Raw genomic sequence first — 271873 nt, forward strand, 5'->3', positions numbered from 1 at the left:
TCAGGACAGTGGTGGAGCCCGTGAAACCAAAGCACCTAAAGGTTTTTTTTGTACCGTTACTTCTTACTGCCACATAGGCCTTTTGATGTGAAAAGTGACACCAATTGTATACAAAATTGGTCACTGTTACTATACTCACCCTCTGAAATCAGTTACAGTATGTATTGTCTTTCACCCTGTAAATGTCAGAGTGATGTCATCTGGTTTATCTCAGTTTGGGCTGTATGTCAGAAAGCCTGTGGTACAAACAAGGGGGTGAAGAGACAACATTGTAGAAAACTCAAAACTATGACATTTTTTTTTGTGTTGCTTTTCAAGTTGTTTTTACAATTGCAGGATCTGAATCAAAATGATAGGCTTTGTGATAAATATCATATTCTCGTGGTGATCGTGTGATTTGCATCCCTAAATGGAGCCACATGCAGACAGACTTACACTTTTTAAACTCAACAGCTGTCTCTTGCATCACAAAACAAAGCTCACATTTTTTAATGTTAAATCATCAACTTGTTTTCTGTCAAAATAAAATAGTGGCATTTTGGGAAATGTATGATTCAGTCATTTTTAGACTTTAAGCAACACTAAAAGGATATTTAACCCTTGGCTGACTTGATACTTTTTTCTCCTTTTTTTATTAGCTTTTTGACACTTCCAAAACGTTATGGATGTGCAGTATTATAATACAATAGCACTCAACTCAAAATCCTTCTTGTCTTATTAAAGATGAGCCCCACAAATCAAGCAGCAGTCCGTTCTCCTTTAACTGAAATGTTTATTCTAGTAAACAGCACAGACCATGTAGAGGGGATCACTGTTCAAAAATAAACCAGCATCTGTTTGCTCTTCCAAATGGTTCCTCATCAAGTTTACTTTTTCTTCTTCATCTTCACTTTTTACAGGACAAATATAACAGACATGGTACTATACAGACTGTATACACATCGTATGCATCTTAATAAAGACAGCCTTAAAGTAGTTTGCCTACATGGGAGGAAGGGCAGTTGAAGGCAAAGAAAACAAAATCCAACAAGCCTCAGAAAGAAGAAAACTGAAGTGAATGGAGAATCAAACAGGTTCCCCCCAAACGCATCAGTATGTCAGTAAGAGAGATTGAAAGGTTTCATTCCAAAAAGAAAAATCCACCATTTATAAAGAAATAAAATGAATCTTAAAAATTATTATTTTTGTGTATTGACCTTGCTCTACAGAGCTGGGAGTGAGTGTTGCTGGTGCATAAATAATCATATTAAAAACATACGCTACACATCAAAAACATCAGACAAGTTTCACAGGATATACAAAAACAACAATAAAAATAAACATTATCTATTGCACAATGGAGGTAACGGATGACAGTAAAAGATGGTACCGGTGTGGAGTTCAGCTCTCTAAGCAGTACACTGCAGACGAGCCGGGGTCAGGACCCGGGGGGGGGCACGGGGTCAGGTATCTATACGTCTTGGTACCCACTCATCTGTCTTTAGCAGCAAACGGGGGAACTGTCATACCATTATCTGGCTTCACATTTCTGGTGATAAGATTGTAACTTACTTTACTTATTTTACATTTGTAAATACTTTTCAGACCGTCCAGCACTTGGTCTGAGCGGGATTAACATCATGTATGACCTTGGAAACAGTCGTTTTTGGAGCCTTCAAATGTCTCGATGTGACTATAAGGACTAGACACACTAAGACCAACTTTAAGGGGACATTTAGAATAAAAGTCTTGTTCTTTTCGATGTGCAAGGTGCATGTCACGTTGTTGTGAACATGTTAACTGAAAATGGAGAACTGACAATAAGCTATCTTGGTAGCTAGCTACATTTGATCTGAATTCACATTAAAAGTATTTGTTCTCAGAGAAAGTCAATTCCACACATGTAGCTACCAAGCTAGCAGCACGTTACATAACCAACGGACATTTACTCAGAAGAGCTAGACAACAAGCTAGATTTGTTAGCTGCCCGCTACTAGCACCTTTGCTTCAATGAGGACTGAACAGGTGGAAAGATGTTTGACATCGTATCGTAACATCTTCAACACAGTGTGACAAGAGCAAGGCAAATATTTAAGATGTCAATCTGGAGGTGTACAGCTTAGAGAAGCTCCATGTACCAGGAACACTGATGTAACAGCTACAGTAAACTAAATATGTATGATGTGTAAACAGGACAAAAACATGACATGGGAGAAGCAGTTCACATTTCCATCATGGCATCTTTTCTGTGAATTCACATTAGAAGCATTTTGAACCCCAGAAAGGCAGCTCTACACATGTAAAATATCTGGGGGACAGCAACAGTTTGATACTTCAGTCTCATGCCATTGTTCAGTGTGGTGACTGGAGAAATGTAACAGTAAATAATGAGGTCATATTGTCAATGCAAAGCCCCGCACCAACACAAAGTAAACTTCCATTTGAGTCGTTTTCATCACAATATGCTTGTCCAATTATTATTTTTTGTTCTGGAGTTTCCTCCCAAAATGAGCTTGTTAGCATTTTGACCTAGCCCAAAGTAATATCATATTGTGTCACAGTGCTGGATGGTGATCAGACAGAACCAATTAGCAACATTTAAAGTAAAATAAAAGAATTTAGATAGGTCAAACAATAAAATAAACTGCAAGGGAAAGAAGTAAGTTGTCAATAAAAACAGAGTAAAATCAATCTTCATCCTTTGTGATGAATTCTTAAGTGGATAATTACTGAGAAGCACTATGCTCACTGCTGCCTCTGGTGGCAGGGGGCTTAAATGGTCGTATTTTGCCATTAATGAGCAGACTTCCTGAGATTTTACAAAATATTTGTTTCATTTCCACCTTAAAAGTTGTTGAGGGGAGTTTCAAAAATGCCTCCATTCCTCGTAACACATTGATTTGACATCAGACAGAAGTGTTTCAATTCCATCAAAAGACATCCAGCACTGTATTTAAATATGATGAAAAGGGCCATAGGTTTAACCTGGGCTCAATAAGGAACATTATGAATGTCACCAGGCTATGCTATATCTAAGCAAAGAGAAACTCCAAAAGTCATCTCTAAAAGTAATGTTCAGAAAGTATCGTCAGAATTTGACTGCAGGCAAAACATGACTGAAGCATATGATTGAGAATGACACACCAATACAGAATTGCATTTCTAAACATGATATTAGAAACACAGGGGCTCAAAGTGAAACAGAAAATAACCTCTGCTTTAAAGTCCACATGAAATCAAACAGAAACAAACATCACTCACTACTTCAAGTAAAAGGGACAACTCATAGAAAAACAGGTCGAGTGGTTCAGTCCATGAGAAAAACATCAAACGATGACACATAAGAAATAGCACTTTTCCAATATTTCAAATTCCCAGCATTACGACACCTGATACTCCAACCCTTTCCAAACACTCTCCAGCTTCTGTTCACTGTCTGTAGAGCACTACAATAGACATTTAAGATGTTCCTTTAAAACAAAAACATGTCAAATAAAAGCCAGCTCCTAAAAACGGTTAAAATCCTCCTCCTATAAAAAGAAAAGAAACGTCGAAAAACGATTTCCCTCATCTCGCCTGTCATTAGTTGAATGTGTGACATCACAGCTGTGGAGGAGAGGCAGAGTTAGCTCAGTTTGTCTAAACACACGGTACAACCTCACACTCATGGATAAGGAAATATATCTGTACAATTTGTTGCTGTCACTCAAAGGATGCTGACGTCTAAAGTTGTTTTCACAAGTCAGGTGTTTGTCACATTAGAGGGAGCCAGTGATTGATCTTTATCAGTTGTTTTTCCTTTCGTAATGTGAAATATATTGAACCTGAACTGGACCCGGGGCCACATTAACCCGCCCACTTTTTTGTTCTTTATGTATAGTCTATATTAGTTTATAGTTATTATATTAGGTGGTGGTTATTTGGTTAAGCACAAATATGTTCTGGAATATGCACTATGTTAAACCAATGTGGAATAATAAGACTTAACACAAAGGCTGAGCAATATGAGTAAAATTATATATCACGTGATGTTAGAACAATTATCTTAATATTGACATATGACAATATTTTTCTTTGAGTTGACCAAAAATGTTAACACTCAATAAATAAAAAGCCTAAGCTGGAAAATGCAAATGAAGAGGAGCTACTTAGTCTGCTAAATTCAGAAATTAAATTATTTAATGTAATGCAGCCTTTAAAAAAACTACAACATTTTTTTAAACATTAACCCTAATTAAATGTATTATGTCAACAGTTTACATATCATTGTCTTAGGTTAGTTGGAAGGAATAATATTAAGTTTAAATAAAAAAGACTTTCAACTTAATGATATTGCTATACTTAAATAATACATTATAGGTCATCTTTGAAATAATATATTTAATTGAAGTCAACTTTTCAATATCCAATATCTAACATATGACCCAACCCTACCTAATTACACATTTTTACACATCATGGCAAGTGTATCCTTTAAGGGCAAGTTTCATAATAGCTTCTCAAATTTGATAAATAATGAACCCTTAAAATATCATAGTGACATCATCGGGTTTTAGGGGGCTAAACATAAAGAAGTACCCATTGTAACTTGGGTGCCTTTACAGCACATTACCTCATAATGAGGTACAAATCAAAGTAGTGCTGTGAAATCACATGAGTGTATTTTGTTCCTCAGTGGGTGTGGCATATTCTTGAACATATATGTGATTAAATAAATAAAGCACAAACTAAGTGCCACACAGTGAACCTGGAGTCTTTGGGCCCTGAGGGACCTGCCTGCTTAGCCTGATGTTAATCCAACCTTGTCTGGAGGTCAAAATGGAGGAGTGAAAAAACTCAACCAGTATCGACTTTTTCATCTCTTCACTGAGTATGGGTTTGTGACAACATTTCCTGAGAAAGAAAATTGGAGAATAGAGATTTGAGAATCTCTGAGGAGCGATAAATCCAGTCTTCTCTATAAACAAATACTTAAGCAACGCCTCATCATGTAGCATTTTCCTACCAGCAAAACACTTACGGACACAGGTAATACCATCAGTAGTGTGTGATATATCCATGTCGGCCCTTATATATATATCAGTACAAAAAATCCCTTTGAAGAAATACCTGGGCCGTTTGAATTCAACTATTATTTTCGTCACAGCTGCTCGTTGCTAGCAGCGTTGTTAGCATGTGAGTGGAGCTGGAAAACAACACGTGGAATTCAAACAGTCGAGGTGCTCAGCCTGGATCCAGCCACTATAGTGCATAAACACAGTGCATCCGTGTGTCTCCTTCAGGCCACACCTTCCTCTTCCTCCTCTCTTTCTTCTTCCTTTGTCTCTTCACGGCATATATATGGAGTTGTCGGCCCTCAGTTTTGTTGTCTTGGTTTTTAAATGTCAACGGCCTTTAAATTCTCTGTTTAATTTGTTGAGTAATTGCGCATGGGGGAATGTAACTAGTGGAGATGCAGGACCTGTGTGTGTGTGTGTGTGTGTGTGTGTGTGTGTGTGTGTGTGTGTGTGTGTGTGTGTGTGTGTGTGTGTGTGTGTGTGTGTGTGTGTGTGTGTGTGTGTGTGTGGATCAGAGTTTGTATGAACTTGAGTTATACCGGTGATGTGCTTTGTGTCTGAGTATTTCAATGTCGGTCATGTTTGTCTGCATGTCTCTTCGCTATGTGTGTGGGGGGGGGGGGGTTTGGGGGGATTCCCAGGTCATGCATTGGACATCTCGGCCTTGCTGAGGGCGATGGCCAGCTCCAAGTCCTCCTGCTCCTGCAGCCTGAGCCTCTTCAGCCGCTCTCGCTCTGCCCGCTCACTCTCTCGCTTCGCCCACTCCAACTGCTGAGCCTCGTTCCCAAACTACACACAGGAAGACAAACCGTTTGAAAACGAGACAAACCTTAAAATAAGAAATATAAATTTGTGAAAACAGCTAACCAGGCAGGGCGTTGGCTAACAACAACTCAGAGAAAGCTACCTAGCATACAACAAAGGAACAAAGATAGAAAGACTGTCCTCCTATTTCTGAAAGTGAAATATATGGATGATGGAGACATAAAAATGTAATTTCCTTTTTCAGCAACACATGATAACATCCATAATATCACGTACTGCTCTTTAGATTATGTGTAGATTATATTAATTATCATCATGTTTAAGTACATTGTATTGTGTGTCCAGTCTCTTACCTTGGCTTTGTCAGGTCCTGTCAGAGAAGTGGATTACAGACATTATGTATTAGAATTCAGAGCACAACACACCAAGATTGTGAAGGGATTCCTGCACAGTTTCTCTGTCTCTGTGTGTACTTACATGTTTTTCTTGGGGGCAAAGGGATTATGATTTTTTATTTAACATAAATAATGATTTAGTTCAGCTTAGTCAGTTTGTATCAGATGGTGAAGCAGATGCCTGCGCTGATATCAGGCAAATATATAGAAGTATGCTTAAGAGGTGATAAAAAGCCAAACTTCTCTAACATAATAAGACGTGCATATCGAGAAGTGACATCAGAGTTCATGAAGTAAACACCTAGCAACACAGATGGTGAATTTAGTAACATAACGCAAGGCAGACAGACTCCAGAGCTGACAGTTGAGAGGGGATACTGCCGTCTCAGATTCATCTGAGTAGCACCATTCAGCCAGAATGCACTACCTTTATAGAGCTCTGTTTAAACCATCCTCACAAGTCTTTTGGAGCATGTTAAAGTCCCTACAGTGTCAGACTATAAAATGGTCTTGTGTCTGTGCATAGCTGTGTGGCCATGTCTACTCAGTGACAGTTAAACTGCATCAACCATCTCAACTTACACAACTGGAGTCTGCAAAACCTGATGTTGAGCCTTTTGGGACATTACTTGTTGCCGAGGGTGCGGCGAAAGGGTCTTTGCCGCTGAACGGGTCTCCCACGCCCTTTTTCGTCTGAAACGGGTCGATGGCGTCACTGCCAAATGGCTGGAAAGGGTCACATGGTTTGGAAGGGTCAACTGCTCCAGGCGTGCTCACTGGAGTACTTTTACCTGAAGACAAGAAGGACAATCATCAATACAATCAAAAAGAGAGCAGAGAGATTTCAGATAGGCACGGTTCTATATGTGTCCATCATCCCCACACATGCTTTCAGAGTTAAAAACGGGCATATACAACAGCGTTGATGAAAACTCTTAAATGCTAAGGCTTTAACTATAATAACCAGAATTTGTATGCTTCCGCCAACAACTCAAGTTGCAGTTTACGTTAAACCCCCAGGAAGTGTGCCGGGCATTGAAGCACATTTGCATAGTGGCCAAACGCTGGTACTACAGTTCCCATGTCAGTCTGTGACGTTTTCAGCTCAATCGAATACCCAGTACGAACACTGTAATAGTCCCCATTGGAATGATTACGTCTTGAAAGTAGCAAAATTCACTAAAAGCCAAATTCCGGGTTTTTTCTCCTCTCCTTTCATTTGACTTGTCGAGAGGCGGGGCTTAAGGAAACCGCAAGTGCTCGTGCTCTATGAGTCCAACTGCCCTGTAATCCACAATTCTTTCCTCGAGTCAGGCCATTTGGCTTTATGCGCCACTGAGCAACTTTCATAGGAATGAGAAGCTTCTCTGATTCCAGTTCCCTTTACACATCAAAGTCATTACTTGGGACGGGTGGTGCAGTGGTCTGTGCATCCGATCATCAGATCAAGGGTGAGTGCTGGGGAACTCCAGTTCGAAACCCGCTCCTGCCGCCACTGCGTCAGGGCCGTTGTGTCCTTGGGCAAGACACTTCACCCGGATTTGCTCCTGTGGGTATTGTCCACAGTACATGTATAATACCAATGTGTACTTGTAAAAGCGCCTCGATGACCTCGAGGCGTGAAGATGGACGGTGTGGCGCAGTGCGCTGTGAGATCAAGGGGTGAAACCCACCGCCGCTGCGTCTGTAAAGCCGGTGTGTCCTTGGGCAAGACACTTCACCTGAACTTGCTCCTGTGGGTATTGTCCACAGTATCTGACCATTGCATGTATGATATATGTGTAATGTGTGTATATGTAAAGCGCTTTGAGTCATTGATAAAGCGCTATAATAAATGTGATTAATTTGACATTTGTTTTTTCACCAAAAACGTGTTTTGTGAGGTCAGAGATAATGATCTTTGTTATCCAAATTCATATATATTAATCCAACACATAAAGCCTCGGTCATGGCAGTCGCCTGCGAAGAGGCATACAAAAAGGGAATAAGTAAAAACCGAAAAAGATAGTTCTCTGATTGCAAATACATATCTGCAGTGTGGTGAGGAAGACAAGAGAGCTGCAAAGAAAAACACTAAAGCAGACCTGTCAAAGGCTTCAGGTCTCACGTATCTCAGGGGGAAGAAGTTCACTGCAGATTGCATGGGAAATTCTCTGAGTGATCTATGTTGATAACACAGGATCTGATTTGATCATTCAGGATTGAAACTCACAAAACTAAATGATGTAGTTCTCATGGGTCTGCCCACGCCCTGCAATAACTCCGCTGTCACCTCAGAGATAGCTACCAGCTCTGAAAGTTGTGCGAGTTTCACCTCCACACCACAGCAGTTCATAGCAAGTGCCAATACAAATCTTTCTGCAAGTTACCCCATACAGTGCTACATCCTCCGCTGGTATGGGAAAAAACTGAGTGAAAGACAACACCCGAGGACAAAAACAAACGTGATAACCCGTTACCCACGCAACCATGCTCAACGGTTTCCTGGTAAGACTCTCGGTTGGGTTTCTGCCCACATTACAAACTGTTGGTTCACCAAAGTACCAACTACACAAATAACATGTTCATGTTCAAAGACCACACACATTCATTGTCCTCAAGGATAACTCAATACCATATTTTACACATACATTGACAAAGTCAGGACTTATGGACATATAATATCGCCCTGCAATTAAAAGGTCATTTCACTATCTTTTGATATTTTGGTGATTAATGAAACCATATCAAATATATATTTTCTATATTAAAAAGAAAAACAAGATACAGCTGTAGTGATAAAAGACCATCAGAATACCCCACAGTGGCAACTTGTTTGGTTTGACTAACACTTAACACAGAGAATTATACAAAACAAGAAAAATCCTGACAGGGCCAAAAATGTTGATATGTTTTATTGAAGAATAGCTTGTGCATAAATTAGTATTACAAATAAATGATGATGAAACTTCTGTGTATAAATTTTCTGTGCTTTTTCTGAGTCAAGTGGTAAATAATAAAATACATATCTGTACATCTTGTAATGGTGCTATGTTAGCCCTTGCGATCAGTGAAATATTAATACTTTCGTAGAATTTAGCCACTAGCAAAAATGTGGCATATAGCTTTTTTTTCTTCTCTTTCTGAGATGAATGTGTTCTATGCATGGTCCTTATTCAATGAAGATATAGAATAAAAAGAATGAAATAAAAGGTCTAATCAGTAGCATTTTTCTTGACCTGAAATTAATTTGTCACACTTTAAGATCTTTTTAATGTCTTAAAAGCTTCTTATAGAGGCCCTTGAATTTACACCAGTATACTTGAAACACTTATATGCTATACAAATTAATTCTTGTTCATCAAACATGCTGAAGAACCACAGGGAGTCTACAAATAAGAAATAATTTAGCAACAATAATTATAGTAATGGCAGTTTCTGCTGTGCATGGCAGAGGGCCGTGGGAACATAAAAAAGTGCACCATGTTGCTTTTATGGGTGTTAAACCACAGAAGCAGTCAAAGTGTTCACACACGTGTTTGGCTCTATTATCAAGATAACTGGGCTGTTCGGGGTCAGCTGTTCAGTTCACACCATGCTGAGCAAAGCTCAATGCCTGCCAATCATTTCTTTCCTCTTTCAGTAAACTGCACACACGAGAAACCACAACCATGGGCTCCACCCGATTTTAAAATAACCCACTACATTAGTGTCATCTGATTTTAAAGTCTAACACACACACACACACACACACACACACACACACACACACCACACACACACACACACACACACACACACACACACACACACCACACACACACACACACACACACACACACACACACACACACCACACACACACACACCACACACACACACACACACACACACACACACACACACACACACACACACCACACACACACACACACACACACACACACACACACACACACACCACACACACACACACACACACACACACACACACACACACACACACACACACACACACACACAAAGAGAGGGGAAGTAGGTTAGGGTGTGTCTGCAAACAACAAGCCAAGCTAACCACAGATCATCTCTCTTATGCCTTCGTGTGCACAAACATCAGAACTGCGCTGTGTTAACAATCCTAATAGAAAATATCAATGAAATATTGAAAAGCAATAACGTGAATGTTTGCATTAGTGGTTGCAGAGTTAACAGTGGAGATGAAGCTGTCTGTTGCCTCTTCTTAAAACAAATACTAAACTGTAACACATGTCTCTTTAGTACCATTCTACAACCCCTGAGTCAGCAAGCATGCAGGGTAGTGTAATAGCACCAAGTGTGGCCACAGTTGAGGCTGAACACAGAGGGGTATTCTGGGTAATCGTGATTCACATTATCAACATTGATTCCCACGGGACAGTGTTGTGCCATCCCCCAAGCTACTTTTCTGTCATTTTCCTCCAACATATCTTTAATTATCTATCACTATTCATTTTCAATATCTGCGACACCATGCGTCTCATGTGTTATGGGCATAAAGTAGGAAGTGAGAGAATCCTTGTACAGTGTTGTCCAAATTCTACTACAACTACTTATATTTTATTTTTAGGCTGAGTTTCAGTGTAGCATGTTTACACTTGTGTTTTAGGGTACACTATTGTCCAACGGTTTACAAACTGCACTGCGTTATAAGTTAAGGGTGCAGTATGGAATTGGAAGATCATGTTAGTGATGGACAGTATCTAAATCATAATAATCTCACATGTTTGGGTTCATGTTCCAGTAACGGATGCATCGATGTCAAGCAGACTTCTATAATCTCAACTACATCCTAAGAGTTCCTGTGATTTCCGGGAACTGAAAATAGTTTATTTCCTGTACATTCAGGTGAAGTTTATTTGACTGACATGTTGACACATCAAGTCAAAAAGGTCAGCAGGAAATATCTGCACATTGTTCAGAGCAGGAGGTCCTATTTTTATAGCAAATTTAAAGTGCTTTACATTAAAATAAATGCAGCAAAAGGTGGCATATAGAAGAATATGAAGGAAAAGCATTACAAACAAGCCTACAGACCCCAACCACAAACACACACAGGAAGGAACAGCAATACATGACTTTGCACATGCAGAAGCATATTTAAGACCCTAAGCTTTTTGGGATGTCTTGCACAAAGTTCTTCTGGAGTCTTCCCTCCATTTGTACCAAACAGTCTAACCTTCTATTTTTAATTGAAACTTACAACAAAGAAGCCATTTCCCCTCCTGCCAGTTCCTGAGAGCTTTGATCTCTGGTGATCTGAACACTGTGAGTCGGGTAGTCCTCAGAAGCCTCGGAGTCTGTTGCACTAAAAAGACTGTCTTTAACAAGTTGGGCTTGTTGGGCCTTGTTGGTAATGTCAGTGTCTTGATCTTGATTGAATGGACAATGGAATTGGCTGAAGCCAAGCTCTCAATCTACCATGAATGTAAGACACACCATGGTGGAGATGTGGTTATCACATTAAACCATCAAGCTTAATCGGTGTTTAGATAAAGTCCCACTTCCTTCTTAAGCTGACCTTTGTTGTACTAGCCTGGGACAGATCATGTATGTATTCAAAGACGCTTCTTCATCGTTCATCTTTCTAACACGGTCAAATTATCATAGTGGAGTTCTCTGAGAGATGTTTAAGGTAATGAGTCCCAATAACTACAACACCCTATAATTTAAAAAAAGTTATCACACTCACCACTGGGGGGTTTGGGCCTTGGGGGGACACTTTTCTTCGGTGGCAGAGCTGGTGTGTCACTCTTCCTGCTGAATGGATCATCCACAAACACGGACTGGAAAGAGTCATAGAGAGGATATGTGGTTCTATTCAAAATAGCTGTCATTTCTATTTATTAAAATGTGCATGAAAGAGTGAAGTGAGCAACAGGGAGTTGAGCCAGGTGAGGTTGAAAGTGCAATAAAACCTTCACCAGTAATAATCCAATACTGTATCCTTTCACATGAAGAAAAGGAATAGTTCAAAGTGTCTCACACACGGCTGCTATATTTACACAAGCACACATGCTAGCTCAGCTAATAGCAAACTGATAGAAACAGCTACAACAGAAGCCGTTTCTAAATAGAGGAAATGATTCTCCTTCTTTATTCTTGAAACTATTGTGATGAGTCCAGCTCCTTCGAACGCCACACTGATTCACCATGCTGCGTTTTAAGAGATGGAGGAAAATGGGAACATCTGGACTTGGACACTTTGTACACACTTAGTGTCACTTTTTGTTAAATAAATATAATCGTTCACAATCTCTTGATTACACAAAATACATTTACCAACAATGGACTCTATACAGAAACATTAACTGATGAAAAAGATAATGTTTTAATCAATTCTAAAACTTTTCTCATATGATTTTTCCTTTTTATGATTCAAACATTTGTATTAAGTAATGCAAAGTAAAAAATGTAAGAGCATTGATGAAGACCACCAAAGAAAGAATAAGCATGTCTCTGGTACCTTCTGGTAGTCCGGCAGCCAGCCGGCCCGGCCCTCAAAAGGCTCTCTGGGCTTCGACATGAGGCTGAAGTCTGCGAAGCCAGCCGAGCTGTTACTGCTGCTGCTGAACGAACCGCTGCCAAACGGGTCCAACGTGCCAAACAGATCTGAAGACAAATATGATATCAGTAAGCATATTTACAGCTAGTCTATTAAATTGATTACAGTCAGTCTGCTATGTCGGACCAGACTGAAACATCCATTGCTGGATTGAACATTTTGTACACACATAAATGCTGCCCAGTCAATACATGTACTAACTTTGACCATCCCTTGACTTTTCTTCCAAGGACATCATGGGGTTTAGATCTATAGTTATGGGGAAACATGTCTCGATAAATTATAGAATAGATTACCGACACACACAAGAATTAGCAATGACAATTAGCGATGTTAGCATCGGAACAGACATAAACAAGAAGGTGAACATTGTAAACATTAAAGCTGGTCAATGCTAAGTTTGCTAGCATTGCCATAGTGAGCATAAATGTGGTGTTAGAATTATTCCATTGCTTCAGGATATACTTTTGTTTCCAATTATTAGTTGTAAGAACATTTTTGCATAGGGCTATGATGACAGGATCTTAGAGTTGAACACTCATCCATTTTTATGACAGTTGTCCAAAGCAGCTTCAGGCCAGCCTACATATTGTACAAAATGATAAATGATACATAAGGATATTGGTTTCATAAATGTGAAAGGGCCCTTCAGGTAAAGAACATTTAGGTTCGTGGTCATAAACGCCAGGCCTAACTTGAGCCAGTGTTTTTGAAATACAATCAACAATCTGAGTATGGAAATGAATAAGCTAATGTGACGGCTATCCTCAGCTGCCATGGTTTGAATAGGCAAGCCACCATGGTGACCTCAGCCTGCGTCAACATGACCTCAGTGTGGTGACAGGCTCAAGTTCCTCCAACCTCCAAGGCATTCAAGCTAATCCACAATGTGTACGTGTTTGTATGGGCTATATTAATATCATGAAGGCAATTAAAATCATTTTCTTCTGCTGGAGTGAACTAACAACTGACTGAAAGAGCTGCAGAGATATATATACATTCATGAGTGGTATGCCATCACAAAAACAACTGAAGCAATGACAGACAGTAAGAGGATAGTACAACTGATTGAGACTATTTATGGCAATATTTGGCACAAAGACAGAGATTCCATTCATTTTAATTCAAAATAAATACATTAAGTTCACAGAAACTGCAGATGTTGGAAATTCAAATAAACCGTACCTGGTACTTTGGGTTTTGGGTTGCCTGAAGAGAATGGGTCATTGCTTGTGAAGTGACTGGTTGGCTGCTGCAAGCAAAACAAAAGTGAAAGCATTTATATTTTCAAAGTATTGAATATTGTAAAGAAAACTCATAAAAAAGTCTTGATTTTATTTAAAAAAGGGGATTTTATTTAATGATCATAAGTTAATTCCATGTTTCTTGCTTTTGGTCTTAAACAAGTACCTTGGAAGGTAATGTGGCACTTTTACTGAAGGGGTCTGGTGTGGAGAAGGGATCCATCTTTGTGGTCTTCTTAAAGAAATCTTCAGACGAAGACTTGAACGGATCAGTCTCTTTGAACGGGTCTCCTCCAAAAGGATCTGCAGCAGAAATGATGGATAACTTTAACTTTTCAATTGTTCAGCCATTTCAAATTCCCCAAAACGTTAGCGTGTTAGCCTTTCAGTTTGATTATGATACCAGATAGGCAATAAACCCAGGCCCCACATCCAGCGTCACATTCAAATGCGGTTAGACAGAATTGTTCTATTATCTCTGTTACATGCTTTGGGTTAGGCGTCACACTAAACGATTAACAACATTATATAAATATGTGTGGGAAAATTGTGAGATCTATTACTGATCTTCATCTACCTCACAGAGAAGTGAAACCTCACAATATCGCAGAAGAGGGAAGTGTGACAGAGGTCACAGAAACACATACGGCTGTTTCACATATGTAGGGGCACAGCTACAAACACAAGGCTGCCACCAAAAGCACAGGCAGGACGTGTATGAGTTTCATTTGAGGGTTAAGACACCATTCACCAGGGAATCATACTGGTTATGTATATATAATAATACATAGGATATATGATGTGTATGAATGACTTTTATTCTATACACAATTACAATCATGTGAGCTATAAATGAAAAACTCAAAGGGCTTTATGAGCCATATTTTAGCAACCACATTGATATTTAGATAATAATACATTGAGGGTATCTGATGGGGGGACTTATGTACATTGAACAAAAATATAAATGCAACACTTTTGTTATTGCTCCCATTCTTCATGAGATGAACTCAAAGATCTAAAACATTTTCTATAAACACAAAATAACCATTTCTCTCAAATATTGTTCACAAATCTGAAAAAATCTGTGATAGTGAGCACTTCTCCTTTGCCGAGATAATCCATCCCACCTCACAGGTGTGGCATATCAAGATGCTGATTAGACAGCATGATTATTGCACAGGTGTGCCTTAGGCTGGCCACAATAAAAGGCCACTCTAAAATGTTCAGTTTTATCACACAGCACAATGCCACAGATGTCGCAAGTTTTGAGGGAGCGTGCAATTGGCATGCTGACAGCAGGAATGTCCACCAGAGCTGTTGCCCGTGAATTGAATGTTCATTTCTCTACCGTAAGCCGTCTCCAAAGGCGTTTCAGAGAATTTGGCAGTACATCTAACCGGCCTCACAACCGCAGACCACGTGTAACCACACCAGCCCAGGACCACCACATCCAGCATGTTCACCTCCAAGATCGTCTGAGACCAGCCACTCGGACAGCTGCTGCAACAATCGGTTTGCATAACCAAAGAATTTCTGCACAAACTGTCAGAAACCGTCTCAGGGAAGCTCATCTGCATGCTCGTCGTCCTCATCGGGGTCTCGACCTGACTCCGGTTCGTCGTCGTAACCGACTTGAGTGGGCAAATGGCTGCTCACATTCGATGGCGTCTGGCACGTTGGAGAGGTGTTCTCTTCACGGATGAATCCCGGTTTTCACTGTTCAGGGCAGATGGCAGACAGCGTGTGTGGCGTCGTGTGGGTGAGCGGTTTTCTGATGTCAATGTTGTGAATCGAGTGGCCCATGGTGGTGGTGGGGTTATGGTATGGGCAGGCGTATGTTATGGACGACGAACACAGGTGCATTTTATTGATGGCATTGTGAATGCACAGAGATACCGTGACGAGATCCTGAGGCCCATTGTTGTGCCATTCATCCACGACCATCACCTCATGTTGCAGCATGATAATGCACGGCCCCATGTTGCAAGGATCTGTACACAATTCCTGGAGGCTGAAAACATCCCAGTTCTTGCATGGCCAGCATACTCACCGGACATGTCACCCATTGAGCATGTTTTGGATGCTCTGGATCGGCGTATACGACAGCGTGTTCCAGTTCCTGCCAATATCCAGCAACTTGGCACAGCCATTGAAGAGGAGTGGACCAACATTCCACAGGCCACAATCAACAACCTGATCAACTCTATGCGAAGGAGATGTGTTGCACTGCGTGAGGCAAATGGTGGTCACACCAGATACTGACTGGTTTTCGGACCCCCCCAGACCCCCCCAATAAAGCAAAACTGCACGTTTCAGAGTGGCCTTTTATTGTGGCCAGCCTAAAGGCACACCTGTGCAATAATCATGCTGTCTAATCAGCATCTTGATATGCCACACCTGTGAGGTGGGATGGATTATCTCGGCAAAGGAGAAGTGCTCACTATCACAGATTTTCTCAGATTTGTGAACAATATTTGAGAGAAATGGTTATTTTGTGTTTATAGAAAATGTTTTAGATCTTTGAGTTCATCTCATGAAAAATGGGAGCAAAAACAAAAGTGTTGCATTTATATTTTTGTTCAGTGTAGATGCACCAGACTAATAATATTTTACACCAAATATTGATTCTTGAAATGCTTAAATTGTACATGCAGTTCAAGGAGGTGTGTATAGGTGTATTGTTATAGTTCAACAATTCCATTAAGAGGGACAGATTTTCTTGTGAATTGAACTATATCAAAATCTGAGTCTTAAGGCAATACCTGTGACAGTCGATGGCTGCTTTGCAAAAGGGTCATTTTGGAAAGGGTCCCCTACAGGAGAAAGCGAAGAGCAGGCGGAAAACAAAGACACAGTCAGAAAGCAACTCAAGGTCAAAAAACTAGAAGGAACCTGGAGGAAAGAGAAAAGATAAACGGCAGTACAAACATAATCAGATAAGAACAAGAGGCAGAAGGAGCGGCAGGGACAATGACTAGAGCACAACAGTGAACTGTGACAAAAAAACATCATTATTCACCAGTGAAGCAACTACCTATCCCATCATTCCTTGTAAATGTCAACTTGTGGCCTCTGAAAACTTCCAAAATAACCATTCTCGGTCTAAATCAAGACAGAATCAGAATTGCTTAGATTATTTTCTGCCTTAAATGTTTTCAGAAATATCTTCGTATAAAGACAGTTTCAAAAAGAGCCGCCATATTGGTCTGGGATGAAACCCATGAACATCGAGACGACACTGTTGATATGTTCCAGGGTTTCCCACACATAGACTATACTTGGGCGGGCCGCCCAGGTATATTAACGGCCGCCCAAGTATATTTCGCGACCCATTTAGGTTTTTTTATTTTTTTATAATTTTTTTTTTGTATTCGTCCGTGACCACGACGCCATCTGCGATCGATTAACTTGTGGACAATGATCCCTCGCTCCCTTGCTGTGATCTCGCCTCCTTCTGGCCTGTTAAGTGGCCTACCTCACACAGGGTGACTGGCTGTCCACATGATGTGGCCTGCCAATCCAATCCAATCCACTTTATTTATATAGCACAGTTTAAAAACAGAGGGTTTGCCAAAGTGCTTCACAATGAACATAACATTATAATAAAATATAATATTACACGAATAGATCAAAAGCACACATAAGAAAAGATAAAAAAGCACACATAAGAATAAATACAAGGCACATAAAGGCTATGGACAGACAGTAAAAGCATACAAATAGGTAAGACATAGCTCAGACTGACTGGTAAGCGAGGGAAAAGAGGTGGGTTTTTAGGCGGGACTTAAAAGCTTCAAGAGTGGGCGACAATTTAACCTGAGGGGGCAGGTCGTTCCAGAGCCTGGGGGCTACCGATGAGAACGCTCGGTCTCCCCTGGTCTTTTGTTTTGTTTTTGGGACTACAAGCAGCAGCTGATCAGCCGACCTCAAAGCCCTTGAGGGGGTGTACACCTGTAAGAGGTCGGAGATGTACTCTGGGGCCAGCCCATTAAGAGATTTAAAAACAAACAATAAAATCTTAAAATGGACTCTAAAATGGACAGGAAGCCAGTGGAGGGAAGCCAGAACTGGTGTGATGTGGTCAAACTTGCGGGTTCCTGTAAGCAGGCGCGCCGCAGCGTTTTGTACCAGCTGCAGGCGGGCCAGCGAAATCTTATTTAGGCCGGCATAAAGTGCATTACAATAATCTAAACGAGTTGAAACAAAGGCATGAATTACACGCTCAAAGTTTAAAAAGGATAAAACCGGTTTAATTTTGGACAGGAGCCTCAAGTGATAAAAACTGGATTTAACCACAGAGTTTATCTGTTTATCTAATTTAAAAGCACTGTCGATTTTGACACCCAGATTTGTGACCATGGGTTTTGCAAACTGTGCAGGGAACCCAGGTCAATGGAAGGGACATCACCATTTGGTCCAAACACAATTACCTCCGTTTTGCTCTCATTTATATTTAAAAAGTTTAGCGCCATCCAGGCCTTTATGTCATTAAGACAGTCAACCAGGGGCATTCTAAGGCAGTGTCCCTGATACCCACACAGTGCTCTAGACGAGAGATAAGGATGGAGTGGTCAATCGTATCAAAAGCAGCTGTGAGGTCTAAGAGCATAAGGATGGCAGAGTCACCAGAGTCTGTAGTGACCAGGAGGTCATTGAATACTCTTAGAAGGGCAGACTCAGTACTGTGAAGCGCTTTAAAACCGAATTGAAAAATATCAAAAATATTGTGTGCATGTATAAAAGACTGCAGCTGTAAGAGTACGGTTTTCTCCAATATCTTTGAAATAAAAGGAAGCTTCGAGATGGGTCTGTAATTTGAGAAGACAGAAGTGTCCAGATTAGTTTTCTTTATCAGGGGTGCCACAACTGCTTGTTTGAAATAAACTGGCACAGAACCGGACTCTAGGCTGCCATTTATAATGTTATGGACATTAGGTCCAATAGTGTCCCATACCTCTTTAAAAAGTCGAGGAGGGTTGTCTGTGGGACAAGATGAGGGTTTTAATTTAGCAACAATGTCACTGAGAGATGACAACGACACAGGTCCAAACTGCTGGAAGACAGCAGTGCATGTGAAGTCAATGGAGGGGTCAAAAGAGGGTGGTGAGATACTGGCTCTAATAGTGGAGATCTTGTCTATAAAATAGCAGAGGAATTTTTCACACATCTCAGTTGAAGCATCAATACGACATGGCCACTGTCATACAGATCATAAATCAAAGCCCTTGATTGGTCTCTGTGTGTCATTCAAGCTCGGGATAACCTCAGCTCAGGTGAGGTAAAGGACTCTCTGAGTGTTTAGATAGTTAACTTAGTCTAAGTTCTCAGTGGGTCTCAAACGGTGTGGTCACCATTTATGTAAACATATATTTCCATTTGAGAGGGTAGTGATTGGTCTAATGGATAGTGAGGTGGGCTGAAGATCGGAAGGCTGTGAGTTCAAATCCCGCCAGGAACACCACCACTAGTGTGCCCTTGAATAAGGCACTTAGCCCTTAGTTACTCCAGGGAGGATGTCCCTGTAATCGGTCATTATAAGTCGCTTTGGATAAAAGCGTCAGCTAAATGAAATGAAATGTGATTAGTAAAATATGCATGAATAAATAAATAAAAAGTTAACTAGGTGAAAAAAGGCAAGATACACTTTTAAAACTTGTTGAGAGAAAACTAGTCTTTGCTGCTGCCTCAAAGAGGAGCAGGGGGAGAGGATGGAGAGGGGGGAGAGGAGGGAGACAGGAGAGGCTGATTCAGGAGCACAGACACACTCACAACTATAAATGAACCAAAAATAAATTAATAAACAAGTTTCAGTGTTTTTTTCATATTGGAAATGGTATGTTATTGGTTATGGCCATGATTTTATGATTATTGAAATGTATACAGTTCTGTTTAATATAGGTGTTTCCATAGATCTAGTCTCTTTATTTTCCCCTCAAAATGCACCAGATTGATGCATTTAACTCCAAAATAAAATCTTACCGGGGGGGCATGCCCCTGAACCCCCTAGAGGATTTGAGGTCGACCCCCACTAAAAATCACATGGATAGGTTCCTAAATACATTTATTTTTTAAAATAGTAACCCATTTCCATATGTTCATGTGTGGGTAGTAGATTTAAACTATAGGGCTATCATTATGGACCCTGCCTGTACCTGTACCTGTTCGCTCTGCCATCGCGTGAAGGGTCTGCTAACAAGCGACCAACAGAAAGGTTAATGTTAATGTTGTTGCACGTCACCTCAACCCCCCCCCCCCCACTACCACCACCAAGTATATTTCAGATCTGTGGGAAACACTGGCAGTTAATGGACCAGCACCAGAGGTGTTCCCATACACACAGGCGTTGGAGCTGTTCTTCATGAAATCCCAGAAGGATGAAGTGCTCTGACAAACAGTGCCATCTTTGCGCAAAATGATTATACAGGAATGAAAAGTCCATAAATAAACATGTTGTTAAAACTTTTTTTTGTTTCTCTCCCCCCCCGCTGCCACCACCCGCCCAAGTATATTTCAGATCTGTGGGAAACACTGTGTTCTACATTATTGCTAACAATCAAATAATGAATAAGATCACTGTCGAGCTCTATGATAGAGGAGGAGTGAGAGAAGATGAGTGGAATTAAAGTAGAGGGCGATGCTAACCTTTGAAGGGGTCTGTTTTGAAGGGGTCTTCAGAGTGGAAGGGGTCAGTGTGGAGCTCCTGAGGCTGGCTGTTGAACACAGATGGCTTCACTTTGAATGGATCCTCCTGTGTAAGGACAGAGACGAGAATAGTCCACAGTCTTAGCGCACACACACACTTACATACACACCACATGTCAGTAATGATAACATTGCGTACACAGGGTCAGATTCCCTAAGGTCTCTGTGTCTTGTGTCTTCTATTCAGGCAGAAGACACAAGGCACACTCGCACAGCAGGAGTCACTGTTTGAATGTCCAACAGTGACTATGTGGTCCTTACTGTATATGCGTGCATATGCGTGCACATTTAAAATATACAGTTGATCAACAACTCATGCATTAGTTTAAGCAAGGTGTACAAGTAATAACCAATAGCAATCAACTTGATGAGGGTTTATAACTACCAACAGATTGAGAAATTGAGCAGTAATTATTTTTGAAAACATCATAATGTAATGTAAAATAAACAGGGGTGTTGTGGTTTGTGAATTAAATTGAATTTACAATAATTAAACTTTCAATGAACTGCCAGCCATTGTGTAATACTTAATTCGACAATATCAACGTTTGGCTTCATATCAACATTTGGCAAATCAATACCATCTCCACCTCCACCTGCTGCATTCTGAACACCTGGACAGGCAGAGCCTATTTCCTCTCAACCAGTTGAAGTGGATTATGTATATTTTCTGCAATTTATTCCATTTCCTGTTCAGGGTTTCTCTAGTTTTCTTCCCTCGTCCTAAAAATGGAAGTATTGTCATTTGTATTTCTCATTTGGAGTTTAACTTTGGTCAGATATTGGGGTGTACCATTTGAAATCTGGTACAGAGCTTTAGTCCACTGAGAGATTGTTAGCAACATGCTACAAGGTATCATTTGCAGTTGGACCTCTCCAACCTTATCCTTTCTGATAATCCAAATAAACTGTTGGATATTTGTAATGTTAGAAGAAAGAAGTTGACTTAGTCACCATGACGTCACCTATAGGTCTGTGGAATTTCTTTTTGACTTGCAAGTTTGGGGTTTGGGCAGTTGCCATCTTTGTTTTGGAACCATAAGTGACTAGAGAGAAAGGGCCAAAAAAAACCTTTACCTTTCATGAACTGTAAAAACATTGTGGAAGGTTTCAAGTTTTAAGACAAACACACGGAAAGGTCTTTTTCATAGGTTCATTTTTTCATACACTTTCATCAAATCAGTCTCTTTGAAACCAGTTGACCCGGCTGGATATTAAACAGATTTTTGAAGGCACTTGTGCATTGGCTTTCATTTTTTTTAATGGAAGTTTGTCGCCGTCTAATCCTCTGACTGCTGTTGTTTTCTGCCCATTTGACATTATTGTAGAAATGTCCTTCTGCTTGCTGGTCTTAGCGATCATTCGTAGACACAATGTAATCAGAAATGGTAGAAAAGATAGACAAAAGCTAACCCTAACCTTAACACCTACCTTAAGTTATAACAAACCACATCTATCCTTCAATCTTTTAAAGAAGAGCAAACTCTTTCCTAATCTCACCGCACACATAACCACACATCATCCATATTCCCCTTTCTCTGTATGCAGTTGAAGAGAGGAAGCCAATGTGTTGAATGTAACATTCTTCTAAGTGTGCATTTGTGTGCAATTACTTAGAGAGGTGTCTTAAAATGCCAGCCTGACTCTGTGCTGAGCTCCATCTTGTTATGATCCACTTCAGGATCTGCACTTTCATAGAAAACCCAGAGTGTTATCCTGCTGTTGATCCCAAGAGCTGTTGGCCAGGTGTGAGAGGGACTGAGCCAAAGTCATTATGGGATTTTGAGTAAAGTGAATAGAAGCCAAGCTAAAGTGAGGAATTAGATGAGTACAGTGCCCAGGGGAACACAATGGAGAATCAGGAAGAAAAACAATAACCTAGATTTTAGCGATGGTCGGTTTAACAGAGCTAAGAGTGTGGCATGCTGTGGAATGCAGACTGGTGCTAATCCCTTGTCTAGATAATTTAAGGGAACATGAGATGATGATAGAAGGTTCACAAAGCCTTCTTTTATCTCTATTCTGTGCATTCTTAGCATTAGAATGTAAGTAAAATAATATGTTGGCTGATAAATGGCTTGAGACTACTTTTTGTATCTAAAATAATATTTAGCTGCCAGAAAATAATTCAAAATACAATTGGGTTTGACAGAAAATACACAATGTCCCACTAATGCTGACCAACTCTGGTCCACTTTCTAGCAATGTCTTTTTATAAAGGAAAATCAGGCTGACGGTGAGAAAATAGAGAAAGGGAAAAGAGCCCATGAGTTAGAAAAATAAATATTTCTTCTTAGTTTGTCGTAAATATAAGAATCCACGAATATATTGTCTAACTCCTCGCCACTGCAACAGAAAGTTGCTCTGTTCTACTTCTGAAGTGGTGACAAACAATCAATCTTTATCATCACTAACAACAAATAGGCCATTTAAATACACTATTCATTTTTAGAAGAGAATGTTAAGAGCGTTAAGAAAAATAAAACGTGTGCATGAGAGGCAGTTTTCTATCTGCTAGCCTAAATGCTTGACTTGATAATGCTCCTAAGTTTTAAAGTATTCCAGCCGATTGAATGTTCTTCAGGTAGAGCCCTTCTATCTAGAAATGAAATATGACTACAGCCACCTTGGGAGGCAAGAGTTCTGATGGCATCCTGACCTGCGGGGCTCTCACCATGGACGGGAATCCTCCGTTCTCTCTGTCGCTGTAGCCTTCACTCATATCAGCCAGGTTGGTCATGCTGCCTCCGTGGGTTCCATTCAAGGTGCTGTTGTACTGCTCGATGCTTTTAGACACTTCCTGTTGGCTGTCCTGGATCTGGGACAACTTGCTGCGAGCCTGCAGGATACACACACACACAGTTCAGTGCTCTTCTTGCTTTCCTAAACTCTTTGTCGATGTCTTTGATTTGTGCAGCCTCCTGCTGGACACCTGCTGGAGTTCCTTGCAAATAAGCACACACACTCACAACTGTTTTCACAGCAGTGTTTACATCATGAGAACAGGGTTGAAGCACCGACACTGAACAAAACATTATAAATCGGAAACAGACATCTACTTAAAATAGATTTGAGAATCAGGTAATGGTATCTAGCCATGTCAATACATCTGGTTTTATTTACCCAGGTTCACCGATTTCTTCCTCCACTCTAATGAAAAGCAGGAATTCTGTTAGTGGTGCTCATTAACAAAACATGTTTACATTAAGCATGTAAAGGTTTATACTGAATATTCAATTCAAGTCTTATGTACACTATATGTTCTATATACATCTAAACTTTTCTACATAGAATGTAAACACTAGGTGAAGTTGTTTTTAGGTAATTGGGGAACATCATAGCTTTAAATGAACAGTGTTCTGCTTTAGTACATTTTTCAAAATAAAAAAACTTAAAGCACATCATTCATAAAGAAAATTCAAAACATTTACAACTGCACGGAACCTTTTGCCTTAATATCTAAGAAGACAAACAATATTGACTTTTTACAGCCACTTTTGAAAAGAAATAATACTTAGTAAATGGATTTTAGGTATCACTTTGAGAATCCTTTTGTTTTGATGGCATATGGTATATGTTTTTTAGTTGCCTGAACTGCTGGAAACCCGCTGCAGGAGGGAGAATTTATGAATAATCAAAAGGTCTATGTCATTAGAATCAACATGACAGTCCCTGGAAGCAATAAGACTGGATATTATTACAGGTGAACATGAGGAAATGATTAGCTGCTGAGACCTAAAGCCTCCGTGTGACCTTCTAACTCGAAGGAAGGAGCAAATAAAAACTGTATTGGTTTTCAAATTCAGGAGAAAATAATCTTATCTGGGCTCAACCATACGGCCAACATGATGTTAAACAGAGAGAATGAAGAAACGCTATGCAACAACCACAGTGCATGTATCTGAAGTCAAGCTGTGGATATAAGTCGGTGTGGTGAAGTTATGCGTGAGAAATGAGTGGCTCTTTGTGTGTTGTATTATTGTGTTGTGTCTGTTTCCAGAGACACACACAGAGTAGATAATGAAGTGCACTGGTGCCCCCTGTTGACAGTTTTCTGTAACACACAAACAGGCCTTGTTCCTACCTGGTTGATCTCATCCTGTGTTGCCTTCAGGGACTTGATGATGGTCTCCAGTTGGATCTTGCCAGCAGCCAGGCTCTGCTCCAGCTGGTTCTCCTCCTGCTGCAGCCGGCCCAGGTCGGCCTTGGCCCGGATCAGCTCTTCCTCCTGGCACTGCAGATCGGTCTCCTGGGAGTGGATCTGATTCTGGAGCGTCGAGATCTGGAGTCAGAGAAGAGAATGAGATGAACACCTGCCAAGCGACAACAGCCCATTTTTACATCGGGTGAATTATTCAAATCATATGCTGCCATCAAATGATTAAGATATTATCTGTAGCTCTGTGTGAGGTATCATACTGTATTGAGCGTTATGAGTATACAGTTACTTTTGCCAAACAGAAAAATAAAGGAGATATAACTACAGATGATGAAACTTCAACAACAAAAAACTGCCAGCAGACTGACTTCACAAATGAGACATTGTTGTGGTGGTTGTTTCTCAGTCTGAACAGGTTGAAGAGGCGCTCCTCCTGGGTGATAACAATGCAGGCCAGCCGGTCGCATCACAGATTACATTACATTACATGACTTACATACATTCAGTACTGTGGACAATCCCCACATTTGGGGTGAAGTGTCTTTCCCAGGGACACAACGACATGCTGACTGCAGTGGGACTCGAACTTGCTACCCCCTGATTCCAAGTCCAGCACACTATCCACTGAGCCACAGCCTCCCAGATTTCAGAGCGCTGGGCTCTGCCTGTTATTCGTCCTCCCAAATCCCATGGAAATTATTTACCTGTTGGGCTTTGCACCCAGAGAGTTCCAGGGAGGACTACCACTTATAGATCCAGGATGTGCCTTTTGTAAATTGTGTAAATGTTTTCATTATCATTTTTTTTATGCATGCTTCTTAGGTAACATTAAGCTCTCTTTGGCTCTTTTCTGCTGTAACAGTGTACATTTCCCCTCTGTGGGACTAATAAAGGTATTCTGATTCTGATCACCCAGTACACAGCCCTCCTGTTCCTTGTAATGCTTGTAGCTGCTAACTAGCTGCTAACTAGCTGTGAGTTAGCATGCCCTTGTGCATTCTTTTGCAACACTGGTAAAGTGGTGTCATTCCCACATAGTCCATTCATTTCCACGTTAACTTCCAACCGTTGCATTTTGATTTTCAACACGGCCATCTTCTGTAAAATCTTCTGTAATAAAGCAGGAGGTGAATGCTCACCATGTGAGACTCCTCCTGGCACTTGACCCGGACCTCGTTCAGCATGTCCTCCAGCTTGTGTTTCTGCTGGTCCATCTCCTCCAGGCGGTCCTGGGCGTCTTGTTTCTGAGCCTCCAGCTCCTGCAGGCTGGCCGTCTCTCTGTCCAGGTCATTCTGCATCTCCTGAGGGAACGTGTAACAAAACGACACATTAGTACAAATCAAGTATCATGTGCCAAATCTAGGTGTTCATACACAAATTGCATGAGTTTGTATAAGAAGGCAAGGAGAGCACAATATTTCTCTGTGAACAGGTTCCCTTACCTGCACCTCTGCACTCTTGTGTCTGATGGCCTCCTCCGCGTCCCTGATGTCCTGCTCCAGTGTGTACTTCTCCCTGACACATACACACAAAAACATATACACACACAAGGGCACTCGTGAACACATACAAGCTGAAATATAACATAAAGAATCCAAGAACCACCAACCCCCTGCTGTGTGCACAAATCAACAAGACAGAGTAACAAGACACTGGACTGGGTTTCTGTCAAATGCACTGACACAGACTTATAAAAACTGACAGGGAAAGTAGAGCTGGGTGTGTCCGTGTGTATTTAATGTATTCTTTTAGATCCTACATCATTTCCTCAGTTTGGAACATTGTGTAGGTTGGTGGGAGAAAACAACTTTGTGAGAACTGCATGAATGTGTTTTTTTTTGGCAATGAACTGCACCAACATTTCCTAGTATTTTGTTATCCTCAAAATAACAAAATACAGGTTTTTGTTATGGGAAGAGATATTATGTGCATTAACATGACCATCGGTAAAAAAACGGCTTTGCGCTGTCGTTGCTGTTGTGTTTCTATGGATAAAGCGAAACTTTTGGAGGTCTCAAAGTACTAGGGCTGAACGATTAATCGATTTTAAATCGAGATTTTAAATGATGCGATTATCAAATCGCAAAGAAAAAAACGTTTTCTTTTTTTTACATTTTATTTCTTGTGTGTCAGTCATCCACACCAATCAGAAGTGATGTGCTCCACATGTACCAGCCATTGTTAACCAATCAGAAGTGGCCCATGATAGAAGGTGATAGACAGATTGATCCAATCACCTGCCAAGTATTTTTGAAAGTGCCTGCCCTTTCCAAATGGCTTCCAATGGAGCTTTAGATGGTTTGGTGAAAGAAACCATCTGAGTCAGGTTAGTAATGCTCCATCACATGTGTTACATCTATTACAGGGTGAATCTTAAACTGAAGCTTGACTTTAAAGCAACCCAACGGAAGTTTCATGTAAGTTTAGTTCTTTCACTCGTAGCTCGGGCTGCGGGGGTGCTAGAGGCGGGAGCACGTTGATACGACCTTCCTAGCCGGAGATATGGCCGCATTTTACAATAAACTTCCGTTGGGTCGCTTAAAAACAAATATCGCAAATCGAATCGCAATTTTTGTCAGAAAAATCGCAATTCGATTTGTTCCCAAAATCGTGCAGCCCTACAAAGTACAAATTATTCCAACTCTGACCCCATCTACAACTGACCTGTTGACGTGCAACCAATCAGATGCCAACTGTATGTAGTTCCGCAAACTAGCAGGGGACGTAACCATAGAAACAAAACGTAACTAGCAGTTTTTACCCATACAGTCCACGGTTTCACTGCACCCAACCTCACGGTGAGCAAAGTGCAAATCACGTTTTACTGTATGTGAATGTAGCTTAAGGACAATCCTGTTTTTATTATATTAAAAACGTTGGAAGATTTACAATTTATTTGACTGACCCCAACCCTAACATTTTGAATGCAGTGAAGGGACTGTCAATTCTGTTCCCCAATCACTTTATCTAAAATGGACTTGGGAACTGCTATCTTCAATAGCATGAACATTTTTATAATATCCATTTGGGCACATCACAATCATTTAAAAACTGTAAACCTATCCTGCATCTTGAAATAGGGCACCAAGGGGATATGAAATAAGCACATTTGAATTGGAAGGCCACTTATAACCACTATGAAAGAACAGCAGATGTCAGAACCACTGCTCATGTTGTGTGTGTCACAGTAGATTAGACAGAACGCCAGTCCATAGATGTACAGTAGCTGGTTTGGTTACCTGATAGTATTCCACTGGGTAAAGGCAAGTGTGCTGACGCAGCATGGAGAATAAGTAGTGAACAAACAAAATTTGATAAAATACACACATCAAAAGAAGATTTGGCTGGGTGGCTGGATGAAGCGATGGAAGGAAGAAGGAAGCGATAGGATGAGAGAAAGCCGAGATGTGAAGTGAAGCTCGTCCAGGTTTGCTTTTCAAGTGTGCATTTTATCAGAGACACAGGACCAAAGATGAACAGTTTATACAGAGATGAGGGTGATGCAGGGCACTGAGACAAACGACATGACTCTCTGATTCTTTCTTTTTAGTATATATTTCAAGATGAGAATCCAGGGACTGGAGATCTCACATAGAATTGAATCTCCAATAACCACTTGCATGATTAAATGAACTGTCATTCTCAGGTGGTGGTGGAAGTTGTGTATGCTATGTTTTGCACCGAAGAAAATAAAAAAGGGAAAATGGATGGAGGCATGTCTGATGAGATGAAAACAGCATGGCGGATACATTTTGCAGTGTGAGCTTTTCCCGTTCTACACAAGTACGCAGCATCAGGTTGGTGACGTTACTACAAGAACATGTGGAAATAGAATCGGATCAGAGCAGCTTGGAATTAAAGAGGCCCTATTATGCTTTTGCCCTTCCTGTAGTGAGTTATATAGGTTGATGTGCATGTAAATGGTCTGCAAAGGCTAACATTCAAAAGTTCTTTCCAGATGGAGATTCCCTCCCACACATCCCCCCATTTACTGTTGTTATTACTGCATTACGTTTTGGCTAAATACAATGTGCTATACTAACAGATAACTGTTACAAATGCGGCGATGCTTAAAATAAAACAGTTTGGATGTATTCATTTTGTTTGCAGCTTTGAAAATTCAGTTGCCGTGTCAGTGGTGCCATGTCATTGAGCCGTGCCACTGATAGAATTTGTTACCTCTGCAACTGTGCTATTTCCTGGCTGATGTCATCCAGATCCTTAACTCCGGTGAACTCGCCTGATCCCACTGAACTGGAGCTGTCCTGTACAGAGCCAGAGCCAGAGGCAGAGAGAGAGAGAGAGAAATAAAGAACACATTGGCAAATTAAATCATATTTGTCGAAGAAGTGGGATCATGAATTGGTACCGACTGAACCATGGCAGACCAGGCCAAAGGAAGGAGAAGGAGGAAAAGAGAGGACAGGAGATAAGTGCTCGGTGAGAGGAGCAGCACAGAAGGTGGGGCTGGGTCAACACATAGGGGGTGTCAACACCACTGACAAACGGCAGAGGGAGAAAAGATTCAGGATTTTGCAATTGTATGAATATAACTAAAGCCTCTTTCATAACAATTGTTCTCAAAAAGGTTCCAATGTTTTGTACACCAGCTTTTTTTGGGTGAGGTAGGATACATTTCTTGCATAAACAAACCAAAAAAATGCTTTAGCCCCTGCTGGGTACACTGCTACAGTACATTATCATAGCATTTATAAAACGTAATTAATTCCTACATTTATTTTTTCGGTTCCCTGGTGGCACATTCTGTGTACTGCAAAACAAGTAGATTTCTTATACCTCGAAAATGCCCCAAACTATTTTTTCACATCCATTTAAAAACAACCACAAGCTAACGCCGCCTCTCAAACAGTCAGTGACTGATACTTCCTATGCAATCAGTTCTTAGGTTTTTTTTTATTTGTCCATTGAGTGTTTAAAAAATAAAGGATTAATACGGGATGCCATCGATTTGATTAATTTAAGTATTTAATACCACTGTTATAATGATTTTAAAAGAATCCAGAATCTTTCCTTGGTCAGCAGCTGGTTGACAGGGTGAGACGTCACATGGTATGTCATGCTTTCTAGTAATCTGCTGGAAAGGCCAGGCAGCCACTGAAAGCATTTATAGGTTCATACACTGTAGGTCCATGTTACCTACCCACAACTTCAACATTATAGCCTGAGAGAGGAGGAAGAGGGGACGTTAGACACTTCAGCAGTGAAAGACTTACAGTACAACAGTGGGGAGTAAATATCTTGATTTACCTCATCTTTTGTTTACCATTACTGTGAGTTACATTTGTAACTTTTTCGAGGGATTTTGCAGATAAGGAAGTTTGTGCAGTTTAAAAACAGTGTTTAGCAGACAAATGTGTACACCTTTAAGCCCAAATATGCTAAGGGAAGAACAAATATGAGAGAAGAGAAAAGGACTCACCCTTCTCATTTCAGACAGAGCAGCCATCTCCGATCCCACTGGGGTCATGTATCCTGACATACTCTGCACACAGAGAGACAATACTTAGTTTATGATTTTGTATCATCAGCAACAGGTTTAACTCATCCAATGTCAAAAGAGACAACACCTTTGGAAATACATTAGCACTAGGTTTCCTGTTCTTTTTTGTTACATAATGTTATCATGATGCCATGCTGTAAAGGTACAAAGTTAACGATACTTGGATTAACCAGCTAATGGTAAAACAATCACAGAAAGGAACAAGTACAATGGACATTACTATAGAGCCCTGGCTGGAAAGAGGGTGAAATTAAGAAATTAAGTATCTTGCGGTCTTCATTTAACTTCTTATTATTTAACACAAGGAACATCAAAAATAAATACGTAACTCCAGGATTGTCTGAAATAAAGACATTTCCCTTGCCACAATCCTAAAAAGGTAATGAGAGCCGGGTACTGCCCCAATACGTCATGACAGCGCCCCTTTTTTGGTGAAAACATATGCGGTCATTTGACTAGCAGTAAATACAGATTCTGAAGTTAGGCCGCAGGCCGACACTGAATCTGGGATTTCCTTGGCATCATACTTCAGCTGTGACAAATTGTTTCCCACCAACGTACAAGTATTGACTGACCATTCATTTTTGTTTTCTCTGTGGAGGCCTGAAGCCACAGACTGTTTCTTTTATCATTTTTCTAAGTAAACAACATTTTAACTTTGGTTCTTTTTGTTGTTTGACGTGCAAAACACAACACAGAAAAATAAAAAGGCATGAGAAAACGTTTTCACCGGAGAGTGGGCAGGGCCATTTCGCCAGGCAGTGACATAGAGTTGCTCTCATCTATAGGGCCACACAATTAATGGAATCTTTGGTTTATCATTTGTTGGGGTTCCCACAATTAAATGAACCAGTAATCGAACCACCAACCCTAAGATTAGTGGACAACCTGCTTTACCTCCTGAGCACTATGAATTACATAGATACAGTATACTGTGTGTGTGTGTGTGTGTGTGTGTGTGTGTGTGTGTGTGTGTGTGTGTGTGTGTGTGTGTGTGTGTGTGTGTGTGGTGTGTGTGTGTGTGTGTGTGTGTGTGTGTGTGTGTGTGTGTGTGTGTGTGTGTGTGTGTGTGTGTGTGTGTGTGTGTGTGTGTGTGTGTGTGTGTGTGTGTGTGTGACCTACTGGTACAGGGGTCCCTCTCTCTGAGGGGGGTAACATGTCGGCAGTCAGGGCCTGTGGAGGGTCGATGCCCTTGCTGACCTTCTGCTGGATGAGATACATGGCGAGGGCAAACTGCTCCCTGGTCAGCTTGCCTAGCTGCCTGGTGTCTGCCAGAGCCCTGCAGGGAGGAGCAGACGTTCAACAGAATTACATTCAGCTAACTCAATTAGACTGAGCACACTGACCCCACTGTGCGAGTCTCTCAGGGTCCCTACCATATGTGGGCCAGGAGGTTCTGAGAGAGTCCAGAGTGCATGAAGATGTCTTTTACTTCATGCCCACTGACAAAACCATCCAGATCGGCGTCAGTCTTCAGAAAGATGTCGTCATAGCGACCACGGTCTGACACTGGGACCACCCAGTTCAATGAATGCTGAAACCGAGATAGAGGAGATGCTCATGTTGAAATTCTTTGTGTCTTTGACTCGAAACAAGTCTTGAATTAAACAAATGTATGTTATATATGTTTTAATTAAACATACATCTTTTCAGAACAAGTCAGTATGGCTCTTCTTCAGAGAGCGTTATCCAGGTGGTTATGGCAGATATGGCAGGGTAGAACTTTATGAAAAGTTCTTCCCAAGAAACTATTTTCCAGGACATTTTCAATCACTGGGTTTTTACCGTGATAGTCATAAAGTCCTGAAGAGTGCTGCATACAGCCATCAGTACAAAAGACCAATCTAATATATGTTTATTAATGTACATTTTTGTAAACGGTGTCCCAAACAGTGCACCACTACAGTGTTTATTTAGAATAAAGTAAGCATTGATGTAAAGAATAATGCAATTTAAATATACTTAGTAGGATACAAATGAACTGTTGCTTAGATTCCTTTAACTTATTTGATTGTGCCTGCTTTTCATTAATGTTTTGGCTTTGTAATTTTATGGAGAGCCACGGAGTATTAAGATGGCTGTTATGTAAAGCCAAAGCAAATAAAAAATTTAAAATGCAAATAAAAGGTTTTAACCATAACTATTCCTCCAGTTTGAGTTATATTATGGATTATAGTGTCTGATTAATGGAGTGTACATAGTGTGTATTACCTGTCCAGACTTGAGTGTGTGTTTGGGCGACAGGCTGCCGGTGCTGTTGAGTGAGTTCATGCTGCCATGAGAGGGTGTGGAGCGTAACGAGTCTTTTGGTGGGGGGGGGCTTGCAGGTAGTCCAGTGGCAGAGCCAGCCACTGAGCCCAGACTCTTCTTCCTCTTGGACGGCGGGATGAGGGAGGAGGGGAGGAGGGAGGGAACCGGCTCCTTCTCCAAGGCCCGGTACACCAGGTGCATGGCCTAGGGTGAGCAGATCCTGCTGTTAATCCATTATAATTGGCTGCATATAAAGCTTTTAGAAAACTCATTTGGATCAAAACCTGGTATTTCCCTCCAGTCCAGACACACATTCTAATAGCGAGTAAAGAAATCGATCTACTATTTATTAGGGTCAGAGCACAACAGGATGAATTATCATAATGTAATTGTAGGAATTATCTAATAATTGCATTGTTGTGGGCCTAAACATGTTCAGAAACACCATTTTATTTGGCACAAAACGTGTACATAGTGTATACGTACATAAAATAGGATTCTTTAAAGTGGACCTATCATGCTATATTGGAAAAATATATTGTAGGGCCATACCTATACAAAACATGTCTATGAAGTTTTTTTTTCAAAATACCAAACAGATCACCCATTGTAGCCATGCCTCATACTGCTCATACCCCTCTTTTGCAGCCCTGTTAGAGAAACGCAGATCTTGGGTCCTTAGCTTGCAAAAAAGAAAAGAAGAGGAGGCGGAGCTAATGCCTGATCAGAATTCTACCAGAGATAAAGTTAAATTCTGTTGTGATAAAACGCCATCCTGTTTAAACCACGTCAAGGATTATTTCTGAAACAGTATGGAGCTCAAATGCTTTTTCTCTTGCGGGTTTATCACGAGGTGAGTTCCTTTTTTTATTTCCTGCTTTTTAAAAACACATGTGCTCTACGGTACAGGTTAGCTCTGAGTGTTAGCGAGGCTTGCTAATGTAAACAAAGACGTCCAAAACACGTCAGGCATTGTTTCTGATAGCAACTTTCTGTGGGTCCGCTGCTGATTTGACGTCAGTTCGGATGGAATCTGAATCTGCTCGTTGTACACCCGTTTTTAAAAGATTTGGGTACGGAGGAAAAGAGAGTGTTTTATTTTGTGACGATGCGTGAGTTCCCCGACGCACCGGGGACACATATTTATGTATAAAAGACATCACAAAGTGCATTTTTGCATGATAGGTCCCCTTTAACATAGGGGTGGGGAAATGACTTAACAGCGCCACCTATGTGTGTTTGTCCTACTTGTGTTAAATTAGGTGGGTACATGTAACATGTGGAGACGACCAAAAAAGGATATTCTTGGTATACCCTAAACCAGGGGGTGTCAAACTGAATTTCATCGCGGCCCACATTCGCATAAAGGTTGCACTCAAAGGGCAGATTGTAACTATATAAATAAATAAATATATATATATATATATATATATATATATATATTAGGGCTGTCAAATGATTACAATTTTTAATCAGATTAATCACAGCTTAAAAATTAATTAATCATGATTAATCACCATTCGAACTATGTCCAAAATATGCCATTTATTTATGTATATTGTTGTGGGAATGGAAAGATAAATGAAAGAAGGCGGATATATCCATTTAACATACAGTATCTATGTTTATTATTAAAAAATTCTGCGTGTCAAAATGAAAGACAGCCCACACACCTATCAATCATCAAACCGTGGGGTCTTAATTCATTACGTGTTGATTTCTATCAACGGGGGAGTACTTCAGGAAAGTCGACAGAGGGGGGGGGGGGGGGGGGGGGGGGGGGGGGGCGCTAGTGGAGTACTTCGTGACCACAGTGTGAACGTTGTGATCAGCTGTTTTAGCGCAGTTCTCCAGTGAAGGGGGGGGGGAGAGTCTCCCTCCGTAGCCGGTTGGCGTAGTTTTGGCACAATTCCGTTGTACAGACCGACGTTAACAGCAGCCCTGTCTGTGCACACGGAGACCGACTCTGTCGTCCGGTGATCTAACCGCCTTCTGGAAAAGCTTCACAAGTACGTCGGTACGCAAATGCGCTTTGTGATACAAGTGACGGTACGCATTTCAGATTACGCACATAACCTGCGTACCAGTTATGTGCACCCCGTACTACAGCAAAAGTATTCTCCGTCGGGACTTCCTGCAACAACACCACGCCGTTATCAAAGATGTTCTATTGAGAAGATGATCACTACGTGACAAAAGTTTTCAAAACCGTGGCTACTGAAATCAATCTTACTAACTGCTGTCTGTGCAATTTACTCCGCGTGAGTTGGCAGACTTTATTTTGCTTACTTTAACATCATTTTTCATGGTGGGGCTAAGCCATTTCTTGGTATGGGTGTAGCCTACCCCAGCCATACCCTGGCGCTGCCACTGGTGGCACGTATGGGGCGGGCCATTCTGCACATGCGTTAAATGCGTTAAATATTTTAACGCAATTAATTCAAAAAATTAATTACCGCCGTTAACGCGATAATTTTGACAGCACTAATATATATATAATAATGTATTATATTACATTATTGCCTCTGAATTGGATTATTATCGGATAGGATAATAACTTAGTAATTAACTACTTCTTAAAGCAGAAGTCCAGGGCAAATAATTGCAAGTCTCTTCAGTGCGCATATCACAAAACGAGATGCATTGTGGGACATGTAGTTTATGGGCAACCTGCTTCTGTAAAGTGGCATGTAACCGTATAATAAACGTATTATATTATTTGCAAGCTCTTGTGGGGCCACATAAAATGAAGTTGCGGGCCGGATTTGGCCCCCGGGCCTTGAGTTTGAGACCCCTGCCCTAAACCCAACAAAAAGTCAGAATGTATGAATATTTTGGCGTCTTTTTTTTACAATTTTGGGTATAGTGTCTTTACTGAAGTGACTGTATTGAGCAGGGGAGACGGAGGGGATGAAACGCGGAAAATGGTCCCAGGCCGAAATAGAACCCGGTCCCCAGTACGTGGACTGCCAGTTTTTTATACATTAGAATGCTGTATTATAAAAAACTCCCCTTACAGATTTCATGTGATTGACTGATTTTGTCAGTACCATTTAAAGATATGTTTCTCTTAATCATTGAATAATCCTGACAGAAAACACTGATCTTAATACTGATCTAAATAATAGTAATTATCCACCGACCACCTTCTTAGGCTGTTTTGGGGGCACAGTTGTGTCAGGCTATAGAGAACCAAATCTAAAACAGTACAAATGCAAAAACTCACCACTGCAAACTCATCTCTGTCCAGGTGGCCATCTTTATCAATGTCACTCAGGTCCCAAACCTGACAGCAGGAAGTAAACATGATGAGATCATTCAGCGCGATGAAAGGGGTAACTGATCTCTAACATATGTTATTTCATTCATATGAATCCATGTTGGAAGAAAAGCAAGTTATTTGACAAAGTTACATACAACAGTTTTGTTAGCCACGATGACATTCATGCTACTTCATATTTGTCGGGAAACAGTATTTTAACCATCTGTCATAGAATCGACAAGCTTAAGTCACTACCTTCCCGAGGACGTCCAGAGGTAGCTTGGAGTTGATTAAGACTGGTTTCACCTTGTCTCCTGACAGCAGGCCATTGACTGGAGCCAAACTCTCAAAGATCCCATCAAATGTATTCTTCTCCTCGGGCTACAAAGAAACACACAGGTTATCTTAAAAGCCTGATCTTTACATGTTATACTGACCAAGCCTCACTCTGTCTTTTGATTTAAGAGCTCCAGATTATTCTTCAACTCTATGGTTTACTACTGAGTGTTAGAGCATGAATAATATAATACTATGTGAGAGTTATTTTTGTTGGAACTAATGAAAAAAAACCAAGTTAAATTTTAGAGTGTGAAAAATGAACAATACCGATATATCTGCAAACTAATTTCTTGTAAATGCCAATGTTTCATTTGTAAAGTCTTCATTGAGAGGCTGAGGGCTAGATAAAATATCTCTTTTCACAAATATGCTTTCTTCAAACTTAAAGAGGATCAAATGTGTCCATATTTTAATAAATAATGGATAATAATGATTGATGCCATTTCATATCCCTTCCCTAACCCTAATATTATTCAAAACTTTAAAATGTCTTTAGTATAATCAAAAATAAATACTTAGGAAATAGAATTGTACACATCTTTAAGGACTTCTTTATGCTAGTGTGTGTGTGTGTGTGTGTGTGTGTGTGTGTGTGTGTGTGTGTGTGTGTGTGTGTGTCAACACACCCTGACAGCCCAGTGTAATTCGCTGGAGGGAGGAGCTGTGCTGCTTAGAGACGGACTGCTAGTGTCCTTCTGAAATAAGACAAACAAAGATGGCCGTCACATAAAAGTCACATCATCATCACTAGCTGGATGGATTAATACCCATCTTCTTCTCTGATATTGAGAATTTCATACAAGTTTTAATAACATGATACATATAATTAATTTAGAGTGTTGTAAAAATGTCAAAAGGTTTGCTGTTATTTACATATTGATGCAAAATACCAGAAAATAACTGTTGTAACTTGATTGCAAAGAATGAATGGGATTCAGTTAAGTGATGAAGTCCTACTCACAAACTTGGGTGGGGGGATTGTGAGGTTGAGGCTGGAGAGACTGACTTCATGACCATTCTGAGCGCAGGCCACCAAACGCAGAGCTACGTAAAACCCCTGAGACAGAAAACACACATTATTATCCATTGGTCTTATTCTCTAACTCAGATAACAAACACTGATGTAGCATGATGTATCAAAACTGTTATTGAGAAATGAAATAAACAAAAACATAATTGAACAATATTTAAACATTAGAACAATTTGTTTGCTGAACAAGCATTAAAGGATTTGGGGTTGTATCTACAAATGTGGTCGTCTGAGATCAGGTATTTAAGCATAATGGCATCTATGGTGCTTTAATAGGTCTCTGTTAAGCACATTCTCAAAGTCAGAGCACTGGATGAGAAGTCATCTGTTCCCTACCTGTTTGTCAAGATATCCTTTGCCATCGGGATCGGCCAAATCCCAAATCTGAAACACAAGACGCAAACACGCAAAAGTGAAGAAAGTCTATCTAATCCAGTGATATATTTATGGATTATAGAAGTATTTTCATTTCAAAATACTTTTTACTCTTCCTGTAAAACAAAATCATTTTTGTTGAGTCATCTTGAACTCAGGGGCAGATTCATTAATGCTCAAACATGAGGGCGATGCCATCACTCCGTGGAAGCTTTTTGAAGTTGTCAAATGATAAGGAACAACCAATCACACAAGGCAGATATCCTTATTCCTATAAATATCAGTTTTCTGTAAATATGGAGGAGAAGGGATCATTGTATTGCAGGGCTACCATTATCCAAAGCTTAGGATCTGTCCATCACTTCCTATATATCTGAGTAGCATTGCTTCTAAAACACACATGCACACAGAGCGACTAAAGCAGAGACAAAAAACATGTTTTGGGAATACACTGTTGTCCCAAAGACTATATTAAAATGAATCATTTAAAAACAATGATTTGAAGAAGACTAGATGTTACAAGGAGCTAGTTCTGAGGGTTTGGCAACGTCCTAAGCAACCTGCTTTAGTGCCCTTGAAAAGTCAGTACGAGAGTAGGCACCAAGCAGGTGACTGATGCACATCTCTTCCTCCAGGCGATAAAAGACGCTGCATGTGTACAACCCCTAGATTTGTTTTTTTGAAGGAATTTTTGATCATTTTTACCAATTCTCGCGTGGTCAAAAATGTTTAAATCTGTGTGGCAAATGTTATCAAGAAAAAAACTGCTGCAACAACTTGAGACTTGAAAAGGTACATAAAACAGCATGGGGATCGCTATTATATTCTTTGATTGTAATGTTGCAAGCCCTTATACCCTTATATATAGGTACCTTAACAAACAAGTTCTAGATTTTGCAAATCCCTTTTATTTGGCTTGTACTGTTGACCTGCAATCTTCCTCTAAAGATCCCCTTTCGCCTCCAAAAAAGAAAACAATGTTTCTTTGTGGATCTTTAAGGGTTAAAATCAAGTATGATCCACAAGCAACTGCTAGCAGCTGATGTATGAGACACACACATACCTCTCCAGCTCTATAACAAGTTACATTGACACCCTCCTCCAGTACACAGAAACACGGTATTCAACAACCTACCTTTCCCAATGTAATGTCAGGGAGTCCAGACTTCTTTAGGAACAAGGCAGCTTCTGTTGGTCCAACTCTACCCGTATTCCCAGGGTCCACCTTGGAGCAAACGTTAACATTTTGAGTGATTGAATTAAATAAATTGTAATGACAAATGTCATGCTTCCATATCCTAATGAACTCTCACTTAAAACATGTGATCTGCCATTCATGTGTGTTTCACATAAACTACGATAAAAGCGTATTTCTATCAAAATATTGATACACCTGAGTGTGGCAATATTATGTTTTTGCGATACTGTATCCGTCTTAAAAAAATAGTACTAATGATTTGTAAAGATGGTTTACATGGTGGCAGACAGTGGCTCAGATTGCACAAAAAGCTGGGCTACGATGCTGAATATCACAAGAACTACGATAAAGGCAATTACACTACTCTTATTGTATAAATATATAGTTTATTAATATTTGGCTCATCATCTTACCTGTCTGTAAAAGTTCTCATATACAGGGTTCCCACTAGATAACTGCGGCAGAGAGAAAAAATGTTAAAGCACTATAAACAACCCAATTCCCTTCTCTATCTCTATATAAGTGAGGTTCCTTCAGCTACACGTTCTGAGAGCCTGTTGGCACTATATTCTTATATTTACTACAACCTCAGAATGACCTTGCCACAATAAGCCTTGTCAACTACACCAACTCAAATGCCTAGCTGCGCCTAGAATAGTGCTCTTCAAAATCCTTGCTGAGTATCAATTCAGCTGAAATATCACCAAGCACTGCAGCGCACAATCAAAATGAAATATTCCAAAATAACTACATTTCCAGTTATGACTGCTGCACAAGCACAGCAGGCTTGATGAATAACAGAACACATGTAAGGGGATCAGATAAGCAGGATACTGTATTCCCTTACAGTTACGGAAGAAGGATTTGATCAAATGATAAAAATGTTAAGACCAATATCAAGACAACAATGTAACAATATAGGAGGCACATGCTTAAACCACAGCTTATCTACCAGTTCATTATCACAGCCTCTAGTTCAAAGGAACCTTTCACAGGGTGGAAATGATCCCATTATGTTGTGTTCAAATGTGAACAGGGAAATAACATCACATCAAATCAGTGCCAGCTGTGCATTTCAGAAGTGGATATACACTGTCATATCAAGGAATCAACCATCATTTGTAAATCATACAATTATTGAAAATAATAAATAATTGATTTTCATTTAATTCACCTTTTTTTATGCAGTTGACAAATACTGTGTTTCCTTGATGAGATTTATTTTCTGAAGTCAATATTTGCCTTGTATTTAATACAAAAGTAACAGGTTACATTATTTTATATGGTGATATTTAGATTAGGTTACTGTTTACATGTAAATAGTATTTTTAACGGAATACATTTTTTAAGAAACACTTTCACCCCCAGTAGACTAGAGAGCAACTCACATCAGCATCATTAGCCAAAGCTAAGCCCAGGTTAGCTGAGGTTAGCCTAGCCTGACTCTTGTATAGCCTGCATACTATTTAGCATTCCTCCTGTTTAGTCTGCCTCCTGTGCCTCCTTTGTAGCATGCCTCCTGTTTAGCCTGCATCCTAGCCTCCCTAGCATGTTTATCACCCTCACTCTACTTGACATCAGCGCTAGGCTAGCTAAGGTTTGCTAGCTGAAGGACTGAACGGTATCATAGTTTAAGATGCTATGTTAAGTTAACGTGCACATGCCAGCATGTACCCAAATGTGTATACAGTGTACGATATGCTTATTGTCTTTAAATGTGTAATTAGTCAGTTATTCGTAATTTGTTGTCGTAGGTAAATGGCAGCACGGCAACAGCTGATGCTAACAAGCCCGCTACATAACGGTACTGAAATAGGCCTGAACCGACCAGCTGACGGGTTTATTTGTAGCTGCATTTCAAAGCGAGTTCATGTTTAGTTTAAGTCAGTTTAAATTACAATGTCATAAACCGAACATACTGTGTCATGCTATAAATGATCTTATCCTTAAGATGAAGTGTAGAGTCGTAAATTGCAGCATCTTTACCTGGGTGAGAGATGTGAGAGCTGCCATCTTCCCTGTTGCTGCGGGAACGCACCCACCCTCCTCTCCAGGGAAGCGCTCCCCTTAGCGGACAGATCCATGCCCGACACCCGGCAACAGCAAGCTGCCAACTCCATTCAATGATGTTCTTTTACCTTGCCCCCTTTGTGACATTTCTTCAAACAAATTTGACTAAAAAGTGCTTGCCATACTTGTTGGAGTTGTTTGCCCCTACAGTCATACAGGGTGTGCAGACTGTAAAAGCATGGCAATAAATATACTGACATTAGTTTGAAAAAAAAACATAGCATTTACGACACAAAGTTATTTTTTAGCTGCTCTAAAGGAAACACTATATTTGTTTAGCTTTCAAGTGTAATTTATTAATTAAATATGGAACAACTCATTACTTAATGAAAACTGCATTATTTAATATCCTGACCAAATGGATTTTCATTCATAAAAAATCGTTATAACAAATGTTTTGCTGCATTCAGCCTGGAATCACTGATTTACAATTCCTTTTAAAAGATAAATGATTTCAGTAGATTTACTATCTTTCACTGGCTAAAACGACATCAAGCATGAGACTATTCCTCAGCCTTCCTAAAAATACAAGTGCGACTAACTTGGTAAACTGAAAGGCAATAAAGCAAATGGCTGTGTCATGGGACGATTATACTGTCCAAATATAATTCAACTTAAAATGTTCATGGTCAAATATGAGTGTAAATAACTGTCCAAAAACCATTGACAAGTTCAGTGGTCGCAGGTGTCCCACTGCTGCACTCTGCTGTCCCACAGCTCTGTGGACTGGACTTGCAGCTGGCTGTTGTTCCATGAGAGTGTACATCAGTAATGTGTTTGTTTACTGATATGCACGCAAGCAAACACAACATCAGTTTTTGAATGAGTTTTTAAGAGTGTTACCTTCTGAGGGTGGAATCCACAAGCTGCACTTGGCCAAACAAGGATTTCTGTCCATGTGCCTGCATTGGACACTCAATCTGAAAATAGTTGCTGTGCCTTTGAAGGAGTAAAAAACAGGTTGAATCATTTGATTGGTGTAGGAAATACAAATTATTAAAATACATTGTGCCATGAACACTTGAACCCTTTGATACAGCTCGAACCATTTCTTCTGCCTGGGTGCCGGCCTGTTTGCATCAGGCTGGACATCTGAGTCAGACATGGCCTTGTGTGGTTTTGCTTTTTAAGACATACATGCGTTAACATTTTGAAATGCATAAAAACAACAAGGGTGCAGAAACATTGAAGCAAGACAAGAGTTCTTATAATATATAATGTTATAATATAGAGGTTATTTTAATATACATACTGTATATCAGGTGTTTTGAGCACTGTTGAGAGGAGTTAGCTGTCAGGTTTTCATGCCAGAAATTGTGTTAGGTTTGGCCAACAAAACTAGCTGGTTTGTTGAGGAAAGCCTCTCCAATGTGTAATTATTGGAGGAAAATAACCTAACTTTAATAATTGTAATAAAATAAAACAAAAGTATTAGGCAGGGCAGCTGTGAATTTTTCTGATGTTTGACACACACACACACACACACACACACACACACACACACACACACACACACACACACACACACACACACACACACACACACACACACACACACACACACACACACACACACACACACACACACACACACACACACACACACACACACACACACACACACACACACACACACACACACACACACACACACACACACACACACACACACACACACACACAATGTGAGATCAGCGTCCCTAAAATGTGTGAGGATTACATTCATTCTTGCACCAAGAACAATAAATAATAAAACAATTCACTTGTCACAGCCGCTTTGTAAAAGCCATTTATTTTTACACAATGCTTTAGGTTTTCCACAACTATTTAGCATTACATTAGATTGTGTATTTAAAGTTGTATTTTTTAAACCTAAAAGAAAAACAACACACAAAATTGGTAAAACAACAGAGAAACTGAGATCAGAGCTTCACCACCCTGGTGCCTTCATCGTTCCAACCCACTGCCATGCTATAAATAACTGCAACAATCTCATGCAACAACCCCTTGCAGTTTAAGAACAGCATATGTCACAGTAAAGTGCATTTCCCCCCCAAAGTGTGTATAACCCATTCACCATATAATACAAAACTTCTAGTAATGTCCAGTTCAAACATAATAAGGAGAACTAAAAGGAGAGACATCAAAATACATGCTGAAAGATTAAAACAACAATGGTGTTGGCATCTAGCAGTTATTTGAATTCCCTTTAGCCCACTTCTGAAACAATGACTTCATAATTAAAACTGTAATTATGATCCCCAATCCTACAACACTTGTCCATCCAATACATTTGATTGTAAACTATATAACTCCATTAGAAAAATAAAACATGTTGAAGTCTTTAAAAACCAAAAGGACCAATGCTTCAAACTCTTACAGCTTTGGGATGCATACATGGACTATTTTATCATTCCAACAAATAAAATATTATGGAAGAAAAACACTTTTTTTCAAATATTCAGCTCACAAAAACATGCTATATTGCACATCATGACCAATCTTCAAATTCCTTCATCTTCAAGAAAAACAAACCCTCCACACAAGAAAACCATACTGACAAATCGAGCTGAGTGTTTTCTTCTCTGACCAAATATTATAGCACACGTAATCTGGACGACAAGCGATCATAATACACTGTGACTTCACTGAACAATTGATTTATTATCTTTTAAATCGAGTGCAAGGAGACAGATTATACCAAGCTTTAAATGTCTTTGTTTTTCTAAGCCGAATTTCTTCCAAAATAAAAAGTCAAGATCAACAAAAGAATAAATAGTATAGTATTTCAAAATCAAATCTGATGAACTAGGTAAACATTATTAAAGAGGCCCTATTGTGCATGTAGTGCCTCTACTGTGACATGTCTCCATGCTTCAATGTTCAAAAAGCTCTTTATTTGTCTCATACTGCCTGTGCTGCAGCACCTCTTTTCACCCTCTGTCTGAAACCAGAGCCCGGTCTGCTCTGATTGGTTAGCTGCTCAGTTGTGTGTGTCTGGGAGAGAAAACCCTAAACAGCACAATAGGGCCACTTTAAGTATTATCTCAAAATGTGTTAAATACCATATAAATAAATCAGATCTTATTTTGACTTACTAATAAGTCAACATTTTGAGTTATTGTCTAAACATTTAGAACATCCAATCACCTTGCAGGTATCCTTTTCTTAATAGAACCGCAGAACAACATCTGACTGGTTACTGAAAGATCAATACTACAATGGAAATGGTGCTGTTTGGAGTCTGAGATATTTGAACTGTATCGGATATTTAACCAAGTATTAAAGAAGCACAGTAATGGTGATAAAACAATCAGACCTGAACTTTAATATAAAGCAATGCTAGCTCTCAAACAGTTAACAGTTTGCATCACATTTCCAGTTAAACCCAACATGGAGAGTTCACAAATTCCCATTGAAGTCATGAATATATTCACAACAGATGCACCCTGTGGTGTGCACTGTATATGTACAGTAGAGTAAGTTTAACATGTTCTACAGGCGACTCTTGTGAAGGTGATGCAGACTGTTCTCTCAGTGTGATCACTGGGCACAAGCAGCAGCGGTAATGATAGCAGCAGTGAGGCACAGTTTCAGCATGTCATCATCATCATCATCATCATCACATTCACCCCCCTTCATCCTCAGTCCTATGGCGTGAACAGCAATGTCCCCCTCCTCCCGCCCCCTCCCTGATGGACCTTGTGTTTGGCTGTCATGGACTCTGCTGCCCTCTGTTGGTGAAGTGTCAGGTGTGTGGGGCTACTCGTCGTCCCATGTCTGCTGTAGCAGGAAGTTAGCAGCTAGATTCTCGTTCTTCTCACAGGCGAAGTAAGCCTGGATGACTAAGCCTTCAGGAAAGCCCAGCGCTTTTAACTGGAACAGAACACACATTTATGTTACACACACATAACAGAAAGGCACTCTGAAACAGTTACTGGTAATCAGGCTTGCGGAGTACTGGATTACATGTAACGGTATAATTAGGATATAAAAGGGTTAACTGTATAAGATTACAGTTAAAAAGAAAAACATATTGGGAAATACATTTGCACAAATGAAAACACTTTCTCAAAGTGAGACCTCACTCATGCCACGAGTGAGGTCTCACCTGATTTGTTTAAAAGTACTGTGGACGCGTTTCAGGCATAATAGGTATTCTTGTAAAACTATAAATAAGTTATAATGTTCTGTACTTTAAGTTGGAATCCATATGCCTACTACCTGAATTTGATTTTCCCTTTATGTGTGTTGTATGTATTGACTAAAACAGAGCATTTTCTGTCAGCTCAGATTCTACTTCTTTAAACTGCAGTATGTGCTCATGGTTGCTCTATACGATACTGCCTGAGAATGCTTCATGAATGGCAGGTTTTCCTATATATAAAATCTCTGAGCAGAAGACATATTTTGATACTAAATAATAATAAGGTTACATTGTTCTGTTGTCTTACAGAATACACTGAAGTATATATATTTATTTTCTCTTGTATTCATTTGCATTGCATATGATATTGACGTCACCCAAAAGTAATGGAAAGTAACAGTGGCAAGTTACATTACTTTCAATTGTGATATATAAGGTTACGGATGACTTTGTTTTAAAGGTAACTAGTAATTATTAGAATACATTTTTATAATAAACCGCCCAACCCTGCTGGTAAGGCTACACTCACTTACAGATAAACACATCACAACAGGATCCATTATAACAGTATCATCATCAATCATTGAAGCACTATGATGTACACCATACACCAGGATTCAAATACATGTAGCAATATTCATCTTCAGTGTATACAATACTACTTGTTGAAAAGAAAAAGAAATATTTTCGCATAGCTTTTATTACTGGAGCAAAGCATTAAGAAGCAGAATGAGTTTTAACCCATTTGATCAAGTTGCTGCATTTAGAGAAGATCAATTCAATGGGACTGAACACAGAGTGGTAACTGACCCTCTCGATGGCTTCCTTCTCCTGGGGGGTGACCTGGATGTAGTTGGGCTGTGGTGGCCCCTGGCCCTCGGCCCCCTCCCCTTCCGTGTCTCCAGGTCTTGGTTCATTCAACATCTGCACAAAACGCTCCTGGTGCTGCGTGATTTGCTGTAAGCGATAAATACAGACAATATAAATACTACAGCTAATAGACAGGTTCCTCCCCAGCAAAAATAACTACAAACCAGATGATTCTAAGAATTTGAAGTAGACATAGTAAAATTACGTTGATGATTTTGTAAGATTATGGTTAGTTTGTAAAACACAGGGTTGCATACAGCAGTGGTTCCCAACCTTTTTTCCCAAGAGCCCCCCCCAAATGACTCCTGTTGGAAGTTGCGCCCCCCCCCCCCACACACACACAAGGGGGGGGTGCGCAACAGCGGTTATTCAAGTTTAAAAGTCTCAAAATGCTACAACTACTGTCACAAACTGGATGAATGTGAAGTATTTTGTTAAAGGAGGATGAAAGCTTAATTAAGGAGCACTATTGGAGTGACTTTGATGGTTATTGGACTCAGGATTCATTCATTTGGATTCCCGCTGTATGAAGAAATGAAAGGACGGCGCGGAAGTGGGAACAATTCACAAAGGGATTAAACTGTTTAAAACACATGCTCAAAGTAAGCCGGATTTTGCCGATGTGTTTATGTGGATTCAAAAGTCGTAAATAATCTACAAAATGGAGGAGACCGATCTGATTGGAGCAACTGTGACAAATAATCCAACTGAAACCGGCATGGACAATGACTGTTTTAAAAATGCGCTTATCCAGAAAAGCCTGGTTTGGACACTTTACGGGCAGAAGAAACATTTATATTAAAGAAAGAATTATACATTTCTGTCTTTTTATGCCTTTAATTCTAACTTGATTTTTTATTAAAATTAATTAGTCAATTATTTTTTATATTTTATTGTAATGAAGAGACGAGGCTTTTAGTGACAATCATGTATTGCCTTACAATTATATGTAAAAAAAAAGTTAAAAAAAAAAAAAAGTCTAAACATGATATTTGGCCTCAAATCATCTGAGGCCTGGCGCCCCCCCTGCGATCTTTGGCGCCCCCCAGGTTGGGAACCACTGGCATACAGTATGCAGCTGTCGTCCTTGTATGCTTAATGAGAAAGCAACACATTGAAACATTATGGTGGAGGGTCAATTAAGAGTTGAGTAGTTCAATGTATTTGGTCAGACTTTTCTTACATAACTCCATTATTCACTTTTGCTAAATAGTATTTGAATATATACTTTGTCCTTATTTATTTGGATTAAAAAGATATATCATGCAGAATTTCACTTCAAATAGCTTCTGATGTAGCAGTTTAAAGAACACTTCTTGTAGTACTAATAATGTAGTACACAATTGTATTTAAAGAAGTGTGTTTGTGTGACACATGGCTAACATGTGTCATATTTTTACTTTCAAATGGAGTACATCAAAAAGAAAATAGCAAGCAGAAATGTCCTCTGAATTGTCAATGTCGAGACAGTGCTTGTAGTTTATTCCCAGATCGGCACTGAAGCTTCTTTGAACCGTCCGCACAGAATGACTTCCTTTACTGCTCTGTTAACATTGGGGTTTTTCAAGTCTTGGTTGAATACTCGGTTCTGATTGGTCAATTTGCACATTGCAGCAGCCTGTTCTTTTTCGATAGCAGAGCGTTGCTAAGGATGCTCTGAATTAAGGTTGATTCACAGTAGAAAATACTATTTTTTGTAACTGAAGCAATACAATACTTTGTAAATCAATGAAATCATCTTTAAATCACTGTTTAGAGTCAAGTAGTTTCATTTAGTAAGTAGCTGTGTAATAAGCAGGATAATGTGTAGTGATCAGAGGTAGGAAGTAACTTAGTACATTAACTCAGGTACTGTACTAAAGTACAATGCTGAGATACTTGTACTTTATTTGAGTATTTCATTTTATGCTACTTTGTACTTCTACTCCACTACAATTCAGAGTTAAATGATGTACTTTTACTCCATTAAATGTATTGAATACCTTTAGTTACTTTACAGAATTGGATGAATGATGTGAAATATAATCAACCCTTAAATCAGACTTTAGTTCCACCTGGAGTAAATCCACAAGCAGTATACAAAGCCATTCAAACTAGCTGCACCTTTACCAGCTTTGAGAACACTTGAATGATTGATAATTATAAATCAAAACATATCATATATATTATTCTGAAATGGACCAGTACTTAAGTATATTTTGATGCTAATACTTTTGTACTTTTAGTTGAGTAACATTTGGAATGCAGGACTTTTACTTGTAACAGAGTATTCCTACACTCTGGTACTTCTACTTTTTCTCAAGTTCAAGATCTGAGTACTTCTCCCGTCTCTGGTAGTGATCAGAAATGAGAAAAGAACACCTGCTCACCCTGTCGGGGTTATTTTAATTAATGACCGGCTTACTGCACATAATCCCTTACTTGACAGATCGTACTATAAGAAGATCAGACACACTTGAATCCCCATCATTGGTGTGTGTGTGTGTGTGTGTGTGTGTGTGTGTGTGTGTGTGTGTGTGTGTGTGTGTGTGTGTGTGTGTGTGTGTGTGTGTGTGTGTGTGTGTGTGTGTGTGTGTGTGTGTGTGTGTGTGTGTGTGTGTGTGTGTGTGTGTGTGTGTGTGTGTGTGTGTGTGTGTGTGTGCGCACTACCTGCAGCAGCTGTGGGTTGTCTCGGCCCAGCTGCTGCAGCAGAGCTGGGAGCAGGGCCGGGTTCTGCTGGATGATCTGTCTCATCTGCTGGAACTGAGGCTGGTTCCTCAGGAACTCCAGGGGGTTCCCTGTGGGGGGGGTTCCCCCCCCAGCAGAGGGGAGCTGGCTGCCAGACACTGGCCCTGCTGGGGAGGGGAAGGGCTGTTTAGAGGGTGAGAGTACATTTTCTGGAAGATGTTTTATAGACAAAACAACCAGATATGAAATGTTTCTGAATAGTTTAGCATAAAAAAGACCTCACACATCATGACACCTCTTCAAATTGAAGCTGATATATAAAGGACTGTTACCATGGAGCAGCCAGGCTTACGAATGTCAGGAAATAGACCAGTAGCATTTTATTGCATGAAATAAATTAACACTTCTATCATGGTGTTTTTCCGTGTACATTAGCATTGCTGTTTTTCTTGTTATGGCTGTATATAATCAAATCTAAATAAAAAACACATAAAACGATTCTGCAAAAATAGAGTTGATAAACGTGTGATCTCACTGGTTGAGGCTGGTGGGGGTGGTTGTGGTTCTTGTGCAGCCGGGGCGGGGTGGTTGGTGGGAGCACTCTGTCTCACTGGCTCCTGAGGGGGCAGATCAGTGGCATCGGCTGGGATACCCTGCAGATCAAAGACATTTACTAAACACAGGGGTGGGCAGTAGGTTTAAGGACATCCAACACACGGTCTGGCTGAACCCTCACCATGAGGAGATACTCCACGGCCCGGTCGGGGTTGTTGTAGCTGGCTCTGAGAGCAGCCACCACCTGCTCCCGCTCATAGCCCATACACATGATCTCTGACACCAGGTTCTCATAGGCTGGACCTGTCACTGTGGAAACATAAGGAAAGGTACGCCAGAGGGGAAAAAGGTCACATTTGTTCTATAAAACACATTTCCCATCAAGCTTTGCAAACATTTGAGTTAGCGGTGAGTCACACCTGTGCCCTGCATTCATTTGCAGACATCTGTGTGTTAGTGTGTGTGTTTTTGTCGAAACAGACTGTGGGAGGAATGAGAGCTTTTCACAGTGCATCAGTGCCTGGATTTCACAAATAGTCATCACTTAGCTGTAGACCTCTTTCGGACACTTTGTATTGGTTTTCATTAGAGTTTGATTTTAATAGAATTGTTTCAAAGAGATTACAATATTGTAAATATAACGACACATGCAGCATATTTCTCTTTATGCAGATGCACTACTACTCTAATACTTGTCCTGTCTATCCTGCACATGCTCACATGGCTGAGTCGTTACCTTTTTGCTCCATGTAATCAATCATTTCACTTTCCTTACTATCTTCAGCTGGACTTCATATTTCAGTCAAAAAGCCCAAAATAATCCAGGCACTGTGAAATCAGTACTGTAGAAATGTTTCCTTTATCACAGAGGGAATGACAATCACAAATGTATTACCAAGTATTGAGGCTGCTTCTTCAAGGAGATCCAGTTCATCAACAAGGCTTTGAGAGAAATAAACAACAACAAAAAACATGAGTACATCGACATTCTAAGGTAAAAAGCCAAGAAGTCTACATAGCTCTCCGAGGCTGCTGATGCTAAGATGCTCACAGAGACAATGCCTACATGTGTGATGTGTACTACCTTCATTTATCATGAGTGCATTCAAATGAAACCCATAGTACAGCTGTGGCTGATGGGACGGTCCTTAGTTGTGCAGGTATTTATTTATTAACCAAAGTGTTTGGGAAATAAATGCTTGGACATGATAATGGTTACGGGATCACTAGTTATTCAATGTTGCCTTGAGGGGAACAGAGGGAAATGATATTGCAATTCCTGATGGGACGTTTCAGTCTGGTCACTACGCCTGATGTGAGGAATGTCTTTAAAAGATCATAAATATGTTGTTTATGTAAACATTGGTTCTTTCCAACCTGGAAGAGACTGGTGGGGTGGCGGACGGTTCATCCCCAGGGTCTTCTCTTGGCTTTTCTTCTGGCTTGGCAGAAGGGGGGGGTTGATCTGCAGGGGCCGAGGCCTCTGGAGCTGGAGGAGGGGCTGGAGTAGAGTCTGGTGTAGGGGCTGGGGCTGTACTGGAGTCTGGAGCTTCAACAGGAGCCAGGGGAGGGGTTTCTGGGACTGGGGGCTTTGATTCAGAGGGGGGCGCAGACTGTGGGACAGGCGTGGCTGCAGACACCGAGTGTGTGGGTGTGGGGGGCACCGATGTTGAGGCGGAGGATGGTGCTGGAGCTGCAGCTGGCTGGGGAGTTGGTTGAGGGGCTGTCTTTGGTGGGGGGGCTGGTTTAGGCTAAAAAGACATAAGAATGTATCAATGTTGTGTGGATATAATGATCAGAGGTAGAAGCAATCCATTCTCCATTTCACTCTACTAGACCAGGCTGTACATTCCATGTCCCTATTCGTGTCATTATTTATATCAGAGGCGAACCCAGTGCAAACACACCACAAAAGGCATCCAAGTAAAATCCATAGGGAGAACATCTGTTTACAGCTCAACATGTTCTTACACACTCCACGTCACATATTTTATGCGTGGTTCACAGTTTTGGTAATCCTGTCCTGAAAAGAGAGTGTTAGTAAAAATGGAAAACAAGGTCTACTGATTTTGAAATGTAATCAACCCCTAAACGTACCAGACCATATAGAGCATGGGAATGGTCGTCATATACTTGCTTCGCGTTAGGCCCCATGTTCTTTGTTCAATAACGACCACCTCACTGCACATTATCCCTCACGTACACTCTAGTGTTTGAAATTTCAATAGTTGCCGAACCAAATCACAATGTTTACAACTCATTGATTACTCACCTTCGTTACCATGACCACTACAAAGTTCTTCTCATCGATTTTGTATTCTTCCAGCAGGGTGTCATCATTAAGGATTTTGCCTGTGACCGAAATAGCAAGTGAGAAAATATTTGTGACACAGTTGAGAATAGGACAGCTTCCCTTAAACAAAACAAACACGGGTGTCACTTTTTGCCCACAATTTGCTTCAAAGTTCAGTTTTATGTCAATCATTTTCCTAGATTCAGTATGTGTTGTCAGGCTCACCGGCATAGATGAGTTTTTGTCCTTCAGCGGGAAACGCATCTTTTCCTCGGTCCTTCTCTATTTTCTCTTTCAGGGCTTTCACCTAAAAACATTGTCAGAATAATCTTGGATATTAGTGGGAGGGTTACCTCCAAATGTCACACTATGTCACCGAGTGTTGGTTGTTGATGGTAATGTCATACCGTTGTGAAGTTTGTTACTTTTCAAAAGGTGGATGTTCTCCAGAGAATAAGTGTTGTGACTAAAACCTGTATTAAACCACACCTGGTTCTTTGTATATTGGGGTTTCTGTCTAGAATGTCTAATCTACGTACAATACAATATCATTTTGTTCCCTTGTACAACCATAATTCACCCATCTGTATATAATAGTGTCCCAGAGATGGAGTACTCAAGTCCTGGACTCGGACTCGACTACAACTCTCCCTAGGTGACTCGGAGAGTGGTGACTCGAGAGTGACTTGGACTCGTGAATAATATCCTACGTTTACATTTGGTTAGCTGTAAGTTGGACCTTAATAATGTATATTTGACAAATAGTCTATATATATTTATCTTTCACTGTCAATATGTATACATTTGACTTTTACATTTTGTTTTATTTTCTAATTTTTAAGATGTTTATATTTTCTGTTTGTTTATTTTGACATGATGTGCAATGCCTTGTTTACATGCTGGTATGATGAAAATATTTCCAAAATTGGGATCAATAAAGTAAATCTTAGGCAGCTTCTATCTTTCATTAGAAGCTGCCAGCTGGCTAGACTTGTTGTATTCTGTAAATGGAGAGCGAAGACTTCGATTTAGTTTGGTAATCAGTTTGTCTGCGTACTGTGTCTGAGTGTGTTTTGTATATCCATGTCACTGGTTGCAAAACACAAAAAGGAATCATTGTCTGTTTGGAAGAAATACACTTAGAAAAACAAATTGGGAGAATTAAATACTGGCGTAGTTAGTACGATATTCTTTCTTTTACTGTCATAAAGGCTACCATATTTGATGATAGATAGACAATATAGATTTTGAAACTATGTGGTCACTGCACTGCGTATCTACAAGAACACCAGTATCAGTATAGCCCCTAACCAACTGCACTAGTGTACAAATGAGCCATAGAAGAAAGAATGGAACTGCACAGAACTCAACTTTTAACCATAGTATTTGTCATATTTTTTGTGTACTTAGTTCTTTGTATATTTATATTTCGTGAAAATATCCTCTATATTGTTTTATAATCTTTTAAAAATTGTACTTTATTTTGTAGCTACTTTTTACAACTTATTCCTCTTTCTCTGTCTATATATGCACCATTTAAAACAAATTAGAGTCCTCGTATGTGTAAAACTAATAAGCAATAAACCTGATTCTGAGTCATAAACTGAGATGTTTGACAATAAATATTATGGTCATCAAGGATCGGCATCAAAACAATATTTACAGTTGTTTTGTAAGCCAAACATGTCATCCTATTAACTTACAGAAGTGTAATGCTACATGCAAATGTCTCATTTGTTGTTGTCATGATCACACTTCACAGGAATTAATTAAATACACCCAATATAAAATTACTATATGATTACAACTATTCGAAAATACATTTTTCTTATATAAACATGTAAAAATAAACCTTCCCTTTACAATATTAACAGAAAGGAATTGTGAAATATTGCTTCGTCATTCATGGTGAGCCACTGTAACAAGTCAAACACTGTCAAGCTCCAGAACACACAGAAAACATATCCGGTCAGAGTTTTCAGAATAAAACCTCAGTATCGTGTCAAGAAGAAGCAACGTCAAGACATACAAACTATATAGACTATTTGACTGTATTGTGGAGTAAATAAAAAACATTAGTTCAGTTACAATGTTATTTTTAGAGAGTACAAAGTGTGCTTTGATATTCTTGTAAATCATGCTACACTTTTACTTTGAAGGGACACTTGCTTAATATCCGCCTTGCCCTGGCAGCTTCTAGCTACATTACCTTACATGAACTCAGGTTCTGCATGTTTGCTAACTTGTTTGACTACATATTTGTCCCAGTGACGTGACGATACTTTTTAAAACCAACAAACGAGTAATCTCCTTTAAAGAGTTGAGCAGCCTTTAACGTGGTTAGCGTTACACTCTCTATGGTTACACTACATTAGCTAACATACCAGTCTAAGTGCTGGCCTGACCGTGTTTACTTCAGCCCCGTTAACTTCTACCGTTACTCACCGTCAGTTCTGAGTCTATTTCTATTTTGAACGTCTGCTGTTGGAGGGTCTTCAGTGTTATTATCAGCATCTTGCGACGCGGTGTCAGAGGCAGCTGGTTCAAAGTCAGTGTACACACAACGGCAATTTCTCCAGAGTAGCCCCTCGTTTCGCACAGTATCAATTTATCTGGCTCTGGCTAATGTATGTGACTCAGCGGTCTCAGAGCCGTGTAAGGAGGGGGGCGGGGCAAGGACGCCATCTGCTGCCGAGGCAGGGCACGACACGCTGCCGCCTTCAAATTCTATTGGAAATATCGCGAGAGCGGAGATAAATTAGACAGTAATAGTAGTAGTGGTGGAAAAAGTACTCCGATCCTTTACTTTAGTAAAAGTACTAATACCACATTCTAAACATACTCCATTTCAAGTAAACGTCCTGTGTTGAACATGTTAATTAAATGTAGAGAAGTAGTATCAGCTAATGTACCACTCAAGTATCAAAAACAGCTTATTCGCTGTGCAGAATGCCTCTTATAAATATGTTGTATTTCAGAATATTACATTATTCTGTTTTTACTATTAGAAAATCATAAGGGTTTTTTAATGTTGTAATTCGTCAATATAGAGCTAAAAGTACTGAGTAAATTAGTAGTTAATATCATACTGTGTTAATTGTATTTATGTTAAAAGTAACTACAAGGGTCAAATAAATGTAGTGCAGTTATGATTTATTATTAATATGAAGACATTTTTTGTTTTTTTGTTGAATATACAAATATTACCATGAATGTGGATAAATACTGTATTATAACAATACGGTATTCTGTTTTTCACATTTGTTATTTTTTAATCTGTTCGAAATAAAGACTGAAAGAAAGATGAAAGAAGAAAGTACATGTCCCTCTAGTGAAGTGGAAGTACAAGTAGCTAAAAATGGAAATAATAAAGTAAAGTTAAAAGTACCCTAAAACTTTAGTTTTGTGCGTTACTTGAGTAAATGTACTGGATAAAATAGTGTCATCGTATTTTAACCTGGGTCATCTTAACCGGGCCATTCTTCTTTTCTCACCAGGGGCATTTTTATATTGAAAAATTGGAATTCATTCATATTCCACATTTAAGAGGCTGGAACTGTGATATATTTGGAACAAAAAACAATAATAAATGTTCTGTTGAACAACTCATGGTTTTAGTTACTAAATATAATTTTGGAAAGTTTAATCTATACCAAATAATCCTATTTCACATGTTTCTCTGTGTCAGAATCTGAATCTAAAATAAAAGTAGGAGTGAAAAGCACAATATTTGCTTCCAAAATGTAGACAAGTAGAAACTAGTATAAAATGAAAGTACCTAAAATGTGTACTAATTACGACATTACTTTAGTAAATGTACTTAGTTGCTTTCTACCACTGGTTATAATACCATTACCTATATACTACATACTGGTATACAAAATGGGACAAGGGTGTCACAAGAAGACATTGTATGTATTGGGCCTTCACATGGCCTCATCCTATTTAGAAAAGCCTCTACATTTTTGGGGAAAAACGTTTTTGCAGATATACATCAGAGGTTTGGAAAGATAGGGGAAGACATTTTCATCCAAAACGTGGGTATCATGTTTGCACAGATACTGAAAATGTTAAAACACAGAGTAAAAACAAGGGTGGATGCTTGCTGTCCGATTGTGTTTGCCACCATCTATGAAACATCATCTTCACACCACACTGAAATGAGACTGACCCCTACCACTGAAAACACGCGTGAGCTGGTAGAGAGGGCTTTCATTTATTCACTGTAACTGAACAGTGTGCATCCACAGGACAGTCATTCAGAACAATGAGAATATTTTGATTGCACACATCACAGCTCATCTAATGCAGTCTCACTCTCAAACACACATCACACACTCATGGAGAAAGCAGGTAAGCCCAAAATCAGAGCTTTGGAGACTTAGGGAAATCAATGTAATGATTAAATAAATAATGATGGGGTCATTTAAGAAATAAACAATGAGGCATCATAAAAGTGCAGAACGTAAAACATCAGACCCTCAATTTACTAGACAACTCGACAAAGGAAATAAACAAAGTGAATTGGCTCCGAGTGCACACACACACACACACACCATGTAAATCACATTCGATTGCTCAACCAAAGAAGACACAAACTGGAAAACAACATGTAAACCCTCACCCCTTCTCTGATTTGAATGCTAAAAAAAAGCAGCAAGGGAATCAATAAAAAATAAATCTGACCTGACCCCACCTGACCCCTCCCCCGCCCCCAGACCTGAATAAAAGGCTGCTTGTATGAAAGGCCAGAGTCTATCCTCTATAACTCGTCCTTGTCTTTGACGTCTTCCTCTTCCACCCCTGCGTCCTCGTCCGTCTCCTCGTTCTGCTCGCCCTCGTCTTCCTCGTCCTCCTCCTCCTCGCCGTCTTCCTCATCCTCTTCGTCTCCAGTGTCTTTCTTCTTGCTCTTCCCTTCCTCCTCCTTCAGTTTCGTCTCCATGTCCTCCTGCTCGTCCTTCATCTTCTTCTCTGGTCCCTGTTGGGAAAACAAGACAAGTTGTTGGGATGCGTTGGGAACACAGGTGTGTCATTACCTAGCACATGGACTTCCCTGATTCTATAACAACACCTGCATTATGTGCTTCACCAGGCAAGCTACAAACAACAGGTACTCAAAAGCACCCAATCAAGGACGTAGTGCTCCTGGAATAGATGCTTCCTGGGTTGCGGTCCAATAGTCATGTTAGCTTCCTAATGGAGTGAAACGACTTAAAAGAACTTGTACATACATCATAAAATACGTTTACATTTTCTAGATAATAGAAAAGGACCTTTAACACTTCCCGTGGGGTCCCCTTTAGATAAGAAATGCATATTGTTTACAAAAGAAAAAGCAGATAATGCCGTCTCACAATTCCTTGTGTTCTCAACATTTAAAGTGACGCTCCATTCAGCCGTTTACAGAAACACTGAATGTTGACCAACGAACATGGATCATGTAAATGACGGTGCTTATTAAGCATTTTTCATCTCATGCCATAACTTGCTAAAGTGCTTATGAGTTTTGAATTATAATCAATACATTAAACTAAAAGGTGAACAATTTAAATTACATTGATTACTTTAAAATCATAAAATAAAATCTAAAGTTCACTGTGTCAACTGAGTTGGGTGGCTTTTCTTAAGCTATTCTTTTTTATTCAACATTTTTAAATGTTAAGCAGTAGTTGTAGTCAATGTGGAGGGCTAACATGTAATGCATATATTGCATAAAGTATTATGTATTCTAATATTTTCATACAATCTTATACAATTTATCTGGATGCGCTTTTAGTAGTCCATTCCTGGAAATTGTACTTTTTCTGCTGCCGCATAATACATATGTCACCTATAGCTTGCGATGCTAGATCTAGTCAGCCGTTATCCTGCTATTCTTTTATATTATAGCTGGTTAGCAAAACCAAACTGATACAATTAGATAATAGCTTTTGCTGCAATTTAATTTGTGTCATGCTTCAGAGAAATGTGAGGGTATAAGTGAATGAAGAGGTAATTAAATATGAATGAGTGCAATCATTACACGAACTATAATTCAGGTCAGAAGTGTTTTAGTGGTCTGGTCCAAGCAAGAAATATGTTTAATTGTTTTATATGCATTTGTCAGTATTTTCTTACTTAAAAAAGAAAGAAAACTAAGCACATAAGTAAATCGATGAAACGTTAACGCATATATTGTTTTGTTTAGAACACTACTAGGTTCTTCCTAAAGCAGTGAAGTCATCCTACCTTAGTAGCTCCCCAGGTGTCCTTCCCAAACTCCTCTGCTTCTTTGATGTCGTCAGTAATCAGGAAGTTGTCAAAGATGGTGCCAGATTTCACCTGAACAAAGACACAAAGCAAATAAGTATTGTTTACTCAAGGAGTCTCTGTTATCTTCGACCGAACAAGTCTTCTTGTATACTTAGGCTTGATAATTAATTGTGACAACACTCTCTGAGGGGGCGACAGTCATTACCTGCCACAGATCCAGGCCCAGAACTGCAATCTTTTCAAACTTGTACATGTTGGCATCAGCAGTGTACTCCGGGTTGTCGATCTCAGGGTGGACCCAGGCTCCCTTGTAGTCGGGGTTTTCGATCTGCTTGGGCTTCCACTCGCCCTGCAAAGACAAAATGAGATAGATATTACCCCTGACACTGCCCTTACTCTTCTCTCGACAGATATGATTTACATTGCTGAACAAATCGTTTAGTCTGTATATTCCTTACCTTATATTCTGGGTTACTGATCATGGCGGGCTCCCACTCTCCGTCCATGTCCACGTCCCAGTCGTCAGGCTTCTTGGCATCGGGGTCAGGGATGGTCTCTGGCTTTTCCCAATCCTGAGAGACAGCAGAATTAGAGCTTCCACTCTTGTCTTATTGTATCAACACAATGTAATAACATGATGCACGGCGCATAGACGTATTCTATGGGAACTATTATCAGCCCTACGATAATGTGATTGATAAATCCCGTTTTGACTTTATTTCTCTAATTCCCTGTTTCATAACAGTTCACAAGACCAGTTCACCAAAGATGCCTTTGTTAGCCGGTCCAACACCTAACATATTGCACATATAGTAGGCCTAATTTAAAAGAAATGTATCGAAGCATGACACTTCCTGTTCTGTCAACGGCATGTTTAACGCTTTTTATGACTGTCTGATTTCACTTTGGACGAGCCATTCTACTGACCATCTCTGACTGTCCTCATAAATGACCATTCTTCCAGATGCCATGGTGAGATTAGCTATGCAGAATTTAATTACACACAGCAGCTCAGTTTAGCAACTGTTCCTCACTAGCTACTAGTTCTACTAGCATCTCCAATGTGGCATTTCTGGCACAAATCTGTTTAACCAAGCGGTCAGCTCAGAATTGCTCATAATAAACTGTGACACCTTGTTCAAATGTAATTATGCAGACTTTAGCACTATGCTACTTTTTTTCTGTCAGTTTAGTTTTCAATAAACTCTTTCTTTCTGCCCTAAAATGTTAGCTGGGTCATTAGAGGAAAAAACCAAGGAATCATAAAACAAATTCATCTTGCACAAATACACAATTTTGTCATATATCAAAAAAGTACACAAATATTAACAGTCATTTTAACAGAGAGTTCAATGACTCATTTTATGGGGGCTCTGTCCCCCCTCACCCTCCTAAGGAACTCCAGTAGATAAGCTGTGATTGAGGGTCTGAAATCTTTGTTAGTCTATAACAAAACGTGTTATTTGATCAGGTTGTCACCCTCATAATGTTCAACAGACAGCAGGTATGATTAAGCTAACTCGTTTTTAAGCTAGTAGCATAGAGGACGAATACTATTCTAGTATGAGGTTAAGCTGCTCAGATGATAGTTGGTGTGTATTTCCCCAAGGATACACACTGCCTGTAGTAATGAAAGATCCCACTCTCCAGTACCCTTCATTGTTACGATACGCCTTTCAGCTTGAAGACGTATTCATTTTCAAAATATGGAGATGACAGTATCATATTCTGAAAGCAAATACTTTGAGATGACATCCAGCACATTTTGATATAATGTGTCACAATGGACATGAATCTGGATTTTTCAGTTTTTTAAAAGTTGGCTTCCGTATTTTTGAATTAGCTTCAAGCCATCCACACCGGGCCCTGACGTCCTACCTCAGACATGGTGTCCTCGGGGTCGTCGATCTTGGCCCTGTCGTCCCAGTCGCTGGGCTTCTTGGCCTCTGGGTCCTTGATGGTCTTGGCGGGCAGCATGTCCCAGTCTTCCTCCATGGAGCCAGACTCCACCTTCTCACCGTCGATCTTCACCTCGTACGTCTGGTCTGGGTTCAGGATCAGTGTGTACATGTGGGTCAGCTCGTCATCCTGGAGGTAAAGGGAGTTTAGAGTGAGTACAAATCTTTAAACCCATGTTATAATCTTACAATTGCAACAGACATCATGCCGTAGTTACCTTGCATTTGATGTCTTTCTTGATGAGGTGGTTCTGGCCCTTGTAGTTGAAGATCACGTGAACCTTCTTTGTGCTGTATCCACAGATGTCGGGCCCTGGAGACAAAGGTCATGTTTTGTTTATGAATTTAGCAATACCAAAGGGCTCTCTTAAAACAGCCATGTTCTGTAGTCAGGCCTCGGTTACTCAGGTCCAGCATGACTCACCAAACATGATGTAATACTCGGAGTCGCCATGCATGTTGCTCTGGTCGAGGTCAGAGGGGAAGACCTTGACGTAGCCGCCTCCGCAGTCGATCTTCTGCTCGTGCTTGATGGTGAACTGGATGACCAGGGGCGTTCCCTCGTTGCTGAAAGGCTCAAAGCGGGCCGACGTGGAGTAAAAGCGGGCATCCTGGCTGGTCTGGAGACCTAGGGTAGGTACGGTGAAGAAAGTCAACATCTGTTAGCAACAGACGTGTGCTTATTACTTCTTGAGCAAGTTTTCCTTTTAAAAATGGCTTTATTCACTTAAAATGTGGATTTTCTTGTGCGCCGGTTACTCTGGGAGTTACTGTAGAGTTTAGGGATATAAATAAGCCTGCATCATCTCAGCACACTGGCCCCAGGATGTCAGGAGCCCTAAAGGTTCCAGCATAACTGAGTCAAAACTGGGTTGTGCTAATTCCATTGTCCCTAATCACTAAAGTTAGGCATCACATTCCACAGAGTAAACCTGTCAAGCATAGAAAAGTGTATCAAATACATGAACATTTGGTGGTGTTAGAGGCCCATTTTTCCTAAGGCAAAACCTTGGCAGGTTCGTTGAGTTCTCAACACCTGCAGACCAATTTCAAGTTCCTGTGGCTGCACCTAGAGCAGCTTATATAGACACACCTCTTTTACCTACATTTGCATGATTAGACGGCTTTGTCTTGGTGACAGAGGAATTACCTTTATCAGCTTCGGCATCTCCATAGAACTTCCCAGCACTCAGTTTCAACTGGCCGTAGTCTGACTTGTGCTTGGACTCGGCCCAGCGGCTCTGCCATGCATCTGAAACACAAATATATAATTTAGTTCGGTAATAATGTATACTAACAAGAAAAGCTAATATATTACTTGTTGTATGTACTGAAAATTGCTGCACTGAATTTGTAGACAACTTCCTAAAACGTCTGAGTGTTTAAGGATGACTGCGCAATGACAAGGGGGATAGATGTGAACGAAGTCTCGTTTGCATTTTTTTCAGCACTAATACTGATTTAGTCCACAATTTTAACAGTTTATAGAGCTCATATCTTATCTGGATAGTTCCCAAAGCTTCTGTCCCCCCTTTTTTGTTTTCCTTTTCATCGAACTTCTGCTTTTATTCGAACAGTTTCTGCACAGTACAGTTACGTTACGTAGTTTAAACAGAAAGTAACGGCAGTATGGAAGCCATCAATATCAAAAGTGAAAGGATATTTGGACTCGTGTACAAGGGTGTCACTGTCAACTCGAAATTGAGTATTACTGTTGGATTTTTAAAATAATATCAGAACTTCGATTTTTAAGGTTACTGTAATGCAATACTTTAGCCATTTCTGAGTGTCTCTCAGTTGACTAATACACATAATAATAAGGTGGCCTAGCCTATTCTAATGGGTTGAATTAATGCAGCAAGGAATTTTCAAATTTGCCTTTTCTTAAAATGACGAAAGATAAAGTTACCAACAGTTAAAAGCAGTCAGTCTCACAGCACAACCATTCAAACATAGGACAAAAACACATGAATTGGCTCAAAGTTACTGTACCTCCATCCAGAAACTGTTCCTTGAAGTACACGGTGGCGTCAATAGTGACAGCTATCGATGCAAAAACTGCGAGGATGGCTACAGCTAGCTTCATGTTGGCAGCTTCTTCTCACCGGGGCCAGGGAGGAGAAAATAGCAGATTTGAGGTGAAACGAGCTAATAAAGCTTGGAGGAAATGTAACCTGAGTATTTTAACAGCAAGCCCTGCACAGATGGCCGCGGCTCATTGGACGAGCGTCCCACCAATCAAATGAGACCACGAGTTACTTTTCGGAAACACTCGGCCTGCCTCGGACTTAGATCGGAGAGGAGCCGAGATAAACAACTGCTGTGTTCAGGGACTGTGGGCAAAGTGTCATGTGAGCGGTTTTAAAGGTGCGGTTGCTCACATGTTCCACCCAGGGATTAAGAATATTTTCAAACATTTCAGGCGTTCATTTAATCCCTTTTCAAATCCACTAATGCATTTATGATTGGTTTTAGTTGACCTATTGAATTTAAATTGTATTTAATTATCTTACTGGCTGGTTGCTTTCATCTTCAACAACGTCTCCAATGCAACAGCAGTTTCGCAATCCGTTGTAGTTTTCAGTATTTCTTCACCACTGTTCGGGGGCACACCGTTTGACAGTGTGTACTTTGTGGCACGAGTAACACTTTTGAAATGGTCGATATTATTTTGTGTTTATAAAATTATAATTGTATGTTTACACATCTAATATTAGCATACATTAACGAGTTACTTTCTGAAACACTCGGCCTGCCTCGGACGTAGATCGGAGAGGACCCGAGATAAACAACTGCTGTGTTCACTGTTCAGGGACTGTGGGCAAAGTGTCATGTGAGTGGTTTTATAAAATAATAATTTGATGTTTACACATCTAATAGCATAGCATACATTAACAGGTTTGGGGAGTAACGGATTACATGTAACAGGTTAACACTATCAGGATTACAATGTTAGAGAACATTTACAAAAATATATTACGAAGCACATGCTTACATACAGGGTTCGAGTTATGTGGGAGCCAATGGGAGCTGAGCTCCCATAAGGAGGGGTTTGAGCTCCCATGCTCCCACGGACGCAGTAGGCTTGTTCGAGACGCGTTGCGGCTCGCCTCGAAAGTAGACGAGAATAGCCGATCGCAGCCGGGGGACGTCTCAAAAAGCTCGCCTGAAGTCGGACAGCTCGGAGTCGGCTTCGTCTTCTTCTTCTCTCGGTTTTTTGGCGGATTGCAAACAACTTTAAGGTGCATACCGCGACCTCAGGAGTCGGCTTGACTCGGTTTGCATTTATAAAGAATGCACATATGTGTTTAATCGTTAATGTCAGATATGTACTAAGTAAATACATTTGTTCCTGCTCAAGATTAGATTCAACTTTATTGTTATTGCACATATTACAGGTACTGAGACAACAAAATGCAGTTTAGCTTCTAACCAGGTGCAACAAGCAGTAAAGTGAAAAGTAATGTACACAATAGACAGAATAAAATATAGAATGAATTGAATGATGAATAAACAGTGAGGGGTATGAATACACTATATATCAGCCTGTGAGCAGTATGAACAGTGTGTATGAATATGCTAAAATGTATAAAGTATGAAAACGGTAAGCAGTGCAATTATAGTATAACATATATAGATATTAATGTCATGATGATAAACACTGTGGAACAATGATGAGAAATGGGAATGGATGTGGCGACGTAAAACTTGTTAGGTGGAGTGCGTTGCGGTGGAGATTTAATAGAACTCAGAAGACAGCTTTCTTTAGCCTTTATTAGGCATATTTATTGATATCGTGGTAGGAGAGATGCGGTTGTGCTGCCGCTCTGTATTCGATCCAAACAACATCTGACCGGATAAGGTAGAGGCCACAGGTAGTGCAAGGCAGCGCCTTAGACATATAAGAGGCTTCTCAATACTCACATTTCCCCTCCTCGACTCCCCCTCGGTTCCCCTCCTCGAGACTTAGACCCGCCCACAGGAGATGCGGGCGGAGGACCGAGGAGAGAGGAGGGGAAGCAGCAGACGTTTAAAGAAATGTGAACTCCTCTCCTCTGAGCGGTCATTTTAAAGAGACGTCCGTTCATTATTACGTGGCAACAGCTGCATCAGCTGTCGAGTGTTTTGTCATAGCGCTGTATCTCTGTTAGATCAGCTGAACATTGTTCCCCCACATATTTACTTTGAATTCATTGAGAGTGCGGTATAATGAGACAATAACAGGCTACAGATGTGGACACACACACACAAATATATGTATATAAATATATACAATTTAAAGTATGAGAGCACTCTCATAATAACGTAATACAATCAGGGATATATCCCCCCCTCTCTCTGGTCGCTGAAATGGGGAATTGAAATTACGGGCCAAAAGTTGTATTTACAAGTAGGCCTATTAAAAGTAAGCAGAGGATACCAAACCAACTGAGACCCGTCTGTCCGCCGCATTTACGCACACACCTACACACTGTACCACACACACCTACAGCTCCTAAAGCATAAGCCGTTGTGTATTTTATTATGTGAAGCAATGGTCTTAGAAAAATATCGACTCTTTGTTTGTAGATATCTACTAAACTAAAGCAAATAAAGAGAGTAGGCCTGTTATACTGAGTGATATTATACACACTGCTCTGCTTTCTGCATGGACCTTACAGCTGTTCTCTCTGGAAACATCGCGACGCGATGAAAGCAGTTTCTAAAATAATATCCAGGGGATGCATGCAGAGCTGTCATTGGCTGAGATAAGTCCGGCCGTGCGTCACGCCTCCACCGTTCCCGGAAATGCATCCGTGGAGGAACCATCAGTGTATCCTCGAGCTCCTCCAGAGAGCCTACTCGACGCTCGATCCTCGGTGTGCATTTAGAGCAGTGCTTCTCAAAGTGTGGTCCGCGGACCACTGGTGGTCCGTGAGCGCCCCCTAGTGGTCCGTGAGTATATTGGTAACATTTCACATTTGAAATAAATAAATAAATTTAAGTTTTCCGCACTCTCGTGGGAATATCTCCGCAATGGAGCGAGGTTAAGTTTCACTTTCAATTGCATGATATAGCCCAGATAAACACCTTCATCACAAACACTCGCGGACCACCTAACTCCACAAATATCCAAAAACACATCGTTTTTTAGAAATCGCCTGAAAATGGTACAAACAAGTGGCAACATGTGTGATGAAGGTGTTTATCTGGGCTATATCATGCAATCGAAAGTGAAACTTAAGCTCGTTCCATTGCGGAGATATTCCCGCGAGAGTGCGAAAAACTTAAATAAATGTATTTCTTTCAAATGTGAAATGTTACCAATATACTCACGGACCACTAGGGGGCACTCACGGACCACCAGTGGTCCGCGGACCACACTTTGAGAAGCACTGATTTAGAGAAATGAGATGTCCTTCAAAATGGCGCGCTGAAATTCATTTCCGGGTCACTACCGGAGGACCGAGGAGGGGACATTTGAGTATTGAGAAGCCTCTAGACTAAATGGCGCTGGTGCAAGGTATAGTCAGTGACGTCACGTCCTGGACGCACTGCAGACAACATTGCCCTCTGCAGGACACAATGAGCAAGGGCGCACATAATGGTACAACATTTAACACCACCACTCGATCCTAGCTTATTGTGGTACATTTTCATAACAGAATACAAACAAAACAAATATTCTCCCCATTTGGCCTTCAATACAAAATAAACAACAAAATACAATGGCACATATATGCATTTCTTGCACTTTAAGTGCCAAACAAATACTGAGCAAACTTTTTCAGTTGTAGCTTAGTGGCTGGTTTTGTCATTAGGTCAGCTACCATGTTGTCAGTAGGACAATATTCCAAAGATATCCTCCCACTGTTCATAGTTTCTCGGATAAAGTGATATTTAATATCGATATGTTTGCACCGCTGCCGATTTACTCGATTTCTGGCAAGTGCAATAGCTCCTTGGTTGTCATCATAAACCTTGGTTTGCCCATATTGATACTCATCAATACCCTTGAGTAGCTGTTGTAAATACATACACTCCTGTATGGCTGACGCTAAGGCCATGTATTCTGCTTCGCAGGTAGACAGTGCAACTGTTGGTTGTTTTCTACTCTTCCATGAAATGAGAGAGCTTCTCTCACTCAGACTGGCACAGTACCCTGTGGTGCTACGTCTGTCTGTACCCTCTGAGGCCCAGTCTGCATCACTATGGACTATTAGGCCCAGTTTACCTGCGTCATCCTTTTTAAAGCATAGTCCACGGTCTGTTGTACCCTTAAGATACCTGAACACATGCTTCACAGTGCTCCAATGCTCTTCACTTGGTTCAGCAAAATGCTGGGAAAGTTTACTGACCACAAAACTTAAATCTGGTCTAGTGCATGTAGCCAAATAGATCAGACTTCCTACTGTCTCTCTATACATCCTTGGCTCTTCCATCTTTTCAGCATTTTCTGTGTATTCAAGTTTAGACTCACATGGGGTTTCTCTGGCCCTACAATCTTGCATTCCAAATCTGGATAGCATTTTGTTCACATACCTTTCCTGTGACATTGTGACTTGACCCTCTGACTGGTTAAAATCTATACCAAGAACATTGTTTAATTTCCCCAGGTCTTTCATTTTAAACCTATCAGTGAGCATCATGTTGACACTTTTCACAACCTCCTCATTGTTAGCAGCAATTATTAGATCATTAACCCATACAATCAGAATCACTTTTTCGTTTTGTTTTTCCCTTGTGTATTGACAGTGATCAGCAGGATTTTGTTCAAAACCATTTTCAGTGAGATATGCATGTAACAGAGCATTCCAGTTTCTGCCTGACTGCTTTAGACCATAGAGGGACTTCTGTAATTTGCATACTAACTTTTCTCCAGTTTTTGACTTTTTCTCATAACCTTCAGGTTGTTCCAAATAGACCTCACAATCAATGGGTGCATGCAGGTATGCAGTTTTCACATCCATTTGGTGTAAAACTAAATCTTCCTGCACTGCCTTTTGCATGACAACTCTAATAGTTGTCATGTCAGCTGTAGGTGAGAAAGTTTCCTCATAGTCAATGCCTTGTTTTTGGCTATAACCTTTTGCAACAAATCTTGCCTTATACTTGTCTGACCCATCAGTATCACACTTGAGAGTATAGACCCACCTACCCCCCACTGCCTTTTTGCCTAGAGGCAACCGGGTGATCTTGAATGTGTCATTCTCTTCTAGTGACTGCATTTCGTCATCCATTGCATTGATCCACTGCCGTCACTTGGTTGACCCTATGGCCTCCTGGTCATTTTGTGGTATGTCACAAACTGCTCTATAACAAGAGTCTACACATGTTACCAGTTGGTCTACTGTATCCTCAGTCTCATAATCCTGTAAGTGCATTGGCTTTCTCCAAGCTCTAGGTGGGTTCTTTCTAGCCTCACTCTCAGTGCCTGGCTGTTCACATTCAGCCACAGAAACATCACCTTGAACACTTTGACCTGATGCATTTCCCATTTTTTCATCAACATTTTCCTCATTGTCAAGGACCCTGGGGTGTACCTCTCTGTCCTGACATTCAATGTGTGACCCAGGTGTCTGTGTTTCTTTCTCTTTGGCTGTCTTGTTTGTGAATTTCACCAACCTGTGTTTTTGGACCTTATCTGTGTACACAAGATAAGCTGGACTGTTCTTATCATATCCAATAAAAATGCCCTGCTCACATCTGGAATCTAACTTCCCCTTCTCTTGTGTGTAGGCAAAACACACAGATCCAAATTTCTGAAGTTTGGACATGTCTGGCTTCTTGCCTGTGAGCATCTCATAAGGTGTTTTCTTTGTGCGATTACTGTAACACCTGTTTCTTACATAGGCTGCTGTCTGTACAGCATAATTCCACAGTGTGTCTGGCAACTTACTGTCTAACAGCATACACCTGCCCATTTCATAGAGGGTTCGCCAACCTCTCTCTGCTGTGCCGTTTTGGTGAGGTGAATAGGGTGCAGATGTCTCATGTCTAATCCTATTTTTGGTTAACAGTGATTTGAATTCTCTATTAGTAAATTCGCCACCGTTGTCTGAACGTAAACATTTTACTTTTCCATAAGGTGCTGAGTCTGTCAAGAACCTCTCTGTGGCATGTATTGCATCACTTTTGGATTTGAGAAAATAAACAGTTATGGCACCCGAATAGTCGTCTGTAAAAGACTGTGCATATTTGTGCCCTTCTAAGCTTGGGGTTCTCATAGGACCGGCTAAATCAGTGTGGACCAGCTGTAAAGGTTCTGTAGCCTTTCTGTCTGGCTCCCTATTCCTTGTCTGGGTGAATTTTCCTTTTGTACAAATTTCACACAGCTGTGCTGGCCTGACTGCACTGCCTCTTATCTCCATGCCTTTTACCACACCCAGTCACTTTTGTACATCCTCATAATTGCAATGTCCCAACATTTCATGCAAAGTTTGCATGTCGTGGCACACATTACATTTATCAACATTTTTCTGAACAGTTGGCAAGTAAAACAGATTACCACTTTCATGGAGGTCAAACCGGTTGTTACCACTCTTGGTGATCATGTGGCTGTCCCCCTTCTTGAAAGTGACTGTCGCTCCTCCATTTGTTGCTCTTTCCACTGAGAAGATATCATGTGGATACGTCGGCATATACAGTGCCTCATGCAGCTGTGCTCTTTGTTGATGTCCATCGTTGTCTAGCAGGTAGATCAGCGCCGTCCCTCTGCGTTGTGCCATCCCGCTGCATTTGGTCCCATCCGCCAGCTCGATTGAATGGGTGTCGGGCTGGAATGTGTGGTCAAAGCTCTTGAACTTGGTGATATCGTTCACTATGTGGGATGTCGCTCCGGCGTCCACCATGATGCCTTTCTTCTTTACGTTGGCTGATGGCCTCTCGCTGTTTGCCTGCTTGGCCATGAAGCAATGATCCTGGTCGCAGTTGTCCTCCTCTTCTTCCTCTGCAACCTTCCTGGCTCCGTCTTCTTTTCCCTTTTTCCTGCACAGGGACTCTGTGTGTGTGTTGCTCTTGCAGTGACTGCACCACACTTTCTGGGTGCACTTGCTTCTAATGTGTCCTTTTTCTCCACACTTGTAAAAAGTCACTGAAGTCAGAGTGGCTTCTCCATTCTTCCTGTGTGTCTTGGTGCCTTGTCTACTTTGCCTTGTGTTAGTCTTCATCACACTGTCCATAGATCCAGTCGTCCTCATCTTCTCAGATTCTTCATAGATCCTCAGTCTTCTCTTGAAGTCTTTAAATGTAACATCGTCCTCGTTCTGTGTTACATGGACAGCCAGTGGCCTGAATGAATCTGGCAGTCCATTCAAAATGGTGGCTACAAGCAGCCCATCACTCATGTTCTCTCCTGCATCACGTAGAGCTGCAATTATATTCTCAGCCCTTATCATGTAATCAGTAACAGTTTCATTGTCTGCCATTTGTATGGTGGTCAATGATGTATACAGGTTTAGAATCCTTGGCTTGCTTTTTCCTGAATAGTGTTCCCTCAATAATTTCAGGGCTTTCCTTCCATCCTCGGCGGCATCATGTCTTATCAATGACAGGCTCTTATCATCCAGGGCATTCACCAACTGTGCATAACAGTCTTCATTTTTTCCTGGATCTGCAGCTAATGCGGCTTCACCCGTGGGCACTCGCAAAATAGTGTCTTTTAGCTTCAAAATGTGCAAACGGCTAAGGAATCTCGTCTCCCACAGATCATACTTATCTTCTGTTCCATCGAATAAAATCTGCTGGGGTGTTCCTGCTCCGGCCATTTTTTACGTTGCATCCACGTTAACACGTCTTCTCTCAGTTCACTTATCTCCAAACATTGGGTAACGGCTTGTAGAAATACCGTGTCTTCAGTTTACGCGGGAGTCTCTCAGCGCCGTCTTCATCCAGGTCCCACTAGTAGCTTCATTTAATAGAACTCAGTAGTAGACAGCTTTCTTTAGCCTTTATTAGGCATATTTATTTATATCGTGGTAGGAGAGATGCGGTGGTGCTGCCGAGGACACAATGAGCAAGGGTGCACATAATGGTACAATATTTAACAAAACTGACACAAAACAACAACAAACTTTTGTCGAGCCAATTGGAGAGTTTCATCAGCAGCACGGGGTAAAAACCACCAATGAGCGCTCAGCTCGAGATACCAGCAAGTCGTTTCCCATCAAGCATTTCGCTTCCGCAGCCCGTGGAGAGGAACTGCGCCGCCTCGTCGCGCCTCGCTCTCAAGGCTGCGGGCGTCTTTGTCCCGCGAGATTTCAACGTCTCATGTAGGCGAGCCTCCAGAGCAAGTCGGACAAAATGACTAACCATCATGCAACGCACTAGCAAGACGTTGATTGCAACTGCGCAGGTCTCACTTGTCTCAAACAAGCCTACTGAAATCATACATCTGTGCGGGTCGCTAATACATTACCAACAACCATTATTTTAATCACAAATAATGCATGTGTCAATGTAATGAATATTATTTACGTTAACGAGGTAAATAGGCTAAAATAAAAACATGTTTTCCAAAAAAACAACGCATCTCTTGATTGACAATATGCAGTGGCGGCGCCAGGGTATGGCTGGGGTAGGCTACAGGCTAAGCCATACCAAGAAATGGCTTAGCCCCACCGTGAACAATTATGTTAAAGTAAGCATGTTGAGAACACGGATTGCGAAAATATACTGGTCGTGTCCACAACACACAAACTGATCCTGCTGTAACAACAAGTGCACGTTACTGATGCAATATGGTTAAGACCATTCGGGTTTATGCTAGAAGAGGGGTGCAAGGAATAGTCTAAGTAGTGGGGGAGTGTTATACACTAAAGGTGTGGAAATGCTCTCGCGTTATAATATCAGCGCGGCCGCGGTCAGATCAAAATGCCTCCGAATGCAATTTGAATATACCTACAGCCAATCAGAGCAACGCAACGTTGGGTCTGCGTCATGCCTTACTGATTGAGATCAGTCGGAACCGCCATTCAGTATCCCCATTGGATCTTCAACGTGTACTATCACACGTCACGTTCACAGTGATCCCTTTGTATTTACTACAAGACAAATGTGCCGTTTTATTTCATACAGTTCCATTTTGATTGAGACAGGGAAATAATCTAAACCTCACGTGTGGCGTTTCACTGTCAAGGGGGGCGATATAACGTGTATGTAATTACATTGCAAATACTGATTTGAGCCCCACCTCTGTATGGGTTAGCCCTACCATGGATTAACCAACAAAAATACTCAGGCGCCGCCACTGACAATATGCCTGCACTGCACCTCCAAGGTGCGCAATACATTATTGCACAATCTATGCCTGTGAGCGTGCTGCGCGAGCCGAGATGATGTGTGTGTGCATACTTGAACCTTTTCATATTTAAATTTGTAGCAGGTCTGCTGGCAGGCCCGGACTGGCCATCGGGAGGACCGGGAGGTTTCCCGATGGCCTGGCGATTTTGTTTTTATTAATGTAGGCTATTGTGAACGCAACGCTGCGCAAATGTGGGTTTGCCTCACACAGGGTGACTGTCTGTCTACATGATGGCATCTGTTTCATGCCCCCGGACCCCCCTAGAGGATTTGAGGTCCACCCCCAAAATATGTGGACATGGTAGGGTTCCCAAATACATTTGCACATTTGTTTAAATAGTAACCCCTGTCCATATATTTATTATTGGTGTGTGTGTGTGTGCGCGTGCGTGTATGTGTGTGCACGCGTTAGTTTCAAAGACCCCCATAGAGCTCAGTTTATAACTCGAACCCTGCTTACATATATAACTAGTCTCGACTTTAATACATGTATTTAACTTGAACTGCGTTTCTGAGTTGCATTGCAACATATTGAAGTAAACTACGGTGGCCCTGAAGTGCAAGACACCACAGCATTTCACAAAACGCCGCAGCATTTCACAAAACGCCACAGCATAATTTTGCCAGTCAAAAAATAAATAATTTGTTTTGTGTGAAACGGTCAATGAACTACATACTGGTCTTACACAACACACACACGTCACCAAGATGGCCGTCACTACTGTCTTGCTAAACAAGGGATTGACTACCCTCACTATCACCACAATGAAACACGTCCAGAAGAATGTCATGCAAAGCTGCCTGCCTGTCTTCCTTTGATTCTCTCTGAACTGCCTGATCTTTTTAATGTTTAATGTCAACCATTTGTGCAGATAGCATGAAGTAGAAAAAGATCGCCGATGCTAATGTAGCGTTAGCATTTCTCCCCCGGGCTTAAATGGTGTATTATAGAATGATCACATCGGTGTGACAGTACTCTTCAAAGGGTTCACGAAATATGACTACTACTCTTACTGTTTAACATTTTGGGTTACTTAATGTTACTTCATGTTAAGGCTAATAAAAATGACAAGGCTAAGGCTGTAATGCTAACTAACGTGCTAGCTACTAGCTAGGTAGCTAACTTGATCCAGCCACTGGTCCTTTCATCAGACGGGAAGCGAAAGAATGAGCAAGACCCATTGCTTGTTGTTAAAGTTATCTTATCTTAGCTATCTCTTATATTTAGCGGAGGAAAACAAGTGACATCAGTTAGGGTTAGGATTTGTTGTCTTTCTAGTTGCATATTTTTCATAGTCTTATATTTCAACAGTTTTACGACAAACTGTGACTTTTTTGACATGGAAATGATTTTTTTTGACAAACATCATATGTGTAATTCGTGGCACAATTCAAACGGGATCGAAAGATAAGTTTTCTCTCTCCATTGACTTCAATACATAATTTTTCCGAAATAGTAGAGAGGCGTGACTTCGCCACTCTATGCTGTGGTGTTGCACTTCAGGGCCACTGTAGTAACCAAAGGGCACGGAAAAATAATGAGTAACGTTACATACGTTATATTCTAATACTTGTATTAGGTTACTGATAACATATTTTTACAGGTAATTGAGACGGAATTTATTTTTACAGTAACCGTCCTAAATCGCAGTGTATCCAGGAGATAGCTCGCCGTTGTCGTATAGTGGTTAGTACTCTGCGTTGTGGCCGTAGCAACCTCGGTTCGAATCCGGGTCACGGCACATTTTCAAGAGTATGAAATGAAGAATAAAATGTTACAGAATCATGTATCAAGTTCTGAAAATCACATGAGAGAATTGTACTATGGCCTCTATGCTACAATGGTCTACGGAGGTGAAGAAGTACTCTTGTACTTAACCCTTCGGAGTTTACGGAGCTTACACACGGCAGCGTGAGTTCTGCCCATTCACTTTGAATGGGGTGACGTCACGCTTCGCCGAACTGCATTGTGGGAGCAAAGCATAGCTTTGCCCGCGTTGCTCACTTCTAAAGTAAAGCAATGTTCTACTTTTGAAGCTTTGACGGAAGCGTCAGCCAATCGAATAATATGCGAGTACAAGCTCTAGCCAATCAAACCGCTGCTTGTGTGTCCGGGGCGGGAGATTCAGGTGATTGGTTCAGCAGTAGCGTGGCGTGGGGAAAAATGTAGGGGAAGCCCATTTTTTGGGTCGGGGGGTGGTCAATAACGTAACCAGATGAGTGATTACAGCGCCCGGTATCATTTTACACACATTTGTATCACACAGATGCAGGACTTGCACACGCCTGTTATCTAACCGACAGGTCCGCACGCACTCTCCAGCTGAAACTCTCTCCTTATTAATTTAAGCATTTTACTTATTAATGTATGCAGACAATCACACAATCTATGTGATTTTTGGATTTACCGTGCCTCTCAATTGCCCGTGACAGGTTGGCAAAGTCGATGAATCCTGAAGTTGCCCAAGGATTGTTCAGGGAGCACGAATCCTTGTCAAAAAGAAGACATGGCCAGCAAAATAGACGCTGAAGTTTAGCGCTTCCAGTTAGCCACTCCGTGCGGACATAATTGTCCTCATTGAACGTCCGATTCTCTCCCTTTTTCCTCTGCGTACACACAGCTCGAGTGCGGGCATTTGCCTGTCATCTGATTTAATTTGTAGTTGCTGCTGTAGCGGAAGTTTAGTAAAGTTATGTTTGATTAAGTACGCCAAATCTCCACCCTCCATAATGCTTCATTTGCTTGATAATTTCTAACGGCGGTGATGACAGTTACAGTATTAAAACTGATGTTGATGTGATTTGATTGGATGGCAGTGTCCAATCAAATCGCCAGCCGCCAGCCGCCTCTGAAGGGAAGCAAGAGGCGGCTAGCTTCCCTTGGCATGGCCCTGACCAATCACAGGTTGGCAGGGGCATCACGTGGGCCTCATCTGATTGGTCAATCCCTCCATTTTTTTTCACCAAGGGAAGCTAGATTCGGCTGGCCTCCTCTCGCAACAGTGAGTGCAATCTACTGTTTCACCATAACATCTAGAGGGGCGCTGTTTGTTTCACTCTTTGTAAAATACTCAATGAGAATGGGGGAGAGCCGGGCCGGCAGCAACACACAGCAAAGGAGAATTATCGAAACAAAACAAAGTGTTTGTATTTATTTATTTAAATTATAACTACAATCCGAAAAAACAGGGGAAGCCTGGCTTCCCTTGGCCTCCGGGAGAAAACGCCACTGATTGGTTGTTGGTCTAGCTTCAGACCTGACCGCCGGCAACGCATGCCGCCGTGTGTAAGCTCCGGCGGCCCGTCCACACGTCGGCGTGCGTTGAAGCGTCAACGCTTCTGCCCATTCACTTTGAATGGAGTGACGTCACGCTTTCTCGAACTGCATTGTGGTTCCGTCGCTTCGCTTTGCTCGCGTTGCCCAGCAGCATTATTGTGGGTGACTCGAGGTCAAATTTGGCCCAATCAAGATTCATCTTTGACTTTAGACGCCCCAGCCCCACCCATGGCCGTATCCACCATTGAGGTCACCGAGGTCCGGACCTCGGTAATTTTTTTCGAGCTGTGTATACTAAACTTGTGAAATAATTGCACTAAACGGGGTTCTTTGTAGTACTTCCATTTACTGACGATGGGGGCGCTGCATAACTACGTAGCTTCGGTAAAGGAAACAGAAGAAGACTACATGTATCAACAAACCACCGCAGCTCGGACTTGTACCGGATCAGCGGAGGAGTGATGAGGTATCTAGAGATCTGAGTCCAGTGGGCTGCTTGTGTTTCTGTTCATCAGAACATCATAGGACCAGCAGATCCTGTGTGAACGCTCTACGTTAGTCAGTGGACGTCCGACGACATGCACACTAACTTATTTTGCAGCTTTAGGCTATACTTTGGTTTAAATAGCGTGAATAAACTAGCTAGAGAGCTAAAGTTAATTACATTCATCCAATGTCAGAAGGATTACATTTTAACAAACGTTGTAATGCTGTTCTTTCATTTCAATTTGAGTAAAACATTGTAGATATAACATTGTATTGTTTTCTTTTTACACTGACTCAGATATAATGAAAAGACTACGTCAGTCGAAGCTCAGCTTTGGTAAGGAAGAGACAGGACAGGCAGAGAGAAAGAGAGAGAGAGAAAGTGATGGAAGTCAGGGAGGAACTGCAGGTACAGTCACACAAAAGAATGTAGGCTTAATAACCCTATCTATCCATCTATCTATCTATACATCTATAACAATAGTCTTCATTTACAATATTTACAATAGGCATAATTGTAAAACAACATACATCTATTGCAGTTATGATGTCATAATAACATACAATTGTATAAAACACCATTTGCTTACATCTTTGTTCTCTTTTGAGAATCAAACAAAACTGATTTAAAGTAAAAAAAAGAATGCAAACAAACAAGTGAAATGAACTAAATAGCTGAATTGCTTTTAATTCAGTGGCAGGAGCGACAAGTGAGGAGGAGCAAACAGTGAACAACGAGGGAGAGATTGAACAAAGAGAAAGAGTAGAGGACAGAGAGAGTAATGAACAGGAAGAAGACAGAGAGACTCAAGAAGATGGAAGAGAGGCTGCAGGTTATGGAAAGGAGAGTGACAGGGAAAATGAATGTTGACAATGTTTTGTGATCATTGTAGCCTCTTCTGCATGTCCAGATCATTACTAGTAACAATCAACTGATTCTTATGCATTACAATTTCAAAAATAATGTCAGCCCACTGACATGGTTTGAAATCAATATATTATCCAATTTGTGAGCCCCCACAGGACTTAAAAAGCACCTAACTAGATCATGAAAATCCCAAAAATCTCGGGGGGTATCCCCGAACCCCCCTAACATATTTGGACCTCTGTATTTAGGAAATCCTGGATACGGCCCTGGCCCCACCCCCTTCATCCACTGTAGCAATATTTTTTCTCAACATGCACCATGGTCTCCCTTCCCTCTGGCCCCCCTCCCCCCATGGGAACTCCACCTTTCACAAAGAATATACTAACACTTGAACCTGAACACACACATGCACGTGTGCAATATGTGGTGTAATGTGTTTTGGGGCCATAAAATAAAATGACAAGAGGATTGTACGGTTATGAATATATAATAAGTTAGTTATGATGTAGTCAAAACAATATTGGATGATAGTCATTTTTTGTGTGTGTTTTGGACTGAAATAAATCATGGGTCAAAATTGTACCGCGAACACCATGACAAGTAACAGCTTTTGAACACAACACAAGGGTTAAAGGTCATGTCATGCCTTTCCGGTCATTACCCGTCCCCTTGTGTGTTATGAAGGTTTTTCTGCATGTAAACGGTCTGCAAAGTCACAAACCCTCAAAGTACACCCGAGTAAAACTCTAACACAGAAAAGACCTGTCTATGCTGCCCCAGAACGCATCGTTGGAGATTTTGTTGCGTATTTTCAAATTCTAGCGCACTCGAGCTGGTTTCTCCAAAATTGCCTACCCCACATTTAAGGCCTTTTAATAAGGGAAAAGTAAATTACTTAATGTAAGTTTTGCTTACATAGCATTATAGCTCTGTGAGGATCATTTAATAGTGTTTTGTATTGATATTCCTTGTTTGCAAATTAACAAAGGATTGTAGCAGCTGAATGGAAGCACCATGTATTGCTGTCAATACATAAGAAAATACAAAAAATCTGAATATTTGAATAACAAAGCATATTTGAAGATAAAATGTTGCTCATAAAATGAAAGTTTAACATGTGCCAGCCACTAAGGACCTCACTGGGGCGGGGGTTCTTCAGCAGAGGCCTCGTAATTTTTGATGGATTGTGGGGAAAATGTCTCCATTCAAAAGAAATCAAAGAATTTTGTATAACAAACATTTTCAATTCAGAAGATTTAGGACCTGTAATAAAGGATAAACAAAAAAACTACCTTGAGTTTGCTTACATGACTGCAGCTGATTGAGCTGATTTTAAGGACTTCATAGACTGTTGGATAGTTTTATCTTCAACAATCATTTACTAGTGTATTCTTTATCTGCAAAGTAACATATGAATGTAATGAAGTACAGCATTACAAAAGAGAAAGAAAAGACAGTAGGAATTAATTTGAAAATATCCAAATAAATGCAAGTACAGCACTTGAGTCATTAAAGACCCTATGAATCCATTCCATCACTAAATATGTCTGACATTTAAAGAAAATATCTTTCGTAGCTTTTGTCAACATGCTGATTAAAGTTTCAAACCAGTCAAATCAACAATATGGCTTATAGTCAGATTGTTATATGGAGTATAGAAGTGGCATGTGTTGCTACCAACACATTACAAAGTCAGAATATTTTAATAACAGAGGGTATTTAAAGTAAAGCTCTTCACATATGTTGCTCATAAAAGGCAAGTTTATCATGTGCCAGCCATTACCAAGGACCTCACTGACAGCTGCGTTTCTTCAGCAGAAGACTAATGACAGCAGTATTGAGATAATCAGGAAAAATGTAAGCCACAGGAACATATTAGTGTTTACAGGATTATACCCGTTTGCCCCATGAGTACCAAGCGCAGAACTAGAGTGGATCTCAGATGGATTTTGGGACACATGTCTCCATCCAAAAGTTTTTTTCACAAATCATCAGTTTGATACAAACAGTGGATTGGATCATATTTAGAATGCAAGTCCATGAACTTCCCTGTACACCTTTGGCTAACAGAGACCTCGCAGCACAATCGTTCTTACATTTCTCTCCAGTCTTTTTTTCCCTTTCAAAAATCACAATACATTCATTTCTATATATTGTTCTCAAACTGTATCTCAGTGCATTTACATTTAATAAAAAACTTTTGATATGTATGTGTTTACTGTTTATGTTCTGATTTATTTATAATGTATGTGCAATGCCTTGTTGACATGCTGTGACAAACCAATTTCCCAAATTGAAATCAATCAAGTAAATCCAATCTCAATCTAGATCTATTCTAATCGACTTTTATTTATTGTTTGACTTTGCAAACTGTAATTTAGGCCTTCAATATTGTTTTATTTGTCAGATAGTCTACATATTTTCATATTCACAGTCAACTCTTATATTTACACTCTTTTAGTTCTGTGTTATCTTCTATTTTGAGATGTCTTATTGTATGATTGTTTACTTTTTACTCTTTTTTTTGTTCTTGTAATCATGTGCAATACTTTGTTTTACATGCTGCTCCAACGAAACATTTTCCCAATGTGGGATTAATAAAATACATCTATTCTTATTTTATACCAAAGCTCTGTCCCCCAGTTGCAGTTCCAACAGCGGCCACAGAGGGGCTCCAGAGTCTGTGCTACAGCTCACAGTGACTTTCTGATCATGGAATACATAGGATCCCATGGATAACTATCTAGCCTCATAGTTGTTTTGTCCATTTTCATGCTTATTTGGGCTTTGTATAAGATACAGTTTAGACATCCCGTTTGACTCCTTCTACTGCTTACCAGCCCCTTCACAAACAATACACTGTATCATTGTACACAGTACTATTAAAGTTACAACACAATATCCTGTGAGTTGGTGCTAGTAGGTACTGTGCACACACATATATTGTGTTTGTCTGTTATAATATTGATATATGTATACAATTACATTTGTGGTTCATATGCAGGGATGATATGGTTGATTGTTTGGAAAGAGAAAGCTATGTTACCTAGACAAGATTTGAAGCTTGAAAACCTCCATGGTTTTAACAATAAAAAAACTTAGGAGGTTTTAAAGTGCTATATAAATAAAGTTGGATTGGATTGTTGTCACACTTTGTTTACCATTCTGATTAACCCTTAGATGCATAAGTGGGTCTTTTTGGACCCGGTGAGGTGGTTTTCTTGAAGTATCTTTGTAATACATTTTTTTTATCATTTCGTATTCCAGCTATTCCTCAAAAAACATGTTTTGGATATCATGCCATTCACATTTTAAATTGACATTTTAAGAAATTGTAGTTTTTGTATTACTACCCCAAGCTTCCATAAGTGGGTCAAAAATGACCCGCATGTATTTTCTATGGAACCTTTGATTCTTATCACCTGTGGCTGTCAGGAATACATTCACTAGACCACACAGACGACATCACAAGTGACACCTCTCAGGAAGATTATTTTACACAGCAATATCTGATACCTGTCAGTATAATAATAATAATAATACATTATATTTGTATAGGGCATTTCAAGGACTCAAAATCGCTTTACAATATAAGGGGAGGTTAGGGTGGGGGGTATAGGACTATCAAACTTGATCAACCGGCATGGATTGATGGGGGGTGGGCTATGAGTAGACAAGAGGAGAAGAGATGAGTATTGAAAAGGGACTGGAATACTGTGAGGGTCTCAGAATAGCGGGGATCTTTGGGACAATATGTTCAAAACGTTTTATTTCAAAATGTAAAAAAAATGTCTAAAATTATAAATAGTGAAAAATTAAATATAAAATATTTCTAGTGTGAACCAAAATATAATACTAAATATTATACAAGTGTTTTTCTTAACCAAAATGGCATAAAAACACATATTATTCTAATACGGGTCCTTTTTGACCCACTTATGGAAGAGTGTAGGGTCCAGTCACTCGTGCATCTAAGGGTTAATGCAAAATAGCCAGTTCCGAGATCAAACCAGCAGCCTTTAAGCTCACATGCTCAAAGTAAGGATAAGAGCACACAGATATAAAGGTTTATAAAAGAGATTTAAGGAATACAAATAGTTGATGACATACACAGTTTCCCAATCCCCAATTAAAAAGCACAATGATACCAACTGGACCATCTGCTGAAGAACTGGCAGTGATAGAAGAATTATCAGTTGCAATAGAAAAATGAAAGTATTTCCTATATTTAAAAAAAAAGAGGAATTTGTGGATGTGGGTGTTTATGGCCCAAACATCTCACATTTTTTATTAATTTACCATCAGGAGAACTCTGCTGACTCCAAACAATGACCTTATTTTCATCGCCTTCAAATCCCTTCACCCCTTTGCTAACTGACAGACAGAACAGCATGTGACACCCTCAGTCCTTAGACCCTTGAGGCACAAAAGGAAAAACACTCCAAAGAAACCCCAGGTTATGGTTTTATGTGGCGCTAAATATAACATTATGGAGCCAAATATCCCAGTAACCGATCATTCACCAATGTCTTCTTGGGTCTTCCACATCCACACACCCAGATGCTGTTTAAAATGGTCCACAGTAGGTTTCATATTTGCTATTTTTTTGACAGGAGGACAGACGGTAAGAACGGATGACCACAGCCCTTCCTGAAGTATAGTCATGCATGCAGTCATAAAATGTCTTAACCCTCCTATTGTCTTCGTCCCCCCCCCCCCCCCCCCCCCCTTACTTTGATGTTCACGGTCAAATTTGTCCGGTCCTGTTTTAACTGAGATATTACATTAACCCAAAAACCATTAATCATCTCCAAATTTCATTTAACACCCTTTCAAACTGTAAATATTGTATCAGACTACTGGTATACATGAAGAACTGCAGTAAAGAACAGACACTGAACATGTATTGCGTGTGCCAGGTGTGATCCATGTGGGGGGATGGGCACATAAGAGCGGGAAATGTGTCAAATTGTTTTGTCTGTGTGTGTGTGTGTGTTTGTGAGTGCCAGCAGGTGTGATTCACATGGGGGGATGTGGGTGTTACAAAGTTGACTAAATCATCCAAAATTCAATGGAAGTGGTGATCAGCAATGTTATATGTTCAAATGTCTTCTGTGAAGGATATCATAAAGCCTTAATGCAATCGAATGTAAAAAAAAAAAGTTATGATTGATGAAAGTAGTAAATCGGTCAGATTTGACCCAAAGACAACAGGAGGGTTTTAAAGGGCTATGTTTTGAGGTCGAATTTCATACTGTACTCCAATTGGTCCTTGGGCAAAAGAATGCTGTCGGTTCTTTGACGGACATATTGATTCCACTATACTGTATGTCCGTCTGTAAAAAAGATTACAGGATTGATTTACCTTTTGTACTATAAAGATATGTATCACATACGCAACATGTATCTAGTAGGTTGTACTTATTGTTTCTTAACATTTTGTGGTGATGTCTAAGACACTTTCCACAATCTAGACAATAAGGTTCCTAGCTAAACCAACAAACCAACTAATTATCTAATGAATTCGGAGGGGCTCTCTGTGGGAGTTGCTCTCTCTGCCTGGATGTAATCAAGCCTTAAGCCAAAGTAAAAGAGAGCTCTGGTTGATGTTGCATCTCTCTGCATGTAAACTGGCTTAGAATCGAGGTTTACCACAAAGCTGTGAATAATGATTTGGAAATATCTTTTATTTAGAAAAAAACGATATTGATTTAAAAATCAGTTGAAAATAAGCTGTGCTCAACTGTACCTTGGATGTTATTATCAGTATTAATTAACATGACTAGGTTTAAAGGAAAGCTAGTCATGTATGTCAATAGTTATGTGATGGAGTACATATTTTGATCACACAATTCCTTGAATGTCAAAATGTGTTTACTTTTTGAAAAATAAATAAAACACAATTCCTCAGTAGGCTAGCCTTCTTTAATTTTCCTTGAAAGGATGTCTGAGTTCATAACAAGGTTAGGTTCCTGTTTTGTGAGTTCACATGCTTTCTGTGTGTGCGCCAGAGTTTCATCCCACAGGATGTCTCCAAATAGTTTTCCAGTAGGATATGAAAGGGAGTGTCTGTGTTTATGTGGTAGCTCTGTGAGGCTTGAAGACATGGCCAGGGTGCCCCGGGGCATCATGGGACTATCTGCCACCCCTTCAACCCTGACTAAGTAATACGTCCCGCCTGAGATTTCTAAAGAGCAATATATTACAACAAGAGTCCCATATATACCCCGTCCTTCTCATTTAACATGACTGCATCACCACTTGAAACAAGCAGTGCGCTTTACTCTTTGTATCAAGTTAGCTCAAATATAATAAGACTAATGCCGGAGCGTATTCAATGTTACTTTCAGAATAAAACACTTGATGTGAAAATATGTTGTAAATTGAGTTGTATTTCTTGTTCTTGACAACATTGTGTCTTTATGATGAAAGCGCAGAACGTTGTTGATGGTAACTACAGCTATCTGACCTTTACCTTCTGATGTGACAGAATACGATTTACATATTCCAGATAGCCTGTAAGTTTTGCTAAATGTATTTCATAATGTCCTCTCGGTCAGTCCTGTAAATACAGACTATGAATGCTTGAAATTAAAACAGTATCTTGTTACGAATAACTACCGTAACTCATTACAATGTTCTGTGTATCAGGCTTATTCTCACTATTGATGAGAGGCTTTTATTGTGAAGGTCCCAATCGGAAGTGCTGCTTCTCACTGCCGCCAGCTTCACACACTGCTCTGGTAGGAGTGACTCGTTGACTGCGGCGACCGCAATTTCGCCAACATGGGAGCCGCTTTGGGATTTATTCTTAACGGATTTTAAGAACCGTCGCGAAAATGGCAGAGAGGTGAGTCCAACAACACACATGCTGTCATTTTCTCGCGCTGGTTGTTTTATTCGAAGCCTCCTCTCCTCTCAGAGGGAGGCGGCGAGGCTAACAGCGGTTCGGTGAGTCGCTCTGCAGAAGCGGCTGTTAGCTAGCTCGCCACTTATTCGCTCACACGATTTAATTTTTTTTTATTGTGTGAAACATATCTATGAATTAAGGCTTGTTTTTTTGCCGCTCATTTGTATCGTTGGTTGTTGGTTCGGACGTTTTCCTTTGGATATGAGTGGAGGGGGGAGGCTGTGCTCGGAGGCTGTGCTCGGCTGGCGGATGATGCTGTTGCACCTGTCGGGCTGAATCCCGTCTCTTTGCTGGAATGCAGCTAACCTGCTCATGTAGCGGGATGCTAGCAGCAGAGCCACCTCACCGTGCCGTCATGAGGGTGTGCTGAGGCGGGCCAGGTTACCCCATCCTGCCTCGCAGCATCCCTCCTCTGATGGATGCAGGCGCCTCCCATGAGAGGAGAAGTGTGGCGCCGCTCCATCCATCTAACACCATCTTGTTCAGTCTTGAGTTGTCAATATAAAGACATATCCTGGGTTCACTGTCTGCTTGCTATCAAATTCATGAGTGTCATAGCCTCACAAGCAATTTTGAATCAGTACTTCCCTGTGTATAGTCGTCCACATAATAATACAGTAAAATACATTAATAATGATCACTGTGGTACATTATTTTAAATGCTTTCTCCACAAAATGTCACAATGGTGCTCATTCAAAGACCAATGTCAAATTAACTGGATTAAGAGTTGCTTGGTTAAATTGCTCCTCTTTGTGAGAATGAATTAATAACCAATTTCCCATGTTGCCTAATGCCTACAGTGAAAATCACTCACAGAACTAACTCTATCTCCTCAACCCTGTTTTCTGTAGCATCACAAAGCATCAGATAGGAAAATGTTCAATTTCTCTTATATGTATTACCCCTAAAGTGAAGGGCGTGGGCTGCATCTTCAATATAGACAATGGCAGTTTCTCCCTGGCAGCAAGCAAGCTCGTAATCCTGAGTTAATAATTGATGGCTGTTAAATTTGTGTTGCAAGGGGTCAATGGGCCTAATGTAAATCACTGCAGGTCTGCCCTGTGGGCTTTGGAGCGTAACACGAGTCCTGGCACGTTTGTCATCACACAGATCAGAGGATGACTTCATTCAACCTATCCATCTGGTCAAAATGCAGCAGCATATTTCACCCAAGTGCATACTGTAGTGTAGGCTAACAATTGATGAGGGATGACATTGGATTTGCTTCTGTGATCAAATGTTGTTGTGTTAGATTGTATCAGCTTGTTGAGATAATGGCTCCTGAATGCATCTCAGGACACCATTTCAATGACAAAATGGAAGCACTAATGTGTTTTGCATAATCAAGGAGGAGAGCTTCAGACCAGACAGCTCAAATGCTTCTTTCAATTAGGTTATCAATTGGTGTCACTCAGACTCAAGAGAAAGTGAACTTCACAGGAAGAGCAGCCACTTTTTCAGGCCAGTCAGTTTAACCTAAGCCCCGAGAGAAGTGCTTTCATAATGGCCAAATGCCAGCACTACAAAATCACTTTTTCCCATTTACTTACTTTACTTACTTTTTTAGGTAAATTGACATCACAGTCTAAACACTTGAATATCCCTTGATTAAATTAGGTTGTAAAAGTTCTAAAATGAGCTAAAAGCTGAATCCAGAGTTATTTTCCCTCCATTCATTTGACTGAGCTGAGACCAGACGTGACGGAGCAGATTGGAGGATGATCTGTAAAATGGCCAAAAAAGGTACATACAGTCAGGCCTTTTTGGCTTCATGTGCCACTGAACAACTTTCATTGGAATGAACAAGGCTCTGTCTCTAAGGCTGTTTCCAGTTCTCTGTATCCATGGTTCAGACCGGTCGGTGTAACCAAAGCCCCACAGACATGTGCCGCGCATTGAAGCACATTTTTGTAATAGCCAAAAGGTGGTACTACATTTCTGTGTCATTCAGTGACATCATTGCACCCAAAACAACTTTTTTCCGTTTGACTTACATTGGGAAAGAGACGTCTGTAAATCAGTGGATATTAGTTTTTAGGTAAATTGACTTCACAGTCTGAACACATGAGCAGCCCTGTTTAAATGTGTCCTACAAGTTGTACAATTCTCTATTAATTGAATCCAGAGATATTTCCTTGTCCATTCATTTGACTTAGCTGAGACACTATCGTTACAGAACCGAGTGGAGGCAGGGCTTAAGGGAAATCAAAAGGATCATGCTCTATGTGCCCAATGGATGCGGGGAAATATAATGAAATCCAGGTATTTTCGTACTCGAGAGTCAGATCGTTTTTGCTTCATGAGTCACTAAGCAACTTTTATAGGACGATCAGGGCCCCGCCTCCAACGCTTTATCCAGTTCTCTTCATTCATCCACCGTGCTCCTGTGTTGTTTGAGCTTGGGGGATAGTTTGTATTATTGTTGTGTTGACTGGCATGGTTATTCCAGATAAAGGTCTTGGTTAAAAAGTGAATAGATACATCAGATTTTAAATCATTTATCAATCAACATTTCCTAGTTTCCGCATCAACAAAGGGCGTTTCTCAGTTTTACTGTAAACTCCGGTTTTTTCTCTTTTGGGTTCTATTTTGTTTGTTCCTCTCAACACATACAGCCTATTATAAAAGCGGCAAGAAGAACTATCAGTGTGTTTAACGTAACTATATGTTTCTTTGTTTAAAGGGATGCTGATTACTTTTTGTACTTATTAGTGAATACATTTATTTTCTGACAGCATAGTTTATCTCCAAAGTTATTGCTTTTGTGTTGGTCTCACACACACATTACAACTTAGTGTGACATTTCATAACTTCTGGTGAGGCCGTTTTTATTTCATGGTCATTTTCCAAATTGCCTTTTCAACAACCTTTAGAGACTTTTGTTTGCACACAAGTTAGAAGTATATGCGTTTTAAATAGATGTAGTATTTTAATGTTAATATCCTAATTGCAGCTGCTGTCTAATCTCACCATGTGTTGTGGTTGCATTAAACTCCACTCTGCTAGGCTTCTGTGAAAGGAGAAATCATCTGCACTTCTTCAGTGATTTTGTCAGCATGATTTCCTAAACAAGGCCACTAATGATTTGCTCTCAAAAGAATGAATTCTCTTTGATACTCTTTGTGATTGCAGTAGAAATATGTGGACCTTTTTCCACAAGGCTAAACGAAATACTGAAGTCAGTAAATCACACAATGCGAGGTTGATCCGCTGCTGATGCGTTTTACATTTTGGTACTGTTCCTAATTCCTTTAATGGTCACTGTTGAAGTACTTGATCCTGAAAAATGTTGTTGACATACAGCAACATCTGTCACACATGGTCACTGCACGTGTGTCCATGTCTGGCAGCCAGCTTGACATTAGATCCAGCACAAGGGTGGGGCACCAAGCGTATATATGTGTTGTGCCGGCAGCATGTGGTTGAAATATTCATATTGCCGTGCTGCTGCCATATCTGTCACGTATACTTGGGTTGTCGCTGGCATCTGGGGGTCGCTGAACAAAAATGTATTCCTCATCAGTACTTTGGCAAAACACTGGTGTTCTAATTCAGCCCTGTTGTTTGTGACTAGCTCAGGACCGTTTCTTAGAGAAATTGACAATGGGATATTGTAGTTAGTTGTTTCATTTGAGAATACAATTCAATACAAAAAAGTGAGAATTAAGAATATGGAATAAAGGTATACAAATATGATATGATAAGATATTATATAAACATAACAATTTGAAGTAAACATGTCCAATAAAAGATAAAATAAAATAAGTAAAAGCTCAAACCAATACTGTCTATATGCAGTATGAAGGTCAGAGATAGGACCAATAACTGATGTCTGGCTTCTTCTTACTGAACTTCACTCAGTATTTAGAAACATATCATTAATTTATTGAACATTTTAGATCCAGACATTTCCGGTGAGATACTAATGACTTTATACAAAGACTTTACTGTTACCCTTTCTGCTCTGGATACAACATTTAGCCTTTTTATATTTAAAAAGGCTCCACAAGATAGTGACACCACTAACAGGACCAGGAAGTGAAGTCCAGTCACCTGTCGCAACATCCAGCTGTCACTCAAAGAGGCCATGTCCTAAATGATGCAAAACTTAAAGCCTTTACACACGGGTGACTTATATAAAAATGTACCCGAATGGAGAAATGAGCTATCATCATTTTGGACTCCTCTGCAATTTTCCTTCGATTTAATTTCTGCATATCTGTTTTATGTGTGTGGGTGTACATGTTGATCTAGGCATTGGACATCCATATGTGTAAATGCTGTTGAAAAAGCTTATCAGCACACACGGCTGTTGGCTTATTAAAATGTTGACATGCACCTCAGGGTTGTTGTGTTTTGCTCCCCTGGGCTCCATCTTTGTCCCACTCCGCCTTCCTCATTACCCCACATGAGAGAAGCAACAAAGTGTTCAGCTCCTATTGATGTTGTGACATGAAAAGACAGCAGTTTGACAAGGCTGCAGTCTGAGCTGTTCATTTTTCATCCTTGTGATGAGTGGGCAGAGTGGTAGGAAGTAGAAGCATCAGGCAGACACATGTCACTGTATCCCGAAATGCTGTGTATGGATCAATAGAGACCTCAGAGAATGGTGTAGGACTTAGACCTACAACTAGGTCTGTCGTGATAACCAATAAATTATAATAAAAAATGGACTCGATAGCTTTTCTGAGCTCGATAAATTGCCGTTTACATGCGTGTTTGTTTACATAAGGATGTGACCAGAATTTTAGCCAGGAGTGCTGTGAGGGGCGGGGCTCACACACAGTCCATGACAAAGCCAGGTCAGGACACTCCGTGTGCAACAGTGTAGCAGCCAAATTAATAATATAGAGACAAGCAGGAGGCAACGTGTGACTTACTCGAGGGGAATTTAAAGTTAAATGGAAGTGGTTGCAAAACCTAATACCACATCTCCGGTGTGGGAATATTTTGGATTTAAGCCAAATCAACGAGGCGAACCTACGGGCTTGAATGAGCCGGGCGGTGTGTCACATTTGTTTTAAAAAGGTAGCAACAAAAGCTAGCAATACGACCAACCTTAAAGTGGACCTATCATGCTATATTTGAATAATATATTGTAGGGCCATGGTCTATATAAGGTATATTTATTCGTTTTCTTTTTCAAAATACCAAACAGATCATGCATTTTAGCCATGCCTCATTTTGCTCTATTTTGCTCTCCTCTACCCCTGTCTTTGCATGCGCTGCAGCTGACCACGCCCCCCTGCAAAGGAGGGGGCCGAGTTACGAGCCTCATGTTTCCATGCTGTTACCATGTCACGGCAACCTCTCATTCCCCTGATTGGTGGAGAGTTGGCCATATAGGCGGAGCTCCTCGTCACTGACGTCAGACTATTTTCAAATCTGGATCAGTATGTATCAGATCTGTTAAAGCCCCGTTTTTAGAGATTTTGGGTATGGAGGAAAAGAGAGAGGGTTGTGTTTTCTGACACTTGGTGAGTTCCCTGACACACCGGGGACACATATTCATCTATAAAAGACGTACAAAGGTGCATTTTGCATGATAGGTCCCCTTTAAACTGCACCTGAAACACAACCTACCCATTCCGTTTTCCCAGCTGGGAGCAAACATGGCAGCTGGAGATGGAGAGCCCCCACCTTCCCGACAGTTTACAATCAAAGATGGATTTGCCCGACAATGCAAACATGTTGGTGTTCCTTGCTCGAAAGGTGACGTGACGTGCAACAACATTAACCTTTCTGTTGGTCGCTTGTTAGCAGACCCTTCACGCGATGGCAGAGCGAACAGGTAAAGGCAGGGCCCATAGTGATAGCCCTCTAGTTTAAATATACTACCCACACATGAACATATGGAAATGGGTTACTATTTAAAAAAAATTAATGTATTTATAAATGTATTTAGGAACCTATCCATGTGATTTTTAGTGGGAGTCGACCTCAAATCCTCTAGGGGGGTCCAGGGGCATGCCCCCCCGGTAAGATTTTATTTTGGAGTTAAATGCATCAATCTGGTGCATTTTGAGGGGAAAATAAAGAGACTAGATCTATGGAAACACCTATATTTAACAGAACTGTATACATTTCAATAATCATAAAATCAAGGCCATAACCAATAACATACCATTTCCAATATGAAAAAAACACTGAAACTTGTTTATTAATTTATTTTTGGTTCATTTATAGTTGTGAGTGTGTCTGTGCTCCTGAATCAGCCTCTCCTGTCTCCCTTGGGGGAGCGAGGGATCATTGTCCACAAGTTAATCGATCGCAGATGGCGTCGTAGTCACGGACGAATAAAAAAAAAACTTTGTCAGTGGTCTAAAATGGTCTTACAACGGTGCCGACAATATTATCGTTTATCGCAATAATTTCCGGGAAAATGTATCGTCCAACAAAATTAATTATCGTGACAGGCCTACCTACAACCCGGAAATTAGTTTGCATTTTACAATTTCCGGTTCTCTCATCTGGAAGTCCATTTTGTTTGTGGTTAGATGCCTGAAACAAGGTCTGTTGTTAACAAAGGTTACATTTTTTGTTCTACGACTTAATTGGTAATTATCGCACTGGTAAATGTCCTATCTTGTATGTGTTGCTGACAAGTGACTAAATGAGAAGACTAAACGTCACGTGACCATTAGCCACCTTTAGCTTAGCGGTGGTAACGCCGAGCCATGCGACCATGATGTAGTTCGTTCGTAGCATAACATTAGCTTTTTACTTCTGGCGACTGCATTTACATTTAAAAAAAATCATAAAGTGGTGTTAGTATGTGGAGAACCTGCTGAACAAATTGTGTTAGTAATAAAAGTTTTTGCCACACAGCTTATTTTCTGCTTTACTGTGAAATCTAATGGAAAAATCCCATTGCTTTCACTGCACTACTCTATAGGCTTTAAAGGTCCCATGTCATGCTTTTCCGGTTAGTACCCGTCCCCTTGTGTGTTATGAAGGTTTTTATGCATGTAAACGGTGTGCAGAGTCAAAACCCTCAAAGTACACCCTGTAGCGAGTAAAACTCTAACACAGAAAATACCTCCCCAAAACGCCTCGTTGGAGATACGTCATTGTCCATTTGATTATTCCGGGTACGCATGATGTCAACTGTACCCGGAACGAAATGGACCAATCCCTGGAGCCGTTATGTTACGTCCGCGGAGCCGTTACGTTAAGCTCCCGCTGATTGGTCCAAATTGACCAATCCACGGACTTCCTCACACACTCAGTGCAAGCAGCTCTGCTGATTTCTCCTCCCGGGCTGCAGGCTGATAACAGACAGTTGGGATCGACCCATTCTCTCTGCAGACCCATTCTCTCTGCAGACCCATTCTCTCTGCAGACCCATTCTCTCTGCAGACCCGTTCTCTCTGCAGACCCATTCTCTCTGCAGACCCATTCTCTCTGCAGACCCGTTCTCTCTGCAGACCCGTTCTCTCTGCAGACCCGTTCTCTCTGCAGACCCGTTCTCTCTGCAGACCCGTTCTCTCTGCAGACCCGTTCTCTCTGCAGACCCCGTTCTCTCTGCAGACCCGTTCTCTCTGCAGACCCGTTCTCTCTGCAGACCCATTCTCTCTGCAGACCCGTTCTCTCTGCAGACCCGTTCTCTCTGCAGACCCATTCTCTCTGCAGACCCATTCTCTCTGCAGACCCATTCTCTCTGCAGACCCATTCTCACAGCGTTTATCAAACTTTTTCTTACTCAATATCAAGCCACACTTATTGTTTTTACTTCGGCTGTGACTTTGTGTGTGCTCAGGATGAGTTTGGCTGTGTTTCGCTAAACAAGGAAACCACACCTCCTCGGAGCTCAGCTCGATTCACAACGTCCCGACCAATCAGAGCACACTGTGCTCACAGGGAGGGTGGGGCTGGAGCTATTGGAGCTACAACGAGCCGTTAAAGGCAGAGAGTGAAATTCAGTGAATACACGTAGTTTACAGAGATGCTGTATGAGAAACCAATGTGAGTTTGGAAAATTGCACAATATAAATCTATTGTAGTAGACCTCAACAATGGAATTATGATCAGTGGAAATGGCCATGACATGGGACCTTTAAATGAACAACGTGTTGTTTGACTTTACTTCAAATGTTTCAACTGGTTTCTCCCAGATCCAAATGATGATGACAATCATTTCAATTTTATGAATATAAATATATATTTTTTAAGAATAAAAGTGGCATTTCACTGGTATTATGGTTCTGCTGCTAAATATCTGGTACTGTAACACCCTTATAGGACAGAAGGGCAAGAGGTCAGAACTGAAGCAATGCTTGTCAGAGTCATTCATAAGCTCATTACAGAGGACATTATAATAAATATAACTTAAGATCTCTGTAGACGTTTTCCTCTCTCCATGCACGCAACTCCAGAATAGCCTAATGTAATCATATGGGAAATGGATGACCTTAGTCTATTTCTATAAATGTTTATTTCCCTGTACAGTACAAGCCTGCCATTGCAGATTCTCTGTGTGTGTGTTGCATGGCATATATCATCATAGTGTAGAATGATTTGTTGAAGAGGTGCAGTTCTAATCTTTAGCTGTTAGCTTTTCCATGGGTTGGCAAAGGGTCGAGAGGAGGGGGAGGGGTGGAGGGAGGGAGGGAGGGAGAAAAAAAAAGACAAAGGTCTAAAAGAATATTGACAGGCTGCACAGTGGAAAAATAGCAGCAGTGAGCAGCATGTCGCCTCCGTCACTTTGTGCCTCAAACATGGATCTGACACAGTGCTGAGCTATCGAGCTCTCTGCTGCTGAACTGCTGCTGCTGATTGCTCATGGCTGCAGCACAGACTGTTGGAATTAGAATGGGAAAGGGAGCTGAGATAGCAGCATATTGACTGGCATTGACAGTGGATTGAGTGGGAGAGGGAGGGGCTTATGATGGAGGAGGTATCGACAGATAAAGACAGCCAGAGATAGAGAGAGCACTTTCTCTCTCTAATAGGATTATTGTATAAATGTGGTTGTCTGAAGGACTGCCCCTAGAGGATCCTAAATCTGTGTGAATGTGTGTGTGTGGATGTGGATGTTGGACTCTGTGATGCTACTAGAGATCTTGTAATTCTTTGGCAACCTTATGGCCGTTGGGATCAAAATTAGGGATGGACCAATGTACATTTTTTTAGAGCCGATACCAAATTGTCCGTAATCAAGGTGGCCGAAAACAAATAAGTTAAAAACTAAGACCAACAAGAAGACTTGCTTACGCCACACATAGACATGAAATCAAAGAACGCATAACATTACGATTAATTTCGGTATCGACTAATCTGGCAATCATTTCCTCTTTTATTTATTTGGTCTATAGAATGACAGAAAAAAGTTTATGTACAGCATCACAGTTTCTCAAAATCTAAGGTGATGACTTGGTTGGACTTTTCAGCGCCATTAGCTCGAGAGTTGTGCACATAAACAAGAACGCAGCTGCAATAACATGCTCGGCCGAATGAGCTACACAAACAAAGCACAGAGAAGGAAGACAGATCTCACTCTCTGCTCAGGTATACATCACTTTATCACATAAAGGCGGCTATGGCTCAGGGGGGTAAATGTGCTAACCTATCAGCGGGTCGCTGGTTGGATCCCAACCCCTGCAGTCAACTTGTCGAGGTGTTCTTGTATTCAAGTGTTTGTAGGTGTTTTTGGATAAGCATCAGCTAAATAACATATCATGTAATTGGAAATGACTGTTTGTTACTATATCAATGCTCTTAATGTCAAATTGACAACTTGTATGCATTTGGAGTATTTCATGTTATATCAAGTACACACCTACTAAAACCAAACTTTGCCCCGATTGCACTAAATGGCCTGTTTGATAAAAATAGCATATGTTTGGGGCAAAATCCACCTCATCCATGTCTAAAGAAAGTCTCAAAAGACTTGGAAAGGCAATTTGTTGTTGTTGCACTTTTAATTAGATATTTATATTATTTTGGTGTCATTGTCCAATGGATGCTGTTGAAACACCTGCAACATTTTGTAACGCTCTGATTATCATTACCTAGTTATTTCTAATAAGCCCATGTAACAGTGGTTTTGGCAGGCCATTAGGCAGCATCCTGTTTGCATATAAAAGTGATGTGAATTCATTTTTGAACACAGCATCTGTTAAGTCAAATCAGCACTTTGGTTGACATGGTGGTAACCTGTTGTTTTAGCGGTGTGTTTGTACATTTTCTAATGGTGTTTTATCAGCCCCAAGCTGTGTGTCAGTGCTGATGCTCACAGTAAGCTCTGCTTGTTAGCCTGTCTGCTCCCATTCACGCAGTCCATTCGCACAGATGGATAAACAAAAGCACTGCAAATATGCCATCCCTCATAATTCAAATGGAGTGAGTACGTTTCCTGATGAACATTGAATGTCAGATTCAGTCTTAAGCTTAGATGTCTTTGGAGCTTGTTTTCATGATAGTGCTGTAGTCAACGATTTGGAGGACGGAATATTACTGCATCTGATACTTCATCCTATAAGGTCTTTTAATTAGGGGTGTAACGGTTCACAAACATTTCGGTTCGGTACGTAACTCGGTTTTTAGGTCACGGTTCGGTACGTTTTCGGTACAGCAGAAAAGATTATCACAAAACATAAAATATTTTTGGGTTTTTTTGAATTATTATTAAACTGTGAATAATGTATTCACTCAAATAAATACACAATATAATAAAATAAACATTAAGGTGCAGCATTTCGATGAACTGAAATAATCTGTATTTGAACTGTACTGTACTAGCACCTAAGCAGCCAGTTTGACATTAGGACTTGCTTGTCATTGTATTTTCATGTTGTTCTAAAGAAAGATGAACTTGTCCACATTGCTTGCCGAAAGGGCAGATCTGCTGGCACTAACAATGTCTCCTGCTCTGGAGAACACCCTCTCTCTAGGGACAGAGGTAGCAGATACAGCCAGGTAGCGCTTTGCTAACATGGCAACATAAGGATATTTGGCGTTTGTAATAGCTTTGGCTCGGTCTGAACTCTCTGCAAGTGGTGGAGGCTTACATGCTAGCGGGAGTTGGGTTTGCACTTCAGTCTTTTTTCCTTTGGTACCGGTGATATTCACGTTCGGGTGATGCCTTTTCAAATGAGTGTGCAAGTTTGATGTATTGCCAGCCGCGTAACCAATGTTAGTTGAACAATGTCAACAAACAGCTTTGGTTCGGTCCACCTGTCTTTGTCCGTCATCCTTGTACGTAACTGCGAAACCAAAATGTTCCCAAACCGGAGACTTCAATGATGCTGGAGGATTTTCGAGCTCAACTTTATCTGCGTTCGCCATTTCGACAGTTCCTCAAATTACTGACTAAATTTGAACGCATCCCTGTGACCAGCTCTCATAGTATGCCTCTCGTCCAATGAAATGACTTGCTCGCTCTATGACGCTTTGAACCCAATGGGAGCAAATTACACGGAACGCTGCGACGCAGCACCTGAGATTACTTCCAAAAAGTTTTTCACGTTCTCAATTTTTACGTTTAACGTTATATTCGTTCGGTACACTTTGGTACACACGTGTACCGACCCAAAGGGCCCATACCGAATATTTTCGGTACGAATACGTATACCGTTTCACCCCTACTTTTAACACATATTTAGCCTTTAAAACATTGTTCTACCTGCGATTTGAAAATTGCCCGTCCATATTGCAATTTTGAACATTTCAACAAATTGTGAAGAACTATAAACATGCCTTTATGTCTGTTTTGCATCTTGTAAGACTGTTTTTGAATATATTTTTCTGAGAAAAAAACGTGACCTTTTTTGACCCCACCAGACTCTGAAATGTAAAAATCCAAACCGTATCAGCCCTTGCCAGCTGACACATGATTTAGTTCACACGTACCCCCCACCCACCTCTCACTCAGTTACAGTGCTTTCTTCCTTCGATGTATCAAAGTTAGAAGTAAAAATACATCCTCTAAAATATCCTAAAAGGGGAGTCATCTTCTGATTTACAGTGTCCATACTACAAAAGTCATTCCTTTTTTTACATAAATTCCTCCACAGGAGAGCTGACAGCAACTCCCCTCAAAGCCTTTTTGTCTCATATTGCTGTCTTAAAGAGGACATATTATGATCCTTTTCGGGTATCATATTTGTATTTTGTGCCTCGACTGTGACATATCTCCATGCTTTAATCTTCTAAGAGTTATTTCTTGTTCTCATACTGCCTGTGCTACAGCACCTCTTTTGAGCCTAGGATTGCAAAGGGCCGGAAAGTTTCCGGAAAGTTTGCATGGTAAGTTAAGTTGGGGAACTTTGGAAATATTCGATGCAAAATTAAACAAAAAACATGACATTTCAACAGATTTTTTTAATTTTTTAAAGTAGAACAGAACACGTTTTAATTATTTGATTGAACAATTATTTGTTTCATTGAAGAACGAAGACAGGAATGTTGAGTTAAATATTACTCATCCCCCCCAACCCCACTCATTAAAAAATTAACAAAAATGCATCCCCCATCCAAAAATCCCCACAAAGTCCCATTCAAAATGTTAAAGGGGACCTATCATGCAAAATGCACTTTTGTACGTCTTTTATACATGAATATGTGTCCCCGGTGTGTCAGAAAACTCACCAAGTGTCAGAAAACACAACCCTGTCTCTTTTCCTCCATACCCAAATCTCTAAAAACGGGGCTGCAACGGATCTGATAAAGACTGATACAGATTTGAAATTGTTATGACGTCAGAAACGGGGAGCTCCGCCTATATGGGCAACTCTCCACCTATCAGGGGAATGAGAGGTTGCGTGGCATAGTAACAGCATGGTAACATTTGCAGGGGGGCGTGGTCAGCTGCAGCTCATTTGCCACAGAATCAGCCCTTGTGAAGACAGGGCTGGAATAGAGCAAATAGAGCGAAATGAGGCATGGCTAAAATGCATGATCTGTATTTTGAAAAAAACATTTCACAGACATATGATAGGTCCACTTTACATGAAAAGATGTGGCTTCATTTGTCTTGTGCTTTGGGCTCAGAAGTGTGATCCAGTCTTCTCAAAATCATCTGTGCATGTGATGGAGGAATGCACAGTGCCTGTAGGGGGTGTGGTCTCAATAGCCATGCAGTAAGCAGTGTGCTATGGCATGGATATTCAAGTGTACTTGAATGGCATCTGTTTGTTTTAGTCAAGATTATGCTAGAATATACTTTCCACAACTATATTTAAGTTCCCTATGGCAACATGGCAAGAGTAGCCTGGCCCTTAGCCTATCATGAAATATGTGTTGAAGCGCTAGCCAATCTAAGTGGGAGTGTTACATAGTGATGTCACTATGTTACGCAACTAGCCTAAGAAATCCAATGGAGCATTTCAGTCGGGGGGGATAGTGTGTGGGAGAGATTCTCCCTCTGAAGGGAACTTTGGGATTTTGCAGACCATTTACATGCACAAAACACATTACAGGAAATGGAAAACCCCAAAAAGCATTAGGGCCCCTTTAAGATTTGAACAAGTATTATTATGAACAATTTCATATGGCTCACTACTACCGTGTTATTGTCTCATGGATCCAGTGAGGTGGGTGTACTTTTCTGTGAGGCCTGTAAGCCCCATGCCCCCGGTACCCGGGGAAAAACGCAACATCTTGCAAGAAACAGTGTCTGAGGCAGTGTTTCCGCCAGGGGGGCGTCTTGCCGTCATTTGACGGCCTTATTCAGCTCGGAACGCCCTGAACTCGAGCCGAGGGCGTCCAAAAATATCGCTTGAAAAGGAAAAATGACAAGGACATCCCTCTGTTGGAGGGACAAAGGAGCCTGGTGGGAGTATTGAAGATCGTTTCCCCGACATCGGCCTCTTTTCAGCTTTTCGTATCTTGGACCCACGGTGCCTGCCAGCCACAAGACAACACGGAACGTGCGCGAATTGGACGCGATGAGTGGTGGAGCACGCGTATGAACTGCGAGCTCTTGTTCTTGGTGAGCCAAGCCAAATTATCCGGCTCACTAAAAATAGCCGTAATAACCATCACTAACGTAAAGAGATATTATCTATAAGGGACGGCTCAATTCAGTTGTGTTCAATGGCATTAAAATGATAAAAATGCTGCTGAAGGTTAATCAAATGTGTCTGTGTCACTTTGAGATCATTACTGATGATCCATCTTCATATTTATGTCAATAACAGAGATTTCATATTGGCTGCTACGAGAGTGTATGACAGCTTCCGGTTTTGGGCATTCTGGCTACGCATCACTTATTCACCAATGGGTAATGTTTAGATGGATTTTAGGAACTTCCCTCTCGATTTTATTGGCTCTAACGGTTCAAAAGAGGTGTCAATCATAAAAATTGACCGAGGGGGGCCAGAGATATGGAAAATGCACCCAAATGACCCCAGAAGTAGTTTGGATTCCTCAAGCTTTTAATCTACTTTCCCATCATTCAAGGGTGGTTTTGACTATAAGTAATGTTTTTTTACTATGTTCTATCTGAATTTACTTTAAAATAAAAATAAATTCTATATTGATTCTGACTTTTCTACATCCAACTCACAGGTTTATCATTGCTTTGAGAACACATATTATGAATTTACTAGGGCTGTCAAGTTAACGCGTTAATAACGCGTTAACGCAACATTTTAATGCGATTAATGCATGTGTATTTTTTTCCCTCGGCCGCCCCGTAGTTTCAGAGCGCATCGAGTTTAAAATACCATCTACAAGCTGATGCTGACAGCCCCGCTTCTACCGTCCGCTTGTGGCAGACCACACTTCCACGCTCACCGGCAGGCACCGACTGGCTACTGGGAGGACCGGGAGGGTGTGTGTATGTGTGGCCCGAGCGAGAGAGAGAGAGACCGTACGTGCATTGTTGTTGTTAGCATCTGGTGCTAGCTAGCTGCGCTAACGGATATAAGCATCTGTTTAAATGAAAACAGAGGAGCGACATTTCGCCACAACTGCGCCGAGCACTTGACTTTATGCAGGAAGCCAGACAGTGGGACATTGTACGAGAAGTCAGCACACTCAACACGGATAGTGCGCAACATGATTGCAGCGTCCAGGCAGCTCCCGTTCGAGCATATGTATGCCTTGAGTTGCACATAGCTCCAACGATCCATCACACACACACACACACACACACACACACACACACACACACACACACACACACACACACACACACACACACACACACACACACACACACACACACACACACACACACACACACACACACACACCCATTTGTATTGTATTATTGTATGAGAGGTTCCAGGTTGAATTGAGGCGAATATTTGTAATGTTCAGAGGTTGTTGTGTTTAATATTCATGAGAATATTTGTCATTGTTCAAATGATAATAAACATTAGCATAAAGCATATTTGTCCACTCATATGTTGATAAGAGTATTAAAAACTTGAAAAACATTCCTCTAAGGTACATTTAGAACAGATAAAAAATGTGCGATTAATCGCGATTAACTATTTTAATCGACTGACAGCCCTAGAATTTACCCCTTTTTAGAAGTGAAGATATAGTCATTTGTTCTGGGCATGTCATTTTCGAGCCTGATACCTGAAAAACAGGCTCAAGGTTTAACTGGTTAAACATACACTTATATGAATTACTCATGAAGCTCCATGTTGCGTTTTTAATTTTTGAAATTACTGCACCGGACTGGATGATAGTACATGTGGGTTTTTATCTGTTTTGTAAGTGTGAAGAAAATTAGGTGCATGTGGTACTGTGGACTTTTCATCAGTAAGAGTATTAGAGGCAGAAATAATGCATCGATCAGGCTTAATTTTTTGTAATTAACACCACAGGGGTCTGGTGTTGTTATTGGATGGATATCGATTAGTCCTGTTGACAGTGAGTGATGATGAGTGGCAGCAAGGGTGTCTGAATGTGACCTCAGCTGTAGCTAACAACTCCACCAAGTGTGACTAGGCATGCCATACACGTGGACACACTTTATTACCTTAATTAAGTAAGTATATAAGTATTTTAACAACCTTCTTAAAGGTTAACAAAGGGTTTAAAGGTCACAAGTAAGTGAATTAGTCATATATGTATTTGGTCCTGGTGCCATGCAGTAAATCAACAAGTTTCCAGTAGATGAAAATGCAGTACAAGTTAAATCCCAGGAATACATCAAGACCTGTTTGATACCATGGGAAAACGGAAAACAATATGTCTCATACACTTCTTTATTACATTTGTATACTAGAAAATGACAGGATACAGCTGATGGTGACTAGCTGTCCTCCTGCTGATTTCAACGTGAATGTTTATTATCAGGGAAACAGTAGGGTGCATCCCCTGGACATGTGTTAAAGTGAGTTTAATGAATAAATAATCACAATAATTCAAAGGTTTTTCTGCTGTGCCGGTACTAGTTTTCAATTTCAATCATCAAAATCAAAAGCAGGATATGCTTCCCTCCACCAAATCATGCAATCAGTCCAGGCCCGGTTCTACGGGGGTGCATAAGGGTGCATTGCACCCTCAGTTGAGTCATTATGCACCCTCATTTGAAAAATGAAAAGTCAAAAAAATGAAAAGTCAAAAATATTACATGTTTAATAACAAGAAGAATATAATTGAAATAAATTGTAATTGTGGTTAAATAACATTGTCTGCTGCATTTATTTGGTCAATTGAAACTGTAACGTTATTATGTCAGGTGCGCGTGACCTGTGCCGCTGCGCGTTCGTCATCTGCAAGGTGCTTACACAGCAGTCAATGATGGACATCAGAAAATGGTTTAAACAACCAGCCCTAATCGCCAGCAGTAACACTGCATCTACTGCAGGTAATAACAGTTCAGATCATGGGCATGGACACTAACGCCCGACTCGCCGGCTTTGCCCACCTCGCCCACGGAGGCGGAGCAGCCGCAGCCGTCTTCGTTGCTCCAAACACCGCCACCCCTCAGTGGCCTGCAAGTGCCAGAGGACCTCGGCAAAACAGAGCCTGCCCAGGTAAATAAAAAAGTACCCAACTCACCTGTACAGTGGGGTAAGGCGCTCATTTTGCAGCTGCAGAGATTGGCTGGAATATTCATGTGAAACAGATGCAGGGTTTCCCACACATAGACTATACTTGGGCGGGCCGCCCAGGTATATTAACGGCCGCCCAAGTATATTTCGCGACCCATTTGTTTTTTGTTTGTTTTTTTATAAAAAAAAATTTTTATATATATTTTTTTTTATTCGTCCGTGACCACGACGCCATCTGCGATCGATTAACTTGTAGACAATGATCCCTCGCTCCCTTGCTCTGATCTCGCCTCCTTCTGGCCTGTTAAGTGGCTTGCCTCACACAGGGTGACTGGCTGTCCACATGATGTGGCCTGCCGACATGGCCACTGTCATACAGATCATAAATCTTAGCCCTTGATTGGTCTCTGTGTGTCATTCAAGCTCGGGATAACCTCAGCTCAGGTGAGGTAAAGGACTCTCTGAGTGTTTAGATAGTTAACTTAGTCTAAGTTCTCAGTGGGTCTCAAACGGTGTGGTCACCATTTATGTAAACACATATTTCCATTTGAGAGGGTAGTGATTGGTCTAATGGATAGGTGGGCTGAAGATCGGAAGGCTGTGAGTTCAAATCCCGCCAGGAACACCACCACTAGTGTGCCCTTGAGTAAGGCACTTAGCCCTTAGTTACTCCAGGGAGGATGTCCCTGTAATCGGTCATTATAAGTCGCTTTGGATAAAAGCGTCAGCTAAATGAAATGTAATGTGATTAGTAAAATATGCATGAATAAATAAATAAAAAGTTAACTAGGTGAAAAAAGGTAAGATACACTTTTAAAACTTGTTGAGAGAAAACTAGTCTTTGCTGCTGCCTCAAAGAGGAGCAGGGGGAAAGGATGGAGAGGGGGGAGAGGAGGGAGACAGGAGAGGCTGATTCAGGAGCACAGACACACTCACAACTATAAATGAACCAAAACTAAATTAATAAACAAGTTTCAGTGTTTTTTTCATATTGGAAATGGTATGTTATTGGTTATGGCCTTGATTTTATGATTATTGAAATGTATACAGTTCTGTTAAATATAGGTGTTTCCATAGATCTAGTCTCTTTATTTTCCCCTCAAAATGCACCAGATTGATGCATTTAACTCCAAAATAAAAAATAAAATCTTACCGGGGGGGCATGCCCCTGGACCCCCCTAGAGGATTTGAGGTCGACCCCCACTAAAAATCACATGGATAGGCTCCTAAATACATTAATAAATACATTTATTTTTTTAAATAGTAACCCATTTCCATATGTTCATGTGTGGGTAGTAGATTTAAACTATAGGGCTATCATTATGGACCCTGCCTGTACCTGTACCTGTTCGCTCTGCCATCGCGTGAAGGGTCTGCTAACAAGCGACCAACAGAAAGGTTAATGTTGTTGCACGTCACCTCAACCCCCCCCCGCTACCACCACCCCCCAAAGTATATTTCAGATCTTTGGAAAACACTGGCAGTTAATGGACCAGCACCAGAGGCATTCCCATACACACAGGCGTTGGAGCTGTTCTTCATGAAATCCCAGAAGGATGAAGTGCTCTGACAAACAGTGCCATCTTTGCGCAAAATGATTATACCGGAATGAAAAGTCAATAAATAATGTTGTTAAAACTTTTTTTTTTTTCCGCGCACCCCTCACACACCTCAAATCCTGCCTGAAAACCGACCTTTTTAAACTAGCGTATTCGATATTTTGATTCTCCTAAACTGATTGTTGTTTTTAAATCTTTATTTTTTTAAGTCTTGAATTACTGTTTGATCTTCTTTGTTGCTTGTTTTTAATTATGCTCTGTAAGGTGTCCTTGAGTGTGTGCGTGTGTGTGTATTTGTGTGAGAGAGAGAATGAGAGGAGACATATCCACATATAAAGCTGATGAGGTCTTCAACAGCAGCACGTCTAATTATAATTGCCTTCTGCTTGTTAACAACCATCTGACAAACATCTGATGCTCTAGCTTCACCAGAATTCCTGCCAGACCACAGGCTTTGGTTCTCATTCATTATGATGAATGAACCCATTAAAACATACACATAAATTGTAACACATAACCCTCCCATGGATGGCTATATTCATTTATGGTTGACGTTAGGACTGCACGATATTGAAAAAAACTGACATCGCGATTTCCCCCCCCCCCCTGCGGTATATTGCGTTTTTTTTAAACCTGTTAAGCCCCAAAGTCCCGGCGGGTACTTTACTTTTTTTTTTCACGACACTGTGTCTCAGGGGATCTTAATATTTAAGAACCTATTCATGTGTTATACCAGATTAACGGAAATAATCTCAGCTAACTGACGATACAAACCATTTTTACCAAAACAAAACACAAGTCTCATAAGAAGCATCTAAATGACCCCTGAGCGAAAAATGCTAACGCACTTTGGCACAGAACTCAAGATAAAAGTACCCTTATTACTTATCGTAGCTGCACATACAAGATATCCGATTAAAGCTGAGGTTCCATAGATTATTTAGGTATATAGTATCATCACTGAGTCATCCGAACTCGGGACAGGGGAAGCAAACACAGACATCACAACACGTACCTTTACGTAGCTTCTAGGGGAGATGTATCACCGTAGCTGTCAATCTGATCAAAAGACGTGTTCAATGGCATTAAAATGAGAAAAAACGCGGCTGAATCGGTTAATCCATAGGTTTTTAACTTCTCTGTATAAAAAAATGATTTCATTTATAATCCATAATTCCATTTTTATGTAAAAATCGCAGAGCAAAAGTTAGCTGCTAATGGTAGCCACCAGAGTGGCTGCTGCTTCCGGTCTTGGCTATGCGGCAGTCCTGCGCAGTCTAACACACACACATTACCAAATAAGGAGTGAGAGTGACGCGTAGCCAAAACCGGAAGATGCATACCCATGGCTACCATTAGCAGCTAACTGTTGTGCTCCGATTTTTACATACAAATGGAATTATGGATTATAAACAATTGCTTCAAAGCCACAGATACATTATCAACCTATGGAGCAACCGATTCAGCCGCGTTTTTTCTCGTTTTAATGCCATTGAACACGTCTTTTGATCAGATTGACAGCTACGGTGAGACGATCTCCCGTAAAAGCTCCGTTAAAGATACGTGTTGTGATGTCTGTGTTTGCTTCCCCTGTTGCGAGATCGGATCGCTTAGATACTATACTTAAATAATCTGTGGAGTCTCAGTTTTAATCGGATATATTGTATGTGCAGTTTCGAAGTAATAAGGGTATCTTTATTTTGAATTCTGTGCTAAAGTGCGTTAGCATTTAAAAAAAAAAAAAAATACCTTACGTCTCTGCGGTGTGAATATCGCGCATGCGCATATCGGTTATCGCCATGACACGGTATATCGTTCAGCCCTAATAAATATATTAAAATAATAATTTTGTTTAATGTTTAAATCCTCAGACCTCTCCCCCGCGGGACCGCGCATAATCATAACCTCTGCAGCGCATCAATCTGCTGCTGAGCGCGCCACATTCGAAATGGCTGAGGTGAAGCTCTCTAGCGGAGAATACGGCATTTTCAATAACACTTCCTCAAGAGCGAAATCCAACGTCTGGGAGGCTTTTGGTGTCATCCTAGATGGAGAAAAGAACCAACATCCCACGCTTTTTGAGACAAATATGCAACTGTGTGTGTTAATTGCACGTTTTCACTGCTCATATATAGGCTATGCGGGTTCGGGTCGGGTTGCGGATCTTGTGCCGACGGGTCGGGTCGGGTTGCGGAACTAATTGGCAATATGTGCGGGTAGCGGGGCGGGTTCGGTATTGCACGTCGCGGGAGCGGGTCTTGAAAATCAGACCCGTGCACCTGTCATGGTCCAGAAGTAACAGGAAATAAATGTTGAACTACAATTTAAGACCAAATAAAAATGTTTAGGCCACCATGGCAAATGCTGGTAGGGCTGCTCATGTCATCTCTTAAAGATTTTTTGCAAGAAACAACAGCCTATTTACATGGTCTGGTTTCAGAGATGAGCGCAGGCAGGTGACAATATTGCCACCTGTACTGAAGACCCTCAGCCACGCTCCGACACATAGGGTGACGCCGGCCAATCACAAAGCTTTGATGCGTTCAAGTGCATTATTTTGGCACAGGAAGATTATGTTACAGGACATTAACGATAAAACAGAATATTGTTGTTCTATTTTTAGACACATCTCGCGATCGACTGGTTGGGCACCCCTGGGCTAGACCATAGGTCTGTTGTGGTAGCAAAGTACTCAGCTGAAGCCACATCTCTCTCAACTTCCCCACGGCATTTGTCATATAGTGCAGGCAGCGCAGACCTGCTGAAATAATACCGAGACGGCATCGCGTAACGCTTGTCCAACGTGTTGACAAGTTGCTTAAAGCCCTGGTTGCTAACAGTGCACATATCTTTAGCGATGTGAAATGTAATGGCAAAGTACTTGCAAATAGTGGAAATAGTTTTACCCTTCTTTTTAACGAGTTGCTGCTCTTGTTCTGACATCTTCGCTCGCGCTGAACACTCACAACACATGTCACTCCCACGTGGCCGAGTGGGCTTTTAGGGAGGGGCGAAAGCACACCCAGCAAAATAATCGTATTTTGTCAATTATGCTGTTTTCATAATCTTCGCAAACCATAATCGTAATCGCGATTAAAATACGATTAATTGCACAGCCCTAATTCACAGTATGTATTTCCATCTTCCATTTATGTATTTATTACAATAGTTCTGGTGACTAAAAATCTACATCTACACAATCCTCCACATATTTTGTCCTGTTTTTAGCATTAAAATAAAACGAACTACATGGTGTGTGTAGAAAATAGTTTGGTGCTAAATATTTTGATGTTTCCCAAGACTTAATGGTACCAAAGGACATCAGAAGTAATGATCTACATAAATGGATGTTTTGCATTTAGATCAGCTTATCTGGTAGAAGAATGTATTTTCTTATTACATTACATTAGATGTTACTTGTTAGACGCTTTTATCCAAAGCGATTTACATACTCAATACTGTGGACAATCTTATGGGTGGAGAGACAAATCACAGCACACACACCTTCATAATGCTACACGCTGAAATCTCTTTCCATAAACTGCTGTTGGGAGGTTGTCTGCCTCCAGCATAGGAACACACTGCTGCTCCTGCTGCGCCTGCTGCTGCTATTTTAGTGTGTGGGTGTTGAGAGGTCCAGATCAGCCTACCAGATCATGAGAGCTCCGCAGAGACTCCCCCACCACTCGTGCAGGAACACACACAGAGCACCGCATAACAGTATGGATGGGGGTGGTGACGAAGAATGAACGCTGATGGAATGAGACAAAATAGTTCCTCTGTAAATGCTCAACATACTGAAGCCTATCTAATCTGATTGATCCTATAAAGGTGTGTTTCAAAATGTATTTGTCATATGAAATAGCTACAGTGTACTAGTGTTGGTAATTACAATCTTAAGCTCTTCTAACAATGCAACATACAATACAATATACTTAACATAAAAGTAAAACATATAATCGACACAATGGTTCAGCCTGTGATAACATACCAAATTGTTCGTAGGAATATTTTGGCTTTCGAAAGTTGGAAGGCACATCATAGCCATATCATACTTCTACAACTATGGATGGCCATTTTGATTTTGTTTCTTATTTATCCCTTTGTTTAGCTGACCTTATCCTTGAAAGCTTCCCTAACAGGAGGAGATTGGGGCATCAAGTGGGGGACAGACTTCTACCGCTAAATGCTGGTCATGGAGACATCACTCATTGATCTGTTGATGAAGAACCCGAGAGGGAGAGTGAAGGATCAGGGCTTGCCTCAGGGTAACTCAGTGCATGCAGGATGAGATTCACAGATATCGCTGGCTGACTCACAATTGACTAATTTGTGCGCACTACTCCTGCACTGATTGACTAAGCAAAGAATGTACAGTTATACTCTTTTCTAGATACTGACTAGTAATTCATATGATCATTTGGCTGGCATTACATTTTTTGCACATTGGGGCAGCTTCTTTACCTTCATTATTATATATGACTTACTAAAAGCATAATTTGTAAGCCCATATGATTATAAAAAGTCCATTGCTATAGTACTGTAACTGCAGAAAAATAGCACTGATTTAAAAAAATAAATAATATCAGTATACTTTGATCAGTGTTTCCGCCAGACCAGGGCTGAGAGGGCGTCCACCCGAGAGAGAGTCACGTGACTTGAATTTTGAATTGAGCCGTCCCTTATAGTAAATAATATCTGTTTACGTTAGTGATGGGAATTAAGGCTATTTTTAGTGAGCCGGATCATTTGGCTCGGCTCACTAACAAGAAGAGCCGGCTCTTTTTACCACAGTTTACCACGGAGCCTCACCCCTAGATTCCACCGGGTCCGTCTGTGGCGTGTTACGGCCGTGTTATGGTACGGCCGCGCCGCGGCGTCCGCAAGGATCGCGGCCACACTAGTCAATGGGTGCTATTCCACCAGAAGCGTCTCGCCGCTGGGCTCCGCTCGAAATAGGATTGAAGTCTATTTTTCTGGACCCTGCAATCATGTTGCGCGCACTGAGTGTGCTGACTTTTCGTACAATGTCCCACTGTCTGGGTTCCTGCATAAAGTCAAGTGCTCGGCGCAGTTGTGGCGAAATGTCGCTCCTCTGTTTTCATTTAAACAGCTCCTTAGATCCGTTAGCGCAGCTAGCTAGCGCCAGATGCTAACAACAACAATGCACGCAAGGTCTCTCTCTCGCTCGCTCGGGCCACACATACACACCCTCCCGGTCCTCCCAACAGCCAGTCGGTGCCTGCCGGTGAGCGTGGAAGTGTGGTCTGCCACAAGCGGGCGGCAGGAGCGGGGCTGTCAGCATCAGCTTGTAGATGGTATTTTAAACTCGATGCGCTCTGAAACTACGGGGCGGCAGAGGACAAAAAATACACATGCGTTAATCGCATTAAAATAATTAGTGGCGTTAATTTTTTTTTGCGTTATTAACGCGTTAACTTGACAGCCCTAATATATATATATATATATATACACACACACAAACACATTTTGCAGACCCTATCCCTCCGTAGTCTTTCAAGTAGGAGGAGAAATGCCAGCGTTCTCCTCCGGTTTACAGGCACTGTGTAAATTATATATATAGAATAATTATGATGATGAATGCATTTTTTTACCACTAAAATACAGCAACACATCTTTGATTCATGTCGTTTATAACTGGGATATTACAATTATTATTAACTTAACTGTCTGTACAAAGTAGCCTGTCCAGGAAATATGCCCAAATCAACAAAAACTGCGAGCCGGCAGGCAAGACGCTCCGCTTCTGAAATGCTTCTGAAACGCGGCCGGTAGGGTAAGACGCCGGAGGAGGCCGGACCAAAACCGCGGCGCAGCCGTAACGCGCCGCAGCCTTAACGCGCCGCAGCCTTAACGCGCCGCAGACGGACCCGGTGGAATCTAGGGGTCAGTTTCGCCGCTGCGAGGCTCCGGCGCTCGCAGTTCACGCGCATGCTCCACCGCTCATCGCGTCCAAATCGTGCACGTTCCGTGTTGTCCTGTGGCAGGCACCGTGCGTTCAATACTCCGAAAAGAATCCCAATAGGCTACTTTGCCCCTCCAACAGAGGGATGTCCTTGTCCTTTTTCCTTTTCGTTATTTCAAGCAATCTTTTTTTTTTTGGACGCTCTCGGCTCGAGTTCAGGCCGTTCCGAGCTGAATATAAAACTAAAAAGAATCGCAGTCTAATTATTTAATCAGCCGTTCATGAACAGCCGTGTTTAGTCATCATCCTGTAACATCACATCAGTTTGTTTAACACACAGACACTTGTGATAGAGCCTGGTGTTCCACACGCTGTCATGTTAAGTGATTGTTGGTTATAGTTACTTGTGTGTGTGATGGGGACAAGTGATTTCAATTAGCTTCCTACTGTATCTCTTACACAGAATAAAGAGGACATCAGTGGCAGGCCACATAATGATTTTGTCAAGTGTGACCTGAAGTAATTACATCCCCACGGTAACAGGAAACCCCAGAGACTTTCACACTCCTCTGGGGACTAAACCCACTGTGTTCACAGCTGTCAGCCAACGGGAATGCTTAGTAGGATGATGATGAGGATGAGGATGATGAAAAGTTCAAATTAATTGTTTATACACGGCATCTATTGCACGTCTGTCCGTCCTGGGAGAGGGATCCCTCCTCTGCTGCTCTCCCTGAGGTTTCTCCCATTTTTCCCTTTAAACTGTGGGTTTTCTCCGGAAGTTTTTCCTTGTACGATGTGAGGGTCTAAGGACAGAGGGTGTCGTATTGTCATACTGATATTCTGTACAAACTGTAAAGTCCACTGAAACAAATGTAACATTTGTGATATTGGGCTATATAAATAAACATTGATTGATTGAACACATATAGCGCTTTCACACCGGAGTACTTTTCCCCCCGAACTAGGCCAATAGGGGGGGGGGGAGATTTGGTTTCACACCAAAAAGGATCTGGACCTAGTCCCTAGTTTGCGCGAACCTTTTCACTTCCAGATCGTCCCTGCTAGCGAGGTAGTACTTTCCTGTGGAGTAAATGGTTCGTGGGTGTGTCGGCCACGCTAATTACTGGGCGAATTGCAAAAACACGCCCCGTAAAACTCAGAAAAGTGCAATTTTATTTGCTCGCATTAGCCCAGCGCACCAATGGAGAGAGACTAACTTATGGAAACACAAAATAAAACATGGGAGCGAACAGACGCCTCATGTACAGCAGGTGGGGGTGGCAGTATTACGCCGTGAAGTTGTTTGCGGCCTGCCAGTAAACCCTAAGCAGAAGAAGAAGAAGTGACGTCAGCGGCTTCATTTGCCTAATCCTCCCTCGGGGACTTATTCCGGTGAGAATGCGATCTACTAGGACAGTTCGAGAGACTAAAGAGTTTGGGGGGAACAAGTACCGGGGACAAGTACCGGCTATGTACTTGGTGTGAAAGCGGTTATTGACAGATACAACATGTCTCCAAGCTGCCAGTTAGGACTGCACGATTTTGAAAATATAACTAATTGCAATTATTTTTCGCGATATTGGAAGCCCTACTGCCAATGTCGGACTAAATTATACATTTGTTTGTTTACTAGTGCTGGGGGGAAACGATTATTTTGAAAACGATTAATCGGGCGATTATTTGATCGATTAGTCGACTAATCGAACGATTATTTTTCTGTTGTTCAATTCATAAAAAACGTAATGTAAAAAAAACGTAATGTAAAAAAAAAATGTTTCACGATACGGTGTCTCAGGGGATCTTAATATTTAAGAACCTATTAATGTGTTATACCAGATTAACGTAAATAATCTCAGCTAACTGACGATACAAACCATGTTTACCAAAACAAAACACAAGTCTCATAAGAAGCATCTAAATGACCCCTGAGCGAAAAATGCTAACGGACATTGGCACAGATCTCAAGATAAAAGTACCCTTATTACTTATCGTAGCTGCACATACAATATATCCGAGACTCCACAGATTATGTAGGTACATAGTATCATCACTGAGAGATCCGGACTCGCGACAGGGGAAGCAAATACAGTCATCACAACACGTACCTTCACAGAGCTTCTAGGGAGATCGTCTCACCGCCGTAGCTGTCAATCTGATCAAAATACGTGTTCAATGGCATTCAAATGAGAAAAAACGCGGCTGAATCGGTTAATCCATAGGTTTTTAACGTCTATGTATAAAAAAATTATTGAATTTATAATCCATAATTCCATTTTAAATCGGAGAGCAAATGCTAGCTGCTAATGGTTGCCACCACAGCTAGCTGCTGCTTCCGGTCAAGCAGCAGTCTCAGTGAGATATAAATATATAAATATCTTTGCGTTTTGGACTAACTTTAAAATATTCCCATGCTTTTGAAGACCTGGGGCGAGATGTTTTCGTTTGAGGGCTTCGTGCGCAATCCTGTGAGGAGGAGTTGGTAGCCGTTTCAGTCTCCATTGTGTTAGAAGTGCGATTGCGAACTGCTTGTTGCTTTGGGTGACCCACGTGTGTGTGGCGTCATACAGTCTATGGTGGCGACGCGTCGACGCGGAAATATGTCGTCGACGATATTTTGAAGTCGACGCGTCGACGCGTCGCTACAGCACTATTGTTTACACCAAGGATGTCCAAAAGTTTTTCAAATAGGGCCAGATTTGATAATGTGAATATGCCCGTGGGCCAATAGTCCCTTCTGACATTTTTTTTAAATAAAAGTAACATACAAATACACTTTTCATTGTCAGAATTATCTTTATTTTTCACAAGGCAATGTCACCAAATATAAGCCACTCAGGCGTGAACAACTCTTAAACACAATTCTGCCTTTCATTCATATCTGGAGAGTCAGATTGAACAAACTATATGGAATACCTTAGACCAGGGCTATTCAATTACAAATTCAGTTTGGCCAGATTTTATAACTTCAAAATTCAGCTGGGCCAGACATTCAACACAACAAATTAGCATTCATTTAACAGAATCTGAGGCATCTCAAAGTGCATAAAAAACTAAAAGTGCACAGTTGTAGCATTACATTTGTTTGCTTTAGAAGTAAAATATTCAGGTTATTTTTTTGAACCAGGCACATCACAAAGTGCATTTAACTGAATACAATAATAGCAGTCTTAATAAATGTCTTCCTACATACAAAATAAAATTGGATACATATGACACATGCACATCAAAAAGTGCATTAACAAACAGTTAAAGAGCTCCAATGTAACACAAAGAGGTAGTACTGTAGCAATACTATTTTTTCACTTTTCAAGTTATAACAAAAAATCATACGTTTTGGTCACATGACCCAGACACATTACAAAGTGCATTTACGTGAATACAAAAAGAACTGTCAAACCCTTCAGTGCACAAACCCATAACAAGGGATAAGGGTATAACTAACATATGAATGAATACTACACTACACGTCTACTATAGTAAACTAGGTGCTTACTATCACCTCATTTGTGATTTGTCATCGCTGACTTTCTCAATGGGAGAAGTGAAATGTTTTGTTTTGAACAAGAGCAGTGATTTTTGGCTCATAGGATGTCAATGCAATCCTAAGACATTGGTGAAGAGTGCCGTCAGTCAGGGAGCAGCGAGTGATATTTTTGATTGAGTTCATGTGTGAAAAGCTTGATTCACATGTGTATGTTGATCCAAACATACTGAGCACACAGATCGCTACTCTCTGAACGTTAGGGAACTGCTGTTTGTTGACGTCACTCCGAAACTCCGCTGGCCCGTTAGTGCGCTGCTCTTGTGCCATGGTTACGGGTGACTGCATGTCAATAAGTTCCAGTGTAAATGTCCCCTCGTCGATGGAGGGGACCACCTCCTTTGCTTTGGTGGATACGTCACCCTCTATTGCAACAGTGAAGGGGTCTCTGGCAAAGCCCATCACCTCTGTGGGCAGAGCAAGTCCAATCGACCGGCAAAGTTCTCTTTCAACCTCGCAATGAAATCTGTCATCACATCCGTGATTTGTGCCGGGGATGTGATGTGTTTGTGGAGCGTCAGAAAATGCAGCATCTGACCCGTGCTCAAGTCGTTCGCGAAAAGGTCCAGCTTGACTTGGAATGCGCGCATCTGCTCCACAAGATCAATGACCGTTTTTTCTCTGTTTACGCATCAGAGTTGAGAGAGACATGTTTTAGAGTTGCTATCATAGTGGGACCACCGTTACTAGCACCACTAGATGCACTTTCAAAAAACGCGCTGCGTTGTGGTTTGGTGGTTTCTAGGCAACGCGAAGTGTTGCGTTCATGGTCTGTACTAGTGTAGGAATTTGGCAGTGGGAGGCTGGGCCACTCGGGAGTTGGTTCTGGGCCGCATCTGGGCCGTGGGCTGCCATTTGAATAGGCCTGCCTTAGACTTTGTAGCAGAAAATGTGTTAAGTCAAACCATACACAAATGAATATCTCCTCCATCAGCGAAATGCAATATAAAATAAATCACAAAATCAATTTCCATTTTCGTCAGATATATCTTTTTTTTGATGTAAATTGCACTGTTGAGGAACCTGCAATCCAAATTGTTCATACATTACATAATGACACCGTAGTTTTGTATATGTTCTGACAATAAACCTTGAATCTTGAATGTTTGTGGTGAAAGGAGTCAATATATACAGTTCAATCCGCTTGCTACCCCAACATAAATTCGACCCAGTTTTCAGGCCCACAAAGAAAGACAACAAAGACAATTTAAGATGTATTCTGTTTGACAGTGCTAGTGGGCCATAAACAATACATTATTAGACCGAAGCTGCAGGCCATATTAAATCTGACTAAGCACACTAAATTGAGACTGTGAACTCAATTTAGTGTGTGCTTATTCCTACGACCACATAATTGCAAACCGCAGGTCGTTGGCGCAAAATCACATGGCCCAAAAGAGATTTTGAGTTTGGGTGGGGTCTGTCACTTTTTATTTGTACTTTCAATTTAGAAAAAATATTGGTGCTAAAACGAAGCGTCAATGCTGATGTGGGCGGAGCTAAGAGAAGAAGTTTGCTTTAATTTATATTGAACTATTCAAAGCTTACAGGGTGGTGCAGTGATGATGTTTTTTTTGTGGGCCGATCTATTATGATAAGTGGCTGAGGGTGCGTGAGTGTGTTTGGAAAGTGGAAGAGCGGTCCATCCATTTAACATGAGCCAGCTTTAAACTGGACAGAGCATCCATGAAGGTTTCAATAGATCACAGTGTATTACCTGTGTGTGTGTGTGTGTGTGTGTGTGTGTGTGTGTGTGTGTGTGTGTGTGTGTGTGTGTGTGTGTGTGTGTGTGTGTGTGTGTGTGTGTGTGTGTGTGTGTGTGTGTGTGTGTGTGTGTGTGTGTGTGTGTGTGTGTGTGTGTGTGTGTGTGTGTGTGTGTGTGTGTGTGTGTGTGTGTGTGTGTGTGTGTGTGTGTGTGTGTGTGTGTGTGTGTGTGTGTGTGTCACCAACGGATGAGTGGGGTGTGGTAGCATACTGAATGCAGCCTCATTAATGTGATGATGAGGTACTGAACATTGCGTCACACCACTTTTATGATATTTAAGAGTAAATGCAATCACAAGAAATAAAGAGCCAGGCTGTTAACGAAACTACACCATGGTCACATGACATCACAATGTCACCAATGCTAAGCTAAAAGTGGACTCTGATGATATTCAGTAGTGTCATTTCATACTCTGTCTTGGCCCCGTTTTAATGACACAAAAGGGCCAGACATTAATAAATAAACATTTTTACTGACACATTTTGTTTGTAGAACAAAACGTTATATTTTCCTATGCTTGTGTTGGACCCTTGCAAGTGTGTTGAGGGTGCGTGAGTGTGTTTGGAAAGTGGAAGAGCAGTCCATCCATTTAACATGAGCCAGTTTTAAACTGGACAGAGCATCCATGAAGGTTTCAATAGATCACAGTTTATTACGTGTGTGTGTGTGTGTGTGTGTGTGTGTGTGTGTGTGTGTGTGTGTGTGTGTGTGTGTGTGTGTGTGTGTGTGTGTGTGTGTGTGTGTGTGTGTGTGTGTGTGTGTGTGTGTGTGTGTGTGTGTGTGTGTGTGTGTGTGTGTGTGTGTGTGTGTGTGTGTGTGTGTGTGTGTGTGTGTGTGTGTGTGTGTGTGTGTGTGTGTGTGTGTGTGTGTGTGTGTGTGTGTGTGTGTGTGTGTGTGTGTGTGTGTGTGTGACACCAACGGATGAGTGGGGTGTGGTAGCATACTGAATGCAGCCTCATTAATGTGATGATGAGGTACTGAACATTGCGTCACACCACTTTTATGATATTTAAATAAACATTTTTACTGACACATTTTGTTTGTAGAACAAAACGTTATATTTTCCTATGCTTGTGTTGCACCCTTGCAAGTGTGTTACACATTGTAGAGTTAAACTGATTTGAGATGTGTGGTTATGCATGTAAATTGGAAATATATCTGAAAATTAACCAAGTTAAATCCCAAATCTGAAAACATAATTTACAAAACAATGTCATGAAATGTTGAATACATTTAATTATGTGAAACACAATGACAGTCATAAAAAGCTGTCCAGAAAAAGGCTGAGGATAATATAACAAATGCAGAAATGTGTTGCCGCAAAGAAATGTAGTTTCTCCCACAATATTTTAAAACTTGACACACTGGAAAGTAGGGGTGTTGAAATTAATCGTTTCTACGATGCATCGTGATGCGGACGTGGATAGGCCTGTCGCGATAATCGATAAATTAACTTATTGTACGATAAATAAAAATGGACTCGATAACTTTTCTGAGCTCGATAAATTGCCGTTTACATAAGGATGTGACCAGCATTTTAGCTAGGAGCGCTGTGGCCGCCAGGAGCGCTGTGGCTGCCGGCCACGCACGCTGTGAGGAGCGGGGCTGACACACAGCCAGGTCAGGACACTCCACGTGCACGTGCAGCAGCGTAGCAGCCAAATTAATATTATAGCGACAAGCGGGAGACAACGTGTGACTTACTCGCGGGGAATTTAAAGTGAAATGGAAATGGTTACAAAACCTAACTACACATCTTGATTCTCCAGTGTGGCAGTATTTTGGATTCAAGCCAAATCAACGAGGCGAACCAACGGACTTGAATGAGCCGGGTGGTGTGTCGCATTTGTTTAAAAAAGGTAGCGACAAAAGTAGGCAATACCACGCATTTTAAACTACACCTAAAACACAACCACCCCATTCCGTTTTCCCAGCTGGGAGCAAACATGCAGCTCAAGAGCCCCCACCTTCCCGACAGTTTGCAATCAAAGATGCATTTGCCTGACAATGCAAACATGTTGGTGTTCCTTGCTCGAAATCTTTGAAATACAGATTTGGATATGGCCTGTTGAGGCATCTGGGTCTTTGTATGGACAGTGGACTGTACACTTGACTGTTGTTTTAAGGAGGCTTTTTTTGCTTGTGAGATAATGTATGCTCATATTTATTTATGTATTTATTTATATATATAGATAGATAGAGAGAGAGAGAGAGAGAGCTCTGTTTTCCAGCCTGACTCTATTTAATGTATTGCTTTGGTTGTGTGTGATTTATTTAATTTATTATAATTTAATTAATTTGTTTTATTTATTATATATAATTTATATATTTGAATATTATTTCACATTTCATTTGCAATGTTGAATGTTCAATACAACATTATGTTTGAAAGGATGTACTTGAATTATTATTATATATTATCATTATGTCAGTGGTCTAAAATGGTCTTACAACGGTGCCGACAATATTATCGTTTATCGCAATAAAGATTTATCATCCAACAAAATTAATTATCGTGACAGGCCTAGACGTGGACGATTCTGCATCGATGCAGTGACAGAACATAATCGATTATAGCGTAGTAACGTTGCTTCCTGATTTTCTGGCCACGGCTTTACAATAACGTTTTTTTTCTGTCACTTGAATATCAAATCGGTCATTGACGCAGAGATCAGGGAACATACGTGACAGTGGCACAGCGACACCAAACACGGAGCAGTCTGCTTTATCCACCAACACAAGAACACCAGAACACCAGAACACCAGTCCAGAACCAACAGCAGAAGGACCCGCTCTGAATCAGTCCGTGTCGCTGCGGCTCAGACACACAGGGATTTATGTTTTTAAAAAATACTCGGCTCGCGTTACAATCATGTCAGGTTTTTGGTGGATTTAGTTAAGTCTTGGATTGCAGATTATGAATGTCCTCTATTCCGCTATTTTCAGACGATATATATGTGTGTAAAGTTTGTGAAGGCAGGAGGAAAAAAGCTTCCGCGATCACCGTCTCCTCTCCGTTCCTCCAAACCCCGCCCCCCCCCTGAAAATAATGAGTGACAGGCTGATAGGAACCGGATAGAAACTTCATTATTCACTTAATCACTGATTGAGATATTATGAAGCTAACTTAATCAAATACATTCATGGGATTTATGTAACAGTAAGACAGAGAATGTAAGTGTGCACCCACATGCACTATTTTTGTTTTGCTATGCTGTTATAAAAAATACTCCTGTTGTCTGCTGTGTTCAGACTCAAGTCATGTGTGTGATGCCACATTCAGGACCTTCAGTGTCCTTTTTGAGCAGAAGACCGTTGCTAGAAGCTGCAGCTAGACTGCAGAAGCATTAGTTTTTAGTTTTTGAGGATGGAACAATTTCACACACAGATACTCTATAGCAGGGGTGCCCAACCAGTCTATTTTTAGACACGTCTCGCAATCAACTGGGAATCTCCCCGCGATCGACTGGTCAATCGCGAGGAGATTCCCAGTTGATCGCGAGATGTGTCTAAAAATAGAACAACAATATTCAGTTTTATCGTTAATGTCCTATAACATAATCTTCCTGTGCCAGAATAATGCACTTGAACTAGGGCTGCACGATATTGAAAATAACTGATATCGCGATTTCCCCCCCCCCCCCTGCGGTATATATTGCGTTTTTTTTAACCTGTTAAGCCCCAAAGTCCCGGCGGGTACTTTACTTTTTTTTTTCACGACACTGTGTCTCAGGGCATCTTAATATTTAAGAACCTATTAATGTGTTATACCAGATTAACGGAAATAATCTCAGCTAACTGACGATACAAACCATTTTTACCAAAACAAAACACAAGTCTCATAAGAAGCATCTAAATGACCCCTGAGCGAAAAATGCTAACGCACTTTGGCACAGAACTCAAGATAAAAGTACCCTTATTACTTATCGTAGCTGCACATACAAGATATCCGATTAAAGCTTAGGTTCCACAGATTATTTAGGTATATAGTATCATCACTGAGTGATCCGAACTTGGACAGGGGAAGCAAACACAGACATCACAACACGTACCTTTACGTAGCTTCTAGGGGAGATGTATCACCGTAGCTGTCAATCTGATCAAAAGACGTGTTCAATGGCATTAAAACGAGAAAAAACGCGGCTGAATCGGTTAATCCATAGGTTTTTAACGTCTCTGTATAAAAAAAAGATTTAATTTATAATCCATAATTCCATTTTTATGTAAAAATCGCAGAGCAAAAGTTATCTGCTAATGGTAGCCACCAGAGTGGCTGCTGCTTCCGGTCTTGGCGATGCGGCAGTCTAACACACACACACACACATTACCAAATAAGGAGTAAGAGTGACGCGTAGCCAAAACCGGAAGCTGCATACACTCTGGTGACTACCATTAGCAGCTAACTGTTGTGCTCCGATTTTTACATAAAAATGGAATTATGGATTATAAACAATTGCTTCAAAGCCACAGATACATTATCAATAGGGATGCTCCGATCGCCAATTTCGGGGCCGATCGCCGGAATCAGTATCGGCCGATACCGATCGCCGATCCGATCGAGTGGGCGGGGCCTAAATGGAAGATTTAAACATCACTTTAAATCTTCCATTTAAAGTGATGTTTAAACTCAGTTAATGGGGCTCATTCACTGGAGCTTCCACAAACAACAATCAACTTAATTATTACATTCAAATGATGTACATTATTCAAGTTTACATTCACTTTGGATAATAACACGGGAGAAATGAGCGGAAGCGCTCTCTTTTCCTCTCTCCCTCTCTCTCTCCCCCTCTCTCCCCCTCTCTCCTGACAGCCTGTCAGTATCTCATGCAGCTCACTGATCTAGTAATGAGTGACCCGACAGTGAAGAATAAATATATTTATAATAACTAGTTTAGCTTGTTCCAGAGGTAGATAAAATAGCTAAGTGTGTTAGGTCTAACTCTTGTGTGTTTCGTCCCGCTTACCGGTCCGGCGGGCGGAGCTGCAGGATTTCTGCTTCACACACACGTTGCATACCGCTATTTTACTGTCTTTTTCGGACACCTTAAAATAATGCCAGACCGGTGAAGCCATTTTGGCGAGCTTGTTTTGCCGCACACAGAGAAAAGTGTCATGTATTTTACGTCATGCCATCGGCTCTCGCGATCGGCATGTTTAGAGAGCACCGATCGATCGGTAGAGAGTGAGTATCAGCCGATATCGATCGGTGACCGATCGATCGGAGCATCCCTAATTATCAACCTATGGATCAACCGATTCAGCCGCGTTTTTTCTCGTTTTAATGCCATTGAACACGTCTTTTGATCAGATTGACAGCTACGGTGAGACGATCTCCCGTAAAAGCTCCGTAAAAGGTACGTGTTGTGATGTCTGTGTTTACTTCCCCTGTTGCGAGATCGGATCGCTTAGATACTATACTAAAATAATCTGTGGAGTCTCAGCTTTAATCGGATATATTGTATGTGCAGTTTCGATAAGTAATCTTTATTTTGAATTCTGTGCTAAAGTGCGTTAGCATTTAAAAAATAAATGAATAAAACCGCACGTCCCTGCGGTGTGAATATCACGCATGCGCATATCGCGGTTATCGCCATGACACGGTATATCGTTCAGCCCTAACTTAAACGCATTAAAGCTTTGTGATTGGCCGGCGTGACCCCATGTGTCGGAGCGTGGCTGGTGGGCAGTGGGCGCTATTTCGCTGACGTTGTCCGTGTCAACAGGAGTGACAGTCCGCACACACACAAGACCTCAATTATGGCAGAAGCAAAAAAGCCCAAAATATATCATTTTCACTCCGAGTGGGAGGATGATTATTTTTGTATCTATTCCAATTCAAAGTCCATCTGTCTCATCTGCAATGCGAGCGTGGCTTTATCGAAGAAGGGTAATTTAGGAGCGGCATTTCAAAACAGTGCACAAACGCTACGAGACGGAATTCCCTCCTAATTCTGCTCTACGCTCCCAAAAGGGGAGGGGCCTGAGAGCACAGCTAAATGCACAGCAGTCCATTTTCACCAGGCCCAGCAACAAGAGCAAGGCTGCTACCATAGCATCTTATCGCGTCAGTCACGTTCTTGCGAAACACATGAAGTCTTTCAAAGACGGCGAAGTTGTGAAAGAAGCATTCCTGGAGGCTGCCGACGCGCTTTTTGGGGACAGTAAAAATAACAGAAGCATTTCAACAGGTTTTTGATATAATAAAAACTCAAGTTGGATACCGTTATTAATCAGCTGTAAGTTTTAGTTTGTTTGAACTTATTCATTATAATTATTGTACAAAATGGTATAAGAATGCAAACTTAAATTGATTATAGTCTATTATCAATTCAGGTTAAGAAACTAGTGTTGCTTGCATCTTATTTTAAAGGCATTTCTTTTTATACTCTACTAAAATGCAACAAAATTGATTCTATTAATTTTGTCTTTTTTATTGCACTGTTGCAGCAGATTCCTGTGTAGCTTCAGATCTGAGTTGTCTTATTAGTAAGCCTAATTTATACTTTTGTAGCAACACTATTTTATATAATGGCAAAGAAAGGGTTCAGAGTCTTTTCTTTTTTTCCTGTGTCATATGTGGCAGCACTGTTCAATGTTTCTTGAAAACATTACCCACTGTAGTATGTGACGTGTGAATAAACTCCAACTCTGTATCAACAACACTGTTGTGTAGCTTCAGTTAAATACTTGTATGTGTGTAGATTAGAAAGAGGTAAGATAAAGGATCTGCAGTATTTTATGAAGTATTAATCGTACAAAGGTCAGTTTTATACAAGTAGAAGTGTGTATTTACCTGGTAGTAGGCTGTCAGTAATGGCTACGTCTCTCTATTTGGACTGGTAGATCTCGGCAGACTGGCAACTTTAAAAGTAGCTCTCGGTTCAAAAAAGGTTGGGCACCCCTGGTCTATAGGGAGGCTAGACCTATACAATTGGTTTATTATGGTTTATAATTTAATGTCAAGACATAAATGTTATTGATTTCTGAAGCACTTTCTAAATAATAAAAAGAGAGTTCTATTTACTGCATGTGTTCATTGATGAAAAATAATGTGCAGTAATATAGAAAATTGAGGATGCAACGCATTGGTATGAATCGTGATGCATCGCGATATCGAATCGGTGACAGGATAATCGAATCGTGAGACCAGTGAAGATGCACAGCCCTACTGGAAAGGCCATTAAACATTTCTTAAAGAAATCTTTCAAATATTTATATTTATTTGTAAGGTTTTGAATTGGGACAAACCCTACTTTAACATAAAGGCCCCATAGAGATCAAACATTATGAGTGTGTTGGGAAGAAAACCCTTCTTACCAACAACAGTGAACCTATGGACATGGTGTAGCTGAGGCTGGCTGCTTGGTACAGCAGCAGCTGGAGTCAGGGAGCAGGTGGTCTTTAAGGAAGTGAATCACACCTTCAGAGCCCCGGGGTGCTGTTGAGGGAGCGCTAACTAATTTGGGTTTGGTAGGTTCACACTCATTTGCAGAAATCCTCTTTGTGTGCACTTCGGTTCACATTTGATTTGAGCAGGATTTTAACTGGAGGATGTGGAGACAGGATTTTTCCATGTAACACTGAAGACATCCTTCTCAAACTGCTAATCTTTGCCATGTTAGTGTCGCTGTCAGCAGTGTGGTATTAGTGCTGACTTGCTATTCTGTTTACACCCTGCTTGTAGCAAACACTGTAGTGCTAACAGGTTTCATTAATAGTTGAGTAGTCCAAAGACCCAATTGTATCACTCACTGTAGGAAACACACCCAATGTACTCTTCTGCACAAAAATATTTGCATTTTATCATCCCTGTGGGCCATCTAAGCTAATTTACAGATAGCCCTGAGCCCAATAGAGATTGCATTGAAAAATGCGCACTGACGAAATGACGCACAAAGGGTTTGGGGGGCCTCCCCCAAGAACATTTCGATTTTTGCAGGTCTTAGATGCTGTCTGGTGCATTCTCTATTCACTGAATTATAAGATGAACCACCACAATATTATATTGTACAATTTCAATTTTATTCTTCATTTCACTTGTTTGTTTGTTCTTGTTTGTGTTTGCTCGCTTGCATGCCCTGCATAGCACAGGGTTTCCCACACATAGACTATACTTGGGCGGGCCGCCCAGGTATATTAACGATCGCCCAAGTATATTTTGCGAGTCGCGACCCATTTAGGTTTTGTTTTTTTTAAATACTTTTTTTTTTTATTCGTCCGTGACCACGATGCCATCTGCGATCGATTAACTTGTGGACAATGATCCCTCGCTCCCTTGCTCTGATCTCGCCTCCTTCTGGCCTGTTAAGTGGCCTGCCTCACACAGGGTGACTGGCTGTCCACATGATGTGGCCTGCCGACATGGCCACTGTCATACAGATCATAAATCAAAGCCCTTGATTGGTCTCTGTGTGTCATTCAAGCTTGGGATAACCTCAGCTCAGGTGAGGTAAAGGACTCTTTGAGTGTTTAGATAGTTAACTTAGTCTAAGTTCTCAGTGGGTCTCAAACGGTGTGGTCACCATTTATGTAAACACATATTTCCATTTGAGAGGGTAGTGATTGGTCTAATGGATAGTGAGGTGGGCTGAAGATCGGAAGGCTGTGAGTTCAAAGACCGATTACAGGGAGGATGTCCCTGTAATCGGTCATTATAAGTCGCTTTGGATAAAAGCGTCAGCTAAATGAAATGAAATGTGATTAGTAAAATATGCATGAATAAAAGTTAAAAGTTAACTAGGTGAAAAAAGGCAAGATACACTTTTAAAACTTGTTGAGAGAAAACTAGTCTTTGCTGCTGCCTCAAAGAGGAGCAGGGGGGAGATGAGGGAGACAGGAGAGGCTGATTCAGGAGCACAGACACACTCACAACTATAAATGAACCAAACATTAATTAATAAACAAGTTTTAGTGTTTTTTTCATATTGGAAATGGTATGTTATTGGTTATGGCCATGATTTTACGATTATTGAAATGTATACAGTTCTGTTTAATTTAGGTGTTTCCATAGATCTAGTCTCTTTATTTTCCCCTCAAAATGCACCAGATTGATGCATTTAACTCCAAAATAAAAAATAAAATCTTACCGGGGGGGGGGATAGGTTCCTAAATACATTTATAAATACATACATTTTTTTAAATAGTAACCCATTTCCATATGTTCATGTGTGGGTAGTAGATTTAAACTATAGGGCTATCATTATGGGCCCTGCCTGTACCTGTACCTGTTCGCTCTGCCATCGCGTGAAGGGTCTGCTAACAAGCGACCAACAGAAAGGTTAGTGTTGTTGCACGTCACCTCAACCCCCCCCCCCCCCCCCCGAGCGCATCCGCGAAGCACACAAAATGGCGACGTCAGAGTTCCCGTTAGCCGGCAAATCTAAATCTCTTCGGTCAAATGTCCGGTCAAAATAATTCAGATTCAGTTGCGCCACTTATGTGACAGACAAGAAGAGTATGTGACAAACCAGAATAGTCAATTCTAATGTCTAACACTTAATGTGGAGAAAGAGATGTCCTGTATGGGTTGATTGTGCGTTGATATGTTGGTAATGCCTCTGGGTTCCGGTGGGCATGTAAACAAATGCATAATGCTGAGCTATACTTTGGCCTCACCCAGTTGCATAGCGACACTTATTGTTTAGGTGTCTTTTAATAAGCAGGTAGTCATATCATTAGCTAGAACTAGCTGGATCTGATCGATATGGACATAAACGCGAGTGAAGTCTAATCTGACGAGAGAGAGAGATCAGCTGCTGCTGACGAGTCGACACGCAGCTCTGCATGATCACATGCAGCGGTGAGCGGAGCAACACACACTTCAGGTTAGAATATCACACATAGCTATTTTAATTACCTCTCAAACTACCTAAACTAGTTATAGATATGTTTAGTTTTACTGTCGGGTCACTCATTACTGGATCCGCGAGCTGCATGATACTGGCATAATAGATTGCCCGATCGGGCAACCAGCAGGTGAGGCTTCATTGCCCGAGCTAAATACTAGATGGCCCCGGGCCATCGGGCAGTCCTTAATGTCGAGCCCTGATTTGATTCTCTTTTTGAAATGAAAAATAAATAAATGATGCATCACAATTTCAAAAAGTGGCTTCTTCAGATATGGTTTTTCTTTCTGACAAACAGTCAGAAGACCTTCAGTTTATTCACTTTTTCAAAACAAATAACATATTAGGGCAACAGGGGCCAACTAGTCTCATGGCAAGCCAGAGTCAAATGGGAAAATAATCAAATAGCCAGTGCAAAATAAAGCGTTGCAGTGATTATGAAGTTATCATGACAAGGGCTCCTTCGACAAAGACTTATGAGATTTTCTCATGGAATTGCAGAATATTGCGGAGATCAGCTCTGTGGCCAACAGACGATTGTAGTACACGTTTTTCTCAAAAGTAAAATCTCCAAATATCAACACCGCATCATGAAGACAGAGGTAAAAATCTAATGCTAGGCTATAAATGAACAACATCACAGTCGCATGGCTGCGCATCAACACCGCTAGGCTAAAGGCGGTCTCGTGATTGGCATGATGACGTTTAGAAGTCTCATTTAGTCACTTTTTACGTCTTTAAGACACAAAGAAGCTTAAGACATTCAAAGGTTGGGTATTTACTGACTTATTTTACTTTGTACAACAAACATGAAGATCTTTTCAGTCGTTGTATGCAACAGACCTTACTTTAGACATCTATCAAAAACACGTTCATAAAAACCATTGAGAGGAGAACAGAAAACCGGGTGTGCTATAAACTACCTCATTTCAAGGTTTAAGAACTAATTTCTAGGGATGCACGATATTGGTTTTTTGAAACCGATACCGATACCGATAACTTCCTGCTTCTCAAGACCGATACCGATAACCGATAATAATATCCATCCATCCATCTTCTCCCGCTTATCCGTGGTCGGGTCGCGGGGGTAGCAGTTCCAGCAGAAAGCCCCAAACTTTCTTTTCCCTGGCGACATCAACCAGCTCTGACTGGGGGATCCCAAGGCACTCCCAGGCCAGCGAAGAGATATAATCCCTCCACCTGGTCCTAGGTCTACCCCTTGGTCTCTTCCCAGCTGGACGTGCCTGGAACACCTCCCTAGGGAGGCGCCCAGGTGGCATCCTAACTAGGTGCCCGAACCACCTCAACTGGCTCCTTTCGACGCGAAGGAGGAGCGGCTCAACTCCGAGTCCCTCCCTGATGACCGAACTTCTCACCTTATCCCTAAGGGAGACACCAGCCACCCTGCGGAGAAAACCCATCTCGGCCGCTTGTATCCGCGATCTCGTTCTTTCGGTCATGACTACGATAATAATATAATATATATATTAGGGCTGTCAAGTTAACGCGTGAATAACGCGATAACGCAAAAAAAAATTAACGCCACTAATTATTTTAGCGCGATTAACGCATGTGTATTTTTTGTCCTCGGCCGCCCCGTAGTTTCAGAGCACATCGTGTTTAAAATACCATCTACAAGCTGATGCTGACAGCTTGCGGCAGACCACACTTCCACGCTCACCGGCAGGCCCTGACTGGCCATCGGGAGGACCGGGAGGGTGTGTACAGTGTGTATGTGTGGCACGAGCGAGAGAGAGACCTTACGTGTATTGTTGTTGTTAGCATCTGGTGCTAGCTAGTTGTTTAAATGAAAACAGAGGAGCGATATTTCGCCGACAACTGCGCCGAGCACTTGACTTTATGCAGGTAGCCAGACAGTGGGACATTGTACGAACAGTCAGCACGGATAGTGCACGCAACATGATTGCAGCGTCCAGGCAGCTCCCGTTCGAGCATATACGTTGAGTTGCACATAGCTCCAACGATCCATCACAGTGTCTCCACACACACACACACACACACACACACACACACACACACACACACACACACACACACACACACACACACACACACACACACACACACACACACACACACACACACACACCACACACACACACACACACACACACACACACTGTATTGTATGAGAGAGGTTCCAGGTTGAATTGAGGCGAATATTTGTAATGTTCAGAGGTTGTTGTGTTTAATATTCATGAGAATATTTGTCATTGTTCAAATGATAATAAACACACATATAAAGAATATTTGTCCACTCATATGTTGATAAGAGTATTAAAAACTTGAAAAATATCCCTCTAAGGTACATTTAGAACAGATACAAAATGTGCGATTAATCGCGATTAACTATGGACAATCATGCGATTAATCGCGATTAAATATTTTAATCGACTGATATATTAAATGTACCTGTAGTTTTTGCACACCTGGTGGTAAAAAAAAGACTAGTAGTGAGCAAATTACATGAGCATTACTATTATGAACAAAACTAACCCTGGGGTCGTCTCTGGCAAACTTCTTGCCTTTTTCAAAAGCCTCGTCGATAGGTAAAAGCCCCGGTGCCTTTGCAGCTGGCTTTGGATTCGCCGCTAGTTTAGCAGTGCAGGCGTCTTCGAACGCTTTTAACACACCATCGTAGCGATGGCGATGTTTCAGGTGACTAATCAGGTTGGAAGTATTATAGCTCGTTGCCTTTTTCCCTCCTCGTGGAACTTCTGCATTGCATTTGTTAGTACAAATAGCAAGCGAACTATCTAACTCTGAAACTTTGAAATAGTCCCATACTACCGACGACATGTTTGTTTACTGTCCTGGCTTCACGGCCGCACACCATTTACGTCACAGCCAGGCATGAGTTAGGGAGCGCTGGATTTGTGAAAAACTCCCCTCTTCCTAAACCACTAATACCACAGTACTGGCCAAACGGGAGGAGCCGAGGGAAAAACAAGCGCCCCTCATCCCAATCCACACACACCGCAGTATTTTTTTCTTTTTTTTACCCAAAAAATATATTGTATATTATCGGGGCTATTAATACTTTTATCGGGTTTATCGGGATGATGTCATAATTCCTAATATCGGACCGATAATTATCGGGCCGATAATTATCGTGCACCACTACTAATTTCTACACATCTATTGATGTGAAGAAAAAAAAACTGATAAACATTGTCTACGTGCATGTCACCTTATTTCCTGCCAATCCCTCGTTTCTGGGTTTAAAGTAAGAACTGCTGTTATAATAGATACTGAAATCTTAACGCTAGCAAGCTGAATTATGTGGCTTGTTGTGAAGGTTCTCGGCTGCTGGGTGCTGTGTATTGGTTCTGCAGAGCTGAAGAGTCGTATTCTCAGCTGTGCTGACCTTTGTCTGGTGAAGCAAACTGCTAAAGGCTACTACTGTGGCTTTTGTGCAAGCCCCCAGGAAGTGCGCCGGAGTCTGATGAGAATATTCGTTGTGGCCAAACGGCGGTACTACACTTCCTTTTAGGTTGCTGGGCCCGGAAACACTTTTTCCCATTGACTTACATGGGGAAAGAGTGGTCTGTAACTCGTTGGATAATTTTTTTTAAACTAAATAAACAACCCAGTATGAACACTTGTATAGCCCTTATTAAAAACATTCGTTCCTCAAGTTGTAAAAATGTGCTAATAACGTTATTCTGAGAGTTATTTCCCTCTGCATTATGAACGCGCATCTAACCCACAGGACCGCGCCGCCCGGCACGTTCATGTTACGTGTTCAGCACTACATGCGTTTGTCTTTACCTATGGTCTTTACCCATGGATGCACAATAACAACGGACCCATATCGCCTTACTGCCATCCCACGGAGCTGTAATAATGGATATATTGCACATGTTTGCTGTAATTCATCATTTGTAAAATATTATACTACATGGGCTGTATGATTAAATCTTGTACCGTAAATGTTGTATTAAATAAAGTTAATATTACCGACGTTAGATTAACGTCCCTGTAGCTTATTATTGCACTAAGAAGCTTATTGCACTGTGTGTATATATATATATATATATATATATATATATATATACAGTGCAATAATTCTTTCATGCTAAATGAAGCTCTGTTGGATATCACTAGATCCTGTTACAGCGTAATATAAGTACATAATAACGATTGATGTGTACATTAGCATAATTACTAGCTAGCCGCTAGCTGCTAACTGCCGCCTCTTTAATATCAAATCCATCATAATAACAATCCATTACCATGCTGTCATGAACGCACGGTGCTGTTACGTGTACGCAAATTGACGTGCTTGATGTGAACAAGCATTTTGGTTAAAGTTGCGCATGCGCTATGAGCGCACATACGGGTACTTCTCAGGCATGCCGGGTAATCTGTGACGTTTCACTCTCAAAAGTTGGGCCATTTTATCATCATGCGCTAATGAGCAACTCTCATAGGAATGAATGAGGCCCCGCCTCCCACGCTGTATCCAGTTCTTATTATACATCCATGCTTTTGTGGTTGAAAACTAAAGCTAACAACAATTAAAACAAATAAATCCCAACAATAATTTACAAAGAGCCAATACATCGTCTTAATAACTGCCTGTTGCTCACTTTAAATGTTGCGAACACAACTTAACAACTGCATTTTTCTATTAGCCAAAAAACAAGATATAGCCAAATCCTTTTTTACCACAGAAAGATTGGCAGTCTACAGCTGTCTACGGATGTCTGCTGACATTCAAGGAGGAATTCAAGGAATTCCTTTAGCAGATTCTTCTGTTTGTAAAATAAAGAACACAAGGAATTTCTGCTGGACGGATGGTTAAGCGAGAGGGTTTCTGTTGTGCCATTCAAAACCTTGTAGGTTCTAAGACACATTGTGAATAAATGAATTGCAGCCATGTCCATCTAGAGTGTGGTCCTCCTCCTCCTCCTCCTCCTCCTCCTCCTCCTCCTCCTCCTCCTCCTCCTCCTCCTCCTCCTCCTCCTCCTCCTCCTCCTCCTCCTCCGTTCACGCTGGGTGCTAACCCTCCAGCTTCAGGCCTGCTGGCCCTCACTGGGACACCATTAAGCCAACTGAGGGCAGATCAAGTGAAACAAAGAGCAGAGTGAAAGGAGAAGCCCGAGTCCTGCTGGTGTTAAGCCAAGAGGGTCTTATAACACCAGACCCCATCTAGACCCCATACTCTGGCTGCATGTGGAGGAAAGATCCATCTGCTAAATCCCATCAAAAAAGGCTGTTCTTGTTCATTTGTCCTCTATTAACGTGTAGCTACTTTAGGGAATTACAATTGAGGTGGACGCACATCTGTTATGTCATTATTGTATTTTAGAATCATTATTTGTGTTCCAATTTGAAAAATGTATTAATTAACTTGGCAAGAAACATAAAATCCTTAACAGCAATAAATGTTTGAGCCATATGGCTTGCAATATTAGGAAATTTTAAAGGTCCGATAAATTCTAGCCAACACAATTGTGTTTCTCACACCTTACAGAGCACTTTCATTTGTTGTGCCTCTAGAGTTAGAAAAGTTTATCTTTAGATTTTCGCCATTTCCGTGCCTTTGTCCTGCAGGCCTGCATAATACGGCGGGGGAAGGGGGGTGAAATGTCTGCTTTGTGAGGGTTCCTATGGCGCGACAGAGTAACTAAACTAGTTTGGTAACTTTAAACCGAGCAGGCTCACTAATCACCCACGATCCGCCAAACGCTAACACTCTTATGCAAAACTTGACGCAACAACCGGTCTTCAAATTCCTGTCGGAAAAAGGATGTCTTTCAGCAGAAACAACGAATCCCTAACTAAAGCAGCTATATAGCCAACGCTTACTTGAATACACACTTACATCATAATATTACCCCTTTAACCTGTTAAACCCCATGTCCCCGCCCCCGGAGGCTAAACACAACAATATTCACGAAACTATGTCTCAGGGCTTCTTAACATTTAACAACCTATTAATGTGTCATACCCACTTAACGGGAAGAAACTCAGCTACCTGACGATATGAACAATTTTTACCGAAACAAACTTTTACGCAACTCTAATGCCGAGCATCTGAATTAGCACTAAGCGAAAGAGTGCTAACACACTTAGCACATAACTCACGGTATAAATACTTTATACTTCATTGGATCTGCACAAACAAGATACCATATGAAAGCTGAGATTCCACAGATTCCAATGGTATAAGTATCATCACTGAGCGACCAAAACCCACGGCAGCGAAGGCAAGCAAAGACAACACACAACTCCACTTTACGGGGCCAAAACAGCAAATACGTCTTATCTTTGCTGTTTTCTGATCAAAAGTTGTGTTCAAGGGTTAAAACTAGGGCTGTCAAACGATTAAAAATGTTAATCAGATTAATCACAGTTTAAAAAATAATTAATCATGATTAATCACCATTCGAATTATGTCCAAAATATGTCATTTATTTATGCATATTGTTGTGGGAATGGAAAGATAAATGAAAGAAGGCGGATATATCCATTTAACATGTTTATTGTAACATTTTTCTGCGTGTCAAAATGAAAGACAGCCCACACACCTATCAATCATCAAACCGTGGGGTCTTAATTCATTACGTGTTGATTTCTATCAACGGGGGAGTACTTCAGGAAAGTCCTAGTGGAGTACTTCGTGACCACAGAGTGTGAACGTTGTGATCAGCTGTTTTAGCGCAGTTCTCCAGTGAAGGGGGGGAGTCTCCCTCCGCAGCCGGTTGGCGTAGTTTTGGCACAATGCTGTTGTACAGACCGACGTTAACAGCAGCCCTGTCTGTGCACACGGAGACCGACTCTGTCGTCCGGTGATCTAACCGCCTTCTGGAAAAGCTTCACAAGTACGTTGGTACGCAAATGCGCTTTGTGACACAAGTGACGGTACGCATTTCAGATTACGCACATAACCTGCGTACCAGTTATGTGCACCCCTGTACTTCAGCAAAAGTATTCTCCGTCGGGACTTCCTGCAACAACAACACCACGCCGTTATCTTGATTCTGATTGGCCAGAAGACATTATCAAAGATGTTCTATTGAGAAGACGATCACTACGTGACAAAAGTTTTCAAAACCGTTTCTGGTCTTCGGTATTTCCAGAGAAGTGGCTACTGAAATCAATCTTACTAACTGCTGTCTGCAATTCTCGGCGCGAGTTGGCGGACTTTATTTTGCTTACTTTAACATCATTTTTCATGGTGGGGCTAAGCCATTTCTTGGTATGGGTGTAGCCTACCCCAGCCATACCTTGGCGCTGCCACTGGTGGGATGTATGGGGCGGGCCATTCTGCACATGCGTTAAATGCGTTAAATATTTTAATGCAATTAATTCAAAAAATTAATTACCGCTGTTAACGCGATAATTTTGACAGCATTAATTAAAACGCATATAAACGCTGCTGAAGGTTAATCCAATGTCTCTGTGTCACTTTGAAATGATTACTGATAATCCATCATAACATTTATGTCAATAACGGAGTTTTCATATAGAGTGTATGAGAGCTGTAACCCAGCTTCCGGTTTTGGGCTTGCTGGCGGCGCATCACTCTCATTCACCAATGGTAATGTTTAGATGGATTTAGGAACTTCCCCACGATTCTATTGGCTCTAACGGTTCAAAAGTGGTGTCAATCATCAAAATCGACCGATGGGTTCCAGAGATATGGCAAATCCACCCAAATGACCCCAGAAGTGTTTTTTTTCCTTCTAAACCTCTCTTAAAAGGTAAAATGTCATTTGTTTTGCATCAATCTTGATACAGGGTACTTATTATATGTTATAGTTTGGATTCCTAAAGCTTTTAGTCTACTAACCCATCATTCAAGGGTGGTTTTCACTAGGGCTGGTCCGATCGATCGGTCACCGATCGATATCGGCCGATACTCACTCTCTACCGATCGATCGGTGCTCTCTAAACATGCCGATCGCGAGAGCCGATCGCATGACGTAAAATACATGACACTTTTCTCTGTGTGCGGCAAAACAAGCTCGCCAAAATGGCTTCACCGGTCTGGCATTATTTTAAGGTAGGGGTGTAACGGTATCCGTATTCGTCCCGTACCGTCACGGTTCGGACGTCACGGTTCGGCACACGCAGTCACACGACGAATACGCCTTTTTTTACGAGTGGGAAAAAAGTCTGTCATTCAGGGCAGTATCCACTACACTATTTATAATCCAGGGGGCGGTATTGCGCCTAAAAGCTGTTTGCCAGCCGCCCTTAAACAACAAATGAAGAACAAGAAGAAACACAACAACACAACGAACAAAATACAAGAAGAAGAAAAGTTAGTATGGCGATTTCAGATAACACACAGGAGCTAGAACCCACCTGCTTCTTTTAAATCAGCTGTGTGGGAACATTTCGGGTTCCCTGTGGACTACAATAACGATGGAGTGCGAGTGGTGGATCGGACGAGGACGGTGTGTCGCCGTTGTTCTACAGCGGTGCGGTATGCTAATGGTAACACACGCCAAACATGCTAATCATATCAGAAGGCATCACCCAGATTTGCCAATCACCTGAGCCCGGGAAAAGACAACAGCAGTTCAGCAGCTGATCCCCGCTGTTTTTAAGAAGCCAATAGACATGAGAGCCGAGAGACCAAAATAAATAACGGAAGCTTTTGGCATATGTTTTTCAACGACTTTGCGCTCTTGAAACACTTTCTTATTAGTTATGATGTAATATTTTCAAGACATTCTTTTTAGCTTTACAGCTTGATGAAACCTTTTTGTTTGACATCAGCCATTATAGATAATATGGCCATCTGAGTGTACTGTGTATGGTTTGTTTTTAACTGTTTAATACAGTTCATTATTCAAAAAATAGTTATTTATTTTTAAACTGAAACTTGCACTACTGTTCAAACATAAATAACAACAAACCTGGAATTATGCATTTGGGACTTTTTTTTGCTTTTTCTTGTTGTACCGAACCGTACCGAACCGTGACCTCCAAACCGAGGTATAGGGATGGGTATCGTTTGAAATTTATCGATTCCGATTCCGGTTCCGGTTCTGCTTATCAATTCCGGTTCTTATCGATTCCCCGTTTCGATTCCAAAATTGTAAAAGAAAGGGGTCAAACGTTTAGATAACAAAAATATCTTTATTCTTTTCAGCTTTAACTGAAATTGTTACAAATAAAAAATATACATGCAATACAAATGTATTGCACAATAGCTGTGCTTTACTTTAACTGAGCTATGCCTGTGGCAAGCTATTAACACTGTGCCCAATTGTCTTTTTATTTTTTAGTGTAGTGGAGCCTCACTTCAGAGCGTTTACCGCGACCCATCTTTGGTGTTATGAAGTGACTGAGCTCGTGAACTGTCTACGGGAGGGCGGGGGGAGCCTCGCTGCGGGGCAACTGTGGACCTCTGTCGCCTGTCAGCGCAACTTACATGATGCCGTTTAAAAAAAATAAGGGCGGTGCCGGCCGTCAGCGTACCGAGCCGGCCGTTCTGTGATTCTCCAGGTCCGCCCTGTATTCCACCGGGTCACCGCGGTACAGACGGACCCGCTGGAATACAGGGTCTACCGCGTTTAGGAACCGTTAAGCAGAACCGAAAAGGTGTATTTTGTACGGGTACCCGGTACCCGGCATTTTCTTATCGGTTCTCATCTGGAACCGAGTTTCGGTTCCCAACCCTACCGAGGTACGAACCGAACCGTGACTTCTGTGAACCGTTACACCCCTATTTTAAGGTGTCCGAAAAAGACAGTAAAATAGCGGTATGCAACGTGTCTGAAGCAGAAATCCTGAAGCTCCGCCCGCCGGACAGGTAAGCGCAGCGAAACACACACACAGGGAGAACCAGACCGCAGTTCATTTCCTCATATTCCAAACGAGAAATTACGGTAGCAAATCACCCGGTTCTTTACGACCAGAACTATTAACGGGATACAAACCGGAGGAACCAGGCATGGAGGGAGGTGGCAGAGACAGTGGGTGAAACTGGTAAGTTTTCGTCCGGTTTGGGGAGTTTATATATATATATATATATATTGCTCGCATAAAATCCCCGGGGTTTTTTGCTTTGTATGTCGGGGGCGGGAGATTCATGTGATTGGTTGTTGGTCGCGTTGCTCGCAAAAAATCCCCAAGCTTTCAGACACGCCCAGCTCCAAGATTTCCAAGATTTTTGAAAAGCTGCTGTGTAGACGTACCGTAAGAGTTAGACCTAACACACTTAGCTATTTTATCTACCTCTGGAACAAGCTAAACTAGTTATTATAAATATATTTATTCTTCATTGTCGGGTCACTCATTACTGGATCAGTGAGCTGCATGAGATACTGACAGGCTGTCAGGAGAGGGAGAGAGGGGGGAGAGAGAAAGGGAGAGAGGAAAAGAGAGCGCTTCCGCTAATTTCTCCCGTGTTATTATCCAAAGTGAATGTAAACTTGAATAATTTACATCATTTGAATGTAATAATTAAGTTGATTGTTGTTTGTGGAAGCTCCAGTGAATGAGCCCCATTGACTGAGTTTTAAAAATCACTTTAAATGGAAGATTTAAAGTGATGTTTAAATCTTCCATTGAGGCCCCGCCCACTCGATCGGATCGGCGATCGGTATCGGCCGATACTGATTCCGGCGATCGGCCCCAAAATTGGCGATCGGAGCATCCATAGTTTTCACTATAAGTAATGTTTTTGTTTTGGACGGACACAATAATCTTTTTTTTTTTACTATGTTCAATCTGAATTTACTTTAAAATAAAAACATCTATATGAATTCTAGCTCTTCTACATCCAACTCACAGGTGTATCATTGCTTTGAGAAAATAAATTATTAATGTACCCCTTTTAGAAGTGAATATATAGTCATTTGTTCTGGGCATGTCATTTTCGAGCCTGAAACCTGAAAAACAGGCGTGGGGTTTAACAGGTTAAGGCTATGGGACCGAAGACAATTCTAAGTGGCTGTGGGGATGACAAACTAGACCTATTGTAGTGAAGATATTGCAGCAATCTCGCTTAGTGTTTACAAATGAGCATATCAAAACAAACACAAAGGGGATACTGTATTTATGCTTCTTTTATTTTTTAGCAAACCAATATTTTTACGTTCACATCGACTTTATTTATTGCACACATATGCTTGATGGCATTAAAGGGACCCTATTATATTCTTTTTCAGGTCAACCACAACAGAGAGATGTCCCGTACAATAGCCGCTTTCACACCAAGTACTTTGCCGTACTTAGTACCAATCACCTTCACACTGGAGTACTTTTCCCTGAGGGAAGATTACGCAAAAGAGCCGCTGACGTCATTTCGTCTTCTTCTGCTTTGGGTTTACTGGCAGGCCGCAAACAACTTCACGGTGTATACTGCCACCCGAAGTCCCCGGACGGAAGTCCCCGGAGTTAGGGACTGGCTTCAGTAGAAGCTGCTGGGACTCCCAGCAGCTTCTACTGAAGCCTTCCGAGTAAATCGCCAGAACACCGACACCTCCTCATCACTCCACAGCTCCCATGTTTTTTTTTGTGTTGCCATAAGTTATTCTCTCTCCGTTGGTGCGTGGGGCTAATGCTAATGCTAATAATGCTAATGCCAGCAAATACAATGGCGGCTTCAAAAAACTTTTCAGAGTTTTACGGGGCGTGGTTTGCAATTCGCCCAGCCAATAGAAATTGGTACTTTTTTGGTACTTTTTTGGTACCACCTCTCTAGCAGGCACTAAAAATGGGGGTAAAAGTTCCCGGCACTAAGTACTCTTTTTGGTGTGAACGCGACACAAGGGGTACTAACGGAACTAAACGGGAAAAGTACGAGGTAAAAGTACTCCGGTGTGAACGCGCCTATTGTGTTGGAGCGCAAGCCATTTGAAGCGCAACAGGGCTCGACATTAAGGACTGCCCGATGGCCCGGGGCAATCTAGTATTTAGCTCGGGCAATGAAGCCTCACCTGCTGGTTGCCCGATCGGGCAATCTATTATGCCAGTATCATGCAGCTCGCGGATCCAGTAATGAGTGACCCGACAGTAAAACTAAACATATCTATAACTAGTTTAGGTAGTTTGAAAGATAATTAAAATAGCTACGTGTGATATTCTAACCTGAAGGGTGTGTTTTGTCCGCTCACCGCTGCATGTGATCATGCAGAGCTGCGTGTCGACTCGTCAGCAGCAGCTGATCTCTCTCTCCCGTCAGATTAGACTTCACTCGCGTTTATGTCCATATCGATCAGATCCAGCTAGTTCTAGCTAATGATATGACTACCTGCTTATTAAGGCCCCGGCCACACAAGGACGAAAACGGCTAAATGCATAGGATTAACGCAAACGCAATCGCAAAAAAGCTTCCGTCCACACGCAATATTCACCGGATAGTGTCTGCCCACACGAGACAGCTCCGTTTAGCTCCAACCGCTGGAGAAGCTGCAGTACATATGCAGGAGCCTGTACGTGGCGCTGTAACTTCCTCCACAAAAGCAGCAAAGAAGCATGGTTGTCATGGTTGCCCTTCTGTTTATTCTCCGCGGTGGGGGCCGAGGGAACCGGGCAGAGTTTTTCGCCAGTCAACGTGTATTCAAGTTTAAATCTTCCGGACAAAATTATAAAAGTGCCGGTCAAAGGTCTTCTTTGTTATTTATTGAGCTTTAAAACAAATGAATAACGACTCTATATAATATAATAATAAAATACACGGAGCCTCTCTTTTTCCTCCCTCTCTTTGGACAGCGCCAGTGTCTGTTTCATGCAGCAGCTGATCCAGTAATGAGTGACCCGGCCGACAGTAAAAATAAACATATTTATAACTAGTTTAGGTAGTTTGAAAGGTAATTAAAATAGCTAAGGGTGATGATCTGACTTGAAGTGTGTGTTTTGCTCCGTTCACCGCCGCATCACAGCTGCAGGAGCTGCAGGTGAGCAGTGCTGGTGTCTCCGTCCTGTCAGATTAGACTTCACTCGCGTTTAGGTCCATATCGAGAGAAAGCTAAATAATCTGAATTCAGTGTGCAGTTTACTTTGACGCGGGGGTGAGTAGCAGAGGCGGGGCTATTGCCTCATCATTATCAGAAAATGATCGTATAGGGCGTACACACGGAGCCATTTGACCCCCCAGAGCGTTGCGTATACCGTTCTATCCACCTTGGGACCCGTTACCGTAGTCATTTAGTGCCGTATTCTGTCGTCCTAGTGTGGCCGAATGGTCTATATGACACAGAACGGTAACGGAAACGGCCGTTATCGTCCTCGTGTGACAGGGGCCTAAAAGACACCTAAACAATAAGCGCACAATGTATAGCGCAGCATTATGCATTTATTTACATGCCCACCGGAACCCCGAGGCATTACCAACAGATCAACGCACAATCAACCCATACAGGACATCTCTTTCTCCACATTAAGTGTTAGACATTAGAATTGACTATTCTTGTCTGTCACATACTCTTCTTGTCTGTCACATAAGTGGCGCAACTGAAGCGGTATTGTGCTAAAGGGAAATTATTTTGACCGGACATTTTGACCGATTTAGATTTGCCGGGTAACGGGAACTCTGACGTCGCCATTTTGTGTGCTTCGCGGATGCGCTTGGCTCCTCTCGACTGCTGCTCGGGTCTGCTCGGTCAGCTTCCGGATGAGGAGGCATTCGTTCGACCAACTTACAGTAGATAACATTACAAACATCTTGAACAGGGGCCATAATAGTGTAAATAATGTTTGTTTTGGCGGTTATAACTGAATGTAATGTTTTCTACTTTTTTACATCTGGGAAGGCATTTGCCTTCATCAGCTGGAAAGTGTCTTGATCAACAACTTAAGTATTTCTTATAGCTATGCAGGGCATGCAAGCGAGCAAACACAAACAAGTGAAATGAAGAATAAAATTGAAATTGTACAATACAATATTGTGGTGGTTCATCTTATAATTCAGTCTAGAGAATGCACCATACAGCATAAGACCTGCAAAAATCTAAATTTTCTAGGGGGAGGCCCCCCAAACCCTTCGTGCGTCATTTCGTCCGTGCGCATTTTTCAGGGCAATCTCTATTGGGCTCAGGGCCATCTGTAAATTAGCTTAGATGGCCCACAGGGCCACAGGGCCATCTCCCAAAATCCTTAATGTCATGCACTGCGCAAGTTTTACGTGACGCCACTTAGGGCTGCTCAATTAATCGTATTTTAATCGCGATTACGATTATGGCTTGCAACTATTACGAAAACAACGTAATCGAAATAAAACGATTATTTTTGTATTATTATTATTACATTTTTTTTTTAAATCATTTTTTTTTCAGTTGAATTATACTTAAAGTTCAGGGTAATCAACTGTTTAAAAACATACTGTTCACATTTTTTTCTCCAATAAATGGATGTTTTCAAAGTCAATGAATAATCGCATTTAATAATCGCAATTACAATTATTGACCCAAATAATCGAGATTATGATTTTTGCCATAATCAAGCAGCCCTAACGCCACTACGTTAGGGAAGTAAACAACGCAATGGAGGTGTTTCAGGGAACTTTGGGATTTTAGCCTTTGCAGACCATTTACATGCACATAAACCTATAGAACACACTACAGGAAAGGGAAAACCCAAAAAGCTTAATAGGGCCCCTTTAAACATATATTTGAGAAATGTTTATCTGTTCCAAATATCTATTATGCGTCTCATTAATATGTAACACCCCTGAGAAAGTTAATATTACCAATGAGTTTTTCTTCAGAACAAGCCAGTCTACAGCTGGCTCAAGATGTCAGCTGAGACCCGAGGAGGAATTCAAGGAATCCACTGTGGAGATTCTTTGGTGGATTTTTCTGTGTTGCAGCTGTTAGCCAATCGCCACACTGGGAATTCTTCTCTGCTCAGCCAGTCTCATGTCTGCTCTTTCTTCTTCACAACACAAAACATAGTCCTAACACCTGCTGCTGGTCAGAGTGCTACACTTGCCAGTGTTAAACATTTCTGTCCAGATTCTCTTTAAAGTTATTGTTTAAGGGGCAGGTAGGCAGCTACCAAAACTAGCCAACATTCTTCAGGAACAGATCTGTCCAAAAATAAACAGTCATGCATCCACACAAATGTAAATTCCACACATGGCTGCAGATGCCAGTGAATGCCCTTCCTCTATTGTCTTTCCTTTTACTGCTGCCTGGCTTTCTGTCTATTATTCCGCTGGCTGCCGCATTCATCTGCAAATACCAGTTGCCTTCCCACCCCACCCCCTCCATCTTTATTCTTATCCCCTATCCCCCTGATTCTCCACTAACTCCCTCTGCTCAATCATCTTAACTTTAACACTCTCTCCACAGTCCTTCTCCTTATCCCTCAACTTTCATCCTTCCTCTTTGCCTGTTGCTTCGCTCCCCACTGAGTCACTGCAGGCCATTCTGATAGTGAATGTAAAAGCTTGTGTGTGTGTGTGCCATCTCCATATGCCAGGTTGATGCTAGTAATATGCTTTAACTGTCTGACTGAGCCCCAGAGGGCAGTTACCTGTGGAGTTTTGATCACCGAGCAGTACTTAACACCTAAGGTTATCTATTGAGACCTGACGGCTGTGCATATGTGCTTTACATCCAGAGAAGGTTTGCAGAAAAACCAAGGCTGCAGGTCGCATGCGTAGATAACCATACTGTGCTTACTTGTGCTTAAATTGTATTTGGCATTTGTAACATTTATTCTCTCTTTTACTTAAATCAGATGTGTCCGTGAGTGCTAGTCTTAGGTGGTATTTACACGAGAACGAAATGGGTTGTATCTGCTACTTTTCTTTCGCGTATAGCCCGTTCGTTCACACAAGGCCGTAACGGAACCGCGGAAACGGACCCCGCAAACGATAACGGGTCCCAAGGTGGATAGATCTGCAACCGGAACGCTCTGGGGGGCCAAACGGCTCAGTGTGTACGCCCTATACGATCATTTCCTGATAACGATGAAACCATAGCCCCGCCTCTCCCGACCTCGCTGCTCACTGCTGTAGCATGGTCAGTAGCTACTGCTACTGCTACTGACCATGCTACAGATGTTAGTGCAAAATCTACAGTTCCTCTACCACAACCATCAGCAACAAGTGGACATGGATAATTACATGAACTACATGTTGCTAAATCTACCGCGGGGCATAAACAGAAGGGCAACCATGTTCGGGGGTCTTCTTCGCTGCTTTTGGTGTATTTTGTGGCGAAAGTACAGTGCCACTTACAGGCCCGGCATATGTACTACAGCATTTCCAGTGGTCTCGTGTTGGGATGTCCCGATCACCTTTTTTTGCTCCCGATCCGATTCCGATCATTTGATTTTGACAATCTGCCGATACCGATTTTTCCCGATCCGATCTTTATGCAATGCATTAAGAGAAAAAAAAGGAAAAAAGCATTCAAGTTGTCCCTTAAGGTTATTTTTTTATTTAAATGACAGTACTCAACTATCCATTCTATCCAACATGGATATAGCTTCTTTTTTTCACAGCAGCATTGGATCAGTTCAGTTGTGCAGCATTGGATCAAAACAAAATAAAGCTTATCAGTGGTCCACCACAAAATAACCATGTAAACAAATTGAGTGCAGATAGTGCAGTAACAAAAAAAATTAACTCTACTGGAAAGAGGTAGCTTGACTAGCTTCACACGTTCACATTCAGTCACAAATAATAATACAAAAAATAAATGTGGCTTAGTGCAGAATTCTAGCCTTAAGACTAACTAATCTAGTAATAATGCAATGAACAACAGCAGCTTAACATAACATGAATATTATATATATATATATTAGTGGTGCACGATAATAGGAATTATGACGTCATCCCGATAAACCCGATAAAAGTATTAATAGCCCCGATAATATACAATATATTTTTTGGGTAAAAAAAAAGAAAACAATACTGCGGTGTGGGTGGATTGGGATGAGGGGCGCTTGTTTTTTACTCGGCTCCTCCCGTTTTGCCAGTACTGTGGTATTAGTGGTTTAGGAAGAGGGGAGTTTTTCACAAATCCAGCGCTCCCTAACTCATGCCTGGCTGTGACGTAAATGGTGTGCGGCCGTGAAGCCAGGACAGTAAACAAACATGTCGTCGGTAGTATGGGACTATTTCAAAGTTTCAGAGTTAGATAGTTCGCTTGCTATTTGTATTAACAAATGCAATGCAGAAGTTCCACGAGGAGGGAAAAAGGCAACGAGCTATAATACTTCCAACCTGATAAGTCACCTGAAACATCGCCATCGCTACGATGGTGTGTTAAAAGCGTACAAAGACGCCTGCGCTGCTAAACTAGCGGTGAATCCAAAGCCAGCTGCAAAGGCACCGGGGCTTTTACCTATCGACGAGGCTTTTGAAAAAGGCAAGAACTTTATTTGGGAAAATAAATATGGTCACTTTGAAGAGTCAAAACTGTTCTTTGTTTTGTTCATAGTAGTAATGCTCATGTCATTTGCTCACTACTAGTCTTTTTTTTTACCACCAGGTGTGCAAAAACTACAGGTACATTTAACATATATATATATTATATTATTATCGGTATCGGTATCGGTCTTGAGAAGCAGGAAGTTATCGGTATCGGTATCGGTTTCAAAAACCCAATATCGTGCATCCCTAATATATATATATATATATATAATATATTATATTTCCATCTTACTGGAGTAACACAATTCAATAGTAATCAGCAGCAAACCACTTCTTTTTGTTATTCGACAGTATTGTTGTTTTATAGTTATTTGTTAATGTAACTCAATTTGTGTTCTTTGAAATTGAAAAGGATATCGCATTGTGTTGGTTACTTTCGTTGCAGTTGTATATGTCTTAAGTGTAATTTGGCTTGGCTTCCTATTTATGGACATGCTTTTATTTTGAAGGAGAGGTAGCGCTGTTGACAGGAAGTTGTTGTTGCTTTGGAAACAACGTGACGGAGATTAACGGAGAAAAGTAATATATACATATAAAGACGGAGAAAGTAAACGATAACGTTTATGGTTAAGTGTTAGCACCCCCCGAAGAGGCACAAGCTCTTATGTTGATATTGGAGATTTCAATAAATTCAATTTGAAAAAAAAACGGGGAAAAAACAAACAATCGTATTAGATTGGTTGTGTTGAACGTAGCTCTGTTCTTTCCACCACGCGGAACCTCCTTCTTGCAAACATTGCATCTGGCTGTTACACTGCCTTCGCTTTCAATTTTATAATACTTCCAAACTCCTGACATTTTCTCTGTCCCGACTCCCGAGTCACCAGCTGAACGTAGCCTCTCGTTAGCTTACTGCTACTATTAGACACTGCGCCCTGCCCACTCTGTTGCCAGATTTGAGAGAAATAAGCAACCAGGTCTATGAAAACAAGCCCAAAAGTATGGAGCTATTTCACGGTCATAAGTTTTGATCATTCAAAAAAATAGTTTTTATCCTGAACTTTGAAAAATACAATGATGTATTTGAAATAATTTTTCAGGTTGAATATTATTTTGATTCAATTCAGCAATTCTTTAGAATAAAAATATTTATTTTCAGATTTCACTTTTATACATATTTTGATATTTGAAACCTTATTTTTTTCCGTTGCAGATTTTTCGTTTTCAGATTCAAAACAATTATTTGTTCAGTTTCAAATCTTGTTTTTTCAGGTTTCACATTGCTTTTCACCTTCAGATCTTTTTTCGCTTTCAGATCTTTTTTTTTTCGCTTTCAGACTTTTGACCCTGATGTTGCTTGAGGGGGCGGGGCTTAGCAAAGAGTAGTTTGGCATCCTGAGTGGCAGGTTGGTGGCAGGCCTCCCTCTGTCATGTTGCCTTCATGGATGTTAGGTAGCGCGAGAAATATAACTCAATTATTTCTATACACAATACTCCCGTGATTGGTGGTAAACTGATACCAGCGTCAAAGTTCCGTTAAGCGAGTTGTTGAGCATCGTAGTTGGCAACAATCAAGGTATAAGAGCAATAAACTGTGCTAGAATGTGAAATTACGTATCCGCAATCAAGCATTGTCCTTCCCCATTTCCACGTAGCTCCATGAACGCAGCATAGTATTGGCTTGGTTTTTGAGATCAGAATCAGAATACCTTTAGACCCCGCACAAAACAACACTGACTATAACACCTCTTGTTGATAAGTAACAACTATGTGCAATATTTGCAATATGTGCATTAAATATATGCCGTTAAAAACTGTGCAATATATACCTGACTGCTAAATCCGCAGAACTGTTACAGGGTGTGTATTATGTAAAATGTGTAACTTGAAAAAAATATATAATTTCTTTTTTTAATCTTTAATACTTTTTTGATGCATGCTTTAGGTAACATTAAGCTGTCTTTGGCTCTTCTCTGCTGTAACAATGTAAATGTATCCCCTGTGGGACGTCTAGGGGCTGTGCTGGTTCTATAGTCTGACCGCTGCAGGAAGTAAGGACCTGCGGTATCTCTCCGTGAGACAGCGGGGGATGGCGTCGGGTCCACCAGAACAACCTGCTGGCTCGTTGCGGATACGTAATTTCACATTCTAGCACAGTTTATTGCTCTTATACCTTGATATTTGCCAACTACGATGCTCAACAGCTCGCTTAACGGAACTTTGACGCTGGTATCAGTTTTGTTTACCACCAATCACGGGAGTATTGTGTATATTTCTCGTGCTACCTAACATCCATGAAGGCAACATGACAGAGGGAGGCCTGTCACTCAGGAAGCCAAACTACTCTTTGCTAAGCCCCGCCCCCCCAAGCAACATCAGGGCCAAAAGTCTGAAAGCGAAAAAAAAGAACTGAAAGCGAAAAAAAACTATCTGAAAGTGAAAAACGATCTGAAGGTGAAAAGCAATGTGAAACCTGAAAAAACAAGATTTGAAACTGAAAAAAGGGTTAGGGTTAGGGTAATGTTGTGAATCGAGTGGCCTGTGTTCGTCGTCCATTACATACGCCTGCCCATACCATAACCCCACCACCACCATGGGCCACTCGATTCACAACATTACCCTAACCCTAACCCTACCCCTACCCCTCACACCAGATACTGACTGGTTTTCGGACCCCCCCAGACCCCCCCCAATAAAGCAAAAATGCACGTTTTAGAGTGGCCTTTTATTGTGGCCAGCCTAACACCTGTGCAATAATCATGCTGTCTAATCAGCATCCTGTGAGGTGGGATGGATTATCTCGGCAAAGGAGAAGTGCTCACTATCACAGATTTTTTTCAGATTTGTGAACAATATTTGAGAGAAATGGTTATTTTGTGTATATAAAAAATGTTTTAGATCTTTGAGTTCATCTCATGAAAAATGGGAGCAAAAACAAAAGTGTTGTGTTTATATTTTTGTTCAGTGTATGTATAAAAGGGAAATCTGAAAATGAATGTTATTCAAAAAAATTGCTGAACTGAATCAAAATAATATTCAACCTGAAAAATTATTTCAAATACTTATTTTTATTTTGAATACATCATTGTATTTTTCAAAGTTCAGGATAAAAACTTGAACTTTCAAATACATTTTTTTTTTTTGAATGATCAAAACTTATGACCCTGAAATAGCTCCATTCAAAAGAAGCAACACATACATGATGTTGTGTAATTTTAAACCAAAACTAAGGCCTCAGGATGACTTTAAGACGTGAACATGGTCATTTTTGTTTTGTAACATTAAATAAAATAATTTTTTTAAGGATTCCCGATCCCCGATCTTTTTCTCCCGATTCCGATCTTTTAAAAATCACGTGATCGGCTCCGATCCCCGATCACGTGATCAGATCGGGACATCTCTAGTCTCGTGTGAACGGACACGTTAAATGAGCCAAATGTGTGTGGACGGAAGACTTTTTTGAAAAGGAATTCTGTGCGTAAACGCAAACGTTCCCGTGTAAATGGGGTCTTAATGTATATAGTGAACAAAATATATTGTTTTTAGTCTCCTGCCTGTCAGGCAACCTTTAGCATTTTTGTACAATGAGGGAAAAATGGCTCCAAGTTAGTATCCACTTGATTGATTAATGTTTAAAATAACTGCTTACTTACATTTTGAATGTATTAAAAACAAATTTCTGACTTGGATTGTTCAAACAAGAACACCTTTTAATGTTTCTCCCATGAGGTCATGTGACTAGTGACTTTTATCTAGAGTTTAATTGGCCACAAAATGACTGCAAACAAAACTTAAAAAGGGTTTCCAAGGGTTGGATAGCACAATACTGTTAGGATCTGTCTGTGTTGGTGTTTTTCTTGTCTTTTTCTATCTTTGGGTTTCCTGTTTTATTTTGTAAAGTGTTCACCCCCGTTTCCTGCCTGTTTGCTTTCTGTCTGTTTCCCTCCCCGATTACCCGATTGTGTTCACCTGGTACCTCTGTGTTTTCTCCTCCCTCCTCACCTGTCTCGTGTTTATGTGATTATCCTGGGTGTATTTAAGTTCTGGGTTTTCTGTCTCTCTTTGTCGGGTTGTCTTGTGTTATGACCAGTTCATCGGTGAGTGTTCCGTGCTGTCTTTGTGTAGCCTATATCTAGCCTTGAAATAAAGGAATTATTGTTACTCTAATCTGCATTTGGGTCCTGCTTCCTGCACACCGTAACAGCCACCGTAACATTACAACCCGACCAAAATATGGGCCCAGCAGATCCTTTTGAGCAGGAGCTATTGGAGTTTTCCTTTGCTTTGGATGACTGCTCGTATCGATGGTTGGAAGCGTCCAGGGTTCAGCAGCGAGAGGCTGTTCTGGCAGAGGCACGCCGGATTACTATGGAGAAGCCAGGCTTGGTTAAATTCTTATCGGGCAGGATTTTGGATTTTCTCACGGTGTGTTATCCCTTGCCTGACAGCCCCAGGCCTCCCAACTCCCGTTTTGATACCACACGCATCGGTGTGGTCCGTCTGGCGTCAGCCCCTGCTTCTCACCCAGTGTTTGCTACAGTCCAGGAGCCATTCGCTGGTACTCGTCTGGCCTTTGGAGGTCCACGGAGCCTCCAAACGGCTCCTAAAGGAAGGAGTCGCAAGGCCAGGTTGGCAGCACGAGCCCAAAGGGCCATGGTTCCAGACCCAGTTCTGGCCCCAGCAGCCATGGTCCTTGCTCCAGAACCGGTCCCGGCAGCCATGGATTCGGCTTCAGAACCGGACCTTACAGCCAAGATTCTGGCTTCAATTCCGGCTCCAGAGCCGGCCCATTCAGCCATGTTTCCGGCTCCAGAACTGGACCTTACAGCCATATTTCCGGCTCCAGAAACGGACCTTACAGCCATGTTTCCGGCTCCAGAACCGGACCTTACAGCCATGTTTCCGGCTCCTGAACCGGACCTTACAGCCATGATTCTGGCTTCAGTACTGGCCCCAGTAGCCATGGTCCCGACTCCAGTTTCGGCTCCAGGACTGGCGTACCGGCCAACGCCAGCTCCCCGAGGCCTGTCGGCGTACCGGCCGACTCCAGCACCTCGTCTCCTGCTGGCTCCCCAGCCGACGCCAGCTCCCCGAGTCTTGTCGGCGTACCGGCCGACTCCAGCACCTCGTCTCCTGCTGGCTCTCCAGCCGACGCCAGCTCCCCGTGTCCTGTCGGCGTACCGACCGACACAAGTTCCTTCTCAAGACCCTTCTCAAGTCCCCTCTCAAGTCCCCTCTCGACTTCCCTCTCAAATTCCTTTCCAAGTCCCCTCTCAAGTCTCCTCTCCAGTTCCCTCTCGAGTTGCCTCTCGAGCTACCTCTCGAGTCACCTCTCAAGTCACCCTTCAAGTCTCCTCTCGAGTTCCCTCTCAGGTCCCCTCTCGATTCTCTTCTCAAGTTCCCTCTCAAGTCCCCTCTCAAGTCCCCTCTCAGGTCCCATCTCGAGTCTCTTCTCAAGTCCCCTCTCAGGTCCCATCTCGAGTCCTCTCTCGAGTCCCCTCTCAAGTTCCCTCTCGAGTTCCCTCTCAAGTCTCCTCTCGAGTTCCCTCTCAGGTCCCATCTCGAGTCTCTTCTCGAGTTCCCTCTCAAGTCATCTCTCGAGTCCCTTTTGAGTCCCCTCTCAAGTCTCCTCTCGAGTTCCCTCTCAAGTCATCTCTCGAGTCCCCGCTCGAGTCACCTCTCAAGTCACCTCTCGAGTCTCCTCTCGAGTTCCCTCTCGAGATTCCTCTCAAGTCACCTCTCCAGTCAACTCTCAAGTTTCCTCTCGAGTCCCATCTCAAGTCACCTCTCGAGTCCCCTCTCCAGTTTCTTCTCAAATCCCCTCTCCAGTTCCCTCCCGAGTCCCCTCACCAGTTTTCTCTCAAGTTCCTTCTCAAGTCCCCTCTCCAGTTTCCTCTCAAGTTCCTTCTCGAGTCACCTCTCAAGTCCCCTCTCGAGTCACCTCTCGAGTTCCATCTCTAGTCTCTTCTCGAGTCACCTCTCGAGTTCCATCTCTAGTCCCTTCTCAAGTCCCTCCTCTAGTCACTTCTCTAGTCCCCTCTCTGGTCCCTTCCCGAGTCCCTCCTCTAGTCCCATCTCTAGTCCCTACTCAAGTCCCTCCTCTAGTCAATTCTCTAGTCCCTCCTCTAGTCCCTCCTCTAGTCCCCTCTCCAGTCCCCTCTCTAGTTCCCCTCTCGAGTCTCCTCTCGAGTCCCCTCTCGAGTCACGTCTCAAGTCCCTACCCAATGTCCTGGTCCGTTGGAGGTTCCGCTGGGGGTCCTGCCAACTCCATGTCCTGTCCCGTTGGAGGTCCCGTCGACTACTCCTCTGCCGGGGGTTCTACCAATCGTATGTCTGTCCCGTTGGAGGTCCCGCCGACGACTCTCCTGCCGGGGGTCCTGCCAACCCTTTGTCCTGTCCCGTTGGAGGTCCCGCCGTCTACTCTCCTGCCGGGGGTCCTGCAAACCCATTGTCCTGTCCCGTTGGAGGGCCCGCCGTCTACTCTCCTGCCGGGGGTCCTGCCAACCCTTTGTCCTGTCTCGTTGGAGGTCCCGCCGTCTACTCTCCTGCCGGGGGTCCTGCCAACCCTTTGTCCTGTCCCGTTGGAGGTCCCGCCGTCTACTCTCCTGCCGGGGGTCCTGCAAACCCATTGTCCTGTCCCGTTGGAGGGCCCGCCGTCTACTCTCCTGCCGGGGGTCCTGCCAACCCTTTGTCCTGTCTCGTTGGAGGTCCCGCCGTCTACTCTCCTGCCGGGGGTCCTGCCAACCCTTTGTCCTGTGCCGTTGGAGGCCCCGCCGACTACTCTCCTGCCGGGGGTCCTGCCAACCCTTTGTCCTGTCCCCTTGGAGGTCCCGCCGTCTACTCTCCTGCCGGGGGTCCTGCCAGCTCCTTGTCCTGTCTCGTTGGAGGTCCCACCGACTACTCTCCTGCCGGGGGTCCTGCCAACCCTTTGTCCTGTGCTGTTGGAGGCCCCGCCGACTACTCTCCTGCCGGGGGTCCTGCCAACCCTTTGTCCTGTCTCGTTGGAGGTCCCGCCGTCTACTCTCCTGCCGGGGGTCCTGCCAGCTCCTTGTCCTGTCTCGTTGGAGGTCCCACCGACTACTCTCCTGCCTGGGGTCCTGCCAACCCTTTGTCCGGTGCTGTTGGAGGTCCCGCTGACTACTCTCCTGCCGGGGGTCCTGCCAACCCTTTGTCCTGTCTCGTTGGAGGTCCCGCCGTCTACTCTCCTGCCGGGGGTCCTGCCAATCCTATGTCCTGTGCCGTTGGAGGCCCCGCCGACTGCTCTCCTGCCGGGGATCCTGCAAATCCCGTGTCATGGTCCTCTTCCGTGGGGGATCCTGCCGAGGCCTGTCCCACCAGCTCCGACACCGGGTCCTGCCCGGCCTCCGGCACTGTCCCGTCAGCGCCTTCCTGCCCGGCCTCCGGAGCTGTCTGGTCTTCGCCCTCGATCCCGGCCCCCTGAGAGCCACGGTCTTCGCCCTCAAGCCCGGCCGCCTGAGAGCCGCGGTCTTCACCCTCGAGCCCGGCCCCCTGAGTGCCGCGGTCCTCACCCTCGGGCCCGGTCCCCTGACTTTTCCTGCCGTTGCCTTCGCCCTCGGGCCCGGCCCCCTGACTCTTCCTGCCGCTGCCTTCGCCCCTCCATGGTCCCCACCTTGGACTCTGTCTTGCCCCCGGGCCGTCCGCCCGACTTCCCCTTTTTGGACTCTGCCTTGCCCCCGGGCCGTCCGCCCGAGACCCCTTCCTGGTCCTCTGCCGTGCCCCTGGGCGGTCAGTTCAGTCCCGTCCTCCTGACCCCCTCCACCCACCCTGGTGGCTTAGTGATGCGTCCCTCCTCCGGACCCCCTCCACCCACCCTGCTTGGGGTTTTGGACTTTTTGTTTTGTTTTGGGACGTCTGGAATCTGTCCCTTGAGGGGGGGGTACTGTTAGGATCTGTCTGTGTTGGTGTTTTTCTTGTCTTTTTCTATCTTTGGGTTTCCTGTTTTATTTTGTAAAGTGTTCACCCCCGTTTCCTGCCTGTTTGCTTTCTGTCTGTTTCCCTCCCCGATTACCCGATTGTGTTCACCTGGTACCTCTGTGTTTTCTCCTCCCTCCTCACCTGTCTCGTGTTTATGTGATTAGTCCTGGGTGTATTTAAGTTCTGGGTTTTCTGTCTCTCTTTGTCGGGTTGTCTTGTGTTATGACCAGTTCATCGGTGAGTGTTCCGTGCTGTCTTTGTGTAGCCTATATCTAGCCTTGAAATAAAGGAATTATTGTTACTCTAATCTGCATTTGGGTCCTGCTTCCTGCACACCGTAACAGCCACCGTAACAAATACTTCTTCCCAAAAAAACATCTCTGTACGTAAACATGTTCCTTGCCATGGCTTGCTTCTTTTGGTGGTTACAAACAAGATGAGTAATCCTTTAAAATACACTACACCTTTGTGAATCCTTTAGAAAGAATTCCGAATACCTTTGAAAACCTGGTAGTTTTTCTCGATGTGATGATGCAGACAGAACAGAAGCTTGTGCTGCAGTAAGATAGTGAATGCTCCGTTGACAGTGACACTGATGTAGGCCAACAGTAATAGATGCTCCTGGCTGATATCTCTAGATGGCGTTTCTTAAGCTGGGGTTGTGTCGTCCACACAGCCAGGGGATCTGATGTGACAAAAGACCCCGTCAGATGGATCTGCCCTCAGCCACTGCAAGATTAAAATACCTTAATTGTCCCTGAGAGAGACAAGACTGTGCTGCTGATAAGCTGGAGTGTGGACAGGCAGCATTTAAAGAGGTTACACTTATGTTTCGGAGACCAAAGGATACACATTTTAAGCAGATAAATGCATACTGAAAGCAGTTGCAAAGATTTAATGTAAAGCTATCAAACCAAAGTTGGTGCTGAAATTAGGAATGCATGATTTTGAAATAATTACTTGTTGCTATTATGTTGTTTTAATTGTTTTGTAATTGTTTTTGTTGTTTTGTTTCACCCTTTTTAATTTTGTAGCACTTTGAGTTTTGTTTACGCAAATGAAAAGTGCGCTTATAAATAAAATATATTATTATTATTATTATTTTGACTGATAATGCAATTGCAATATTTGTTCTGATATTGGAGGAAATTGTAATTTCTGAAACATTCCCTTTATCATTGAAACATATTAAAGTGATTATGATGTGATTTTTTTAATCAGGATTGGTACCCAAAAAGCACTTCCTTCTGTGTCTTTTGCCAATTTTCTGTAAATCTGGTAAAAAAACTCCACCTCATTTGGATAAAAACCTGTGAACAAGCCAAGCTAACAAGTTTACTAGCAAGCTAAGCTAGTGTTACATACAAAGGCAAAAGGGTGTCATATCATTAGCTAACTACATTACTCTGTGGGTTTGGAGATGATGTTAGACAGAGCCTTGTTAAGGACTGAACATTAAATAATCAATACTCATTTGAAGCTTCTTATTGTAAAAACAAGCAAGTCAGAGTTTTAAATCAAGTCAGAGTTTAAATCAAGTTAATTTTCTAGCTAGAGCTGGTAAACTCTGCGAGCCAGTGTTGTCATTTTGTTTGAAAACAATGTTCAATTGTTAGAATGTCATTTAAATTTAAAATGTTGTATACGGCATGCTTAATTGTAAAGGTTGACAGTTGTAGCAGGGGTCTGCAAAAAATCGGTTTGCACTTATCTTCTCCTGTGTTCATTAGTTAGCATCAGAAGTGTTAGTAGCTGTATTACCTCCTGACTTCAGTGCAGACGTGATATTGACATCTTTTCATCTCACTTTTAGAAATTACTGAATATTACCAAACTTTTTAACTAATCCTTTTATTTCTTTGTGAGATTTCAAGTGAGAGACTTGTGAGTGAGAGTGCTGCAGGAAATGATCTGTAAGGCCTGTAAGAAGCGCTCTTTTCTCAGTGTGAAGGCAAAGGTGGCGAGGGCGGAATCTCTGTGGGTCAGAGGACATGAAGGCCCTCCCACTCACTCTCAACAGGATGAATGGGACTCTCTGCTTCTCCCATCCTCACAAGAGACAAGGGTCAGAGGCCCTCCATAACTACAGTGTGTGTGTGTGTGTGTGTGTGTGTGTGTGTGTGTGTGTGTGTGTGTGTGTGTGTGTGTGTGTGTGTGTGTGTGTGTGTGTGTGTGTGTGTGTGTGTGTGTGTGTGTGTGTGTGTCTGTGTGTGTGTGTGTGTGTGTGTGTGTGTGTGTGTGTGTGTGTGTGTGTGTGTGTGTGTGTGTGTGTGTGTGTGTGTGTGTGTGTGTGTGTGTGTGTGGTGTGTGTGTGTGTGTGTGTGTGTGTGTGTGTGTGTGTGTGTGTGTGTGTGTGTGTGTGTGTGTGTGTGTGTGACAGAGAGCCGGGTGAATGAAGAGAGGGTGACAAAAACAGAAGAGATGGAGAAGAACAAAGAGTGAGAGGGGACATCTGATATAGGGAGCATATGCTCCATTAGCCGTCCACCTTGTGAAGCATCGATTGTGGCTGGTTGCATGGTAAATAGGGATGGGTATCGTTTGAAATGTATCAATTCCGATTCCGGTTCTGCTTATCGATTCCGGTTCTGCTTATCGATTCCGGTTCTGCTTATCGATTCCGGTTCTTATCGATTCCCCGTTTCGATTCCAAAATTGTAAAAGAAAGAGGTCAAACGTTTAGATAATAAAAATATCTTTATTCTTTTAAGCTTTAACTGATATTTTTACAAATAAAAAATATACATGCAATACAAATGTATTGCACAATAGCTGTGCTTTATTTTAACTGAGCTGTGCCTGTGGCAAGCTATTAACAGGCATTGCACTGTGCCTTGTCTTTTTCTTTTTTAGTGTAGTGGAGCCTCACTTCAGAGCGTTTACCGCGACCCATCTTTGGTGTTATGAAGTGACTGAGCTCGTGAACTGTCTACGGCAGGGGTGTCGAACTCAATTTCATGGCGGGCCACATTCGCATAAAGGTTGCACTCAAAGGGCCGGTTGTAACTATATAAATATTTATATAAAATAATGTATTATGTTACATTATTGCCTCTGAATTGGATTATTATAGGATAATAACTTAGTAATTAACTACTTCTGAAAGCAGAAGTCCAGGGCAAATAATTGCAAGTCTCTTCGGTGCGCATGTCACAAAACGAGATGCATTGAGGGACATGTAGTTTATGGGCAACCTGCTTCTGTAAAGCGGCATGTAACCGTATAATAAACGTATTATATTCTTTGCAACCTCTTGCGGGGCCACATCAAATTAAGTCGCGGGCCGGATTTGGCCCCCGGGCCTTGAGTTTAATCTGCTGGTGGACTACCTGAGAGATATACAGCAGGAGAACACGCCGTCCACCGCGGAGAATAAACAGAAGGGCAACCATGACAACCATGCTCCGGGGTCTTCTTCGCTGCTTTTGGTGTATTTTGTGGCGGCAGCAGCGCCACTTACAGGCCTGGCATATGTACTACAGCGTTTCCAGCATTTCCAGCGGTCTAGTGTGAATGGACACGTTAATGAATCTAATGCGTGTGAACGGAAGACTTTTTTGCGTTGCGTATGCGTTTTACTGTATGCGTCCTCGTGGGGCCGGGGTCTAAGCCAAACTATATCCGGTCACAGAGATCTGCTATTTTAAAGTAAGGTCAACACATATCGACCCTAAATATAGTCTATATTAAGAACGAGAAAAGTCTTAACATATATATCGTTTTTTGTAAACATATGACAAATATGTGAGGGTGATGACGTCAGAGCATCGTCCTATGTGCCGGGCTTAGCCCCGGACAGCCCCAGCCCAATTTAACCCCTGGGTATTTGTGAGGGAGCTCCTATATGGCATTACCCCGCTGAAGCTCACCAAAGTTTAATATATTTCATAGTTCAAAGTTTTGTCAATTGCTTTGTTTATTGGTCAAATACTGGTTTCTAATGGTTACTGAGGAGTTCTACTGGAATGAAAGAGCACAGAGTACAGAAGCAACAAAGCAGCATTCTGCATTAAACCTGACCTTCACAGAGAGGTTGAAGTTCATGTGGAGAGGAGTCTTCAGTAGTCTGTCTGCACTCTGTTTAGTTGTGCTATCTTACAATCAATATAGTAAATGTGAGGTAAAGTGTGTCGCCAATGTAACCGGTTAGAACTCGAAGTTGCGATGAGGTCTTAAAATGTATGGAAAGGGTCTTAAAAGGTATTAAATTTGACTTCAGGATTCCTGCATATACCCTGTTACCGTACTATGACCGGTAATATGCTGATGTTTAAAACTCAGTTAATGGGGCTCATTTTTTATATTGCTTCAGTTTATAATCGTAACGGATCGAAAAGTTCAGATTCATTTTTCAATAAATGATGCGCTACCACAAACAACAAACAACATAATTATTACATTCAAACAAACTACTTATAGTAGGCAGATGAAGTACATTATTCAAAAGTTTACATTTACTTTGGATAATAACAACGGAGAAATAATTGGAGACTCTCGTTTCCTCTCTCTCTCTCGCTCTCGCTCTCTCTCTCTCTCTCTCTCTCTCTCTCTCTCTCTCTCTCTCTCTCTCTCTCTCTCTCTCTCTCTCTCTCTCTCTCTCTCTCTCTCTCTCTCTCTCCTGACAGTCTGTCAGTATCCGTCTAATGCAGCTTGCTGATCCAGTAATGAGTGACCCGACAGTGAAGAATAAACATATTTATAACTAGTTTAGGTTGTTCCAGAGGTAGATCAAATAGCTAAGTGTGTTAGTTCTAACTTTTCTCCGCTCACCGGTCCGTCACAGGCAGCGGGCGGAGCTGCGGCTGTGATCCGGTAGAGCTGCGTGTCTCCGTCAGCTGATCATGGTCTCTGATCTCTCTCTCTCTCTCGTTCTGCTTCACACACGTTGCATATAGCTATTTTATTGTCTTTTACGGACACCTTGAAAAACTGCCAGTCCGGTGAAGCCATTTTGGCGAGCTTGTTTTGCCGCGCACAGAGAAAGCCTCATGTATTTTGCGTCATCTGATTGGCTCTCCTGATCGGCCTTTATAGAGAGCACCGATCAAACTAAGCGTGAATATCGGACGATAATGATTGGCGGCCGATCGATCGGAGCATCCCTAGCTGCACCATAATTGCTGTGTGCTGCCTCAGGAGCCCTGCTGGTTTACTCGTTCATTCAACAGTTAAAATTAGGGATGCACGATATTGGTTTTTTGAAACCGATACCGATAACTTCCTGCTTCTCAAGACCGATACCGATAACCGATAATAATATAATATAATATATATATATATTAAATGTACCTGTAGTTTTTGCACACCTGGTGGTAAAAAAAAGACTAGTAGTGAGCAAATGACATGAGCATTACTACTATGAACAAAACAAAGCCAAGAACAGTTTTGACTCTTCAAAGTGACCATATTTATTTTCCCAAATAAAGTTCTTGCCTTTTTCAAAAGCCTCGTCGATAGGTAAAAGCCCCGGTGCCTTTGCAGCTGGCTTTGGATTCGCCGCTAGTTTAGCAGCGCAGGCGTCCTCGTACGCTTTTAACACACCATCGTAGCGATGGCGATGTTTCAGGTGACTAATCAGGTTGGAAGTATTATAGCTCGTTGCCTTTTTCCCTCCTCGTGGAACTTCTGCATTGCATTTGTTAATACAAATAGCAAGCGAACTATCTAACTCTGAAACTTTGAAATAGTCCCATACTACCGACGACATGTTTGTTTACTGTCCTGGCTTCACGGCCGCACACCATTTACGTCACAGCCAGGCATGAGTGAGGGAGCGCTGGATTTGTGAAAAACTCCCTTTTCCTAAACCACTAATACCACAGTACTGGCAAAACGGGAGGAGCCGAGTGAAAAACAAGCGCCCCTCATCCCAATCCACCCACACCGCAGTATTGTTTTCTTTTTTTTTACCCAAAAAATATATTTTATATTATCGGGGCTATTAATACTTTTATCGGGTTTATCGGGATGACGTCATCATTCCTATTATCGTCCACCACTAGTTAAAATAAATACTTTCATATTTTCTGTTCTGCTCAGGTATTTTCTTTATGATTTAACCTGTTAAGCCCAGTGCCCCCGGCAACATCTTGCAAGAAACAGCGTCTGAGGACTTCTTAACATATAACAAACTATGAATGTGTCATACCCACTTAACGGGAAGAAACTCAGCTACCTGACCATATGAACCATTTTTACCGAAACAAAACGCAAGTCTAACGCCGAGCCTCTGAATTAGCACTAAACGAAAGAATGCTAAGGCACTTAGCACATAACTCAGGGTAGAAATATGCTATATTTAATCGGATCTGCACAAACAAGATATCATATGAAAGCTGAGATTCCACAGATTCCAATGGTATAAGTATCATCACTGAGCGACCAAAACTTGCGGCAGCGAAAGCCAGCAAAGACAACACACAACTCCACTTTACGGGGCCAAAACGGCAAATACGTCTTACCTTTGCTGTTTTCTGATCAAAAGTTGTGTTCAATGGCATTAAAACGCATATAAACGCTGCTGAAGGTTAATCCAATGTGTCTGTGTCACTTTGAAATGATTACTGATAATCCATCATCATATTTATGATCAATAAGCCTAGTTTTCAGTTGTCAGAGCGTAACGTAGCTTTCGGTTTGGGCAAATTACGTGCGCATCACTCTCACTCCTCAATGGTAACGTGTAGGTGGATTTAGGAACTTCCCCTCGATTCTATTGGCTCTAACGGTTAAAAAGAGGTGTCAATCAAACTTAACTTTTAACTCTGATTTGGCCTCCACCAACCCGTTTCAGCTGTGTAGCTGGTGGCGTGATAAACCTTCATACGGACCAGCAGGGGGCAGTGGGTCAGGGTAATCCTGTCTTTTCTTGCTCATTTATAAGCTTATTCTCCTCACTCTTCTTCACTGTGTGAAGGCCCCACCCTCTCACGGCACGCACGCATGCTCTCACACAGATTACAATGTTTAATCTTGATTAGAATCACAGAGCTGATTTCTGAATGTTGCGAAGCAGAGCAGAAAGGAGAGATGAAGGGAAGGAGGACAAGGGCAAAAACAGACAAAGCTCTCCAGTACAACAGAAAAATGGCAGAACAAAGAGAATAAAATGAAATGGAAAGAAATTAATTACAGTTTGAATGTGACTCTTGTAACAATACATGTTTTTTTGTAATTATAACAGCATCGTTTAAATTATTCAAACGGGAGAAGTTTTCCTTTGCAGAAAAAATAAACGTTTATTGATTAAACTATCTAACATATATGTGTAAGGACTTTTCAACCATACCTACTACGATTTAGTTAAGAAATAATAAGGAACATAAGGATTTGGCAAAAATTCATCAATAGCTCCTTGTATGTTTCCATTGACCTTTGCTAATACAAAAATAGGAAGGTATCATAGATGTCAGTTAAGGCGAGACACGGCAGGCAAAAACATCGTTTTTCAAGTACTGGTCAATTTTGAGATTTTGTGCTATTTTGATTCCATAACATGTTTTCTTTCAGGCTTTTGGAAGGAAAACGTACAAAATACACATTTAAGTGTTTATTTTACTATAGTTTGTCTATTTGCGTCTGTAGATTTCTCCTAAATTCACCAAAAGTTAGCATTCTAACGTAACATAAAGTACCGCGACCGCTGTGTGCACCATGTCAATCAGAGGATATCGCTTGGAAAGCTCCGTCTCTCCTGCACAATCTCATCGGATCCAAATATGGTCATTTCCTTTGTATCAGCAACCAATCGTGAAAGCACAAAGGGGTCTTAAACCAAGAAACGAAATCTCATTGGCTGGTGTCAATTTCTGACAACGTGATTCGTTCAGATGCGTCACGTGGTGTGCTAAAACACTTCCTGGTTAGCTTTCAGCTAGAAATTGAAATCTCAAAATGCCAAAAGAACGGCGAAAAAAACTTTCACAGAGAAGACGACAACAATTGTCACTTGCACGAAGCAAGGTTATATAAAAAAAAATGACCCTGAACATGAAATACCTTCACGGAGTGCGTCGATGCGCAAGCTGTCATCCAAAGAACAGGAAGGTTTAGCTAGCGCCTCACTGCAATCTTTAAAGGTCGTTTTCTCAAAATGAGTTTTTTCTCCTACTCTGAGTTCGAAATTTCAACTTCAGTAGCACGTAGAGACACCAAACCTTCCAGTTATATTCCTATCAATATTATGAAGGCTTTTACAGAAGGGTTTGTTCATATATAATTCATAGCCTGAATTATACAACATTGTATACCTAAAAACATGGCGAAAATGGATATTTTAGGGCTGTTGACAGTATTTTCTGATTTATGGAATGATAAAAAGAGATATCCAATATCCCTTCTGTAAAAGCCTTAGATACTAATATGACTACAAAATGAAACAAGAATTTTGAATCTGGCTATATCCAAAGTTCAGATTTCGATTCCTGAAATGTGTTAAAATATGTGCATATTTAATGAGATAATGGATAATTTGCATATTTAAACATGCTATTTCAGAAAACTTGTAATACAAAAGACAATTGCCTTATTGTAAGTAATTAACTGGAGAAATTTCTAGCTGATACCTTTAAGTTAAAAAAATTACCCTATTCACCTGGGGTGTCTCGCCTTAAATAGGTCATTTTAATGTAAAAAAAACGGCAAATAATGCCCAACGCTTCACTAGCCTAGCATTATCCATTTAGAGTTTCTGCAATTTACATTCAGTTAGAAGTTTATTTTTTGTTAATATTAACAACAGAACATTTTAGATACTAATTAACGTTCTCCACATATTCTGCATTTCCTATGCAATATATCCTTTTACAACACTGTAAGCGAATGTTTATGTGTAATACAGAGCTCTATGAGCAGGCTAAAATTAAATGCTTACATATGTTCTAATAAAATGACTCTAATTTGCGATATATTTTTAAATCTGATGAATTGTAGTTAATTTTGGGGCTGAATCCAACCATCTCCAACTTCCTCTACCAGTTACAGGCTCGGCAGTAAACTGAATTTTGTAAGGCAAGGCAATTTTATTTATATAGCACTTTTCAGCACGTGGCGATTCAAAGTGCTTTACAGATAAAAAGCAAAAGACATTTAAGAACAGATACAGCATAAATACATTATTAAAAAGGCATTTAAAAACAGGCATAATAAGCAAAGATAATGAAATAAATAAAATAAACACAGCAGGTACAGAATACATGACTAAAAAGGCATACTGTAGTGTGAGTATGGGAAGCTCAATTAAAAGCAGCGGCAAATAGGTGCGTTTTTAGTCGGGATTTAAAAATAGGAATTGTTTCGGCGGACGTGCATGATTTGGGCAGTTTGTTCCAAATTGTTGGGGCATAATAACTAACAGCTGCTTTTCCATGTTTAGTGGTTATTCTCGGAACAGAGAGCAGACCCGACCCAGAAGACCTGAGACTCCTGGATGCTTCATAGTGATGGAGGAGGTCGTCTATATACCTCGGTCCTAAGCCTGTTGTAAAGAAACAGAAAAGCAGTATCCATTAACTACCGAGCTAATAAGCCCATTCCCAGTCCTAGAACATTCTACCAAATCTTTGATATCCGTGCACATGGTAGAAGTGATGCTGGCTGCTGTCAGTGTGAGAGACTCTCCACAGTTGTAATGAGCTGGGACTGTAGCCAAGAGACAGACAGGAGCCCACACTATACACTGTAATATCCCAGGAGACATGGTAGCACTTTCAATTTCATACTGACCGGACATGTTGGTGGAGCTCATTCTTTTACCGAGTGTACAGATCAATGACAATGTTCTCCTACATAATTGTCTTGCGTTCACTGTAAAGTCCGATTCTGTAGGCAGACCGCTAAATCAACAGTTTAGGATACTTCTGGGGTGATCGATCGTAAGACATTTACTGTGTTTAGCCATGACTTCCAAACTAATGACATTTGATTGCAAGGATATAATTAAACTAAACATAAAAGGACTGATGTCTTTAGTATAGGGGCACTAGGCCTGTCGCGATAATCAATAAATGTACTTATCGTACGATAAATAAAAATGGACTCGATAACTTTTCTGAGCTCGATAAATTGCCGTTTACATGCGTGTTTGTTTACATAAGGATGTGAGTAAGTATTCTCCTTACTGTCGATTTATTTGACAGTGATATCTCCACTACTCATCAACTCAAAAACACCAGATTACCTTTGTTAATTAAACGACATTGATAGGTTTAAATTGTGTACAATGCTTTTGTGTTTTTCCCCTTCAATTCTGAGAAACAACTTGTTTTCTCTGAAATGTGGAGCGCCAAAGAGACTACACTACCCACAATCTCCAGCTATTGTGATGACGCCTGTCCGCTTTGTGACAAACCCCGTGATTAATCTTCAAGCTCTGGGATTGGATGTTGGAGTGGCAGTGCGCCAAGGTTACGCCGAGCGTCAAGCTCTTTGAAATGGAACAAAACCACGGCAGACTATTCAAAACTGGACTCAAACGCCCCCCCCAGAACTACACATGCTGGCTATTGTGTTTCGCAACATGTTCTCTATGGCACGTCTCTACTGGGAATGGTAGTTTTAAAAGACGTTTTCCCCAAAATTAGAAGTTGACAGTATTAAACTGTGTACAGCCCTGGAGGTTTAGGCGATAGGAAACAAATTGGTGTGTACAAATTTAAAACATGTAATTACTAAGTGGGTGAAAATCGCTTGTGTCCATAATGGGCAGCATTAATATATACCCACATGACAGCTCATTGTTACTTTGTAATTCTACTCCACTACAATTCAGAGGTTAACCTGGTATTTTTACTTCACTACATTTAGTTTAGTTACTTTGCAGATTCTGATTAATGATGTGAAATATAAACAACCCTTAAAGCAGACTTTAGTTACACCTGAGTAAAATTCAGGGAAGGTGATTGTCAAGTGCCAACAATCAGGCGAGATATTTGATAGTTGGTGCTTGAGAAGACTAAACATTTATCTGCAGATCTCTATAAAGTATATTCATTACTCGTTATTCTCTACTAATAGTTAATTAAAAACTGTATATAATTGCTATTTTGCACATCCCTTTCAAGATTTCAAGATTTTCAAAGTTTTATTGACATATCATATACACAACTACGGTGTATGCAATGAATGAAAAACTTGGGTCACAGGTTCCTCAACAGTGCATTACAAGACATCTATCGATATGTGTATACCTCCACTAGGGCTGCACGATTTTGGGAAAAAATCTAATTGCGATTGCGATTCGAATTGCGATATTTATTTTTAAGCGACCAAACGGAAGTTTATTGTAAAATGCGGCCATAGAAGGTCTAGGAAGGTCGTATCAACGTGCTCCCGTCTCTAGCGCCCCCGCAGCCCGAGCTACGAGTGAAAGAACTAAACTTACATGAAACTTCCGTTGGGTTGCTTTAAAGTCAAGCTTCAGTTTAAGATTCACCCTGTAATAGATGTAGAACATGTGATGGAGCATTACTAACCTGACTCAGATGGTTTGTTTCACCAAACATCTAGGAAAGCTCCATTGGAAGCCATTTGGAAAGGGCAGGCACTTTCAAAAATACTTGGCCGGTGATTGGATCAATCTGTCTATCACCTTCTATCATGGGCCACTTCTGATTGATTAAAAATGGCTGGTACATGTGGAGCACAGCACTTCTGATTGGTGTGGATGACTGACACACAAGAAGGAAAAAAAAAAAATTGTCAAAAAAAAAAAAAATTGTAAAAGAAAAAAGTACAAAAAAATCGCAGGCTTTGCGATTTGGTAATCGCATCATTTCAAATCGCGATTTCGATTTAAAATCGATTAATCGTTCAGCCCTAACCTCCACCATTAAACTGTCATATTCTGCACATTTCTTATACTATCTACATACATAAGAGTGTAATTAATGTGTATAATATCAGTTAAAATAAGTGCTTCAACATAGTTAACATTGCAGGAAAGCAATATATTAGACGTTAAGTACTTTGTCAGGCTTAATATTTATCTGTAGATAGATACCCCCAAAGCTTTTTTCTTACTTGAAAGAAGACATTAACCTAAAGTATTCTTTAATGTGTTAATAAAGGTGAATTAGTTTGTCTGTTTTGCACATCCTCATATTAATATCTTTGTACATCGTGCACTAAACTGTTTTATTGTAGAGATCACTTACAGTATCTTCTTGATTTTTTATATTCTATTTTTCTATCATTGACCTTCTACTTTCCCCCTATGAAAGTATGTACTCTTAATATTTGTTTCATCAAATAACATTATTCAACAAAAATAACATTATTCAACAAAAATAATTCAATAACGTGCTTTAACCACTAGGCGGTGCACACAAGGTACACACAGCATACAAATAATAACTTTGTATTATTAGTGTAGGACACTTATGTATACATGTATAACATCTGAAGATGTGTAGTTTTATTCATGTTTTTACATAATTTTACAGGATATTGCTATACTATTTCTCATGTTTTACTTCTACTTCTTCTTAATATCTGATTTGTAAAACATCACAGACAGAAAGGTATATCCGTCATTTAATGGTAAGCTATTGAAATTGTGATTCCATAGATGTGTCTCCCATCACCCAAATCCCCTGACTATTCTCTCAACTCAGTATTTACATTCTTATATTCAAAGAAAATCAGTAATATCTTTAAAAACGTGCATTGCAGCTAAAACATACAATCAGCGAGCTGAGGATCTTTCCTACGTCTGTTTCCGGTATTGTTCCTGTAATGAAAGTTCACATTTATGCTACATTGAAATTGACTACACATCTTCAGAAACATAATTTGCTTCAGATATAACTCATAGCAAATAAAGTATAACAATATAAGTAATAAAAAGATAAAACACTGGCATATAATTTATAGAATGGTTTTGAATAATAGATCAGAGTAAAATCTACGTCACTTTACAGCCCGCCCACTTTTGGGGAAACCAACGTTGTCATTTGAACGGCGATCAAGCCTGAAGCCACAGAGATCTTCTGTTACTGTCCTTTCTTCTTAGAGGAAGTACAGAAACACGTAACTCTGGATTTGTTTTAATGTTTGAGGTGCAATAAACGACACAGCAGCTAAGACAATAAATGGCAAAGATATGTAGAAAATAAACGTATTTGAGATACGTTCATAACGAACGTAACGTGGGAGAAAATACATTTCGAGCTAAACGTAATTGAGAATGCAGTTTAGTTCTGTGGGAACTTAATTTTTAGGAGACAGGGTTGGACTTTTTTTGTATGAATTTATGTTTCATCCAATCACAGAGCTTGTTGACTTATCACGAGGTTTGTCAAAGCGGACAGGCGTCGTCACAACAATAGCTGGAGATTGTGGGTAGTGTAGTCTCTTTGGCGCTCCACATTTCAGAGAAAACAAGTTGTTTCTCAGAATTGAAGGGGAAAAACACAAAAGCCTTGTACACAATCTAAACATATCAATGTTGTTTAATTAACAAGGATAATCTGGTATTTTTGAGTTGATGAGTAGTGGAATTATCACTGTCAAATCAATCGACAGTAAGGAGAATACTTACTTCCGGGTGTACAATTCTCCGTTATCCAATGGGAATGGACGCTCACATTGCCTTTATGAGCTGCCGACATAAATGGATGCGGTGCTTCCCTGAGCGTCAAATACCGCCGCCGATGGGAATACATTGCAATCAGTTGAAAGCTCTTTGCGTCCGTTTATGAAGCTGAAGGAGCCTCGGCGCGTCCCAACTGCACGCCACGGGACCCTGACCAAGCGTCGCTCCTGGACGTTTAGGGAGTGAGAGTCTGTTGGTGTAGAAGCCAAATTAATAATATAGAGACAAGCAGGAGACAACGTGTGACTTACTCTCGAGGGGAATTTGAAGTTAAATGGAATTGGTTGCAAAACCTAATACCACATCTCCGGTGTGGGAATATTTTAGATTTAAGCCAAATCAACGAGACGAACCTACGGACTTGAATGAGCCGGGCGGTGTGTCGTATTTGTTTTAAAAAGGTAGCAACAAAAGCTAGCAATACGACCAACCTTAAACTGCATCTGAAACATAAACACCCCATTCCGTTTTCCCAGCTGAGAGCAAACACAGCAGCTGGAGATGGAGAGCCCCCACCTTCTCGACAGTTTACAATCAAATATGCATTTGACCGACAATGCAAACATGTTGGTGTTCCTTGCACGAAATCTTTGAAATACAGATTTGGATATGGCCCGTTGAGGCATCTGGGTCTTTGTATGGACAGTAGTGCTGGGGGGAAACGATTATTTTGAAAACGATTAATCGGGCGATTATTTGATCGATTAGTCGACTAATCTAACGATTATTTTTCTGTTGTTCAATTCATAAAAAAACGTAATGTAAACATTTTTTTTTTCACGATACTGTGTCTCAGGGGATCTTAATATTTAAGAACCTATTAATGTGTTATACCAGATTAACGGAAATAATCTCAGCTAACTGACGATACAAACCATGTTTACCAAAACAAAACACAAGTCTCATAAGAAGCATCTAAATGACCCCTGAGCGAAAAATGCTAACGGACATTGGCACAGAACTCAAGATAAAAGTACCCTTATTACTTATCGTAGCTGCACATACAATATATCCGATTAAAGCTGAGACTCCACAGATTATGTAGGTATATAGTATCATCACTGAGTGATCCGGACTCGCGACAGGGGAAGCAAATACAGTCATCACAACACGTACCTTCACAGAGCTTCTCGGGAGATCGTCTCACCACCGTAATCTGATCAAAAGACGTGTTCAATGGCAATAAAATGAGAAAAAACGCGGCTGAATCGGTTAATCCGTAGGTTTTTAACGTCTATGTATAAAAAAATGATTGAATTTATAATCCATAATTCCATTTTATGTAAAAATCGGAGAGCAAATGCTAGCTGCTAATGGTAGCCACCACAGCTAGCTGCTGCTTCTGCTAGGCTATGCAGCAGTCTCAGTGAGATATAAATATATAAATATCTTTGCGTTTTGGACTAACTTTAAAATATTCCCATGCTTTTGAAGACCTAGGGCGAGATGTTTTCGTTTGGGGGCTTCGTGCGCAATCCTGTGAGGAGGAGGTGGTAGCCGTTTCAGTCTCCATTGTGTTTGAAGTGCGATTGCGAACTGCTTGTTGCTTTGGGTGACCCACGTGTGTGTAGCGACGCGTCGACGCGGAAATATGTCGTCGACGATATTTTGAAGTCGTCGACACGTCGCTACAGCACTAATGGACAGTGGACTGTACACTTGACTGTTGTTTTAAGGAGGGTTTTTTTTGCTTCTGAGACAATTTGTGCTCATATTTATTTATATATATATGAGAGAGAGAGAGAGAGAGAGAGCTCTGTTTTCCAGCCTGAGTCTATTTAATTGATTGTTTTGGTTGTGTGTGATTTAATTAATTTTGTATAATTTAATTTGTTTTATTTATTATATATAATTCATATATTTGAATATTATTTTACATTTCATTTGCAATGTTGGATGTTCAATAAAAAGTTCTGTTTGAAAGGATGTACTTGAATTATTATTATATCATTATGTCAGTGGTCTAAAATGGTCTTACAACGGTGCCGACAATATTATCGTTTATCGCAATAATTTCCGGGAAAAGGTATCGTCCAACAAAATTAATTATCGTGACAGGCCTAAGAGGCACATTGTTAAATAGTTTAGAAACTGTGAAGCTATGCCATCTCAGTGCAAATATGTTGTGACCAGCTGTACTCAAAGTGGATTGGATGATCCTATCCTCAGTCCATCTTGGCTGCGTCGCATTACATTTTGTGTTAAAGGCTGTAACATCTTTGCCGTCTTTGTGTGTCTGATGTGTCAGTGTGTGTATGACTCCAGTCTTTGATGATGTTATCTCCCATGGCAGTAGATAAGATGCGGAATTGGAGCCCCCAGTAGGGCTGTGCGATTATGGCAAAAATCATAATCACGATTATTTGGTCAATAATTGATATCACGATTATTTTGACGATTATTCATTGACCATTTATTGAACTTTAAAACAAATAATATTTTACCAATAAACAAGATCAACAAATATGTTGGAGCGCACTTCCAAAACCATACTAAACATATATTATTAATATGATAAATAAAAATAAATTAGACCAAAATAAATGAAATCAAACATGTTGCAGTGCACTGTCACAACCTACTGAAAACTCCTTAACATATAGCCAACATTTTGGTAAAACATATTCAACATATTCCACTCAGTTAAACGTTGAAGGCTGGCCAACCGTCATGGTCCAGAAGTAACAGGAAATAAATGTTGAACTACAATTTAAGACCAAATAAAAATGTTTTGGCCACCATAGTACCGTCCCATGGCTCTTATTTCTGCCGGAGGACCGAGGATCGAGGAGCGAGGAGCGATAATGGAGGAGCGATAATCGAGGAACCACCAGACCATCCTCAGATGAAATCCTCAGATACTCGCCCCGCCCCCTTACTGTGTATCGCTCACTGATTGGACGATGCAGTGCATGCACTGATCTCATGCTTCTTGACATGAGAGCAGAGTGAAGAAAATACATGAACCTCACGGGAGTCACTCCTCAGTTTATACCGTGTTTTGTTTCAATTCATGTTTCATTTAGTTACAAATATGTGATATATCTGAACAACAAAGTGGTCAAAAATCATTTTATTCATTTGTTGGAAACATTTTCATGATCGCTTTTTTCGTTTTACATTTTCATTTATTGTCATTTCCATTCAGTCAGTCATTAAGTGCTATTAAAATGTTAATGTGCTACATATCCAAACAAACAAACAAACAAACAAACAAAGTGTGCAATCCAATGAATGTTAATCTAACTGGGTTTTGATAGTTAACATATCTCTTTTTCTTCTCTCAATTATTTTATTTCTTTTGTGCACTCTAATCAATATTAATCAAACTATTGTTCGTTTATACATTTTAAGAATGGCGTTTATCTTTTTTGAGTATGAGTTCTTATTTTATTTTATTTATTGGGATCTACAACAGATGATACAAATGTTTGTGTCAGTAAATGTGTACTAACAGAGGCGGGGGTGTGTGTGGAAATAATGGGGACAGAGCTGGCTGCTGTCAGACGATCAGCTGTGCAGCGTCATCACAAACGGACGTCGCTTCACGTGACGCTCCGGAGGAAAGGACGTCCCATTGCTCTTAAAACTCATTTCCCTGCTTCTCGTGGTTTCCTTGCGTCCCTCCATGCTTCCCTGGTGGGAGGGACTAAACGCAGGGAAACGACGCAAGTGAGGGAAGCAAGGATTTCATTTAATCGACCTGAGAAGCAGCCCATGGCAAATGCTGGTAGGGCTGCTCATGTCATCTCTTAAAGATTTTTTGCAAGAAACACCAGCCTGTTTACATGGTCTGGTTTCAGAGATGAGCGCAGGCAGGTGACAATATTGCCACCTGTACTGAAGACCCTCAGCCACGCCCCGACACATGGGGTGACGCCGGCCAATCACAAAGCTTTGATGCATTCAAGTGCATTATTCTGGCACAGGAAGATTATGTTACAGGACATTAACGATAAAACAGAATATTGTTGTTCTATTTTTAGACATATCTCGCGATCGACTGGTTGGGCACCCCTGGACTAGACCATTCTTTCACACACACATACGGGTATTGAGCCGAGCGCGACACCGTACTTCCGGTCTGCGCCGTTTTACGCGAGGTGCAAGCAGCCGTACACCGTCTAGGTGTTGCTAAGCTTCCTGTACTGAATATCATAGTCTATTGCCTTAATCAATATCTAGTCAACTCTAAAATACTACATATATGCAATAGCATGATAATATTATTGTGACAAGTGGGGTATTCACCTGGTGTTTCCAGAAATTAGACGTAGATGCAGCCAAAATCGACCAAGGCCACTGTCGTTTTTCCATACATCTGCAGGCAGTCTGTAACAACCCACACAGCTCTAGTTTACGCTGGTAACGACCTAAAGCACACCCCTCAAATCCAGAGATGTAATCCGAAGACATGCAGCGATTTCTTCGGTCGTTAATTCAGAAAAAAACCCTACTGCGCTCTGCCTGGCTAGTATTATATTTGCACTTCCAGGATATTAACACCTCCAGGAAAATGGCGCATTTATATATATTTATATGGCGCGTGTTGCATTGTGGGTAACTCGTGACGTCACTGTGTGTGAAAGAATAGGTCCGTTGTGGTGGCAAAGTAGTCAGCTGAAGCCACATCTCTCTCAACTTCCCCACGGCATTTGTCACATAATACCGAATGAAATAATACCGAGACAGCATCGCGTAACGCTTGTCCAACGTGTTGACAAGTTGCTTAAAGCCCTGGTTGCTAACAGTGCTAACTGGGCACATATCTTTAGCGATGTGAAATGTAATGGCACCTGTAATATCTCTGTGTCTCTGCGAGCTCGTCGCGTAGGCCGTTGCTCTGTACAATGCGTCCTGAATCGATGACTGTGATGATGTTGTGGATGAAGTCGAGCGGCGTCTGCTTTTTGTTGTATTATTGCCCAGTCGTATTGCACTTTGTGGTTGTATTTCAGATGATTAAAGAGATTGGTTGTGTTAGCGTGTGGTGCCAACACAACCTGGTAACAAATCCTGCACTGTAGGCCTACTTTCTTTTGCTCCACGTCGGACTCCTGAAAGCCAAAGTACTTCCAAATAGTGGACATAGTTGTACCCTTCTTTTTAACGAGTTGCTGCTCTTGTTCTGACATCTGCGCTTGCGCTGAACACTCACAACACATATCACTCCGACGTGGCCGAGTGGGCTTTTAGGGAGGGGTGAAGCGCACCCAGCAAAATAATCGTATTTTGTCAATTATGCTGTTTTCATAATCGTCGCAAGCCATAATCGTAATCGCGATTAAAATACGATTAATTGCACAGCCCTAGCCCCCAGCACATTCGACACACCGAGAATCAGATAGAGTTAAGGAAATCTGAACAGAAAAACAGATTTAATTTAAATCTCATTCTGTGTTTGAAAATATTACTGGCATGCTACTAGGAAAGATTAAGATCTAGCTTAGTGTTTGATCTTAGTTGAGACTTTCCTGTGAAACTTCTCTGAGGTTAGTTAAACTACTAAAACTACTTCTCAAACGATTGGTTTTAATACCCATGTCTACACAAATACTTGGCCCTGCTGTACCCACCTACACATCCAGCCATGTAGAACTGTGGGCTGGTTTGATGCATGTCCGATCTCAGATCAATTGAACACGTGTCTGCCTTGTAAAGCCCCTAATCACCATGTGCAGAAATCAGTTACCAGGAGGAGCGGTTTATCTCCACCAGTCTGCTGTAATAGAATACTAGAAAAACATTTTATTGTTGTAGTGCTGTTTTTGTAATATTTGATGAGGTGGTTTGTTTGTACACAGTCTATACTTTATTCCAAGAAATGGTGAAAATCCAAGTGGCCTCTCCTCCTTGCTGAGTTTCTTAGTCGGTGTCAATCCACTTGAGGATGGGCTGTTGAACGTTAGCTACTGCATATGCTCAGACCTCGTCTTTTTCTTGTTTGGTTTTTAATAGCAGATAACTTTAGCATTTGTCTCTTCATTTGTATCCATCATCGTATTAAGGGGCATGGGGCAGATACTATACAGTGCCCATAGCGACCCTAGTATAGTTCCCAATCTGAGTCAAAACAGTCAGATTCTGTACTAGCTTTTTCCCCCATGCCATCAGACTGCTAAATATTAAGTAGACCAGTAACACAGAGATTACATTACGCTGTGTAAAGCGCACATATTTTGTATATAGTATGTCTATTTTATTTATATGTATAGTAAGTCTTTATATTTTAAACACACACTTTATCTTTAATTTTATCAGCGCCACGTCACTATTATTTATTTATATGTATAATTTTAGCAAGTTTTTATATTGTCCTGTTCCTGTAAGACAGTACAACGAAATTTCGTTTTAATAGTACACTCTGTGTCTTGAAAATGACAATAAAGTATGTCTAAGTCTATACAGACTGTCGCCCTGGCAAAGAAGAACATGTTCTAATTTCTCGGTTATTCTTTTTTTTGAAAACATTATTACTTTCATAGGTGATAGAAATATTGGAAAAAAGTTCAAAAATATGAACCCAAATAAACCATAATTAGTCCTTGACTTGAATAATCATTATTCAATTGAGGAAATATGTACACTTATGGCGCGTTTCCACTGCAGCGGGTAGTTCGCTTTAAGCGTGCCGAGCCGTGCGGGGCCCGTTTTTGGGTGCGTTTCTACTTGGCCTAGTACCGGCTAGCGGGTCCTAATTCACAGTTTTTCTGGCCCCATAAAATCGTGGTTCTAGGGCCAGGAACAACCAGGCTGAGTCGGGCTGAGTATGCTAAACTAGAGAGAGAATCACTGGCAAGGGGGCAACAACTACAACAAGATGAACATATTTGACCGTGATTTAATTGCAATACACGTTTCAAAATGATGCCGAAGTAACAACATACTGATACCGGTTAGTAAAAACCATGAATTAATGCTTTGACAAGTCTGCAGAAAAATCCTTTTAAAATGCGTGTTTTCTAAATGGAGCTTGGCTAAGCTAACGTTATATATGCTCTGACCGTCCACACTCACAACAACGGACACAGGCAGTCTGTGGTTTGTACTTGTTTAACTTTTGTCTAGTTTCTGAACAGATATGACGAGCTCTGAGTGCTAACAGCTAACGGCTGTTTTGTTTTTCTGGGGCGCTCATTGAAGATGACGTCACGGCTCCGCCTACACTGCGTTACTATAGTAACTACCCCAGCAGTGTTTCCGCCAGACCAGGGCTGAGAGGGCGTCCACCCCGAGAGCGGAAGGGGGGGGGGTGTTGTTTTGAATTTTGACTTGAGCCGTCCGTCCCTTATAGATACTGTCTTTTTACGTTAGTGAGCCGGATAATTTGGCTCGGCCCTCTTAAAACGCCGTCTGTTTCGGCTCCCAAACGGCTCTTTATGTTACCACAGTTTACCACGGAGCCTCAGTTTCGCCGCTGCGAGGCTCTGGTGGTCACAGCTCACGCGCGTGCTCCACTAAAACCCCCCCGCTCATCGCGTCCAAATCGTGCAGGTTCAGTGTTGTCCGGTAGCAGGCACCTTCGATGTCGGGGAAACGATCTTCAAAATACTCCAAAAAGAATCCCACCAGATTCCTTTGCCCCTCCAACAGAGGGATGTCCTTGTTCTTTTTTATTTTCGTCATTTCAAGCGATAAAAACTCTCGATCTTCTCTCGAATTATTAATATTTTTGGACGCCCTCGGCTCGCGTTCAGGGCGTCCCGAGCTGAATAAGGGCGTCAAATGACGGCAAGACGCCCCCCTTGCGGAAGCGCTGTACCCCAGTTCCTAAACTGTAATGGAAGCGCAGCATTAAAGTGAGCCGGGCCTAATAAGGCCTAACCAAACTAGGGGTGCAACAACTAATCGACTTAATCGATTACCCAATTAGTTGCCAACTAATTCAGTCGTCGATTCGTTGGTGACGTCATCACGTGTGTTTTACGCGCCGTTAAGCTCCAACGTTATTGGTCTTTGTATCGGTAGGCCTACTGGAGACATTTAAAAAATATATGTCATGTATTATTGCTACAAAAACATTATATCGCAGTCTTAGTGTCGCCAACTCGTTTCTAATATGCAAAAAGACAAACAAATGCGTCTATGATGTATTTTCTCTCTCCCCCGTCTGTGTGCGAGGGGGCGGGGCAGTTTACACACACGCAGCTGCTACATGCAGCAACACACTGCGGAGATGGCGGAGAGAACGCGCTCAGAGGTGTGGTTAAGCTTTACCCCTCTCGATGTGGACAATCCTCGTTGCCAAAAGTGCAATAAGAGTTTAGCATGTAAGGGCGGTAACACGAGCAATTTGTCTAAACATTTGAGAGGGGTCTGCCTGCAGGCCTCCACTCTCAGGACAGTTCCGGTGTAGGCAGGCTCCCATGAAACATTTAGCAAAAGTGCACCACATTCAGACGGAGGAATGCACCGGGTTCGACTGTCTTTCTAGTAGCGCTGTAGCCCCATCCACAAGTAACTTTTCCACGTCAGGTGTTATGTATGCTAGCAGCAACACACGGAGTTAACTCAATGATACAAACATGGGTTAATGATTAGAGGTAACTGAGTTATATATTTTGTTAAAGTTTCAGCTATTCTGTTTACAGTTCTGTCATCACATTATTTAATACGATTTGTTAAAACATTGTTGTTTCTTTTGATGTGAAATATTATTTATTTTATTTAAATAAAAAGCAATGTTAATTTTGTAAACAATTTGTTTAGTTAGTTTAATAATATATGTATTTTTGAATCAAGTATTCATCTTTATTGTCTTCATTGTTAGTTTCCACATGCCTAAAACAACCTCAAGCTAAATCTAAAAGTTGATGGCTAAATAAGAGCATTTGAGAAATTGTGCAAGGCATACAGTAATAGTCCGAATAGTCGATTAATCGTTTCATTAATCGATAGATTAATCGATTATCAAATTAGTCGTTTGTTGCAGCCCTAAACCAAACCGAGCGAGGCCTGCAGTGGAAACGCACCATTAGGTTACTGGAAGATTGATGCACGATCTTCGAGATTCTTCCTTATCTATATTAGTGGTGCACGATAATTATCGGTCCGATATTAGGAATTATGACGTTATCCCGATAAACCCGATAAAAGTATTAATAGCCCCGATAATATACAATATATTTTTTGGGTAAAAAAAAAGAAAAAATACTGCGGTGTGGGTGGATTGGGATGAGGGGCGCTTGTTTTTCACTCGGCTCCTCCCGTTTTGCCAGTACTGTGGTATTAGTGGTTTAGGAAGAGGGGAGTTTTCACAAATCCAGCGCTCCCTAACTCATGCCTGGCTGTGACGTAAATGGTGTGCGGCCGTGAAGCCAGGACAGTAAACAAACATGTCGTCGGTAGTATGGGACTATTTCAAAGTTTCAGAGTTAGATAGTTCGCTTGCTATTTGTATTAACAAATGCAATGCAGAAGTTCTACGAGGAGGGAAAAAGGCAACGAGCTATAATACTTCCAACCTGATTAGTCACCTGAAACATCGCCATCGCTACGATGGTGTGTTAAAAGCGTACAAAGACGCCTGCGCTGCTAAACTAGTGGCGAATCCAAAGCCAGCTGCAAAGGCACCAGGGCTTTTACCTATCGACGAGGCTTTTGAAAAAGGCAAGAACTTTATTTGGGAAAATAAATATGGTCACTTTGAAGAGTCAAAACTGTTCTTGGCTTTGTTTTGTTTATAGTAGTAATGCTCATGTCATTTGCTCACTACTAGTCTTTTTTTTACCACCAGGTGTGCAAAAACTACAGGTACATTTAATATATATATATTATATTATTATCGGTTATCGGTATCGGTCTTGAGAAGCAGGAAGTTATCGGTATCGGTTTCAAAAAACCAATATCGTGCATCCCTAATCTATATAGATCTACATTTCATGTACTGTGAAATTCTTTGCTGTCACTGAAAAAATTCCCATTGATCTTCTGGAATTTACGTCAATTAATCTAGAACTCGATGTATGTTTGTGCTTAGATTTAGTCCAGGTTATAATTTCCCTCCCACAGTCTCCCACTGTCTCCCACAGCAGTTTATCCAATGTTGAATCTAAGGCCACGTCCACACGGAGACGAAACGGAGACAAAAATAAAAAAATGAACCTTAGTCGTTTTCAAAAAAGTCTTCCGTCCACACGGAAACGGCTCAAGAAACGTGTCCGTCCACACGAAAACGCTGGAGACGCTGTAGTACATATGCCTGTAAGTGGCGCTGTACTTCCGCCACAAAATACACCAAAAGCAGCGAATAAGACCGATGACGATTATTAATATTATTATTATTATATCATATTATTATTGTTGCTGATGGTTGTGGTAGAGGAGCTGTAGATTTTGCACTAACATCTGTATCATGGTCAGTAGCGTCTGGAGCACGAACACAACCTTGTGATCCGCCATTGTTGTTGGCGAAACGCATCAGCAATGACGCAGGTGACGTGGGGGTGAGCAGGAGAGGCGGGGCTATGGCGTCATCGTTTTCAGGAAATGTTCGTATAGGGCGTACACACGGAGCCGCAAGCGTTTCGTCCTCAGACCTACCCACTTTGGGAGCCATTATCAAAGTGTATCGGATTCGGGCTCCGAATCAGCGTTCCCGTTTCGGCCTCGTGTGGACGAACCGTCTATACGATAGAGAACGTTAGCGGATTCAACTGATATCGTCTCCGTGTGGACGGGGCCTAAATGTTCCATAGGTGTGATTGTTTGTAGGGCTGTGCAATTAATCATATTTTAATCTCGATTTTGGCTTGCAACGATTATGAAAACAAAGGTAATCGAAAAAAAACGATTATTTTGCTGCATTCCCTTTCGCAATGATGATCTCAATTTGTCTTGCGTTATACATCCTGCCCGCGCATGCGCTTTCACCCCTCCCTAAAAGCCCTCTCGGCCAGGTTGTGTTGTGACTTGCAGTCTGTTTAATAAATCCATATAAACACGTTACAAGGGAAGCTTTAGTTGCCGTGTTTGTATTCTCCGGTCTCTAGCGTACAGTCAACTTTTACTAACTTTTCAAGCCGGAGCCTCTTAGCTACTTCCGGTTTCCGGATAAGGGGTTACCAAAATAAGAGTACTGCGTGTAGCAGTATAATTAAACATTACAGGTTACTTGTGAGGGACATTAGTTATCATATTTATATATGTTTAGTAGGTTGTGGAAGTGCGTTCCAAAATATTTGTTTATCTTCTTTATTGGTTTTTCAGTTGAATTATACTTAAAGTTCAGGGTATTCAACTGTTAAAAACATACTGTTCAAATCATTATTTTAATTTGTTTTAAAGTTCAATGAATAATCGTATTTAATAATCGTGATATCAATATTGACCAGAAATAATCGTGATTAGGATTTTTGCCATAATCACACAGCCCTATTTGTTTGTGTGAGTAATTGTCTTTTCTATTACCCCATTTGCACTTATCCACTGTATACATATGGGGCTATCCAGTAACAAAACAGCGAAATGCAACCTAGAAGTATTAGAGATCCTCAAACCACCTCAGGGGGTTCCCCTAAATGCTCCCGGAGACATGACTCGGATATGTGATATGTGTGAGGGTGGGCCATGAGGCAAATCCACTCTCATCCATCATATGTAGACCCCACTGTCTGACAGGGTCATCACTAACACAATCAGAGAGGGCAGAAGCCTTGATATTTAACTCCATAGCGTCTCTCAGATGTTATGAGCTAAATTACTGAATTACAAATGCGTTTTCTGTCTCTGTAGGAGAGAGTGCTTCTCTACACCTCACCCTCACATCGCCCATCCTTTGTTCTTATCTCTTCTTCCTCACATGATGGCCACAGGAAGGAATTTGAATGTCCTGCATGTGCATATACAGAGGCATGAATGCTAGAAAAGACTTTCTTAGAGGGCCTAGTGTTGCTTATTTTTTTCTCGCTGAACAAGGAAGAGGTGTTCCCCGGCGGATTATTCCTTTTCATTTGCATAACAAATGGTTTTTCTTTTCTTTCTTGAAGCACTGCAGGTCTTTGTCTGTAATCTAAATTGGAGGGTTGTCTGAGTGTGGAACATGGAGGGTAGCATTGTCAGACAAGAGGTGAACAATACAGGAGCACGCCCTTTAAAGAGGCTTAAATCGAATCAGGTACATACTGGCATACATTAATGTTATAAATGACATATTTTATACTGTCAAGTGTGTGTTCCATCTCTGCTATATAGCAAATAATGCAATTATTTCCCTTCTTTATAATATTTGTACATAACATTTTGATCAGATTTTTTTTTTCTTTTTAAGGAGGTCCTATTATTTCCTCTTGGGGTTTCCCTTTTCTTTAGTGTGTCATATAGGTTTTTGAACATGAAATGGTAAGCAAAGGCTAAAATCCAAAAGCTTCTCCCCCTGCCTGAAACAACTACATTTTAAGATAACGTAAGATAATGACATCACTACTTAACACTTGCACTTCTATTGGCATGCGCTCAAACACATAGGTAATATGCTAAATGGCGGGACATCTCTAAGCAGTTGACCAATCACAACAGAGCCGGCCAGCTAACCAATCAGAGCAGACTGGGCTCTAGTTTCAGATGGAGGGTGAACAATTGTGCTGCAGCACAGGCAGTATGAGAACAATAAAGAGATTTTTGAACATAAAAGCATGGAGACATGTTTTAGTAAGTGTCACCTTTTATCTTGAATGCAAGCACATATCTCATACACAATACAAATATTAACATGAGTGCTCAATTTTGAACTATCATTTGAACATGGTTTAACATAACAGCAGTGTTTCCCACAGATATGAAATATACTTGGGCGAGTGGTGGCAAGGGGGTGGGGGGGTGCGCGAAAAAAAAAAAAAGTTTTAACAACATTATTTATTGACTTTTCATTCCGGTATAATCATTTTGCGCAAAGATGGCACTGTTTGTCAGAGCACTTCATCCTTCTGGGATTTCATGAAGAACAGCTCCAACGCCTGTGTGTATGGGAACACCTCTGGTGCTGGTACATTAACTGCCAGTGTTTCCCACAGATCTGAAATATACTTTGGGGGTGGTGGTAGCGGGGGGGGTTGAGGTGACGTGCAACAACATTAACCTTTCTGTAGGTCGCTTGTTAGCAGACCCTTCACGCGATGGCAGAGCGAACAGGTACAGGTACAGGCAGGGTCCATAATGATAGCCCTATAGTTTAAATCTACTACCCACACATGAACATATGGAAATGATTTACTATTTAAAAAAATTAATGTATTTATTAATGTATTTAGGAACCTATCCATGTGATTTTTAGTGGGGGTCGACCTCAAATCCTCTAGGGGGGTCCAGGGGCATGCCCCCCCGGTAAGATTTTATTTTTTATTTTGGAGTTAAATGCATCAATCTGGTGCATTTTGAGGGGAAAATAAAGAGACTAGATCTATGGAAACACCTATATTTAACAGAACTGTATACATTTCAATAATCATAAAATCAAGGCCATAACCAATAACATACCATTTCCAATATGAAAAAAACACTGAAACTTGTTTATTAATTTAGTTTTGGTTCATTTATAGTTGTGAGTGTGTCTGTGCTCCTGAATCAGCCTCTCCTGTCTCCCTCCTCTCCCCCCTCTCCCTCATCTCCCCCCTGCTCCTCTTTGAGGCAGCAGCAAAGACTAGTTTTCTCTCAACAAGTTTTAAAAGTGTATCTTACCTTTTTTCACCTAGTTAACTTTTTATTTATTTATTCATGCATATTTTACTAATCACATTACATTTCATTTAGCTGACGCTTTTATCCAAAGCGACTTATAATGACCGATTACAGGGACATCCTCCCTGGAGTAACTAAGGGCTAAGTGCCTTACTCAAGGGCACACTAGTGGTGGTGTTCCTGGCGGGATTTGAACTCACAGCCTTCCGATCTTCAGCCCACCTATCCATTAGACCAATCACTACCCTCTCAAATGGAAATATGTGTTTACATAAATGGTGACCACACCGTTTGAGACCCACTGAGAACTTAGACTAAGTTAACTATCTAAACACTCAGAGAGTCCTTTACCTCACCTGAGCTGAGGTTATCCCGAGCTTGAATGACACACAGAGACCAATCAAGGGCTTTGATTTATGATCTGTATGACAGTGGCCATGTCGGCAGGCCACATCATGTGGACAGCCAGTCACCCTGTGTGAGGCAGGCCACTTAACAGGCCAGAAGGAGGCGAGATCAGAGCAAGGGAGCGAGGGATCATTGTCTACAAGTTAATCGATCGCAGATGGCGTCGTGGTCACGGACGAATAAAAAATATATATAAAAAAAAAAATGTATTAAAAAAAAAAAAAAAAACTAAATGGGTCGCGAAATATACTTGGGCGGCCGTTAATATACCTGGGCGGCCCGCCCAAGTATAGTCTATGTGTGGGAAACCCTGAACAGCATACATGTTTTTCAATAATATAATGACAATGACAATCTGTTGAAATCAGACATGACTTCTGTTGCTTAAAATAGACTTCAGAAGAAAGAAAGTTGTTTGGCTGTGACAGTCAGTGCATGTAGAAGGCAAGGCAAGTTTATTTATATAGCACCTTTCAACACAAGGCAATTAAAAGTGCTTTACAAAAAACCAAAGACATTAAGAAAATGGCATTTAAAATCAGTCATTAAAAAGAAAAGATAATAAAATAAACATTAAAAGAAAAATTACATGGATAAAAGTTACAGTGCAGTTTAAGATGTAAATAGTTCAATTAAAAGCAGCGGCAAAAAGAAAAGTCTTTAGTCTGGATTTAAAAGTAGTCAGAGTTGCAGCGGATCTGCAGTTTTCTGGGAGTTTGTTCCAGATATTTGGAGCATAATAACTAGGGATGCACGATATTGGTTTTTTGAAACCGATACCGATAACTTCCTGCTTCTCAAGACCGATACCGATACCGATAGTAATAATATAATATATATATATTAGGGCCGGGACTCGATTAAAAATGTTTATCTAATTAATTAGAGGCTTCGTAATTAATTAATCGAAATTAATCGCATTTTTAATCACATATAAATATTTGACCTGAGAACAGTGAGAAGCAATTTTTTTCACATGGATTTTTAGTATACCATTAGGCGCAATAGGCGCATTCACACTGCGGTACTTTTCCCACAAAGGTTCATGTGAACTTAGTTCATGTGAACTCTTTAGTTCGCATGAACTAAGTACAGATCGCGTTCACACTGGAAAAAGTCCCTGGGGGTGGATTAGGCAAATGAAGCCGCCGACGTGACTTGTTCTTCTTCTGCTTCTGCTTTACTGGCAGGCAGCAAACCACTTCACGGCGTATACTGCCGCCCAAAGTCCCCGGAGTTAGGGACTGGCTTCAGTAGAAGCTGCTGGGACTCCCAGCAGCTTCTACTGAAGCCTTCCGAGTAAATCGCCAGAACGCCGACATCTCCTCATCTCCACCGCTCCCATGTTTTATTTTGTGTTGCCATAAGTTAGTCTCTCTGCGTTTCTGCGCTGGGCTAATGCTAATAATGCTAATGCGAGGATAATAAAATGGCGGCTTCACAAAACTTTTTGGGAGTTTTACGGGGCGTGGTTTGCAATCCGCCCAGCCAATCAGAAATATAGCTCTTTTCTCACAAGAGAGCCGCACGAAAGTCCCTGCTCTCTAGCAGCTCTCTGCTCTCTAGCAGTGACTTTCGTGGGGGTAAAAAGGTTCTCATTAACTAATTTTAGTACCGGCTCTTTTTGGTGTGAACGCGATAAAAGAGGCTAACGTCCACGCTAGGGTTGCCAGAAACTGACCATGATCAAAATCGATTATTCGGCAGCCCTGGCGAATAATAATCGATTAATCGACCCCCCCCCCCCCCCCCCCCCCCCCCCCCCCCCCACGGGACAAAACAAAACAAATATATTTTTTTTAAATTAAATTAAAAAATTTAAAAAACTCAGACAAAAGGAATTCCGTTGTTTTCTTTACTGGAACATGTTTAACAGTACAAACAAAATAAGCGACAAATAAACCAACATCAACATGATGTTGGTTTATTTTTTGTTATTTTCTAAAGTGCCTGCCATTGCCTTTATTTGGAGATGCGCTATGCGTGCATAATGTATTTGTTGCAATGCTGCCATTATTAAATACAGGCTACGGCTTGTGTTAATGATAGCAGCATTGCAATAAATATTATTATAGCAATTTATTTATTGCAATGCTATTATTAATACAGGCTGTAGGCTGTCAAATGCGAACGCATTGCTGAGGTTGAGCTATGATAGACCAACGTCTTAACCACTAATACCACATTACTGGCAAAACGGGAGGAGCCAAGTGAAAAACAAGCGCCCCTCATCCCAATCCACCTACACCGCAGTATTGTTTTCTTTTTTTTTACCCAAAAAATATATTGTATATTATCGGGGCTATTAATACTTTTATCGGGTTTATCGGGATGACGTCATAATTCCTAATATCGGACCGATAATTATCGTGCACCACTAATAATAACTGAACGCTGCTTTACCATGTTTAGTTCTGACTCTGGGGACAGAAAGCTGACCAGTCCCTGAAGACCTGAGAGATCTGGATGGTTCATAATTTAGCAGGAGGTCACAAATGTATTTTGGGCCTAAACCATTCAAAGCTTTATAAACCAGCAGCAGTATTTTGAAATCTATTCTTTGACACACAGGAAGCCAGTGTAAAGACTTCAGAACAGGAGTGATGTGATCCACTTTCTTAGTGTTAGTGAGGACTCGAGCAGCAGCGTTCTGAATTAGCTGCAGCTTTCTAATATATTTTTTAGTGAGACCTGTGAAGACACCATTGCAGTAGTCGAGTCTACTGAAGATAAAAGCATGGACAAGTTTTTCCAAATCCTGCTGTGACATTAGTCTTTTAATCCTAGATATATTCTTTAGGTTATAGTAGGCTGATTTAGTAACAGTTTTAATGTGACTGTTGAAACTCAGGACAGAGTCCATGACTACACCTAGATTTCTGGCTTTATCTGTTGTTTTGAACATTGCACACTGAAGCTCAGCGCTAACTTTTATACGTTCTGCCTTGGCTCCAAAAACCATTACCTCAGTTTTATCTTTGTTTAATTGGAGAAAGTTCTGACACATCCAGTCATTGATTTGTTCAATGCACTTACTCAGTGTTTGAATTGGAGAATAGTCTCCTGGTGAAATTGTTATGTACATTTGTGTGTCATCCGCATAGCTATGGTAACTTAGTTTGTTGTTTTTCATTATCTGAGCCAGTGGTAGCATGTAGATCAGTGACCACCAACTGGCGGCCCGCGGGCCACATCCGGCCCGCCAGACGGGGGTGACTGTGGCGTTGGCGGAGCAGTAACCACTGTGTGCAGTATCGGAGTCCAACAGAGAGGCAGCAGCTGCGGGACAGTAGACTGCGTACTGCGAAACCTTCCCTGCCTTGAAGAAGAAGTGATCCTTCGTTGTGAAGAGTTGTGTTTTGTGCGCTCCGCACCACAGCAGTAGCCCCGCTGCGACAGAGTCCAACAGAGAGGCAGGAGCTGCGGGACACTGCTGGTGATGACATTGTTGTCAGCTGCTGATACTGCTGCTGCTGCAGCTTGTGGCGCCTGCTTCGATGAAAATAACTTTCTAATATCCATAACTTTATAGGCTATTAGCTTAAAACTCGTCAGGCGCTAGGAAGGATCATTTCTTCTTCAGGGCAGGGAAGGCTACGCAGTACGCAGGCTAATGTCCCGCAGCGGCTGCCTCTCTGGTGGACTCCGGTACTGCATATTACTCCCGAGACATTTTCAAAAATGACATTTCATAACGGGATCAAATCAAAGTGAATGGCCTGCTGCTGCTGAATGCATGGCAAGTGACTGGAACAAGTTATTACATCGTTTCAGATAATAAATAATAATGATAATTCATTCTATTTAGGGGCGCCTTTCAAAGCACCCAAGGACACCTTACAATTCATAACATATTCCAAGGAAAGGTTTTAAGACAGTACAAAGAATGCAGTCCGGGTGATGTTTTTTATGTGGGGTGCAGATGAGAGAGAGCTGTCCAGAATGACACCAAGATGTTGTGTTTGAGTTCTTGATAAGCCATTAAAACAATAAAACAAGTGTCTCCTGTTCCCCAAAACATACCCATCTGTTATGAAAAAAGAAAGTATTCTAAAAGTAATCTGAATATGTTTTTTAAGACACGTAACTGTAACTGTATTCTGATTACTTTCAGAGCATGTATTCTGTATTCAGTAACTGATTACATTTACAAAGTAACCCTGCCGAGAAGTGATCCTTCGTTAGCGTGAAGAGTCTGCTAAGCTTTATGCCGGGTCCCCCCCCGGTCAACAACTTCAAAATTCTGGGCTATATCAAAATTGCTGGCCCGCGATAGTGTCTATTGGATACATTTTGGCCCTTGGACACATGTAGTTGGTGATCCCTGATGTAGATGTTAAAGAGAAGAGGCCCCAAGATGGAGCCTTGAGGTACCCCACATGTCATATTTGTCAACTCTGTCCTTTAAGTAGGATTCAAACTAATTTAGAACTGTTTCCGAAAGTCCCACCCAGTTTTCTAGTCGGTCTAGTAATATGTTGTGGTCAACAGTGTCAAACGCAGCACTGAGATCTAATAATACTAACACTGAAGTTCTGCCACTGTCTGTGTTTAAGTGGATGTCATTGAAGACCTTTACAAGAGCAGTCTCAGTGCTGTGGTTTGGACGAAAGCCTGACTGGAACACATCCAAACAGTTATTTAAATGCAAGAAATTACTCAACTGTTGAAAAACAACTTTTTCAATGATTTTACCTAGAAATGGGAGGTTTGATATGGGCCTGTAATTGTTCATTACTGAAGCATCTAGATTATTCTTTTTTAAGAGCGGTTTAATGACTGCAGTTTTCAGGGCCTGTGGAAAAATACCTGAGTGAAGAGATTTGTTTACTATATGAAGTAGATCTGAGGCCATGCAAGGCAAAACATCTTTAAAAAATCCTGTTGGAATAATATCAAGGCAGCAAGAGGAGGATTTCAGAAGTTGTATAATGTCCTCTAGGTTTTTATCATTAATCTGAGGGAATTGTGTCATGGTGTTTGAATTGATGTTAAGTGGACACAGAGACAACACATTTGCTGTTCCTGATGCAGAGGCACTGACTGCTTGTCTGATTTTCTGAATTTTGTCAGTGAAAGGAGGCAAAATCATTGCACGCCCTGGTGGATAGAAATTCAGAGGCTACTGACACTGGGGGGTTAGTTAGTCTGTCGACGGTAGCAAACAAGGCACGTGCATTGTTTTTGTTTTTTGTAATGATGTCAGAGAAGAAAGACTGTCGTGCGTTTTTCAATTCCAAATTATAAAGGCCAAGTCTCTCTTTATAGATTTCAAAGTGAACCTGGAGATTTGTTTTTCGCCACCTGCGTTCAGCTTTTCAACATTCTCTTTTTTCTGCTCTCACGCTCATGGCCTTTCTCCATGGAGATATTTTCTTGCCAGACACTTCCTTTACCTTAGTTGGAGCAATGGCATCTATAACATTTTTAATTTTTGAATTAAAATGATCTACTAGTTCATTTACTGAGATTTTAGCAGGGGCAAGTGTGGAAGAAAAATTCTGAGTAAACATTTCCCTAGTATTTTCAGTTAAATATCGCTTTGTGGTTACCTCTTTTTGAACATTTTTGTGAACAGAAATAGAGCTCTCAAAGAAAACACAGGAATGGTCAGAGAGTGCAACATCAGTCACCACAACCTTAGAGATATTCAGACCCTTTGAGATAATTAAGTCCAGAGTGTGCCCCTTATTGTGCGTGGGCTCCGTCACATGCTGAGTCAGTCCATAGTTATCAAGAACACAAAACAGTTCTTTAGCCCCTCTGTCCTGGGGGTTGTCAACATGGATGTTAAAATCACCAACAATGACTAGACGGTCAAAGTCAATACACACTATAGACAGCAGTTCAGTAAAGTCATCAAAAAAAGCTTGCACAGTATTTGGGTGGTCTATAGATATTTAGGAACAGAGCTCGAGAGGAGCATTTCAGCTGAAGGGCCACATATTCAAAAGAAGCAAAGTTCCCATAAGATGTCTTCCTGCATTGAAGGGAATCATTGAACAGAATAGCAACTCCACCACCTTTCTTATGCATTCTTTCCTGACTCATAAAACTAAAGTTGGGAGGGGTTGATTCGATAAGAACAGCTGCACTGTTATTTATGTTTTATTAGAAGCATGGTTATGATCATGTTTTCTGCAGAAAGGTAGACTGCACACTGGTGTGTGTGTGTGGTGTGTGTGTGTGTGTGTGTGTGTGTGTGTGTGTGTGTGTGTGTGTGTGTGTGTGTGTGTGTGTGTGTGTGTGTGTGTGTGTGTGTGTGTGTGTGTGTGTGTGTGTGTGTGTGTGTGTGTGTGTGTGTGTGTGTGTGTGTGTGTGTGTGTGTGTGTGTGTGTGTGTGTGTGTGTGTGTGTGTGTGTGTGTGTGTGCGCACTACAGATTTAATCATTCATCAACAGCTTGTGTATCATGCTAAATTAATTCATATCCTGAATATGGGTGGGGGGGGGGCGCTAACCTCTTGCTGTGATGATGGTGGCATGAAGTGATGGAGCAGGAGCAAAGAGCAGATTAAAACTAGGGATGCTCCGATCGCCAATTTTGGGACCGATCGCCGATCCGATCGAGTGGCCTATGGGGAGCTTCCATTTAAAGTGATGTTTAAACTCAGTTAATGGGGCTCACTCACTGGAGCTTCCACAAACAACAACCAACATAATTATTACATTCTAATAAAGTACATTATTCAAGTTTACATTAACTTTGGACAATAACACGGGAGAAATTAGCGGAAGCGCTCTTTTTCTCTCTCTCTCTCTCTCTCTCTCTCTCTCTCTCTCTCTCTCTCTCTCTCACTCTTTAATTAAAAGTGTGTGAGGAATGGATGTGTTTCTTAATTCACTTTAGTTGGTCTTTCTCCTGCTCCTACAGCTCTACTGAAGGTGCATATTGCTGTTGTTGGATTCAATTCAAATATACATTTTTATAGAATTAACGGACCTTTTATTACAGCAGACATATTGTCATAGCAAAATGAACCAGTTCCACAATCCTGGTAAAAATGTCTACATATTTCACAATTTTTTAAAAAGAGTTACTGTGTTTTTATTTTTTTTTGTTTGGTGGCCAGTCTCCATCAATAATAAATGTGTACTTCCTGCCCATGTGTCACATTTAACGCTTGCCTAGAAGGAGGAGGATATTTATTTACTTGTATCTGCTGTATAAGGCTTTGAAACTCTGTAGGGAGAGTGTTTCATTGACAAGGTTAAGTATCATATGATATGATATACAATAATACAAAACTATGCAATTTGTCAGATCAAGTCGGAATTTTTTCTTGCATCACAGCAGCTCCATTTGCTACATCAACACGGACATATACTGTAGAAGACAAAAATTCATAATCCATCATTCAAATTCAAGGAAACATATTTAACATAACATTACAATCATTGAGGACAATATGTTCAATACCCTCTAAAGCAGGGGTTCCCAACCTTTTTTCCCAAGAGCCCAAATTTCCCAAATGACTCCTGGGGGGGGGGGGGGGGGGCAACAGCGGTAATTAAAGTTTAAAAGTCTCAAAAATGCTACAACTACTGTCACAAACTGGATGAATGTGAAGTATTTTGTTAAAGGAGGATGAAAGCGTAATTAAGGAGCACTATTGGAGTGACTTTGATGGTTATTGGACTCAGGATTAATTCATTTGGATTCCCGCTGTATGAAGAGAGGCGCGGAAGTGGGAACAATTCACAAAGGGATTAAACTGTTTAAAACACATGCTCAAAGTAAGCCGGATTTTGCCGATGTATTTATGTGGATTCAAAAGTCGTAAATAATCTACAAAATGGAGGAGACCGATCTGATCGGAGCAACTGTGACAAATAATCCAACTGAAACCGGCATGGACAATGACTGTTTTAAAAATGCGCTTATCCAGAAAACAAGAAACATTTCTATTAAAGAAAGAATTATACATTTCTGTCTTTTTATGCCTATAATAGCTACTAACTTGAATTTGTATTAAAATTAATTAATCAATTATTTTTTATATTTTATTGTAATGTAGAGACAAGGCTTTTAGTGACAATCATGTATTGCGTTACAATTATATGTAAAAAAAAAAAGAAGTCTAAATATGATATTTGGCCTCAAATCATTTGAGGCCTGGCACCCCCCCGCGATCTTTGGCGCCCCCCAGGTTGGGAACCACTGCTCTAAAGTACATTAGACCTGGGATTGACTTCATTTCATTTTAGAATTGACTGCTGCAAAGAGTTTTCAGTCTAATTGTATTCAATTGTGGGACCCTGTATCTCGAATTTGATGGAACAAATCATATTTGCTGATCAGGAAATGGTTGGGGTTAGAGATAATGTTGGCAAGCCTCAGTATATTATTATGCTGAGGATGATTTTTAGTAAAGTTTCTCAAAGGGTAGACCTTTAATCTTTGAGCAAATGTTCAATTGGTTGCATTGTTGACTTTAAAACAGTGGGCAAACACTTGTACCATGTAGTATTATCACAATCATTATCACAGATGTAAAAAACTAAATCAGTCTACTCGCCCCAAAAGACCTTTGGAAAATAAATAAATTAATTCACGTCAAACAGTGTAATGATTTAAAATGTGAGTTTGTTTTGATACTTCAGACTATGTATTGAATAGTAGACTACCCACCTTTTCTTGTACCTCTGTATTCCCACCTCCTTTAATCCTCTTCTGACCTTGTCCCAGACCCTCATCCCATTCATACGTTATGAATGTGTTGTCAGACTGCTCAATAGTTTCCCAGCAACACTGTTGCTAACTGACCTTTTTAAGAGGAGGGTAGAGGAGCCATCTTGTACGTTTAAGTACAAGCTGAGTACAGTTTTATTGAATAAATGTAAATATAACTGGAAAACACTTGGGTATAACTGAATTAATACGATTTACTCTTAATTAACCTGGAATGCACTGCATGATTAACCTATAGTGCGGAGTGATTCCTTCAGTGGATTAAGAACAAGTATTCCAGATTTGGTTTTGAAGCGTCTCTCTCCAGTGGCTGCCCTGGGAAGCTCTCTGTGGATCAAGCTGACTTCCTATAACAGCCCTAGACTTTTTAGCTGAATTCGAGTCATAGGGGTTAAGCTGTTATTAGCCCTTTCTTTCAAAGCGTCAGTGCATCGTTTAATTGACGGTAGATGTGAGCAAAGCAGGCCCCAAGGAAGTGGAGGAAGTACATTTTCGTAGTGGTGAAACGGGGTACTACAACTTCCGTGTCAGTCATGACTCATGTGACTTCAATTGACTTCCAGTGGGAAAGACACATCAACGCAAATCAACGTATAGGTTAGGTTCATGTAATACCCAGATCACACTCTTGTGTAGCTCTTGTTTAAAAAATGTGGTTCTTAAATTTGGGAAAGGTACTAAATGCCAAATCCCAAATTATTTTCTCTCGCCATTAATTTTGAGCCAAGCGGATTGGAAGTATGCATGCTCTGTACTATACCCTCTGATATTATCATCAACCTGTAAACATTTATATTTTAAAGAGGTTTGATTGTGTTGAAAAACAGATGACCAATGAAAGAGACTTTAATAGGCAGCGTGTTTTTGGCAGAGCTATAACCAGCCCATTTTTCAACTACTGGATTTTGCCCTGCACAGTGAGCACAGTTTAAGGCTGGGAGGAGAGGTGCAAAGAAACAAGGAAGCTGGGTTGTTAGTATTTGGTGGTCCGCAAGAGCAAGCTAAATACTCGGAGTACCCTTTGTACTTTATATATATATATATATCCTTTATTTAACCAGGTAAAAGACTCATTGAGATTAAAATCTCTTCTCCAAGAGCGACCTGGCCAAGAGGGGCAGCATGTACGAAGTTACAACAGATACAACACAGACATGACAGGCAGACAAATACAGCTGTAAAACACAAATAAAATGGCACATTAGCCAGTCAATATGCCAAGTAAAACAAACTATTACAAATCATTCAAAACTGGCAACATTTAAAACGATTTTAGGATATACGAGCACTCACATCTACCAATGGTGTCGTGTTCTGTCCTTTAAGATGGACCTGAACTCCCCCATAGTGATTACATCTGAGAGTTTCATCTCCTTCTGTACATTGTTCCAAGCTGTGGGGGCAGCATATTTAAAAGCTGTTTTACCCAGTTTTGTTCTCACTGTAGGAACCAGCATCTGTGCAACAATTAAAGAAGGATGCATACAAAGTAAGTTTGCGATTAGAACAATGATACATGACCTGGGGTTTGTTAAGCCTTTTTGCTTGTTGGTGCGTTTTGTCGCAGTAAATCAGAGTGATATCAAACTTCGAATTGACTTTTCACAAGCAAATACATGTAATGGTTAAACTACGACTTTATTCTTATTTAAAGTCGTTTTAGTAAGAGTTTTTAGTGCTTGTTTTGGTAGTGTTAAACATAGCTTTGTTTCTTAGTGTGACTTTGTGAAGGTTGAATAAATGTGATCAAGCATTAAGCTAGCAGAATAGCAGGATTCTAGTTTCTTAAAAAAACATTCAGCAACAAACAGTTAACAGCAGGCTAATCCATACAAAGGTATGGTTTTAAATGCCCTGCTTTGGGGCCCCTTAACATGTAGTGTTCGCAAAGCGCTTTTGTAACGTTTGCAGTCCCCATTAGTAGCCTTCAGAGTGTATGCTCACATCGCTGTCTCAGGGATGAGGCTCAGCAGCTAAACTGGGTCATTTGGAACACCAACACATCAACCAATTATGGCCAATTAATCCTGCTATCTCCGCCCTGGATCTCTCTATTTAACTGGCCTGTTCTGCTCCATTTGACAAGTATTCACTGTGACAGCTGATGTAGCATTTCTTTCTCTCGTCTTTCTCTCTCACACACTAGCACACATACTAGCAATAATAGTGACTGGCCCAGGGCTCAACAAGGCTCTGCAGCTTAAAGAGCAGAGATGATTCACACTGCAGAGATCTATAGGGTGATGGAAACGTATGGAATCACAAGGTTACCGCCAAAAAAACGAATATCAATTTCAGACCCAGGCATTTAGATTAATTATTTTTTACTAATTGGGGTTTACTTTTGTAGTTTTCACCATTATTTCTATAAATGATAACAACATTATAGTCACCAAATTAGTAGCTGAGATCAGGGGCCAGTGTAAAGTCGCTTCTTAACCTCCCAGTTACTCGGAACAGAAAAACAAAGTGCTTGTAACAGCGTGGTCTTATAATAAGACTTATTATTTTTCCACTTCTTGTTCCCTCTTTGAATTGTTGGATGCTGGAAATAAGCTTTGTTGTGGGTGTCCCAAAGCTTCTTTGTGTCTTGGGGTGACAAAATGAGACTGCTAACATCATCACGGCCAACTCAAGTCTGCCTTTAGCTTAGCGGTGGTGACACGTAGCCATGCGGCCGTCATGTTTAAAGCCTAAAGTCAGCTTCTGGACATTGCATTTAAGCTTCAAAAAATATATAAGTGGTGATAATATGAGATTATCCTGCTGAACAAAACATGCAGGTATCACAATGTATGTTTGCCACAGATCTTATTTTCCACAATATTCTGAAATCCAATGGAATAATCTAATTGATATTTTGTCGAGGGAGCCCTTGTGATGGTTACTCCTGGGTCAGCCTACCCAGGATTAAGTGATAAGCCTCATTTAACCACTCTATAGACCTCTGTTTGTGTCCAGGTGAAACCAAATCCACTGTAATGAATAATCAGGTACATATTGAAGTATTGGAAATGTTTTGTTGGCAGGGTTGACCTCTGTGTTGTCCCTCAGCTGTCAGCACGGGGCCCTCCCCCTCATTCAAAGGAAGAGGGGAGGATGTTAAGCTCTGCTATCAGTACCGCTCAGGTCTGAGTGGATCATCACATTCAGAAGCCCTTCAGCCACAGCAGCTGGAAGTCACTTTGTTGCCAGTGGATCTCCAAGAAGCCGGCTTCTCTGCAGAGCTACTCAACAGGCGCTAGAATGGGTTAACCTGCAGTACGCAGATAGGTTCATTTAACTTGTACGGGTTTCTCTCGAAACTGTACTTACGAAAATAAATGCGTCATGTCAAAGAGAACCAGAAACCTTGGAGAGTCCGCCTATTCTTGGCCTAAATAAATATAGCAGCAAACATTTGTACCCGTTTGGCCATTATTAAATAGACTGGGAGAGTTGGGGAGTAGAATTCAATGCCGACTGACTGAAAATATTAAGATCATTTAACTGTAGGTCTCCCAACCTTTTTCCAGGTCTGTATAAATACAGTTTTCTCACCTTAATACTAGAATGATGAAGATACCCTTTTGAACAAATCAGTAATCCAGCAAAGTAAACATCAATATGTATTTTATTTCAAACAACATTGCCAACGTATCATTGAAGGCTAACAGTTTAAAAAGTGCATTTATTTTAAAATGTCTGCCAGGAAAATGCACTCAGGTCTTAAAAATAAACAAAAGCATCTTGAAGACATTACCTCATTCACATTTTTCTTCCTTGTGATATATGTGTCTGACATCTTAAAATGGCGTTATGTTTTCATATTTTAAATCAAATAAAAGACCAAAACTCTGTGACTTCCTGTAGCTCTCAGCACCAAGCCCATTGGTTCCTACTCAAGACATCAAAGTTGGCTCATAGAAACAGTATACAGATGAATAAATATTTCAAACACTCAGTCATTTCTTATATCAGCTGGTAACTGTCGTTGTTATCAAACCAACAGGAGTGAATATGAATAGGCTGATTCCTAACCTGTGGTATAGTGATTTCTGGCTCGGGCAGGACGCTGTGTGTGGCATCGAGTCAAACATAAATTACTTTTATAGATTATTTGTGTTATCTCTTCCAACCTTGAAGCTGCATGCTAAAAAAGGAAGTTTAACAAAACAAAATGCAATTTGTTAGCGGGATACATTCCTTTAAAAAAATAAAAACAACCTGCTGGGCTGCCAAAGAAGGTGCCTGGTTTGTCAGAAGCACCTCCTCTTAAGTTGCTTCATCATCCTCTCCTCTCCTGCAAATTCGTATTGATTGACCTCTTATCAAGCTTGAGTGAGTGTGTATATTGGTCCATGGATGTGTCCATATTGTGTTGGTTATGTGGGTGTGTGTGAGTCATATGAAATCCTCCCTACCACTTCCTGGAAAACAAGAAGCTGCAGTAACGACACACGAGAGAATGTGTGTGTGAATGCAGGCATATGCAAGAGCAGACTGCTATGTGCAGGGCTCCGTGAGTGGGCCTTTATTTTATTATTCATACTGCTGTATGTGGTTTCTCTGTGTAAGCCATTTGCATTCATGTAATGCAGCCTATTACAGACCTGCTGCACTTTCATTTCCATTCAAGATATCAAAGGTTTAATGTCAGATGTGTGGGGGCCATCTTTCTGAACATAACATGTTTGTTCTGTCGCTCTGTTGTACAATTATTGAAATCAAATACTGGGCTGAAAACAAGTGAAGGTCAAACATGTCCGTGTCTTTCCCGGAAATAAAAGTATGCATCGCTAAACAATTGAAATGTTTGCATGCACAAAACAGTGCACGTTGTCACACAACAGTCAGCATGCAATTCATATTTGACATCATTAGAACATTATCAGCTACTGTCTAAAGAGAACTGTGGCATGAAAAAGTGAATGGTCATCATTTCTGTTCTGGAAATGTCCTTCACATTGTTACTATAACCAGGCAGTCCGTTGCCGGCTGTGCACATAACAAAATGGTCTGATTCAGCAGATTATCTCAAGGTCGGAGGGCCCTTTTAACCCCGGCCCCTCTGTCGTGGCCCTGTTGACTGTCCAACAAGTGAACCCTTTTGTTTCCTTCAGAATACACATAACACGTCGGCTCATCCACAATCCGACCATGGTTGACAGAAAACATGTTTATTGTCACATCATTATGTTCCTTCAATTTAAATAATGTCAAAAACTATGAGCATTTTCTGAAAAAAAGAGAGTGGGATTTCTATGAGCACTGGTGCTGATTGGCATGCAATTTGGCTCCAAATAATAAAATGCACTCTCTGATTGGACTCCAAACAAGTGCTGCTGAGTTCTAAGTGCAAGTGGCTTACAGTACATGCAGCTGCTTGTCTATGCATATGGTAAAGAAGAGCTTATCATGAGTCCCCCTATACATAACATAGTGGAATCAAAGGAACATCTCATTATGGTACTTACAGAGGCTCTGCCTTAATTACATTGTTGCCTAATCTTATTATAGCTTTTTGATCGATGGCAACGTTTGAAAACCTGCCTGTGGTCGTTCTGTAATGGCTGTCACTAGAGGCTGGTGCAGACATACTGCGTCAGCAGTCTCTGAGGGCTTTTTCCAATTAGTTAGTTCCTGTCTAGCTCTAAATAAGGCATGTGGCTCCTGAAGTGTCAATCAAATGTGCTCCTGCTTCTCTTTGAGGTATTTACACTTGTTTGCAGTTAATTGGTTTCAGCCGTAAGATGTAGACCTCCACTAGTCAGAGGTCACAGTTTATTTCACAGTCAATTTGCTAAAAATCTCATTCTGATCTCCTGCAGGTTGGAGTGGGTGGAAATCATCGAGCCGCGCACGCGGGAGCGCATGTACGCCAACCTACTGACGGGCGAGTGTGTGTGGGACCCTCCGCCGGGCGTGTGCATCAAGCGGACCGGGGACAACCAGTGGTGGGAGCTGTTTGATCCCAACACCTCGCGCTTCTACTACTACAACGCCTCCACCCAGCGCACAGTGTGGCACCGGCCCCAAAGCTGCGACATCATCCCCCTGGCCAAGCTGCAAACTCTGAAGCAGCACACAGATGCCTCCATCCCCCGCCCCACCAGCGGAGGAGGAGGAGGAGGAGAAGGAGGAGGAGGAGGAGGAGGAGGAGGAGGAGGAGGAGGAGGAGGAGGAGGAGGAGGAGGAGGAGGAGGAGGAGGAGGAGGAGGAGGAGGAGGCAGAGCGTCGGCTGAAAACAGCCCGGGACGAAACAGCGGGGTCAGCCGAGAGGGAAGCACCTCCTCCTCCCTCGACCAGGAGCTCTCTGACAAACAGGGCAACAGAGAGGAAACAGACAGGTAAGATCTCAGGTTGGTCACTTGATGAGTCACCTGAACGTAGGCTCTCCGATAGATTCCTTACAAGCAGAAAACAAATTCAATATTTTGGAAGTCCCTGCTAGGAAGTCTAGCCAATCCCTGCTATCATGTCTTCAGTTTCCTTTTTTATTTTGAAAGGTTTTCTCCCCCTGTGTCATGTCTGGTTTCCCGCCTGTTGTGATCGTCAGCCCCACCCTGATTTTTCCACCTGTTTTGTAATCACCCTGCTGCCCTTATGTGTTTACCTAGCTTCTTCACCTGTGTCTTGTCACTGTGATTATTCCTGTGTGTAGACTTGCCTTTATTCTGTGTGTATATCTGTTTGTATTCATCGCTGGCTGATTCCTCGTGTTGCCATCCTCCTTCTTTTGTTTTCTACTTTTGTTACCTTGCCTGGTTCCCTTGTGTTTTCGTCTCTTCCAGTTTTTGCTATCGGCTTTGGTTTTTTGTATACCTCCTAATCTCCTGCTAAAAGTGTGACAAACCTACTCTTCTTGTTACTTGACTGTTGGTAATCCTAGCTGTGTGATGGTTGAAAACAACATCTCAGCCAGTAGTCAATGAGCGGCTAAATAGTGACTTAGAAAAACAACATTCTGCATGTGAACAATACAATGTGAATAAGAAATGAGAAGGGGAAGACATTTTCTCACGTGACTTTTATAATTCTCTCTCAACATAAAGTGGCAAGTGTAAGGCCACTTTCTATAAACACAATTCACATGCAACTATTCTAAAGGTCAGAATACGATTTTCTCTCTGTCCTTGTGTCCGCTCTTATCACCACTTCCCCTCCTTTCTGTTTCTGTCACTGTCTATTAATTTCTATCTTCTCTCACCTTCAAACCCTCTCACACACTCACACACACACACACACACACACACACACACCCCCCCCAGTCTTAGTTTTCTCAGTTTGCTGGTTTGCTGTAATCTGCTGCAGTGTGCAGTGATTGGTGGAAATGCCTGGTCGGGGTCACAGTGTCCTGTAAATGTCTTCTTTACTCCAGCAAGGCGAAACACACACACACACACACCAGTTATACACTCAAAGCAGCAGTAAATCATCACTGCTCTTAGAGACCATTAGGCTGCTTGGCTCATCCAGAATATGTATAGTGACAGATGTGCGAGACCAATCCTGCCATTGTAACCCTAACCCTAACTAAGTGCCGACAGACCTGAAACACTGCTGTATCCATCATTGTGAAAGAGCAATAGAGTGGAACAAGAATGAGTTGTAATAGTGTACATTAATGCACACTCTGTACACAATATCTTGCTCTTATTTATTTGATTCAAGCATTGCCAGTTCTGCACAACCCTCCGAATATTTTTACACATTTGAACACATGCTACTTCTCTTAATATCGGCACAGCTTCCCACTTTTCATAACAGTACTGCACATGATTTGTCATAGTATACGGTATGTCGTTTTTGGGTATATCTATTTGTTTTTTAAATCGTTTTTTTATAATAGTTTTTGGCTGTTTATCTTACAATAGATTTTCTTTAACTGTGTTTATGCATGCACCATATACACCAAGGGAAATTCCTCATATGTGTAAACCTACTTGCCATAAACCTCTTTCTTATTTTGATTTCTAAAACCTGGAAATGAGTTGGCAAGGTTTCCCTCATCTCACAGTCAACGTTTTTCGAAATGTTTTTTTGTTTAGAAGCCTGAAATAAGATTTGTGGTTAATACAAGTGTTTGAGATTTCCATGTGTTCTTTTACTCACCACTTTATGTAGACTGGGAGCTGAGTGTCAGGCAGATGGTCTCTGGAGGGATGGATGCTGTAACAGAGGGAGCTGTGACCTTACACAGCCCTACCTCCCCGCACGCACCAAGGGTCCAAACTAAAGGGGGAGGGAGGGAGGAGGACAGAAACTAGGATTTTAGTTTAAGTCCTTCTGTTGTATGTCAGAATCAATCCGCAGACATACTGCACAGTGAATTCATGTTGCCAGAGGACATTTCATATTGTGCAAAGACGTGCATACACACACTCAGAGTACACTCAGAGACACACACAAGTATTATTAGAAAACTACAGCAACTGTTTTATCCAAACAGACAATTGGCCCAGTGTGTAGCAGGCTTCTTTCTCACGCCATGCAACTGCTTCCAACACTTTATTGAGTATGCCTACTACTGTCTGAAAGTGTTTGCCAATACCATTATTTGTACTATCCTTTTTTTCGAGACCACAAAGACACACAATAGAAATCATTCTTGGAGAGGGATTTTAGCGTCAGCAGGATGCAGTGAGGGGGAGGCCATCCACATTCATTTTAAAAATAGATCAGGAAAGTTCTAACTCCTGCTGATACTTTCATCTCAAACTACTCATTTCTGGAACGGTGATGGCATGACTAGCTAGATGTGCTCTTTGTGGGGAAGTTAGAAATACTGGCCTATAAATGCCCCCACACACAAATATCCACAGCTCTAGCTTTATTGTCTCCCTCTCCTCTAGTGTGTTGTATAGATTGTTGTGCATGTAAATGTTCTACAGAGGCTAAAATCCCTGTGTTCCCTCCAGAGATAGTTTCTCTCGAACACATCCCACCCCCCTGCCTGAAACGCATCCATTGGACTCCTTTTCTTACTTCCGTAACCTAATGACATCACTATGTAACAGTCGAGCTTCTATTTGCTAGCCTTCCAACACATTGTACGTCAGGGGCTTTTCTAGAAAAACAAAGTATGAGGGCGCTGATCTTGTATATAAGATATAGTATAGTATTCGTTTATTAGTCCCCAAGGGGAAAATGGGTTGCAGCACATCACAGAGGCATTTCAAAAAGTTAAGACAATACATCACTGACAACAACATAGACACAGATAAAAACAAACAGACATAAGAAAACCAGATATCGGCAGACATGACAAGGGGCCTATAGGCCCTCATTTGCGAAATAGGGGGGACAGGGCCAGACCAGCTGGGTAAACAGTGCGTCCTAGCCATCATTTGTTCAGGAGTTTGATGGCTTGTGGGACGAAAGACAGCCTAGATCTGTTCTTTTTTAAATAAGGGGCACGATATCTCCGCCCGGATGGCAACAATTCAAAGTAAGAGGCAAGAGGGTGCCTCAGGTCACTCACAATATTGTGTGCCAGTTTTAAAACTCTATATATCAATTCTTTCAAGAACATGGCGCCCGTATACAAGATGGCGCCGCGGACGTATACGAAGCTGTATACGCCGTCTGACGGTCTATTTGACACGATTTTCATATATATTTTACAAGCTGAATGTAAGATAGCACAGCGCCCCTGTTACCCGGTTTAGACTAAATAGACCGTGATAGGCTAAGAAGCGTGTATCTGTAAGAGGTTGACCAATCAAAGCGGAGCCGGCCAGTTGACCAATCAGAGCAGATTGAAAGAAAATATAATTTTTTTTAACCTCTGATGGCTTCAGAAGACTTAAGGCCTAGGGATAGCCATTTCACTGAGAATGTAAAAACTGTTTGTTATTTGTTCTCATTTATTGTAGCAGGAGCACACTGGACTTACCAAATTACAAACCAAGTCCAATATATCATAAATGGGATAGACTCATATTGGTCACTAAAATCTGACATGCTTTAGAATATAGGACACTTGGAAATGACCCCCTGGTTGGTCCCCTAGGCCTAGGTTAACACCCCAGTCACTAACAGCTGACTGAAAAACAGAAATGAATTTCCAGGCAGATGAATGAAGGATAAGAAGAAAAGAACATCATTCATGTATGAGACACAAAGAGAGCTGGTTGGTTGATAGAAAAAGAGGAATGATGGATAAAGAGGAAGCTTGGAGTGGAGAGGAGGATGGACTGAGAGAGAAAGAGTGGGTTAGCTCAGAGTCTGGAGCATGTTGCGATGGATGCCAGGCCCATAATCCTGCCCTCTTTGTTTCCCGCTCTCACTCACACACATGCATATTAACATCAACAAGTAATCTCTCTCACACACACACACACACACACACACACACACACACACACACACACACACACACACACACACACACACACACACACACCCTGCCAGTATTGAGCACTGGCCTTGGGGATCAGTTGTGGAAGTATTTGGACACGGAAGGTGGCCAATGCTGCAATCGATGTCACACTTCCTCCCCTCTTGCCCAGTTCACCTTTTCATCCTCATCCCTCCCCCCTCTCTTTTCTGTCCCAACAAACAAGCAGAATGTGTGGGGCCACTCTCTGAGAGGAATAACTGAGCAATGAGCACTAATAAAGAAAAGTAATATAACTTATATACGAGCCAAACAGACTTCTATAGGATAGCAGGATTTACACTGTTTCATTTCAGTGTTTTGCTTAGGTCTTTTACTTGTCTGTCTGAATTGTCTTCTTAAATACATTTGTATTGTTGCACTCTGGTGTTAAAAAAACAACTGCAGAGTCTAATGGCGCGTTTCCACTGCAGCGGGGTAGCCCCGTTTAAGCGTCCGTCCTCGCTCTGGCCTCGGGCTGCCTCGCTGGCCGGCCCAGGCCGTGGCGCATTTCCATTACAGTTTAGGACCTGGGGTAGCAACGCAGTGTAGGCGGGGCGATCGGCTTTGTTTTTGTTCCCATTTCTCGTTGTTCCGTCGAGCTCCCGCTGGATTTGATCATCCCCAATGAGATGTAGGAACGTCGTCACCTCCTCGGTCGACCACGGTGTGCTTTTCTTATTAGACGTAGCCATTTTTGTAGCTCATCCGTTTACAAAATGCTGTGTATAAAAATGCTGCAAGCTTGCTTCTAGATATATATGCGACGCTAGGGATGAACTCGCGCGCGATCTTGTGACGATTCTCTCTGACCAATCAGCAGTCGAGAGTGTTGACGTCACTAGTTCAGCCCTGGCCCTGGTCTGAGGGAACCACGATTTTATGAGGCCGGAAAAAGAGGGAAAAAGTACCCGCTGGCCGGTACTAGGCTATATGGAAACGCCACCAAAAACCGGCCTGGCCGCTTGAGGACGGTTAAGGACGCTTAAACGGGGCTACCCGCTGCAGTGGAAACGCGCCATAAAAGAGTAAGCTGATAAGCTTTTAAACTCTTGCATCCATAATACAAATTGTACAACCTGGATCAGTAGGCACGCCCACCAATGTTTTCTAAAGGCTGGTTTTCTATTAATGTACCCTGAATAGAACAGCATTATGTTCTGGCATGAACAAGTAGATGGCCCTGTAGATGAATATCACACTTGGCACAAAGAATATAATAATGAAATCATCATTTTAAATGATTCTCCTCTACAAAGCCCCCAAAGTCAGGCTTTAGTTCCAGGGTGATACAGGGGTTACTGGTGTTTCCTAGAGTCTCCAAAAGTCCAATGGGAGCCAGATTATTCAGCTTCAAGCTCCTCTTCTGTGGCACCAGCTCCTAGTCTGGGTTCGGGAGGCAGGCATCCTATCCACATTTAAAAGTAGGCTTAAGACTTTCCTTTTTGATAAAGCTTGTAGTTTTGGCTGGCTCAGGCTTGCCTTGAACCATCACATAGTTATACTGCTATAGGCTTCGAACTGTAGGGTGACTTCTCTTTTCTCTTTTTCTCAATTTGATACACTACATTTCCCCACAATTGCCCCCAAAATGCATGGTACTAACTCAGCTTCCAAGAAATGTGTGTCTCTCTCCTGGCAGGTTGCCAGTATTAAAGGTCACATATTGATCATGAATCATTGCTGCAGCTGTTGCCATGGTCGTGCCTGAGGCCCACCTTCATATTTTTGTTGGCACCTTGAAGATTCTTAATATCCACCTGGATCCATCTTTCTTTCTTTTTTCTCTCTCTTATCATTTCTATCATTTGTATGTCTATGTTGCAGATGTAATAACTTTGTAATCTGTTCACACAACATCTGTTGCTTTGCCCTAAGTCTAAAGGCAAGAGGGTGTTGTTTGCTTTATACACTTTAAAGCCCCCTGTGACAAATGTATCATTTGTGTGTAATAAATAAAAAGCCTAATGTGACGGTTCTTAATCAGTCTTTCTCTTCTCTCAGGACTTCCCCTTTCAGGTGGAACACCGGTACGAAGGAGCGAATGCTAATCAAGGTGACAGACAGAGAGCCCAGCTTCTTGGCCCACCAGGGAAATGGTTACTCTCCCTGCGACCCCCCCACCCCTGGTCCTCCTTCTGGAGGGGGCACCGCCTCACGAACTCGCCGTTGCTCTGGAGGAAACCCTCCTACAGATCCCGAAGGCTCCCCCGTTCTCTACAGCGAGCGTCGTCAGTCTCCTTACCTGAAGCGGGCCGAGCTGGGCGGCACCGGCACCAACCGCCGCTCCTCCGCCGACTCCCAGCCCCCCTCGCCCCGCTACGCCTACGAACCGCCGCTGTACGAGGAGCCGCCATCAGAGTACCAGCCCCCTCCCATCTACGAGGAGCCTCCAACCGACATGCACCTCGCCGACTCCGCCTTCTACGGCACCGGGAAGTCATCTGCTCGCAAGACTTCGGGCCCCCTCTATCACTCCCCCAACAAGGGCCAGTCGCCCTACGGCCAGCTGGTTCTGACCAGGCAAAAGTGTCCAGAGAAGACGCAGAGTCTGGAGTACAGCCCCGTGGGGAAGGAGTACGTCAAGCAGCTGGTATACGTGGAGCAGTCATCCTCCAGCCCCCGCTTCAAGACCGCCGACCGCCTGATGCGTTACGGCACCACGGGGGGCTTTGGGGGCTCATACGGAGGGTCGTACACCCTGCAGCACAGCCAGTCTCTGATCAGGGACCCCCGCCTTCTGCTGGACTACAGTGCGGAGGGTGGAGAGGGGGGCCAGAGGTTGCTCTATGAGGACTCCATATCCTGGACTTCCAGTCAGACCCACTCCCTCTCCTCTTCCTCCACAGGCGGTCCGGGGGCTTTCTCTCCCGGAGGTAACCGTAAACGCAAGAGCCGCAAGCCGTCCCTCCCCCAGGAGCTGGCCCGCTGCGGGGGCCCGGAGGGGGAGCTGACGGGCACAGCCTCCGAGGCCATGCTGGCCCAGGCCCGGCTGGCGTGGGAGGCCCAGCAGGTGATGAAGCAGAGGAGCAGTTGGGACTCCGGGCAGGGCAGGGGGGAGGCCCAGGGCGGATGTTCAAAAGACGGGTACGAGAGCGACGGGGCGCTGCCTCTGCCGTTACCGGGGCCCGTGGTGAGGGCCTTCAGCGAGGACGAGGCGCTGGCGCAGAGCGACGGGCACCACTGGAGGCGGCACACCTTCGACCGGCTGGGCTTCCCGCAGGCCCTGCTGGAGAAGAGCCTCTCCGTCCAGACCAGCCTGGCCTCGCCGGAGCCTTACCTCCACCCCTCACAGGTACTGATGCATGCTGGGAGTCTGTGTCCACATTTAGAGTGCCTGATAATTCCACTTAAAATTTGGGTTTAAATATTTGTACAGATGGCATATTGTTTTGATCATTTGAAAATGTGTTTTACAATGATTTACTTACTTTAATTGAAGTGCATTTGACATTAATAGGAGGTTTAGTTTGTTTAGAATCATAAAAAACCTAGTTTATTATGACTCTACATAATGTAGAGCAGATATATATTATACAACACTTTCAGAATCAAAAATACCTTATGTATACCGAGGGTTATTGGGTTTTGTAAAATAAAAGAATACAATATTTATATTAATATAAAAAGTCAAAATGTACAATTAAAAGTTAAAATACAATAAAATTGAATATTATATAAACATAAGAATTTAAAGTAAAAAATGTCAATACTAAATTTAAAACAAATATTAAATAATACATTATATATTAAAACATAATAAATCATGTGCCAGCATCGACTCAGATTGCCTGACGCTCCTAGGAAGGAATGTAATAGTCTTATGTCCACAGACAGGAATAGTTTCCTGTGGAGCATCTTGGTGGAATAAGTCTGTGATGTTGTTGGACAACATGTTTTGAACAATTTTCAGATGTTTCTGCAGAGCTGTTGGGTTTATAGTATCATCTGAATTATAAATGAGAGCAGAGATCAACTGGATAGCTACAGAGCTGCCTTCACATGATATAAGATTTTCCTCTTTGCTCAGCGTGGCGTAGAGTACGGCTGAACGACATATCGTGTCATGGCGATAACCGCGATATGCGCATGCACGATATTCACATCGCAGGGACTTGCGATTTTATCCAATTTTTTTTCATTCATTTTTTTTAGGACGTGCGATATTAAGTAGGTAAATTAACTCAAACACGTCATGTTACAATTATTTTGCTGCTCGCTACAAAAGGAACACTTGCGTGGCTCTCATGTCAGGGGTACTTGAGTGAGTGACATGCAGGCTCTGCATGCATAGCAAACCACCAATCACAATCATTCTTGATCAGATCACAGCAGGCCCCGCCCCGCTAGTTTGCAGACCATCAAAACACCGGTAAAAAATGAGCGAGGCACAGGAGGACAATACCGGCGAGAATGAAGATTTACTTCCAAAAAGAAAAGCAACATCTGCCATCTGGAACTATTTTGGATACAAAAAGGTTCTTCTCTTCTTCACAGATGAACCCCCTTATTTGAGGGTAAGCAACATGCATTATCATGACATGTTAGATCATGACTTAAGGTATGATGAGTCAACCAGTTAAGATCCAGACGTCCGTGACTAAAATCCTTCATCCGGTTAAATATAGTTAAAAAAAACGCAATATATATCGCAGGGGAAAAAAATATATATCGCAATGTCAGTTTTTTTCAATATCGTGCAGCCCTAGCGTAGAGTCGCCGACCGTGGAGCAGATCAAAGTGCAGCCTCGTACATCACATAGGCAGCTTTACCTGGAACTACTGCCGTCCTTCACACACACACACACACACACACACACACACACACACACACACACACACACACACACACACACACACACACACACACACACACACACACACACACACACACACACACACACACTATGAGTGAACGTCACAGTCAGCGCTGATATTGTCCCTGTGGAAAGACACGGATGTTTCATATAATGTTGCTGAGTCTTACATTAGCTTATATAACAGTCACACTGCTGCCTGGTCCAGTGACACACTTATACTGAAGCACCATGCTTAGGAAACATACACTATCTGTAAATACAATCCTAAAACACAAAAGAAAGGATGTGAAACTACTAATATAACATATCATCCAGGTAAAGCCAGTGAAAGTCTTTGATTAGCAAAAGAAGCATTAGCCTCTGTTGTTCTTGTATGTAGAACATCCATTAACAATGTACATCATGACATAATACATCCAGCTCCACTCTCCTTTTATACCACATAAGCTTCATCAGCAAATGGCACAGTTGTCTTGGAAAGGTAGATGCGCAGACTAAAAGGTGCTCTACATTCCCATGGCAACTGGGCAAACTCATGATAGAATTACAGGAAGCAAATGGACATAAGGGTGATATTGTTTTTATTATATTTTAATTCAACAAATATGTTGCATTTCCTGTAGCAGCCGCCTTCATAATAAAAGCCTCCCCCGGTTAAAGATGGAATGCCTTTAATGTGCAATGAAGACCTTTTTGAACAATAAAGCATGTACAAATTAGTGTAGAGGCACATATACAATGAATGAACCTGAAAAGATGCATGATATGTCCTCTTAAACATATCTGCAGATTTGACATGGTCTCCATGGAAACTTATGCATATACCACTTTCTTTGAATAGCAGGAGGACACCATAACTTTGACTACCTCACTTTTTTGTTGCTTAGCTGTAACTTTAGAGTCTTGTTTGAATCATGAATAAATGAACCCTTTCTCTGTGAATATTGACGTATTTACACGTCACTATTAATCCCGGTTTGATCCCTCTGAGCACTAAAGAAAGTTCTCGGGTCTCTAAATGTTCTGCAGCAGCGTCACAGAGATGAGTAACATGTTCCGTTTCCTCTCTTCCTCTCGGTCTCTCCTCCTCTTCCCTTTGTTTCTCCACCTGTCAGTCGGAGGACCTCGGAGCCTGTGCCCAGTTTGAGGCCAGTCGAAATGCCAGGAATATGATGCCGAGCGCCAGCTGTGGCATTTTCCCAGAATTCACCCTGAGAAAGCCCTCCTCGGAGACAGACATCGAGAACTGGGCGTCCAAACACTTCAACAAACACACACAGGTAGAGAACAGGATGTGTGTTTCTACTTTCTACGTTGTATGGGCTTTTGTTGGTATCGCCGTTTAAGCTATTTCTAAAATTGTCTCCAAAATGTTCTGAAATATACTACAATCTCTTTTTCTCACATTTTAACTCAAATGTCATTTAATGTATATCACTCGTTTTAAACCATAGACTGTATATAAATGGACGTAGTATCCGTGACGTCACCCATAGGATTCTGCAGAGTTGCCGTGAAGCCCTTAGTAGGTTGAGTCGGCCACTAACGGCTCAACTGTGACGTCAGAGTCTAATCCCGCCTGCTCCAAATAAGGGCAAAGAGTACCTGCTGCCTCCGAACTGGAAGTAAACAGAGCTAGCTCAGGCTAAGAAGCTAAGCTAACATGAAATACATGCATACCAAGTTACTGCTAACAGTGTAGTTCCCCTATATAAACGTTACATTCATAATCAAATGAGACAATCTGCAAGAGAATTAGCTATATTTTGTTATTCTTAATGCTTGTCATTCACACGTTGAGAAAAGACAGACTCCACCGCCCGGACCTAACGGAGCCGCAGTGGGCTAGCTCCGGGACGCCGGCTGGAGCTAGCCCCCTGCGGCTCCGTTAGCTCCGGCGGCCACCACTAGGATAATTGGGTCCCCTATTAACATTTGCTCCCGTTTAGCATTATGGGCGTCATAGCCATAGACTATAAAAGTCTCACCCAAGGCTGAATCATAAACTAAAATGTATATGTATGTATAAAGGGTTACGTCCTTAGCTGGCTAATAAGTAACAAGCTAAGCTACCAAGCACACAAACACCTGCGACGGGGTTAACATGTATAATATTATAATTGTAGACTTCTTGGAAGTTCTGTTAGTACATTCAAGCGCACAGCACAACATTTTAATTGTCTGGTATTTGTAACAATATTCCCTAAAAGGCACAATTACCACGAACACGGCTAAAGCTAAAGGGTCAAGTACAGTACTATGACTAACTAACGTTGTAGCCTCTATGGTTGTAGCCTAGCAGAGTGGACAAGTTGCTGTTAGCTGACAGTGAGGCATGTAATTTATGCAAAAGCTTTAAGGCTTAATATTAATTAAACAGATGAGTTGAGAAAAATTCACCCCCCACACACACAGTAGTCATGAAGGGGGAATCTAACTATACAGAGAATATGGTTTTTTGAACCACGATGTAAACATGTTTATTTCTGGGCATTTTAACATGGGGGTCTATGGAAATTGCTCCCTTCTGCAGCCTGCTCCTACTGGCCACTAGATGAACTGCAGTATGTGGCACTTCCGTATTGGCATCCCGGCTCTTCCCCAGTTTGCCGCTTGTTTTAAACCTGGGTCACAGCCAGTATAACAGTTGGTATGGATTTCACTGTTTGTGGAAAACCCTGGAAATGTTTTTGTTTCAGTAATCAGCTGATCACTAATCGGGTTCAGCTGCTTAGAAATAATACATTAGTTGATCTTGAAGGCTCATGCTAGACCTTGAAAAGCAGCATGACCAAAACCTCTCAACACAAGGGGTGTTTCTCAATGTTGAGTAAAGCTGCTCCAGAGCCACTATTTCAAGCATACTACGTCATCGAGTGCCGCCGAAGGACTGTTCCAATGTCCAGCATACTTGGAATTCTACCGAGCCCGGCGTACTTCGTTTGGAGAAATTTCGAGGCTGCACATGTGTAGACTCCGCGGTCTTAAAATCCCCACAATGCTTTGCGCACGGACCAATTTCCCCAAATCTGTGGCGGAAAATGTAAGGCGGGGCCTCTCCATATGACGCATACATCGCCTGTTCCACTCTTCGTTTTCCGAATGCCAGGAAGTATTCTTGCCTCGCTTCTGAAGCAAGACGCTCGGAAGACATGTGCTACCAAGCAAGCATACTCGACATTGAGAAACACCCAAGGTCTGTGAATTCCCAACTTTCAGGAACTAATGATTGAAATAAAGGCTATTTAAGTGTTCGTAACTGGGATGTATTTCCCATGACGGAGCCGGAAGATGAGCTCACACGGTATCTTAAATGTTTTCAATTGACCAAACATTTTCAATGAACTTTCATGAACTGAAAACACACTGTAAAAGGGTAAAAGTTCTAAGGCAAAAACAACACCTTAAAAGTTCATAGATATTTAAATGCACACAGTGCCATAATTACGCATTGACACGCCTATTTCCGGATTGACAAGTTGCAGTAGTAGCCTCTGCTTGAAGGTCTATTTGACTCCAAATGGGATCATCATTTACTAAATGAACATCATGCTGTATTGAAGAATACAGCATGATGAAACTAGAGATTGAGACTCATTAAGAAAGTGATGACTGAGTTAAAAAGGGAGCAGGTTTTAGACACTTCTGCATTGGCGTCACAGTTTAGCTAGCAATAGCTAACAAGGCCCTAAGGTCTCAGGCCGCTCCCTCTCCATGCAGATGATGGAGGGATCAGATAAATCAGTGTCTAATAAAAGGTGTAGAAAATAGTAGTCCTGGTTGCTTTGATGAGACAAAGAAAAATAAGTTACACTATGAGAGGAGTAAGGGTTTTTCACAATTGGCTAGAATGTGTCGCCGACCTCCGCATAAGCATTTTCGGACTGATTTCAATCTGTGCGAATGCATAAAGCCACGTGTTAAAGCCAAGTGTTAATCGATGCAGCAGTGTTGGCCTCTCATTGTTTCTGTCAGTCTTGTTACACTTTGAAAGCATTTCACATATTACAGCTTCGACTGTTGGCAGCTGATCAGCAGCATCTCATGGTTGAAACATTAGCTTGAGGGCAGCGTTTGCTTTTGAACGATACACTCAGTTATCTTATCTCTCAGCCAGACCATTATTTTTGTGGTTATTGGTCCACATTCACTGTCAGTTTTCCCAGCGCAGACTCTTATTCCTTGTCATACACCTTTAGAATTGTTTGATACAACAAAATTACACACATTAGTATTTCATTAAACATCTTGACTTAAAGTGGACCTATCATGCTATATTTGAATAATATATTGTAGGGCCATACCTATACAAAACATGTCTGCGAAGCTTTTTTTTCAAAATACCAAACAGATCATGCATTTTAGCCATGCCTCATTTCGCTCTATTTGCTCATTTTTAGCCCTGTTTTTGCAAGGGCTGAATCTGTGAGAAGTCTTCTTCGCAGCTTTTGTGGCAGACTACAGCGCCACCTACAGGCCTGGCATATGTACTACAGCGTCTCCAGCGCTTTCGAACGGCAATGGCCGTGGCTATCTCCTCCTGATAGGTGGAGAGTTGCCCATATAGGCGGAGTTCCTCGTTTCTGACGTCAGAGATATTTCAAATCTGGATCAGTCTGTATCAGATCCGTTAAATCCCCGTTTTTAGAGATTTGGGTATGGAGGAAAAGAGAGAGGGTTGTGTTTTCTGACACTTGGTGAGTTCCCTGACAGACCGGGGACACATATTAATGTATAGAAGCCGTACAAAAGTGCATTTTGCATGATAGGTCCCCTTTAAGTTAGTCATATAAAATGTTTCTGCATTTTCCTAATGCCTTGGTTATTGTTATACATAAAGGGGGGAAAACATCTTTACTCAAAGCTAATAATAGACTTTGGGGAGCAGTTAAATGAAAGTACAATACAAAGTTGAGACTAAGTGATTTTGTCACATTAACAATGTACATTAAAAAAAGCTGCCATTCTACAGGTTTTAGGTTAATTGTTGTTCTGCATTTTTTTTTTGTATTCACTGTAACTTATGTATAGGATGTTGAAGTCATACAAAACGATGCCATCTTACTGTACACCAAACTCCTACTGAACGTTTGTATTTCCTCTATAAGCATGAGGATATCTTTCTATCTCTAACCCTCTCTTTATTTCTCTCCATCCCTCTCTTCTGTTTCAGGGTCTCTTCAGAAGAAAGGTGTCCATTGCCAACATGCTGGCCTGGAGCAGTGAGCCCATCAAGAAGCCCATGATCGTGACGTCCGACCGCACCGTGAAGAAGGAGGCGGTGGACATCTTTAAGCTCATCCAGAACTTCATGGGGGACCGCCGCTCCAAGGCCGACACCCTCGCTGTGGCTCTGGAGGTCAGTGCACATCAACGCTCACTTCATCCATTCCTTATTCTCATGAACTTCATATCCTTCTGTAGTCAGGTCTAGTCAAGAATACTGACTCTGTGGACAAAAAATAACTTGATAGGCTTCTGTTTGTCAAGGCCTTAAGCCTCAGGTAAATCTCTCCTTTACATTTTCGCACCATTTATTTATCTTCTTATTTTCTCCTCCCTGTTGTGTGATTTTTTTCCAACGCCCCTCTTCCTATTGTAAAGCATCCCTGGGTTTCATGAAAGGCGCTATATAAGTCCAAGTCATTATTATTATTAGTGATGTTGCTTTCATTTGAATGATGTCCTTGGTCTGAACATTTCACAAGATGTACAGGCTTAGTGACATTAAGGCACTTTATCTATTTTTATTTTGAAGAAAAGCAAAAGATACACATAAAGGAGAGTTTGATGAAATGATAATACTAGCTCAAGCATAACATAGAATTTGAGATCTATAGAATGGCTTTAGATTATATAGCACCTTTCATACAAGAATTGCAGTTCAAAGTGCTTCACAGTAGACATCTCTTAAAATACTCACTGAAAATTGATATTGCATAGAATACAGTTACCAGTAAAGGACATACAAACAAACTTAAAATAACATGGAATAGACATACAATAATTAATGTAGACTAAAGTTACAACGATAACATTGTGCATTAAAAGGAGGATAGTGCAAATTCAAAACACAAAATCAGCTGACAGGTTCAAATGCAAGTGCGTTGAGAAGCAGCAGAGAACGGGAGTTAGCTTCCTAAAAGGCTCAATTGTACCAATATGTTTTGATGTTAACAAACTGAGCCAGGATCAGTCTGCTCCCCTCTCTGCAATGAGTGCACAGCGAGGCTTCACTAGCTCCTAGTGTCCTTGTTGACAGTGTGACTTTGAGAGGGAGCTTTCAAAACAACCAAAGGCCTCATTTATAAATCGGTTCGTAGCATCTTTACAAAGCGTTTTCCTCCAGACTAAAATAGTCATTCCACTGCAAAAATCCACCTAATTCAGATAACTGTTGAAGCCTGCATGTATGTCCTTTTTAGAAATCACAATCAAACAATGCATGTGCATGAGCCTCACATTCGGCCCACCACACTCCCATGATTATTCATTAATGGCCAATGCAAAACCTTTCATGAATATTGATGCACATAATGAGTGGAAAACAGCAGCCGTTTTAGAAACAAACAATATTCTGAGAGGCTGATGGCTGCAGCAGCTGCTGATGCAGTTTTATAATTGACAGAGCCCCCCACCCTCTTCTCTCTGAGTATGTGGCCAGTATAGACTGTACATATATAGTGTTCCTCAATAGTTTGATTATTGTTTAGTAATAAGTCACAACCCCACATTTATAAGATTTGATATGTTCTCTATCTTTTACAATGGAGAGGTTATGATCAAGTGGACCAATGATCAGAATAAACAAATAAACTGAAATGTCAGGTCAGTTTTTTTCGTAACTAAATAAGTATGCGGGAGGAAGTGGGGAAGAACCCCCGACAATACGCTGCTCTGTGTTTTCCAACACGTTAACCATGGCAAATTGAAACTTGCATTTATTAAGTTAATTTGCACTTTGATTGCTACAGAACAAGTTGTACACACCATAACAGTGCTTCTCAAAGTGTGGTCCGCGGACCACTGGTGGTCCGTGGGCGCCCCCTAGTGGTCCGTGAGTATATTGGTAAAATGTCACATTTGAAATACATTTATTTATTTAAGTTTTCCGCACTCTCGCGGGAATATCTCCGCAATGGAGCGAGTTTAAGTTTCACTTTCGATTGCATGATATAGCCCAGCGCAACACCTTCATCACACATGTTACCACTTGTTTGTACCATTTTCAGGCGATTTGTAAAAAAACGATGTGTTTTGGGATATTTGTGGAGTTAGGTGGTCCGCGAGTGTTTTTTTATTGGTTAAGTGGTCCTTGGTATGAAAAAGTTTGAGAAACACTGCCATAATATGATCACCTTAGAGGTAGATGCTATGTGTCATTGCCTTTGACACAGTCAGCCTACGCAGAGCCACATTCTCATTCATTGGAAATGTGCTCAATACCCACGCTGTCTCTTTGGCTGCTCACTGCTCTATGTTCATCTGCTGGTCTCTGGCTCTGTTGTTTACATCCTCCTGCTTATTACACTGCTATTTACTTCATAAATCAACACTTTGACTGGCAACATTGATGTCAAATGATTTGTTTGATCATATTATATTTTGTTTGTCTACCCTCCCTCCCAAATGTAAAGCGTCTTTGGGTTCAAGAAAAGCGCTATAGAAATAAAATGTATTATTGCTTCGCCTAACAAAAACAACAGTCCATTCAGCTTGAATCAAGCACTGATCACTGATCAGCACTGATCGAGGTTTCCTGTCTGTTCACATTTTCTTTCCCTTGAACCAGTCTTTAAACACACCCACCGTGTTCCTGTTAGTGTTTACTTCCTGTCTGTCTTCTTCTGTTGATATTTCTGTCGTCCAGCACAATGTCTTTTAACCTCTGCTTTTCTTGTTCTGTTTTCTTTTCTATACTGGGGACAGTTTAACCATCATTCATTTTAAGTTTCGGGCTCTCCACAAAAATATAAGAATGAGTATTCAAAAGCTATTCCGTGGTGGTTCCTGATAGAGCAAAACAAATGCCGTTTTTTTTTTTATCCATTGCTGACGTTCTGAACTTCTTTCTACGGATTGATATGACTGCACATAGTCCTTTGATCAGAGTATCCTTAGCAACGGTCTGCTATCAAAATAGCAGAAAACAAAATGTCCAAATCGACTTATTAGAATCTAGTATTCAGCTATGCGTGTAATAAAACTGTATATTTATCGACATTTACAGTCACGAATTGACATTGATAAAGCCCCTTCATGAACAGAGGAAGTGACTGGCTCTGTGTGTGTTGGTCAGGTGGTGGTGCGCGGCTGGAGTAACCAGGGTCTGCGTGATGAACTCTACATCCAGCTGTGCCGCCAGACCACGGAGAACTTCCGCTACGACAGCCTGGAGCGGGGCTGGGAGCTGATGGCCATCAGTCTGGCCTTCTTCCCCCCCACACCCCGCTTCCACGCCTACCTGGAGGGGTACATCTGCAGACACATGGACCCCCAGAACGACACCAAGGGTGGGGAGCATCACACACTCTCATTCACTGCTACTAACACAGCTTCACTATCAAACAGCTGTACAGTACACTGATTATTCTGTGGCAGTGCAATTGCTGCTCATCAATACAACTACACTGATTTACATTTTGAAGATGTTAGAGAGGAAAATAATGGAGGAGGCTTTCACGATGGGAGGATATTGATCTACAGGATGGAATATCATCCTGAGTGATACAGAGATACAATCCAACATTTTTTGTCAGATGAGTTACTACTTGTCTTTTAAACAGGAAATCAATGGCGCGCAAACCCTGGTCCCATGTAGAAGATCAGTGTGTGTAACACGAAGAACATGTCATTTACAAAATAACATCCCATAACCATTGTCTGTGAGCAGTTGCTGCAGGAGATACACTCCCTCACACTTCATATTCATGCTGTAGCTGTGCTCTGCTGCCCTCTTCAGGTGAACAGAGGGAGGAACAGGTTACTGCTGCATTAGGCTTTTTAACTCCACCTTGATGTATACAGAGGGAGCTGACAGTCCACTTTGTTAATAATAGAGCTATATCATTCATTTTATTTCTATTTATTTATTGCCATTTATTTTTAAATTAAACAATGATACAATCATTACAAGCCAATACAAAAAAAAACTAACATACATGCTCAATGTTGGCACATATTTTCTGAGGGCAGGTAAACAGCAACAGAAAAAGCTCAGATATATATATAATATTTTAGAAGAAATATCGACAATATGTCTCTGTAAAAATATTGTATACATCTTATAATTGCCGGATTGATGGAAGAATTTATACTCATGGCTCATTTGAAAACCAGATTGTTCATTGGTTTCATTTTGTGTATAGGCTTTCATAATCTCATAAAAACATATTTATTTATTTTCACAATTCTCAAAGGCTAAAATTCTTTGAATGATTTGTCAACGTTGGTATATTTAATATACTGATGTAAAAAGATAATGCAATACAATAATACATTTCTGTAAATAACTGTTATAATTTCTGTGTTTTTCAGGGGTGGCCATTAGCAGCTATGCTAAATACTGCTACAGGAAACTGACTAAAGCTGCTCTGACTGGTGCCAAGAAGGTGAGCAGCTGTCCGGCAGTCCTCAGGTTCCTAAATGTGATAGGAAGCCCTTAAACCAGGAGGCTGTTACAGCACATGAATAAACACATTAGTGTTTGTGTGGGAGGGCGGGCAGCAGCTTGGCTCAGAGCCTTTGCAGCATTTGGTGCCAGAATCTCTGCAGGTCACTGACAGATATTTGTCACATTTAGTCCGCAGTGTCCAACAGGTGTTAAGCTGCTTCCCTCTAAGAGCACAGTAAAGACATGCCATCCTGTGGATGGAATAACTTGTTTCTCATTGAGAAGTCTTACAAATCTTTAACAAGACCACAACTATATGAAAACAAGCACACAACACTCCAGTTGACACTCGCTACTTCAAAAACACATTTGAAATAGAACCTAACTATTTTAAACACTTTCACTTTGGCAGTCTCAATCTTTCAGATTTGTTTAAGGGGCCCTATGATGCTAATGTTCAAGTTCAAATGTGTTGAGCCTCTACTGAGACATGTCTCCATTAGGGATGTGCATCTCCATCACTGAGGCCGATGCGATGCGCATCTCGATACGTTGCCACGATACGATACATTAACGATACATTTGAAACACCAGGCGATGCGATACGATACGATTTACCCCTGTTGCGATACAGTTCGATACGATTTGATTCAACATTATGCGATTCGGTGCGATACGATGCGATTCAACACGATGCAAAAATAATGATACTTCAATATGGTACGACAGAGGATTTTTGTTTTATTCCTTATATGCAGCAAATCATACATTAACAAAAAAGTGCTTTACATATTTGGTACTGCACATCCCATCATGCCGTTTATTTTTTTACCTTTAAAAGCTCTCCAGAGTACAATTGTATAACACCTCAAAACAATGTAAGGATGCATTGCTCATGATTAACAATATGCAAATAACAGCTACCATAGTGCAATGCCCATACAGCTGCCAGCCTGATGTGCTTAACACTCATTCATAGGCTAACTCACCAGTGAGCAGAAAGCAGTGGGTTCTATATGAACAATAAAGAATTCAAATAATCTTTCACAAACAGGTATTTCATAACTGCTTACAGTAAGGAAGACATTTAAATTATTATTGGCCGTCACAGGCTGCTGTAAACTAAACACCACTCTCTCTGACAGAACACCTCACTGAGTGATTTAACTCGTATGTCTAACTTTCAGGTTTCTCTTTTCAGCCGCAGACCCCATGTCGCCTCTTTATGTGCGTCGCTAAGTTCCTCGTACTACTTGTGTACTTTAAAGCGGCTCGGCATCGTTAACAATTTGCGAGAGATTTTTCAAGTTGACCGTCTCTAGTATATAGGGCCGCGCACATATACCATCAGGACGTTACTGATGGGGTGCGGCTGCGGAGTGATACTGTGTGTATGCAAGCCCGCATCTAGAACGGATCTATGTATCATGGCTGTAGACCTGTTAAGTAATAAAGATACCTCATACAAAGGTCTACGGATACCTTATTACTCTCCATGACCTGCGGTCAACTATATAGCCTAGCATAAAGGACTATTACACCGTCTTTCTTGAACAATCCGAAGTGTTGGCAAACGTTTGATTTGTAGGTATTTTTCGGTGCGCTGTGTTTCTCTTTCTCCTCAACTTCCGTGTGTGTTGATAGCTGACTCTCGGCCTTCGTAGTGGCGAAGCAAATATCAAAGATCTGAGCGCTGAGCGTTGACAAGATGAGGGGATTTTATATGAATGAATCGGTTTTTTACCGATGCAAAGACGCTACGCAATCGATGCATCGCGAGTTCAACCCGGTTCAACCCAAACTGTAGCTGATGTGCACTCTTTCAACCGGTGCACTCGCATCTTGAACGTTTATGCCGGTGCACCGATGCGAATCGGTGAATCTTAACATCTCTAGTCTCCATGCTTTAATGTTCAAAAAGCTTTTTCTCATACTGCCTGTGCTGCAGCACCTCTTTTCACCCTCTGTCTGAAACCAGAGCCCAGGGGAGGAGTGTGTGGGAGAGAAACTCCCTCTGGAGGGAACTTTGGGATTTTTACCTTTGCAGACCATTTACATGCACACAAACCTATATACCATACTGTGTGTTCTCAGGGCCTGCAGAAGCCCTCTCTGGAGGAGATCCTGCACGCCAGGAACGCCATCTTCAGTCCCTCCATGTTTGGCTCCTCCCTGGAGGAGGTGATGGCGCTGCAGAAGGAGCGTTACCCAGACAACCAGCTGCCCTGGGTGCAAACCCGCCTCTCTGAGGAGGTGCTGGGGCTCAACGGAGACCAGACAGAAGGTATCTTCAGGTAAGTGAACTGTGAACATACCGGGGGGGGTTGCAGAGTATGAAGACAATGCAAGTCTGTACACAATTCTAATTCTGCACGGAATACTCGCATGTTGACAAATTGCCAATGAATCTTGCTATTCATATTTTGTTGCTGATCCTGCACCGTCTGTGCCATAAAAGGTGCCGTTACATAAAATGTATTATTATAATTTTGCTACTTGGTTCTACCTTTAGAAAATGTAAAACTGGGTGTTTTCCAGAAAGCATTCAGCTCCAGTCAGGGTATAAAGCGTACAGTGGCTGACACTAAATGAGGGGCTGAAGGGTAACCACACTCTGACCTTTGACCTCCAGGGTACCGGGAGACATCGATGAAGTTAACGCCCTCAAACTGCAAGTGGATCAATGGAAAATCCCCACAGGACTGGAAGACCCGCACATCCCAGGTGAACACACACACTGTTAGATAATGCACACACACACTGTTAGATAGCAGACCTGCTTCTGGTTCCACACTGCTGACATGTACAAAAAATCCACTCACATCGACCCCAACAGCAACCCCCCCGCAACATCAACATGGTGTGTAACAAGAGGTCAGCAGAGTAAAAGTTTGGTTGGGGTGTGTGTGTGTGTTTGTGTGTTTGTTTGTTTGTGTTTCCAGCGTCTCTGCTGAAGCTGTGGTACAGGGAGCTGGAGGAGCCTCTCATCCCTCACGAGTTCTACGACGAGTGCATCAGTCACTATGACAACCCAGAGGCCGCTGTCACCGTGGTGCTGGGTCTGCCACACATCAACAAACTGGTGCTGTGCTACCTCATCCGCTTCCTACAGGTAACACACACCGATGCACACACTAGGGTGACCGGAGGCCTGTGCTACGAAGCCAGTTCAACAGACCCTGAATTTTGTTTTAAGTTATCGTAGTACAGCCATCTGGTGCCAACAAGCCACATGTTGGACAATGAGTGTGTCTGTGCAGGTCAATGTTGGCATTCTATATAATGACCACCTCTTTGGTTTTTCTTAATGAGCCAGGCTTTTCTCGTATGTAGACTCGTTTCAAATCGTATTCACCTCTATGCGTGATAGAAAATAAACTGGTCGAATGTCACAACAACTCTGGGATTACCAATCCACCAGCTACGCCCTTAAACCAATACATTTACAGAATGTGTTAATTGATTGAAATCTGATACAGCTAATGGTTGTAGCCCAATCTTGCTTTCTAAACTGCTATTGGATAAAAGCAACAATTAAAGATTGTTACATCTTCTGAATATGTGGGACAAATTATAATAAATATTGTGCAGTGCTGCATAAAGTCACCTAGTCATCCTAGCACACATACATACACAGTTGCACACAGAGATACAGACACGTACACACATACATGCATAAACACACACATACACTACACACACACTTTAACCCATACTACATCATAAGGCTGTAAAGACTTCTTAAAGACATAGCCACAAAGCAAGTATTCACATGCTGCATGCAACCCCCCCCCCCCAAATCCTTATGTGATAGCAAATGTCTATAAAACATCTTGAATCTGAGTTAAGGCGACCTTCAGACTGCTGTACGTTGTGTGTTCAGGTTTTCGCCCAGTCTGACAATGTGACCATCACCAAGATGGACGTGAACAACCTGGCCATGGTGATGGCCCCCAACTGCCTGCGCTGCCAGTCCGACGACCCCCGGGTCATCTTCGAGAACACCCGCAAGGAGATGTCCTTCATCCGGGTGCTCATCCAGAGGCTGGACACCAGCTTCATGGATGGAATTCTATAGCCCCCCACCACACGCAAACACAGAACCACACACACACACCGTCCATAATGAACCCCTTACGCTCCCGTTAACCCCCCCGCCACTCCCTCCCCCAGCACATCGTACACACACACATCGTTGCCTCTCCGACATGTTTACTTTTCTGGGACTTACAATACTGCCTTGTTTTACTGCTGTACATTTTCAGTTGAGCCAGTTGTTTTTTTCTATCTCTCTGTAGATGTAGTCCTTTAACTGACATTTACTGAAGAAAGAAAACACTATTTCTGTTGCAAGGTTTTCATATGCTTACAGCACTGTGTGTGCCTTCACATGCATTATTACACACATACAGTCTGAAGAAACAGCAGGGAGCTCATCAGGATCTTTTATTTTTTGGCTTGACGTCGGTGTCTCCGACACTCTCTCAAGGGTTCATTTTAAATCTGTGTTTTGTACCAAATTATTTCGTTTTCCAACACTGTCACACTGAAATTAACATACACATAGCCGTACATGCACATTCTTAAAAGTCCTTTCCCCAGAGTTTCACCTTCTGCAGATCCTGCAGTGTACGATAGCATCTAACGCAACTATCACTGAGGTGAATGATGCATTAACATGTCGCTCACACTAAGCTAAGCAATGCGTTTGTATGGTTCAGTACCAGATTTTCACAAGATGTAAAGCCTGACTGCAACATTCCCTCAGTACTGTTATACTGCTGAGATATTGCTCAGACAGAAGGGTAAAGGTGAGCCTGGGTCCAACATGTTTAACACTGCCACAGCTGGGACAGAAACCAGATGACAAAACATCTGGGTGACATCATTCCATTAGTCAGGTGTCCAACTTTAAACAAGTGTAGCTGTAAAGAAAGACAGTGATAGGGGCTTCATCAGTTCTAGTTGTTGTTCAAGGCTCCAAGATGTCCCCCATCTTGGCTTTATACACACATTCGCATAAACTGTTTTCAGCTTGTTTTAATTGTTAAGCCTGAAGTGAACACAGCATACATCATTGATGAATGATTTTCAATCCTTCCATTAATTTTCCAGGCATTTCTGTTTTAAGTTAGTTGATTTAATTCATTATATCATTAGGAAATAATGTGATGTATTGCTGGGAAAAAGTGACAAAACTACATTGATGAATAAATCTACACCACATTGTCACTAGTGGTTTTCCATCATACTTTCATACCGTGTATGACATTGAGGGAAGTATTAAAGTGCATTCTATATGGCATTAGAAAGGTCTCAGAGAAACCCTGTTTATACTTCTGTAACTGTTGTATGCATATATACACCTTTACTATACTACTAACACACAACATAATATTAGTACATTAGACAAAATGAAGAATTTGGACAGCTCTGAGAACAGGCTCCATGCTAACAGTTAGCATACTTTAGCATATAGTCAGCTATGTTGAGTCTAGTGCTAAACCATTATCCAATTCTGTTGAGTGTTTGCAGGCACACTACTTAAAGTACCATCTATATAGAAGCTATAAGCTAAAACAAAGAAGACAAATGTAAAAATAATTTTAAAGCCATCCGACTGACTACATTTGGTTGTATTAGCTAACTTTAGCTAGCTAACTTTAGCCACCACAAGCTAATGGTCGCACTCGAACATTTGAGACTGTAACCGACAAACCCCAGTATGTTTTTCAGGGAGCATTATTATGATTGTTTTAATGTTCTCTATACGTTTGCTTTATACATACACAATGGTCAGTGGTAGTGCTCTACTGTTTGTAACAGTCTTGTATTCTACAGCGTTAGGTCATCTTGAGGGAATCTGGTCATGTCTGTCCTGCAGTCCCTGAACACAGTGCTCCAGGAATAGGGACGATTGCAGCACTGCCAATCAGGCTCCATCATAATGTTCAACACAGCATGCTCACACACACCCCCCACACACCTGACCCCCTTCCCTTCACGACTGCGCCCCAACAGGCCTTTCTGCTCACTAATGATTTGTGAATGTGTCCGTCCGTCTGTCATTGTTTACAAAATGTACCCATCTCTTGTGTCTATCTTGGTCTACGGGCGAGTACTGTTGTTTATTGTAATTCATTTTGCTGTATTTAACAGAATTTCTATGTTTTTTAACCTATTCATTTTATATGATTTAATTTATTTATATTTATTTGAGATTTCCTTCATGCCTTCTCAATATATTGTAATGTAGGCTCCAAGTGAGTGTTTTTGTTACAGCGCAAGTGTGTGTGTGTGTTGTGCGACTGTAGTTGTCAGTATGACTGTGTGAATGTTGCTGTGCTAGTTTGATTCATTTGGCTTTTTTGGTGAAAACGAACCATCGTGAAAAAACACTTCCACCTTAAAGGTCCAGATGACACTCAGACTCACAGGTCGTATTTGGCTAAATATTGTGTGACGACTGAGTTGTGTCGCTGTGTGTGTGAAGTGCACCTCACTCACTTAACATACACACTCCACAAAGATGTACATTGACACTTTAAAGTCTGTAAAATAAGTATATAGAGAAGAAAAACACCATAGGTTACAGTGGAAGTTCATTTTCTTATTTCCTCCCATGTTGGTGTACATTTTCGTCACTTTTATGGAGGCAATTCGAACACATCTCCAGAGTTCCTTTCGAGTACCACAAAGTGTTTTTAAGCCCTGATACCTTTAACTGTGTGTCTGTTTCATATTCTGCAAGAAGTGATTTGTCTAGAGGGTTTTTTTTTATTTAAGTAAAGTTCTGTGAAAGATTCGTTGTTGAGATTATAGGTCTCAGAATTTGGCAGCTGTTTCACCGTGCTGCGAATATTCTGTGCAAAGAGAGACAGACTAGCTACTTAACCCCACACAAATTGATGCTAACGTCCTGTCCTCATAGTGGGGTTGCCAGGTTTAAACACTGTCCTAACTGCACCAAACGCAGGTTACTAAGAGATGAATTGGTGACTAAGGCTAACAAGAAGCTTCATTAAAAGTTTGCTTCCTATCTGCTAACGGAGACTTTTGGACATACCAGATTACCACGACAGTTTTAAACTTTTAAATGTTTTCACGTTATTGTTATTGAGGACCTATTTTCTTGTTTAAGGAAAGCTCATTTGTCCAGCCAATCATTTCTTAGAGAAAATTCAAATTAACTCAAAAATAATAAGAAATCATATGAACAAACGTATCCCTTATTTGACAACTGACTTCTTTATGATGTTTGAAACGGCCATTTTGTTCCCTCTGTAAATTCACAGTGAATGCCAGGCTGAAATATCGCGGCAGTGTGTACGAGTGTGTAAGTGGTGTGTGTTTGTGCGAGTGTCATTGTTTTATGTAAGAGATGGTTGTAGATAGACCCGGCAAATCAACCGATTAGCATGCAGACATAGGGTCTTCACTCTCTTCGACTTGAATTTACTAAAAAATATGAGAATATACAATGAAAAACTAATTTACAGAAAATAAGTGTTACAGTATTTAGCTTTAAAAAATCCACTAAGAAAAAGATTAAACTCTTTTAATCCGTTTTTTCTGATTGTTTTTTCTACTTGGTTCCTACTAATGATGATTTGGTAGTCGATGTCGATGCTGTTCGTCTAATTTAAAGAAAATGACCGTGAGGAGGAGGAGGTGTGAGATAGCTGCTGTGAAACTTCTCTTCACCTCGACGTCAATCCTCCAAGTTTTTCTTCGGTTGTATCTTAATGTCCACTGTCACTCACACTCTGTCCGAGGGAAGACTCTGGAAGTGTAACGGATGTTGGTTTAATAAAAGATTCAAATGTCAAACTGATGGGGTGCTTTTTTATTTTAAAACTATGCCACTCTTTTTTCATCCTAAAGCTCACTTTTAAGTCCCAGTACGCTTAACTGCAGGTCTTTTTCACATTCTAAAAAGAGGTGATTTGTCTAAAATATTTCTTTAATTTAAGTACAATTCTGAGAAAATGTAAATATGTCCGTGAGATTATGGGTCTCAGCAGCTGTATCACCATTCCTTGCTGAGCCATTCACACGCCAATGCGTAATAATTAAAGGGGCCCTATTCTTCTAATTTCAAGTTTATATTTGTATTTTGTGCATCTTCTGTGACATGATTTCATGCTTTAATGTTCAAAAAAAGCTTTATATTGAACATACTGCCTGTGCTGCAGCACCTCTTTTCACCCTCTGTCTGAAGCCAGAGCCCACTAAGAGATGTCACACACTTATCCTAACAATTACACTGTTTTAGAGCAGTAGGCAATAGAGGCACAAGTGTTACAAAGGAGTCCAATGGAGACGTTTCAGGCAGAGGGGGAGTGTGTGGGAGAGAAACTCCCTATGGAGGGAACTTTGGGATTTTAGTCTTTGCAGAGCGTTGACAAAAACCTATACAACACACTACTGGAAAGGGACAACCCCAAATAGCAATCAAGAATGAAGGACAAATAAGACCCCCAGAGCTTTTAGACGTGGTGAATATGACTTTTATTTGAATCAAATGAACACTGCCCAAGTTATCCAAGATGTAGGTGTGGTTTGATAAATTAAAGAAAACAGTTAAAAAAAATGTCATTAGTTTCTCAACTGAACCAAACTGCTGAGTCATTCTTCTGTCAAAGAGACAAAACACGAAGAGCTAACTGTTCAGACCCCTTCCCTCCAACTGGCCTTAGTTCACATGTTGCTGATGTAGTCAGCCATGGTGTTGGAGGAACTCCATCCCTCCACCAGTGAAACACAGAAGGGCTGCAGCCTGTGCAGAGCAGAGCTCCAGGTGTCGGGGTCTCTGTCCCCTGGGTTCTTCCTGAGGTCCAGGGTCAGTCTCTGGGGTGGGGGGTGTTTCCTCAGTCTTCTAGAGAACTCCAGCAGCTCGGCAGGAAGGATGAAGTTGGAGCTGTTCAGGACAGACAGCACATAAGGATCAGTGTCGCTGACACCAGCAGAGGATCAGAATAGTGTTACACTATCTGTAGTAATAAGGTCATAATATGAACTACATGTCGCTAAATCCACCCCGGAGCATAAAGAGAAGGGTAACCAGGCAACCATGCCGCTGCTTTTGGTGTATTTTGTGGCGTACAGCGCCACTTACAGGCCCGGCATACTACAGCAGGTCGAGCGGTCTCGTGTGGACGGAAGACTTTTTTGAAATCGAATTCGGTTAGTTTTAGTCTCTGTGTAGATGCAGCCTAAATGAGCAGCAGAGAGGTGTTGGAGCCTGAGGAGGCTACTGCTGACCCTCACCTGATGTTGAGTCTCTTCAGTGGGCTGGGGGAGGGTCCTGAGAACAGATCTGCCAGCACACACACGTTCTTAGCTGTGGACACAGGCAGGCACGTTATTAACACAGGAGATTTGGAGATGCACATAAAGCACTTTTCTGTTAAGAGGGAGACAAATTGAGACGGTGTAAAGATGTTTTTCATTAAATCAAAGCTGCAATAATTCAAATATTGGCTGGATAACAAGCAGAGATCATTAACATATCATTATCTTAAAAGCTCACAAGGGGAACATTTAGCAACCAAAGTCCAACACTGAGCAACATAAGGGTTTAAATAAATAAATGGAAGTCCAATAGTCTCGCTCTATCTAGCTCTGATAAGCTCTCCACCAACAATGTTCTCTCTGTGGGTCATTCTGAATGCAACCTGTGATAGCAAAATAAAGACGGTAGATAGACGGTAGACGGCTAAGATTAAACCAAGTTTGAGTTGGGATTTATGTAATGCATTCTGAACTGCCGTGTGAAGATGAACAAGGCACTCATGATTAAAGGAACAGACAGTTTAGCTGAAGGAAAAGTAAAAAGGGGAATGAACATGCAGTTCTCTCATTTATCCAGGACAATGACACATTCAGGACACGCTGGATCTCATCAATCAGCAGCTCTTAATAAACAGTTTGGTTTTGATAGACCGTAAAACAAATCTAAATTAATCCCATAATCAACAGGAAAATAATCTTTACCCACATTTGTTTTATCATTGAACAACATAAGCAAATAGAAGTCAAAGTGTGCAAGTTGAATTGATAAGAAACCAGTTTGCTATGAACATCTCAAAACAAAGAGCGTAGAAATGTTTGTGCTGATGTAACATCGCTTGGCGTGTCAGGTCAGAGTGCAGCGCAGTAATGATGAACTCTGGCCTGAATCACAGCACTGGAACGGTTGTGAGAGAAGTGCTTACCGATGCGATTCTGAGCCAGGCTGAGTGTGTGCAGAGAGGGCAGCGTCCTCAGAGCACACACCAGCTGACGCAGACTCTCCTGCTTGTCGCTCCACCTCTCCAGAAGGCGGCAGTCATTCAGGCGCAGCTCTGAGGAAGAGACACAAAAACAAAACAGTTCCACTGCACTGAGCTCTGGACATACTGATCGAGGTGAATACTTTTAAAAGAGCCACGTTTCGCTTGTTGTGTCGGCTTGACTGAAAGAAAATAACCTGGAATGCCACCTGAGTCCTTACTAAAGGCCACAGTCTTCATTCATGTGTTAGAAATAATTTAGCTAGCTCTCATCCACTTCAATAACAATACTGCACATATTTGATTAGATTATTTCAAGTTCTTTGCAATAGTATACTGCAGGTCGTTTTTTGTATATCCAGATTCAATGTAAATCATTTTCTGTATCTTATCATATAATAGTTGGTGCTTTTTACTTACTTTCTACCTTTAACTGTGTTTATGTATGCACCATGTACACCAAGGCAAATTCCTCGTGTGTGTTAACACGACCTGGCAATAAACCTGATTCTGATTTGTATTTTTTCCTAAAATGTAGGTGATAAATTGTATAAAGCAGCTTTAAAAACACTGAGAAAACGTAATCTTGGGCTCCACATCATGTTATGAACACAAGGTGGAGATGTTGGCCACGAAAATGTTAAAGGGGACCTATCATGCAAAATGCACTTTTGTACATCTTTTATACATGAATGTGTCCCCGGTGTGTCAGGGAACTCACCAAGTGTCAGAAAACACAACACTCTCTCTTTTCCTACATACCCAAATCTCTAAAAACGGGGCTGCAACGGATCTGATAAAGACTGATCCAGATTTGAAAATTCTCTGACGTCAGGAACGAGGAGCTCTGCCTATATGGCCAACTCTCCACCTATCAGGGGAGTGGGGGGTTGCGCCACGGCCGGCCATTGCCGCTCGAAAGCGCTGGAGACGCTGTAGTACATATGCCAGGCTTGTAAGTGGCGCTGTAGTCTGCCACAAAAGCAGCGAAGAAGATTTCCCGCGCATGGTTGCCATGGTTGCCCTTCTGTTTATTCTCCGCTGTGGCTCTTTTTCTCCCTCCCCAAGGCAAGCGTTTGCTCCCGCTGCTGTAATTCAATGCAATCCCTCCCCGTCGAGGCAAGCACTGTAATTCTCTCCGGTTTGCCACCAGCAGATGACAAACACCCACCTCTCCGCCTCCTCCAAGGAACGAGGGGACCGTGCGGCAGAGTTTCAGTTAGATTTGTTTTCGCCGGTCAACATGTCCGTTAAACTTTAAATCTTCCGGACAAAATTAGAAAAGTGCCGGTCAAAGGTCTTCTTTGTTATTTATTGAGCTTTAAAACAAATGAATAATGACTCCATATAATCATATAAGAATAAAACACGGAGGACAGAGATCTCTTTTTCTCCCCCTCTTCTGACAGCCCAGCAGCTGATCAGAGCACGCTCCCCTCTCCTGCAGGGGGGCGTGGTCAGCTGCAGCTCATTTGCATTAAAGCTACGTCACAGAATCAGCCCCCTGCAAAAACAGGGCTGGAAAGGAGCAAATAGAGCGAAATGAGGCATGGCTAAAACGCAGGATCTGTTTGGTATTTAGAAAAAAAAACTTCAAAGACATGTTTTATATAGGTATGGCCCTACAATATATTGTTCAAATATAGCATGATAGGTCCACTTTAAATCCCGATTCCCGCCAACAGTGCAAAATACAATATACTTTAGAAAAATAAAATAGCAAGTCAAATAATGCAAAATAAATTATGCCAGTGATAAAATGGTGGAAGTTAAACGCATGAATTAATCATCTATGTACATGTAAGATAACATAGGTTAAAACTGAATGTATAATTCAATAATGTGCAGTGGAATAAACACAATATGAAATATAAGTTTGTGGATATTTGAGAATAAACAGATGTACAGCAGGCCAAAATATAGGGTCTTGCAAGAGAGACAACCGTGTGTGAGTGCAGGACATCACTTTAAAACGAGTATTAGGGTGCGTTCACACCTGCCTTGTATAGTCCGGTTGAATCGTTTAATGGTGCGTTTAGCCGCTTGGTGCGGTTCATTTGGGTCGGTGTGAACGCAGTCCGAGACCTCTGAAGTGAACTAAACAACCGGACTCTGGTCCGCTAAAATAGGTGGTCTCGGAGCGCTTGCTTGCTAACTCTGGAGCGGTTCATTGCTGGTGTGAACGCAGTCCGCACCAAAACATAGGAAGCGTAGTATTTACGTGTCACAAGAACGCTCTTCAAAAATCTTCAGCGAAAGATTCTTTCAAGACATCCGCGGTTGTTTAGTTAAAGAATGAAGCAGAATGAAGTGTTGAACAGTGTCGTGTAAAGTAAAAATGCTCCGTCAGTTACATAAAAGTAAGAACACCTGTCGTCGGTGAAACCTCCTCCTTACTGCAGAACGTCTCTCATTATGTTATAATGTTTTTTTAACGGACGTTGTCAGATTATATAATCATATGCGCGGGCCGCTAGTGTCTGTTGATCTCCAGATTAACAGCAGCATGAGAATAACCTGCCGAAAGTGCCGATGCTCCATGGCGGAGGCTCCGGTAGAAATTGCCGGGATTCACGTTTTTACCCCTTAATGTCTGACCAATGGTTGAACAGCATTTCCGTGCACATGACTTGTGTTTAAAGTTTATAGTCCGTTTGAGTTTTGCCGTGTGAACGCAAACCAAACCTTCTGAAAAATGAAACAATGTAACAAACTGTCGTCTGGTGTGCACCAGAGAAGCGGACTATTAGGTGTGAATGCACCCTTAGTGTTATAGTATTAGTACTTTTTTAAAGATGTGTACATTTGGAAGGGTGTTAAGTGTTGAAGATATTGTTTAATTTGAAGGGAAAACAGATCTATCACAGGTTAAAACCTGAGGGCACCGAGCCTTCGCAGCAGCTGGCCCCAGGCTCTGGAGCACTCTGCCCCTCCATGTGAGGTCGGCCCAGACCCTAGGGTTTTTAAATCCTCACTAAAAACACACTTCTTCTCTCTGGCCTTCTAGTCAGAGCGGAGCACGACACCTGACTATTCCCTGTGTTTTTGTTTTTTATATTTCTGTTGTCAATTATTGTCTTTTATTGTGATTGTAGTAATGTGTTTTTATTACATGTAGCCTACAGCACTTTGGCTCGACCAAAAATCGCTTTTAAATGTGCTATATAAATAAAACTTGATTTGATCACCTTTTTGTGTTCCACAGGATCACGTTTACAAAATGGTATTCTTACCTTCCAACTTGCAGTTCCTCAGTAGATTCAGGATTTCAGGGAGACAATCGGACAGCTTCACGTCCTCGAGGTGGAGACTCCTCAAGAGCTGATTGGAGCCTAAAAGTGGAAAACAAGTCGTTACTGACAGCACTTCAGGTAAGACTTAGTAAAGAATTAGTCAGATCAATTGATCAGGCACACATATTACTTGAAAGGTTTTATAAACTAACTAATCAGTATCAGCATGAACCTTAAAAAAACTGAATCAGTTGGGCTTTCGTGTGGTTAACGTTTCAGAATGTCAGCAGCAGTTAATATAACATTTAAGCAGATCTATTAAGATAAGGCTGGTGTGTTTCTATATTTAACTTATAATCAATACATGAGGAAAGAAGACAACAGATGTAAATCTTTGTACTATAAATAAATACTTGTGTTCTTTAGGGCACATATATGACCTAAAACAGGTGCTCAGTATTTGTTCACATACAATACTCATATAGAAGCCCTTGTTTAGGCCTTTTTTTGTTACCATATGAGCAGACTCATGAGTCAAGATGTCAATGTATCTTAGTTGTATTGACTTAGATCTCTATCAAGCCTCTGCACCCTGGCGCGTTGTGCCTTTCAGGAGCTAACAGTGACAGGACGTTACCTGAGAGAGTGCTGAGCAGGAGGCTTTGAGAGGAGCCGGTTGGTAATCTCATCCCCGCGATGTGGAGCGAGGTGAGATGAGGAGAGTGTCTCAGAACATTGGTGATGAAGTGCAGATCTGTCAGCTGGAGCTCAGCCACTTTGACTGACAGCTTCTGCAGAGGCAGCTCTGTGGAGGACAGGAAACAGTCACCTCAGAGGGTCCAATTCCTACGTTTGCATTTTATCTTCGAAAAAAGTTTTTCTGAACTTTTTAACTTCTGACTGCTCTTTTTCATGACCCGTCTGAAGTATAAGTGGTTTAACTACCAAAAACAAACACCGCATTTGTAGAAACAAACAAATGGTTATCTGACATTGCTTTCTTTCATCTGTAAGATGCGATGACCGTCTCTTGTCTAAAACATTCTCTAATGTTGAGGTTACTCTGCTCTCAACCGGTAGAGGATCTGTTGCACAATTCATTTAAATGTAATTGAAATTGTGATATTCATATAGCAGGAAGCACCTATTTGTTAAAGGCAGAATATCTGTTCAAATGCAATTTTGAATCTGGAATTTCAGAGACATTCAGGCGTACCAATAGTATTTTACAAACTTAACAAAAGAGATATTTTTCAAGGATGAGAATAATGATGTAAAAACAATCAATACTTCCTATATCCTTTTCCCAATATCAGCCAAAATAATCCCAATTCTTTATTTTGTCCAAATCGTGCAGCCCTTCTTAGTTCTTGGCTGGCTCAACAGGTATGATACACTTTCTGCTTACGTAGATATTACTTCATTTTGGTAGCAGCTTCAAAGCACCTGGCATGTCTGGATCCTCAGCTCCGGGGTGACGCAGTAAGAGGCGTGATCCCAACATGGCAGTCTGGATCTCCACGTGCAGGGAGGTCAGGTGGGGGTTAGCGTCCAGCAGGAACTCCAGCAGCCCGGCGTAGGGCAGCACGCTGACGCTGAGCTCCGTGAGGGAGCTGCGGCAGCTCTCCGTCAGCGTCTTCAGGGCTTTGGCCAGGCCCAGCACATCCGCATCTCTGAATGAAGCTGCAGACACACACAGAAACACAATCATTCCTGCGCACTAATACGTCAGGTTTGACTATTGTGACAGTAAGGTTATCCTCAACTTTGTTCAATAGATTCAGTACAGCAACATTCACAAGTTCAATGTCAAGATTAGGATGCACCTTTATTGTGCATTCATCTGCATTTTCAGATGTTTTTTTGACTGAATGTTGTTTTTGTTAACAGCTTTATCAGACAACATTTGATATTGTTCGCTTGTTTTACATAATACTTAGAAAGAGGACATATTATGCTCATCTTCAGGTTCATATTTGTATTTAGTGTCTCTACTGTGACATGTCTCCGTACTTTAATGTTCAAAAAGCTCTTTATTTTTCTCATACTGCCTGTGCTACAGCACCTCTTTTCACCCTCTGTCTGAAACCAGAGCCCAGTCTGCTCTGATTGGTTAGCTGGCCGGCTCTGTTGCACATTGTACAATATCACGTACAATGTGCTGGAGTGCTAGCCAATAGAAATGCAAGTGTTACATAGTGAAGTCACTATGTTAAGAAAGGTGTCCAATGGAGGCGTTTCATGCAGGGGGGGTACTGTAACATCCAACTGTGCTACACACAAAGCTGAACATTTGGAGATTTTAGGGGAACTTCTTGAGGGCAAGTTTGGGACATTGAACTGTCATCATACTGAAAATATTTAAATAGAGTTTAAGGTACTGTCAAGGATAAACAAAGGGCACCATTAATTATCCACTGCTACCAATGTTTGTTCATAAACCTAAATTATTATTATTATTCATTTTGAGACACTTACTAATGCTGTGAAGAGTTAGAGAGCGCAGGAAGAAACATGTGGGCAGGGCATTGTTCAGCACTGTGAAGGTGTCCGACACACACTTCCTGATCTCCAGACATTCGATCTGTCCCCACGGACAGGCCCCTGCTGAGGGCCCTTCACGCGGAGCGAAGGTTTGACAGAGAAACTTCAGGTCCACATCAAGGTTGGCTTTCCCAGCTTCTTTCTCCTCGACACAATCCAACTTCAAACGTTTGCAGGGAACAACGTGATCCTCTGAAGCCGCAGTCTTGATGCATAAACCGCAACTGGCCCTGTCTGCAATGGCTGAATAGGCTTGTAAGTTACATGTTGCCATTTTTCTCTGCATTAGGGACCTGAGCTCAGGGCTTACAAACTGAGATCCCCTGTTGAGTAGAATCCAGGACAGCATGAGGGAACATTTCACATCTATAACAACTTTCTTAGCAACCCCGTGGTCTAGCAGGCGATGGAGGACGTACAAATCTGTCTTCCTGTCCGATAGATCCATGCACTTCGAGACACAAACCGTCCTGATACCCTTCTCTAAGAGCTTCAGAAGATGCCGTCGTTCAGAAGTTAAACTTTCAACTGGAGTATCGAGTAAAAAATATTTGATACATTTAGCTGCAGCCAACAGGAAGGATGGGGTGTTCAAATGTGTGATGTTTTTCTGGACAAATTGGCTGGTGTAGCCGTAGAATACTAGAGTGAAAATAATTCTCATAACTTCATGTTTGGCCTCTTCTTCTGTGTGGAAGTTTATCGCCTGAAATGAAACACAGGATACATATTACATCTGGGTTCTGGTTGTTACTATACGAGATAATCAAAGCAGCCATTGTACTTACATGGTTAAGTCCACGCATTTCCTGTAGGACTCCGATCCATCCGGCATGAGTTGATATACCTGAGACCAGGCAAAGAGAAAGTGGAAAATAGAATCTTAATCATGAATTCTGATCAAAACAAAAGTACACTTTCTGTGAACAAAGGAAATATACACTTCCTCAGTTCGTACCTCTCTTGTTTAGGGCAGGCTGGAGCTCATCCAGTTGGCATACAGTCAGATGAAGAAGAAGACCCTTAATGAGAGGCGTTGGTAGATCTATAGCAGTTACAAAACAAAATATAACTTTAGCATAGATTTATCTTTCAAAGTGAATTGGAATCATCAATGAGGGACCAGGAAGTGAATTGATACATGTGTACTGTGAGGTATACAAGAAGAGAGTAACGTTACAAGTTAACAAAAACAATTATATACCAAACTTGGTAACGTTTATTTTAAAGTACTCGAAGTAACGTTATTAAAGGCAGTGTAAACTGTCAAATGTTCTTTTACGTCAACCTATCTGTTACACACAAAGCCAAGTCTGACGACTTTGAGTGGATTGTTTTGTGGGGGGGGGGGGGGGTCCCTTGAATGTTAGTTTGGGATATGTACCATCCTTCAGTAGTGGAAGAAGTATTCAGATATCATACTTAAGTATAACTAGTAATACTTAGTTGTGAAAATACTCTGTTACAAGTAAAAGTCCTGCATTCTAAATGGCATCTAAATAAGTATTAAAGGTAAAAGTACTTGTGAAGCGTAATGGGCAGTTTAAGAATCATATGAAATTAGTGGATTACACTTATTGGTGGATTAATGTGTTTATCACATGTAAAGCTAAAATTAAGCCTAACCTTGAGTTTTATATCCATGTTTTTATTTATTTTTTGTATTAGCTAATAACCAGAATTTGTAATGTAACTGAAGCTGTCAGAGAAATGTAATGGAGTAAAACGTACAATAGGCCTACTGGCTTCTAAAATGTTGTGGAGTAATGAAATGACTCAGGTAAAGTACAAGTACCTCAGAATTGTACTCAAGTACGATACTTGAGTAAATGTACTTAACTGCATTCCACCACTGCCGTCCTAAAATAATGAATACAACTAATAACAATATCGCCATTTGCAAGTGTATTGAATGGAGTTCAGTTTAACGTAAAGTTAACTGTTAGCTTTACTTATGGGGATATTAAAGTTAGCGAAAGTAACTGACATGCTAGCTTTATGGGATATGTGACAAAAGCGAAGGTAAATGACATGCTAGCTTCTAACAGTTTCATGTTAGCTAACTCCCTGTTATTCAACACGACTTACCAATAACAGCCTCAAAGCCCAGAGCAGCATAATGTTCCCGGACAGCTAGGAAACATATCTCCTTTAAAGTGAGACATGCATCCTTTGGGTTTATTAGGTCTGCTTTGCGGGCAGTGTCCCCCATTGCTAGCATTTATGTGTGTTTCATTTACAACGTCGTTAATTACGATGCTGTTTGAAACGTTAACCAACTATCGGGACACAGCCCTGGTTCCGTCTGCTTCTGGTCCCTTTGCGTCACGTTGTGGTTGGCAAATAATGAGTTACAGCTACTTCACCAATGGATGTAATATAGCAATAACAATACAGTCACCGGCTCTTCTATTTCTCTAGTTTTAATGGCGGTCGACCAACCAAGCTGAAAGGCATATGGCGCCACCTACTGCACCTACTGCAGCATCATTGTATTATTTGTATACATCCAAGGTTTATGTTCTTGAACTTCCCATTGTTAAATTTCGTTAACGTTGAATATATCCTGCAAAAAAGACACTGGAACGATTAAAATGATATTTAATTATCTTGTGCTTTCTGTGAATCAGAAGAATAAACTATACATTGCATTCATTTAAAAAGGTATTGGATTAAGATATATATATTTTTTGTACAGTTCATTTTATTTATGGGAAAATGTCACATTCATAAAGAGATGGACTGACTCCAAATCAAATGTCTGACGATTTTAAAAAAACAGTATGAATTAAAGCTGCAAGCAGCTCGGTGCAGGTCCGCTGTTGTCCGCATGTTGACGCGTCATGCAGATGCTTTCCGGTGTCGGCCGATAGCCAACGCGGGACGTTTCAGGCCGATCGAACAATGTCTATAGGAGTTACAGCAGTAAGTGGTCTCAGACTCTAATAAGAAGGCGATGTGTAGGCAACCTTGTATTTGACAAACATTTATTATATTTTGTATAACCTTCCACTTGTACCCGTGTACAGCGACTCTACATTGAAGACACTGATGATGGTAAATGAAGCGGCACTCGTATAGAGAGACACACACACAATCATGCACCGACTTATATCGGCACTAGTCGCCTGCATGAAGTACTAAAACGTACTGGTTTGTGTGCATGTGCTATTAAAATGTGTTCAAATCCAGTAAGTGTAGTTGTTTATGTGCATAAGTTACTGGATTCACAACGGAAAGATAACCAATCCTGCTCCTCTCTTTCATTTAAAAAAACAGAATAACAAATAAATATCAGGACAAACGGTACATGTAGTCTTTTGACAAAGTCTGTTTAGTCCCTCCTGCTATACTACGCCCTTCTGGTCCTCATGAGAGCGCTGGTGGAAGACAAATGAGACGGCAGCGTCCCAGGAGGCTTTCAACACCTGGTCCCTCAGGCCCTTCTTGTCGGAGCAGTGGCTCCACTGGGAGAGGTCACTGGTGCAGTCGGAGGCCTCTGCAGGAGGCCGGACCTCCCTGCCGTTCACACAGCGGCGACAGCGAAACCTGACAGAAACACAAGAGGGAGGAAGAGAGGCCGATCAGCACATTACATACAATGTCGAGGCTGCAGGCTTAGATCAGATCTCCGAGGAAGATGCTGTTATATGAAGTGATCAGATGGGGACATTTGTGTGTTTAGCGTAAACAAAATAAAGTAAACAGGCAGTACTGGGTCTGTTTTTCGTGATGTCTGTTCTTAAATACAAATCCAGCCACGGTGTGTTTCTGTATGACAGTCAGATCTGCTGTCAGTTGGACTTAGTTTACTTACAATGAATACAATCATTGTACCTAATTGTAATAATAATAATTACATATACTATATTAGATTGTAGCTGATTTAACACAATATAATTACATTTAATAGACTATAAATAAACAATATAATTCACATAAGCTACAATAGAATTAAAACCATAATGATTAAACAAATTTAAATGTAGCTATACAATTATATATTTTTTTTAATAATTCAAGCAATTGAACAGTTAACAGTAATATCATTTGTTTGCAATATAAATACTAAAACAGATGTTTATAGAAATGGTATTCTTTTTTATTTGTTTTACTTGTCACAAAACTCAATTTCCCTCAGGGACCAATAAAGTATTTCTGATTCTGATGTGTGAATAGTTAAAACAGACTTCACACCAGCGTGCATGCTGGAAGTCTTGAATTTACACTGTATTCTGCATCCGTCCACTGGAATGTGACTTATCATTTAAATATTGACCTACTTCTATAACATTATCAAAAATACAGGGTCATCCATAACTCATAAAAACCAGTATGGTAATACACACATTTAGTATGATCAGGGGGTTTTCAGCACAGATTCTATGCATCTTAAATAGGTAGTTTCACATTTTTTCACAAGGCTGAGCATTAAAAGAAATTCTAAAAAAGGTCTGCACTGTTTCTTTTCTATACCTGTCATGTGTGTCACTGATGGTCTCCTCGTTCAGATGGAAGAGTTCTCGGAGCTCGCCCAGAGAGAAGTGGCGCTCCACGTCCTGCTCCTCGTCCACCACACAGCTGCTCAGGGCCTTCTTATGTGCCTGCCTCTGAAGGATCTTCTCCTCAATCGTCCCCGTCTGCCAGCATACAAACACACAAGTCAAATATGGAAGCTTTGAATGTTCCTGAAATGTGTTGAATGATTCAATGAGTGCATTTTATGAGCTGTGTTGAACTGACGGAGAGCAGTCTGTAGATATAGCAGGTCTTCTTCTGGCCGTCTCTCCACACCCGCGCCATCGCCTGCTCATCATTGGCTGGATTCCAGTCAGGATCAAACATAACCAAGCGATTAGCACCAATCAGATTCAGGCCACATCCTCCAGCCTTGCTGCTCAGCATGAAGATGAACTCTGGATTCTGAGAAACAAAACATTCAGAAGTTTCTTTAACTGCCTCGCAAAGCTTAGTTCTTTTTTTTTTAAAACTGTGTCAAACTCACAGACGGAGTGTTGAATTTTTCCACAACTTTCGCCCTTTTCTTGATGGACATTGTTCCATCCAGTCGCACATAGAGGTATCTGTCAAAGACCAAGAAGAGGAGGGTTGTTGCTCACTGAAAAATCATAAAGTACAGTCACAAATAAATGGTGGATTTCCCCCCAAAAAGTACCTTCTAGATCTGCAGAGCTTCTCGAAGAGGTCCAGTGTTTGAGTGTAGTTGGAAACGAGCACCACCTTGTCACTAGTTGTAGACCTTGTCATTGCCAGAATGTAATCAAGAACCAGCATTTTCCCTGGAAGAAAGAAATCCAGTTTGTCTTCATGTGGCCTGTCAAATGTGCAACTTCTAAAATGGATGTCAGCAGGAGCCATTGTGCTGTGTATCTGTACTATTTAATCACCACAAGCAGATTTGTACAGAGTGGTTTTTGACATGTTCTCACCAGAGAGCTGAGGCTCCACAGCTTTAGCGGAGTAGCCAGAGGGAAAGAGTTCCAGCGCCCCTTCAAAGCCCTCATCCCTCTGCAGACACTTCTCATAGATCAGAGCTGGGTCTGCAAAACAGAAGAGGAGTTAGTATTTCTACAAAAGTCAACTTTGCATCGTGTTTTTGCGTGATAGCTATATTTTTCACAAATGCAACAGTGTGATATATTTGGAGTTGGCACTTACGATTGCACAGTTTCTTAAGTGTGGTGATGGAAGACAGGGAGGAGACACTTGTTTTGCCCTGCTGTAATGTCTCAATGGGCTTTGCCTGTTTCAGGAAACGCTTGTAGAGTTCTGACTGCAAAGGAGTCAGCCTGCAGGGAAACAGACATTGTGTTAATATAATTATTCTAATTTACAATATTACAATTCATACAAAGACACAGAGTAAAGTTGTGTGTGGATGATCAATACTTTTGAAAACCATATGAAATGTGTCCAGAACCATATTTCCATTAGCTTCATTTCAAATAGCATGCATGTTTTTCTCGAGACAGCATTATAAACTAGTGTCAAATAAAAAATAGGCTTCATTTGGTAAATAAGCATTTAGTTTGAAGAAATGTATCTAAGGATTGAATTTTTGTTTACACATTTGGTATTGGTGCTGAAACTTTGGAAAATCGTTCGCGATTCCTTGAAAACAATGTTTATGTCCAAAAACAACAATTTCAAATGAGACCAACATTTTGTTTACAATAAAAAAAATGGCTACAAACTATTCTCAACTTTCTAACACAAGAAACCCAATGAACCGACATACCTGCAACACACAACCTGCTCAATTTTCACAGGAAGATATTTAGACAAGATGTCAGATGTTCTCCTGATCAAGCATCTGTAGAGGCAGAATATTAAAACAGGTTTAACAATAGCTGAGAAAATATTTTTGATAAATGCTACAAATACTACATCACCACATCAGCTGATCGACATAAGCTAATTAGTGCAATTTGACACACACATCACACAGAACCTGAACATTAGCATAATAGGTCACCTTTACATATAAAGTACCTTGCATGCCCTTTGAGCTCACCTGTTGACGATGCTGATCAGCTCCTTGAGCCTTTCCTCTCCAATCTGTCTGTCTTTATCACTGGCTTCTGCATCTCGACCCCTGAGGATGGGAAGCTCAAATCTCTTTTTAAACTCCTGGGCTGTACCTGCCAGGTAAGAAAAAAAGGGGGGGGATCAGGAAAAACAGCAGAGATAACAGAAATGTGTAATAGCTGTTTTTAAGCTACTAACCTAGGATCCCAGCATTTACAAAGTGGACCAAGCTGAAGTACTCCAGTAGGTCGTTCTGGATTGGGGTGCCTGATATCAGCACCCTCCGCTGGGCACTCATGGCATTCAGCGCCTGGTAGGTCTGGTTGTCAGAGTTCTTCAGCCGATGACCCTACAGTACACACAATAATACACGTTAAATCATTGTTTCATCAGTCTGCCACAACTCGTAAAAAAATGTAAATACCTCGTCACAGATGACAAGTCCAACTTTTCCCTTGTGCAGAACCGCGGTGTGCAGGCGGAATGTCTCGTAGGAAATAATCAGGATCGGGGTGGCTACTCTCAAACCATGTTGAGAGACAAAGTTCACTAGTAGAAACCACAGAAAACAAATACATGAATATGCAGACAATACTCCAACAAGGATATTATAAATTAAATATTGGATGCTGAACCAGATATTGTCCAAGTACCCTGACTTCACATCTGAAAAGCCTACACACTATTTCTTTTTTATATGGTGGATATTTTCTTTATTTTCTTTTAAAGCATCTTTGAGCGCTGTAAAAGTGATATATACATTTTAGTTTTGGTGGAATACTTTTAAATTATCGTGGATAACTGGCAAAATGTAAATTATAAACTGCAATAATATCATCAGAGTTACTATGACTTTAAATCAAAATCATCAAAATTGGAATGAATAACACACTACAGGAAAGGGAAAACCCCCAAAAGCATAATAGGGCCCCTTTAACTTTGCTGTGAATTCTCATGAGGAGACAGAGGTACCTAGTTTTCTATCGATCTCCTCCTTTGAACCTCCGTCGATGGCCACTGGTGAGAGGCGTCCGCCCAGCCACTTTGCTATTTCATTGTACCAGTTACGTACGAGACTGGACGGTGAAACCACAATGACCTTGTCTATCTCGGGCTTTACATCAGGGCTTTGGCGCAGCATGGTCCACATGAGGCTGATACACTGCAACGTCTTCCCCAGGCCCCATCTCATCTGCCATGATGCAGCCGTACGACCCGGGGATACGCCTTCCCGTCACACACTCCCACAGGAACTTCACCCCCTAAAGAAATAGAAGACAGAATATGTTATCAATAGAAAAACATCTACAGCTGTGGGATATATAAAGGATTTCTGATTCTCCACTATTACACAATATTGTCATATTAATGCAATTTGCTTTCTTGGTCAGAGAAGATAAGAAAAATATATCTTGTGTTTACCTCTCTCTGATGGGGTCTGAGTACTTTTCCTAAAACTGGATCCACAACAACATGGATTTGTAGTTTATCTCTGAAAAAGACAAAAGAAAACAAATGAAAAACTCCCACCAATGGCACAGATATAGCAATGGCAGTTAAGGATATGAAGTATTTTCTAGAACCGGTACAAAGCCCACATTCATTTTCTCGGTAGCCTAGGTTAAAGGTGATCAAACCAAGGAATAATCCTATATGTTCTGAACCTACTTGTCAGCTTTGATCAGGTCATGAGCGCTCAGAATCGGGGGTTCATAAAGAACCAAAGCGTCTTCTGCGAAGGGATCGTGAAGAGCTTTCCTTACTCCTGCGCGCTTTAGACCAAGTGCCCTGATTCCCAGCGCGCCTGTGGGTAATTCATCAGGAGAGCAGAGTAAGTACTTGTTTACCTATTGTCCTATACATGAATCCATAGTGACAAGAAAAACTGTTACCTGTGTAATTTTGAATAGGAATTTTAAATGGCTTGGAGAGGATACTTCGAATAAATGCCTCCTGTAAAAAGGATTTTAAACAAATGAGCATATACAATATGAATGTATTGCTGTATTAACACAGGAAAATGAAATGGATTTAAAAAACGCTTACATGCTTGTCACCATCCAAACATTCAGGCAGTTTGTTCAGCTGTGTCAGAGGCTTTCTGAATGGAGAAATGTGGCTTTCTCTCCTCTCATTATCGGTTTTTTTTTTTTTGTCCTGTGAAAAAGCATAACTCACCTTTCAATACAGCACGTACCAATGCTCATGTGTTACTAAAAGTTACCCTACCAAGAAATAAACACTGCCAAGGGACTCAGAAGATCAGCTGAATCGAAAAGGGATTGGTTATGGTTCAAAGATTTCCATAAACATGTTATGGGAGGTCTTTGCATAAGTCAATTATCAAGAAAACCTCAAATTGCCAAATTCAGCCACAGTTTGGCGTACTCTTTAATATGCAGTCTACGGCCACTCGCGTATCTATACAGACAATGCAACAATAGGGTTGTTTTCCAGGTAACTCTGAATAAAGCAACTTTGGATAAGGCATTACATGTATAATAAAGATGTTTCTTTACTTACAGTGTTACATGTCCATTCCTCATCGTCACATGAATCTCCTTGCTTGCGTTTAGCAACCTGACTGGGAGCCAGACTCCTTCTCTGGAATGAGGATTGTTACCACAAGGATACGTTTTTAAACAGTTTAAGGTAGTTGGCAAAACCCAAATGTATCCTGGAGCAAAATGGGAATACATACGAATGCTTCGGCATGCTTACCATTGTCGTTTCCTCTGCTTGACTGTTATGCTGAGACGTGTTGCTAGCATGTACCGCTAACGAGCCCTAGTTACCCAGAAACAGCCCGGAGCTCTGTCTGCTTCACTCACAGCCAAGGAGCTCATTACTACATCACAGATATGTAAGCCATGGATTTAATATATAAGTATTATCAGTGAGTTAGTGCGTTCAATTCAGGTGACAGGTTAGTTCCATAGAAGGTTTATATTTGCACTGTTGTTCTAGCTCGATTCCGGTTGATGTTAAACTGCGCGCTAAATGGATCACAACACTACGGCAAGCCTGAGAGGACAAACTGAACGCTATGTTACTCCTTTAGGGGGCCGCCCCCTGGATATGACTGGTCTAGCTGCAGCCGCAGCAAGTACACGACACGCCCCCTACACGACACGCCCACCTGACACGACACTACGGTGGCTGAGAGACATTGATACCGCACATGGCAGATTAAAAACGAATTGCAAATGTTATTGTAGCATTTTAAGCAATTTATAGGCAAATGTATTAATAACCTAGTCTATCCGTTTGAGACACAACAGTAGGCTATATGACTTTAAGCACAAATAATTGTGTCTAATTAATACATTAAAACAAAAAGGTGGCTTAGTAAACTTTATTTTAATTTTTTAGTAGGCCTACATATAAGATAGGTAATAATGAGATCATCTATTAATTATGTTTGTCTAACTGTCACACATGTATTTATACATAAATGTAGATATTTATGAACATCTAAATATAGTTGTTAAAGGTTTTAAGATATAAATAATAATAATCATGGGGTCATTAAGGTTTCAAACAGGTTCATGTAAGGTAAGCCTACTATAACATGAAGACATGATTTTTAAAACTAATTTCTGAATCTCACATTAGCCTGTAGTTTGGTATGTTATTGATATGGGCTGGACACCCCTTCACAATGATCATCATTTACTTTTTTTAGACCAAATTAGGAGGGCCAGTCAGGCCACTAATGAGCTCAATCATTCACATGTATTATTACTTTATAAATTAAGAGTACTAGGGGTCTATTACAAAACCTTTTAAGGAATCGTCATGCATTCTGAATGTTTCTGTACTTTAAAAACAGGCATCATGGCTCAAGATCCTGTTCTTGTTTAAGATTATTCATATTAATTTGTGAATTTAACATCCATATTCACTCTCAAAACTGAAACAACTAAAACGTTTTTTTAAAGCATTGCAGGCCTAAAGCTCCACGTCAGTGACCTATATTTTAAATTTCTTCCATCAAACTTTAAAAATGGCAAACAGCATGTTTTTAAAGATTTAATCTTTTAAGAAACAAAATATCAACTTTGAACAGATACACTTGAAACATAAACCTATTTGTCATTTCAAAATGCACTTTTATTGTCTGCGTGAAAGGCACAGTAGCGAATACATATTATCAACATAAAAAAATTACAAAGTCGTACAATATAGCCTACCATGTGCTACTGTTTAGGATTAAGTATGATGAGACTTTTTAGCCCGCGACCCCCAAAACAACATTGCCAGAGACCGGCGACCCCGACGGGATAGTGATCAGTGTGCTGGGCAGTGTGGCGGCAGAGGAAGCCGAGGGCACCACCGGAGGAGAGGCAAGCGATGACAGCAGCATCACCGTGGTGCAGATAGGGCAGAACGGGGAGTACCTGGGCACGGCGCGGCTCCCGCACGGACTGAGGGGACTTGTTACACGGAGCCCATCACCGGGGAAGCTGCCGGACCGAGAGTTTGATACTGCCTGCGGCGGGAGAAGGCGGTCTCCTCGGCCTGCCCTTGGCTCTGGGGTCCCAAATAAATAAAAACCTTTTAAATGAAACATTCATCTTAACAGATAATATTTGATCATTTATTTTAAACGTCACTGTCAGGCCTACAGTATGGTCACAAACCCCATCTAAAAACAGAGGCTTTGTCCTAATTACCTGATTGCATCGACCTGCAACACTTTCTCACTCCCAACCCGTCACATGTTGACGGTCGGTCAGGGCCCCTCCCCGTCACTCTATTATGGACAGGGTACCCCTTGAGAGTCAGTTTTCAACGGGCAGGGCGTCCCATAGACCTTCATAGACCTCCCATAGCGTTGATAATAGACGCCATGAGAACGCTCCCAGACGGTCGGTTGTTATTGTCAATATTAAAGGTCCCATGTCATGCTTTTCCGGTTATTACCCGTCCCCTTGTGTGTTATGAAGGTTTGTATGCATGTAAACGGTGTGCAGAGTCAAAACCCTCAAAGTACACCCTGTAGCGAGTAAAACTCTAAAACAGAAAATACCTCCCCAAAACGCCTCTTTGGAGATACGTCATTGTCCATTTGATTATTCCGGGTACGCATGATGTCAACTGTACCCGGAACGAAATGGACCAATCCCTGGAGCCGTTACGTTACGTCCGCGGAGCCGTTACGTTAAGCTCCCGCTGATTGGTCCAAATTGACCAATCCACGGACTTCCTCACACACACACTCAGTGCAAGCAGCTCTGCTGATTTATCCTCCCTGGCTGCAGGCTGATAACAGACAGTAGGGATCGCGGCGAAATTCTCTCTGCAGACCCATTCTCTCTGCAGACCCATTCTCACAGCGTGTATCAACCTTTTTCTTACTCAATATCAAGCCACACTGTGCTCACAGGGGAGGGTGGGGGCTGGAGCTATTGGAGCTACAACGAGCCGTTAAAGGCAGAGAGTGAAATGCAGTGAATACACGTCGTTTACAGAGATGCTGTTTGAGAAACCAATGTCAGTTTGGAAAATTGCACAATATAAATCTATTCTAGTAGACCTCAACAATGGAATTATGATCAGTGGAAATGGCCATGACATGGGACCTTTAATATAATAATTATTTATTTTTTGATAGTCCACTCGATTTCGCCGATTTTCTTGTTGACCCAGCTGGTTACCTGGGTTACTTGGCTCAACCAAATAACTTTATATAAGTTTACTTTAAACCAGACTTAAAATAATAATATAATTATACATATGTAGGCCAACATGTCTACAGTAGCCAGGGCCGCCTTAATGCACGGGCTGACCTGTAGCCAGGGGCCTACGGAGATCGGGGGCCTATCATGAGCCAATTAAAAAAAAAATATATATATATAGCCTATTTTATTTCGGGTGTTGAGAGATTGGGATATATATTTTTTAAATCCTCTGGAGCAGAGAGAGGAGCTGTGGATTATTGTTATTGATTAATGCATCAGTGTTTCTTAGGGTCAAAAAAACTATAAAATTTACAATGAAAGTGTTTAGTTTATTTAATAAAAGAGCACATGTTCAATGTGAAAAGTGACAGTAGATATAGATTTGGTATAAAAAATACATTTTTCTTGAATTCCAAGGGGGGCGCCCCTCCAAGACACGTTACATTACAAAATACTACGCAGACAGCGGTAGCTGGGAGATCGATCACTTTATTTGCTAAACTATGCGGTAGGCTACTATTAAACCACGTAAATTACACATCACAGCAATGAGGCCAGATCAATTAAACCAGGATACATCCTTTACCGTCAAACTGGATCTAAACACAGCTGCCTGTGTGCGTTGGATAAATACTTTCTTATTTTATATTTATTGTAGGCTATGCTACTTATTAGCTATATAGCCCTAACGTGTAAAGTTATTCAAGCATTTGTACCAGTGCTTTTCACAAGTAGACTCTTGCAGGCCAGAGTAGCTGGAGTGATTCAACAACAACAAAAAGACATATCTGAGAAGTGATCAGGATGAACAGAAAGAGGAAAAGGAAAAAAGAGACCATGGGGGTCAGAGCAGGAGGAAGAGGAGGAGATGAAGACATTGGTGAAGAAGAAGAAATGTATGTGAGGAATAAAGATGAAGTGTCAGAAAGAGGGACAGAGGCAGGGAACAGGAGGCAGATGAGACTCCAGCTGGATTCTCCTTGCATATTCCATCACAGCAGCACAATCTAGCGGCTCGTATTGACAAATATTTATTGAAATGTGTTGTTGCACAGGTCACCTTTAGTTCTCTTAAGAGATGGGTGATGTCATTTGTGTAATTATAACTACGTTTTTTACGGTACTTACAATAAACAGAATTATAGGGTATCATGAGTATTTTCTGCTGTTTTATACTATATTTGAGTTTGTTTGTCTGAACACCTTGTTTCTCTTGTGCATTAGGAACCCTTGTGTTAGGGCATGATTTAACAATAAATAGGTTATATATACAGTATCAAATACCACGTACTGTCCGCCCTCCCATGCCACCCTGGCATGACCTCTTGCCCCCCCTTTGCCACCCCATGTAGAATGTTCTAGCTCCAACTGTATAAGCTTAGGTAAAACTTAAATGCATCAATAATCAATCAATCAAAACATATAATATATTTGATTCTGAAATGGGCCAATCTGCATATTTATTATTTTTACTTTTGCTACTTTAAGTATATTTTGATGCCAATACTTCCTACACTCTGGTACTTCTACCACCTCTGGTTTTATGTTGTTCAAATAAAAAATAAAAAATATTTTCAAATTATTAAAATATTATATTATTGATGTAGGATATTTTCCAGAAATGTTTTGTTTGTGAACACATTATTATATCAACTTCCTTGTAGACAGATTTTGCAATATTTCAGTATGAGAGATAAAAAGCTGCTCTGTAAACAATATGCTGGATTTAATACAGTGTAGCATTGGAAATGTTACAGGAGGAATAATAAGCACTCATCTGTTTGTTACAACTCAAGGTGAGTAACACTGCATGTAAACTTCAATCATTATTAAAGATTATTTTCACTACAGAAGTTCACAATATAAAAGAGCTCTCTCAAATGTGCTCACTTCTGGTTCATGGTATTAACTTTACTTATCTTAACAGACGATTATAGCCAGCACAATCATTTGTATACAAAAAACTGATCTGGGGAGATCGGATGTTAACTAAGCAGTGGTTATACATTTACCAAACCCAGACAAAATAGTTGTTAGAATGTTTTATTATTTATAATGTACAAAAATAGTGTTCAGAAGGCATTTTACAATACATTGTCAACAATTCAGAATATATTCAAGATAATACATTAACACAACATATATGAAGACTATTCCCATTTCTTATATTTATCACATTTATTTTTAACTGCAATCTGTTGGGTGAGGACCAGACATTTCCCAAAGGATCATTGTTATTAGTGTGTAAGGACATACTGCAAGAGAGTGGTAGTGTCAAAGAAGTGTATCCCTGGTACTTGAGAGAAACAAGTCCACAAGTCCACACCTGTTGTTCCATGTTGCTGAACCCTTTCTCAGTCACACTTCATTTGAAGCCTTCCTCATTGGGGATCATAAGGCATCATTAGCATGTTTTAGGCCTATATTTCTATTCTGGATGTAGTGTCATGTCGTTTTAGGTTGTTGTAATGTAGGATAATGAATTACTTCAGTAAATTGGTTAGTTATCTTTATATCACAGGTCAAGGGGTAGACCTAGGACCAGGTGGAGGGATTATATCTCTTCGCTGGCCTGGGAGTGCCTTGGGATCCCCCAGTCAGAGCTGGTTGATGTGGCCAGGGAAAAGAAAGTTTGGGGCTCTCTGCTGGAACTGCTACCCCCGCGACCCGACCACGGATAAGCGGGAGAAGATGGATATCACAGGTATTGAGTGTGCCAACAAATTATCATTTTAGACTTTTGCAAAATGTGATGGTAATTTACCTAATTCAATTGATATAAATTTATAAATTATCTAGTATTAGATGTATACTAGATCATAGTTTGTCTAACAGTTCATCTTTTACCTGCTTTAACATTTACATTTGTAATTTGTGATTTTTTCCCCGGTTAAAATAAGGTCCTCTTTTATTTAAAGATGTGGTGACGTGGTGCTTAATATTACACAATCCACACTGCAACAAGGGCTCTGATTAGCCAGTTGCGTGATGGAGAGTAAACTCTTTACATTTAGTTAATTATTGTAATAAGGTATATGTCAAAAATATTATACTAGTGGTACACTCCTGTCTTCCTCAGTTTTTGAATGGACCTTGGGACTCGTGTGTTGTGCTAGTGTTATTCTCTTCCTGAAATAATGCTACATTGAAAACACAAATACACATGGCTATTTCATGAATAATAAACATCATCAGAACAGCTTTAATGCAAGTAACGAATAAATAAAATAATTTAAACAATAAATACTCTTATGTACATCAAGGGAACATGATGCATAGCATCTAACAGACATGTACAGAGCAGTTTGACATAAACAGTGACTGAAGGCCTCAGAAATGATGTTGCTCCTGATATCTGCATCAGACATTCAGACACTGTGTGCAAAGCACACTCAATATAAACGGTTTTATTTCCAGGGCTACTTGAGTAGACTCCATTGGTACAGTATGCATAATGAGGGAATCTATTTTAAACAGCTCCTTTGTCTGGGTCAGGGACACTTTAGCTTTTAAAGGGACAGTCCGTCATTGTCAGAAATGTGCTCATAGTCTAATCTCTTAAGGGTGCTTCTCTTTTGCCTTATTTCATGTCTCCTCACTCCTCTGTCCACGTTTGAGCTGAAATTAATTTGTTTCTATTATTTTTGTTTGGAAGAGCAATGAGGCTGCCCATTACTGTAGTTAACTGGGGCAGATTCAACACAGATGATATCTCACTTCGGATCTCAGTAAATCAGATTTGCCATTAAATGTTGTGATCGTAACTATACGCTTAATAAGGAAGCATAAAAAAAACTATTATAACCATCGTCAGATTTTTGATTCAATTATTTGATTAAATATGGTTTTCTATGAGGCTGAGATCCCTGCGTCAGGCATGACATGTATTTTGATATGAGATATAAAATCTGAATTGTTCACAAAATCAATGCAGAATAGCTGTTTTTAATTCATGTGCATATGCTTTTTCAACTGTTTTCGATGTATGTGGAAACATGCAGAGACAGTAGTGATGTACAGTAGGGGGTAGAAAAATAAGGTATAATAGAAAATACTAACAAATGTCTTAAATGGAAGAAACTAAGATGTGATAAATAAAATACGAGTAAGAAAAATGTGTAGACATTTAAGATAAATGAGAAGCACCCATTGTTCATGTTCATCTAATCTTAGCACGAAGCAAAGAGAAAAACATTTGTCTAGCTCTGTCAAATGTGTAACCATTGACCCTTTAGTAAGTAGAAGCTGTTTTGTTATCTTCTACAGTCTTCTTAAAGTATGACTATAGGCTGATACATGACAATGAGCTGGTCCAACAGGATTGTGTTTGGATATTTGTCTGTTTTACTTACAAACTGTACAACCTTTATTTGCTGTCATAAAAAAACATTAAACATAAGTTGGTGTAATTGGAAGAAAATGTGAGATTGCGTGCAAGCTTGGCTGTAAGCATTCTGCAGATTATCTCAATAACAAAACACAGCAAAGTTGGAAGGATTACAGTGAGCTGAGTAGTGTGGGGCAAAACCAACTATAGTAATATAACATGCGGAGGTGCTTTGTTATTCCAATGTTATCTGTGGAAACACACTGCAGAGAGGGGAGAGCATTGCAAAACTGGCCCCGGTAATGGTACAAATCTCAACCTGTCGTTCAATGGACAGCTTCCCCCCCCCCCATCTATGTATATACTCGCATTTTAGACTCTGTTACTAACTGTATATCTGTAGACTTGGTATGTCTTAAATGTCCGGTTAGGATGTATTAGAACGAAATCTAAAATGAAAATTGTAAATAAGCAATCTGTATGTAAAAAAAACACCTGTATGTAAATTGTAAATAAGCCATCTGTATGTCAAATATGTCTTATATGTCTTAAATGACATGATGAATTGGAAATGGGGGACCCTGATGTAAACAAGACGAAAGTCTTTCTCTGGTCTGCATCCCCTTAACAATTGTATGTTTTGAGCTGTACTGTACTGTACCCAATATACAAGCTGTTAATAAACTTTTCAATCAATCAATCAATACATACTGCCTATCATTTAATGCTTCACTTGGATATTGTTAAACTATTTTCGATAGAGCTGAACAAAAAACCAATGTGTATGAATACTGTTTTAGAGCACCTGCATGCACATATAAAATATTATAACATAAGATTTGTGATGCTAAATTGTAAACATCCCAATTTTTTCAGACGTAGAAATACTGGAAAAATGCTTATAATGCTGAGCTTTGTGTGAAATAATGTTAGTGATGATAAATGCCACAGTCTAATTAGCTTCTCTGGACACAACTTTCTAAAATAATATGTAGAAACACCATGTTGCATATCATTTGTGATAATCTGTGATATGCCAGCATTAGAAATCACATTCAAACTGATTTCTAGCACTTATTTTGTTTGATGTACAGGTCTGATGGTTGTGACTGGGATCATGTCGCACCTGATCTGAAAATAGACCGCGTGGTGAAAAGCTATCACTGCGATTGATGGCTGCCTCATGACTATATTTGTGTTGGCATCCTACAATAGACTGTTGACAGAGATGTAAACAAGCTGTGCTTTTAGGTCCTCCTGAGCTGCTGTGGCATTTACAATTAGCATATGTTAGCTAGAGAACAGCATGTTATGATCTGATCTGCTGGATTTAGAAAGCCGATGGGGTCATGTAATGCTTTATGAATGTCATGCACTAAAATAAACAAAGCTAAATGTTTTTGTATTTTGAAACTTGAATTGTGTTTGTGAGGGTAAGAGATTTTTTTTAGGACATTTGAAGTTTTACTATAGTTGCTGTAACGACTCTTAATGAATGATAATGACTTTTCCTTGACCAGATGGATGTTAGCTGCCCTGGAAGGTATCACATGGTGAGAGGAAATGTTGGTCTTATGAAGACCATTGTATTTACAAAAGAAAACATAAATACTATTTTAGGCTGTTCATGAAATTGTCTTTGTTAAATAGAGGCTTCGCAGTTGATTTACACATGTCCAGAAATCATCATTCTCTCCATCTTGGAGGTTCAGTAGATAACTGGTTTTGGCAAATAAATGATAATACCCTTGTCTATAAAATAACCATGTAAGAAAAAGATACATATTTTAACCATGCTTTAGAGTCAATTGATAAGTATAGAGTAGAGCCAATGGATAAGGATGAATTAGTCAGTGGTGTTCAAACTGAAATATTGGTCTGGTAAGGCAAACATGTTTTTTTAGATGCATTGATACTGTGACATGAACAAATGATTGAGTGTTACGCTTGGTTAGCTAGCACAATAACAACATGTCAGGATTAAAAAGTCTTACCATGCAGACCTTTGAAGCCGATGAATCAAACCATATGTAAATCTATGAAACACCTTCATCTTAAAATGTATTTCAATATTAATTTAATTAAGGAAACTTGTTTGTTCCAATTATATTTTACGGTTGTTGTATTGCAAACATTTTTTAGGCCTTAGCAGCAGGGGAAATGAAGGGGATATAGTTTTGCCAAAACATGCTGCGTGCCAATACAATACTTCAATACAATAATATGAGTTATAAATTATTAAGTTTTCTCCATAGAATTATGCATCCAATATAAAAGGTGATGTTTTAAAACAGGAAAGCACAAAGATCACTCTTGCCTTGAATTAATAATAGGTTGATTGAATTAAAATGGTGTTGCTTAACTGATGCTTTTGGATGGTGTTTAGGCACCACGTTTATCTCTTCTTAAACATTAACGTTAAAGCTGTAATCTAAATATGCTGCCTTTCCTACATTTTTACAGTTTTTGGATTTGGATAAGTGAATAGCTATTTGGTTTCAGGTTTTATGCTTAAAGTTGTATCATATTCAACATGAATTAAATAATAAAGTTTGAAATGTGTTATTTAATTTGCTGAAAATGAATCTTGTGAACACATTAGGAAAAATGTTCCCCTTCATAACTGCTGGAATATGTTTCAGCCAGCCACCAATGCCTGTATGCAGTTAGCATCATCTAACACTAGCGGCTACATGAGGACCAGCTAATGTTTTCGCTTCCTAGCTGGTAAGCATTTTCTGCCTAACAGAAAAAAGACTCCTGGTGAAATGTAAAGCTTCCAGTCAGACAGTTGACCGTACTGAATTCTTGTTAGCCAAGCTGCATACTTAGAGATATGGTTAGCTTCTAAGAGCTAAAGACCTTCAACATGGCTGCCAAGCCTTCAAGGAAACAACATATAGTCCATTATGGACCGGAACAACACTGATAGTTTCCTCCTCTGCTCTTCTTGCTAGTGGCATTAAAACAAACCCTGCTCAGCCCCAGGATTGTGGCACAAATCCAGTTAGCCTGCTTGTGCTATTCATGGAGTGAAGACCATGGCCGCTGCCTTGAGGATCCAAATCCAGCCCATGCTGCTGGATCAGGGTTTGGTCACCCACTTCAGACACCAGTGCTTACAGCATGCTGCTCTTTAGCTTAACAAAGCTTTTCTGTGCTTGTGATAGATGTTCCCTACTATCAGCTAAAACAGCTGCAGTTGGCCGCTGAGAGCCACCTGATGGTCTGCCAGGTAGTCTGTTCATCCATAAAGGACACAGTCTCATACCGGGTCGGCCGACAGCATGGGTGGCTGCTAACCTTCTTCCCAGAGATGCTCCCATTTTCCATCAAAGCCTTCACGACCAGATCATAGTTCTTGCGGGAGCTGTGGCATGTCCCAACACAGTACTTAAAGAGGATTATTTCATCCGAGTCGTAGCCAAGACCCAGATCCCGCACCCGCATCTCCTTCCTCTCCAAATGGCAGTCGTGACTGACCTTGGTCTTCTTGCGGTTTCTCCTTGACGTTCTGGGCAAATCTGGGTCACGGTAGGCTCGCCGCCATCTGCTCTGCTGGATTTCCCCATCTTGCATTAGTGACCACTCTTCTACAATAAAATAATACACAGATAAGACATATATATTTAGTTATTTGATTCTCAACATAAACATTTTCTGTGAGTTAGCATTTCACAACATCCCTCTTCTCATAGTCAACATTTGAACCGTTTTTTGGTTGGACACCTGAATCAATTATCTTTTTTTCTACAACTTAAAATACATTAGTAAATATCCCCCTTTGGAAGTTGAAAGCTTCTATGAGTCTGGCTGGTTTGACCAAAAACGATATGCAACTGCTAAACGCCGAGCATTAGCCACATTTAGCATAGCGGTTGTTATATGAGTTCATGCGACCATGACGTAGTTTGTTTGTAACCTAACAGGCTTGTTACTTCTGTCCGCCTTTATGCTTCCAAAATGTATAGCGGTGTTCATTTGTGGATATTATCCTACTGACCAAAATATGTAATTTTGCCGATGCTAACTTCCGCGTCGCTCCACAAAAAAAACGTCATCACTGCACCACCACAACTTGCCCAGCAATAATTTGCTTCCTGGTTTATGGCAATGGTTTATCAGAATAAGAATACCTTCATTCTGATTAATGCAATTGTTTCCTGTTTTATGGGCTACTCCAGCACAAGGTATCAAAAGTTCACAAAGACATCTTGTATCACTTTAATTCACTTAGCCATCTGTTAAAAAGTTATGATTGGATCTCTACTCAGCTCTGAAATTCCTGGTGTATGTAAACATATTTGGCATGTCAACTGTACTCTGATTGGTTAATCTCCCTCACCTGATTGTATGCTGATAACTACATGATGGAAAGCTGAGTTTTTATTTCTGTATGAGAGCGACAACCAGGAATCACAGACACTGAGTAAAGCGTTTGGAATCAGGGCTTGTTTTAAAGTTTGTAAAATAAGTTGAAAGCTTGCTGAGTAATTAAAAATAAAGGATGTATTATTCCTAACTTTGGGACAAAGTTTTGTTGTAATGGTAATTGTCAAAGCCTTTTAAAGCTTAAGTGCGAGATACAGTAAGTTAGAGTCCTGCTCCTAGTTGGTTTAACGTTGCACCTAATGAGCATCATCACTTCAGCAAAGGCAGAAATGACAGCTTGCACCCTCTACCATTGTGATTGGTTCACAGCGCTTGAGGACTTTGATGTCATCAAGTCTGTGGAACCTTTTTGCACAAACAAAAACCACTCTCAGATGATTTATTTTATATATATACATTTTATAATTGATATGTTACTTTTTGTTGAATTTATATTTATTATGTTTTAAATATTTTATATTTGTATCAATTATTTTGTTTCAAATATATTTAATTTGCTATAAGAAATGCAATTAATACATACAAAATAAATTGTATTTGAACGCAATGTTCAAGTTAATCTTATTTAAAAATTAAAGTAATAACATTATACTAATTGATTTAATCTAATATAATTTGTTCACACTCCTACGTCATGATAAATATTGTCTTTCACATTCACTTGCCTCTAAATCAATCATTACAGACAGGGTGAGAAAACAAGATGTCAGCTAACTGAGTAAACCTTTCTCTTGGCTCAGGAGTTCTTAAAGCTCTGTAAAAGCAGCTTCATGCAGCTTTGTGATTATTTCTTGGAAATGTTTGCAAGGAACTTCAGGCTCCATTCCTCTCAAAGTCTCCAGATGTCTGCTCTGGCCTTTAGAGACTGAAAGGTGAAAAACTTCTCACACTTAACTTTATGTTTTGGATTAGTTTTATGAGCTAGCCGAGGCGAGCATGTGTGATTAAATTAAAAGCAGACATGGCCGCTGCAACATGTACTACTGTCACTATGCGGGGTCATTACCAGTATGGAAGGGGAGCTGGCTGAACTCCAACAGGAGCTTTCTCAGTTTGCAAGAACTTTTCAAACAAACTCATCAAACTTCCTCAGTCCACTTGGCAGACAGGCCCGCATGTTTGACGTATTTACTCCCAGACTGCACTTTCTCTGAATGTCTGTGCAGTATTGTCCCTAGGGAAAGGTTCCTACCTCTATTGAACGCTCATTCACAGCAGCATCGGTGCTTGTCAGTTCATGCCTTGATGTTTACGAAAAGAAAACTTGTATCACGAGAAAAAAAAGAAAGAACAGAAAAATGCATAGGAATATTCCCCCGGAGAAGTGGTACATATTCAGCCATGTTTAAACATGCCACACGGTTGCACTATTTCATGTAATTACAAAAGTATTCAATGTTACAATTGAATTGGGCAATGTTCAGGCAATCAAGTTTAACTTTCCTCAATATAGTTTTAGAAAGAGAAACTAAATATGTTTTCAAGAAATCATCACAAAAATAAAGTCACTGTCAGTGATTGAGATGTGCAGTGAAGTGTACAGAAACCCTTTGTGCCTCTTTTTCATTCTTTAACTTCTTAATGTCTTGGGGGAGAATGTCCCTTCAGATACTGGAGTAAAAAAATATGATCCTCATCAGTAAAGTAAGTAAAGTATACTCTGCAGTGTGATTCCTTTTAAATAATTATAGACCCGTTTATAGACGTCATTTGTATTGCTACCTTTGACTTATGTCTGCCATTTGAACCCTTTGACAGCAATGAATGGACTATTATTTTTAATAATAACAAAGATTAAAAATGCATATTGAATAAAGAAATTACAAATTGTTAAAACAGCTCGATAAAAGTAATAATCAAAGTAACCACCTTTAACCTGATTCAATAATAACACAGTCAAATAGAGTCTCAGATGGGCTGACTTTAAAGAGGCTCCATATACATTTGGTGTTTTTCCCATTCCTGTAGTGTGCTTTATAGGTTTTTTGGTAAATGGTCTGCAAAGGCTAAAACACCAAAGTCCCCCCTCCAGAGAGAGTTTCTCTCCCACACACTGCCTGTGAGAAGCCTTGATTGTACTCCTTTGCTTACCTCCCTAACATAGTGACATCACTATGTAACACTCCTTTTTATTGGCTAGCATTTCTTCACATTGTACATGATTATGGGGGGGGGGGTTAAGGGGCAGGACATCTCTAAGGGGTTGACCAACCACAACAGAGCCGGCCAGCTAACCAATCAGAGCAGACTGGGCTCTGGTTTCAGACAGAGGGTGAAAAGAGGCAGTATGAGAAAAATAAAGGGCTTTTTGAACATTAAAGCATGGACACATGTCACAGTAGAGACACTAAATACAAATATGAACCTGAACATTTGCAAAATAGGGCCCACACAGTAGATGATGAGATGTTTTGAAAATTAACACAGAAGGGCTCCTTTTAAACATTTATCTCCCCCAAGGCAGATCATGTGTTCAGTCAATTGTATTTTTGTTCGTCTACAGTGTACTAAAATTTCAAACCCTGTTTTATTATATATTGTGTAAAATACGCCATATACTCTAGTGTCTAGACAGGAGGTCACCAACTGTGGTTTGAATTCATTCTATCAACATTTCAGAAGAGGTCACACCTGGTGAAGATCTGCACTATTCTGAGTGAACTATTCTAGTTCTCGTTTTTTATTTATAACATGCTCTGGTAGCTGTGAAAAACAGGACTATGATGCGGGACAGAAACCTTGCACATTGGATTGATTATTTTTACCCTGTTGGGGCCCTTGCTCAGTTGACCAGGGCCAAACTGAGCGTTGAAAACTACGAGGCACATTTCCAGAGGCTACATTACTCATCTAGGAGTGACACACTGCTATTTTATGACCTCTACTTTAGATTTATTAAGTTTTGTTTTCAGCGTTTTTAGTAGCACAAAAAATTGAGTAATGTTAATATAATGGATGGCAATGAAGAGTGCCTCTCCAAAGGTTAAAGAAGCCAAGCAGTGTATACCTGCAGGCAGCCAATGTGACGTACTGTACTGTATGTATTAGCATAAGAAGCATTTTATGTTACCAATAGAAGTGTCTTGAAAAGTTTCCAACATACTAAAGAATGCCAAATATTTTTAACTATTTGGGAAAAGGGTAGTTGATAAAGCTCAAAATGGACAGACATTTTAGGAAAATATATCAGACCATTCCACTGTCTCCTTCTTAATGTAGGCCTGATATTTACAGTGTTCCCAAATGATATGACCAAGAAGTCTTTACTCTACTAATTTATGGTTTACCTTGTTCAGAACGGCTTTTTGTTAATAAATCCCTAACCCTAACCCTGACCCTGACCCTGACCCTGACCCTGACCCTGACTCTGACCCTAACCCTAACCCTGACCCTAACCCTGACCCTGACCCTGACCCTGACCCTGACCCTGACCCTAACCCTAACCCTGACCCTAACCCTGACCCTAACCCTTCCAAATGAGAAGTAATATTAAGGTTATCAATGATAAAAGTCATTGAAATACTTGCCAAGGGCTCCAGGCCAGGATATGTGGCCCCTGCTGCCCCGGTCCAGGTCCTTAGCAGGAGACACGGAGGGGAGCCTGAGGACATGCTGGAGGTCTGACTCTTTATTGTCCTCCTCAGAAAACACATCCTCCACCAGTGTCAGCAATGATGCCAGCACCCACAGCATCATCTGAGAACATCAAGGAACACACCATTACTGGTCAGTTTGTTACCACACTTCTGTTCACATTCACTGTAAGAAATCTGTGAAAGGGAATCTGTGAATCTGTGAAAGGGAATACAGGTAGCTTTCTCTTAATCCTGATGATGTCATCCCTTTATATGTCATCCGTTTCTCCCCAAGCCCGAGACAGATGGAGGGAGGGCAGAAAGCTAGCCAAGCTCCCATTGACTAAATGCTTAATCATTACATTCATTACCACAGATGAGTCATAAGACTTGTGGTAATTAAATACAACTCTCTAAAAAACTTTCTCACAAATGTCTTATCTTCATTTTCACAGCATTTTTGAAAATATATGAATTATCCACATTTGCTTGAGTTGGTGTATTGCTCCATTTCTTGGCACATTAAGGCAGCAGTGCAGTACTTGGGCATGTTTATGAAATATTAACAAAACAAGTGAATTCACTCATCTAGTAACTCTGGAAATATTTCAGCTGAAAGGGGCCTATTATGATATTTAGGGTTTTCCCTGTCCTGCAATGTGTTAAAAGGTTTATGTGCATGTAAATGGTCTGCAACACACTCCCCCCCCCCCCCCCCCCCCCCCCCCCCCCCCCCTGCCTTAAACACCTCCATTGGACTCCTTTGTTTACTTCCATAACATATTGACATGAATTTGTAACACTCAAGCTTCTATTGGCTAGCGCTCCAACACATTGTACGTGATCACCTCTAATCGATTGAGCAATAACAACAGAGCCGGCCAGCTAACCAATCAGAGCAGACTGGGCTCTGGTTTCAGACAGAGGCTGAAAAGAGGTGCTGCAGCACAGGCAGTGTGAGAGAAATAAAGAGCTTTTTTGAACATTAAAGCATGGAGACATGTCACAGTAGAGGCACAAAATGCAGATATAAACCTGAAAATTAGCATGACATGAACCCCTTTTATTTATTTGCGGTCACTTACCAATGACCACACTGACAGTCATGCATCTTTTTTGGTGTTTGCATTTGATTGAGTGATATACAGCGTAATAAATATTGTGAAAACCGAAAGCTGATCCTGTTACATCATCTTCAACATGGACATGCGTCTGGGTTCCCTGTCTGGATACCTGCAGCCAACACCTGCACCTCTTTAATTACTTAATTGACACGTGACACCCTCCCTTTGTGCAGGTGACTTTAATATTTAACATCACTTATGAAATGAGTTTCTCTGCAGTGTCAGGCAGGAACTGAAGGCCCAGATCAGATGGTCAGTGTAGTGGAAACTGTCTGTTAGTGAAACACATATCCTAGCAATCCTATTGGTTACCTCTCTCTCTCTGATTCTCATACAGTCTTTCACCAACAAGCAAAAGGCTATAAACTTCAACATGAGGACTAACATGAGTTGAATGTATTGAAATCTCAGCGTTATAATTAAGCATTTCACTTGAAAAAGTACCATTTGTTTATTGAATTGAACCCCAAACTGGTATGTTGTCATTTTTCTTTGAACTGACTGACCACTTTGTCTCTGGCCAGTTGATTGTAGAACAGACGGGAACATGCTCACCTTCCAGTTCTTCAGGTGATGCTGGGGAGACGACACGTCCTGCCTCCACCAGGTTTTTCCATCTAAAAAAATAAAATATTTTTTACAATGATAAAAAGAAAAATCTGTTCTCTTAAATCATTCATTTCATGACAGTTTTGTCTTTTTGATGCTTTGCGGAATTCCGGCTTTCCTTCACTGTGATGGTACACTTCAGCAGCATTTCAGTGTCTGTTATACATACATGTTTCAAAATTGAGTTGTATCATAATCATATTAAGAATGAAAAGTAAATGCAAAAATATTTATCAAAACACACATCCCCTCTGCCTGAAACGCCTCCATTGGACTCGTTTGTTTTCTTCCTTAACATGTTGACATCACTCGTTAACACCTGTGCTGCTATTGGCTAGCGCTCCAACACATTTGACATGATTCCCAAAAAATTCCAGACACATCTCTTCCGACCAATCACAGAGCTGGTAACCAACCAGCTAACCAATCAGAGCAGACGGCTCTGATAGCTCAATCTCTCGGCTATTTGGATTATACTAAGGTGAAAACTACAGTATATACAGTATGTGTAAGAATCGCTTGGAAATAGAAATATACTTGTAGCAATAACACAAAAGTGACTGCACATAATTATGTCCTGTTTAAGGGCCCTCCTCCAACAATTAAACTCTTCAAGAACAGTAAAGAACAACATATTGGATAGACCTAAAAACCAACATATTTGTTGTGCTTCTCAACACCCCACAATCCACTCATGATGCATTTGGTCAATTTGAGAAGTTTGGGAATATCATTAGACCATGTGGCCACTAAATGTACCACTACTTGTACTGTAAGTTTTCCTCACTGTGTCTGTTGGTAATTGTTGATTGATCCTTCTCTGTTTTCTTAACACCCCTTAGTAAGTAATAGTTTTAAAATAATGCAGGATTGACTCGAAAATGAAGTTCATCAAAGGTTTCTCAAACAGTAATGAGCAGGGCAACACATGCAACATCTTTAAATCCTTTAACATTTGATATAAGGGCATTAAGGATAATAAAATCATACAGAGACCTTTAAGTTCACTAATAAAATGTAGTTACAACCAGGAAACAAGAGTAAGAATGAAAGTCTCTGTGCTGTGAGTGGAATCCTCACATTAATAACTGAAAGCTCTACCAGGATGTCAAAATAGCAACACAAGATAGCTAAACTAAACTGTGCTTGTGGTTTTTTATGTTTCCAAAAAAGCTAGGCCTCTCTAGAATTCTGTCAATGAACCAGACATGGATGGAGAGTAGGATACAGTTGGAGATCTGGATCAGATTACACAACACTGACTGTTTGTGAGTGTGACATCCATGCGTGCAATGACACACACATGTCCAGCCTGCATGCAGCTACTGCAGTTTAGAATGAACCAACTGCAGATCTAGCTATAAAACAAAGAATCTTGATCTGCTTCGTCTGCTTCACACTATGAAGGTTTATTTCTTGGGACCAATCAGAGAGTAGTGCTGAATGTGGTGCTATGACCAAATCAATTCACATTTGTTTCGAGAGACGTGCAAGTGAACATTGTGTCTGATACACTTGTGATCTGGACGGGAGGTCACCAACTGTGGTTTGTATTCATTGATTTGAAGATACATCAGTCCTTCCAAAAAAAATGCATTAGTTTGTAAATGCTGTTTTGTATTTGCAACCACACTGTGTTTGTTGGTGAATCACAGGGCATTTGTAAAACGTGTTTAGTTTGTTTGTGGAGTTATGGCAGGAAATGAGTTCCATACCAAAGGTCACTTTAATGACTTTTCTACATTATACCTTCACTCCCAGATATTTAGCAACCGGGACTGTACTTGATCAGGTTTCTAGAAAAAGCTTCATACAACTGGAGAAACAGTGTATATCCATGAGGAGTAACATAACACACACACACACACACACACACACACACCACACACCACACACACCACACACACACATCCACACACACACACACATCACACACACACACACACACACACACACACACACACACACACACACACACACACACACACACACACACACACACACACACACACACACACACACACACACACACACACACACACACACACAAAGATTAGCGCTAAGAGCTAGACCTATTACAGTGAAATTAGCTTCTTCACCGAGTGGTAACTAAATCACTTTTATAGGGGGTTCTTCCCAGATTATCCAGTGAAAATTGCATATTAATTATGAAATGTGGCTTTTCTGCCATAGTTCGGCCTACTGGGTTCTTGGGTTCTTTGGTGTATCATTTACACTATGGATAATTGCAATAAGACATAACAAAGACAAACACTTAGCTGCAAAAGTTATGGATGCGTTTGCATTCTAATAGTGCAATGTCTTTGGTGAAATCAGACATGAGAAAATGGTTGCAAGCAATGCATAACTCAAGGAGCTATTAGCAGCTGCAAAGAATTCTTTGTGAATTTGCATTGTTGGATCATCTAAAGAGCTACGCTTTTGCGAAGCTACACATGAACTGAATGTCTTGAGGGGTTTATTCAAAGAAGGGTGGTATGTGTAATTGAAGGGTGCAGAAGTTTGCACAGAAGCCAACAGACACACCTCTTTCATCTTAACTGTCGTGAAAACCTGCATGCAAGCAGTCCAACTCCTATTGGAGATGGAAACACATCAACATACTGTAACACTTAAAATCCATCTAAGATCCCCCAGGGAGCGAAACACAGGGAAGCCAGGGGAAGTTGGCTATTATAAAAATAATACGGATAATAATTATTATTACATATGATTCAGTCATGACGATGATTAATCACAAGTTCTTTTTCATGAAGATATAGCATAGATGCATGCACTTCTCGCCATCGCCATCCAAGCGTAGCGGCGCACTTCACTCACTTTAACTCAAAAATCGGGAAAAGAACGTTGTTAGTCCCACTCCGAAAAGCTATTTGCCAGGGCCTTAATTATAGAGACAGATATAAAACGGAGAAACATGACGAATCAAGCCCTGTTACATTGGCCGCTCTACCAGGTGAGCTGTTCAGGAGCTCCAACTAAAACTCATTACCTTTGGAACACAATACTGCATTTACACTGATGTATCCATGTGTAAGACTGGAGGATGTGGAAGATGAAACTACCATCTCTCATTAGTCCTACGGGCCCACTGGGAAACCAAATAGAAAGATGAATGGAAGTCAGAATGTCCTCTGTTAACAAAGTCAAAATTGTGATACACGGCAACCCTGTCTCCTAAAAATTACGTTCCCACAGAACTAAACTGCATTCTCAATTACGTTTAGCTAGAAACTTATTCTCTCCCACGTTACGTTCGTTATGAACGTATCTCAAATACGTTTATTTCTACATATCTTCTTGAAACGTCTTTTCTCCCACGTTACGTTTCTTATGAACGTATCTTAAATACATTTAATTTTTACATATCTTTGCCATTTATTGTCTTGCTTATAATAACGATAATAGTCATTTATAAATATCAGTTTAGAGTACACATTTGAAATCAGTAGGCGAGGCTGTAATGTTGCCAGCTGTTACTCTCATGAGCGAGGGAGAAAATAATAGTTTTTAACATGCCAAAAAGCTGCTGTGCCGGCTCGTTTATTATTACGTGTTTCTGTACTTCCTCTAAGAAGAAAGGACAGTAACAGAAGATCTCTGTGACGCCAGATGTGGTGTTGTTAATGCGATATGATATCCGGAAAAAAAATTCAGTTTAGGATGGCCGAAGACACTACACTACCCATAATCCCCAGCTATCGTTTGGGACTACAGTCCCGTTGACAAACCCCGTGATCAATCTTCAAGCTCTGGGATTGGATGTTGGAGTGGCAGTGCGCCAAGGTTACGCCGAGCGTCAAGCGCTTTGAAATGGAACGAAACCACGTTTCAAAACTGGACTCGAACGCCCCCCGAGAACTACACATGCTGGCTATTGTGTTTCGCAACATGTTCTCTATGGCACGTCTCTACTGGGAATTGTAGTTTTAAAAGATGTTTTCGTTTTTCCCAAAATTAGAAGTTGACAGTATTCAACTGTGTACAGCCCTGGAGGTTTAGGCGATAGGAAACAAATTGGTGTGTACACATTTAAAACATGTAATTACTAAATGTGGGAAAATCGCTTGTATCCATAATGGGCAGCATTAATACCCACATGACAGCTCATTGTTACTTTGTAATTCTACTCCACAATTCAGAAGTTAACCTGGTATTTTTACTCCACTACATTTATTTTAGTTACTTTGCAGATTCTGATTAATGATGTGAAATATAAACAACCCTTAAATCAGACTTTAGTTACACGTGAGTACAATTCAGGGAAAGTGCCAACAATCAGGAGAGATATTTGATAGTTGGTGCTTGAGAAGACTAAACATTTATCTGCAGATCTCTATAAAGTATATTCATTAATCGTTATTCTCTACTAATAGTTAATTAAAAACTGTATGTAATTGCTATTTTGCACATCCCTTTCAAGATTTCAAGATTTTCAAAGGTGTATTGACATATCATATACACAACTACGGTATAGTTATGCAATGAATGAAAAACGTGGGTCACATGTTCCTCAACAGTGCATTACAAGACATCTATCAATATGTGTGTACCTCCACCATTAAACTGTCATATTCTGCACATTTCTTATACTACATAAGAGTATAATTAATGTGTATAATATCAGTTAAAATAAGTGCTTCAACATAGTTAACATTGCAGGAAAGCAATATATTAGACGTTAAGTACTTTGTCAGGCTTAATATTTATCTGTAGATAGATACCTCCAAAGCTTTTTTCTTACTTGAAAGAAGACATTAACCTAAAGTATTCTTTAATGTGTTAATAAAGGTTAATTAGTTTGTCTGTCTTGCACATCCTCCTATAAATATCTTTGTACATCGTGCACTAAACTGTTTTATTGTAGAGATCACTTACAGTATCTTCTTGATTTTTTATATTCTATATTTCTATCATTGACCTTCTACGTTCCCCCTATGAAAGTATGTACTCTTAATATTTTTTTCATCAAATAACATTATTCAACACAAATAATTCAATAACGTGCTTTAACCACTAGGCGGTGCACACAAGGTACACTCATCATACTAATAATAACTTTGTATTATTAGTGTAGGACACTTATGTATGTATATAACATCTGAAGATGTGTAGTTTTATTCATGTTTTTACATAATTTTACAGGATATTGCTATACTATTTCTCATGCTTTACTTCTACACATTAATATCTGATTTGTAAAACATCACAGACAGAAAGGTATATCCGTCATTTAATGGTAAGCTATTGAAATTGTGATTCCATAGATGTGTCTCCCATCACCCAAATCCCCTGACTATTCATCCCATCAGCGAGTTGAGGATCTTTCCTACGTCTGTTTCCGGTATTGTTCCTGAAATGAGAGTTCACATTTATGCTACATTGAAAGGTGGAATTGACTACACATCTTCAGAAACATAATTTGCTTCAGATATAACTCATAGCAAATAAAGTATACAAATATAAGTAATAAAAAGATAAAACACTGGCATGTAATTTACGTTAGAATAAATAGAATGGTTTTGAATAATAGATGAGAGTAAAATCTACGTCACTTTACAGCCCCGCCCACTTTTGGGGAAACCATGACGCTGTCATTTGAACGGCGATCAAGCCTGAAGCCACAGAAATCTTCTGTTACTGTCCTTTCTTCTTAGAGGAAGTACAGAAACAAGTAACTCTGGATTTGTTTTAATGTTTGAGGTGCAATAAACGACACAGCAGCTTTTTGGCATGTTAAAAACTATTATTTTCTGCCTCGCTCATAACAGCTGGCGAAATTACAGCCTCGCCTACTGATTTCAAATGTGTGCTCTAAAATGAGAAACGTAACGTGGGAGAAAAGACGTTTCTAGAAGATATGTAGAAATAAACGTATTTGAGATACGTTCATAACGAACGTAACGTGGGAGAGAATACGTTTCTAGCTAAACGTAATTGAGAATGCAGTTTAGTTCTGTGGGAACTTAATTTTTAGGAGACAGGGTTGCACACAGAGCCTCAAAGTCTTATTTCCTTTACACTGAACTCAGACTGTGCTCAAACACTGGCATCCTATCACACAGAACGTTCCATGTTCACTTAGCTCTCCATCGGAGAAACAGCTTGCAACTCCCTTAGGTACCCTTCAAGACAAACACACTTTGCTGCAAAATGGTGGGCCGAGGTTCCCGTTGATATATTACATGTTACTTGTTAGACGCTTTTATCCAAAGCGACTTACATACTCAATACAGTGGGCAATCCCCACAGGAGCAATTTGGGGTGAAGTGTCTTGCCCAGGGACACAACGACATGCTGACTGCAGTGGGGTTTGAACCTGTGCCCCCCTGATCCCAACACCAATGCACTAATCCACTGCGCCGCACGCCTCCCCGTTATCAAGACTGTAGAAAAACTACATATCTGGAATCCCACCTGTTTCCACTGCACTCGCACCTGTTTCCACTGCACTCCCACCTGTTTCCACTGCACTCGCACCTGTTTCCACTGCACTCCCACCTGTTTCCACTGCACTCCCACCTGTTTCCACTGCACTCCCACCTGTTTCCACTGCACCTTGGCCATTAAACCAAACAATGTGTAGGGTTAGGGTTAGGGTTAAGGGTTTTAGCTCAATTTAAACTAATGTACCAGAAGTTAAATGGTTTGGCTTTTTTGAAGAAGTATAGTGCAGGGTTTTTTCTGAGTTTTTATCTTCACGGTTTATTGCACGTATTAAAAGTTGCTTTGGATAATAGTGTCAGCTAAATGTAATGTAATAATGTCTACAGAGAAATTTGGGCCAGCATACCCTGTCGGAACTTGAGAAATGTCCAAAAAACAGTTTTGTATTGAATTGAGCTTCAATTAGAGGCTGTTTTCTCAGCCAACTGTCTTTCCATTTCGGAGAGTTAACAACATTTGAGTTGCTCTAAAAACACCAGAACATGAAAGTAAATAGTAAAAGCAGCCACCACTTGGCTCCATTTCTGTTCAATTTGCTGGACAGAATACGGTTTCAGAAAGTCAGAAGGTGCTTACGGCTTTAAAATCAAAGCCTGGGCACACCGGAGAACATCAGCACAAAATATGTTTCCTTCCACACGTAGGTAACAATGCAATTTATTTGTAACGGAACATACTTTTTAGAAGACATATGTCACAGTGATTGAATAAATAACATAAGTACAGTATGTGTATTGTGTTCTTCATCATATTTTATTTATTTATTTTCATTTAGGCCTAATAAATCTTCCACAGTCCTAAGGGGCAGCCAACTTGCCAGGTCTGGACAAATCAAGAATAGCCTGCCATGAGACAAATATGTACCACTAGCTACTAATTTCCTAAATTATCTTAGTAAAGACTCAAACTCACCTGCCACAACAAATGTCAATAAAACAAGAACATTCTGGAAAAACCTGGTAAACCACTCAAGTTGAGCTGAGATTGTTTTCTACCAGAAAAACCCTTCCTAGTATTTTACTCTCAGTGTCTCCTTTTATTTGACTTTTAAGATCTGACTCTAAAAGCAGCCAGATGCTTACAAGCACAAAATGTTTCTGAGCCTGATCATTAGCACATTTTCTAATAAAACAGTATAATACTCTGCCAGTAGCTGCTAACAGCCCATTACTCTGGTAAACATCTTCATTCCAAACATTAGCTACCTTTAGCTAAGCCGTGATGACACACAGCCATTTGACCGTGATGTTTCACTAATGCCATCAGGGTGGTTTCCAGAAACAACAGATTTTCTCTTATAGTTGCCCCATAGAGCTGGGAAATGGTTTTATTGCTACAAAAACGCACTTATGGCGCATTTCCACTACAGCGCGGTTTAAGCGTGCCGTGCCCGACCCATTTGTGGTTGCGTTTCCACTAGGCGTAGTTCCGGCTAGCGGGTACTTTTTCACAGTTTTCTGGCTCTCCAAAATGGAGGTTCTTTCCGGGCCAACAACTGGGCTGAGTATGCTAAACTAGTGAGAGAATCGCTGGCAACTACAACAAAATGAACATATTTGACCGTGATTTAATTGTAATACACGTTTCAAAATGATGCCGAAGTAACAACATACTGATACCGGTTAGTAAAAATGTAATGCTTTGACAAGTCTGCAGACAGACGGCAAGCGAAAAACCTTTTAAAATGCGTGTTTTCTGAATGGAGATCGGCTAAGCTAACGCAGTATATGCTCCGACTGTCCACACTCACAACAACGGCCTATACAGACATAAATAAACCAGCGACTGTATTCGCCATGACACAGGCAGTCTGGTTTGTACTTGTTTAACTTTTGTCCAGTTTCTGAACAGATATGAGGAGCTGTGAGCTCTCAGGGCTAACAGCTAACGGCTGATGCTGGTTTTGTGGTTCGCATTGAAGATGACGTCACGGCTCCGCCTACACTGCGTTACTATAGTTACTACCCCAGTTCCTAAATTGTAATGGAAACGCAGCATAAAGTGAGCCTGGCCTACCAAGGCCTAACTATACCGTACTAAGCTGTGCGAGGCCCTGCAGTGGAAATGCGCCATTACAGTACATGTTGATAGCATTAACTTCCTGTATTGGTCTTCGTGTTAAGACAAACTTACCCAAAATAAAATAAGTATTGGGCTTTCCTGTTGTGTGAAAAATATCACATATGTCCTATTTAGAGGACTTTCACACAAATCTGCCTTGATGGTTTGAAACCAGTATCACTTTCGTGTAAGCGCTTTTGGAACGTTATCTTTGGAAGACAACAAATGCTCACTGTAGCTAACAGCTGGCCAATTTAGCAGAGCAACCTATTGGCCCTATTATGTATTAGCGCTATGTTAGTTTGGTATTTTCCTGCCCTTGAAATTCTCTTTGCCCCTCTGGGTGGTATTTGAGTGCAGCAGAGTGCACACGTGGAAGGGGTAACTGGACTCAGGTCCTTTGAAAAGAGGCAGTTCAAAAAGAGTTATAGCTATATTTACTGGGGAAATGCATATTGGACAATGAGCTGAGTAAATAAATAGTCTGTCCACCGGCAAATTGTTACTGCAACATTCACCAGATCCTAGACAGCCTCTAAACTGCTGTTTGGTGTTGTGCAGGTGAAGTAGGCTACAGTGGATTTGTCACAGATAAAAGCAGCTGCGGTCAGGGGCTTCAATCATAATGATAATGCATAAACCATCAAATAAGTTCGCCTTTTATAATACCAAAACAATAAACTAAAAGGTGAAAGCTCAGAGCAGTCAGAATCAGAAATAACAATCAGAAACAGGTTTATTACCAGGTAGGTTGACACGTACGAGGAATTTGACTTGGTGTCATGGTGCATACATAAAAGTAGAACTAAATTAAAAACACAGATAGCTGTCAGCTGCATTTTCCAGAAAAGCTTTCCTACATTACACCAAGACTTTAGATTCAATGTTAAAACATATGGGGTGGGTGACAAGAGGTCTTATCAAGTGTATGTCAAATTCCTCCCACATCTAATATTCTTAAATATAGATAAAGATAGAGTTTAGAATCAAATAGATTCTGATCTGCAAACAAAAGCTACAGAGAGCTGTTAAATATTGCCTTAACACATTACAGCGATGTTCCTAAAATAGCCACTTGGACTGGGAAGCAAGTCACCGAAGCTGAGCTGAACACAGTCCAACAAGTCTTAGTGTGTAATGTTCCATCTCATAACACATCTCTCTTAACATGAGGCAGAGTTGTTATCTACATTCTCTCACAAAATGAAGAATGTTATAATGAGAAACAGTTAAAGCTACCATTTTAAAAATACTGGGTAAACCACAGTGTTTTCTTCATTGTAAGGAAAGGGGGGAAATGCAGGAAAAGGGGAATTAAACAGGCTGGGCTTATGTGGCTTTAGTTTGAAAAAATCCATAATTTCTAAATACAATATCCTTCCACAATTACTAATTCAGTGATCAACAAAAATCATAATAATAATATAATAATAATAATGTTATAATAAGGCATTTTACAAATGAACATATTTGTGTATACATGAAATGTAAGTGCAGTTGATGTAACCCAGGGTAAGGAGGCTGCCATGGCAGATGATGACCTTCCGAAATAAAACTGTACAACTATCTTAAAAAAAACGTTTCATTGAAGAGAATTGTTACCTGTTTATAAAAAGATTTGAATTAGGTAAACTCAATCTCTTTCAATTGTATTTTGTTCAATAGTATAACAATCTGATGAGGAGATGTAGATAACGCTACCAGTTTATAAGGAGATTGTTAAGTTTATAAGAGTTTATATTGAAGCTGTATCAACACAATGACTCAATATCTCACCATTCACTGTGTGCATTCTTCTTCTTTTTTTTACCATATTTTATCCTATTCCTTACAATTTATAAATGAGGCTTTACTTTTTAGTTACATGTGTTTAAAATCTAAAAAGGTAAATATTGTTAAATAAAAATTAAATATATGTCATGTCACAATTTTAAAATGTAGTGTATTGTCATTTCTGTATACCATTTTAATTTGTGCATTTATATAGCATATATATTACAAAATGTGCCTTGGATAGGAGTTGATGCGCTTCAGAGCCTGATCTCTGGCTCTGTTCCTCACTGTGCTCCTCTTTACTCTTACCTTTGCCGAGTTTGCTCGCCCTCCCGATCATGGAGGAGTTTGTAGAGCTCCTGCTGGCGTCCCGCGGCTGGAATAATATTAACAACAATAATCCACACACAGGTGTTCTCTGCGGACCTCAGTGCTGCCTCCTCGGCTAGACCCCGGGCCATAGTGGCGCAGCCCGGGCTCCGGGGCTCCTCATGGCTGGAGACATGTCAGGCACACACTCAAAGAGAGGGAGCAGCGCGCCGCGGCTCCTGCGGGACGGACTGCTGTCAGGAGCCGAGCCGAGCTGCGGGACAGGTGTGGGTCGACTGACGCTCCAGATGTGTGTGTGTGTGTGTGTGTGTGTGTGTGTGTGTGTGTGTGTGTGTGTGTGTGTGTGTGTGTGTGTGTGTGTGTGTGTGTGTGTGTGTGTGTGTGTGTGTGTGCGTGTGTGTGTGTGTGTGTGTGTGTGTGTGTGTGTGTGTGTGTGTGTGTGTGTGTGTGTGTGTCATATTCCCTTCTCCATCACACGATCGCTTTCATTGAAAACAAAAAATAGTCAACACAAGCCAGTGGACATGAAGATGATACACATTCGAAAAAAGAGAACATTAGCCACTTCCTGAACTTTTACGCACCAGCTTGGTAGCTGGGTATCCAAAAAGCCATGTGATCATTTTTTTCATAATGCTATGTTTACGTTCTGATTGATATTTTTTGGGGGGGGGGTGGCTTTGGAGGAAGGGCTGGAAAAAGTTGGCAACATTGGGCAACTCAAGGCCTATCCAACTACACGAGTTTTAATTGGCAGTCAATTCATCATGCAAACATTTCTTAGAAAAGGTATGTCATCACAAAATTAACTTATATAACAAAGCTTTCTGATCTAGTTTTAAGATGACTAGTGTTTCTTTAACCGTGTGTGTGTGTGTGTGTGTGTGTGTGTGTGTGTGTGTGTGTGTGTGTGTGTGTGTGTGTGTGTGTGCGTGTGTGTGTGTGGTGCGTGCGTGCGTGTGTGTATGTGTGTTGTGTGTATGTGTGTGTGTCGTCATGGCAAAATGTGAAGACACCTACTGTAGCAGGGTGTGCCGCAGAGGAAGTTATGAATAATTCGCCAGGTGTCTGTTTATGTCTGTTTCACCACAAGAGGAAAGATGCAGTCACGAAACAGGTGTGTGTAGTTTAGATCCCAAAAAGGGCGGAGTCAATACATGGGCGTGGTTTGAGCAGGGCAAGCGGGAAGTCAGAAAGGGGCTTGGTTCCCCCCTGGCCTGAATTGGCTGGTGTAATCTTTGTTTTGCCATTTTACCATTGTATTGTGTGTATCTGTATATACCCATACCTTTTAAACATTTATTTTGCTGCCAAATATTACAAAAAAAAATCATTTCTGATAAATATGCAGCATATATATACATGGTATTGTGATATTAGGATAATTTCTCTACCTGTGTGTTCAGGCATGTGTCAACACTCTACTAATGTTTGAAAAGTCCTTATACTGTAGATAGGTGTCAATGTTAACATGTATTTTTTCTTTGCTTTCCCCATCCTTATACATTTTCCTGTTTTTGTGGTAAAAATTATAAATAAAGGCTTCATTGTGTGTGTTCAGTAAGATAATATCTGACCTCAGTCCCCTTCCCTCAGAAGTCACTGTTCCTTTAAGTTTATATGATAGACTATCTGTTGGCCCAGAGCACAGTGAGACCTCACAGGATTCACTAACACATTTCCTGCAAGCAAGCACTGGTGGTGTGCAACCCTCAATCCTGTGTGACTTATCAAGATTGGCTGGGACCCAAGTTAAACTCCACTGCAGCCTTTTAAACCCCTCTCCTGATTGTGTCTCTGCAGTCATGACCCCCCCCCCCGCCTCCTGTACACAGCATCTCCAGCAAGCCAAAAACACAAGATTAAAACCCCGGTGAAGGCGTAGCTCCTTCTACGGGCAGTGGCGGCTGGTTGATCGCTGCTGGAGCCTGAACCCCGCCACCCTCCGCCAACCAGGGTCTCCTCTTGGCTTGAAAGGCTGTCTAATGGTTGGGTGTGATGGGACGGTGGTGGAGACCTGGCAGGGCAGCGGGGCAGGAGACAGCAGCTCAGAGGGGCACTGAGGAGTGACCTGGAACGCACCTATCCAAAAACACATTTATTCATGACTAACCTGCTCAGTGAACTGCGTCTGCACAGGAAGGACCACCTGCCACCGCTAAGGAGCCAAAGATACTTGTAAAAACTTGTGAACAAAGGAGACAAAACGTACCCAAAACAAACTGGAGACCTCTTAACTTTTGAACTTCCGCCATGGTGGAGGCCAACTCAAACCTCTGTCTTAACAACAAGGTTTTTTTTCACCCTAATTAATTTGTTTTACTCTTCACTTTTTTCTGATTGTCCAAAAATAAATAAAACAATTAATCATATTTTGTGTGCAGTATGGAATCAGGAACTATATTAAATTCAGAACCAGAATGAGAACTTTAATTTCAGCATAACAAAACTCAGTTGAGTTCGCCCTATGGTGCTGATTAACAACTTCACTTATAAAATATTTATGAGGGGTTAAGATAAGAACAATTAAAGTACTATGATATATACAGTACATTAAAGCTGGCCCAAAATATTGGCATTAGCTGCGAAAATCACCCAGTCAAGGTGCATATAAGTGACATGGAGTAAAAATGGGCACATGCTCCAGTGATGGTAGCACATCAGTACGAAGAATCATATCAAATATGTCTATGTGTATTTTAGATAGACATGCCTATTTCATTTCATATAGTATGTTGCATAGACTGTATTGAAAGAAATAATAACAAACTACTTGTAGACCACTATAATGATGATACAGATTGTGTTAATCTGTTTCTACTCTTTGTATCCACCTATTAACCTTCATCTAGGATAACCAGTATTAAGGTTAGTTAAGCACATCTATCATCCTTCTTTTACTCCTGTAATTTAGTTTTTGGATGTTTTTTCTCTCTTCTAGAAAACCAAGCTTTCTATTCATTTCACAACAGTAGGTTAAATCTCGTTGAAACTTGAAACTAGCTTGAAATATCATAACGGAAATCTTTGTGATGATAATGGTCTTTAAAAAACATGGTCTGTAGCCATTAGCTTCCATGGCAAGCTGAAAAACATAACTTTGGCAAATTACATTACATATAATTGACCCCTGTAGCAGACGGAGGCCACCATCATTAGTGAGGCGTGCTGACGGTCGGCACATGGTGCTGCAATCTCTCCTCGACCTCTGCTCTTCAAGAAAGCATGTCTGCAGGAGCAGAGGCTGCGGCCCCCAGCAGGGAGTCTCATTCTCAGCCTGCCCCACGCACACACAGTCTGTGATGCCCAGCCTCAAAGAAAACATGAGCCACCTGTTCAGACATCCACCACTAACAGCACTTTGAAGCTGCTGCTGAATGACTTCTAATTGTGTTAGATTTTACTCAAAAAGGTGCAATTGATTCATAAAAAGAGTTAAAAGGCTACCAGTTAACTTCACAGATTTGAATGACCATCAGCTTGTCTCAAATGGATGCAGAGGGAACATAATATCTTGATATTTTTAAGCCATAAAACCCTGTAAGGTGATGTCAGAAGACTGCTTTAGAATCTACTTTTGATTGATACAGTTTGTCACAACCTTACTTGTTTTGGTTTCATTAAGAAATTGGCAAAAAGATAAAGGCCAATAATGACTGAAAGCCAATGAAAACACTGATAATTCATCAGCTACAGCCCACAATATTTTTGCTATTAAACGGGATTAGAAATGTTAAATCTACCCATATCTATTTCAACTTTCATCAATTTTTAAAGAAGAAAAAAAACATTGCAGACTTTCTCTGAGACATAATATTAACACACATACAAAAGTTGTGTATTCTTGCTGTAAAAACCCACTCAACACAGTGAGAAACTAAGAGAGAAAGTTAAGAAACGTTGGTACCTAAGTATATAAAAAAACAATCAAGCCTAATGTCCTTAGAATATACAGTCTGACACTGATAGATGTTTATACAGATGGTTTGGGTCTTTATTTTCTTTTTAAATCTTCAAATAAGTTTGACTAACCTATAGGTTGTGTTTCCTACCTCATCTTACGCAAGTAGCAATGCTACTCAGCCTAAAACTTGCAATATGATGACCGATGAAGTGCTCAAAATATGAAAAGTTTAAACATTTACATTCACATAACAATGGAATACATCTTGATCTGCATTTAAAGATAGTGTGATATGCTAGTAAGCTCTGAAAAAACAATATGAAGAACTGGGTTCGAGATTGAGTTGTCTGAACTTAACAGTTCAACCCTTAGTTTTGATTGATTTTGTTCAAGTGCACATTGATTTGTCAATAAGTCTTCCTTACTGTGACTGAACTAACAGTTGAATTATACTGTAACTGAGCAAACAGCGCCTACAAATGGGGATGGGCTGCTTTTCTTCATTCAAGCTGACATAATGAGCAGATAATTACATTAAAACATTGCCCCAGGCAGCTTTGCATTTTTGAGAGCACAGTTATTCCCAAGCAACATCTTTTTTTTTTCCTAAATCGACTGTTAAAGACTTATACTGCTATTCCTCTTTCCTCGAGATCCTGCTATATGCGTCTGGTCGGCTGCACCTGATTATTTCCCCATCAATTTATACCATACACAGAGCACTCCATCATCAATCCTACACTCTTCCCAAAGGATATAATTAACTTTTCCTTGCAAGCAGTTAACCCTTCAGAAAGGAATTGATGGCTGAAATAATTTGTATTTCAATACTCATTTAAACTCAGTTTAGCCCCAGCCAGTATGATGGTCATCAGCTGCACAAACAGTGTGTTAGTGCAGGAGGAAAAATGTGGAGGAAATGGGATCTTGGAAAAGGTTACACAAACGTACGTAACCTGACCTATAGAAGTCAGGGTTATTTCATGTAGTGTTGCTTGTAAGGTGCTACTTACATTCAGAAACAAGAGCAACATATGTGTGTGTTTTATAGAGAGCATGGATGAGTGGCTGCCAAACGAGACATGCTTCTTCAGTCATGGCCAATTACAACTGGCAGCTGATGTTAGAGAGCGGGCAGGCACAGACAGAAGCTTCCTGACAAGATAACCCTGATCATGAGCGTGTGCACCGAAAGCTGAACATTACTCTGCAATCAGCACACACCCTAAGGTCAGGGCCCGCCGCTGCTCATGCCTCCCAGGATCTCAATGGGACTCTCACAGAGCACACTCCTATCAAGGAGGCTCACAATAGCTCTGAAGGACATGATACCTTAATCTCGCTTTGTTCAAACCAACCTTTTGTCATTGATTCCATGGGCCTCCTGGGGTTCAGCCACAGTCTAGAAGTGACACAGGGTCACAGTTTCCTTGGGTGGTCACGCATGGCCCTAACAGAGTCCTGCTGGGGGCAGCATGCAGGATTTAGTGAAGCCGTCCGCCCAGGCTCCTGTGCTCAGTGTTGATGTTGGACTCATCTACAAAAAAGTGAGCGGTAAATAATTGGTTTGTTGCTTCTTTTGAATATGTGGCTCTTTAGATTCATTCCTCCTTTTGAGCTGTGTCAGGCCACCCACTGTGCACGTTTTTTTAACTAACTTAACTTGGTGGTTTGTCCTGTCCATGTGGACAACCCCAAGGACAGGACAGTTTTGTGTTCTTGATAACTATGGACTGACTCAGCATTTGACGGAGCCCACAATAAAAGGCACAATCTGGACTTTGTGAGAAAATGTATTCAGATTCTCCCTTACACACCTGCCCTCTCTAGTGTCTCAGTCTATGTGCTTAGATCATTTAAGTTAAAAAATGGCAAAAGTGATGATTTTGCACCCAATGAGATGCAGAAAGCCTCTGGTAAGTAAAGATCTCCATGGAGAAATGCCATGCCGTTAAAAACATAAAGAGACATATAAAGACAGACTTTGCTTTTATAATGTTCAACTGAGATATTCAAGGGCTTCCTTCTTCTCTTATACCAAATACAATAATAATGCAGATGCCTTGTTTGCTACTGTTGACAGACCTAAAAATCCTCCTTAAGTCCTCCAGGAATTACCCATATGAGTGGACAAATAGGAGATGTGGTGTTCCCCAAGGCTCCGCCCTGGGGCCTGTTCTCTTTAACATCTACTTGCTTCCAGTGACTCAGATTATAAAGAAACAACTAAATTAGTATACCACAACTATGCAGACGACACACACATTATATTGTATTGTATTGTATTGTATTTCACCAAGGGAATATGTTACAAGTCAAGCACCGAGTAAGCACATTCAACAAATCAATGTTTGGATGTATCTTTTACACAATCTTTGATAAATAGCTGATGTTTCTTTCAAATTGAGGCTATGGTGTTTTATAGAGTTATTTATACTAGCACTGGGAGTTGGTTCGGACATATAGAAAACACCTGCCTTCACATCTGCTAACTGCCCCCTGGAAAGTGTATGTGCGTATGTGTGTGTGAGTGAAAGGGGAAAATTCAAGACTGAGGGTCACGTATCAGTAAATCTCCTCTTGTTTCGGTTCTTGTCAATCAAAGTTATAGAAACATAAAAAACTGAAACTGTGCTCGAGGCTGTTTTGAGAACTTCAGACCTTCCTTTGAGTCGCTGCCAAGAATGCAGAGGAGCAAAGATTTGTGCACGAATGGAGCAGATCATATGACAGCTTATCAAAAATGACTATAGTTTATCAACTTTGATGGCATAACAGACATTTTTCCCCAATCAATGGGCATCAATGTTCCACCAATGGATGATAGGTACTTTCAACAAGCCAATCACCTCTATTAGATTTGAATCGTTTTAGAAAATGAACGTTAAATGTGCGCACATATCACTTCCAATGAACACCTTTAGGAAGTTGCATGAAGCATTACTGATACTCTGTGTAGCTTTTGCACATTGGACTGCATGCAAAAGCATTCTTTAGATTTTTCTTGATACATTCTTTCACTTTTTATGCTCTTTCAAATCAGAAATCATCCAAAAACGGATGATGAGTGACTGTGGTAAACACAGCACCACCAACTTGCCTGAAGGGCTGTATTACTCAATAGAATTCCAGTAGTAAGTAGTAGTGTTGTTCACCTCAGTGTGACATTAGGTGCAAAAAAAAACCTCTGTGATGATTTTAATGACAGGTAAAGACAGATGCATGGATTCCATCTGTCGTGCTGCCACATGTAGCGCCATTCTCACAGGGGAGAGTGCTGTGGCCTAACCCAGTGCAGATGCACTGTCAGGGGGAATAAAGATGAATGAAACCTGAGTCTGTGCAGTCACACTCTACTGCAGAATGCAGCTCAGCCTGTGTCCAGCTCCAGGATTAATTAAACCAAAATGATCGTCTGGGACGATTGGCCTGGGTCAGGTTCCACAGATGAAAAGGGAGTAAGAGAGATGAACACATTGTCTGAAACTGGAGCCAGGCTGCATGCATTGTAGCTGCTATGTGTCCTCACCATTCCCATGTTGTCATACCCAGGCCACCTACATAGTAGTAAGGAGCTTCTGTTTGTGTGTACTCACCCAGTGACCCCCCCCCCCCTCTCCACCCCTCCAAGCACACAGCCTGAGAATATGTCCAGGTCAAGGATGCTCTTTATATAGTGTCCACCTGCTCATTCTGACCATAGTAAAGCTGTTTGGGATCTCACATCTTCCAAATCAGTTTGTATTCACTGCAGTGCTACAGTATGAGGGCTGTAATAACACAGTTGTTTTCAGGAAAAAACCTCCTTCATACTTTCTCTATGCCACACAAATGACTCGACCACGTTTTGACCTTACCTAGACTTTATTGTGGTGGTGGCGAAGTCGATAGGGACTTGGCTTGGCAACTGGAAGGTCACCAGTTCAAGTCCCGGCAACACGAAGTGCTACAGAGGTGTCCCTGAGCAAGGCACCGTTCCCCACATTGCTCCCCGGGAGCCGTTCAAAATGGCAGCCCACTGCTCCTAACACTAGGATGGGTCAAATGCAGAGAAACAATTTCCCCACGAGGGATTAATAAAAGTCCATCTTATCTTATTAATGTGACCCTTTTTGGCTTTTAGTTTCAACTTTGACATTATTGTTATCTGGTAGAAATCTCATCAAATGTAATCTTTGTGTATGGTGTTAAGACTACATTCATCGCACATATTTTGTTATCATATCCAGAAAAACAACCAGTAAATGCAAAGGTCTGAGCACTACCTGAACAGCACACAGACACACACAAAGCCTGTCTGCTATCCTTTCATTTCTGTATGTAGCACTTTATTGACTTTATACACTGTAAAGTTTATTGAAAGTAATGTACTTGCAAGATTCTTACTATTTAGAATTTGAATCCTCATGGTTGATGGCACTCAATGTAAATCGCTTTGGATTACCAAGTCAGCCAAATCTAATGATTGTGATCATCAAATATCATCAGCAGTCTGAATGTACTCCCTGTGTTGATGTTGGGATGGTGTAATTACTGGTGTTTTATTAAATATTTGCAATAACAATCTCTAATTATTCGTTGCATACATCTATTCCATAATTGATTTTATTTTCTTGTCTCAGTGTTGAACACAACAGAGGGATATCTTAAAGAAACGAGTGTCAAACAGGTGGGACCCTGGTCTTTGGCAATAATTAAGCTGGCCCCTTTCACACAGGCCTGTTGTGGAGAATAACCACATTACGTTCTGGAAATAGTAAATAATGCTTTTTCCTTCCTCTCATTGTAAGTCTATTTACTTTTTTTTTTGCACTGCAACCAGAGAAATGCTGCAGAGCTACTGTTTGAAAGCTCATATCGCCTGTAGCAAGAGCAGTTCAATCATTTTGCTTGCATGTTGGATCAAGTTTATATGATTGTTGTGCCATGGTTTTCTTAAATTACCATGCAAAACACACAACTAACAATGATAAACATGATGTCAAGTGCTTTTCTCCTATATTTAAATTATGAACAAACTACCCTGTGTTCCCATACTCCCACTCTACTTACATTCTTCTGCAAATAGTCACTGGTTACTTTTATATGTGGAAATCACTGTAGGCCTACTGTATTTACAGTTGTGTACCCTTTGGATTCTCCACACATAGCGTTGTGTGTTCCTTCCAAACAACTCAACTTTGGTTTCATCTGTCCACAGAATATGTTGCCAGTAGTGCTGTGGAACATCCAGGTGCTCTTTTGCAAACTTCAAACGTGCAGCAATGTTTTTTCTGGACAGCAGTGGCTTCCTCTGTGGTGTCCTCCCATGAACTCCATTCTTGTTCAGTGTTTTACGTATCGTAGATTCGTCAACAGAGATGTTAGCATGTGCCAGAGATTTCTTTAAGTCTCTCGCTGACACTCTAGGATTCTTCTTCACCTCATTGAACATTCTGCGCTGTGCTCTTGCAGTCATCTTTACAGGACGGCCACTCCTAGGGAGAGTAGCAACAGTGCTGAACTTTCTCCATTTATAGACAATGTGTCTTACCGTGGACTGATGAACATCAAGGCTTTTAGAGATACTTTTGTAACCCTTTCCAGCTTTATGCAAGTCAACCATTCTTAATGGTAGGTCTTCTGAGAGCTCTTTTGTGCGAGGCATGGTTCACATCTGGCAATGCTTCTTAAGAATAGCAAATTCAAAACTGATGTGTAATTTTTATAGGGCAGGGCAGCTTTAACCAACACCTCCAATCTCGTCTCATTGATTGGACTCCAGGTTGGCTGACTCCTGACTCCAATTAGCTCTTGAAGAAGTCTTTAGCCTAGGGGTTCACATACTTTTTCCACCCTGCACTGTGAATGTTTACATGGTGTGTTCAATAAAAACATGAACACATATAATTGTTTGTGTGGTATTAGTTTAAGCAGACTGTGTTTGTCTATTGTTGTGACTTAGATGAAGATCAGAACACATTTTATGACCAACTTATGCAGAAATCCAGGTCATTCCAAAGGGTTCACACTTTTTCTTGCAACTGTATAAGATTATTTCAGCAATCTTTCACAAGACAGAGTTAGTTTAAGGTCATGTTGGATTATATTTTGCGTGTGTGGGGAAAACAAAATGTTTATCTTGAAGTGCTTTATGTTTCACACAGTTTACAGTTCTTCCCCCAATGCTCAACTGCTGTTTAACCCAAATTGCTACTGTAGGTATGTCAACAGTATTGATGTTTATGTATGTTTCTTTGGATAAAAGAGTTAGCTAAACAAAATGTAATGTAATGTCTACAGCAAAGGTGGACCTTTATTTCCCACAAAAGTAATACTCAGGCAAATTTCTTCCTTTTCTCTATTTATTTTTTAATTTGCTGCTACCGTTAGCATTATTACCACAGCTGGGCGTTTCCCTAGAATGCTAACCGATAAACATATGCTAATTAGTGATAAAATACAAACATGCTAGGATTTTACTTCCTTTTATGAAAATTGCACCTAACACAAATGCCTTTTGTTTTAAAGTATTATCACTCCTATGT

At 41.1% G+C, this 271873-nt stretch overlaps 7 protein-coding genes across 16 annotated transcripts; 1 reads left to right on the plus strand and 6 right to left on the minus strand.

The window, feature by feature from the left end:
* Window positions 1-752: 752 nt before the first annotated feature.
* On the minus strand, window positions 753-40969 carry LOC117560497 (epidermal growth factor receptor substrate 15-like 1). Of its 9 annotated transcripts, none has more exons than XM_034237354.1 (28): window positions 40846-40948; window positions 39273-39314; window positions 38797-38886; window positions 37623-37670; window positions 37218-37313; window positions 36883-36951; window positions 36173-36298; window positions 35882-35941; window positions 32617-32859; window positions 31782-31939; window positions 31528-31684; window positions 30325-30387; window positions 29064-29149; window positions 28124-28156; window positions 26327-26399; window positions 26024-26185; window positions 24810-25007; window positions 23400-23564; window positions 20666-20771; window positions 16786-16836; window positions 14187-14323; window positions 13962-14028; window positions 12978-13025; window positions 12678-12823; window positions 11904-11997; window positions 6826-6987; window positions 6155-6171; window positions 753-5825 (listed from the first exon to the last, which is right to left on the minus strand). In XM_034237354.1, the coding sequence occupies exons 1-28, from the start codon at window positions 40870-40872 to the stop codon at window positions 5679-5681; spliced, it is 2871 nt and encodes a 956-aa protein (XP_034093245.1). In that variant the 5' UTR covers window positions 40873-40948; the 3' UTR covers window positions 753-5678. The 9 variants fall into 9 exon arrangements, with proteins under 9 accessions (XP_034093245.1, XP_034093246.1, XP_034093248.1 ...); XM_034237355.1 differs by having other exon boundaries at window positions 6779-6987; window positions 23385-23564; XM_034237357.1 differs by lacking the exon at window positions 39273-39314 and having other exon boundaries at window positions 23385-23564; window positions 40846-40969.
* Window positions 40970-42687: 1718 nt separating this feature from the next.
* On the minus strand, window positions 42688-54135 carry rad23ab (RAD23 homolog A, nucleotide excision repair protein b). Of its 2 annotated transcripts, none has more exons than XM_034237471.1 (10): window positions 53907-54135; window positions 51687-51768; window positions 51441-51520; window positions 50546-50919; window positions 50064-50110; window positions 49350-49477; window positions 49149-49266; window positions 48596-48777; window positions 45887-46033; window positions 42688-44805 (listed from the first exon to the last, which is right to left on the minus strand). In XM_034237471.1, the coding sequence occupies exons 1-10, from the start codon at window positions 53973-53975 to the stop codon at window positions 44692-44694; spliced, it is 1341 nt and encodes a 446-aa protein (XP_034093362.1). In that variant the 5' UTR covers window positions 53976-54135; the 3' UTR covers window positions 42688-44691. The 2 variants fall into 2 exon arrangements, with proteins under 2 accessions (XP_034093362.1, XP_034093361.1); XM_034237470.1 differs by having other exon boundaries at window positions 48596-48780; window positions 53907-54134.
* Window positions 54136-55658: 1523 nt separating this feature from the next.
* LOC117560534 (calreticulin-like) lies at window positions 55659-61900 on the minus strand. The gene is made up of 9 exons (XM_034237439.1): window positions 61664-61900; window positions 60822-60923; window positions 60096-60299; window positions 59890-59984; window positions 59592-59801; window positions 58172-58285; window positions 57919-58062; window positions 57690-57782; window positions 55659-56439 (listed from the first exon to the last, which is right to left on the minus strand). Exons 1-9 carry the CDS (start codon window positions 61755-61757, stop codon window positions 56224-56226), a joined length of 1272 nt encoding a protein of 423 aa, XP_034093330.1. The 5' UTR covers window positions 61758-61900; the 3' UTR covers window positions 55659-56223.
* Window positions 61901-82313: 20413 nt separating this feature from the next.
* arhgap39 (Rho GTPase activating protein 39) lies at window positions 82314-216329 on the plus strand. Its single transcript, XM_034237509.1, has 12 exons — window positions 82314-82432; window positions 189517-189800; window positions 189894-190035; window positions 196071-197361; window positions 200002-200166; window positions 204060-204245; window positions 207186-207399; window positions 208424-208497; window positions 210594-210793; window positions 211132-211223; window positions 211442-211611; window positions 212383-216329. The coding sequence occupies exons 1-12, from the start codon at window positions 82422-82424 to the stop codon at window positions 212575-212577; spliced, it is 3024 nt and encodes a 1007-aa protein (XP_034093400.1). The 5' UTR covers window positions 82314-82421; the 3' UTR covers window positions 212578-216329.
* A 657-nt stretch (window positions 216330-216986) lies between these two features.
* Window positions 216987-226977, minus strand: lrrc41 (leucine rich repeat containing 41). Its single transcript, XM_034237317.1, has 10 exons — window positions 226639-226977; window positions 225509-225595; window positions 225339-225397; window positions 224485-225256; window positions 223453-223689; window positions 222644-222811; window positions 222007-222105; window positions 218717-218845; window positions 217770-217842; window positions 216987-217419 (listed from the first exon to the last, which is right to left on the minus strand). Exons 1-10 carry the CDS (start codon window positions 226769-226771, stop codon window positions 217200-217202), a joined length of 1977 nt encoding a protein of 658 aa, XP_034093208.1. The 5' UTR covers window positions 226772-226977; the 3' UTR covers window positions 216987-217199.
* A 543-nt stretch (window positions 226978-227520) lies between these two features.
* On the minus strand, window positions 227521-234145 carry rad54l (RAD54 like). Its single transcript, XM_034237315.1, is given in 19 exon segments — window positions 227521-228099; window positions 229027-229190; window positions 229294-229473; window positions 229556-229634; window positions 229727-229850; window positions 230001-230111; window positions 230230-230360; window positions 230810-230884; window positions 231086-231212; window positions 231298-231448; window positions 231524-231648; window positions 232072-232282; window positions 232284-232361; window positions 232522-232591; window positions 232768-232903; window positions 232992-233052; window positions 233146-233256; window positions 233623-233703; window positions 233821-234145. Coding segments are annotated over 19 exon segments (2220 nt in total). The 5' UTR covers window positions 233824-234145; the 3' UTR covers window positions 227521-227897.
* Window positions 234146-241709: 7564 nt separating this feature from the next.
* Window positions 241710-261594, minus strand: LOC117560568 (artemin). Its single transcript, XM_034237493.1, has 4 exons — window positions 261422-261594; window positions 250757-250818; window positions 249030-249198; window positions 241710-244703 (listed from the first exon to the last, which is right to left on the minus strand). The coding sequence occupies exons 1-4, from the start codon at window positions 261450-261452 to the stop codon at window positions 244294-244296; spliced, it is 672 nt and encodes a 223-aa protein (XP_034093384.1). The 5' UTR covers window positions 261453-261594; the 3' UTR covers window positions 241710-244293.
* Window positions 261595-271873: the final 10279 nt, after the last annotated feature.

This window comes from Gymnodraco acuticeps, unplaced genomic scaffold, assembly GCF_902827175.1.
Source record: "Gymnodraco acuticeps unplaced genomic scaffold, fGymAcu1.1, whole genome shotgun sequence".
In the NCBI taxonomy this organism is placed as follows: Eukaryota; Metazoa; Chordata; class Actinopteri; order Perciformes; family Bathydraconidae; genus Gymnodraco; species Gymnodraco acuticeps.

Coding starts and splice junctions, on each gene's coding strand:
- LOC117560497 (XM_034237354.1), bottom strand. CDS start 40,872: ATGGCAGCTCTCACATCTCTCACCCAG. Junction 36,299..36,882: donor AATTACACTGGGCTGTCAGG/GTGTGTTGACAC, acceptor GTTTCTTTGTAG/CCCGAGGAGAAGAATACATT. Junction 29,150..30,324: donor CTCTGTCTGAAATGAGAAGG/GTGAGTCCTTTT, acceptor GGCTCTGTACAG/GACAGCTCCAGTTCAGTGGG.
- rad23ab (XM_034237470.1), bottom strand. CDS start 53,975: ATGCTGATAATAACACTGAAGACCCTCCAACAGCAGACGTTCAAAATA. Junction 51,521..51,686: donor ACAAAAACTCATCTATGCCG/GTGAGCCTGACA, acceptor TTTCGGTCACAG/GCAAAATCCTTAATGATGAC. Junction 49,267..49,349: donor CCGTGGAGTATCTCCTCATG/GTGAGGGTTCAG, acceptor TTTGATCTGCAG/GGTATCCCAGCCGATGCCAC.
- LOC117560534 (XM_034237439.1), bottom strand. CDS start 61,757: ATGAAGCTAGCTGTAGCCATCCTCGCAGTTTTTGCATCGATAGCTGTC. Junction 59,802..59,889: donor AGAAAGACATCAAATGCAAG/GTAACTACGGCA, acceptor CTTTACCTCCAG/GATGACGAGCTGACCCACAT. Junction 56,440..57,689: donor ACACCTGGGGAGCTACTAAG/GTAGGATGACTT, acceptor TTTTCCCAACAG/GGACCAGAGAAGAAGATGAA.
- arhgap39 (XM_034237509.1), top strand. Junction 200,167..204,059: donor ACTTCAACAAACACACACAG/GTAGAGAACAGG, acceptor CTTCTGTTTCAG/GGTCTCTTCAGAAGAAAGGT. Junction 208,498..210,593: donor CTCTGACTGGTGCCAAGAAG/GTGAGCAGCTGT, acceptor GTGTGTTCTCAG/GGCCTGCAGAAGCCCTCTCT.
- lrrc41 (XM_034237317.1), bottom strand. CDS start 226,771: ATGCTAGCAATGGGGGACACTGCCCGCAAAGCAGACCTAATAAACCCA. Junction 223,690..224,484: donor TCTAACTCTTCACAGCATTA/GTAAGTGTCTCA, acceptor GTGTGTCTGCAG/CTTCATTCAGAGATGCGGAT. Junction 222,812..223,452: donor TGAGGATCCAGACATGCCAG/GTGCTTTGAAGC, acceptor TGTCCTCCACAG/AGCTGCCTCTGCAGAAGCTG.
- LOC117560568 (XM_034237493.1), bottom strand. CDS start 261,452: ATGATCGGGAGGGCGAGCAAACTCGGCAAAG. Junction 250,819..261,421: donor GGCGAGCAAACTCGGCAAAG/GTAAGAGTAAAG, acceptor TTATTTTTTTAG/ATGGAAAAACCTGGTGGAGG. Junction 249,199..250,756: donor ATCACCTGAAGAACTGGAAG/GTGAGCATGTTC, acceptor TGATGTTCTCAG/ATGATGCTGTGGGTGCTGGC.